Source organism: Phallusia mammillata, chromosome 1 (assembly GCF_965637545.1).
Source record: "Phallusia mammillata chromosome 1, kaPhaMamm4.hap1.1, whole genome shotgun sequence".
Taxonomy (NCBI): Eukaryota; Metazoa; Chordata; class Ascidiacea; order Phlebobranchia; family Ascidiidae; genus Phallusia; species Phallusia mammillata.
In genome coordinates this window covers 26,139,701-26,422,981 of record NC_137252.1, presented here as the reverse complement: position 1 = coordinate 26,422,981, position 283,281 = coordinate 26,139,701, and the positions used below count along the sequence as shown (strand labels likewise).

The 283,281-nt window shown below is 37.2% G+C and overlaps 27 protein-coding genes and 1 long non-coding RNA gene across 35 annotated transcripts; 16 read left to right on the top strand and 12 right to left on the bottom strand.

Moving 5' to 3' along the window:
- Positions 1 to 5,522: 5,522 nt before the first annotated feature.
- On the bottom strand, positions 5,523 to 7,010 carry LOC145209232 (uncharacterized). Its single transcript, XR_013855035.1, has 2 exons — positions 6,834 to 7,010; positions 5,523 to 6,705 (listed from the first exon to the last, which is right to left on the bottom strand). It is a non-coding gene; the product is annotated as an uncharacterized LOC145209232 (long non-coding RNA).
- A 16,227-nt stretch (positions 7,011 to 23,237) lies between these two features.
- On the bottom strand, positions 23,238 to 39,460 carry LOC145233424 (intraflagellar transport protein 140 homolog). Its single transcript, XM_080098147.1, has 33 exons — positions 39,225 to 39,460; positions 38,769 to 38,993; positions 38,272 to 38,411; positions 37,871 to 38,016; positions 37,407 to 37,531; positions 36,897 to 37,036; positions 36,481 to 36,587; positions 36,094 to 36,236; positions 35,437 to 35,611; positions 34,854 to 34,960; positions 34,649 to 34,721; positions 34,476 to 34,588; positions 34,266 to 34,393; positions 33,729 to 33,846; positions 33,330 to 33,466; positions 32,628 to 32,796; positions 32,062 to 32,193; positions 31,544 to 31,606; positions 30,720 to 30,865; positions 30,199 to 30,376; positions 29,722 to 29,805; positions 29,549 to 29,655; positions 29,045 to 29,140; positions 28,736 to 28,868; positions 28,192 to 28,335; positions 27,591 to 27,719; positions 26,613 to 26,795; positions 26,197 to 26,300; positions 25,948 to 26,044; positions 25,662 to 25,874; positions 25,197 to 25,363; positions 24,089 to 24,230; positions 23,238 to 23,645 (listed from the first exon to the last, which is right to left on the bottom strand). The coding sequence occupies exons 1-33, from the start codon at positions 39,369 to 39,371 to the stop codon at positions 23,412 to 23,414; spliced, it is 4,545 nt and encodes a 1,514-aa protein (XP_079954273.1). The 5' UTR covers positions 39,372 to 39,460; the 3' UTR covers positions 23,238 to 23,411.
- Positions 39,461 to 40,210: 750 nt separating this feature from the next.
- LOC145204355 (peroxisomal 2,4-dienoyl-CoA reductase [(3E)-enoyl-CoA-producing]-like) lies at positions 40,211 to 46,293 on the top strand. The gene is made up of 8 exons (XM_080076870.1): positions 40,211 to 40,433; positions 41,516 to 41,584; positions 41,661 to 41,778; positions 41,853 to 41,922; positions 42,105 to 42,229; positions 42,418 to 42,511; positions 42,567 to 42,671; positions 45,945 to 46,293. The coding sequence occupies exons 1-8, from the start codon at positions 40,258 to 40,260 to the stop codon at positions 46,151 to 46,153; spliced, it is 966 nt and encodes a 321-aa protein (XP_079932996.1). The 5' UTR covers positions 40,211 to 40,257; the 3' UTR covers positions 46,154 to 46,293.
- Positions 46,294 to 47,444: 1,151 nt separating this feature from the next.
- On the bottom strand, positions 47,445 to 58,273 carry LOC145237170 (nuclear pore complex protein Nup85-like). The gene is made up of 20 exons (XM_080099940.1): positions 58,132 to 58,273; positions 57,802 to 57,901; positions 57,645 to 57,743; positions 57,485 to 57,548; positions 57,344 to 57,417; positions 56,954 to 56,991; positions 56,717 to 56,786; positions 56,343 to 56,494; positions 55,953 to 56,018; positions 55,683 to 55,730; positions 52,578 to 52,700; positions 52,229 to 52,360; positions 51,725 to 51,811; positions 51,415 to 51,515; positions 51,025 to 51,242; positions 49,685 to 49,770; positions 49,008 to 49,140; positions 48,620 to 48,719; positions 47,905 to 48,025; positions 47,445 to 47,639 (listed from the first exon to the last, which is right to left on the bottom strand). Exons 1-20 carry the CDS (start codon positions 58,168 to 58,170, stop codon positions 47,535 to 47,537), a joined length of 1,956 nt encoding a protein of 651 aa, XP_079956066.1. The 5' UTR covers positions 58,171 to 58,273; the 3' UTR covers positions 47,445 to 47,534.
- LOC145237180 (uncharacterized) lies at positions 52,968 to 55,690 on the top strand. Its single transcript, XM_080099951.1, has 5 exons — positions 52,968 to 53,898; positions 54,049 to 54,172; positions 54,549 to 54,660; positions 54,893 to 54,985; positions 55,312 to 55,690. Exons 1-5 carry the CDS (start codon positions 53,765 to 53,767, stop codon positions 55,512 to 55,514), a joined length of 666 nt encoding a protein of 221 aa, XP_079956077.1. The 5' UTR covers positions 52,968 to 53,764; the 3' UTR covers positions 55,515 to 55,690.
- Positions 58,274 to 59,551: 1,278 nt separating the features above from the next.
- Positions 59,552 to 62,788, top strand: LOC145239531 (uncharacterized). The gene is made up of 4 exons (XM_080102878.1): positions 59,552 to 59,815; positions 60,374 to 60,515; positions 60,978 to 61,069; positions 62,493 to 62,788. The coding sequence occupies exons 2-4, from the start codon at positions 60,381 to 60,383 to the stop codon at positions 62,665 to 62,667; spliced, it is 402 nt and encodes a 133-aa protein (XP_079959004.1). The 5' UTR covers positions 59,552 to 59,815; positions 60,374 to 60,380; the 3' UTR covers positions 62,668 to 62,788.
- Positions 62,789 to 63,586: 798 nt separating this feature from the next.
- Positions 63,587 to 68,500, bottom strand: LOC145209094 (uncharacterized). The gene is made up of 3 exons (XM_080079338.1): positions 68,311 to 68,500; positions 65,880 to 66,036; positions 63,587 to 64,507 (listed from the first exon to the last, which is right to left on the bottom strand). Exons 1-3 carry the CDS (start codon positions 68,408 to 68,410, stop codon positions 64,408 to 64,410), a joined length of 357 nt encoding a protein of 118 aa, XP_079935464.1. The 5' UTR covers positions 68,411 to 68,500; the 3' UTR covers positions 63,587 to 64,407.
- Positions 68,501 to 74,560: 6,060 nt separating this feature from the next.
- LOC145209216 (G-protein coupled receptor GRL101-like) lies at positions 74,561 to 76,510 on the top strand. The gene has a single exon (XM_080079487.1). It carries the CDS (start codon positions 74,846 to 74,848, stop codon positions 76,235 to 76,237), a length of 1,392 nt encoding a protein of 463 aa, XP_079935613.1. The 5' UTR covers positions 74,561 to 74,845; the 3' UTR covers positions 76,238 to 76,510.
- A 6,979-nt stretch (positions 76,511 to 83,489) lies between these two features.
- On the top strand, positions 83,490 to 105,914 carry LOC145224540 (beta-1,4-galactosyltransferase 5-like). The gene is made up of 9 exons (XM_080091073.1): positions 83,490 to 83,673; positions 83,824 to 83,874; positions 84,040 to 84,138; positions 84,518 to 84,636; positions 85,028 to 85,144; positions 93,824 to 94,017; positions 97,671 to 97,793; positions 99,171 to 99,272; positions 103,512 to 105,914. The coding sequence occupies exons 1-9, from the start codon at positions 83,535 to 83,537 to the stop codon at positions 103,645 to 103,647; spliced, it is 1,080 nt and encodes a 359-aa protein (XP_079947199.1). The 5' UTR covers positions 83,490 to 83,534; the 3' UTR covers positions 103,648 to 105,914.
- A 2,172-nt stretch (positions 105,915 to 108,086) lies between these two features.
- Positions 108,087 to 111,042, bottom strand: LOC145222999 (tubulin beta-4B chain). Of its 2 annotated transcripts, none has more exons than XM_080089281.1 (7): positions 110,903 to 111,042; positions 110,052 to 110,160; positions 109,764 to 109,874; positions 109,483 to 109,690; positions 109,157 to 109,401; positions 108,670 to 109,064; positions 108,087 to 108,577 (listed from the first exon to the last, which is right to left on the bottom strand). In XM_080089281.1, exons 1-7 carry the CDS (start codon positions 110,957 to 110,959, stop codon positions 108,362 to 108,364), a joined length of 1,341 nt encoding a protein of 446 aa, XP_079945407.1. In that variant the 5' UTR covers positions 110,960 to 111,042; the 3' UTR covers positions 108,087 to 108,361. The 2 variants fall into 2 exon arrangements, with proteins under 2 accessions (XP_079945407.1, XP_079945416.1); XM_080089290.1 differs by lacking the exon at positions 110,903 to 111,042 and adding an exon at positions 110,520 to 110,819.
- A 4,604-nt stretch (positions 111,043 to 115,646) lies between these two features.
- Positions 115,647 to 117,074, top strand: LOC145223014 (dynein axonemal assembly factor 10-like). Its single transcript, XM_080089301.1, has 2 exons — positions 115,647 to 115,755; positions 115,821 to 117,074. Exon 2 carries the CDS (start codon positions 115,841 to 115,843, stop codon positions 116,897 to 116,899), a length of 1,059 nt encoding a protein of 352 aa, XP_079945427.1. The 5' UTR covers positions 115,647 to 115,755; positions 115,821 to 115,840; the 3' UTR covers positions 116,900 to 117,074.
- Positions 117,075 to 118,623: 1,549 nt separating this feature from the next.
- LOC145209239 (uncharacterized) lies at positions 118,624 to 122,442 on the top strand. Its single transcript, XM_080079508.1, has 6 exons — positions 118,624 to 119,001; positions 119,222 to 119,361; positions 119,989 to 120,241; positions 120,465 to 120,657; positions 121,133 to 121,402; positions 121,681 to 122,442. Exons 1-6 carry the CDS (start codon positions 118,752 to 118,754, stop codon positions 121,910 to 121,912), a joined length of 1,338 nt encoding a protein of 445 aa, XP_079935634.1. The 5' UTR covers positions 118,624 to 118,751; the 3' UTR covers positions 121,913 to 122,442.
- Positions 122,443 to 122,590: 148 nt separating this feature from the next.
- LOC145226723 (protein-glutamine gamma-glutamyltransferase E-like) lies at positions 122,591 to 128,808 on the top strand. The gene is made up of 14 exons (XM_080092309.1): positions 122,591 to 122,667; positions 122,945 to 123,115; positions 123,311 to 123,505; positions 123,802 to 124,062; positions 124,603 to 124,850; positions 125,203 to 125,377; positions 125,605 to 125,799; positions 126,159 to 126,298; positions 126,553 to 126,709; positions 127,096 to 127,259; positions 127,343 to 127,472; positions 127,682 to 127,845; positions 127,908 to 128,044; positions 128,530 to 128,808. Exons 1-14 carry the CDS (start codon positions 122,631 to 122,633, stop codon positions 128,672 to 128,674), a joined length of 2,319 nt encoding a protein of 772 aa, XP_079948435.1. The 5' UTR covers positions 122,591 to 122,630; the 3' UTR covers positions 128,675 to 128,808.
- Positions 128,809 to 131,498: 2,690 nt separating this feature from the next.
- On the top strand, positions 131,499 to 143,337 carry LOC145226649 (protein-glutamine gamma-glutamyltransferase E-like). Of its 2 annotated transcripts, none has more exons than XM_080092304.1 (14): positions 131,499 to 131,591; positions 133,151 to 133,315; positions 134,428 to 134,613; positions 135,657 to 135,917; positions 136,502 to 136,749; positions 137,220 to 137,394; positions 138,245 to 138,433; positions 139,020 to 139,159; positions 139,328 to 139,484; positions 139,952 to 140,112; positions 140,591 to 140,720; positions 141,157 to 141,323; positions 141,874 to 142,010; positions 142,882 to 143,337. In XM_080092304.1, the coding sequence occupies exons 1-14, from the start codon at positions 131,561 to 131,563 to the stop codon at positions 143,024 to 143,026; spliced, it is 2,292 nt and encodes a 763-aa protein (XP_079948430.1). In that variant the 5' UTR covers positions 131,499 to 131,560; the 3' UTR covers positions 143,027 to 143,337. The 2 variants fall into 2 exon arrangements, with proteins under 2 accessions (XP_079948430.1, XP_079948431.1); XM_080092305.1 differs by lacking the exon at positions 131,499 to 131,591 and adding an exon at positions 132,515 to 132,627.
- A 2,053-nt stretch (positions 143,338 to 145,390) lies between these two features.
- On the top strand, positions 145,391 to 152,276 carry LOC145226675 (protein-glutamine gamma-glutamyltransferase E-like). The gene is made up of 14 exons (XM_080092306.1): positions 145,391 to 145,490; positions 146,247 to 146,411; positions 146,891 to 147,076; positions 147,230 to 147,490; positions 147,702 to 147,949; positions 148,599 to 148,773; positions 149,025 to 149,219; positions 149,494 to 149,633; positions 149,756 to 149,912; positions 150,247 to 150,410; positions 150,468 to 150,597; positions 150,960 to 151,123; positions 151,346 to 151,479; positions 151,859 to 152,276. The coding sequence occupies exons 1-14, from the start codon at positions 145,466 to 145,468 to the stop codon at positions 152,001 to 152,003; spliced, it is 2,289 nt and encodes a 762-aa protein (XP_079948432.1). The 5' UTR covers positions 145,391 to 145,465; the 3' UTR covers positions 152,004 to 152,276.
- A 1,003-nt stretch (positions 152,277 to 153,279) lies between these two features.
- Positions 153,280 to 166,280, top strand: LOC145233302 (protein-glutamine gamma-glutamyltransferase E-like). Its single transcript, XM_080098016.1, has 14 exons — positions 153,280 to 153,382; positions 155,384 to 155,539; positions 155,840 to 156,025; positions 156,417 to 156,680; positions 156,950 to 157,197; positions 157,425 to 157,599; positions 157,949 to 158,143; positions 158,759 to 158,898; positions 159,459 to 159,615; positions 160,282 to 160,442; positions 164,268 to 164,397; positions 164,727 to 164,890; positions 165,373 to 165,509; positions 166,034 to 166,280. Exons 1-14 carry the CDS (start codon positions 153,355 to 153,357, stop codon positions 166,182 to 166,184), a joined length of 2,292 nt encoding a protein of 763 aa, XP_079954142.1. The 5' UTR covers positions 153,280 to 153,354; the 3' UTR covers positions 166,185 to 166,280.
- A 2,763-nt stretch (positions 166,281 to 169,043) lies between these two features.
- On the bottom strand, positions 169,044 to 179,225 carry LOC145233065 (uncharacterized). The gene is made up of 9 exons (XM_080097730.1): positions 179,133 to 179,225; positions 178,320 to 178,400; positions 178,131 to 178,241; positions 177,265 to 177,448; positions 173,950 to 174,076; positions 172,987 to 173,132; positions 172,558 to 172,707; positions 171,427 to 171,571; positions 169,044 to 169,872 (listed from the first exon to the last, which is right to left on the bottom strand). The coding sequence occupies exons 1-9, from the start codon at positions 179,206 to 179,208 to the stop codon at positions 169,309 to 169,311; spliced, it is 1,584 nt and encodes a 527-aa protein (XP_079953856.1). The 5' UTR covers positions 179,209 to 179,225; the 3' UTR covers positions 169,044 to 169,308.
- Positions 179,226 to 180,559: 1,334 nt separating this feature from the next.
- LOC145237372 (uncharacterized) lies at positions 180,560 to 183,692 on the bottom strand. Of its 2 annotated transcripts, none has more exons than XM_080100210.1 (7): positions 183,591 to 183,683; positions 183,370 to 183,518; positions 182,886 to 183,009; positions 182,104 to 182,770; positions 181,817 to 181,933; positions 181,491 to 181,641; positions 180,560 to 181,379 (listed from the first exon to the last, which is right to left on the bottom strand). In XM_080100210.1, the coding sequence occupies exons 2-7, from the start codon at positions 183,512 to 183,514 to the stop codon at positions 181,057 to 181,059; spliced, it is 1,527 nt and encodes a 508-aa protein (XP_079956336.1). In that variant the 5' UTR covers positions 183,515 to 183,518; positions 183,591 to 183,683; the 3' UTR covers positions 180,560 to 181,056. The 2 variants fall into 2 exon arrangements, with proteins under 2 accessions (XP_079956336.1, XP_079956345.1); XM_080100219.1 differs by having other exon boundaries at positions 181,264 to 181,396; positions 183,591 to 183,692.
- A 970-nt stretch (positions 183,693 to 184,662) lies between these two features.
- LOC145237384 (uncharacterized) lies at positions 184,663 to 189,019 on the top strand. The gene is made up of 9 exons (XM_080100232.1): positions 184,663 to 185,267; positions 185,330 to 185,413; positions 185,508 to 185,618; positions 186,190 to 186,370; positions 186,517 to 186,643; positions 186,721 to 186,866; positions 187,639 to 187,788; positions 187,860 to 188,004; positions 188,299 to 189,019. The coding sequence occupies exons 1-9, from the start codon at positions 185,264 to 185,266 to the stop codon at positions 188,800 to 188,802; spliced, it is 1,452 nt and encodes a 483-aa protein (XP_079956358.1). The 5' UTR covers positions 184,663 to 185,263; the 3' UTR covers positions 188,803 to 189,019.
- Positions 189,020 to 189,540: 521 nt separating this feature from the next.
- On the top strand, positions 189,541 to 195,763 carry LOC145222086 (uncharacterized). The gene is made up of 9 exons (XM_080088105.1): positions 189,541 to 189,757; positions 189,823 to 189,906; positions 189,972 to 190,082; positions 191,907 to 192,087; positions 193,321 to 193,447; positions 193,610 to 193,752; positions 194,053 to 194,202; positions 194,272 to 194,416; positions 194,778 to 195,763. Exons 1-9 carry the CDS (start codon positions 189,754 to 189,756, stop codon positions 195,258 to 195,260), a joined length of 1,428 nt encoding a protein of 475 aa, XP_079944231.1. The 5' UTR covers positions 189,541 to 189,753; the 3' UTR covers positions 195,261 to 195,763.
- Positions 195,764 to 197,194: 1,431 nt separating this feature from the next.
- On the top strand, positions 197,195 to 201,826 carry LOC145209863 (uncharacterized). The gene is made up of 10 exons (XM_080079950.1): positions 197,195 to 197,198; positions 197,272 to 197,355; positions 197,659 to 197,769; positions 198,844 to 199,024; positions 199,863 to 199,989; positions 200,249 to 200,394; positions 200,505 to 200,654; positions 200,925 to 201,063; positions 201,284 to 201,456; positions 201,736 to 201,826. Exons 1-10 carry the CDS (start codon positions 197,195 to 197,197, stop codon positions 201,824 to 201,826), a joined length of 1,206 nt encoding a protein of 401 aa, XP_079936076.1.
- Positions 201,827 to 202,512: 686 nt separating this feature from the next.
- On the bottom strand, positions 202,513 to 206,951 carry LOC145222074 (N-acylethanolamine-hydrolyzing acid amidase-like). Of its 2 annotated transcripts, XM_080088093.1 has the most exons (9): positions 206,543 to 206,951; positions 206,253 to 206,318; positions 206,005 to 206,193; positions 205,807 to 205,933; positions 205,529 to 205,693; positions 205,033 to 205,208; positions 204,282 to 204,411; positions 202,864 to 202,998; positions 202,513 to 202,758 (listed from the first exon to the last, which is right to left on the bottom strand). In XM_080088093.1, the coding sequence occupies exons 1-8, from the start codon at positions 206,668 to 206,670 to the stop codon at positions 202,885 to 202,887; spliced, it is 1,095 nt and encodes a 364-aa protein (XP_079944219.1). In that variant the 5' UTR covers positions 206,671 to 206,951; the 3' UTR covers positions 202,513 to 202,758; positions 202,864 to 202,884. The 2 variants fall into 2 exon arrangements, with proteins under 2 accessions (XP_079944219.1, XP_079944211.1); XM_080088085.1 differs by having other exon boundaries at positions 202,513 to 202,998.
- Positions 206,952 to 206,994: 43 nt separating this feature from the next.
- LOC145222063 (N-acylethanolamine-hydrolyzing acid amidase-like) lies at positions 206,995 to 210,155 on the bottom strand. Its single transcript, XM_080088076.1, has 8 exons — positions 209,829 to 210,155; positions 209,620 to 209,691; positions 209,371 to 209,559; positions 209,189 to 209,315; positions 208,871 to 209,035; positions 208,497 to 208,672; positions 208,019 to 208,148; positions 206,995 to 207,324 (listed from the first exon to the last, which is right to left on the bottom strand). The coding sequence occupies exons 1-8, from the start codon at positions 209,957 to 209,959 to the stop codon at positions 207,211 to 207,213; spliced, it is 1,104 nt and encodes a 367-aa protein (XP_079944202.1). The 5' UTR covers positions 209,960 to 210,155; the 3' UTR covers positions 206,995 to 207,210.
- A 67-nt stretch (positions 210,156 to 210,222) lies between these two features.
- LOC145222048 (pancreatic secretory granule membrane major glycoprotein GP2-like) lies at positions 210,223 to 217,237 on the bottom strand. The gene is made up of 8 exons (XM_080088070.1): positions 217,039 to 217,237; positions 216,583 to 216,696; positions 212,893 to 213,104; positions 212,563 to 212,720; positions 211,900 to 212,154; positions 211,406 to 211,562; positions 210,885 to 211,089; positions 210,223 to 210,773 (listed from the first exon to the last, which is right to left on the bottom strand). Exons 1-8 carry the CDS (start codon positions 217,106 to 217,108, stop codon positions 210,538 to 210,540), a joined length of 1,407 nt encoding a protein of 468 aa, XP_079944196.1. The 5' UTR covers positions 217,109 to 217,237; the 3' UTR covers positions 210,223 to 210,537.
- A 3,538-nt stretch (positions 217,238 to 220,775) lies between these two features.
- LOC145237089 (uncharacterized) lies at positions 220,776 to 226,964 on the top strand. Of its 4 annotated transcripts, none has more exons than XM_080099854.1 (9): positions 220,776 to 220,915; positions 221,323 to 222,360; positions 222,791 to 223,031; positions 223,194 to 223,380; positions 223,489 to 223,575; positions 223,787 to 223,842; positions 224,146 to 224,422; positions 224,674 to 224,790; positions 225,060 to 226,964. In XM_080099854.1, exons 3-9 carry the CDS (start codon positions 222,795 to 222,797, stop codon positions 225,680 to 225,682), a joined length of 1,584 nt encoding a protein of 527 aa, XP_079955980.1. In that variant the 5' UTR covers positions 220,776 to 220,915; positions 221,323 to 222,360; positions 222,791 to 222,794; the 3' UTR covers positions 225,683 to 226,964. The 4 variants fall into 4 exon arrangements, with proteins under 4 accessions (XP_079955980.1, XP_079955955.1, XP_079955972.1 ...); XM_080099829.1 differs by having other exon boundaries at positions 224,143 to 224,422; XM_080099846.1 differs by lacking the exon at positions 221,323 to 222,360 and having other exon boundaries at positions 224,143 to 224,422.
- Positions 226,965 to 228,025: 1,061 nt separating this feature from the next.
- Positions 228,026 to 231,683, top strand: LOC145230374 (interferon regulatory factor 6-like). Its single transcript, XM_080095799.1, has 7 exons — positions 228,026 to 228,249; positions 228,557 to 228,740; positions 229,150 to 229,233; positions 229,347 to 229,390; positions 229,806 to 229,911; positions 230,006 to 230,125; positions 230,488 to 231,683. The coding sequence occupies exons 1-7, from the start codon at positions 228,061 to 228,063 to the stop codon at positions 231,117 to 231,119; spliced, it is 1,359 nt and encodes a 452-aa protein (XP_079951925.1). The 5' UTR covers positions 228,026 to 228,060; the 3' UTR covers positions 231,120 to 231,683.
- A 5,194-nt stretch (positions 231,684 to 236,877) lies between these two features.
- On the bottom strand, positions 236,878 to 242,165 carry LOC145234735 (uncharacterized). The gene is made up of 5 exons (XM_080099463.1): positions 241,911 to 242,165; positions 241,010 to 241,140; positions 238,523 to 238,604; positions 238,290 to 238,402; positions 236,878 to 238,143 (listed from the first exon to the last, which is right to left on the bottom strand). The coding sequence occupies exons 1-5, from the start codon at positions 241,923 to 241,925 to the stop codon at positions 237,894 to 237,896; spliced, it is 591 nt and encodes a 196-aa protein (XP_079955589.1). The 5' UTR covers positions 241,926 to 242,165; the 3' UTR covers positions 236,878 to 237,893.
- A 9,265-nt stretch (positions 242,166 to 251,430) lies between these two features.
- On the bottom strand, positions 251,431 to 253,473 carry LOC145209041 (uncharacterized). The gene is made up of 5 exons (XM_080079289.1): positions 253,394 to 253,473; positions 253,126 to 253,225; positions 252,630 to 252,703; positions 252,194 to 252,298; positions 251,431 to 251,856 (listed from the first exon to the last, which is right to left on the bottom strand). The coding sequence occupies exons 2-5, from the start codon at positions 253,178 to 253,180 to the stop codon at positions 251,617 to 251,619; spliced, it is 474 nt and encodes a 157-aa protein (XP_079935415.1). The 5' UTR covers positions 253,181 to 253,225; positions 253,394 to 253,473; the 3' UTR covers positions 251,431 to 251,616.
- Between the last annotated feature and the right edge of the window lie 29,808 nt (positions 253,474 to 283,281).

The following is a 283,281-nucleotide window of genomic DNA, read 5'->3' as shown; positions in this document are numbered from 1 at the left end:
AGGACACTGACCAAATTACTTTACATTTGAAAATAAACCTATCAGTTTTTGTACGCTTTTGTAGTTATGTCTCCAGAAACCCAACTACATGTGACCAAATATGTTCAAATAAGCATCTCGCATTAATAGGTTTCACTATGTTGTGAAGGATCGGCATAAAACCACAGAAAAAGATATTTCAGATCCCTCCTCCAATACGCTATGGTTTCCTGCAAGATTTTTCGAAAAGGCAAATGGGTTGATGTATTGTTTTGCATTGATGCGTATTATACCTCTAGTGTCACAACCAGTAAACCCAAGGTTGGGCAATGCTATATGACGTCATAAGTGTCTGTCGTAACAATGCGTTTGTGTGGTATTGCAACAGGTTTTGGGCGTGGTGATTTATTCTATGAATACAGTTGAACAGAAAAGTACTGTTTTTTGGTTATCTCTAAACTCTGACTTGAGGAAAGTTACGCACGTCGCACTTGTGTGAATATTTGCATACTAGTACGCGACAATTCTGGGGGCTCGTCCGGGATTTCTACAAACTAAATAAAAGTTTGGTTTGGATCCTATTTATGCGTGTATCAGCAGACCTCTTGTAAACAGCATGGGGAAACTATTAGAGATTAAAGAAGCTCGAGATGCAGCTTGCCCAAGTAAACAACGACAGGCAGGAAGTAGCTGTTGGAAGCAGAGCAAAAGTGCCCAAGTTACCAGTATTTATTGACGGTAAAGATGAGCTTGATAGCTATTTGTTACGGTTTGAAAGGTTCGCCACAAATAGCAGTTGGAAGCAAGAAGAGTGGGCTACAGCGTTAAGCGCGCTACTCACCGGGAGAGCCCTAGAAGTCTACTCAAGACTGTCGGATACTGACGCGGTTGATTATCGCCGGTTAAAGCATGCCTTACTAAATCGGTACGATCTTACGGAAGAAGGCTACCGCATGAAGTTCAGAATGGCAAAGCCCGAGGAACATGAGAGTCCAGAGCAATTTGCCGTGAGGATTCAGAGTTATCTAAACAAGTGGGTAAAGCTTTCTGGCCATAACACAGATTAAAGCGAATTGAGTAATTTGTTTGTCAAGGAGCAATTCCTAAAATCTTGTCCGGAGGAAAACCATACACAGTACCTTACAAACTGCGGGATGGTCTCCAAAAGGATATTGAAGATATGCTGGAAAAAGGTATTATTCAGAGATCGAAATCAGCATACGCTTTCCCCGTGGTCATCGTAAAAAAGAAAGATGGTTCAAATCGAATCTGCATCGACTACCGAAAGTTAAATAAGGTGACTGTGTTGGATAACGAACCAATGCCAACTGTAGATGAAGTGTTTCATGAGTTATCGACCAGCAGGTACTTTACAAAGATTGACCTGACAAAAGGTTATTGGCAAATCCCCGTTGCTGAACAGGATATCTACAAAACAGCATTCGTAACTCACTGTGGGACATACGAGTTTCTAAAAATGCCATTTGGCATGGTAAATTCTGGTGCAACGTTTGTTCGCGCCATGCGAATCCTCTTGGATGGGTTGGACAATACGGAATGCTATATCGATGATGTGTTGGTTCATACAGAGACGTGGGGAGATCACCTCGCCGCGTTAAAAAGGCTGTTTGCTCGTTTGAAGTCAGGAAACGTTACAGTGAAACATGAAAAGTGTATCGTTGGTGCAGCCGGGATGGACTTTCTGGGTCACTACGTGCACGCAGGGACCATTGGATTGAACGATGAGAACGTTGAAAAAATTCGAAATGCAAACCGTCCTACTACCAAGAAACAGGTCCGCTCATTCTTAGGTTTGGCTGGATATTATCGGGACTTTATCCCAGGTTTCTCGGAAATAGCTGCGCCTCTGACGGACCTTACAAGAAAAGGTTCACCTAACGATGTTATTCTGGGGCCACTGGAAAAGACGGCATTCGAGAAATTAAAGGAGAAGCTGGTCAACAAGCCCATCTTACACCTGGCAGATAAGAAGAAGATGTACATACTTCGCACTGACGCTTCCAATGTCGGCCTCGGATGCGTTTTGTTGCAACGGCATGGAAACGAAGTGTTCCCAGTGAGCTATGCCAGCAGGCGGCTGACTAAAGCCCAAAGTATACATAAAACACAAGTAGTCCAACCCATTGTTACGCGATAGAGCCGCATGGACGCCATTTTGTGTCCAAATTATTACAGCAGGTATAGGGAAAAACACATAAATTGTCTGATTTTTACAAACTGGTGGGATTTAACGCGTGTTTGATAGGCAAAATCGAATAAAACGTTTGGGTTCTAACATTTGAGCGTGATAATGCACGCTGAACGCAAATATTTAAAGTTTACATGAAAAATAAGCGCCCAAATTTACGTGAAAAACAGCAATTTAGCTTTTAATATTACGGTGAAATGTTAGAACTCGAAATTTTCATTCAATTTGGCTAATCAAATTCGCGTCTATGCTCTCCAGTTTGTAAAAATCAGACAATTTATGTGTTATTTTTCTCTACCCACAGTATCATTTTGGACACAAAATGGCTACATAGGCTTTATTGCGTAACAATAGGTTGGACAACTTGTGTTTTATATAGACTTTGCTAAAGCCGAGGAGTCATATTCCACAATAGAGAGAGAATGTCTCGCTATGGTGTGGGCCATTAAGAAATTTAAAGTGTATATTTACGGAGGCGAATTCATTTTGCAAACTGATCACCAGCCTCTTGTGTATTTAACGTCGGCACGATATACGAATGACCGAGTAATGCGGTGGGCGATGTCGCTTCAAAATTATCGTATTACGTATGAAAGTATCAAAGGGTGTGACAATGTTGGCGCTGACTATTTAAGTCGCATTTACTAGTTTGTGTTTTGTCGTTTTACTTCGTTCTCTTGGCGTTGTGATTTCTTTGTTGCAAAAATCATAGATTTTGCTTAAATGGGGGGTAATGTCACAACCAGTAAACCCAAAGTTGGGCTATGCTATATGACGTCATAAGTGTCTGTCGTAACAATGCGTTTGTGTGGTATTGCAACAGGTTTTGGGCGTGGTGATTTATTCTATGAATACAGTTGAACAGAAAAGTACTGTTTTTTGGTTATCTCTAAACGCTGACTTGAGGAAAGTTACGCACGTCGCACTTGTGTGAATATTTGCATACTAGTACGCGACACCTAGGATACACTAGAAAAACAGTACAATTATGTCTGGCAAAGGCTTAAAAATGCCTCTTTTCATCCTTTTACAGTTGGACATTGCCTCTGGTATTCTCACTGTAACATAGAACTTAACTACATAAAAAATTTGAAACCTTGAACAACCACGTGTTTGTTTCTGAACAAGTTTATTTGGTCTTTCCAAATAGTAGACAGGGTGAAGGTAACTGGTACCAAGTTTTAAAGTTAGCAGCTGAGTTTTTCAGTTACCCCGCCTTATAATGATCAGCGTTTTTCCCAAATTCTTTTCTTTGTATTAACCATTGTCCCCTTTTGCTTTACCAAAGGGTAGGCTATTTATCAAACCTGCCTGATGTGCGATTCCTTGTTTACACCTCTAGTCGTGTTCACCATGAAGTGGGTTCTAATTCTGATCGGTCACATGTGTTTCCCTGAGCAAGAAATTTGAGTGGCTTTGTGTGACCGTTAAGATCCCATGACTTGCGATTTCAAATGTTTTGTACCTAATTGTCGAATTATTCAATAGGCGCTTACACTTTGTATCGTCCAGGTCCCCAGTGTGTGATAAAAAGAAACATTTCTTAAAATGTATCGTAAGATTTCTTGTCTCTCCTGGCATAAACCTGTTATGTACGAGTGCCGGAAACATCGTCCTGGCATTGCTATTGACGCAACAATGACAATGTGACGTCAAATCCATTGTGGTGCAATTGCCTTGTATTAGACCGCATGGTTTGCATTTATATCAGTGTGTGCTCTTTGTACTTGCCGCATGAAAGTGATTGATGAGATGACTAACGGATAGCATATTTCCAAAATGTAATCTATTTCGCATATGGGGCTTTTTTAACCAATCACAGGTATCGTTTTCACCGCCGCTTCGTCAGTCCAAACCAATCAGAGAACACTTTGCCTTTGACCAATCACAGGACACGATGCGTGACAACCATGCAATCAACTTGTTTTAAATTTTAAGCTCCGTTTCGCAGGTGTAGCTTGTTTTCATTAGCATTGCTTAGAGTTATGCCAGTTTAAGCAAATGTATGTAGTTTTAATGGTAATAGCATTGTTTAAAGTAATGCCAGTATAAGCGTACTATGCATGTAGTTTCAGTAGTAATAGTAATTAAATTAAAAAAACTGAACTTGAGTTGTTCTGTAGGCAAAACCATAGACCTTCAAAGTTGCAGCTAAAACGCAAAAAAATAGAAGCACAACATTTCGTAGAAGCACTTGCTGGTTTGGTAGTAACAAAAGAAAGAACCGAAATGTTTTTTTGGAGGAAAAAACTTCAGCAGAAGCATATATGCTATAGTCAAATTGGCTTGGATAGAATGGACAGTCTTTCTGCAGGTGTGAAATCTCTGATACAAGCTGGAATTCCAAGTTGTCTTTGTACCAGCAAAAATTTATCCAAATTTGACCTTGAATTTTTGTCAAAATATTGGTTACCAATCTGACGACTGGGGGTTGGTCCAAATTTTGACCGTGTATCAAGCCCAATTGGGGACAGCTATGTCATTGAAATTATCCAAAATTTGAGCCTTAATTTATACCGATTTAATTTTCAATGAATGTGTAACAAACATTTTCTAGTCCTAAAAAATTCCAACATAAAACCAGTGCAATTAAATTCAACACTCTATGCCTTGTATCTATAAATGTTTAAGTCAAACTTAACACCGACCGAGGCAAATTAACAAATGCAACCAAATTGCTTGTAACAGATGAACAAGTGCAGTTGCCAACAACCACTCTTATCCAAAGCACACTATTTCAGGATTGAGTGCTGTATCATTGTAGGACATTTATTGTTGCCGCATGGAAGTATGCTTAAGCCCTTAGCATTTTCGACGATGTTTGTGTCATTATTAATTTGATCATGTACATATCATAACATAATCGAACAATCTTTACAAGAGATGGTATATATTTATGTATCAAATCAGAAAAAAGAACCTCTACATTGCCAAAACTATCAAACTTCGAGAACAATAGACTACAGAAAAAGTCTGGCTGACCTGACACAAGCATTTCAAAATATATGTGTAATGTATAATTGTGGTCTAAAAAAAGTTATTTCAGATTGACATGGTGCATTCTAGTGTGTCAGATTGACACAGTGCATTCAAAAAATGTTTTAATCTGTATGTATTGTCTCAAAAGATTATGAAAAGTATTGTTACATTTTAAAGATCTGTTAACTTGTGAAACTAATATGTGCAACTTATTTCATATTGGTGATAAAATGTGATTAATGTTTGTTTAATAAAAATGAAATGGTTTTGGATATTTGTGGAAAGAAAAGACAACAAATGAAAATTGACTGCTTGCTTATGGTTAAACACTATGCCTGCCTTTTTAAAGTCATCATTATGCTTGCCAGTTTCCAGTTTATTAATTACACATATATGACCACAAGACTCACAAAGGCAGTGCAATTCGGTAGGCTTATACAGGACACTTTAATGGATACACTGCAGAAAATGAAAAGTTTGGTGTACTGGGTAAATTGGTAGTGAACAAACAGGTTTTTTAGGCTTAAAATTTTTTTAATGACAACAAGGTCAAGGCAACCAGTAGTTTTAACACCAATATAAACAACACTAGTTTTTGACAAGGATATTAATGTGAGTTTTCCAACATGTTTATACAATCATACTATACCAAAATCTAAAATAGACTGATGGTATTTCATTTTGTTATTTCCAACTATTGACCAAAAAGCTTTCATTTACACATTTTAAATATCTTTTACAGAACCCTAGGATTTGATACATGTGTTTTGCCCCAACATAACTTAAATGAGTGCTTTTTGGAAGGAGGTGCAGAGGCAATTATTGTTCTGTACTTGCCAAAAACAATTTTAGGACAGATTGGAGAGGTCAACAAATCAACTGACGTGGGCCTATATGCTATTAAAAAAACTAAATGCAAAAAATAGTGCCCACAAACACTTGGTTACAAGAAAATAACACAGCATTTGAACTGTGTATTTGTATAATCCAAAGATGTCAACTCATTGCAGAATTGATAGTACACTGCAAAAAATAATGGCTCACTATTGAGCCATAAGGACCAACCTTTAACTGTACTGACTCATTTTTCCCTTATTTTTTGACTGGAAATGAGCCAAAACCATTTTTAATTTTCAGCTATCAAACTTTCAGTGTGAAAGTAGAAACATGGCTCATTACAAGCCGATACTGGATTGATATAAGCCATATTTGAAAAGATTTTTAAAATGGGCCATTCCAAACCATTTTTGGCTTGAATTCAGCTTTTTTTATTTTTTGGCTTCATGCTGCTGATTACTGTAAACATTTTGGAAGTTTAAGCAGTATGTTGATTTCGGATATTTTTGTCATTTAAAATATAGTAAGTGATGGTGATTATAGGTCTTTTTAGCCATACCGCCTTTTAAAAGTAGCTTTAAATATAAAAGGCCAGCCCTCATTGTTGCCATTACATGCAAGCATTGCATTTTAGTAAACATGAACACTTCTATCTTGCTGCTTGCTATATCCGCGCTGTTGTATTCACGATGCGATGGTATCTAAAACAAAATTGCGTATATTTCTCTGCAAGTAGCCTGTGTGCTGCTGTGCGTAATATTAGTAATTTTACAAAGAGAAAAATATAATCAGACTATTATATTGCAATACATTATGTACTGTTCATTACCTGCACTTTTGTACTGAATGCTTCCATTTTCGCCATATCTTCAAAATAAAATATTATTTTGACTTGAAAAAGCAGTGAAGACCTTGCAACATCGAAAATACGCAAAGTAAACCACTACGCAACGGCCTACGTGACGTAACAAAAGTCCGCAAAAATCCGTCCCTCTCATTGGTTAAAAAAGCCCCATATGCGAAATAGATTACATTTTGGAAATATGCTAACGGATATGTGTTTTTATCTAAAAATAGGAAGTTTACTGATATTGTGCAAACAGTGGACGAATGTATTTGCCCTGTATAAAAACTTTTGCTAGTGGGCAAACTGTGCTATTATGATTTACCTGTTACAGTACCAGTTATTGTGTTGTCTTTTTTTATAGCGAAGTCACGTTTGGCCTGCATACCTTGCGTTGCACATTATATTCTTGCAACCGGTTTTCTTAATTGTAAGTTGGTGCATTTATTGGGGTGGTTATATATCATTTGTTTGCATGCATAACTATGACATAACCATTACAGTGGGCAAGATTTAATTGACATTGACCTAAATCAGGGGTGGGCAACCTGCGGCCCACGGGCCGCATGCGGCCCTTCATTAAAGGTTGTGCGGCCCGCAGAGACGCTTGGATTTCAAAAGTACTGGCAAACGAGTCCAATTAATACATATTTTTGAGCTGATTAATGCGCCTGGTGCTAGTTTACAGCGATCTGGCAAAATGTGGCTAGAATCAATAACGAATTATACTGGTAGTTAAGCATATTTGGTAAGAAACAAAGCAAAATCACTTTGTGTTATGCACATGTGCGGCCCGCGATCCAATTTTGACATTCATAATTGGCCCTACAGCAGGGATGGCGAACCACCACGTGAATTTTAGTGACCCACTTGTAGTTTTTAAAATTTATACTGATTACTATAGGTAAGGTTACCAGACTTCCAAGATTAAAAAGCAACACAACAGATAAATTAAAGCCCTTCGCCAGATTGCCTTGTTTAAAAATGTTTAAAAAGTTGTTTTAAAATACAGATTGTTGAGTCAATTGTGAGGCAATAGATATTTTTATTTAAACGTACAACTTGAAACGATTTGTTGTAACTTTGTTGACGCTGTTCGCTTCAACATATTCATGCGAATCCTTGTTTTCACACATAAATTTGGTAATATCAAATGCCAGGAATCGTTTTAGCTCAGATACGACTGCTGCGTGTATTAAGATGAAAACTACCTAGGATTGCACGACTTGCAGAGAAGATGCAGCAACAAGCTTCTCATTGGCACTGACATGTAATAAAATATGTGAACCACTTTGTTTTCTTTCCGAATTATGATCTCATGTATGACCCGTTCAACCAAAAAGGTTCGCCATCCCTGCCCTACAGTAACAAAGGTTGCCCAACCCTGACCTAAATGGTCTGTGCGACGAACTGGCTTGGCTGCATCTTAATTTTGTACTTTTGAATTGTATGAAAACCAAGCCTAATGTTTTTCAAAAACTCGTTTGTAAGGTTGTATTGACAAGACCAGGATTAACGTTGTTTGCAAAATTGTGGGCATTATTTACGGCGTACTAACTGTAAACGTTCTTTAGTTAATACCAGAAAACGATATTTGCAACATTAACAACAAAACTTAAATGCCAAAAAAACTTTAGATTGACCATGCTAGGATTCAACGTCTTGTTCATGTCCTGAGTCGGCTTTTACGCAAATCAAACTCGAAAACCGGTTTGAGTATAAAAGTGGATTTAGAGCGCTGTTTATGGGTAACAAAATAGCGAACAAATGTTGTGTAACATGGTCGCTTAATGCGTCATCGTAAAATGTTTTGATGATTACAATTAACGAGACAGGAACCCAACAAGCCAAGTCGGTCAAAACAATCCAAAAAATTCGTCGTTGCATCATTTGATTTTCAGTTTCGCGTATATTGCGGGTAGTGGATGACCTACGGCCTAAATAGCACGGGTCGTTTTTGCAATTCTCCAAACAGCCTGAGGTTTGTTGACAGATGCAGATGTAAGCAATGGCAATGTACGCAAAAGCAAATAAGTTAAACATAACCATGCTTAGGCCAAAACCACTGGACGGATTTGAGAGTGAGGTGATGTAGGTTATGCCACAGTAGTCCATTTCGCTAAAGTAATCATGCGTTTTTAATCTTGAATAGTTAAACATTTCTATATTGTGTATAACCGTTTTCAAACTTTCCCATGAACGTCTTTGAGGAAGAATTGTTGAACAGTTTACTGGTTCCAGCACCTGCTTGAGCACGTTGAGCCAATAATCGTAAGATCCGCGAAAATGCGAAACAGGACATTCTTCTTTTACGTACATACTATTGTGAAATATATCCTCATTGCCCATTAGAGGAAGACATATTACCATAAACCACGTCATCCAATTAAAAATGAGAGCACCGACCAAAGACTTGATATGAATCGTTTTGTAGGGCCATATCACGCTGTACATTCTACATGTTGTTACGATAACCAATGTAGTCACTGAAGTTTGGTTTGAGAGTGGGGCCATCATTCCCAGTACAGTACACCCGCCACTGACTTGCCATTCTTCGTATTTTAGTGAAGTAGCCGTATCAAGAACTAGGAGCATTAAAAGCTGAGTTAGGAGATATACACCCATCAGTAGATCAGATAAAGCTACACTAAACAGTGAAATTCTGTGTACTTTTTGCACGTTTGTCATCACGCAAAACTTCTTGCATATGAGGACAGAGGTGTACCGTAGGATCAAAGTGTTGCCAATTACCGCCATTAGTCCCATTGTCGCTACTAGAAGCGATCCCACAATGAACATTGCGTCCACAGGTAGAGCTTTAATTTTCTGATCGCCCCTGAAAGAACAGTTTTCGATTTGGTTCACAGGTAGACATTTCGCCGGGCTGACAAAACGACCGAGCACGCCTTGAAACTTGAGCGACTGGCAATCGTTGGTGGAGACCGAGTTTCGACAAATTTGAAGTTCCTGAGAAAAGTCAGCGTCGGTCACGTTGCACAAACTCATACATTCCTCAGATTTGCTTCCTGTACACATTAAACATATAGATTAAAAAATATGTCGAGATAAGGTGTTATAAAAAACAGAGTGGCAAAGTGCATAATCAGTAAAAGATGTTGGACAAACACTTGCACGGTACATTTTATACCCGCTTGGCTGATTTAGTTTTTTTTCTTTTAATCGTTATCTTATTGAAATATGTATTCAGCGACATATTTTGTACTTTTAACGCCACGTTTTGGGAACTGTACTTGTTGCTTGGTTTTGCAAAAAAAGATCAGGATATTAGCATAACTTATTAGTCTTTTTGTTTGGAGTGAAACTGTGGCGTGACGCTAATGGTAATGGTGAACATGTGAAGTTGTCAGTTGTGGAATCTTTAAGCGGCTGGCTAGTACATCCCTGGTTACCCAACGCTGGTAAGTTTTGTATTATTGTTTTTATGTGTGTAAAACTGTAAATGGATACTCGAACTGTAATTGGTCCTATTATAAGTGTAATGAAATCATTTTGATGTAAAATGTGACCGATCAATATAGATTTAATTCGTGACATTTGTATGTACTGCTCAATCTGTCAAATGTGTTCTTTTAATGTCGCTATGGCATCATAATGCAGGCATGGCTTAATGTCATTTTGTGGTTTGGAGAAAATCTGTTGCCTCCGCCGCATTGACGTTGTCGTCGTGGGTATTTCGTCATGCTGCCTTTCCCCCCGATATGTGTAAGAGTAGTTCACCCTGAGGACAGGCTGTTGAACGGCCACGTTAAAAAAACGTTAATGTGTTACGATCGGCTGGGCCAGACTGAGCACCTAGCGCTGCTAATAACCAGTGAAAACGTCTTTGTACAAATGAACATAACTAAGTCATGTACATATACATAAGATCAATAAGGTAATAAAATAAAATAAACATTTACCTGGGTAATTTCCCCACAGTATGAAGAGTACAAAGTAAATTCCTTTCGTAAGTTTCATGATAGAATGCAGCACGTTTAAACGTTGTGTATGCGCTAACCGAATGACTTCACATATTGACCTGAGTAAGCAAATAGTTTGAGAATCACATTTTGCACGCTAAAAAGGCCTCTTGAAACTTTTTGTTCCTATGAACCTATGAAGAAAGTCCTTTTCAAAAAGTTTAGTCTAAAACCTGTTGAAACCAGTTTGAAATAGTCGGACTCGGACATACCAATGCGATTAAGCTAGTTGACAAAGTTTCGAAACTTGTTTTGGAAACATAAACTGAACAAAAGATTCGTATTTTGTGCGCATGACAGAAGCTTCATCCATACAGCTTTTACAGTCAATAACTGATTTGATGTAGATTGGTTTCAAAAGGTTTCTGCCAAATTTTTTTTGAAAAAATGTTCGGGTAGATACTATGCCATTGACAAAACGGCACCTATGACCTAAAAGTAGAAATTATCTGGGAAACTGCTGCGCCACCTTTCTGTTACATAATCACAGTTTTACCTGTTACCTATATCTACCTAGGTGTCTAGTTCAGTACTGCTTTAAAAACGCATTTTCCTTAATACCGACAACTATAAACATATTTTATAGGTCTGTATCAGCCGTACGTGCAAAGCTAACATAACTGTCAAAACCGGACTGAAACTGTCCTTTTCTCAGGTCATCTGCTTATTATGCTACTGATGCAAATGATGAAAACTGGCAATACACTCATCTCATGATTTACAGGTTAGATCGTTGCCGCAGCCCGTTATCGCATGTGAGTGATAAACATAACCCCGGAAGTTGTTCGTAGATGGAAATTACTGCCTATGGCAGTAAATACACAACGGGTAACCTGGCAGTTGGCTACAGTTTACCAAACGTAGAAAAAACAGTCATTGACATTTTGTCCTATTTAACACCCACCTAAATATCATCATAATTTCGTCACTTTTTATCGATTTATTAAAGGCACGTGCGCTATCTTCAGTTGAAGTACGCGACGTTTAAACACTTGGCGTGAAAAGCGGCAGCGAACAGGCCACAATGTATGATTTGGCAGGATCTTGACTAATGACGTTAACGTTACCCTGTCAACATAATACACGTAAAGGGAAGTTACCGGTTGTAAAACGAAGCATACACAAAATATCGCATATACCGAATAAAACAAGAGGATGTCCTCTTACACTCAACCCTAAACAACGGATACACTATAAGGTCTTCTGTTAGAGTTTAACAAAGGCAAGGAAAATTATGTATGTTTTGACCTCGTTTAGTTTGAACTGATTTAACAATTAAGCTTTATTAGAACAACAGCACTAAAAATAATGTGACTAGTACAATATTTTCCCACAAAGTATCATTGCGCTAAAGTTAAACATTTGGATTTTGTTGTTTACATTATGGCTTCTGCATCGAAACCAAACAGTCTGATTTTTTCCCATCGTATTTTTTTAGGAAATGTCTTTGAGTTGAATTGACTCGTGGCAGTATGAACCGTGATGTCAAGGTAATTTGATGACATTCATGACACATGCATTTAAAAATACCAAATTGTAGTTACAACCAATATAGCATAATGTGATGGTTATTGCATGGTAGCGATATTAATTTATGCAAATTTTGCAATAATTTTCTTCGAAATTAAATTGTTTTTACTTGCTAGCTCAAAGCCCGCAAGGAAGTTAAATGGTGCAACGGTTTTATTCAACCGAAATGGCAAATTATGTTTGAAATTTGTAATATTTCCTGTCGCAGTTAATTAGGTTGTGGAATGTAGATGATACTTTGTTATTTGGTGTTTACGTGCTTTAAACGTATATTTCGTCGCCTTCTGTGGTTGAACGCTGCTCTGTGGCTGCAATTGGGAAAGAGCCATTCGCAAAATCACATGTATACATGCAGTTTAACGCCTTTTCCCGGGATGTACGTAGAAGTTCACTGCTGGTTCTATTTAAACCTTTTTATGCCTCAGAAGTAATTAACAAACAAACCGAAGTGCAAGACACCTATGTGAAGTTTCCAGGACTTTCTTACAAGCTGCTAAGGAGCTTGGGAGGTTAAAGATGGCGATACCTGTCTAATTTGTGGTGAAGCGATTTCTAACCCCTCATTAGCGAACATTTACAGTACCCTCTCTCGCGGCGCACTGCAGATCTATTTACACAGGCATAAGGTAAGCGGATATTTTACGATAAGCTGATTCACGGTTTTCTTTTTTGAAACATGTCTATATTTTCACGAACCGCTGATACCGAAGGGAACTTGTAAAAAGTTCTGGAAGCACTGGGTTGAACCTTCCAATGGCATTAAGGTGTTGAACATATCGGATTCAGTCATACGGTTGAGGTCGCTGTCGGCTGCTTGTTAGCTTTGATGAGTTAAAACCATTAAAGGTGGCAGGACCTTGGCCGAATGGTCTGGCACGCCTGACCCAACGTACAAAACAGTCACTTTTTGATCTAACCAGTTGCAATAAAATATCATTATAATTGTGAATCTTTTCATTTATAACAGCATGTGTGCTATCGCTATCTTTAAGTGAGTGACATTTAAGGGGAATTCAAGGCTCGGGAGCGGAGTGACATCAATGCATTAGACCAATGGACGATCTATTTAAGAAAATGTCTCTTAAATGGATTGGCGCGTGGCAGTGTTATGAACCCTGATCGCAAGGTAACTTGATGACAATGATGGTAAATGCATTTAAAAATAAAACCAGTTTTAGTTACAGCCTGTCGGATTCAAACATCGGTAATGAAAAAACATACAAAGCATATTTCGACGACCGCTGGTATAATAATACGATGTCATTTTTTGCCAAAACTTGTACTAAAAGATGTTGCCGCTGTGGTGCAGGGGGTTACTAAACTAAGTCTCCACAGTTCGTTCAATGCAAAGACTAATGCACTACATTTATCAAAAATTGTACTTGTGTAGTTTTGGGGTTAATAAACTCATGAGCCAAAGTAATTATTGTAATTGTTTCACCACAATTTTCCCATTTAAGACTTAATAGTCCACCACCTATCGAGAAATATTCCTTCTAATGGACAAACGAACATGCATAGTTTTCGGTTTGTAATCATTATACACTGTGGAAACCATAACTTAATGTGCACGAAAAGTAGAAACATATGTTTGTTAACATAGTTTTTAATATGTACTTTGGTTTATACTATGATATGGTTTCAATATCTATCTTTGGCGACATCAAAGTTCTGTTACAAGGCATTTTATGGCATGCTGTTACGCAACCAACCGCAAAAGTGAAAAAAAATATTAAAAAAATATCAATATCATTACTATCACAGATATAAAAAGCGCAGTTTTGTTTCTAAATAAGTTACAAAACAGAAAGTTTACAAGATCCTTTTAACAAAGTACTTATAGCTTTTACAGACGCGTTGTCACATAAAAAACCCGGTAAGGGTGTATCGTGCATCAAAATCAGCACAGGCAATCGTTGTGATGTAAACCTTTGGCCCCCGTGAAAAGAATTTTGAAAACCACTGTAGGTTAAGCTTCTTGGCTAAAATTCGATTGTTTGCAGATTTCGGGCGCTTATGTCTCGTATTAATGAGCGAGAGATCGCCTGCCGAGCGTTTTTCTGCGTATCAAGCAGTTTAAATCTGCGCAAAACGACCTATGTTTTCGCTGTGTGCGGATTTTTATGAGGAAAAAGTTGGTTCAATTGGCAAAAACAAATGATAACATTGTAATGATTACATGTTGTGTTTTTTGTGTTTAAATATTGTAATTAGGTGCATTTAAATTGTACATCCTACATGCAACTCAGCAAAGGGAACTGCGTGGTATAAAAACATGAAAGCAATGAAATCATACAACCATTTTAAACAATAACGTCCTAAACAATCCTGTATGTTTAGCAAAATAGAGAATTATTTTTACTAACAAATATCATTCAATTTAGATTCATACAAAGCTTTTTCTGGTTTGAAATAGATAACAATAGATTTATGAGGTGACTTATGGTCATCGACAGTCGTTGAGAGCTAAAAATAACGTATAGCTTTTCATTTAGTAAACTTAGGTCCGCATCGAAAGTCTCAGTGTAAACGGAAAGGGGTCGCGAGGTAAGGTCAGGTTAGCCTCTACTAGGCATAGAGTAAACGGGCCTCAAGACGCTGCTGGACACTTCCCAGTCCAGATTCGTTTGATTTGCATACCTGAAGCTATTTTCGTATGCACTGTCAATCAATCAAATTCCCTAAGCAAAGCGTGACATGTACCATATTAACACAGCAGCTTCCTAACTAGTGAAATTCCAAAGCGTAGCTATCACTTTGATTCGTGCCTTTAAATGGGTTAAAAGTGCAACAAAGAGTATGTAACCTTACCTGAAAGATCCATTTACAAGTGCAAAAGGTTAAAATATATTGTGTTGTTCTTCTTCAATAAGAAAAAATGTAAGGAATCTGACTTGGAAGATTTGATCTTGGATATAAGTCGACTTGGCGCAAGATAGTGTCGTAAAAAGTAAAACGTGCCAACCTGGCAAAATCTGACTTTGCAATTTTATGAGTTTGAACTTGTTAGACGCAGAGTTTCTCGTACTTGGACAGGGAAAACATAGACACTTCCCATTTCCAAAGGTTAGACAGGGTAAAGTAAGGTGTGGTCGTGGCAACAAAAGCAGAACTATACAGGCGTTTTAGGTTCACTTCATGCGAGCGTTAGTACATTTGTAAACTTTCTAACAGGAATTAATTTTTTGAAGTTGTTTTATATTTTCAACAAAATAATAACCTTTAGTGGATTTGCACCGATTGTAATAATCGCAAAATAATTTAATGTATTAAATTTTGTTTATTTTTTACTGCAGGGAAGTATAGTATTCTAATATTTTGTTTGTATTCAGTTTTCTTCTTGGACGAAGAAGACGAAATTAAAATGTTTCGAGTTCTTTTGGTAAATCTTATTGTCGTCCTGTTAATTTTATCCGGTGATTGTGCAGGTAAAAACGCACGATTGTTTGCGAATAGTGGTGGTCGTAAAATAATTTTCTAGAAATAACGATCGAAGGCTACGCAACATAAAAATGTTACTAAAACCAAAATCAAAGGTTATAAAGGTAACACAGAAATTATTTAATACAGAATTTGATTTCATTATTTGGGATTGCAACGATATAGCCGATACCTTTGACACCTTTGTTTTGAGATCCGTAGCGGAACGCCTTTAGGTTTAGGCAATATTTCTTATACCTTAAACATGTTTGGGTTACTTTCACCACTGGTTGGTACAGAGTTTCAAGTCGGCCTGGGCTCTTCTGGTGGGGGTAGGGCTTGAATTTCAATGCAATGGACTTTACTCTGGCTCGACTTTCCAAGCACTAGCTTCTTTTATTGGTATCGGGTTCGGTTTGGGTTACGGGTTAGAGGCTTCGAGCCCCAATTTTATACCCGGTTTAACTTGTAATTGCTAACCTTTGCATGCGCTGCAAAAGTGTTAAAAACATGAAATTGCGCAGCTAGAAACCTGCCGCTGGAACTGAAATTTCAAGAAATATCTAAACGTTTGTATGGCATCAATTTGAAAATTGTTTTTTGCCCGGAAATGTGTAGCTTTGTCAATCATTTTTGTGTGATTTACGATTTGACACACAAGTCACACAAGCAAAAATAAAACAAATGTAACATGTTTTGATGTTCACAGAAAATCCGGTGAAAGACTGTACAGTTCTATGTAACTCAACCAACACGGAATATTCTCATCTTTTTCATCTTTGTGGAATCGACTTACCTCCAACCAACAATTGCAAGTCGCTTAAATTGCAAGGTTCTATTGCAGGAAACCTTGGAAAAGACACATGTATTCCATCACGCAGCTATTTAAACTGTTTCGGATATCAAAACTACGGCGTTAGTTTCAACCAAGATGCTACGATGAGTACGATCTTTGTGTGTATGGTTGCGGCAGCGGCAGTCTTAGGAAACATGGCGATCATTTGTAGTAGTTCACTGACTTTGTACAAACGATTTAACGTCATGCCCAAAGTTCGTAAGGTGTACATGATTTTGCTTTTGAATCTGAGCGCAGCAGATCTGTTGATGGGGATTTATTTAACGGCCACTATGACACTTTACATGGCGTTAGGGATGCCATCTACTTCGCGAGACTACCAAGCATGGAAGTCTGGCCTAGGTTGTACCGTCTTTGGCATTTTAGCTTTCCTTTCTAGTGAAGTTTCGGTCACCACTCTGGCAATAATTACAACGTGCAGATTGTATAGTGTGATTTGGCCGTACAGGAAAATATACATTAAACCTGTGGTCGTTGCTAGCATTCTAACGTGGTTTCTTTGGACTATAATTGCGTGTATACCTCTTATTGGCCACGAAGATCTTTTCCACAATAGTATGTATGTAGAAGACGAGTGCCCTGTGTTACATTATGAGGCAAGTTACAAAACATGGACAAATATAATAAAGCAAATGCTGGACAATGCGAACTGTTCTGGTATTATCCCAACTGAACGTTCTTGGAAAATAGTAAAATCAACGTTAAGGAACCTGAAACTTTTTGAGATCCACAGACTGAAAACGTTAGGATACTATAATGGAATAGATTATTGTGGAGCAAATTTTGTTTCGTCAAACCAAACCCCGATGTCGATCGCTTTTGTTTTGAACATGGTAGTGTTCAATTTGCTGGCGTTTTTGTATATGGCGGTTGCCTATTGTTACATCTGCCGCCAAACCACGAGCTTTTCTATTCGACGTGCTTCGACCAACGTTTGTGGCTGCTTGAGCTGCTCATCAGCTTTGAAGGAAAACAGACGTGATGCCGAAAATCAATCAATCCAGCGAAGAATTTTTTTCATTGTTCTGACCGATTTCGCTTCCTGGGTTCCGCTTTCGCTTATTGTTATTATCAGAAGAATAAACGAGGAAGCTGTCAGCGAATATGCCACTCAAATGATAGTTGGTTGTCTGCTACCCTTAAACAGTGCGCTCAATCCCTTCCTATTCTCCAGCAAATGGACAAAGCATTGCCGCTGCAGCAACGAAATCGAATCGCGTGCACCGCAAGACAGCAGCAGTATTCCAAGCACCAGATGTAACAACGTGGAATTGCATAACTTTTAGTTTTTGTTTTCCCTCCTTACATGTTATACGTTGATATACATTGACTTAGCCCTTGTGCCTTTAACCAATCCGTGACGGAATTACCTTGCTTTGTGGTTGCTCTATAGTGTCTTCACTGTCACAAAATATTGTGCAAATCTGGCAAAATATATGGCATGTGATATTTCATGGCTCGTATCAATACAAAGATTTGTTTAGAAACGTTTGTTTCAGTTCGCATGAAAATTCAATTTTTTGATTGTACTTATTTCGGGGTCCATGTGGATGGCGACCCTGTATATACCCCTCTTGCAGGTTGGGTTGAACCAAAAGCAGCCATAAACGTTGTATTGGGAAAAACTATTTCCCCTTTTGTTTTCATGAAGAAATACAAAAAATTCAGATAGAACATGGGATACATTCTGGTGCTATAACTTGGGTTTCGTGGTCGTTTGTTAGCGAAAAGAGCAAGTAGCGTGAAGCTTACCAATCGTAATTTTTCATTCATGCTATTTCAATCAATCAACTTTGGTTAGATGTTCATGAAAAATTAGATGTTCACATCGATGATTAACGAGAAATACTGCAGAAACACACACAAACCCGTATTTCCACCCACGATGGATTGGCAAATCTGTAAATGTTTGAATCTTTGCCAATTTTTAAAACGGTGGTGCTTATGATGCTATTAAAGCCGGCCATTAACCACTCTTGTGTATATGCCGAATTTCTCCTGGGATTTAAACCGAGCCAAAACGTTGGCAGCGATTAAAACCTAATCCAAACCCTCTTATTCACACTTTAGTTGGCATGTGATGACTCGTTAGTTAACGTATTGCGCTATATTGCAACCATCGTCTACGGACGCGGCAATCACTCATACACCGAAGGAGCTGCCTACAAATTTACCATCAACAATGCGTACACTGCATATTGCGTCATTACCAAGTCGCAGCTCAGTAGTTTGAGGCAATTGGGGTGACGCACAGCGTGCTAGTGTGCTGTTAGGCAGGCAGGAACTTCGTTGCAACCTGATATGCACGGTGGGTACATGCTAATTGTGAAGGTAAGGTTGATAAACACACCGCCCCGTTCAGGCTAAATTGTATTCGAGAAACAAGCACAGGTCACAAGTTACTGGTGTTGATATGCGGTTCTTTAAATGTTACAAGGCAGAAAATACAATGTTTTTAGAATAGCTTGAAGGTATAGTAGTTGAAACTGTGGACTAATACTAATCCAGATAACAATTCGTTTAAGACAGTATGTTTGTCGTTTAAACATGTTTTACGGCGACAAATTGTGAAATGTAGTTTAGATAAATACACATTCTGTTTTGGATTTCACCTAGGCCGGATCTTGCGTGCGCTGCAAGAACGTCATACGAAGAGAGAATGTGATATTATGTTTCTTCGCTTAACTTTTCGTACAGGCCTTACTCTGCAGTGACCAGCCAACAGTACAAACAGCATCTATTACAGAACCACATAGCGAAAATTCATAAGTGTTAATTACACTTCTATTTCTGAAATCTATTAACATTACCTCATATTTATGCAATGCGTGTAACAAATGAATATATGTTCCCAACCAGGTGTTTAAAAACCAAAGTCAAAAGTCTGAGAAAGTTCAGATGCCGATTTTGGATTCTTGCTACCGTTAAAATTGCAGCGCTAAGACCGGGGTTAACAAGTGAATAACGGCGGAAGTCATCGTCTTTCGTTGGAACTGCCGAAAGAGGTTGCACATAGATAAAACCCGGCCAAGACGTCCGAAATGCGTGCGTGTACATTCGTTCGAAGGATTTTTGCTTCTGTTGTTTTCTTTAACATATGGACAGGTAAGTAATGGCCGTTTCTAACAACTATACTTGTTTCTTAACACCACTGTTTATATTTGTTGGGAAACACTGAATTGAATTTTCGAATAAAACTTTGTAATTAAACACACGTATTAACGTTAAGCACCAGCAAAGTCCTTTATATACATTCGTTTTAAATAAACATACGTATTAACGTTAGGCACTAGCAAAGACTTAAATACATTGGCGTTTTAGTAACTTTTTCCAATTTTGCTTAGCCCGGCATAGCTTAAACGTTCCAACCAGTGTTTGTGTTTTCATCATCAGACAGTCACATTTTGTGTTTTCATTTAGACAAATCCACAGCCGAATGTGTGAGTTTGGATGGAACGCCGTCAGATAGTCAATGGTCATTTCAACTGTGCCGAAATTCTTCGTCCAACACTTGCCAGTCTTACAAGTTTGTCACCTCTCCGATGCATAACGTGTCAAGTAATCTAAGACGATGCAAACCAGCTCACGTGTTTTTACATCGTCTATTGGATAATCTACCTCCTCGCATTAACCAGTTTGCAAGAAACCAAAAACTAAACACTCACTTCGATACGTGGATACCTGTCATATGGATCGTAGCGGTCATGGCAACTGCTGGAAACATTGTGGCAATAAGCCATAGGGGCTCATTACTTTACAAACACTTTCACGTCATGCCCAAAGGACATAAAGTTTATCACCTGTTAATAATAAACTTGGCGATGGCGGATCTCCTAATGGGCGTATACCTCATCTCAATGCTTATTTTAGACGTCGATCAGAGCATCCCCTGCTCTTCGCGTAAATGTCGGCAATGGCAGGTGGGAACTGGTTGCAACATCATGGGAATTTTCAATTTTGTTTCCAGCGAAGTATCAGTAACTACTTTGATCAGTATCACCACTTGTAGGCTGTTTAGCATAATGTGGCCATTTAAGACTATTCGAATACGACCGGTGGTTGCGATTAACTTGCTGGCTTGGCTTCTGTGGACAATTCTTGCCTGTTTGCCCGTTGTAGAAAGCGACGGCTTTCACAATGTGTTTCACAACAGCATGTTCGTATCGGACGAATGTCATGATTTACCTTACGAGGCAAGCTACGAGAATTGGGCAATTGTTTTAAATAGCATCCTGGTCCAGGTCAATTGCTCTTCAAGGATACCGGAGCATCGTTCTTGGAATCGTCTCAAAAACGTTATAGAAGAAATTCAGATGTTTAACTCATCACAACTAAAGACCATTGGATTTTACCAGGAGATGCCTACATGTGGAATGAAAGTGATAGCATTGCACGGTGATCCCTCCCGTGGCCTATCTCTTCTTGTAGTGTCTTTTAACCTACTTGCGTTTATATACATGGCAGTCGCCTACGGGTGCATCTGCTGGAAAACACAAAGTTTCACCAAGTGCGCCCATCGTCTGTCGTGTTTCGGATGCAAGCCGAGGAGGAAGGACCAACACAGCAGAGAGAATAAGAAAATGCAACTTCGCATGTTCTTAATCGTGCTCACGGACTTTGCCTGTTGGGTTCCAATGTCGCTTATTGTTATTATTAGAACAATAGACAAGGAAGCGTTGCCTCTGAGCGATGAAACAATCATATACCTGACTGTGATATTATTTCCAGTAAATAGCGCGCTCAATCCTTTGCTGTATTCGGCAAAATGGACACAGTTTTGCAAAAGACTTTGCGTGAAAACTCAGGCAAAGAAACCACACAAAAATATGGATCCAATCGAAAACATCGCATTGCAGGTAAAAACGAATAATGAGTTGCATTAAAATCCTGTTTCGGTGCAAAGCGTGCCAAGGCTAACGAAAACCTATCATGCAAGGAATACCAACAAACTGCGCTTGGTTTCAACAACATTGTTGTACGAAACAATCTTATGTATTCAAGTCCTGCTGAATTCTAGACTGTTGACAAAACTATTTGTTACACATCATACCAAAGGGTTGCAAAGCCTCAAAGATTTTTCAAAAAAGGGAAATGGCCAAGTTTTTATCTGGCCTGTTATTGCTACGAACCAGAAAATTTTGATGGGTTGGACTAAATTGAAGCTGAAAGGCTAGATTTTCTCTCTAAACAAAATTTTTGTTTTCGTCTTACTTTAGCTTTCGCCGATATACATTGAAGGTATAATGCACCTCCTTTGTGAGTTTTGTGAAATTGGCCGGAGAGTGTTCAAACTTGGGTTGCAAAGATGTATGGTAACCTATGTTGTGTAACGTTTGTTTTTATATCAAGTCAGTTTTCTACACCCAAACTCAAAACTATTTATTGTGTTTATTGCCAACGTTCATATATTTGACTAATATGTGTCCAAGTATCTTTTTGTTATGCTTATGTTAAATTGTCCAACTTTTACAAGACTCCGTGCTTTTTATTTCCTTGTTTCGTACAGTCATGTTTACTATGAAATTGGAATTATATATTGGGCACAAGTGTACCTTGTCACAAAGTGTACCCTACCTATGCCTTGTATCCAATACGTGTACTTTTGTCAATTGTTCATTGATTATACGCTTGACACTGTTTTTTGAAGTGACGTGGTGTAATTCCGTGTTTTTTACCTCTGCTTATAAATTTGACCTCAGATGAATTGGTTACACAGGCCTATGTGTAAATTTATGAAGTACGTTTGGTATCGTATACCAGTAAATCTAGTGCGCAATCCCGTATGTTTGTCAACATCAGGATTTCGAATCAAATAATCTCTAACGTTAAACATCGAGCACTGAATATAAAGACCCTGGGTGAAAACATTAAAAAGGTCATAATCGTTTTGAAGCGTTAAACGAGTAGCCTACGGGTCAATCTTTCTGTGTTACAAATTGAGTTTGTTTTTCGATTTTATGTTCTGCGTTCTATGAATGATTTTGGTGTCTCTTGTTGAAGAATAATCTTTGGAACAAGTTCAGCTAGGCTGCATTCAATAAAGATAGGAGTCGGTATACAGGTGTCCTATTTGCATTCGCTACAACCTCATCAGCTGTCTATTGTTTAGCCCCGTGAGGAAATTGGTTAAGAATTTCCTCTGCAGCCAGCTATAATGTCAAACTGATCATGCACATCCTACAGCATCATTTCTGTGTTTTGTAATAGCGGTTTTGACGAGGGTCATTCTACCATGGCGACCATTTGTGTCCTTCTTTGAACATTATATTTTGTGATGTTCATTTTTGTCGAGTAAAATAAACAAAACGTTGACTTATTTACGCACAACAATGGCACGAAAAATCACCCAAGGTTGTAGTTTAGGGGTTCGAACAGACCTGGCATATTTACTTCGGTTTTCAGTCACTGTGGCTATAGCTGTAAATGTGACTTAAAGGAGTGCTAATGTATTAAGTTTTTTCCACCTAAATTGGTCGAAAAAATAGTTCTTATGAGTGGAGCGAACCGTATGATGCAACAGGATACACTCTCATTCTTCATCTTTTCCGTGTCTTGACCCTTTCAAATGACACCATATTGATGTTAATAGCAATGACGACCATACACAGCTCGATAAATTGTTTATTTACAAAAATAAGCTCTATAAATAAAACGCCAACGGGTAAAAAGTCGTGCCCTGGCTCAGCGCTGCCGAAGATAACGATGGACGCGACGCAAGAAACAACACGACGCATCATAATGAGCAGCAAAATATCACAGTGAGCCAAAACTGCTGAGTCAGCGAAATCCGTACGGACCGCTATCATCGTCATAGAGTTCTTCAGTGACCTCATCATCGTCATCCATGTCGTCATGAGCGCCTCTTTCGGCGTCCCCGTTGGCGTAGTTCACCCCCCTACCCAGGGGTACACCTACAGCGCGATGTACAGCCTCTAAGGTGCGCATACTGACGTAGTAGGAGAGGTTTATCGACGGGACTCGGGCACGAAGATCTTGTACGCACTGGTAAGCCTGCGTGTATTCATTGTTTTTTATACAATTGGTCATAGGACAGAAAAATACTACCGAGTTTGCGGTTCAAGCTAGATTCTGTGTGATAAAGAGTCTGATAGTGCAACAAGCAATATGTGCACTTTTTGAAAATTTTGGTTACTGAACTTCCGTCCTTAAATTTTGCTACATAGTAAACTCCAGAGATGGTCAGGTTATGACCTATTGACTGCGTTAGTATTTGCCCTATTAGTGATTGAGGTAACGAAAGTGAATTATTTATGTTTGATACTTGTAAAGCAGGAATTTCAACGATACAGTATGGCTGTATAATGCCAAAGCGTCAACCCTTTTACACTTTCACAGTATCAAACACATATCATTAAACTTGTTGGATTGTTATCTTTAAACCAAGAATTGCCAGACTGATTGCTAAAAAGACATTTAAACTGAAAAAGACTTACTCTGTCGAAATTATCTTGTGATGCGTGGTACTCGATCAGGAGGCCGTATACATCGCCGTAACGTACTGAAGATTCCAGATCATGTTCACTGAGTAAGGCTTGACATTGTTTCAATGCTTCTTCGGCGTTTGTCTCGAACAATCTGTCGAAAACGTCAATAAAATATTTATAGAAAGCCAATAGATTATGAAAATATCAATCTTAGTGGACCCTTGAAGTATTCAGCAGGGCGTTCGGTTACATCTAAATAAGTGTTTCTTAACCTTTTTTGCGCTCGTACCCTTTGAGATTTCATAAAATTTTCTCGCACCCCCTGTCTACAATGGCCGACGGAAGTAAATAAAATTGTAATAATAGGAATTAAACTCAGTGTATTTATAACTTGGGTGTTGAATGCATGCATGAAAACAGTATTGTAAGTAGGACAAAACTAACCCTAGATATATAACAAAGTAACTTGTTACGCATTCTTCACAAATATGCCTAAATAGCGTATAATTTCACCCTGCATGTCGTACCCCTGGCTTTGATGCTTCGTACCCCCAAGGGGTACATGTACCCCTGGTTAAGTACCCCTGATCTAAATGCTTGTTCAAACAATTAACATTAGCTTGAGCAGATCGAAATAAAAGTTTAAGAAGCGGATTATTCTAAACATGGCCCGAAAGTTAGTGAAATTTACGACACTTATACGCCTGAATGTAAAATCACACCTATATGAATTAAATCGGATTTAGTTAACCCAAACCTCTTCAATCACTGAACAGATTGCTATGTATGGAGTTGGTGGTACTTACGACATAGACAGATAAATATAGTGTTGATATCAGGCATATTTCATAAACTTTCCTGTTTGTTTACCATAGACAGCCTTCCCAATGCTAAACTAACGTTCATCTAAAAAAGACATTCATACTGGGATCAGCCCTATAGCGTCCATGGAGACCAGCGATCATGGTACACTCATCCATAAATATGCCAGGTCCATGAAAGGGCTTACTCTGAATTAAGCCGGGACTGTTTGGGAGACCGACTTGGTTCGGTATAACGCCTTCAACGGGCTTATGCAGAGCTTGGGAAATTTGAAGTTTAGGAATTTTACTGTTACCTTCTGGTTTGTGTGAACTTTTTGATCAGCGCGATTCGACCTTTGACCTCAGACACTTTGCTCTCCTGAAGTTGTCGATCTGCCATCTTTGCTTTTGTAAGACATTTGAGAGCTTCGGTGAGAGCGCCGATCGCTTTGTCGTAATTCTGATACTCGTCGATTTCAACCTGCAATTAAAATGCTTATGTTTGATACCGAACCCGAATGTACAAGCCCGGCCCGAACCCGAATCGGTTTTGAGAAGCACGTTTAGGCCCGAAAGTTGATTGACGGGCCTATAATAAGCCCAAAACCGGCCCGATTGCATGTCTGGTTTGATACATCAGGAAAAACATTTTTTCAATTCATCACAATTAAGAAAAGGACAAAATGCATTATTAAGCATATATTGCCTGTCTCTGTCTTTGAACTTTAAAAACATTAACAATACAGTTCAAATCTATAAGTAGTTTTCCTAATTCTTACCTGCGCACAAGCGTCGTAAAATCCCGCCAGAGAGTCTAGCGCCCGGCCTTTGGTGTAGAAATTGATGATTCCTTTCATAATCTCCGGGTCTTTTCGCCAGTCAAGCGACTGCAAATAATTCGCTGCCATCACATAGATGTTCCTGGACCTCGACACACCAGCAAAGAACATGATCTTCTCTGTGTCGCCCGATTTCAAAAGAGCTCTCATAGCCTAAAAATATGAAGTCCCATGTTTTGTATGTGCTGATACAGGATAGTAAAATATCTCAAATTTATCATCTCACCCTCTCTTTGTCGCCCGCTTGTGTATAGATCCGACAGGCGAGATGATATTCGCCCTGTTTCATGCAACAATCGGCAAGTTGGACATGGAGGCGATCTCTAAAATACGTAAAACAAACAAAAAATATAATGTTATTGCATTCAACTTTGGTTAGGTAAGTTTTTTTTTATATGCAGTACGAAGTCATTTCAACTCCATAATTGTAATCTACTGTTCAACACATAGTTTAAAAAAAGTGATTGAATGCTACCTTTGCGTCGGATCCATCGAACCCTTGGGAACCGTGAGTTTTGTAACGAGATCTTCATTCAAACGAACGTCTCTTGTACTGCAAATGTTGATGGCTTCCGAGTACTGTATAAAGAGATTGTCAACAGAGAGCACGGCATAATATCTCGTCTACACTACGCTTTTTGCACCAAATCTAGATTCAAAACGTTTTAAGCAAGTATTGGGTTTTTGGCAATATGCCTGTGACAAACATTGAAATGATGGTGTGGTAATAAAGTACAACAAGAAATTATATCATTATTAACAAAAATGCAAGCCATCTTGAACGTACACATTTCTTACAATGTTTAAACAAAAACAAAAGAGTGTATTGAAACAAGAAAGTACTGACTTAAAGAATGCCGTTGGGATCGATTTTTTACAGAAACTACGTACCTTCTTGGCCACAACAAGCATGGCAACAGCCCGATCGTGTTGTCCGTGTTCCATAAAGAAATCGGCGCATCTCTCCAACAGCACTGGGTCGGTTTTCTCGTCAAGCTCCTGTGAGATGAGTTCCAAAGCCCCGAACTGTTTGCTTTCGAACGCTAACTCCAGCGCTTTTGAGAAATGCCCAGCCTGGATTCAGAATTGGAATAGACTGAGCCAATACAAAGGTAATAACAAACGAGTCTGGCTAATCGTATACCCACTTTGCCCAGCTTTTGCAATTAACTACATTGTGCGTTTATTCGGACGATTTTCTTATCAAATTGGTACGATTTGCGTTAACTTTAAGTTGCCCCCATATGAATTTAATAATTGTTTCTTCATTTTAACTTGACAGAGCTTTATGCATGACAGATGTTGTACATATGACAAGTGGCACCTTGCATGACCTTGCACTCAGTCTGTTAAGGTGCAGTTGGTATACAGTTAAAGTTTACTTGGTGTTTCCTTGCAATGTGCTTCTATGTCAACTATTGTGTGTGTTCTCTATAATTATGTTTATTATTTATCTGTTTATGGTTCTATTTGAGTAAGGTAATAAAAAGGGTTCACAGAATTTCGATCTCTGTGCAATTAAACGGATAATGCGATTAACCGGATTTGTCCATATTGTCATTTTAAACTTTTGTTGAATTTCGACATTTATGAACCAGTAGTTGCCATAAAGTTTACGGCTCATAATTCAACTAAAAATGTTCACTTGTTTGAGAGTTTTGTAAGACAAATTTATCCTCAGTAAGACGCAACTTTATTTAAAAACTACCAATAATTCAAAATGTTCATAAAATATTAAAAAGCATATTCGTGAGTTTTGTCATACAAATGCACCTTTTTAAGAACACTGGGTCAAACGAGCATTATAATTTGAAAATTTACTGGTGATCAAAATTGTTCATACATTTTTTATGCTAAGATGCAAAATACCTTGTGGTAAAGCATGACTGCCTTGTCCATCGTATCTGGCCGATCTTCGTAGTACGCTGCTGCCTCAACCATATCTGTTGGTGTGCTCAGTAATGCAAGGTTCATTAGCTGGTCCTCAAAACCATGTTCCTGCGAATGAATGAGAAAAAGATAAAAGTATGCAAGATAAAAGGCAGTAGTAAATCATATGTTTTACAACAAACATTGCAACATGTGCATTTGCAGTTAGTTTATAGTTGTAACCAGTGCACTATGTCATGTGTTTCTCACTTAAAGACGATAATACAACCAACGAATGTGCTTCTTTGCGTAGTACAGAGGTTCTTAATCGGTGTCAATTTGACATTTTACAGGGGGTAAATACATGACAAAATTTTGCCCAGTGACGTCATAGCTGGTAATTATAGATTCTTCAAAATATCATGCACGAAATTCATTTAATTGTTCTCAGGGGTAACAATAATAAAAAAGGGTTTTAAATGATCCACTGATGTTGTAAATGCAATGTTAGGGAATAATAGCCATGCAGGCAGGAAGTCACTCTTCAAGGGGGAAAGACACGTTTGTTCTTGCCGAGTCATGAAATTTAAATAAAGGATACCTTGCATATTCTAATAGCATTTCCGTAAGCCATTGCACGAGTGAAGAAGTGAATCGCCTGTTTGATGTCGTCGTTATTTTCGAACTGACGAGCAAGGTGATAACACGCCGCTTTGTCGCCAGTTTCATTTGCAACCTCAGCTGCCTGTACGTTGAAAATGCATCAGAAGGATTAAATACAGTAAAAACCCAAAATTTCCGAAGCATCTCTATTTTTCACCATTGAACTAGTGCTTATGAATTCACGGTACCGATACTGAAATACAGAAAACTGTGTAATTCGCCTTTTGATCTTTGAATGCATTTTATGCCAGTTTTTGGCTTATCTGTTTATATTTTTTGTCGATATAAAAATACAGTCAAATGTTACTACATGCACAATTCGTTTCATCTGCACATTTGTACTATTACATTAGGTTACAAAACTAGCAAAGCACAGTCACAAGGATTATTTTCAAACAAAATCTTGAAACGGGATTAAATGTAACACACATCAGTGTAATTTCGATAACACGTGACTGTAGCAATGGTAAAAAATCACTAACCTTCTCAGAGTTACCACAGTAGCAGTAAACTCGAACCAGTGAAAGAGGATCTGCAGCTTGTTGATAAAACTTTATGGCGGTTTCCATGTCACCAGTCGACTCCATGTATTGTGCCCACCATTTGCGAAGTTTTCTGCAAGTATTACACGAGTTTTAATCAAGTTTAATTCTTCCGTAACAGTTAAATTCCTGAATGCTTTTGTGTTTTTTCTTTGTATTTCATAGTCGAATTTTCTTATAATGCACTAAAGTCAAAAATATAGGAAGACGACTCTAACTAAACTTACGTATTCGGGTTTATTAGTTTACCTGTCTTTAGTTTTCATTATGTAACCTTCCAGCATTTCCGATTCGTCGAACAACATTCGCGGAACTTCGAAATAATGAGTCCCCGATTTCTCGAAACTGCAACAAGTTTTTGAAGGTGACATTTTTCTTTCGTCTCATCAACCAACCGAAATTACAACAATTTTTTGCAAAACATAGAATTTAGTGCATAGATCTCATCATAAAACAGTCCAATTGTGATTTATAAAATGAACTACAATACAACGCGAAAACTTTGCAACATTTTTGAGGCAGTTCGGTGCATCCCAGGAATGATAAAAAGATTTATGTAAAGCGATCCTTTCAAATGGCCGCGTTGGCAAGTCCAAATATATATCTTATATAAGCTGTAATAAATTTTCATTGCTTTTCAACATTTGTTGTTTTTTAGGTTGGTCCACGAAAACATTTTTGTTTTGAAACGGCTTGCAGTACCAAAAAGGTTGCGACCCCCGGTCCTCATATAACAAAATTCCAAACTCCTACTTAGGTATTGCACCAGTAATGTCTCCACTCGTCTCCAAATGTTTGGCGTATTTGTAGTAAGTGGATCGGAGGTTAATTCGGTCGTGTTGCTCGGCTGTGTCCAGCGCCTGTCAATCAAAGAGAGAGAGAGTAAAACGACCCTCCCTATTACGCCACATGAACGCACGTTATACCTTTTTCCATTCTCCAATCGCTTGGTAGAACACATTAAGCAAGTCGTACCTGCCACAATTGATGTACAACTTTTCTGCCTCGTCCTGTGAAATTTAAAATACATACGTCATCATGAGTCGTCAAAAATTCGTGTTAATCTCATGTTCTGTTGGTAGACTGGAATCGTGGGATATTTGTTAGCCTAATGTTTTTGGGGATAGACTGCGTTAGTTTATTTGAGATGCCGGATAAAATGAACATAACATTTTACATTATTTTATTACTGTTGGGAAATATTACAGTACTTTAATTAAACAAAAGCCTACATTTTTTAATATGTTACAAATTATTACAAATTAAATAAGTGTCTATACAATTGTATGAAGAAAAACAGTTTTGTACGAAAAATATAAATCTACGCAACAGATTTCTTTCAAGACCATTCCTACAACGGCATTTTAGGAATTACATCAGAGCTAAAAATAACAATCGTTTACGTTCATCCCCAGTTCCAAGGCCAATCTGGCAATCCTCGCGTCTCTTTGCGGTTCCTTAGCGACTTCCTTTAACGCCCGCGCACCTCTGGCATTTCCCATGTTCGCCAGACAAACCTTGGCCACGTCCAGTCGTCGGGTTTTTACGCACATTTGTGCCATGCTCTCCCAAACCGCTGTGCTAAAATTGGAATTAAAGAAACAAGTCGGAAATTACGGGTTCGCCTCAACATACGGGAAATCGCAAAAAATACACCAATTGGTGCAAGCCGCCCACAAATGCAACCACTAGAATTTAAATATTGTGCACGATTTCAAGTTATGATCAGCAACATATTTTTTTTACAAAATTTGGATTGTTTTATTAAACACTCTCTTTCGAAATACGGTTAGTTTTGCGTCACTGCCCTTTACACAGAATAAGCATAAAATAGAGAAATAAAACACATGAAGAAAGTGAAGGATGTTTTATAAACCTTAAAATGTGTAGTATGTAACCAAATGCCTTTCTAATAATGTCTTACCCTTTTATAAGTTTAATGGCTTTGAATGCCTCGTCCATATCCCCTATAGTGAGGTAGTATGAGAAGTCGAGCATTGCCGATATAGAGGCATTATCGCAATCATCCAGACCAACGAAATCCCGCATTGTTTTCCTATAAACTGACGTCTGCAAGCAAAGTCAAATTTTGTTTTATTTTAATACACTCCAATACATTGTTGTGTTTCTAAACTGTAGAACGCACAATTTAGCATTACACCGTAAATGCAAGCAGTTAATGCTTAAATATTGCAATGGGTAAACTTTACAATCAAAAATTATACACATAATATTTTTGGTAACCAACACGCTTTTAACACAAATTTAGTAGTAAAACGCTTTAGGGACTGAGCTTATGACAAGGATTGAAAAAAATGATTTAATTCCAACGTCATTTAAACAATCAATAGGCCGTAGATTTTTTTAAAAACACAATATCTGGTTTAGCAATTGGATAGGCTTGGTGCCCAATGTTCTGTAAGAAGATCACATTAAAACTGTATCAACACTACGTCCAAGGCAGTGGTTCTCAACCCGGTGATTATGAACACAAGATGTTACTTACGATTGCCGACTCCCGGTATAAAATTTACAGCCTATAGGGATAAGCAATAGTTAATCAAAGAGACCAACGATTTACTTCCCTAGCTTTTGAATGATTTTATAAAAAGCTGTACACTACTACGTTCAGATAAGAAGTCTCTGGACTATAGTATTAGTAAACAATATGAGTAAATGCAGAAGTTGCATTCATTTTAATACATATCCATATTTTCGTTAAATATGGGAATAGCATATAATGTGTACCTCTTCGGGTTTTCTTTCTTCATTTTCATCTGTGTCACGAATCGGTGTTAGTGGTGATACGATCTACATACATCAGTTATTCGCATCAATAAATCTACTAACTACAGCGAATATACTGATGATTGGATGCATTAATGTGACTAAGAATGAAAACTATATGCTCGCACTAAAATGTTGAAGGCTTTTTTATGACTTGTGAAACGCTTAAAGAAAAGTTGCAAATCATATGACAAAAGAATAAATGAATTTCTGGTTAAAATGTAACGCAGCTTTAACTGCAAGTGTATGTTGCGACTAAGAACCGATCCTGAACATGGTCAGCCATTTTTGTAACCTCTTGGTGATTGTTAAATGAAGTTGTTTTTGACTGGTTCTGTCTATTTCATTGTGCGTTTGTACTACATAGCCAACTATTGTTATTAGTAAGCTAACGTGAGTCCTATCCACGGTTTTGGGCACTGATAAAATGTCACGATTTTACCATGTGAGAAAGCAGTGTAAACTACTACATCACTTACGGATTTAGTGAAGTAGAAATACGGAACTTTATGCCCGACAAGTTGATCGTATTCCATATTTCTTTCGAAAGAGCCTTGCAGCATAAGTCCGTGGTCTTGTGTGGTGAACAGAGTCACTATCATCACTTCAGCCTGTGAACAGTCAAAACGAATAATATTCTAAACGTTTAAATCACAGCACTTTTAGACTTCATTGGGATTATAGACCTGAAAATAAAAATCAATCATATTAAATCGTGCATATCTAACAAGTGCTATCAAAACTTTAAATTTCTGTGGGGATTTTTGATCACTTTGTGTATCGTATTTAAAACTTTTCATTTGCAACACACAGAACAAGAGTTGTATGTCGGTCTGGGCTTTTAGTGTCGGGTTCGGGCTTAACGCTAAATCAAACGTACTTGACTTGTGTCATTTATACTTGGGATCATTTTGCCGGAATCTTAACTTTCGGACCAAAAAAGTTTTTCTTAAAATTAGGTTCGGGTCTCAATTTAGGACCTGCTAAGCTAACACTTCTGTATGAAACTATGGGCCACTTTGAAAGCACAAACTATTCCTCAAACCTGGGGTGGTGGAGTGGAAACGGCACCTCCAAAGTCGTACTTGGTCTTCACAGAAAGTGGAGGGTCCGTAATTTGCGCTTCGCACGTCAGCATTCTGCTCTCTGTCGCATCCCAGTGGACACTCGTGGGATATCTACCAGCCACCTCTGACGCTGCGTCAGCCCGACTCCTAAAGAATGACGGCTGTTAGAAACCACATGGGAAAAATGAACATGTCTCATATCAAAGTAAGGCGATTTGGGCTAGGTCAAAAACGTTGTTAGTATTATGTAACAACGACATTTTTGCTTACCAAGAGACCTTATGTGGCAACAAGTCTTATTCCCAAGAGCACCAACATAACAAACTTAAATAAACGGGTCGTTAAATGACGTACCGGATGTAAAAATAGGCAAAAACTACGTTGGGTCGTGAATTTTGGTGTTTGATTCATATTTGAAGCGATCATAAGTTTCCACCTTGCTAAACTTATGAGGAATATTCAACAAGTGACTTAGTCAAAAACATATTTGCTTGAACTTAACGTTAAAAAGCCAAAGTACTTTTTATCAAACTTATTTCTTATATCCAATATCTATAAAATCGGTTTATAGCATTTAGCAAACTGTACTTTTCAAAGCCGTTTAGAAGTTAAAGCACAAATCAATACATACTTTAGTGTTATTGAAATAGTAATTGAAGTGGTACTTAGTTTTACTCAACTGTTCAATGTCGGATTTTGGATTCAGATCATTCGTGTATTCGTCCTGGTCGTTTTTACCAGTTGTAAAATCAAAACTTTCCACTTTGTCCAACTCGGTATCATAAATATAAACCCTGGAATCGGGAACACCATTATCCTGTGAAAAAAATGAACTTTTTTTAGAAAAAAATTCATGGTGGGTAAATCGACAGCATTGTTATTTTTTTGGAAGAGCAAACGGCTCGAAAATTAACAAAGTACAATTTCTAAATTCATATTATCTAGCGACTAAGCTATAGTGTTTTTCCGAAAAAAATAAATTTATAAGAAATTTGATTAGTTTTTCCTTAAAAAATGTATATTTGTAGATCATAAGCCTTAAGGGCTATAACTATGAGTCCAAATATAACCATTTATACCTTCATACAAATAACGGCAACCTTCGAACCATTCCGATTGCAAACAACCATTTGCAAAGATCCAAAATCCTCAATCATGTCAGCCATTGACTTGGTGCTACAGTGAGGCTTGGCATCTCTACATTGTATAGCAATAAATTAGTTGTTTTGGCTCATTTAGTAGTTATTAGCAACAAGGTTTTTTCAGTTGATTCAGTTTTCAGCAAATACTCATGCTAGCAGTTTTACAAAAACGGACTGCAAAATTAACAATGTAATTCGGTCACTAAGTTTTGAACCCTGACCAAAGTAACTTAAGTCCAAGTTTCAACAGTGCTTAATCCTACATTATCTGGTATTAAACTTTTTTTTATGTTTCATTCCATACAAAAATGTAATCCTACTTTATCTGTTTTAAAGGCAGACATACTAAGGTTTCAAGGTGGCTTGATTATTAAAAACATGCTTAATATGAAGTGACACTGTTCAATCATTTCTATTTAAAAATGTTTTAAAGATTGAGTTTGTTGTGTTTTGACTGATTTGCATTAAGTTTACCTCCTTGTCAAATCATAAACTCTTATGCATCCAGTGCTTGTTCCAACAGCAAGATAATCACCAGACACAGACATTATTGTGGGATCACCTTCACTTTCTTGGAAATGAATCAACTGCTTTACGGTTCCCTAAAAAAAAAACAATTGTGTTTTATGGGGTTCAAACTGTTTGTCTTAATGTTAGACAGTGCAGATTTTGTGTTAAACTGACTTGAAAGTTCCGTGCTTGAATTTTAGTTCTGTCTTTTGAGTCTTTAGGAGATTCAATGCAAAACACACTTTGGTCATGAAGAGCGTTTGTATGAGAATCACATTCAAACATTCCTACAAAACAAGGATATTTTTTTTTCAAATGTAAAATATAGATTTTGCTTCTGTACCTACCAATATGAGATTGGGACCGTTTTGTGACTTCATAAACTGCTAACTGCTTTCCATTCCAAACTGCTACATTTTCCTAAAAAATGGCAAATCAATGTCAAACAATATTCACTGGACCAATATGAGCAAAAGTTTACAGTACTTTAAAAGAGTTCCATTATTTGCAACAGTTTCAATTCAGGTAGAACGGTGTTTTTTAAAAACTTACGCTTGCTGCAGACATTCCGTTAAACGCCATATCCACATCAAGGTTCATATGTCCCTCCACTTTAATAGTTGTGTCTGTTGCTGTGTGAGTGGGTGAAATGCCTAAACCTGAAAAATACATATTAAGCCCCATTAAGCAAACAAAATATGAAAATTAAGAACGTGATTTGGTGGTGGATCACATTCATAGTTGGACAAAGGCTAATTTTAATCAGATTGGTTACATTTAAAATAGTTTTGTTTAATTCAAAGCTGTTGTATAAACAAAATATGTTTAGCCCATAAAAAATATTTTAAATCAACGAGATCCAAAAAATTATTTTAGTGCAAGTGGTCCAATAGTGATTCAAACTGGTAGCATTTTACAGAGTTATATGCGAGAAACCAAATTCAGTTAATATTATATAAAGGTGCACCAGGCCACTTTAGGTTCTGTATATTTGGCCCTCAGAGATATAAGTTGCACTCATGGTTTAATTAAATTTGACAACAATGTGAATCTTTGTCCTTTTGTAAATTAAGTCACCACAAAAATTGAATATCCCTTATTCATGAAAAACAAACATGTTTGTTAAAAAGTGCACCTGTTAATGTTGATTGCTGTGTTGGTTTGTGGCCTATAAAATCAACTGCTATATGTCTTGGGCCAGTTTGAACTGCAACCATGGTTGCAGACAATGCCATTTTTGACTTTTCTTCTGCCAGCACCAATGCTCCTTCTCGTGAACCAATAGCAAGAACAGGATGGCTTAGACACCACTGCCAAATTACAAATAATTTATATGTATACCCCATACAGACAAAATAATCACCATGCTGTATGGTTGAAATATTTTGGGTCGAAACTTTTGGCAAATATTTATGTCCGTGGCATGAGGCTACATAGTCATGCCTGTTGATAAACACTCAAGTATTGAGAAACTTAACTTATTAACTCTAATTGCATTTATTTTAAGTTACTTGTGAATCAGGTAATGTGAATACAGTTCTGATATAAAAGTTCTACAGTTAAGAATAGACAGCATAATAAAAATGCCAAATTAGTTGTTATTTGGGATAATTTAGTGCACGTCAAACCACATGGAGTAAAAAAAAAGAAATTTATGGATTATGGCATATCTTGCCACCTAGCTAAAATACACATGCGATAACTTCTTTACATTTGTTTGTAAAGACACTCATTACATGATTATTACAGGCAAAACAAGTCAATTAACTAACAACCTACAAAAACACTTCACCTTAATCCCACCACAGGGCACATTGATTTTCACAGCAGTCTGTAGTTTCCATTTGTCTTCTGGCTCAAACTTTCCCTTGCCAACATGTGGAACTGACTTCCAAATTGCAATTCTATTCTGGTCAGTACCTGCTGCAATAACTCCTGCAACCATAAATGCACTTCAGATTTTAAACAATAGTTTCGACTGGACAAAGTAATATGCTTCATATGCATCAAAGTTTGTATCATACAGTAAATGTTAACAGCAAAAAAAATATGACACAAGCATGTCAAATCTGGTACTTAATGTTAAACACTTGTTGCATGCCTAAGTCCTTTAGCTGAGCAAATACCAGCTGAAACATTGTTTTGGCTGCTGGATTTTGTCCAAAACTGCAAAACCAACCTTTAAGTTTCAGGCAAGAGACATCAATAATGCATTCTCCCCTTGCAAAACCGCTTGGTTCATCAAGTAGCAGTGTGTAGTTGTCACCAGAAATAAGGTCCCATAGCCTGAAAAAAGTGTCACATGTAATTTCTTTTTGCCAATTATCAACAGAAAAACAGAGTAAACTGCCAGGGAATGACACTTGAGGTAAGTCTGCACTTTCTTTTCTTTTTCTGGTCTTTTTTTAACAAATATTTGATACTTTTAAAACATAAAATTGCTTTTGCTCAAATTTAAAGTTTTGTAAAATTGAACAACATACAAATTTGTTACACATCAAGAGGGTTGGTTAAAGGTTTTTCAATATAATAACAATTTATTTTGACCTTTCTCTCTTTGAACTGCCTTTAATTGAAACACAATTCAACATTTACCTCAGCGATTGGTCAGCTGTAGCTGCGACCAACAAACCCGGTGAAGCCCATGCCAGACGAGCGCTTCGCTCTTTTCCACTAAACTTTACACGCTCTTTTTCTTCCACCTGACCATCACTGCTAGCCAGGCACTTTACCACCTAATAACACAAAGTAGCATTGTAGAAAATATTCAAATCACATAAAAATATTAATGTGATGACAAGGTAAAAATAATGGAAACAGCACAGTATAATTTGACTAGTTAACTTTGGTAACACATTCTACCATTATGAACATAAAGTTTCAAAGTCTAAATCGGAAACATAAATTTGAGCAAGGATATGCTACAACAAAAACAATAGAAATTGTTATATTAATAATAAAGATTATAGTAAAAAACATCCAGATATGACCTTAAGCAGACAATAAAAATAAAAAATCAAGACAATTTGCAACCTAGATTGAGCATAAGCATATGAATTGTACTACAGCCATGATTAAAAATTATATAGCAATTGTACTAATTACCTGCAAGTCACATGATGCAGCCACAAGAAAGTCTTTATCATTGCAGTAAAGTAACTGCTGAACTGATGAATCAAGTGTAACTGCTGATGTTCGTACACCCTTCTCATCAATATGATAAACAACACCTATAAAGTACATGTACAAACTGTATTTAATTATATATTAATATATATTTAGTATTCTTGATTTATTTACTTGCCTACAAGAAAAATGAGAACAAATAAAGTTGATATTAAACATTTTTTCAAAAAACAGAATTTATGTTGGACTTTTTTTAACTACACTTTTGGGGTGAAAATGACATTTTTAAGGTAAAAAAGGCAAAGTTTGTTCAACATAAACATATTATCAAAACAAAATTATTAACTAAAAAACACAGAGCAATAACAGGCAATTTTAAATTCTAAAATACAAATTAAACTCTTTTACATTTAGGACTATGTGATATATAAAATGTGACTGACCATCAGATGTTCCAACATAAAATGAAAGTCCCTCCTTTCTACCAGATTTTACTCTCATTCGAGAATCCATTTTCTGATTTACTTCCAACATGTCAAAAGCACTCTCATCACCACTTATAGCAGCTTTTGCCAAACTTGTCAGTTGCCTACAGGAGTTCAAACATGTGTTCAATTGTTAAACCATAAGTTGCAGAGTTTGTAAGATTCAATTCTGACTAATTCGTGTTCCTATGAGTCCAATTTAAACTTTCAAGATGTTTATTTGACTTGTGTCTGAGTTGGAAAAATTATTTTACAATTTTGGCTACCAGTATTTTTGGAAGTCCAAGTTCAACTCCCCATAAACCTTTGACTTGCTGTGACTCAAACTATGCAACCATAGTTAAATAAACAGTACTTACTTCATGTCAATGTCACCTGCTCCATGTGGACCTGGCCGAACAATGCAGTCCGTCACTGCAGGTCCTAGATCATGACGACTCAAAGGGTCATGTTGAACTCGTCCACGGGCATCACATTTCCACACAGCAAAAACTCCCTCCTGAGAATTTTTTTGTCAAATGTGCATTATGTTTAAAGTGTTACATGTACAATGCAATGACCAGAAGGAGGCAAAGGTGTGAAGCTTCAGAAACACTTTTGTCATATAAATTAACTGCCCATATTGTTTAACCTGTGTCCACATGAGCTATTGTTAAACATAGGTGGTATGCAACTTAGCAAACTTGCTTATTAATATTTTGTATTTACTGTCTTTGGCAACAGAACTGATAATAGTACTAAATTTTGTTTGGTTGCAGTTGAAAATGCAGTCACCTTATTTCCAGTTACAATTAATTTTGTGTTTTTCTGTGATAGAATTATGTGCTTTTCTGTGATAATAATCTAAATTACATACTTTATCTCCTGATGCAAGTCTAGTTCCTTGGTTGGTCCATTCTAATGCAGATATGCCTTTAGTGTGAAGTCTGGGCACTTCATAAAGTTCCTTTTGTTGATCATTCCAAATGAGTATTTCCCCATTTTCCCAGCCAACAGCAACAATCTTTTTCGTAGGATGCCATGTAACTGAAGTGGGTGATACTGCTCGTTGCATCAAAACGCCTTGGTGTGCGTTTCCACCCTGAAACACAATTAAAGTTCAAAAGAAATCATATACAATTACATTTATAATTGTTTTTTGTTGGAACACATTTGCATATGCTGTGCATGTAATGGTAAAACATGAATTTTAAACTTATTCAACCAACAAATTATGGCACTCAAAGTTGTACAAAAGAAAATGTTGGAAAAAGTGAATTTACACTTTAGTTTTTTTTTCTATTTATCAAATTAGTGGTCAAAAAATACTTACATCTCTATTATACAATTTTACAATTCCATCTGTTCCACCAGAGAGACTAAAGCAAACGGCCAAAAGGCCCTGTTGATCATGCCAGGACAAACATGCTGCTGAAGCACTTGGTGGACAGTCCAATTGAAAATCAAAATACAAGGCCATTGCGAATTTAGGCAACAATTTCTAATATCTCATGTCACAATTTTAGCAAAACCAACTGCTTCGACTGTTGTGCAGGAAAGACAAAAAGTAAAACTAAAAAATGAAAAAATCCAAAACGACAAAAAACTGATTTCCCTCAATTTAAAGAAATTACTACAGCTACCGTTGTAAACATTAAGTTTTAAATGTATTTATAGTAGGAAACTGATTTGAAAAAATAAAGTACTTATCTGCCTCAAGTACAGTTTATTTTAATATTTCATGTTGTCAAAATACTCGCAAAACATTCTTGTCAATCAACCACTGAAGCGCGTCTTTTCTATTTCAAGCTGTTACGTTAGTCGCTGTAGCGTGATACTTATCCGATATTTTGTTCCATGTAAATATGACCAGAATTCCAACAAAACATTAGTTAATGGTTCTGATCATTGGAATAGGAATAAAACATTGTTCAATCATTGTGGCAAAACATTATTCATTTCAGTGTTGTGTGTTATTTAGATTCGTCTCGTCACGTTTAGCGTATTCTGAATCGTTACATTTTCACAGTCGTTTCTGATTCTGTATCAGAAGTAAAATATTGTTTGAATGGACAAAAATTATGAGCAGAACCGAAGTTTTAAAGCGCAACAAATAACGATTGTCGTATGTAAAAAAAATAGGCATATTATCACATTTTTGCACTAGACACGTAACCGATTCTTGAATACCGTAGTAACACAAGTATCCGATAGCTTATGCAGATTGAATGTTTCGAAATTTGTGATTACTCAACAAAAAAGTTGAGAACGAAAGGAAAAAAAGATGTCACGCTTCATGATTTGTAAACAAGAAAGTCATGCGTCGTTAACAGGGATTTGGTCTGATCTGTCTGCCTCTGCGAATCATGTTCGCTGTTCGTTTCGCGTCAAAGGTGCTTACTCCGATTCGCGGTGTCGTTGCAGTGAAAATTCGAATACAACCCGAAAGAACAATGGCTTTTAGCAGAAATTCTGGAAACGAAGTCGACGGCGATGAATGCATGTCCAGCTACAATTACGTTTTTAAACCAGATTTGCTCAAGTAAGTGCATTTGATTTCTTGCTTGCAGTTGAACTGTTCATATACAACAGGGGCGTGCAACATACGGCCCGCGGGCCAGTGTCCGGCCCGCGACACCTATTTTCGTGGCCCGCGCAGACTTCAAAGTACTCTATAATTATGAATACTTTTTACTGCTAGAGCATGGAATGTTGCTATTTGTACACCATCACTGGTATTTTTGACTTTATAAAACGTCACACCGTGATGAGGTTTTATCCACTGTGACGACATATTCCCATTGATGCATCATAGTGTGCATTATGACAGAACTGCCTTTCTAGCAATGATTTATTAACATGATTTATAGGTGCAGTAAATATATTGACATTTATTCTACGAAAAGGTTAGCAGATATCTCCCATTGATCAAACAGTAACTTGATTGTGTGCGCTCTGCTATTAAATAAGCTGTTTAAAAAGATATGTGTTGCTTTATTGTCTGGCCCCCAGCATCATTAAAACTGTAAGTTGTGGCCCACTGCGATAAACAGTTGCACGCCCCTGATATACAACATGGCAAAATTGTGTTTTAGTTAAATGTTTTTGCTACATAGTTTCTCGTTTGTAGCAATATATTTGCTATTTCAATGGGCCATTGTGTTGAGAATTTTTTCCCACAGCAGGACAAACAAAATTATGCACAATGACTCAGCTGCATGTCAATTTACAAGTCTCTTGTACATTTGTAATTTTTTAATTTGTGTACCTGACTAATTTGTAACCATAGCTTCTTAAATTGGTTGCTGATTAGGGTTGAAAAAGGATTACAAACTTATGTAGAGAAAGAAATGCAGCCAAAAGGGTTATTGTCTTTCTAACAATTGAAATAATATATGCCCAAATTGTGAAGCTTTGCCAACATATAAATTGCAAGTCATTGTTCACTGGCCCATTGCATAGGCACCAATGTTGACCCACCAAATGTTTACACAGCTAAACACCTTTTCACTATGTTTTCTTCTATGCTACTATTGTACTGGCAGTTTGACAGACTTAAAATTGTTAAATCTCTTCCACAAGTAAAATTATTTCCATAAGCTGTCATTGCTTTTTCCTTTGCAGAGATAAGGTTGCTTTTATCACTGGAGGTGGATCTGGCATTGGGTTTCGAATTACTGAAGTTTTAATGAGGTATACTGCTGAAACAGAATGTAATCTTAATGCTTAAAACAAGAAAATAACTTACACACTTTTTTGTGCTTGATAGACATGGTTGCAAAACAGCAATTGCCAGTAGAAAAATTGAAAGAGTACAAGAGGCTGCAAAGAAATTGGAATCTGGAACGGGTGGTGAATGTGCAGCATTTCAAGTTGATGTCAGACAGGTGTGTGATGTTTAATGTTGTCATTAAAAAAAGAGTTTCTTGATTGATTTACACATTGGATTGTTTTTGTGCAGCCAGAGACGGTGGAAAAGACAGTAAATGATATTTTATCACATTATGGAAAAATTGACATCCTTGTAAATAGTAAGTTCAATCCGCTTCAAAGCTCTTTTTATTCGTACAAGTACAAAGTTTTTATGGATTGTACAAAAAAACAATTTCCTACTAAATCAAGGTTTTTTTTCTAAATCAAGGTGCACTTTTTAATTACTGAGTTGAAGTGGTTTGGGTCCTTGATTTAAATCCCAAACTATTATTACTTACAGATGCTGCTGGAAACTTTTTGTCCCCGATTGAAGGATTGTCCTATAACGCTTTCAAAACTGTGATTGATATCGACACTGTTGGCACCTTCAATGTAACCAAAGCAGTTTTTGACAAATATTTCAAGGTAAATTTAGAATGATAGAAACAGTGTGATATACTACAGCTTATCATTTATTAGATCCATGCTTTCTTAATGGGATATAAACTTCACAAAAAAAATAACTTTGTAGTTTTTGAAAATGGCAGCTGAAATTTATTACTCATTGGGTTAAAATTGTCAAAGCAAATAACATGTAAATAAATCAACAACAGGAACATGGAGGAAATGTCATCAACATCACTGCAACTTTGGCATACCGAGGTTCTGCCATGCAGCTTCATGCAGGGAGTGCCAAAGCAGCCATAGGTAGGAAATAAGTTGTATTTTGTCATTTGTCCATACCTAACGAATTGTATTAAAGATGCAATGATCAAGCATATGGCAGTGGAATGGGGTGAAAAGAACATTCGAGTCAATGGAATTGCCCCAGGGCCCATTGGAGGTACAGAAGGCATGCGTAGACTGGGTAAGTGCAATGTGTAAAAGATTAAATTATACTGTTCACACATTTCTTTTTCTTTCTTTAATTAATCCTTCATTATTGGCCTCATTCATACATGTTGTTTTCACTCCTTTTTGTCAAGAAAGAGCCTTACAAGTTTGTAAATATATTGAAAAATGGTATATTATTATGGGTCCCCTTCCCTGAAGGGGACACATATTGTTTTTGTCTATATTTTGTTTTGTTTTTTTCTTTTTTTCTTTTTTCTTTTTTTCTTTCTAACGCAAATTTGTTCCCACGTTTTGGTCAAGAAAGAATGGTTCAAACTTTTTCAAATTTACACATAGTACAGATATTGGTCTAAAGATGGTCCATGTAAATTTTGACCCCGTTTGAACCCTCGGTTCACCCACAGCCCCCCAAAACGTGAAATTTTTAGCGTGGATTTGTTCCCACGTTTTGGTCAAGAAAGAATGGTTCAAACTTTTTCAAATTGACACACATAATAGGTATTGGTCTAAAGATGGTCCATGTGAATTTTGACCCCGTTTGATCCCTCGGTTCACCCACAGCACCCCAAAACGTGAAATTTTTAGCGCGGCTATTGTTCCCACGTTTTGGTCAAGAAAGAATGGTTCAAACTTTTTCAATTTTATACACATTACAGATATTGGTCTAAAGATGGTCCATGTGAATTTTGACCCCGTATGACCCAGAGATTCACCCACAGGCCCCCGAAACGTAAATGTGTCTAACGCTCGTTTGGTCAAGAAAGACACTGTAGGCAGAAGTACCAAGAGAATAACTCACTGGTTTACGATAGCGGGAGGGCTCAGCTTGACGTCGGACAGACGTTTTACGAGACATCGTTTCAGTGATTAGAAATCAGCTGTTTTGCACAGCAATGCTATGTCGTTTTATTAAGTTATCACTCACATTTTTAGTTTTGGCGAAGGTTTTACACCTATGACGTGATTTAAGCCTAATAACCGTGCTTCGGTTTTGTATATGTCAAGAAAAACTTTGTTAATAAAAGTTAAGATGAAAAAATTAACTTGACTTTTTTGCCAAATAAATGTTTTTTTAAATGCTCGCTGTCAGGTTGGCCGCCGCATGATCACGGGTTACTTAAGGTCAACTAGTCGGTATTACAAACACAGCTCAGAACTTTCTTCATAACGTAGCGTTTTTTTAACAATCAATTTAGGAGTCAATACTCAAGGCATGTATAAATTAGGCTTAACAGTATTGTTGAACACGAATGACGGCGTGCTATTGAAAACGGTGTCAAAAGGTCAAACAGTCGTTTGGCGTGTGCACCCTGAGAGGTTACTACAGGTCAATGGTACTCATTTTGCGAAACAAAGTTAAATGAAAAACAATTTGTTATGTATACACTTGTAGCAAATTGCTTTTTAATTTAAAGTGTCTGTAACACAACTGTTACAGCTTTCTAAAAAAAATTGCCCGACCTTGGAGGACTATATCTGGGTTAAAGCAAGAGATTAGATTTAAGTCTTTGTTACGTTTTTTTAATGTTTTTGTAATTACATGAATAGTGCAAAAAGAATACGAACAATTTTTTTTATTGTTGGGTTAATGCTTTCTAAAAATTTGTCCTTAAGAATGTAAAAATCACCGCAACATTTGTTTACCGTAAATCCGCACAAACATGCGTGTGGGGACCCATTAGTTTTTGTTTACAAAAACAATCATATGTGTAGATCAAATGATGTGTATAGTAAATTGGTAAATATCGTATAGAATATATAAAATGGAAGTATATCAGAAAGCCACTCTTCTAGTTGATTGGTGCAATGCAAGGTATCCATAAGCGTTTTGTGATTATTGTTCGAAGTCACCCGCTTAGCCGTTTTCCTTTTTTACTCACAATACATAATATATTTTTTATGTTCCAAACTTTAGCAGAGAAATACAAACCCAAATGTTCTTAAATACGCACCAGTGGAAGTTAGGAAACTGCTGTTGGGTCGTCAAAAACTAAAATAGTTGACATGGTCCACAACCGTCTAGCCTCAATTCCGAATTTAAACGCTGACCTTTCCGTCCAAAATGCTACTAACACCTCAGGGTGTGATAATTGAAAGGTCCTAGTACAATGCACAGCGATATTTTCTGCTTCATACATAAGGGATTGTCTGCGAGACAACCCTTTCACCTTATAAAAGTTGTATTTTTGTAGTGGCGACCTACATAAATATGTTATATCACGATTCAAAGGGTCACTCCAACCCCTTTTAATTAATATTAATGTTGGTTCTCTGCGGTCAACTAAAGTTTGACACTAAATACTTGTACGTGTGTTTTCCGAGACAGAAATAAACTACATGTCTCTCTATATTTTATTAGTCTTTTTAGCGAAAAAAGTTATTTTATAACCATTCGTTGAATATCGGGTCACCAAAACGGCACGAAAAATGCCATTAAGAGGTTGCTGACAGTTCGACTGCCGCACGACCCGAAGGTTAATACAGGTCAACCCCGGGTCGTGCATAACATACATAGGCACACACACTTCAAGAATAGGCTCACTTATCACGAAAATAACAGGTAACCTAATAGTTAAGAAGACTGGTAAATCGTTTAGGTGCAGATGACAAGAAATTAAAAGAAACGTTTGTTTTGAAACAAGATATAATTTTTTTAGTTTTCAAAGCCTTGTTTCTGGGCAGTAAATCTGCATTCCTTTAATTTTTTTGGTTTCTGGCACAATTTTAGAAAACAGAACACAGTTTCCTTATGTGACGAGTGAGAGTGACACTGCTTTTTGGTAACGAACAGCATGAAAATGCCCCGAAACGTCGAATGAGTCAAATATAATTGCCAGTTGATAATAGTTTATGAATTATGCCTGGCAACAACACTATATAAAATGAGTTTGTCATCCACATTTTGTTTGATATAATCACTGTACTATGAAGAATGCCGTTACAACATCAATTTTTCAGTGTTGGTGACAACAAAATTACATTTTTGTCGCATAAGTTCACAATTTCATCATGACAAATATGAAGCAGCAATTCTTTGCTTCGTTTATTGGTTATTAAATTTGTCGTAACCTTTGGCCGCCAAAGAAATTGGGTGCTTTTGCATGCATTTCTTACTCCAAGAAGCGTTACTTACAAGTTTGCAAACCAAATTTCGTGCTGATCAAGGGCACAGTTGAGAAAGCAAAAACTTTTGTTTTATTAACCAATTGAACCACAAAACCTAAATCAGCTAATTGTCCACAGGCTGTAGGGATGAAAATGAATTTTCTTTCATTTTTGTCAATAGGTGGTAAAAGTCCACTGGCCGATCAAATGCAGAAAGGCATCCCTCTTGGAAGATGGGGATATAAAGCAGAAATTGCCGACTCGGCTCTGTACTTGGCGAGTGACGCAGCATCATACGTAACTGGGACAGTGCTGTTAGTGGACGGAGGCAGTTGGATGACACAATATAATGGGACGCAAATGAGTGATGTAATGAAAAGTGGACTCTAGTAGCAAAAAAATAATCGTTAATTACACTACAGTATTCCAATTTTCGCAAACTTTGCAGTTGCTAATTTTTCTCATACGATGATGCAATAAACCAATATCACCATGTTCCAAAACTACCCGCTGGGAACTGTGAAATTTCATGTGCGCGTGTCAGTATTGTAAGACTAAGTAAAAGATCAGAATATATATATGGTTACATGCAATTTTCTTTTCGAAAATCTATGGGTCACGAAACAAAAAACACGTCTTCAGAAGACGTTAGGAATGTACGAAGTCTCTCTTCAACACCCGGTTTTATAATTAAACGGCATATACAGGGTTGCCATACCGTCTTTATTTCTAAGATTTGTCCTTATTTTGAAGGGCTATGTCTTAGAAAAGTTCATTGTTCTTATTTCTAAGAAATGTCCTTATTTTTAACTGTAGTCCTTATTTTGTCTTATTTTTAACAATTACTATAGTCAAATTCCTGCTACAAGTAGAAGTGAACCTAGACCTGGCCTGTTGTGAGATGCACAAAGTATTTTCTACGAACAACGAGTTGCTGGAACAGATTGTTTCTGGCCAAAATATTGCAAACGATATGTCATGACTCGTATAAATGCAATGATTTGTTCAAAAACGTTTGTTTCGTTTCGCACGGAAATTTAATTTTTCGGTTGTCCGTATTTTTGGTTTTAAGTCGATGGCAACCCTGGGCATATAATTGGTCCGTGTACTGACGATTTGCTACTTTTACAGTATTATTTTGTAAGAGGTTAACAGACGTCCGGAAGTTCCCGGACATGTGCGGAATTTTGGCGTAAAATCTGTGTCCGGAAATAATTTTTAAACACTCCCAATGTCCGGAATTTTAGCGTCTTGCAGCCTAATCTAGCCTACATTAGTTTTCACATTTCTTTACCTAATTTACTCAAAAGTTTACAACTTATCAGCATGAATTAAAGGCTATTCGGCGATTTTTTGCGCCATGAAAGCTAAAAATACTCGGACCAGATCCCATGAAACTTTCTGTTTTGTAACTTATTAAGAAACAAAACAGCGCTGTTGTTTCTGTGTTAGTAATGCTATTTTTCAATATACATGTTTAGGTTGGTAACATGTAACAACATGCGATATAACGCACTATAACGCATGTTTGGAGGGTCACGTACTGCCAAGCTTTGAGAATATGTTTGAATGTACGGTAACAAGCAATTAACACGTCTAATACAAAGAAATGATTGTTACCATATTTTAGATTGATATCACAAAGTGAAGTCCAAATGCATGTGAACAATTTAGACACGACTCTGGCAGCACAAAAGTTTATTACATAAATGCGAATTTGCAGGAACACAAAAAAGTTAAACATCCAAAGTGGAAATGGTGAAAAAGGGTTTTAAGATACAATAGCCCGAGCAAGATTGTTGGTTAAGGAAAGTCGCAAATGTTTAATCCTCTGAAGGTGATTTCGTTTTTCTGATTCACTCAATTTTGAAAACAGCTGCGAACAAAAACATCAATAGGTTGACGATTGCAAAATTGAACAACCATAAATAGTAACTGCTCAGTTCTCGGCCGAATTTGCTTTAAAATTTTTTTAACATCTTTAGTTTTTAACCGCTTAAAAATCGAAAGTTCAAACAATGGGCATTAACTTAAGACCAGCGCTCTTAATTGCTTAATCTACATATCACCTCATTCAACTACAGTTTATTTACTATCGGACTTAAAAAAAATTAAAAAATATTATGTTAACATTTTAGAACCTTGTCTTGTTGATCCAGAGTGTTGAGGCAGGCAAGTAAAGAAGATGTTTCTTCGACGCCGTAAATGATTTTGTCTTTATCGAGCAAGGGCAAAGCGTCCATCAGCAACGATAGCCACAACCTAAAGATATTACAACAAATATAATTAGAAATCGTCATATATAACACCCCAGATGCCAAAGAAAAAAACTAAAAGCATTATGTTTGGAAATTCCAATGCCCGTGTGGCGTTTTTCAAAAGAGTCAAATCCTAGACATTTTTAGAGTGAAAATTGCAATTTGTGAGAAAAAGTTCGATTAAACATGCAAAGTATAAAAAAAATTGCATGCTACTGTCTACTTTAATGATGCAAGTCTGGACTCCATTTAAACCCACCAAAAATTATAACAAGCAATATTTTCTTCCTAGTTTTTGATATATTTCGTATTTTTACGCCATTGATCACAATTTAAGCAAGTAACATGTAAACATTAGCCAAACAGTGGCACAATACTCCGTAGTTTGCACTCATTGATGATCGGGCGAGGTCGTTAAAAGGAATTCAAATAAAGCGAATGATTGATTGCTGCGCCATGTGTATGTGGGTGGTCCTACCACACAGTCGAAGGATTAACACGAGATTCTATGTGATCGACAGAAACTAAACCTTCCAGTTTAGGCCCCACTCTGGTGGCATACACTTGAATTTACAGCTTAGTACAAGAAACCACTTACTCCATTGGTGCGATTCGCGACACAAGGAGATTAAGAAGCAAGCGTCCAGCCTCTTCGAATTTTTCCTCTCCATGCAGTCTGTGGAAATCTCGATATTTTCCTGTTTACACCACACATAAACATAGGCAAACAGTTGAAGACCTAAGGTACGTAAGCCATGGAATCGAGGAGCAGCTCAAATAAGAACAAAACTGCTATTGTAGTTTAATACACTCAGTCACATGTTCGTTTGTACTTTTAAATAGGGAATATTTCGCAAAACACTTGGAACTCTTACACGGCACACAGTTTAAGAATCACTGTTACACGATGGCTTCTTTGTACGCTACCTCTTTGGAAATTTCGCTTTTTATTTCTTTTTGGTGCAAAAGTTTTAATGTCAACTTACCTAAGAAAGTCAGTCTTTCGGACATTAGGATAGTTGGGCCGAGATAGTCGATGACGTCAATGTTCGAGAATGTTCCGGTTTGTGCGTATTCAGTAAGCATCTGATCAGCGATGTACATTGCAAATGAAGAGTCCTAAAAACAATTTCCAAAAAACACAAAATTTGTTTAGGGTAACAGTAAGCGTCTCATGATAAATACCAACGATATTATGAAACCGAAGGCTTGAAGAGCAAAACACGTGTTACGCTTAGTTAGAGGGGAAAGTAGGCTTCCTGACAACTTAGTTTTTGACAGTTGCTTGAGTTGAAAACTAGTAAAAAAATTTACAGCACTTAATTAGGGCCGCAATAAGTTTGCTGAGAAATCGCGTTTGAAAAGCGATTGTATATGATATATCCGTGTTTTGCAGTCGGAAAATTCGGAAAAGGAACTACAAAAAAGCACAGTAATTGTTCTTTTTCCCCCAAGCTTAAAGATTCTAACCCACCACTGCTTCATGTGTTTAAGAGACAGATCATAAACGGCTTTTCCACAAAAAAAGATAACTGCAATAATGTCGCCACTCTGACTTTTGTAATCGCAACGGTGAAGATTTCAAACTCGAGCAAAAAACAAACAAACACATAAATAAAAACATGATAAGCAAAGATAGTCATATTTATATATATTTACTTACGTTTGATTTAATACACCACAAAAGTGCGTTTCCCAGTCTTTTGTTAGTGAGTGCTTTCATTGCCATTTGCTTGCAGATACTCTGTGCTAAAATACAAAGTTAACTTATTGCACAGAAATAAACTCATTCATTACCATTCAAATAACAATTAGAAGTGTGGCTTAGCACATTTTGTTGTTGCATTTACACTATAACCTATTTTAAAACATAAATATATTTTCTATGCTTATTTTGTATTGGGTTCCATATTAGCCATCGTCTTTTATAACCTTAGTCGTTTCTGCAGGCAAAAACTCATGGGTCCCCACACATGCAAAGTTGAAAATAATGCAATTCAAGAGATAACCATGAGAAAGTCGGCTGTTGTAAGGTAAAACACAGTGATCGGCTTAAATAATAATACTATGTAGAATACAAACTATAAAATTAGATTCACCCCAGATATTGTTTGAAGTATGTCCTATTTAATGTTTTAAAAAACTGACCTATTTTAGGGGGCTAGTGGGGTAACTAATTGGGTTTGACACACAAACTCAAAAATGTATAAAAACCAAAATGACTCAATCAATAGTACTGCAAAATTTCAGCCCAATCCGCCAATGTTTAAAATTTCGACCACTAGAGGTGTTTTAAGCAACAACCATTAATGTTTCTGACGTCATATGGGCTGTTAACAAGCCCCTAACTGCCATGGCACAAAAACGTCCACCAAGCAACCCACCAACGAGCAACATACAACTGGTTGCCCTTGTAACACTATTGCGCCAAAGAAATCTTTCGTTTGTGGTGCCCAGTAACATACAAATACGTTTTACACTTTAGGGGCTTGTGGGGTAAATGTTAGGAGTACAGGGTTGAACACAACAACCGACACCTATAAATGGCATACTATACAAGAAATCCAAATTTCAGCCAATTCTGACACTGTTCAAAAACTCACCCATTTTAGGGGACTAGCGGGGTAAATACTGGGGTTATCAACAAAAACAAAGTGGGATGCACATCTACATGAATATATCTACCATCTGTGTAAATTTCAGCCAAATCCATCAAACATTTAACAAAAAACGAGTCGGACAAATTTGGGTAAAAACACCCATTTTAGGGGGCTAGCGGGGTAAATACTGGGGTTATCAACAAAAACAAAGTGGGATGCACATCTACATAACTATATCTACCATCTGTGTAAATTTCAGCCAAATCCATCAAACATTTGATGGAAAAACGAGTCGGACAAACTTTGGGAAGAAAACAAAAGAAAAAAAACAAAAACAATTTGAGTAAAATCAATATTTTTTTCATAATTTTCAAATGCATGAACATTGAGATATTTTTCTTACCTTCAGTGGTCAGTTGATGTTTTTCACACAAACGCAAAAGTTTGGCAACCTTCTTTTCTGATGAAAGCGGGATTCGTTGAACGTACAACGCCAGGTAATGGTTGGATTCAGTAGAACAAGAAGCCAAGTAACTTGCCACAACATCCCATAAACTTTCCACGCCGCTCATAGCATTTGCATATTGCACAAGTAGAAAGTCCCGCAAATCTGAACTGTTTCTAAAAAAAGTTGAACAAAAATTTGGTAAAAGTAAATGTTAAGGAAATGAAAATTAAAAACAGTTAAAAGTACAGTTTTCATTCTTCGTGGTCTGTGCAAAATTATTATTTTCTAATTGGTAAGAAATGTGTAAAGACACTTAGGCTAATCATTCTATAATAATGAACTTACTCCGATGAATAGTTTGGAATTAACTCAGAATAGTAAATCAAGTCTGTAAGATGAGTTGGAAGCCACCAGTTACTTAAATGAATACAGCACTCCCGAATAACCTGAAAAATACTATTGTTAATAACTATATTGGCATACATAACACTTAAAATTGTTTTAAATTTGAGTTTGTTACCCATTTCAATTCAGCCAGTTATTTGAATATTAATTGTGTTCTGTTAACTTCGACAATTTGTATGTAGACACAAAAATACAAGCACTATCACACTATTTTGCACAAATAACTTCAACCTGAATGTGTTTTGCCAACCTGTGAAACATCAAACTTGAAAGCAGCAAGTAAAATATTATCCAAAGCACTGAGTTCTGTGTGGCCTCCATACATGTCAATGCACAACTGAAATAAAACCCATTTATGTCACTTATTGTAAATTCCACAAAACTAAAACACAAATAAAAAATAAAACAAAAAATATTTGTCTAGTTTTCATTGGTCACACGCGATTTGTTTTATAACCCTACACATGGACCTGTTTTGTAAAGAAACACAGAGTTGGGTGTTTCTATATTCAATGTCTGTTAATTGCCTAGGGTTTATACACTGGGTTTTGAATTGTATATTTGTTAATAATGACGTAAGCATTTGCCAATTATTTTATAACAAGTATATTACTTTACATATCTTTTAGGCCATATCATTTAATTATTTTTAGACATTTTTTCCATAGTTTGTTGATTTTGTAGGATTTGGCTGTTGTTTATTTAATTTAAAGAAATGCGCAACTTAACTTAGTTGCCAAATGATGGATATTACCTTGCTGTGATAATGCAGGTCATACAAGTTTATTGTTGGGTTTGTGTACAAGAGGTAAGTGATGAGGATTCGATACCAACTTCCACTTAGTTCTGAGAGTTGATGAAAAACTTCTTCATCGCCACACAAAATCTAAAAACAACATCGAAGTATTAAATTGTTAAATGAATTTTTCTATTCAAACTGTTGTGTTGCTAAACAAATGACAAACCCAACAAAAATGGGAATAAATAATACAGATTTTACACATAAGTGAAAGTTTTTATTGTTTTGCTTATAACAAGGAGGTGCTAAAGCAGTTTTCCAAATTAAGTACAAATGGCACAGGCGCTTCTTGTTGCATACTTACCTTACAAATTGTCTTTAATTCAATTACAGTGTCAAAGTCACCATCATGTAATCGCTTTAAACATTCATCCTGCCAATGTCTCCATTTCATTTCAAACTCAGCCGTAGACTGGCCTTGGTAAAACTAAAAAAAACTATAAATAAGTTTTCTGCAAACTCTACGGAAAAAAACAACGCAAAGAGTGAAAGAAATTTTGAAAATGAATCAGCTTTTCAGCCTGTGAATTCCAGCAAACTGTCATGTAGTTGTATGGCTACACTAGCCAATACAGCCTATCTCTTGTCACCAACTATACTGATGAGACCTTATAGGAATAGTGTGCACTTTCAGCAGTTAATTAACTATCATCATTGTAAAATATGTTTTTCAATTTATTTTCATAAAAAAATAAAATGCCTACTAAGAATTGATTTTGGCAAATGGAGTAGCCGAAAGTTAAAAAATCTGCTGAATATAAAACTATGGAGAATGTGGCATCAACACCCAGATATGAAAACACAGGGATTTAGTGTTTAAACATTAAAGATCAGTATCTGCTTACAGTGTTTGTCTGCAAAAAGGCTGACACAATGGGATGTGTTGTTATTGTGTGGGACAAAAACACAGAATAGAAACTTGACCCCTTTTGTTGGAAGTACGCTATGGAATACCTGACACACACTGAATGGAAAGCTTACTTGTGTCGAGAGCTCTGCAACCACAGAAGTTTGTGTAAACAATTTTGTGTGGACTTGTGAATCAACATTGGCAAAGCTTTCAGAATTGACTGGTAAATATACTGTGTATCAGAAAGTGGAATTGATTGAAGCTTTGTATGTATTGAGGTAGCTTTGAGTAAAAGAAGCGAAGTGTCTTGAAGTTGGAGACAATTTGCTCATTTTATGTGATATTAGAATAAGTTAGAATACAAAAGTCAGAGGAAAGTAATGTAGTAAGTATTACCAGTAGATTTTGTATAATTATTGTCTGTAAACAAAAATTTCAGAGTTACAGAGACCATGCAAAGTGAACTAAAGCATATAAAACACTTTTCAGTTCAAATGCCTCAAAGTGTAAAATAGGCAAACAGAATCTTGAGTGTTTGTACACAATTACAGAAAAAGGTTTTTATAAAATTAGTCTTTTTTGTACCGAATCAGGTAATACTATTATTACACTACAGTTAGTTTTGAATATTACTTAAAGTCATGGGAATGAAAAAGAAGAACAAAGCTGCTTCCTTGTTGGATTCTCTGCATTATCAGAATGCACTGAGAGTAAATTTTGTTGAATCAAATCGGTTACACAAGGTTGTCAAAGCAATTTCCACTGAACAACAAAGGTAAAGTGGTGATGTGATAAATTAATAGTTTAAAATGATTTTGTAAATTTTGACAAAAATTTATGACAAAAACTACAATCATTCCAAAACTTGCCTTTGTCCTAATATCCCCTTCGAAATTTTATTCTTTAAATTTTGGTGCATTTTCAGAGCAGTGAGAGGAAGAGATAGAAAGTGGGAAAGCACACAAACATGGAAACAAAACATACAAACAACATCAGGGAAAGCTGATTTGACAAAGTATGATAAATTGCTTGCAACAAAAACTGAAGAGGTGAAAACAAGTTTGGTGACATTTTAGAATAAAAATTCCTAATAAACTGCTTACATTCTAATTGTTACTTAAGGATTTTGTTTACACAGTAAAAGGGTGTTTTTCCAAACACTATTTACAATAGATAATCCCATGATAGTTTTTACATATTTTTACAACTATGGGGAGTCTCATGGGTAACAAAAAGGTGGATAATGCACAATTTTTTGTTTATCTATCATCTGTGTAACTTTAGAGAAAGAAAAGATTAACAAAATAATAATGACAATAACAAAACCTATATTTACATTTTAACATTTGGGGTAAATAAAAATGCAAATAATCAATACAATGTCCACCACAAGCATTAAAGTAAGTTCAGAATTGATATTTTTAGGATGAGGATATTGCACCAGACTTTTACTTCTTGTATGGAGTGAGCATTGGAGAAAGACCAAAGTTGATGAAAGACTTTTTGGGCAAGCAGCGAAAACATGAAACCAAAGAAGGTTTGTAGAAAGTTGTAACATAAAAAAGAGACTAAATATTTTTGATCTGTTACAATAAATTTTTAAATGTTTTAAAAACAATTTGTAATGATAAACATGTTTATATTTCATTTTTGACCTAGTATTAGTATTTTTTTAAAGTTGACACATTTAAAACAATTGAATTCAAACGTCAACACAATTTAACTGAAAATTTCCTTTATTTTTTAATGTTATGTGTGTGTTTTTCAAGAGAAAGCCTCAATAAGGGATAGTGAAACAACAAAGTTTGAACAGGATTCCACAGATGATAATTCATCAGTGATGGATAGCTCAAGAAGTACAGGTATAAAAAAATTCCAAATGAAGAAACGGAAAATAATTAGTAAATCAGTACTAAGCACCAACAAAATACAATTTATCAAGCTGGGAAAGTACTGTTATTTCTATTTCAATAAACCCTGCAAATTAATGTGTTTAAATGGCACGATATAACCCAAAACCCAAAGTTTAATAATTCATTTTAATAATTTCAATTGATTTTGTAACAAAATATCCCATGTGATATACCCTAAGAATTGCACTTCAAAGTAAAGTTTTTGCTGCCCAAAGTGAATGGAAAAAACCTGTTTAACTACAAAAAAGCATACAAATTATAATTGTGTTTTACAGAACAACCGGCATACAACCAAATAATGATTGACAACCAAGTTGTAACCCAAGTTCCCATCGGATATAACAAATCTTGTAAAAAGAAAAGTCACTGGCACACAAAGTGCACAAGCGAAGGAATGAAGCAGACCAACACACGAATACCAGAATACTACAAAATGAAACACAAATATATTCTACCACCTGTAAATATGTTTAGATGATAGTGTTTTGTTGTATTTTTTTGCCTGACTTTGTTTCAGGACTTTGCAAGTAATTTCAAGTACATTTGTAAGTTGTGACAAAACCATGGTGTTTTAATGTGACTGAAGTATTTTTGGATCTGTTGGTGGCAACTGTTTTCAAAATAAAGTATTTAAAGTTCAACTTACAGAAAAAAGTGGCATCTTTCTCAACAGTTCATCGATGCTTGAGAATGACTGAAAAAAACAAAAACTAGTTTAATGGGCATTAGAAAATGTGAATAATTTCATCTTTAACACACACTCTTTAGAACTTAGGTTACAACTGCTACGCCCTGGTGATTGTCAGCTTATTGGCTGATTTAGAGACATAAAAAAAATATTAAGCTATAAAAACACAAATATAAATATTTCAAGAAATACAAGTAAAGAGCACTAAACAAGATAATAAATGCTTACATCATAAACTTGTGTTTGGTAATGTGGATGGAGCTTCAACATATCCCTAGCTTCTGATACTCTGCCCTGTAAAACCAGAATCATTAAATGCATATGATACAGTAAGCTAGGGTATAAAAATGTTATATTGACAGTTGATACCACCGTACCACAAATACAAAACATATTGGGAACTAATAGGATAGGAGTAATAAAAGACATACCACGAAGACATACATTATTATGGTCGTTACTTACTAATAAATAACCAATATTATATTCAACTGTAGAGCACAAATGGTATCCAAATATTTTTCGTATGCTTAAGTTGATTTTATTTCGCTGGGTGAAAGGAAACATAGCAAAACAATAGCACCGCTTACAAGAAACCAACACAAGTAATTGTCAAACCTGCAAAACTAGGGCATACACTGCATCCCAATAACTTGGATGACTTGCAGGAGGAGTTTCATCAACTGATCGCGTGCATTCTTGTACGAGTTCATCTGCAAGTGGAAAATGCCACTTGCACCATTCCACCAGCTGCAGTAGAACAGCACCATCTACAAAAACAATGAGACCTGAACATCTGCTTCTGACTATCTTAAAAACTGTTTTCAGCAAGTCGTATTTACCCATGTTGAACAATTAAGAAATTTTTTCTATTTTTGTTTCAGTTAGAAATAAAAAAGTTCTATTTTTCAAAAATGAAAAAAATTTCAGAGATGAGATGGCGTTTTTACATTTTTTATGCACTTCTTTAAAAATAACAAAAAAACAATTACCTGGAAGGTTTTCAACAAAAAGAATTTCACATAAGCTCCAAATGAGTTCCATCATACTGTACAGCTTCATCTAAAAGCAGAGTCAGTATTTTACTTGGCATATAGATTTTAAAAACACCCTTGGTACCCCTTTTCAGCAAATCTGAAGTAAGTTTACTATGCAGGCAACAAATATCAAAACAAATCAAAGTTGATTACATTTAAAAAAAAAAACATAATTTTATGGGGCAGATATACCTGTTGTTCTAATCCAGCTTCATGGTTCTCATGTTCACCTGCAAATCAGATGAAATTTTACTTTCTGGTATGAATTCAGACAGCTGCTTATTATAGTGTTTCTGTCATTTTGTGCCTCTTGAATATTTTGATAAATTGTATTGGTCAGACTTTTTTTAAATGTACAGAACCCCTAGAAATGTGAATTAGGTGATTTTTTAAAAAGGAAATATATGACTATCAAAAACTCTAAGCTCAAACAAACCCACAACCTTTTGACAGGAGTTTTAAATCAAGACATTCAATGAAACAATAGTAGTGGTTCGCCATCATTTCAGTTTTTTGGCTGAATAATTGGTGCGGGCCAAAATAAGTTTTCACTGTCACCATAGTTACTACCACCAAGCGTACCTTCCAATTTTAGGCGAATCTCAAGAAAGTTGGAATGAAGTATTGACCGATACTTGCGGCTAAACTTTAATAATCTGAAAAAAAAGACAATTTTTCAAAAGTAAACTAAAACTGTTTGCTATGATAATGTGTGAAAGTTACAATGATTTGTCCAAAGATTTGTCTTTAACTTCTTTTCTCATCTGTTGCAAGCTGGCAAAAACCACTGAAAACGAAATAATACAAAACTTTATACAAGAAGAATCAGTCGGTAAACAACTCATGTTTGAAACTGCAAAGTTTAAATCAATTTTTGACATACTGTGTGATTCATTAATAAGTTTTCGTGATGTTGGATGCTCCATATCTGTGTTAAGCTGTACATTATGAAGATATACAGGACCAGTCTGTCTGAAATTGTCTGCAAAAAAGGTTATTCATTTGTATGAATTTCAAGTATGTGCATATTTTACTCTTACCCTGATTATCAGGTAAAGCAGGAGCAAATGTCATGATTTTGTTGCCGCCCTGCCAACAGGCTATCATATTACAATCCCGAGTCGAAGAATCTCTTATGACCTGAAATAGAGTATGTAAACAACATAGGATTTAAGTTCTCACCGGCTATTCCCACTCCTAATTTAATTTCATTTGAAAAAAGATGAACAAGTTGCCATTAACTCAGGTGTTTGTCCTAAACAAATTTACCAGATTAAAATATACTTTGGCCTTTTCCTTTCGTTTCCCTTCGCAAAGCAAAACTGCTAGCAACTGACAATCACAACAAACTATACAACAATGATACTTACCATTTCATTAACTTTATGGTACTCGACTAATTCGTCCATGATTTTGGTCAAATAAAAATGTGTGTAATACAAACACCAAACTTGGTGTTTTAAAACAAATCCTATATTTCTGTTAAGTTGACTTGAAAAACACAACCCCGCGTTGATTTTTTTGTGAAAATAACGAAGCCAAAGAAGGCACAAGTTTCAAAAAGCTACCCCTGTTTTCGTGGGTCATTTTATGTTTAGCAGACAAATTATGTTTAAAATCTTGTATCGATTAGGTTTATTCTCTTTAAATGAAAATAAAAAATGCTAAATTACACCTATATTGCACTATTGTTTCAATATAAATTTTTAATCAGTGAATTACGATTTCAATGTCGAGACAATGTAGGTTATTTCCCGTTTCTGTTTGTATGTGATTGTGCTGTGCATTTGAAAAGGGGCTGTTCTTATCACCCGAACTACACAGTTTGCTCAATTTAAGTAATTGACGCAATTTACCAAAATTTAATAAAAAAAGAATGCAAATGCTGACGGTTAGGGCCATTAGGGTCTGGGAAGGGGTTTTTACAATTATATTATTACTCAATCTTGTTTTAGGACAAGCAAATTCGGTGTGAAAACCACTCTGTCGCTGTGTTTTATTTGTTTTGTGAAAACAAATGCATTTCGGTTTTATAAGCATCATCAGTGTCTGAAACAATAAATAAAACAAATAAATATTTGTTTTAGATGGATCCCTTTAACAGTTTTGAAAAGTTTTGCTAAGAGTTAATAAACGACACTGCAGCATTATGCCGGGTTGGGGTCAGGCTCCAAAGAAATGCGTTTTAATTTGTATTCAATTGTCAGTTTTAGATTGGACTAGATCTATTGCACAAATATTAAGTGCGCGAAGTGAGTAATTTGTCTGTAGTTTATAGAAAAGATGCAAAGGGGGGACACTCAAAGTTTCTCAACAAAATATTTAACCAATTACATTCTAGTGCTGATTTTTTTGACCACAATAAGCATACGCTCCGCAAGTTAACGATCGAACGTTCATATGGGACAAGGATTTATTGGATCTTGATTCTCTGCCATCCGTCCGCTTTGTCAGGTTAAAAAGACAGCTATGGTTTAACCTTGGAAACAAAACAAACAACATGCCATGGACAATCGGGCTAAATTTAGCCAGACATGCGTGGGAAACAGTTCCATGCAACACATGGCGCCCCGGAAACGCCGCTTTGTAATGGCAAGGTCAAAACGGATAAACGTCCCTGCGACGTCATACCAGAAAAATATACCTTTGATCGTCATGGCAACGCTTGTGGATTGATTGTGCTGCGTGCTTGCCCCGCCCAACTGTGTGCTGCAGGTTGATGACTCCTTTGCGTTCGAATATACGCGGCATCGATTAGTGAACGCGCTACGTTGCAGCGGACATTGAGCAAGTCACGTAAATCAACAACGTGCCAGGTTTTGCGATCCGCAACATGAAACAAAGACGGCGCGCGGATTTGCCGGGCAATCGATGGCGATTCCCGTAAACAGTTTCACTTCATGGCAACCGCTAAGGTCACGCAATACGCACAGGTCCAATACATCCGGCCCGTGAGAGTATAAAAGGCCAGATCGGAATTGGACGGTCTTATCTTGGAAAAAGTATTCATCCCTGTCAGACAAGCGTCGTTCTAAATTTGATTTTATACTCGTGGTAAGTACGAGGTACGATTTGTGATAGCGAAGTTATAAATTATAAATGAAATAAACGAGTTTGAAGAAATAAACAAAAAGAAATTGAAGGCAAAAACTTGGGCAAATGTGGATCTACAGTTCAGTAAAAAAATTAGGTCTCATAAAAAATATTATAATTTTTTTGAAATAAGTTTAAAACTCCGAATAGATGCAAACGGTCGACAGAAGTCACCTTTGCCTACAGTTTATTTGTGATTGCACCAATTTTGCATTAAACATATCGCTTTTAATAAAAAAGGGCATTGTGACACACCTGTCGCCTGATTAGCCAAAAGTTGGATGTTCAATGCCCACTCATGTATTTTTGATGTAAAATCTTTTTATTACCTGTATTTTTTTCGCTAGCGCTTCCTCTGCTTCTGAGAAAAGGGTTGGAGAAGTAGCGATGGTCTCATGTTTTTAGTCTTTACTATACTCAGAGGGGTGTTAAATTGTTTCTTTGTGGGCCTCGTTCGTTGCAACTGTAGCTATAACCCGTTCAAGATTGAGTTTTCAAGTCTTGTTTTGTGGCATAAAGGAAAAGAATGTACGCTACGCAGTGTGTCATCGTCGCTGAACTTCTACTCGCCATTTTATTTGCCGCTGATGCGAGGGTTTTGCCGAATCAACTCTCTCCAGGACCTCAAAGCGATAATGAATACCAACAATTACAAGCACTAGTAAGATAAATTTATTTGTTATTGACAGATTTGTAGCTTCACATCTCGTTGTACTAATACATACAGTGCTTGTACTTTATTAAGTTAGTGCGTTTCAACTCTTACAGAACAGTTGCAGTTTAAAATAAATCTTGTGTTTATTAACTGATATGTGCCTTAGGGCGCATACCAACAGCTTTGAATATTAACATATTCCATTACGTTTGTGATGATGCCATAACATACTACAATCAGCCCATGTCACAGATTGGGTACCGACAGATATGTCTTCACTTATAGACGATCAGCGTCTGTGTAATATTTTGTAATTCTGTTGAGTAAAACGGAAAGTAACGATGCCTTTTAACAAGGCACAATTAAAGTATCTAATCCGTAGATAAAAGTTTACACTGATGCTGATCGTCTGCCGCACCTCTTAATTATTTTTGGACATTTTTTATGTTTATCAATTGTCTTGTAAAGCTTGATGTTTGGGAAAACTCCACAAGCCCATCAATGCCGGCGGAAAACCTTCATGACAAACTTCTTTCGAAAATATTGGAACTGCCAATGAGGTGAGAAGCGATTGAGACACCCACATAGCATAGCATTTGAGATAGTTTTTGAAGTCATAGGATACCTTTAAAGCTGATTTAATCCGGGACCGTATTGGGTGTTCTAAGGACCTAACTTCCACGAACACCTGCGCGTATCATCTATATATCAATAGACGATAAATAATTTAATGTTTGTATGTAATCAATATGCTTTAGTTACAAGTCTTTCCGTTTGTGGCGGCAAACAAAAGCAAAATCCTAATTCAAGTCGCCGGTGTACGCAAAATGTTTATGGGATTTTTTATTTATAAACCAAGATAAGTGGATCTTCAATAAGTTTATTTGACATACTTTAGCGATGAATTTTAAAAACATACGGTTTTAAACTGTATTATTATTTACTTGATTCGGTCCATATCGTTTTTACAATGTCATTCCTGAAGTCTTCCGTCATTTTGTTTTAGGTCATTAAGAAGATATTTATCTATTGCACTTCCATTTGGCAGAAATTTTACGAGATTTTCTGTTAAGAATAAAATGAACGATAATTTTGATCTTGAAGGGTGTTCATTGTGCCCTTTTTACATTTCTGTGCCAAACAATTGATGTTTTGAAATGTTGGTAAGGGATTAAGCTTTACCGATTTGGACTTCCACATCTCATTAAATCCTAAACCAACCGTAAATCTCTCAATAAAAAAACAGTTAAGCGTTTATATAGCAAAGCAACCCCATAATTTCGACAAACAAACCATGTCCCCTTCAATCAACACAACACCTTCGATAAATAATTGCCAACAAACATATGGCGTGTAAGGATAGCGACATATTGGTTTTACATCTTGCATTGATTATTATCAGAATCGGTTTGTTTGCGATTTTGGGAAACTAAACAAAATTTACGACCTGCGTGGTCCATCGTTGCCCTTTGGTCATCATTTTACGTGGATTTATGTATTTAATAATACGGTTTGACACTTATGGGTCGTGAAATAAATCCAACAAATCGAGTGCGGAAGCAAAACGCTCACAGGAGTGTAGCTCTGAGTAAAAAATACGGCAATACACACATATTGCAACAAATACAGTGCAGTATGGGTTTGGTAGTTCGAGGCAAGAGTAGGCACAAGTTTGACTAAATCCGGCTTCATTACGACCAAATTTTACACTGGGCACAGTTTTGTCTTTTTATCCAGGTTAATCTAACTTTTTGAAAAAATCAGACTTATTTAAAAACAAATAATCGAGTCGGTTTTGGGTTTTTTTTTAATTTCGGATTTTCCGGGTTTTGGTTATCCTTGTTGTAAGCTTAAACATTTCACCAGGTTTAAGTAATACTGTTCGCAATTTTAAAATGTAATAACCACTTAAAAAACAACTAAGTTTCCGTAATTTTTGAATAAAATACGAAACAAAATAATGCATTATCACGTTGTATGCAGAGAACTTTTTGAAAACGTCCCAATTCAAGAGCCAAGCCAAGGTGAAGTCGTCAGGAAAAAGAGCGCTGACTCCGATTTCATTGCGAAGTGGCGAGAACAGAGACAACGCTTGAAATTGAATCACTACAGATCCCGGATCTCCCAGAGTCTTGTCAATCAAATAGCAAGAATGTAAAGGACGGATTGGTTGGACCTGTGTATAATTTTCTCAGCTTATTGGTTGTGAATTGTAATATTTTTGTTTTTAAATCATTCTGTACTTCAATAAACACCTGATTCCTTTTTGGTAAATTAAAGTTTTGGTAAATTAGTCTCTTGGCTTGATTGAGTTTACACCATGTGTATGGCGGACATCTTTAAAAATTCGCCAAAGGCTGAGGTAAATGTACGTAAACGTTTTCACCTTAGTCTCGCCAGCAGGTTTAATAACAAATTAACTAAATGTAAATTAATGACAAACACGAAAAGCGTTTTGGTATCATTTTTGCGCGATATGTGTGCATCAACATCGGCACAAGCATAGCAACTTTTTAAGTTTTTTTTAAAAAAAATTATTAGTTATTGCGACGGGTTTTTCAACGTTTGCTATTGTAACTGTGATTGTTGCAGCATTAGAAACAGATTTTCGCAGCATTTGAACAGATTGGGACCTTTTTAGCATTACACAACTCCATAGCGACATCATGCAATTATAGACAAAGATTAAATGTGCATTTAAACATGATCAGTCAACCCACCATGCCAAAAACTTTTTGAAGCTAGCATAACTAAAAGGACATCACATTTTTACAAATCCTCGGAGAAAATGTATTTACCCGAAAACAATGTCATCGTCAGTAGATGGCAGTAAGGAGCAAACACAGACCTCGTTTTACCAAAATATTTTCCGAACGTTGAAGTGATGGCAAGTGCACATGATAAACGTACAATATTGATTAACATTAAGTTCTGTATTGCGTACATCGGAATATTAGTTCTGGAATGACTAACAATTATTTCAGTGTCTCACGTAGGTGTTAATAATTGCAAATTAAAAACAAGTTGTTACAATTATATACTGACTTTGCTTTGAGCCTTATGTTCACGCAATCAACAAACTTTCATATTTTTTATTATTTTTATGGTTGAAAATAACAAACAATTTTATCGTTTTTAGTATCTTCACAAAAATTTTATCGTTTCGTGATAACAAACGGTTCATCATTAACTTAAGTACAAAAGATGTGGTCAGACCACTCAAGACAAAAATTGCTTTCACAACATAATAAAATAACAGGTCAGTACAGAAAAAGATAATGGAAGCACTACTAAACAAATCACCATTTGGCTATGTTGCGATGTACGTTTGCTTTTAACATAGGTTCAATCAGTCACTTCTATAAATATCTGTGAGCCAAACAGCCAGGCACATTTAATAAAACATAAATGACAGACTATGTCCAGTTTTGTTACCATGCACGTCAATTTTTTTTCGAGTCAACATTGCGTTATTGAAGGCGAAGGTGTTTCGCTTTTCCACTTGAACAAATTCACAGCACGTAAAGCAGATCAATAGAAACACACTCAATACTTTTTCCAATAAGATAACGTTGCTAAAAAGCGAAGCAATAAAGAAAATTATTGCTGTGTTGAATGTGTAACCATGTGTAGTTATTTGAGATATTTATGTCCGTTGGAAGAGCTGTTCAAACGATTTAAATACCCTTACATACCACTTTTTCTGTTGGTGTAATGCACACATGTGTAATTTGTTTAACGGAACGACAACCCAAACCCGCACACTAAAATGTAGATGAATAAAGTATAAGTTGTATATGGTTTTGCAGAAATATGACTGTTTGTTTTCTTATGGGATTAAGGCTTAGTGGAATGGGGCAGATGGTTATGCAGATACCATGTTCGATAAACACAAGCCCTAGCCACAAGACGCTCCTTCAAACATTGTGACTGTTTCGAAATCCAGTTGCAATTTTTGAGCCATCTGTCTTCTGCACTCCAGCTGCACACGCCACATTCTGTTAAAACAACAATGGATAAAATTAGTATAATCGCCAGTGTGTCCCAAAAATAAACCTGCCTTCATAGATAATTTACAACACAGATTTAAAGCGTCAAGTATCGTTTCGTCGGAGTTTCCGGGTTTAGCTAGGGGTTGGAGCGTTAAAATAAAAGGAAGTGCTTATTTTTAAGACAGGCAATAAATCGGTTTTATTTCTTCCTTATGTGGCATTCACGTGGACTAAAACCCTCTGGGATTTATGTAAGACAAAAACAAACAAACTTTGAAACACTAAAACGGGTCTGCTCACAGGTACTAATGACGCTAGTAATGATATAAATATTTATAACAAAGTATTGCTCATCCAGCAGTTTTTATTATAATTAATCGACGTTTCGACGTCCTATACAAGACGAAGGCGTCTTGTATAGGACGTCGAAACGTCGATTATTTATAATAAAAACTGCTGGATGAGCAATACTTTGTTATACAGTATGCCTGGCAGCAATAGCCTATTTCATGATATAAATATTTGTTGAAATCTTTCATCCATAAACCACATCACTTCTAACAAAATTGTGTGCCAGTATACTTACTATGTTAAACCTCGCAATATATTTAATTTAGTAAAGTACAAATAATTTTTTCCTTACTCGCCAAAATTTTAGAACAGCATAAAAAAGCAAGATTTTACGCGTCCAGTCGTAAAGGGAAGTCGGGGTATAGCTCATTTGTGCTAAAAGTTCATGTATTCTAAAAAATGAATCATTCATGTTCCGGTGCAAAAAAATTAAAATTTTGGTTTTCGAACCAGTTAGTATCCAATATGTATAACATGCCTGGCGATTAATATGTACTTCGAAACCTTACTATTGCAATAACAACGTCTTAACGAGTCATGTTATTGCGATTTGGTTTTTGCCCTTAATGTTATGGTCTGTTGGGTTTGTAATAACCACAACAATTCTCAATCAAATTGCCAGTATAGGAAAATTTGGCATGTAGCGCCACGTTATATATCCCAGGGTCCGATGATAACGTAACCAGGTTACAAGCGGATTTGTCAGTTGTTTTCCTAAGTGCGCTGGGCTAAAATACAAATACGCATTTCTAGATGTGGCATCGTAAAATGGCTCCCTGTTTATACAGCACATTTTCCAAACATCGTGGAATATGTAAACATGGACAAAATCTTTACCTAATGGTGTACAAGAAAACATCAAACGTTTACTTGCAAAGCAAGATGAACAACCAGCTAAACGTGGTATGCTATTGTGTGTTTAATCCTGAATACTAAACTTCTTATACTTTGTGTCAGGGAAGGTTATGCGTTAGTCAATGATCTACACGCTTTGGTCATTGAACAAATGTATTTCTTTGATACTTACTTGCAAATATCAGTGGTAAAGTTGCCTTGGTTGGACCGATATGAGTTCTGATGCAAACGCAGCACGCTGGAGGTAAAATTATCCGCGCAAGCCAGAGAGTCTGTGAGATATTGTTGATAGCTGTATTTTTCATAGCCCGAGAGAATAAAGTCCATTCCTGTAAAACACGAAGCTTGTGATAAAATGAAGAAACCTGCAGATCGCTAAAATGGATTGGTGCCACGAGCAAGGAAATATAGAGATAACATCAGCTTTGCGAGCAATTACTGCGTTGAGGTGTCGAGACGAACGCATTTCCTTGTCCGTGGCAAGCCAAAGCCCATTACGCGTGACAACACATTAGTCTCTGGTCCGAAAATCGCAGGCGCAGTAACAATGCATTGGCAATTTCAGCATTACGTGAAAGTAAAGTCAGTTTTTTGATCCGTTTTTGTCGACACAGCTATCAATTCTGATGTTCAACTATTATTTTTACGACGATAATTTGTCGTAACTATTGATTTTATAAAATCTGCTGTCCTGGGGGAACAACAACACAACGAAGGTTTAAATGCAGTGAATAATATAAAATACGGGATATCGACCGGCGGCTTGTAATTGTAAGAAATTGGAAGACAAAACATGTCAATCCCAGCGCGGAAGAAAAGGAAGAAGCGACTCCTAAACGACAATGAATAATTAATTCCAATGCGTTCTGGCGTCGGTGGCCCTCAGATGCAATTTGGCGACGAGAGAAACGCTTGAAAATAATCGATAAAGATATTTATGCCAGTAATCGTATGGCACGCTATTACAAGGGTAGGGCGGTGAACACCTGCCTTATGTAAGACCTTTTGTTTAATCTTTTTCTTGCTAGGATCAGCCGCCATACTAACCTCACGTATACAAAAAATTAAATCCATACAATCAAATACCAGAGCTGGATTAACCATTAGGCAAAGTAGGCACGTGCCTACAGGCCAGTCAAAAATCCAGGCCATTTTAAATGATTTGGCAACACTGATAATTTAATCCTATTTTTTTAGTTGGACCCTGATTTTCAGGCCACTTATAAAATGTGCCTGCAGGCCAGCAGACCCTTAATCCGGCACTGTCAAATACAGTAAAAATCACAATTGGACAAATATCCAAATTGGTTTTAAACGTTTGGGCAATTAGTTAAAACAGTTTCCAATAGATAAAACGCAAGATGACCAAATGTGTACGTTACAAAGGAATGTTCTAAAACGGCTATATTCCACATGTAATAAATATTTAGCGATTTATGTTTTGGGTAAATGCCAAACCATTCAGATGGCTATTTCTATGCAGTGGCATTTTTATGTTTTACGCATTGTTTTCGAAACAATTTGTTTAGGCAGTGTACCCGCATTCATCAAGCTGCCATCCTATGTGATCAATTTAGATTGGTCAATCAAGGTAGACATATTTCCCCGGTGTTGTCAATCACAGTTTAAAACAAACCCTAATGCCATTTGTTTTTGATCGAATCCTATCTTACACGCTAGGACAGGGACTGCTGCGACAAGGTTATGACCTTGCTGCAGCTGATACCAACTAAATGCAAAATTGCAACTTCTCTTGGGGTTTGACCTTTCAAGACGTTTATAGCCCACAGGCTACGTATAAGCTGCCTTAATGGCCAGGTTGTACAGTCGTCAGTTAACAAGCCAAGAAGGGAAATTCACTTTTGCGTACCAAGCCACCATATACAAATTACCGTTACGGCATTTTAAAGACGCGACAAAACGATAGCTCCCATGAAACAAAATCAATAATCGACAGGGCCAACGTTGCGGTTTGTTTTAACGACAGAGCGAGGCCGAAGGGTATTGCTGAAGATCATTCATATCGGTTTCTTTCTGTTATTCGTCTACTTTGTAGTCGTGCCTTTTAGACGATGCTAATTGACCTTGATATGCGTTAGCGACATGTTGCTAACGACACTTCACGCTTTGCAAGCTTGTGCAAATGCACTGTATGCTATCGTTGTAGTGCCATGGACATCGGTCTGTTTCAAAAAGATCACAACAAATAACAGTCATTGCACTTTTTAATGCTTATTTATCTTATCAGATCGTTGTGTCTTAGTTGGCATGAATAAACCATTGATTAAGAATAAGTGAAACCTTTAAAGTAGGCGAACGATTTCTATTTTCATGCCGTTAACCCGCCAATTATGACGTCAAAACCAGTCCAATTGCCCGCCGAAAGCAACGCAAATTGCAGCAGTAACGCGTTCTTGAAATTTGCTATCTGTCTAAAAACCTGGAAATTAGCAAATTCACAATATTCATATTAGATACATTGAAATGTAATTACCCAGCAAACAGTGCTGATTGTTGTTATAAAAGCATGTAAGCAACACTTTGTGCCCAACCAGCACCTAAGTTTCTTTTACTGAGAGCTTCTTACTGTTGCTGTTTCTTACCGTAGAGCAAAGCGAATGTTAGAAGGACAAGGACCACGATCAGTGCAGCCGGCCAAAGACTCTTCAGAGTAGAGGAAAGTTGGTTCTGTCTGCTCGCCATTCTGCCAGTTTCTATTTCAGCATGAAACTAAAAACCTATAGACTGAAAAGAACGCACCCTATAACGGCATCTAACATAAAACAGCTATAGGTTATTTACCCTGTGCATTTACTGGGGTGCTGTGCATAAGTGATTAAAACATGCCGAAGATATATCAACGGGTCAATTGTAGTTTCAAGTTGTCCTTAGACAACGGAACTTGTCAAGAAACAAAGATGGTTGATTTTGTCATCGCACCTATAGCTTTAAATCGAATAGCTTACATCTACGGGTGGGATTCAAATTATTTGTCAGCCGGTTCTATCACAAAAGTCATATTTTTCAGCAGGTTCTATGACAAAAAGTCCATTGAAAATAACCAGTAATGTTAACTGGTTTGCTGATCTCATAAAATTTCGTGAGACGGTTCTATAGAACCGGTGCGAACCGGCTGAATCCCACCACTGCTTACATCCCAAACCTAATCACCAAAACTTAAGGCGGGTATGTGTCTGTAATGTCACTGTTTGCATCTTATTTCGCTTCTCAAAAACAGCTGCCTCAGCCTGCATCTATCTATCTAGCTGACTGCTGCAGTAGCCTCGATTGCCCTGCACGGAAGCACCAAGGAACTGCCACACACTAAAAGCAAACAACGGCCACTAGAAACGCACTGACGTCGATAAAGGGTGACGTTTAATGTGACGACGGCCACGTCCTTCTTCGTTGTCTGCGGCTTTCCTTGGAATGGAAGTCAGTTTTGAGTTTTGTTGTCACAGGCGCCGCAAGTTCGCATACTAGACACTACTTAAATCAGATAAGCCAATTTTTATATATTTGTACACATATAATTTTGTATTGATCTCAAAATAAATAAAATCAATCGAAAAACGTTTGCAGACCTTTATTCAATCGTTTAATCAATGGCTTGGTCGTGGTACAACGCTGTGTTTAAAATAGCAAGCAAATCTCTTTTGACGTCTATCCGCAAATGTCATGAACGTAACAGTGAATTTGGTGTTACCAGGCCTTGGAATTACATAACGCACAAAACAACTTAGCGCGTTTTTTGGGACGCTTCCACAAAACTTAAACCGGCCTGATGCTCTGAATAACTTCAAAATTAACCGAGAAGCGTTTAGGTTTCAAATGCCTATGTAATTGAAGAAGTTTTTTCGTGATTTTTAACCTGTTTTGTTACGTTTGATGGGGCGTAAATTTCTGCGTATTTCGCTTCACTGCACACCATTCGAGCTTCCTTAAACGAGATGCAAAGGAACCAACGACTAAAATTTGAAAAAAATGCCCAATTACTTTCTAAAAAAGTAAGTTTACGATAAACTTCAAAAGAATTCAAAACAAACAAAGAAAAACAGATTTTTATATCCTGAACAAAGTATGCAATTAGTTGACGCCAAGTAAAATTGTACACTTTTAAATGTTCGAAAACGTTTTGTTTGCATTCAAATCAACTGTAAATGTATGTGTGTTTTTTTCTTTTCGAGCTACGGCACAATAAGGAACACCAAATGGCATAATCGATCGAAAATCAATTCCAACTGCAACTGCAAACGATTGCAAATGCTTCCGCCTAAAAGCGAGCAGCAAACACTTTGTGTCCAAAGGATGTGAAATTTTATTTGTGTCACCTTTGTCTCACATTGCAGGCATTTATTATTTTGTACGTTCTTGAAGTGCATTTTAGGAAATTGGTTTATGATTTTTTTCTCCACACACATTATGCTGACATTCACTGTCGCGGATGCGATTGGAATAGTTTAAAATTGCTCTCTAGTGCCATCGGTGTTAAAAATACCATTGTGATATTTGAAAGTAAAGAAAACAAGCTAAAAAATACTTTTTTGATTAATTACAATACAAAAAAGCAACAAGACACGTTTTACTCATTTACTCATTTCAACGACCTTTAAACCTTAAAAACTTTTTTACATTTTTAAAACAACATGTAAAGAAGGTAAACGACAGTATGCAGTAAACATAACTAAAATATTCTATAGTTGCAACGAACGTTACACGTACTACTAATACAGAACTAGTTTCCAGATACTTAGCAATGAGCATTTGCTGTATATAGTTATAAAGAACAATACAAACTACTACTTTACCCTACAGACTTTGTTGAGGTATATCGTGGAGAATTTTGTTTTTTGCCGGCAACACTTTTTTGTCACCACGGTGGAGTAGAGGATTGGATTGATAGCGCTGTTGAGTGGCAAAACCACTGTAATAAAAGTGGAAAGATCGGTTTTCATCATACGGCTGCCTTCGTCAGGTGGAAAAGCAAGAAAGGAAAACGTGGCTATAGAAAGTGGCACCCAGCACAAAAAGTCGGTGCAAACGATGAAGAAGATGCGACACTGCATCCGACGATCTTCGGCTTCCCGTTGAGACTCTTGCTTCCACCCGAAGAAACATTTCCAAAAATTTCCAGAAACGTCCGCAGTACAACTGCAGTATGTGTTGTGTCTTACGCTGCGGTAAATAAAGCAATACGCCACTAACATATACAAGAATGCAAGACAGTTAAAAATAGTGATAAACAGAGTGAGCGGAACTAAAGGATCGCCAACATCTGAGAAGAAAAACATCATGCTGCAAGCAGGAACACTGTTGTAGAAAGTAAAACTTTCGTACGAACAATCAATATTTCCAAAAATGTTTGCAGCACTACAATCGTTTGTAAAGTTATAGATACCTGGTGAGGTACCATTACCGCAACGGCCTAAAGCTGTATTTACAAATCGTTCAGTCAACGATTGCAAATCCTTGCTTTTGATTGGTATCTTGCAATCCATATACGTTAGCACTGTAAGTTGATTGTCATGCTGGTTAAGTAGAATAGGCAGAACGGCAACATGAGTCCAAAACACCCAAGCAATGGATATCAAAACAACGACCACGCGTACAGAAATAGTCTGAAAGGGTCTAATAGCGCTATACAACCTAAAAGTTGTAATGATTTTTAAAGTGGAGACTGACATTTGACTGGAAATGAAATTCAAGATAGCGATTGTTGTGCATAGAGATGTTACGTGAAAGTACACGTTATTGCGATTTTGTTGAATAAAACCCAGAGCAAGCAAATATAAACCCATTAAAAAGTCAGCAACACTGAGGTTCAGAATCAGAATGTTGTAAATCTTTTCCACTTTGGTTCTCGACGCAAATCCGACTTTGAATGACCGAACTCGACAGAAAATTACTATTGCATTTCCGGTGATTGTCACAAACGCCATTATCCAAATGATAGCAACTAAAGTGCATGGAGTTCTGCTGTCATTTATCTCGTCAATCCTCTTCCATTCCTCTGGACTTGTACATTTAATAAATCCCCTTGCAAGATCTTGGCAGTCTTTGCTGCTCTGGAACTTTCTGTATGTCTTGTTTTTCCCAACGTACCAAAGATCGGGGTTTAGACTGTGGTTAATGTTTGATGGACAGAATTCGCTGGCGGTTTTTCGGCACACCTCATACTGGCCATCACCGTCACCACACAGCGTGACGCATTTGCGCATGTGCACCTCTGCAAAATATCAGCAGGTAAATTCTTGAACCATGTTACACACCATTATTACATGGTAATTAAGAGTTGTACATGGACCAAAAATTGGAGCCCGAACCCTGGGCTTGGTGAAAGTGAAGTTTGCGGCACAAATGATTTCGAGTGTAAAGTCTGGCCCGCAGCAAATCCATTTTATTTACACTTGAGAACGAATCCAAACGCAACCCGAAAAGCCCGGCCCAACTTAAAACTTTCAGGTAACCAATTTCGGAAACTTGATAAACAAAATATAAGATCTTAAAGTTTTAACAACGAGAGATAAGATTTTTCGCGATATGTGTATTAACCTTGGAACATAGTTACATAGTTACGCTTACTCTCCAAGGTTATTTTTGCATGCAAAATTGAAATTTTGGCCTACCTTGTGATAATAAAAGCAGCAGTAAATGCTTGAAAAGGAACTTCATTTTCTTACATCAAAACGCCGTAACAACTTGTTCCCCTGATAAAACAGTAGAATTGAATGCTTGTATTGGTAAAAGCATTCACAAAATCTGTCCATGCACAAGCAAACAAAATTAAAAGTCCAAAAGTCGATTTAGATAAATGCAAATATATCTTCGTTTTAAGAATAAATACCAAAATGTACAAAAATGCAGTTTCGAACCGTCTTCTCATCAACAACTAGCTGCAGTTTGTACTGCAAAACGCAAATAGCTTATCCTAGAGCCGAAACGCACAAGAAGAAACGCTACATGGCAAAATGTCGGCAAAACCGCAGCACAAGCTTAACCACACAGTGGGAAATCGGACCTTTTCCTTTTTATGCATTTTTTTTCGTGCAAAACCCACAAACCTACATTTCTGGTATGTGTCAATGCGGGTCAACGACCTCAAGGAAACAAGCTCACAGCAACTGTGTGAAAGGTGCGAGGTATGGAGCCCAGTAAATTCATAATTAAACGCATTTGCGAACACGGTTAAAAAGTAAAGCAACCACAAATAAGATTGGTTAACAGGTGACTCATCATGCACAAAATATCCACGTACAGACTTAAATCAAATGTTTCAATAGATAATAATAGCACCATTGCAATATACTTCGCCGACAAACCAGCAGTCCTGCTGTGTGACCATTCAACGAATTTCTTTTGTAGCATGTTTTATGTTACATTTCAGCGCAACAAGGTATGAATAAAGTTGTTTTAAGAACATTCTATAGCTATTAGAATATCTGTACTGTGGAATATTCCGTACACGATTATTCTGATTTTAAGTCCCCATTTTTATGTTATCCAATGCTGACTGCCTTGTGCGTGGCAAGTGCGGTAATTCTGCAGAAGCATAAATATTCGCAAACGAAAACCAGGAAATCACGCCATAAACGGACTGTGAATAGCCTGTCATTGCGAGAGGTTTTGTGCACCCGATACAATTTGCGCTATGGAAATCGCGGTATTTGCTTTAGGTCTGTCAGGGTAAAGAGAGACACAAATGCATGTGACCAATACACTGCCACCATTTCTGTCAATTACAAAACAACAATCGCCATTGTACTATCTCATATAGTTAGGAAGTATTCGAAATTTATTAAAATCCATTATTGCAATTGCTTGCCTTGTTTTTTTTTGTACTGGATAGTGACATTATTTGTTTGTAGTAAATTTTACATTGTCAGAAGTGTGTAAAAAAATCGGTTGTACAATATGTAAAATGAATGGTTTTGTAATGCACATACGGAGTTGTTGACATTTAAGTGAAAATAAATTTTACTGGGAACGTACCAGTTGGCACATTATATTCTCCTTTCAATTTTCCATTTCCTCATTGTCAATAATGCAGTTTAGAATGACAGAATGATGATATTCCCATTTGCTCTGAACGAAAGCTGTTTAGAAGACCCATACTGTTTGGGCAATTTACAGACTGACAATGCCAAAGCATAAGGCAGATTCAATTAAATATTCGTTGCGAATACAGTTTTAGGTTAATAACAGGAATAACTCGAAGTGAAAACAATGCTGGTGTTTGCAAAACTTGTGCAATGGCCTGTGTTGAGATTTGTTGTTTAAAGTTTATTACCTACCGGTGTAAGCAATTATAATGTTTTTAGTGGATGTTAACACAAACTATACAATGTTTTTTTTTTGCTTTCTAACTAACTACTTGACACATAATATCGCGTTGTTTTCAGGAGTTTTCAAGAGAAATCTTTACTTACAAGTTTGCTTTTCGATAAACATGTCTCCAGTCAAAATTGTTGTCATCGTTTTGCTGTTGCTTGCGATGTCAGAAGGTATTTATTGCAATTGTGAAAATACAGTAAGCAGTTAAAATTTTTCTTTTTGTCAAATAAAGCTTTCGTAACAACACAAAGCAGAAAAAGCAAATTGCCAGCGACGTAGAGTAAAACGTATTCATTTTTATTAAAACAAACGTTTCGACAAAAACGCTACATCGGATCGGATTCGTTTGTTTATTCTGGAGTCGCTTCTTATCCAGCAACATGCACCGGGGCTGAACGTGGACACAACTTCGATGCCCCTGCGGCTTTTTAACACCTAATTATCAATGGTTTTATCGTTATCTCCATTTTGTCGGCAACCTTTTATCAGCGTGACGCAGTTGATTAAACTTTTCTCCTTACTTTTCCTGTATATAAACGCGCTTGTTTCCACTTGTGCATTACATTTTACACTGATGATGACAATAGTTTTGTCGAAACGTTTGTTTTAATAAAATGAATACGTTTTACTCTACGTCGCTGGCAATTTGCTTTTTATTAAAGCTATTATTCAAGTCCGTGTCTTGTGTACCTAACAAAGTAGAAAAATCATTATTTTGTGATCTGTTTTCGTCAATTTTAGGTTGCGTTTTTGTTTTGCGTTTTAGATATTTTGTCATTGAAATGCATCACCATTTGTGAGGACTGTATGAAACAGTACCAAATATGTAGGAACGTCTCGAGCGATTTCTGCCCGGAAAACTTGAAATCTACTTCTTCTGCAGCGTTGCGCTATGTAAACAAGTCGCAGCCAACATATTTCACCAGCAAAAATTGTTCGTTTGTTTCGGGTTTAAAAAAATGTATTACAAGACAATGGACAAACCACAATGATTATGAAATGAATAAAGTTTCTCCGCTCGTTTGGGCAATGGCCATTATAACAATTTCTGGCAACTCAATAATTATTTTTCATGGAATTAAAGCTTTTAGAAAAGGCTTTGCTGTCCGATCTAAAGTGGAAAAGATTTACAACATACTTATCTTAAACCTTAGTTTCGCAGACCTTCTGATGGGTTTCTATTTGCTTGTGAGGTGTATTATGCTCAATGAAGATAAACCGCAATGGAGATCTTACAAGGACTCTAGGTGTACTGCGATAGGGGTTGTAAACTTTGTTTCCAGTCAAGTGTCAGTTACCATATTGATCATCATTACGACGTGTCGCCTGTTTAGCGTGCTTTGGCCATATCGTACGATTTCTGTTCGTGTAGTCGTAAGTGCTATTTGCATAAACTGGTTGCTGTGGTCATTCATTTCCATCATACCTCTACTGAATATTAAAACCTTCTCTGGTGAGTGTAACACATATATGAGACGTCAGTGGATAAAACATGTAGCTGAGCGCTTTGCAAATGCATCTTCGGAGATGTGCGGTAATAACACTCTACCGAGTCGCTATAACTTCACAGATGATTGTTTAATCGCAGCTAACATTTTCGTAAAGCGTGAATGTTCCCGTGAAATGACGACTTTCTACAACCGTTTTCAAGCATGCAGTATGCAGTTTTTCTTTGATTCGTTTGGAGACCCTTGGGTTCCATTCACTCTGACCATCTTAACTTTTAACTGTCTTGCATTTATATATATGCTAGTGGCGTATTGCTTAATATACCGCAATGTAAAGCACAGCACCCACTGCAGCTGTTCTTCGGACATTTGTGGAAATTTTCGGAAATGTTTATGTGGAAGCGAAGAAGAGACTCAACGGGAGGTGGAGGATCGTCGGATGCAGCGTCGCATCTTCTTCATAGTGTGCACCGACTTCCTATGCTGGGTTCCTCTTTCTTTAATCGCCTTCTTCCATCCCGCTTTTACCTCCACCGACAACTACTGGACCAGCAAACCCTATCTTTCCATTTTTATAATTCTGATTTTGCCGCTCAACAGCGCCATCAATCCCATCCTCTACTCCACCTTCGTGATGAGTAAGTGCTGCGGGCAAAAAGAAAAATCCAGTCAGGATTTGTCAGTGGAAATGGCGCAACGTGATGTGAACAGCAGTCAGAGACGAAGTCAGTATGCTGAAACTTCATTGTGACTTTCTTTTCTCCGTTTATTTTGCAAAATAAAACACGAGTTTTTCTTTAACCCGGCAGAAAGCTTTGACGGATGTTTTGTAGAGTTGACGCCTTTTCATTCATGGCGTCTTTTAAGTAAATTATAATGTGATTTTGCAATGTAAGCTAATGATTCGTTTTGTCGCTACGTTTCGATGCCCGTATGCTACCTGTATCAATTTTTTTTATGTACCTATCAGATATTTCTTTAAAAATTTGGTTTAAAATGTAAATAAAACAAACTTAGCATCTTATTTTGTGATTGCCCGGAAGACAAGTTACCAGAAAACGGTAAAAAGAAGTAAAACTGGTCTTTAAAACAATGGTTCACATCCTTTATGTAATAACGAGCCCGTCAAACACACTCGACGTTAAATTTAAGTGAAGCAGATTGACAAGGTGTTGTGATTTTATTTAGCAGGAATACCAGCCGATTTACTTCGCTACAAAGAAGCACAAGCTGATATCCGTTATCACATAATTGTTTGTTATGTTTTAAGAGTTGACGGCGAAATGTGGATCTGCAACTATGAATTTGATTTGCTACCAAAATTGGTCTTTTGCATTCCTTTTTACTTGTTACCTTACGTTACGTCCTGTGACCAGTGGTGGGGTTCAAACTTTTTTGTCAGCGGGGTCTATTACAAAAGTCATATTTTTCAGACGGTACTGTTACAAAAAGTCCATTGACAGTAACCAGTAATGCTAACTGTCCCGCTGATCTCATAAAATGTTGTGAAATGGTTCCATAGAACCGGTGCGGACCGGCTGAATCCCACTACTGACTGTGACCCAGACAGCGTTTGTGTGTCGCTTGAAATCCTTAGAAACGACTACAGAACTTCCGACGTAACTATATGATGGTATAGCTGATACGTCATGATTCAGCATAACGTATAATTTCAATTTCACAGTCAAATCTACGTACTTCCATCCTCGCCAGGAACAATTGATGTCCAGTTGTAACGTTGAGTCTCTTTAGAATCTTTGAGTCGTGTGACGTGTGCCAGATGCAGACACGGGAAATGCGCAAAACGAGCCAACGACCTCGTAGTATCTATACTCACCTTGTTATAGGAAGGGCGAACCATGACCTTTAAATTTATCTCAATTGTGCTGGTTGGGGTCAGCGGTCCCATCAGTTCCTTAAAGCAATTTCGGCACCAACGCTGAGAGCTTAGGAGTATTATTTATTGAAACAGAAAATAAAGTTTAAACAAAAAGTGAATTTAAAATAGAGATGAGTCTCCATTACTGATTGATTTACTTTATTTCATCACATTAATTACCAAAAACCACAATATGTCGCATACAATTTGCTGTTTTAGTCTTGTTTGCGGTGCTTATTGGCATGCGTTAATTCTGCGAAACTAGCTAAAGCAAATGGTTAAAATTGGTGTGGGAAATTTAAAAATAAACTTTTATTTGTTTGCTTTTGTTTGATATACATTCAGCTTAACTTGCCAGCCCTAAGAAATTCGCGAAGGAAGCGAAAAAGGTTAAACATTGAAACAACGGTTTTTTTACATCATGCAAACAACAAAAATAGCGCTTTTTACTATTTCTACGGTTTCTCTTATTGAACTCAATTCAATAGGAATCTGAAGATCAAGGACTCAATTCCCACATATTTTCATCGGGGAAATAGTTCAAGGTGTTTTGATTCGATTGCTCGAAAATCCTCTTTCTTCAGCTAGGCTAGTTTCAGAACCGTTTAATGCAGGGGTCGCCAACCCGCGGCTCCGGAACCGCATGCGGCTCTTTGATCCCTCTGATGCGGCTCAGTTTTTGAATTTGCCAAATGTTGTACATTTGAACAAAAATTATGTGACGATTATGCCGAAAAGTCGAACACGAAAATTGAAGTGCAGTAGCATGACTGTACTCGCTTGTTGTAGTTACCTGCAACCCATCTCTATACCATCTAACGTGAAGTCTGAAAGAGGCAAACTGGCGGCGCGCAGGTTAACAAGCAATGTGAGACAATACTGTTTTTGTTTGCAGTGTGTGTGCGCGCGTTTGTTAATTGTTATGCAACAAACGCGTTAACAAAGGAATAAAAATCTGCAAAAACAGAATATGCAACGCTATGTAAAGTTGTTTTCTCTGCTGACGAGACTAGTATACCAATGTGTCTAATATGCAATGAAACACTAGCTAACAACAAAAAGTCGAATGTCATAAGACTAAAAACGTTTCGCATTTTATTTTAAATTTTAAAATGGCTTTGTGGCTCCCAGTGTTTTTTTTTTCTACGTGAAACTGGTCCGAGTGGCTCTTTGAGTAGTAAAGGTTGGCGACGCCTGGTTTAATGCAAAACATAATGATCATGTCAATTAATTAAACGTGCGCTTCCCTTTCATAAACCTCATAGGGCCATTTTGAAACGAATGCCCATGAGCGAAAAAGGCAGCTTATAGACGCTGGAATTAAATTCACATCTTTTTAGTCTATGGAGTTTTAGTCATTTGTGAATTAAACACAATTGCATCTTTAATTAGGGTGGAATCGTTATGGACCTGTCGTTAATTTGTTGTTTGCTTTTGGGAAACTTTTTCCTTGTAGGTAAGAGGACTTGATAAATTTGATTTTAATAGACGTATATCTGCAAAATAGATTTTATTTCAAAAATTCCTATTTTTTTACTAAATTGAGATGCTTCAAAAATTGCTTTTTTTACTAAATTGAGACGTTATGATTTACGGCTGTATTTTTGGAAGCATGTGTCAAAACTGAATTCTTTCATTAACATATCATTGCTGCTGTCAAATAGATTCGCATAAAGGTTATTTCATGTCAAAATAAAATATAAAAATGCTTTTGACGGTTCTATTTGTGTTTTTAGAAACATCTTCAAACATCTGTGCAAACATATGCAACGCATCCATAAGCAACGCAAGTCAGTCAGCAAAGATCTGCAAAACCACAGTCTCCTCAAACCCAGTGGAGGATTGCAAGAATTTCATAATATCTAGGAAAATCAGTATAGGCCAGGGTCGCGATAAATGCGCGAAACCAACGTTACCAACAGATTTTTCTTGCCTGTACGAAAAAAGTCAAATAATGTGGAAACAAACAGACAAAGCAATTACAGTTGTGTTTGTAGTGTTCTGGATTATTGCTGTCTTGGCAGTTGTGGGAAATATGGCGACTATCGGAAACTGCTCCTTTGTGTTGCTGAAACAGTTTAACGTTATGTCAAAAGTCAACAAGCTTCATAATATTTTGCTTTTGAATCTGAGTGCGTCCGATTTTGTAATTGGCGTTCACCATTTTTTTCTCATTGTCCGTTCGTATTTGAAATCCTGTAAATCGGTACACCAACACTTGCAGTCGCACAAGAGCGTCGCATGCACAGTTCTAGGAGTGATAAACGTGGTTACCAGTCAAGTCTCGGTAACTACATTGACTATTTTGGCAACCTGTAGACTGTATAATGTGATTTTTCCATACAGAACCATTCAGATTGGACCGGTTGTCGTAGTCACTGGCCTTTCATGGTTTTTGTGGACATTTGTTGCCTGCATTCCTATCTTCCCAGGTGATTTCATTCAAAGCACATTTTCTAATGTGATGTTTATTGATGATGGGGGACCTGGCCTTCCTTTCGATGCTAGTTACAATCAGTGGATGCAAATTCTAAAAGCACTGACCAGTAGAGTAAATTGCACAAACTTTCTACCTATAGTGCGGTCATGGGCGAGTTTGGAGAGAGCGTTAGGTGAAATACAAATTTTTAACGCCTCACAAATGTTTAAGTTGGATTACTACCAGGAATTAAACACTTGTAGCATGAAGGTATCCACGCCGCGACATTATCCATCGGTCTGGTTTTCGATAATGATAGTCTCCTTTAACTTTTTATCATTTGTTTACATAGCTGTGGCTTACTTGTGTATATGCCGAAAAACTTCCGACTTCGCAAACGGCTGCACAACAACAGAATGCGTTGGATACAGTCACTGTGGTACACGTCCTGGTAATAATCGTCGAGATGCAGAAAATCGGACAATGCAACGACGAATATTTCTTATCGTTTTTACCAACTTGTTGTGTTGGTTTTTCTTGTCTGCCGTTGTATTCATTGGTTTATTCCGGGACAGCTCAGCGGAAAATATTCGCATACATTACTCAACGACGCTTTTGCTTACGATGAACAGTGCTCTAAATCCGTTGCTATACACAACAAAATGGACAAAACTCTGCAGAAAAAGGAATCGTCAAGCTTTGGGAGGTGTAACGCCGGTTCAAGAAACTAGCACCACATCGAGAAACAACGTTTGTCGCACAGCGTATGAAGATACAACAGTTTAAGAAAAAAAAAACATGACTGGCACGAAAATATGAACCGTTTTAACACTTAAACCTTTCTAATCATAATAAAACCTTTCTAATGATTATGGATGCCCTGAATCGATTAAGTGCCTAACAAAAGCTGAATATTTTGTGAAAAGGGCTAAGGCCCAATTTCTCACTCCCGTCGTCTGTTAACTTGTAAATCTTTCAAAACTTTTCTACCCACGTTTGTGTGCCACTTATGTACTGCTTTTAATCTTACGGCGCAGGGCCAAATTTGTAGGAAAATAGCCATTTATGTATAGAATACATAAGTCGTTTTCTAATTCTACCGTTTACTTCAATACATAATGATGTAGGTCGGATTTTGTCATAAACGTAATAACGACTGAACTGTTTTTCACGGAATTGCAAAATACAATTAAAGCGATTTCAATCGTAGTTTGTTTAACAAATCGTAGTCTTCTTAACACGCTAGTAATTTAACTAAGTAAATCCTGCGACAGCCGACACTTGCAGAGCTAGGCTGCCACTTTTGTTTAAATCAAATAATCTAGTTTCTAGAAACATCTAGATTAAAAAATAAAACATTCAAAAATATATTTCAACATAAAGTAATCCAGTTTAATACAATATATTAGCCAAACAATAACACATACGAAAGTTTTAAATATAAATTGCCTCATATTAAATGTTGAAGAAACCTACTTCTTCCTTGACATCACTCCTTTTTTCTGTAGCAGTTAATGTTGAGTCGACTTTTGTTTGTACTGTTCTTAGGGTCTTTTCAAACATCGAAGAAACTTTTTTAGCCCATATAGATTTTATAGCATATATAGACAACAAATTTCCCATCTAGGCTTAACCAAAACTATCTAGATCTAGCTAGCTATAACATGTCTGGAGTGACAGCCCTGTTGCATCGAAAAGGACCAGAAAACATGTGGGATAAAAATTTGATTTGTTGCGTCATAATGTGTCCACCGCATAATGACAAAACACAAAAGTAGTGGAAAAAAGTTTGTGACAGAGTGACATTATTGTGGCGAGCATCTTTGTCCGTTTTTGAATAAACCACATTCAGCAGGGTTGCCAGGTTGGCCTAATATGTCCGACGCCTAAAAATCATTAGGACATTTAGTTTTTTGTCCTAATATGTCCGAATTTTGCTGATTGAATAACTTTTTGTCTCTTTCCGATATTTTGAAGGTTGCAAACCTTTTTTTACGACTAAACGAGGTTTCAAACGGCAACTTGTTTTGGTTAGTACCTTGTTTATGACATTAAACACGTAATTGTCTGCCAGTAAATGTTTGGCCATTGTTGTGTACAATGCAATTGTATTGTAATAAATGGTTATCTAAGGTAACATGAAGCAACAACTTGACGAAACTTTTTTAAACGTTGCGATAAACGCTACAGCAACGTGTTGCAATTGCCAAGTAAATATAATTTCAAACATGTTTTTGAACATGGAAAGTTTGTTGGGCTTTGAATTTGAATTTCAGTTCTTGTGGTTGCACGCATAAATGACGTCATATTTTACGTCCGCCACTTTGCATTTTTTGTAAAACTCGGCGCTTATGAGTGCAGAGTGCAGGGAACGTAAACGCACAAAAATGGCAGTTGGCACCTCGTTATTGATACCTTGTTAGCAGTGATACGCTCTCGTTTTTTTTTTTTTTGTCCTAAAATGTCCGATTTTCAGACGAATACTGTCCGAATCCAGCCGACAGTACCTGGCAACCCTGACATTCAGTTTGGAATATGTTAGCTCACCAGAAATAGCTCAATTTGACATATCAGCTGACCTAACTTTCTTATGTTATCTTTGCCAATCCTTTAAAACCCAAATGTAATTGTATTGCTGGAGGAATTAAAAATATGAACACGCTGTACACGGACTTGAATAGTGATTAAGTTAATAAGATATTATCAACAAAACAAGCAGAAGAAAACACAAAAGGCCTTAAAGTTGTCTAGTTCGAGGCAAATAGTCAGGCTCGGTACATCCCTGGCTGAAGCCATTTTTGGAACGAACGTGTTCGGTATGTGAAATTGCGTCATTATTAGCAGTGTCCCTAATCAAAACCTTTTAAAACCGTTTCCAATGCTGATTGTTACCAAACTGCTGATTTTGCTTCCATGCGATTTTGCTTCTAAAATACACTGTTAAATGGGATCAAGTTTTATAAAGCTGGAAAGTAAGCAAAAGGGTGTTCGAAGATAAACCTAAGTACATGTATTTATTACTCAGATTGCCATATCATGTCCACTGCCGCAAAAACACGGCTTGTTTGAACCATACCTACCTAATACCTATACGTTATCTATGTTTACCATTCGATTACGCCAGGCCGCGCAGACATGAATCTTTCGGCGCCGAGAAAAAGGCAAATACGCGCCCCCTTTTTTAATTAATCTAGAATTATTCGCAAGTAGACAACTGATTCAGAAATGTAGTAGTTACCCTGGTAACAATAGAACAATACCAACAACTTAATGTTAATAGGCATTGCACAGGGATTTCAAGTGAGCTACAGCTGGACTTTGACATGTTATAGAATATAGATGCTGAAGCAGTTAGATACGTTGTCCAATGAAAACTTAGACTGTTTAAATTAGCATGTAATAGGTTAGTTTTGAATATGTAATTGTGAAAAAGTTTTGGAAGGAACCGTAACTCGTCCAACGACAACGGCCATTTGGGTGTTTGTTGTTTGTTATATTTACATATGAATACCTCGTGGTTTTTACAGTTGATTTTGATCTTTAAGTCTTTATGTACTTATTTCTGTGATGTGGTTTGGGTGTAATATGTAAGACCAACTTTCTTGATAGGACCAGCACCAGAACAGACACTTTTTTAGAGGAACATTAATTTTGTAACTTTTAGTAGAACAGATTAGCCTAAGTCCCTGAGCCTTTTGGTTCATATATATTCTGTTTTTTAGGTGGCAATTTTTTTCTCTGTAGGGCACAATGTTTAGTTCAAAAAGATTACTTGGTAGAAGGTCTTACAGGTACTCAGTGAGATTTATCTGCTGTAGCTTTTTTCTTACTGCCGCTTGCCTTACATTGTTTTCTGTGATTCATTTTATCTACACAGCACCTGGAGCAGGTATTTTTTGCCTTAAAACTGCACAAACATTTTATACAGATATAAAAAACGGTACCCCATAGAAAATCAAATTTAGTGAATTGTACATGCCAACTTTATCTTTGTAAATATAAGTAGACTGTTTAAATAATCTTTCAAAATATTTTTCAGCCAATGCCTACCTCTACAGACTCCAAATACATATGGCCATGGCCAACCAGGGTAAGTAATTTATTTTTACAATCACTAAAAATGACATTTGCATTGTTTCATTCTAAACCAATGTTAGATTTATTTGCGGAAAAAATATGTTTGTACAAAACTTTTGATTCAACTTGATAAAATATTGTTAAATTGTACTTCATCTTGTTTTATTTTCTTGTTTAGAAGCTGTGATTATACATCCTGTGGATGTTAAAAATTATATTCCTTCGGACTTTCATGTTTATAAAAATGAAACTTGCCCTGAAAGATTTCCTGAAATGGGTAAGTTGACAAAAGCTGGAATACATCATATAACTTTTTAATGCCCAGCTTCACTGGGTAAATATTCAGCTACATAATTTTGTCCAAAAAACTTATGACTGAACAATATTGCGATAAAATTTGCTACATGTGTTTTTGTAAAATCACCAAACAAAACTAACTTCAAGGAAATTGTGGATTTTTGTGTCTTTAGTTGCTGTACTAACTGTTGACTGAAAAAAAGTACATCATGCTTATATATAATAAGTAAAAAGGTTGTGTATTTGTTTTATAAGACAGTTGCTATTATGTCTGAAATGTCGCATAAATTTGGCCCACAAAATAACCTTCGGTTGAATTACATGAAGCAATTTACACTTCCTGTATTTTAATTATGCAGTGGGCCCAGTGGATGTAAACATGACAGAAATATCACTGAAACAAGTGGAAAGTGAGCTGAAGCACCCTATAACGTTTGGTGGCAGTTGGAAGCCTGATGACTGCATTCCAAAATGGAGGGTAGGTGATGTCAGAAACATACAAACATTTGATGATATATTTTTTTGCATTTTTATGAGTAAATATATTAAATTTTTATTTTAATTTCAAATTATTAATCATAGCAAGCCATGCATATTGAAGGCGCTATACCGAATCACACTGTCACCAAGCATTTCCCCGAAATTTATGTTTATCTTGAGCATGTTAAATATAAAAAAAGGTTTTATTGTATATACCTATCAGGAAATATTGGAGCCAACATCCATGCAACTGCAGGCCCTTCGTTCTACCTTGCAGTTTGGGTTGTATGAATGCAACCAAATTGAATATTGTACCTTGTTTATGTGTGCATGTTTTGTACACTACAAATTTCATGAAGATATTTCATTAATAAGTATATTACTTTTAGGTTGCTTTTTTGATTCCCTTTCGAAATCGTCATCAACATGTTCCAATTTTACTACGACACATCTTTCCTCACTTGTTTAAGCAGCATGTGGAGTTTGGAATATTCGTAGTAAATCAGGTAAGGGCTGTCAAACCATTATAGAACTGATTGTAAGGTTTCGAAACATTGTGTCAAATGCCAAACTAATACTTAGTGAATAAAACTATGCTTTCTTTACATTTTTTATTCAGTTAGGAATGACTTCTATTTTGTTTAGCTGTATGGTTGGTGTCAAATTTGTTTTTAACTACTATTCATTGACAAGCTGTTGGTAGGAGTGTATGTGTATGTAAATTGATACGTTTTCTCTGTGTGATGAGGTTACTTGCACCGTAGTGAGTGTGGATAATGGAGAATGGTATACTTGTGATAATAATCTTTGGTGCTTGAAGCTGTATAAATGCGAACACTGTGTGTACACTGATAGGCAGAACTGGTTGATAAGTTATCCAAGTGTTGTCCTGATACATTCTTGCCCTGATGTTTGTATATTGCGGTATTAAAATATTGTTTTTGCTTTTAAAGTTGATCAATCAGTAGAACTGAGTTTCGCTGATCTGCCAAAAATTGAAAAATGCCAAGGTTTTGAATGTTTTTACAATGGTATAACAGCAACCTTTGTGTATGAAATGTTTGCGAAATATGCAGCATTGAGTTGAATGTACTGCTGACATTGTGAAAGAAAGATAAAATGTCATCAAGGATGATTGTTAGATATTGTTTATGTTTAATTTTGGCATTTTTTTTACATGTATACATATTTGTATTTGCGCAGAATTTAACAATGGTTTAAAAAGCTGTAACCTCGGTAACTACATTGTTTTCTTTAAACTCAAATTGTGTACTATAAAGGATCATTTCAACATAATCCTATAATCGAGTTCAGTTTCAGGGACAAAATCAAATCAACTCTTACACTAAGTAAAACAAATGTCATTTGGTTCAAGCTATCACTCAGATCTTATCAAATAATTTTCCTCAAACTTTTATACAGTTTCATGTTTTGTATTTGTGTTTATGGTTTTTCCATAGCACATCATTTGTGTGAAAGTGATTGACACTTATCCTGGTTGCTCAATTAAACATTTTCGTCCAACAGTGTGTCTTCGCGCCGTCAATGAAAGGTATTGAGCAAAATGCGGACGTGGAATGTGATGTTGCATACGTTTATGCGTATAATGCGGATGCTGGATTAAATTTTGCATACGTTTTTGTAAAGTTACGGAAAGACGCCCAAACGATTGTTTCCTGATTGGGCAGACAGACTTTTTGCATCGTGTTAACGGGTAAAAGCGTCGATTCATAACCGTTGCTTTTTTCGTAGTAACGCTAAATTGAAAAAAAAACGTATAACAAAATATATTAATTGCCTTTGATGTAGATAATGTATTGAAATCTATTTGTTGTCTATTCAACTCAAGTGCTTGGCTTCTAATGGAAAGACGGCGTTTCTCTGTTTATTCGTGGTCGCGCGTATCGTGAATAGACTTATTGGGTACTTCACATCAATGTGCACGCATAGTTGTTGTGAAAACACTTGTGCCGTACCTTGTCAACCATATTTTAAGTAACAAACAGCCCAAAACTGTAAAGACAAAATTTGAAAAGAGACTTAGGTCGATTACAGAAGAGAGGCCTTCCGATTCGCTTTTTGCGTCCGTAACTTTTTGCCAATGGATTTGGGTACAAAATCGACCTGTGTTTGGCCAATTGATCAAACTAACTGCTGGACCGAGTACGTGTACGTTTGAAATTCGCCTGTTACCCCCGCACAATGTTTACTCCGCGATACGGTGGATTATTGTGTTTGCGATTCGGTGGATAAGACTAAACAGACATTTTGCCAGTACACAAAGCGAAACACGGGGCGGCCAATCGACTTTCGGACATTGTTTACCCTTAGCCAAGTTTGTCAACGGAAAGCACCGTTATCTTGGTTCCTCATATTGGTTGACGCATATTTTTTGAAGATATGGCGACACTTAATATGACACTCGGCAACCAACCCATGACAGTGGCTCCACTGTGTCGTTTGTTTTAGGGTACTTACCGATTCTTGGGAACAGATCGTACGATTTAAGTGTTTGTTTGATTTTCTGTTGGCCGAACGTTGTTGCCGCGTGTTTGTAACGGAAAGTAGTTTCCGCACTCCTGTATGTTGATGGAGTTGTGTATTTTTGCTCGGCAACAAGCCAATATTTAAGAAGACACATGGCTTTCCATTGTCCGAACAAACCGCTATTTTGTGCAATTGTGTGACTGTATTGAACATCACAAATGCTGAAAGCAAAAATACAGCAAGTAGATTTCCCAAACATCAAACGGCGAAGCTGTAGAAAAGGTTCTTCGTTCACATATTCGGTCCACGATCCATGAAATATTGGTTCTGCACGACATTTACTCGGTTGAAAGCCTTGTTGTGTGTTTGTTGTGTATTCAGCTGCTGTTGTAACTACAATAAACCCGATCTTCGAGTGGTTTCGGCCGTTGTGGTTAACTCTCTATGTCTCGTGACATTAGAAATACGACAACCAATTGTGGTTTTGCTCCAGTTCCGAAAATTTTAACGTTTATCCTTCTATCGTTTGCCAAACAATGTGTAATATAAATTCAGGTTTATTTTTTATATTATTGACCAAACATAAAAAGCTCTGTTGCTTTTGGGAGGCCGCGCATCATAACACCAGATAAATTATGGGCGTTACGCACTATACGTCTCCGGATATTCGAACCGTTTCTCGATTGTTTTTATGGCATTTGTCTGCCGTTGTTTTTGTGCCATTTCTTTGCCATTCAGTGGCGACCTGTCCCTAGGACTGCTAACATCGACACAAAAGCTTACGTTGGACGTACAGCAGAACTTCAAATTTTTGTCTGGTTTGTTCTCATGATGTTTTCGGGGTGGAACTTTCCTAATATTGTATCTTTCAAACAATCAATACACACATGAAGTGGCTAACATTTCATACATATGCATATAATAAGCCAGGGGTGCAAAATTTTTTTCGGAATCTGGTAGCGCGCAAAAAAATTTAGTAGCGCATACGTTTTTTTGTATGTGTCTTTTTCCACCTAATGTACGACCATTTCGCCACTAATAGCCGTATCGCAGGTTCCTATTTTACAAACGGCCACCAAATGACTCAATTTTTTATAATCTAGTGATTTAAAGAATTTTGATTTATTTCACAATATCCCATTTGATTGGACCTGAAAGTTTATGCCTAATCCATAGATTGAACTGTAAAGCTTAATGATTTGTTTCAATTGTTAATGACGCCACTATCTAAATTGTAGGGTACCAAAAAATCTGTCACGTATTGCTACCGAGATCACCCTAGTAGCCCCGAATAATCTATTTATACCAGTTTTATAGCCTAAAATTAAGTTTAAATCAACGCGTTACAGCCAACACATATACTTCCACATACAGTTTCGTGGCCGCACTAATTCGTCTCCGTACGTATGAGTACGCATACGGCGGCAGGTTGTGGAGCATTGTGCTTCGATAACATCACTGCATAGCCTATTGGCATAGGTTTTGGAATTGGGGCTTGCCCGATATCCAGTTTTTAACCCGACGCTTGACGAATCGTCGTTAAAATTGCTGATTCGGCAAATCGGTCTTTCGGCTCGTGTTACATGTTCTCAGATACAAACAGCAAACGTCCAAACTTGACGCAGAGATTGCGTTACAATGGCAACTGAGTCAAAAGTCCGCGTGAAGTGACCGTTTGCAAACTTAGTTGCACAAATAGCAGACTAAAGCACGTTTTACTCGTGTATAAATGTATCGGTATTTGTTCCGATGCCACATAAGTATCGAATGAGTAGCGATGCTACACATAGCATCAGGTAATACTGTATTATCGGGCTAACCCTAAATACAACAACATGTATTGATTTGTGTTATACGACGCATCATACGAAGATTTGAAATTATGACCTCAGCTTTTTTTGTGGCAAACTTTTTTTGCCAAAATATTGCGTCGCTTCAAATCTAATAGCTACAATCCGTTGAAAATGTTTGTGCGGCGTGAGTGACGTGTTGTTGAGTGCATGTGCGTTGCAAATTCTTTTTGGGACACGTGTGCGATTGCACCATACCCACGACGATTAGCATCACATTCGCGCCCAATGTGTAAGAATGCTTATTATTAGAGTGAAAAGTAAATGTTCTTTTTAGGTTGTAAAAACGTGTGCGGAAATCACTACTTCAACTGATGACAGTCACGTCATGTCAATTGGTGATTGCACCTTTTACACAGTTACCGTAGCATCGCGATAGTGCCTCATAAAATAAGCTACTCACGTAATTCGGTCGCGGCTTGACTCAAGCGTGTTTTTCGCGAAAACAATATTGTTAGATCGTTGCCTACTCTATATTTTTCTGCTAATTGTGCCACTTCGTCAGTACTTTACTATTATTCTAAAAATATTTCTGAGAATTAATTAAAAAAATATAGACCACCTTTAATTGTGACTACAAACTGCGGTCGCGCACGCAAGTTTATTGGTCGCGCGGCGCGGCACCCCTGTAATAAGCAACTCTGTGAGTTAGAGATTGAACAGGGGCGAAACGAAAAACATCGGAAATTGCGTTTAGGCTTATGATGAAGCAAAAGGGCGTTTTCAATTTGGGCTTTTCAACATTTTAATTTAGTCAAGCACGTTTTGCTGCATGACTTGCGTTCCAACTACTTGCACACTGCCAAAGGCCTAGATGACCTTTCTTTGCGTCATTATTATGGGTTTCTTCCAAAAGTTTGTCCGACTCGTTTTTCCATCAAATGTTTGATGGATTTGGCTGAAATTTACACAGATGGTAGATATAGTTATGTAGATGTGCATCTCACTTTGTTTTTGTTGATAACCCCAGTATTTACCCCGCTAGCCCCCTGAAATGGGTGTTTTTACCCAAATTTGTCCGACTCGTTTTTCCATCAAATGTTTGATGGATTTTTTTGAAATTTGCACAGATGGTAGATGTAGTTATGTAGATGTGCATCTAACTTTGTTTTTGTTGATAACCCCAGTATTTACCCCGCTAGCCCCCTAAAATGGGTGAGTTTTTAAACAGTGTCAGAATTGGCTGAAAACAAGATCTGGGGTGAATCTAATTTTATAGTTTGTATTCTACATAGTATTATTATTTAAGCCCAGTGCCGATCACTGTGTTTTACCTTACAACACCCGACTTTCTCATGGTTATCTCTTGAATTGCATTATTTTGAACTTTGCATGTGTGGGGACCCATGAGTTTTTGCCTGCAGAAACGACTAAAGTTATAAAAGACGATGGCTAATATGGGACCCAATACAAAATAAGCATATGAAATATATTTATGTTTTAAAATAGGTTATAGTGTATATGCAAGGGCAATATGGGCTAAGCCACCCTTCTAGTTCTTAAGAATTTTCTATGAACATAAAAATCTTAGTCTCATGATATTATATGACATCCTAATTTTGGAAAACGTTTACTGACAGTTTGTGACAGACAATAGACTGTATGATATGTGTTTCCACGTCTGTGAGCACTGGGACTACCTTTGTCTGATTGTTATGTAAAAGCTTGAAAAATTGTCTTAAATAGCTGCTGGAACGATGTCCCAGCTCCATCCCAATATATACAGCACACCCGTCAGTAATGGACGGTTGAACGGTTGGTTAGGATCTATTTATCCTGGCTCTACGCTTGACTTCTTGGCAAAAAGTTATTGCATGCGAATATCTTCGATTTATCAGACTTTATGCCTATGATTTTTGCTGAAAATGTGCACTTGGCCCATCCACCAGTCCTTTAGGTCAAGCCCGTTTTATCCCATTGTGTCTAGCTTTTGGTTAATTTTTAACCTACTGAAATTTTGGAGCAACATAGTACTGCTTTTAAAATTGTTGACCAGGCGAGTTAACCACTATATCCTGAGAAACATTAATTTTATAACTGTAGCGGATACTGCTGAACATCATGTCTTATGTATTTACAGTTGGTCTTTTGATTATAGGAATGGTTGTTCCAACATGGTAAGATAAATCTGATAACATGTATCTAACTTGATGACACGTTTTAAGTTTACAAAGACATTTTATTTAAGCAGGTCAAAACTAAACTGCTGTAAAAATTGAATTTGCTAAGAGACATCGTGCCTGAATACACGCGCATATACCCTCAAAAACAAATAAGTAGCAAAAAAGGTATAAAGGCTTAGGTGTTACAATTTTTCGCACTTTTATGGTTATTTGAGACCGCCGATAAAAATCAGTCAACTGCTGGATAGCGCGTTGTGTGTACTGATGTGGATCGCCGTTACGCTACGCTGAAGAACTAGGTAGTTTTACTCAGTGGGCTTTGTTTACAGTTCGAATCGTTGGCGAAAAACACGGTGACCCATTTACATGAACAAAGCGATTTACGTTTCGATATTTGTTTTGCCGAGGGTGGGATGGTAACGGTTTAACAAGGTAAACATATTTTTCCGGCTTGAAACCGAGACGCTTTCCAATAGGCGAACAAATAAAGTAGAATTTTTCCAGATATTCAGATGTAGCAATAACCCAGTTTTTCAAGTGAAAAAGAATTACTAACAAACTAACACACGATACTATTTAACCATGTTAGGATTTCGTAGCGGAATGACCAAATAACTAGGGACATGGCTACATTGGCTGGACGCCGGGAAGGGCATTGATATTGGAACAATACTAGATAAAATGGGACGTATTGAAGGTTTAATTGACTTTCAAATACAATTGTCACTACTGCGAAGCTGTTACACAATATAAATACATAATGATGAAAATGCCCACTTTATGGAGCCAAAAAAGAAAAAGTTTTATGCCTCGGTACGTACGGAATTTACCGTAAAAAAATCGAAAATAATTATACTATGGGGTTTCAGATAGCACCGTTACATGGTCCAGTGACATTGGGCACGTTCACGGCTGTACGGCAGTTAGCTTTTGAGCACTCTGTTCCTCTGTTTGGAGTATGGGCGTTTGTTTAGTCTACGAAACCCAATACTAGCTTATTATATCCTTTCTCTGAATAATTAAACGAAATCGGTTGCCATGAAAACAGTGGAAAACAGCCGAAAAGGCTAGATTCCAATTTTTCAAATGATTTTTTTTGTTCCTTTCCTGGATTGCGATTCGCTTAACTGAGCTTTCTTATATTACACCTGATAATAGTGTTTTACTGCGGCCACACCGCGTGACCCTTAATGACCCAGTTGGGCTTGCGAATTTTTACGGAAACCTGACATACGGAAAAAAACTGATTGATATCTCGTTGCTGGCAGCTAAATGTCTTACGTGGCCCAAATATGACATTTTGCGTAGCTGTAAACACGGCGAACGGCTTGAAGACGAATGAAGCCTGCGTGACTGATGGTGGGTGTTTCGCTTTTTTGAGAATACCCAGGTAACATATGGAATTGCGAACAAACCAACTATACAAATTGCAGCCTTTCTACAAGTATTTAGAGTTACGTTCTTACACATCAAAATCTTCAAATTCCCAATCGAAATTGTTTTTGTTTTACTTTTAGGGGGAAAATTCGAAGCGTTGATAGATTATTTAAGTTTGTACAGCATCATGTCAATTTCGCTTGTTAAGGCTGCAAACTTCACCTCTACAAATAATATAGTTTGTGTCATGCCTTAACAAATATGAATATACCACAGAACCAAGTGAAGCCAGTCACTGCATTCATCATTTTTAGCGCAGACTTATTCGTAGTTGGTTCACAGCACACGCATTTTAGGTAAATATTGCATCATCGTACTAAACGAGTCTTTACAGATCAAACTTGACTAACTTTTGGTAAATAAAATACCTTTCTTCATCATGTGAAAAATTGTTGACTCATGAGTCATTTGTTTTCTCACTTTGGTTGCTGTTGGTTACTCAAACTGTCACTGGATGTGGGTGACATATTTTATCATTTATTCACATGTTATTATTATTTTATCATATCCTGCTGCTCTTGTGTGCTCGCTAAATTTCATTCATTGCTCTAAAGAAGCCATACCGTTTTGGTGGGCGAAACGTCAGCAAAGAAAAATTCTTGAAAAAAACAGTATTTTGTTTGGCTTCACACCAGTTGAATGATAAATTTGTGACATATGCAACCTGTTGGACGAAACACTTGTTCGGTATTTTTTATTAGTTTTATCCATCGTTTGTTGTGTAGTAAATACGACGGAGGTCTCCATTTAAAACGTAGGAGACTTCTGTCAAACCAACGTTTTCTCGTTTAAACTCTGGACAAGGAAAAATGGCCGTCCCACATAATCGTTAAGGGTTCCTTAAAGTATATCTAAGTGTGGGAACGCCTACCAATATTATGTATGGGCATACAAATATCGCTGTGTATGGCTTTGTGTGCTTTGTGTTGAGAAAAGTTGCCTAAGCGAGGATATGTTTGCACAAAAGTATGTTGGTCTGTTTGAACTTGTGGGGTTGGATAGCGACATTATTGTATGACTATGAGTCACAACTTTTTATTATTTTTGACATTGTTTAAACCAGAGTTCTAACTTGGCCTGAACACGAAAGTACGGGACCGAACCTGATTTGTTTTAAATTTAAAAAGTCCGAATTTGGCCTGAAAGTTAAAGAAATTAGGGCACAAATAAAAGCATGTGCATACCCAGGCTTAACTCGAGCCTGTTCTATTCAAACGAAAACCCGAACCCGGCAGGACCAGAAACCCGGGTTCAAACACCCATTCATAAACTACAACTTCTCACGCAGGAAGGGGATTTCCCGTTTAATCGGGCGATGCTGCTCAACATCGGCTTTGTCGAAATTCAGAAGCTCAAAAAGGATTACTACGACTGCTTCATATTCCACGACGTGGACCACATCCCAGAGAACGACCGCATCTACTATGGCTGCAAGGATATGCCGAAACACTTTGCCGAGCAGTTGGACATTCACCTTTACCGGTTAGTTTGACCATAATGTACTGATTCTGCTATAAAAAAGCATGAATCAAAACGGAAAGGCTGGACGTGTATGCTACTTTACGCCATAGTGAGCTCTGGCTGCTTTTACGTTTTGGCTTTGATGGCTAAGCAAAGGTTGGGGTGGTATGTAAACATGCATGTAGTTGCGATGTGTGCACACTAGTCGTAGTTTTTATCGACATAACGTGATACCAACTCGTATCACATTCGATGAGGGTTTATTTTATGGCATAGGTATCTGGTGGAGGTGGGACACCCAAACCATAAACCTGTTGGTTAAACATTTCAATCACATATACCTGTCGTAAAACCATCAACCCTTTGATTTATTTTCAGCTGGAAAGGTTTTTTTGTGACCAAGCCCATAACTATAACGTTTCGGACACTGAATTTATAGCTTTTATCACCATCCCAAACCGAAAGTGTCCATACGTTTTTCGTTCAAATATAAAAGCGAAGGTAAAAATAATTCACCTTATTAATGTTGTATGCGGTTCTAGTGTTTGTAAACATGTACGACTGATGTAGCCTCGTATCACTAATGATGACATAAGCATTTGTGTTTGAATGATAGCACATCTCGCATTTTATGTCTATTTAGGCCTTTATAATCGTCATTAGGATTATGAACAGAACCTTGTATAGTGTTCTATTTCACCTGAGTGGTATTACTTATCTCCATCTTTATGAAGGCGGGTAAAATACGTCTTCGAAATTTAATATAAAAGAGCTTTATTGGTTTTATATGTTTTGCTTAGCAGCAACAGCATATTTACATTGGTTTGCGGTTTCAGTTTAGAGTTCTGTGCGTCTGAGTCGTATCCATTGGTTCCCAACTCGAAAAAAACCTGTCGTGTACACTAGTGCAGAAATTCGAATGATGCTTTGCATAAAACGTTTAAAGGATGTCATTTGAGATAAAGTCAGGTTTGCTATCGTAACATAGCTACACACAATCCTTGTAACCTCTTGGAAACTCACTTTTATGAACATCTCTGGTTACAGCTGGTTTGCTCACAATCATGTGATTGATAGTATGAGCAAATGAAATCATGTGACACCCTTGAAATCACAAAACAGCGCAATGATAAAGTGTCTCGACGGCCTGTTGTAAACCGCTTATGTAAACTGACATAGCTGACTTTTGATGCTTGTTGATAAAAAGCATCAGTTTTTACAAATCTTCAAAACTGCCTTTGTCAACTATTCGCTTTTCTTTTAGCACAAAGTAAATACTAGCAGCTTCCGGTTTGTGTAGGGCGGTTTAAAATGTAACCTGTTAAAACAGCACAGTAAGCATGTTTATTACATTTACGACGGTTTATGTGCATAGGCGTAGCCAGGGAGGGACCATGGCCCCACCCATTTTTTCGAATTTCGTTGTGTTTTGGTATCTGTTCATGACAAAATTATTTTGCTCATTGAAACACTAAGAAGTGGAATATTTTCGGCTACAATAAACATAATACTGTTGTGTATTACTGTATATTAACACTCAGGCTCAACCATTTTCGTCAAAAACCATTTCCTACCGACATAGTATTGCTTTAGGAAGTCACTTTCTAAATGCTTTCGGACTAAATACAATTTTAGTTTCCGGCAGATGCAGAGGCATATGTATTCATAACTGGTAATGTGCAATGTAATAAGAACTGAACGAAAAGCGTATTTAAAACTACATTTACATGTAATAGTTACCAGTTTCGTATTGCAATATAACGTCGAACACAATTTAATATCAGTAGAACAAAATTCGTTGTTTTGAAAGTTTTTGTCATTGGCTAAGGTTTAATGCAGTTAAAGTTAAGATTAATTGCCCCCAGTCTGACAATTGCTATTTTTGTACTAAGGCAATACATACTAGATTGACGATCTTTTAACTGCCAAAACTGTCAGTATAATCGGCATCTCAGTTGTGTCTTCATATTTTGAAAAGTTTGCGTTTTCATATAGTGGTAGATACACCCATAATGCATGCAATGGTGTTTGTGTCATTTCACGTTGTACACTAGTTTCAAAACGTTTTACTCACACAATATTAGGTTTAAATGCTTTCAAAACCTGTGTCATAAGCAACCGTGATTGAACCTTTATGGCAGTGGTTCCCAATCTTAGAGGAACTTGAGGGGGGGGGGGATTTACTTCTTCAACTTTTTACTTCTTCGACTTTTACATGTGGTTTGTAAATATTCACACAAATTTCGTAAATATAACCTGTGAATTTGATAAAAGACCCAATTTTAAATGATGTTTATGTGGTTTAGTATCCACTATGTAGCAAATTAGGGAAAAATAAAAATGTTTCAAACTGTAAAAGGAGGAATTCATAGAAAAAGGTTGGAAACCACTGGTTTATGATCCTTCTTTTAGGGCATGTTTGTTATTGAAACGACCCCCACTACATTTTTACAGCCTCATAAAACTAGCAAACTTTCGCCCTATATCCCGTTTCCATGGCCGTTGGTCCGATCGGACTTTTCCGCTATTTCAGTCCGATCGGACGCAATAAGGAATGACTCAGCATTTTTTTCAGCGTTTTCGCGGACCTCCTCGCGAGGACCAACGGCCATGGAAACGGGATATTAGTTTCCACCCCGCAGCTGTTTTTTCCTATTTTAATCACGATCGCCAATCACGTTTGACATTTTCGTTCCATGCCATCTCTTCGTGATTTGATTGTTGCTTAGCTCTTTGCATAGCTCAAGTCATGACAAGAAAATTCCTATGCAATGATGTGCTGTTTAGGTTTCGGCCATTTTCTTTGAAGTTTCGTTACAGTCGATGGTATAAGGCTTATACTATCAGCTGTTACACAAAGAAAAGTTTTCGATATTATTTTTCATTATGTTTAAGGTATAGAGATAAACATACTGGCCTAAATACTGTTACCTAGTCAAAGTTAATATCATTTGAAATTTGAATGTACACAACAGCGTATCTCCTCTTAATGCCATGGAAAGCTTGCTTTTCAGCATCTTATACCGACTTTTGTATGTTTAAAAGGTGATGGTGTGACAACAATAAATTACACCTCACATATACAAGACACCCAGGCAACACTATTGTCTTGTTTGTGGTTTTGGAAATGGGCAAACTGCTCAAATAAACGGTTGGCTACACAATTTATGCTTAAGGCAGTGTTTTTCAACGTGTTTGAGCCACGGAACACTTCATGCATTAAATTAATCTTGCGAAACACCGAATAAAACTTTGTAATGATTCAATAAAATAAACAGGCCCACACTCAACACAGCATTGTACTTTAGCATCAACAGGCCAACGTAATTACATTCTTAATATTACACATCAATAAATGAAGCAAATCACAATGGAACCTTAAAACTGGTGATATTAAAACTGGGGTAATCTTATTCATTAAGAAAAGTTATTTACGTCCATTGTGTTAAACCAGTGGCTTTTGACCGGTGTTGCATAGACCACTAGTCAAAACTAATCAATTTTTTGCGGAGCACCTGGCGATCTTTTACGGAACACCGGTTGAACGACACTGGAGTTGGCCATCTTACTCTAAAGTGTTATTGTATGGTGCTAAAAATTATACTTCAATGTATACATATATGGCATGTTTCGTCAATCTTTATCATACAAATTAGTGTTATTGTTTTTCACAGACTGGAATACGATGATTTCTTTGGTGGAGTGAGTGGCGTAATGACTGACCAGTTTGAAAAAGTGAATGGATTTTGCAACCAGTTCTGGGGATGGGGTGGGGAGGATGACGATTTCTATGCAAGGTAAACGAGTTTTTTATGTCCCGATCCTAAATGGCTCAACGGCTGGTTAAACTTTAACCCCTTCTCTTATCTTTTTCCTTTCCAGAAATTCGGTTCGTGTTGCATATAGAACAGCTCATACTACACGGCTGTTAGTATTTAAAAAAGCACAAAACCTATTCATGTATTTCTATCATTTTATTTTCAACTTATCCATGATTAGGTTGGTAAAAAATGGCAAACAGTTGCCTTAAGGGCTATATATTTTTGATACTTTTTGGCCGATCTGTCTACCTATAAAATTTCAATAAATTTAAGCTGTTAATATATGTACCGCTCGCTCGAACGCCTTATGCCTTCATTCGCTGCCAAAACCACATCAAACGCAGTGACCATAAATAACCCTGGCCCCAATATGCTTTTTAGGTTCTATGAACATTTGGTTTTTAACGGGTGTCGCATATTGACTTTCTGGGTAGTCCACGGGGCATTTGACAACAACAGCTAAAATTCCATTGACTAAAATGTTTCATGGTACTTGTCGGCTTACTGTAAATTCATTCAAAGTCGGTTTGCCAGACTAAGATGTCTGGTAAATATCAACGTGTCTTTCAGTCCAGACAGTTTGTTTGCATTGCTTGTTTCATTTCACGTGGTAGTAAAGAGAAAGTTCGGTACCCCATATCCTCCGACGGCACCTTAGAGCAAACAAGTAGTAAAGGGATTTTTTGTGTCCACCAAATACCGTATAGTCATCCTATACCGGTTTCGGTTGTAATGTATTCAAACGACTTGATTAGCTTTGAAAGTTCCCATTAACATTGTTTTAATCCGATATTAGTGTATTGCGCTGCCGAACACAGTAGGTCGGATCTATACATTTGTCTGTAGACTAGCGTAAAAACGTCTGTCTTGTGGTCACATGGGCACCGAAAGAAACTTTGCAATAGGGGACAAGATTAAACACATACCTATCTACATACATGGATTACGATATATTATGTAATTTTGTACATATAGGCTTAAAATTTGCGTTGCCTAAAACCTCAATTACTATACGATGTAAAAAATATTCTTTACGTTATCACATGTACTATATTGTCTGTTCGGGACATAGTAATACTACAGGGGATATGGAAACAACAGATACTTTAATAACGCTGACATCGTTAAACTCCGTTGTTTAGACATCTAAAAGTTCAGCGCTAGACTGTTAAAAATTAAGGACATGATCGTGGTTTCAACACCTATATGCCTGAAAATCGCATAAACAAGACTCACTGTGAAAAACCCATCTTAACGAATCAATGGGTTGACAAACATAGCGCAGCCTGGTGGTATTTTTCTAATGACATGGATGGCGAAGTTTCAAAGGCATTTTTGTTGCTTTGTTAACAGGATAAAGCATCACGGCTACAACATTTCTCGACCACCAAACAACTACGGCAGATACCAAGCCATTGTGAAACATCATACGCAGGAAGCCCAGTTCCTTGGAAGGTTTGTTGCATTTTATTGCGTTTCCTCACTCTCCCACTCATTTTTTTAATAATTTTGATTCCACCGATTTCAACTTTAGTCCAAAACGACTGAAACCGAAACGAAATACCTATAAAGACTTAAACCGAAAATAACACTTTGGAACGGCTGAAACTCATGAGAAAGTTACATTTTGCTTTTGACCCTGCCTGTTGATTTCCCAACTATTCCTATTCTGGAAATAACAGTTTTTTTCTGTTTTGTGTTACACTATTTCAAAATAGTTTACTCCTAACCAATAGTTCTAAACCAATATTAGTTCATCCCCGCTTTTAAGTCACCCTCCTAACTGTCGTTAGTAAAAATGTTGATTTCAGTGCGTGTTAGGATTAGCTACAAAGGACAGTGGCCACTCTAACAATATATAATATCCAAGGTAGTTTGTTGACGAAGGCTGTCACAAGTTTGGTCCTGCACTTGTGCCCCTGAAAACACTGGTTGCGACAACGCCTGTCAATATAAAACAACGTAATTTGCAAACAAAGTTATTCAAATCCCTAATCAGGCGGTTGGCGCTAGCACCATATATCGCACCTTTTTAATGTTTGCGCCATTTACAATTAGCATACACACCTTTATGATCATGCTTTGCTTGACATGTAGTAAACTTGCCCACAAAAAGCCACATAAAAAAGCCACGTTTTAACAACGTTTACATATCTTAAATTTCTGTTTCGACACCTGGTACGTTACAAAATAACTGTTGTTGAAAAATCGACAGCTGACTTTTCAAATGGATTTGTAATTTATTAGAATTTGTGTAAACAGTTTAATCATAAACATTACTGCCAAGGTAGTGGTGTATATAGAATACATCGTGTAGACGTGTATTTTTCTTTTCTTTTTTTTCCTTAGTGCTTTATATACCGTGTTCCACAGCTTGATTGAAAACATGTACTGATGATGACAACAGAGATTGTCGAAACGTCTACACGATGTATTCTATATACACCACTACCTTGGCAGTAATGTTTATGATTAAACTACTTTTCAAGTCCGTGCATAGTGTTCCTTGTGTAAACAGCTTTGAAATAAATCACTCAAAAGTTATCAAAAACTACCCACTAGCCATTAATGACCATGCAATGCACTATGCAAACAGGGCTATATATTGACATTCTGCACACGCCTAATCACGAGACTGGGTTTTTCAAACGCGCATGTGAGCAAATCTGTCAACAGTCTTTGTACTTCTGCTCAGTGAAGATTTTGTGCCCTTTCAGTGAAAGATTAAACATGCCTCTAAGGCAGGGGCGGGCAACTTCTCCAGTCGGCGGGCCTGATTTGGGAAAATGAAGTACTTGGCGGGCCGGATTCCTGAATCGATACACTAATCGCGTATTTATCCAATGATTTAAAACGGATTTTTGACCATCTAAACCAGGGGCGGGCAACTTCTCCAGTCGGCGGGCCTGATTTGGGAAAATGAAGTACTTGGCGGGCCGGATTCCTGAATCGATACACTAATCGCGTATTTATCCAATGATTTAAAACGGATTTTTGACCATCTAAACCAGGGGCGGGCAACTTCTCCAGTCGGCGGGCCTGATATGGGAAAATGAAGTACTTGGCGGGCCGGATTCCTGAATCGATACATTAATCGCGTATTTATCCAGTGATTTAAAACGGATTTTTGACCACCTAAACTAAATACAATCAAGAACGTCGCAATTACAATACAGTCCAAACAATCTAACTGATATAACATAAAATTATTCACCACAGCAAATTTAATGCATACACCACAGACTTAGATACTGCTGAAACACTAACTAGGCTACACGTGTGGAAAGAAAGAAAACGGAGAAATCAGGCTACCCACAAGGTTGGCAGTTATGTCGTAACAATGGACGTATGGTGCAATGGTAACAACGGCGGGAAAGTTTTTTACTATTGGGGAACGTTACTGTCCGTTACAACCGCGGGCCGTATGTTGCCCGCCCCTGCTCTAAGGCAAAGATTTTTAGCGTAGTATATCCAGTCTCACTGGTTCCGTAAATCAAAGCATTGCTTAGCGCCGGAAGCAGGAGTTGAAACAAACCTACTACAGCAGTCAAGCGTACAACAAAAATGCTGCAGAGCGCTTACACATTTCTTGGTGACGTCACTGTATCGATTCTTTGTTGCCATGGCGATTTTGTCGTCTGCAAGTTTAAATCAAGCGAACTAAAAATGGTTGTAGGACCATAGGAGTTTTTGCAACCTAGTTATTTGTCAATATAAATGTAGGGGTACTGTTAGTTCCATAGGTCGCATAAGATTTAACGTTTACATTGATATTACTTCGTATAAAACTGTACCGTTCAATTACTAAATATCAAATTCCTCCTGTTTGCATAAGACCTGGCCTTTTCAATGTGGTTTTCAGCGCTCACCTTGTGGCGTTGCATAAAATTCTGTGGGCAGAACGAACTTATTGAAACAGTACTTCAGATAAAGTTTGTGGGCGAACTGATATTTCAGTTTATATGTAGACCGTTAAGTACGTTGAAATTTCCACTTTAGGCCGCCACTTTCAAGTTCCAAAGACGTGGTCATGTCATGAATTGACTGTCATGTTTTAGTTTATTCATTGTACATGTCATTAGCAACGCAGGCTGTTCATTAATAAGGGAAATCCGTAACGATCGCAGCTTGTGCCATCTGCGCTGCCAAACCGTTTACATTTTGAACAGCCAAGGTTTTGAGTTATGCATGATCAGCAGTGAGGTTACTCTGGCTCGTTGACCCCGCGGCCGGTCGTTTTGACTCGCAATTGAAATAGTTTTTCTTCCCTTAGCCCACTCCCCGAAACGTCATGTTTCAGGAATGTGTTCGTCATTCACTGAGGAATTTAGGTTTTAAACTGATTTTGTAAATTTCCGAAAAACTATTAGGTTTTTGGAGAAGTGATTGCTAGTTTTGAACAAACAGGAAGTTCAAACAAACTTGTTTGTTTTTTAAGCTTATATTTGTACCATCATTTTAGTTTTAAATCTAAATTATTCAGACTTTTACTAATTTCATTCTAACTAGCTTCATAATTCGAAGTGCAAAGTCGTTAAACGGACATTTTATTTTGCATCAGAAATAGGCTTACGAAAACGTCTCATTCATTAACTAATCAAAACGACAAATTCAGTATTGGATCAAAACCATCAACAGCAAGGCTTAAACCAGGGGCGTGCAACTGTTTATCGCGGTGGGCCACAACTTACAGTTAAAATAAAGCTGGGGGCCAAACAATAAAGCAACACATACATTTTTAAACAGCTTATATAATAGCAAAGCGCACACAATCAAGTTACTCTTTGAGTACTTTTCAATAAATGGAATATCTAACCCAGTGGTTCCCAACCTTTTGTACGCTGTGGCCCACTTAACAAATGTAAATGGCAAACTCGTGTAGGAATTCGATACTAATTTCGGCTTTAAACAGGTTGAATAGAGTAAACAAGAATCCATAATCATGAAAAACCTCAATATAGACAAATAGTATGTAAAATAGTCGATTAAATTAGAAATAAAGTTAAAGTTATCAAAAAACAAAACGGCTTTTAGTAGGTGTTTCTGGTGAATCCACACCCGTGGCCCCCCTGGGGGGCCAATGGGCCCTGGTTGGGAACCACTGTGCTAACCTTTTCGTAGAATAAATGTCAATATGTTTACGGCACCTACGTATAAATCATGTTACTGAATTATTGCTACAAAGGCAGTTCTGTCATAATGCACACTATGATGTAACAACGGGAATATGTCGTCACAGTAGATAAAACCTTATCAAGGCGTGACGTTGTACAAAGTCGAAAATACCAGTGTTGATGTACATATAGCAACATTCCATGCCCTAACAGTAAAAAGTATTCATAATTGATGGAGTACTTTGAAGTCTGCGCGGGCCACGAAAGTAGGTGCCGCGGGCCGGACACTGGCCCGCGGGCCGTATGTTGCACGCCTCTGGCTTAAACTGACGATCACTGTTTGCCTTTTCATATTATAAAACAATAAAACCAATAGGCGATAAAAGCCTTGGTTGAAACAGAATCAGCCGGTTCATGTAAAGGAATATTCATTCATTGAATGTTGCAAATATGCCGTCCAACAAAGTACAATTCAATACTGCGGATTGGCAACCTTTGCACTATGGTTTGATTTTAAAACGTTTTCAGTGCATTGTCTCCCATCTCATGTTGCAGCAACTTAACCAAACTATTGGTTTAGGTTCAGTCTGCTGCACGACTCAGTGGAACGGAGCAAAACGGATGGCCTTAATTCGCTGGTGTACAGCAAGCCAACTATCACATACGAACCATTCTTTACAAACATTTCAGTGATGATTAAACCACCCATGGAGTAACACTGGTCACTCAACAAACAGTTTCAAATCGATGGTACCATCATTTTAGCAAAGCCTTTGGTAAAGTGCTTCGTTTTCCATGTTTTTCTAGTCTTCAGCGTACATAGCAAGTTTTTTTTGTCGTGTTTTGTATTTTTGCTTGCAGTGCCGTCCGTTCAGTGTGTGCCCTGCATTATCATTCCCATAAGTCTTTTCTTAAATCATAAAACCAGTGTTTCATACCGGAACGGAACGGAACGTTATACCGGAACGAAATAAATATTTTTTGGCTCAAATACCGGAACGAAATACCGAAATAAAAAATATTCAAAAAAACCGGAACGGAACGAAATACCGTTAAATTTTATTCCGGTATTTCGTTCTGGACATTTGACATGATGCAATTGCTCAAAAATTTCGCGCCGTTAGGCTATAATAAAAATTGAAGCTCCTACAATTTACATCCGTTTGACCATCATTGACAAATGTTATGTGACGTAACAACTACCGACAATAATTATTGTGTGTTGCAACTTTCTTCCTTTTTCGCTTAATAGTTGACAAGACCACAAAGAAATGTTTGTTTGTTAAGACCGAAATACGGAAAAATACCGTTATAAATTTAATTCGGTCAGACCGGAACGAAATGAAAATATCGGTCCAGAACGAAATAACGAAATAAATAATTTGCTCAGAACGAATAACGTTATTTCGTTTGGTTCCGTTCCGGTATAAAACACTGCATAAAACTGTCAACAGTTACCCAAAAAAAATTAGTCAACACTTTTCAGACTTCAAAGGTTTTAACTGTACCTGTGTTAAATAATTTTAATCGAACTCTTCAAATCCTTCCAGCACTTGTTTTTGGCGTTTGCGCACAAGAACGATTTAGAAACACTCTCTGCGATAAGATATTACCCCGTTATGTGACTTATCCTGTTGCAAATGCAGTTCTTATACATGTTTTTTTTCTCCTTTTATATCCGTGTTATCGCATTCGCGCGGATCGTTGCATATTTTATCCCACTTGTAGCTTTCTATTTTTGTTTCTGGCCTTATGACCAAACCAGTTTGTGTTTCGAACGGGCCCTCACATCTGGTTGACTTCAACGAACATTTTTAAAGCAGCTCCCTGTTACACTTATTGGTCATTATTGAATTACGGTTTCTGGCATTAGCAGATAAGAAGGTTTTATAGCTATCCCCTACCTAAGTATCAACGTATCAGAACTAAATGGCAATATGGGCTTTTTGCGCTCCTGTTAGTATGAAGTGTACATGATGTCGCTCTAATTAATCGAAAAAGTACCTAACTTCATGGGTTCAGTTTAAGCCTCACATTAGTAATACGCCAAGAGTAGACAAATATTTCATGGCACCAGTAATGCAAGTGTAGCTCCTATGCTTACGTTTTTTACGTTACCAAAAGTTTACAACTATGCAGCATTCGCAAAGAAAAATCCTGATCCCTCCATTAGATTTAGAGTAGCCATCCGCGAAACTTTTGCAGTCTTTGATCTCTGAAGCGCTTTTTGTTGCAAAAGAAGCGCCGCAGATATTGTATGTTACCACGAATCGCTCGGCTTGTTTTCAAATTGAATTTTATCCATATGTTCCATTGAAAACTATCGCCCATTTTTGCAAAACTATGTTTGGCGGTAATAAATACCAATTCCTCTCCCCAAAAATAAAAATAAAACTCAGTTACTGGTTGTTCTTTTCTATTGAATTTTTCCTTTCCATAACTTGTTCAGCGTACAAATTTTTGGGTCATTTTACAGCTATTGTTTTGTGATGTAGGTTGTATTTTCGATTCAATGACCTGATCTACCGCTATACTTGTATGCCTAAATGTTCCGCCAATGATGCTAGAAGCAAAATTTTCTACGTTTGAACTGTTTTCTGTTGTTGTCCACAATTGCGATACCAACGCAATTTTCGTTGCTACATTCATTGTAACTTTTAATAATAGTACACTAATTGTAAAAAAAAGTCTGATGACCTATGTATTAACATGCAATCGACCACTAAATAGTCCGATACAATGCAAATCTTCGTCTGTCTTTTTTATACTTCAATGCACTAGTAAACGCCGGTTCCCTCTTTCAATTCATCGTTATTAACTCGCGAACATTAGTAGTTTACTGTGTGGTGTGTACATATTTTACAACTATATGCGTACAAATTTGGCGTTGCAAATTTTACAGCCGTTCCTGAGAAATGTTTTGTCCATGACGACTGCGGCTCTGCTCATTTTTAACTGTCTAAAACACATTCTTTCAACCAAACTTGTCCGCTGTGTGTTTTTCGTCACAGAAAAGTCAAGTTTGGGCAGTAATTTTAGTGCTTTGGGCAACTGGTAAGTAAACTTAAGGTGTATGTTTATTTCTTGTAGATTCAGACCTCATATATACATGTTATATTAGAGGACAAGCAAATAAGTTACAATCTTGATGTAGACTAAAAGCTTTTGACCCTATATTATATTGCATGAGTAAAAAGTCGTTTTAATGCAAGATGCGAGAAATAATGCAGCGGAGATGTAGTTTATTGAAACGTTGGAACAATTCAGATCAGTAATGGGACTTACTTATGTATGTTTCAGTTGCACGCAGCAAAGTTTAATTTAACTCGAGTGACTACCTGATAAAATATGGAACTTGCAGACACTGAGTTGTTAACTTTGTTTCAGAACGAACTTTTGGAAGTAATGATATTTGTGTTTATGACATGATTTGCTCAAAACAAGCTTTTTATCCGTATTTGCCATCACCACCAAAAAGTTGACTTTCGTAGGAAAAGCCGAAACTCTTGCTTGACTTGTGGCTGCTGCAAAACACGAATTGAAATGATGCACCCTAATTGTAAGTTAGTAGCTTACTAGCGCCCCCGCGTGACTAAATAAATAAAACTTAGTTTCCAATAAAGCAAGCTGGTTTTATTTTTATGAATAACTACATGCATTGTTTTATGCGACTTAAGTTATTCCGTTTATGGGTTGCACAAATCTTCAGCACAAAACCCGGTCACTTTTGTCAGTATTGCAAATACTTGGGGCAATTAATTTCTCTGCATCTTGACGTATAGCAGTGGTTCCCAAAGATTTTTTTCATAACAATCGTCGCAACTTTTTTCCATCTCTCGCAGTTCAAGTTAAAGCTGAATAAATGTTAAGAGTCGTTTGTTACATCACATGCAAGACTAAAACAAAAATAAAATTTTGGTTTTTGAACCACTATTTTTTTAACGACTATTAAAGCAATTATGTTTTTTATTATTGCTTGACGCTGAAAATGGGCCTATTTCTGGGTATTTTATTTTCAGATCTTGATTTTTCGTCCATCACTCTATCAGTGATTCTCAAACTATGTGCCCGGCACACCCGTGCGACCTGAGAGATTTCCAAGTGTGAAGAAAATACCTCCCTTTCGAAAACGAGTGTTATTAGTGGGTATCCTTATTTGTGTCAAAAATCTAGACCTGAAATACAATAGGCTATTTGTCTGGTGTTTTTGGACGTGATGGCGAAATACGATCGTGCATAAAAACTTTGAAATTGTTTTTGTTTTGTTTTTTGGTTGTCATAAAAACACTTACCAAAATAAAGGTTAGCAAATCAACTTTATTTTTACAACTTTTGTGTGGTCAGCCCGCAAAGTATGCCAAAAAAATTAAACTTAGTTTCCCAGTTTGACACACACTTAAAAATTAAACTTAGTTTCCCAGTTTGACACACACTTAAAAATTAAACTTAGTTTCCCAGTTTGACACACAGTTTGAGAACCACTGCTCTATATTTCTGTTCCTTAAAACTAGCATATTTGCAAATTGACGCTTGGATGACGAAACTGGACCGGTTCAAGCGTAGAGAAATGTTAGTTCGTAACATTGTTTGTGTTTTTCATTACACGATGTTTCTTGTGTATGAAACTGATGTAAAACGAATGTGCGTTAATATTGGTTTCACAAGTACGACAGATTTCATTTTGCATTAAAGATATATTATTTTTTCTTTACATAAATCAAGCATATTTTGTGAAATCGTTTTGCCGATGTTCTACAACAGTGGTTCCCAACCGGGGAGGAATTACCCCCTAGGGAGGAATTTTATGGTTTCGTGGGAGGAATTTATAAAAACTGTAAAAAAATTACATTGAAAATGTTACAGAATATTTGTAAAGGATTATAAAATGGACATCCCTAATTATAAAGTCTATTTCAAATTGCTATAATTTTTTATGTTATATTTGTTTTTCGTCCTTATGCGGAGGAATGAATAGTTCGAAAATGGGCAAAGGGAGGAATGTGGCAAAAAAGGTTGAGAACCACTGTTCTACAATGTTTTGGTTGTGTACTAACCCCGGCCAGACACTGTTAGACTAACGCTATTATGTTTTAAGCTGCCAAGCGCGCAAATTTCTGAAGTTACATCAACCTCGCCAAAAGACTATAGCCAAATATGCCGTTGCTGTTGGAATTTATTCTTTCCCGCGTGTAAGAAACATACGGAGAAGGCGTAGGAACTGGTAAACGAAGAGATACGGAAGAATGTGGTGTTGGTGGTGTGGGTGAGAAACAAAAGGGGAGAACAATCCAGGTTCATTGTACCAATGCCGCAGTGACATTACCGAAACAAAGAGAACGGTGTGAAAAACAAAAAAAATGTGCAGAAAAGGTGAAGTCGAAATTTAATGAAAAACTGGGGGTTGTTAAGTTGTCGAAATCTTGTTCGGGTTTAGTTGGCTTCTTCTTCCTCTTCTTCTTCGTCGAATTCGCCCTCCTCCTCGGCGGTGGCGTCCTGGTACTGCTGGTATTCGCTCACCAAGTCGTTCATGTTGCTCTCGGCCTCAGTGAATTCCATCTCGTCCATACCTTCGCCAGTGTACCAATGGAGGAAAGCCTTGCGCCTGAACATGGCGGTGAACTGTTCCGAGATACGCTTGAAGAGTTCCTGAGAGGCAAAATAATTTGTCAAAAAAGGTCCAAAATATATTTACCCTTTGAATGTTTTGTTGACTAGGCCAGCTTGGGCCTTGTGTTTACCTGAATAGCGGTGCTGTTTCCGATGAAGGTTGCGGACATCTTGAGACCACGTGGTGGGATGTCGCAGACGGCGGTCTTCACGTTGTTGGGGATCCATTCGACGAAGTACGAGCTGTTCTTGTTCTGCACGTTCAACATCTGCTCGTCGACCTCTTTCATGGACATGCGTCCACGGAACATGGCGGCAACGGTAAGGTAGCGGCCGTGACGTGGGTCGCAGGCAGCCATCATGTTCTTGGCGTCGAACATTTGCTGGGTAAGCTCGGGAACGGTCAGGGCGCGGTATTGCTGGCTGCCTCGACTGGTAAGTGGGGCGAATCCGGGCATGAAGAAATGAAGACGGGGGAATGGCACCATGTTGACGGCCAATTTACGCAAATCAGCGTTCAGCTGACCTATTGAGCACAAACAATGAATTTAGCCAACATTCCTAAGTGTCTGAAGTTATATATTGCTGAACAGTGGTGAGGTGAAACACAGAACTTACCAGGGAATCTGAGGCAGGTAGTGACACCGCTCATGGTTGCGGAGACGAGATGGTTCAAGTCACCGTAGGTGGGGGTGGTGAGTTTCAAGGTACGGAAGCAAATGTCGTACAAGGCCTCGTTGTCAATACAGTAGGTCTCGTCGGTGTTCTCGACCAACTGATGGACCGAGAGGGTAGCGTTGTAGGGCTCGACAACGGTGTCTGACACCTTTGGTGATGGTACTACGCTGAAGGTGTTCATGATTCTGAGGAAAAATATTCAAGCATAAAGCCTCTACAAATGTTTTTAACAGCACCAAAGCGAGTTTCTGGGCGACTTTCTTTACCTGTCTGGGTACTCTTCACGGATTTTGCTGATGAGCAGTGTTCCCATACCGGATCCGGTTCCGCCACCGAGGGAGTGTGTGAGTTGGAATCCCTGCAGACAATCGCAGCTCTCAGCCTCCTTACGGACGACGTCGAGGACGGAGTCTACGAGCTCAGCACCCTCTGTGTAGTGGCCTTTAGCCCAGTTGTTACCAGCTCCGCTTTGACCTTTATTGTACGAAAACAACGTAAGTAAGGCCGTATCTCTGGGGACACAACATGGATGAATTTAAATACCCACCGAAAACGAAGTTGTCTGGTCGGAAGATTTGACCGAATGGGCCGGATCGGACTGAGTCCATTGTACCGGGCTCAAGATCGACCAGGACAGCACGTGGGACGTATTTGCCTCCTGCAAAATCACGATACAGTTTTATTACAAAGCGAATGAGTGTTAATGTTTACTAGTGTATGTAAATATTTTGTCGTCATTGTAGCCAAATTAAACAGCGTTAACATAAAAGAACTTGTATTAGTTATGCTTTTCAGAAACACGAAAATACGTTTATTTTAGAAACAATGTACACACCTGTGGCTTCATTGTAGTAGACATTGATTCTTTCAAGTTGAAGATCGCTGTCTCCGTGGTAGGTTCCAGTTGGGTCAATGCCGTGTTCATCGGAAATGACTTCCCAGAACTATAAAATCGCATAAACATTAACAAAACGTGGTCAAGCAGCCTTAAATCAGGATTTAGGCGCCATTACGTTCACGCCATGAGCGTTTTAGTGCGCGCGAAATTAAACCAGCGCTTCTCGTCGCTGATTGGTCAACGGGTATCACGAGTTGTGACGTCCGCATCCGGCTTGTGGTTCAAACGCTAGCAATTGCCTTGGGACAAGGCGTGTTATAACGCGTGGCGTATGGCATGCTACCATTTGATTATAAACTGTCTAAATCTATTTTTTCTTGTATTCTTTGCTTTTAAATTGCTTTTGACGATTTTAAACATAACAGTAACCAAACCACTTGATATGCAGGTTTCAAACACACAAACCTTTGCTCCTATTTGGTTTCCGCATTGTCCCGCTTGCAAATGAACTATTTCGCGCATTTTATACTTTTAACAAAGTAGAACTCTTGAAAACAAAACTGTACGTGCTCGAACAAATAGCTAGCTGAACAACGAAGTTACACCGCACAAAATGACCGCCAAAAAAGCCACAGTCTAGCCAGCAACCTTCGTCTACGTCATATATTCATCCGCTTCAATTCATTCCCCATTTTAAGCGCCAGTTAGTACAGCAATTGTACAGCCGTTTGGTTTGATTTTTCAACGATTCACTAGATACAAAGCTTCAAAATAGCGCTTTACTAAAAAATTAGCAGAGCATACAACTTTTGCAGAAAACTAGAAAACTCAGTTTACGAAACGTTTACCTTGGCTCCAATCTGGTTACCGCACTGGCCGGCTTGAAGATGGACGATTTCGCGCATTTTGTTAGAATAATATAAATACAAACACTGCAAAAAGTATAAAGTTGTTTCTATAACTCAGTCACAGAATGAGTTGGTGCCTTCACCCCTCCGGCTTATAAGCATGTTCATGCGCCAGGCCGCCATGACGTAATTTTTCTCTGTTCTTTGCCACGGTTGGACGCTTTTTTCCCTCGCGCCGCACCGCAGACAATCGATTGCTCTCGTTTCGGACTACTTTTCATCAGCGGAGTAACACTAAAATCGGAGCGGTTTGAGATCGCTAAGCAACCGCCCAAATAACGGTATTTGATCTAGCAGGGCGAAGTAAAACTTGCCTGCAGTTGGACGCCATGCCCCAAGCACTGGTTGCCAATACATTTGTGTTGCCTTGGCGACATTTTGAGCAACCAATTGTCTGTCGAACGTTTATCTACCTGGTGCTGGTAATTAGCTGTACACTTTCAGCCTGCGCGAAGCTGCACGTTTACACCTGTTTGGTATAAATATAACTAATAGATTCGAGAGTAATCATATACAAAATGGTCGTTACAAAAAAGTTTAAAAACTACAATGAAAATGAGTGGCTAATGTAAATCAGTGTCACATGTTACAGTTGTCATGTAATAACAACTCAACGTGTTAGGTCATTTGTCTAATTCAGGGGTGGGGAACCTGCGGCCTTCGATGTCAGAATACAATTTAGGATGTTGATGATACTCACTGCACCAGGCACTAAAAACTAGACAGAAACGCATTTTTTTACCTTTATTCCACATTACTATTTGATTGGTTCTAGAGCAGCGGTTTTCAAAATACAGCCAAATGGTTGCGTACTGGTACACTAGGCGATTTCCGTAGGACTGCCAAGAGACCAAGGTTTAACAATCTTACTTGTGTTGCAAAAGAACAATTGTTTGCGCATAATCAAATGTCTAAAACACGTCTGTGATGTCACAAGCTGCTCCTAGATTGATATTGGCAAACAAGCGAGTATCTACTTTTATGAAATCCTGAATGTTGTAGTGAGGGTGGAAATGTAGTGACGAATTTTATTTAGCTTGGACCGTAAGTTCGACCATTCTGCAAGTCAAAAAGTTTAAACACCTCTGTCCTTGGCCTGGGAAATAGTCTGTGCGGCCTAAACGAGTGTAGATAAACCGTTTGGCGGCCTTTACAACAAAAAGGTTCCCCACCCCTGGTCTAATTCAAAGAGAACATTTCATAAAGCCCTACAGCAACCACCAATTGTATTCAATGTTTTGATATTTATCAGGTTTAAATGCATCTTTTGTTCGCGGATATAGTCACCAAAATTCTGCACTTGATCTTTGACAATTACTAGAGACAAATTGGTCCTTGATTTGAAAAGCAAGTGTGTCTGCGATCGATTTGCACACGTACGCTTCGACCTTAGGGACTATCCAGCTGTTGCTGTGTCTGTTACAATCCTGCTTTGTTTCCTGCAACAAAGCTTGACATAATTGTTAAACTCGCTCATCCCAAAATTAATTCGGTCAAGCAGCAGGATGATTGCGAATTGGTGTTAAAGAGCTGGACATCATTGTCGTAAACCCTTTCTCTCCCAGCACTTTAACCTCCAACGGTTGTTTATTGTAATGACGCAAGTGTTTTGGGTCTCGTTTCAGGTTCTAAGGGCGCACGTGATTCTAAATATGCTCTGAGGAGGCCAATTTTTAATAAACTGGTTTCACTTTATTACGCCATCTGGCATGATTTGCTGTGCATGTGATTATGGTGTGTTGTTCCTGTGTTTACCGGTGTGTTTCCGATAATTGCATGCACCAAAATGAACCTATTGCTGTATCTCTTTTTAAAATGTTGTTACTTATGACTGCACCAGTTCAACCAAAATAATTTGTTTAACATCGGTATGAATCGTAATTTTGAATAAAGAGTTGAAAGTGTACAGTAGTTTTGCGCAGCATGTGCCATACGCCAAACGGGTGGGCATGTTAACTGTTTTCGTGCGTTAATCATTTACAGCTAAACCTCCTAGTTTTAGATACAATACAAAGATGAAACGTCAAGGGCTAAGAGCACCGTTTTCTGCTCCGACCTTCTACTTACTGGGCCAGTTCCATTAAACGTGGCTTTGCCCAAATTAGTTTCGATTTTTCACTTCGGTAATGTGTCGCACTGGAGAGTTTTCCGATACATGTCGGTCCCTAGCGATTAAAGCGCGCTTTCAGACCCGGCAAAATTGTTTTTCACATGACGTATAAATTAATTTACGGTGCCACCGAGAGCGTGCTCGAAGGCGCCCGACGGCTGGCGAATAAACATCAATAATTCAGCGACTTGTACAGTGATCGGAACACCTTTAAGTTGTCCCTTTGTGTATCGTTATCCATATGTTTCAGAGTTCTTTTTTAGGAGCTCGTGCAATGCATTGTCCAACCGAACTTTATCAGCAACAAGGTGCTGTCATAAAGGCATTTTCTAAAAGCCAGTCCTCGAATAACAATATTATGTCATCGTGCCCTTCAGACCTTAAATATTATGTTTGTGTGATGTCCACAAACACCCCACTGAGCTGTGTTAACCCCGTTCGTCAAAGGGCAATTTCGACGATTACGCCACACTCTCTGCTTTGTACCTACGGCACGGTCCTTGTTCGCGCACAATCGTATTACACTCGTTCGACAATAAAATCATACCCAAGGAAAACGCGCACACAATAGACCGGTATTTCACCGGTGTTTGTAATGTGACACTGGAACAAGCGTACTCTACTGTGCGTGTCCAATCACGTCCAGCTCTGCCGTTGATGTCGCCGTGGTGATGAATTGAATCACGTGTTTGTACAGTCCGGGCAGGTCGAAAGCTGATTGGTTCATATTGTTGTGCTGGAGGTATCAGGTGAAACTTACTCCGCGTCTCAGCTTGATGGCATGGCTACGGGATGTAGTATCTCGCTGGCGTGAAACTTAATAGGCCCAACCTTAAATTGCCAAAGCTTTTATTGGCAAAGCTGCGTCCTTAGGACAGTTATTCTACGCTATGTGCATTTGTGCTGCTGATAACAACATAAGCAATGGTTGCAATGAATTGTAATAATTGCAATGTGTTCTATTCTCAATATACTTTATTGAAGTAAATTGCCTTTGTTTAATGTTAGTGGCAAGAAAAAAACCCAAGGCGAAGGGGGTAACGACTCAATTTTCTTTTTGTTTCTTTAATAGCACCCGTGGGCCGCATCTTGAATCATTAATGCATGTAGCTTTGGGCGTCTTATTCGTGCATGACTCATTATTTCTTCCTCTGCGCCTGCACAGTATTGAGCGGATTCAAAATTCTCCGTTAGAATACGTCATGTAGGCCTGATAGTTCAGACAAACTGTGCAAGAACATGAATATTTTAGAACTCAAGACCGCCACCAAGTCCAGCTCACGGTGATGTCATTGTATGGTAGGGAATAGATCAATACAATACTCGGCAGTCGCCACATTTGTTCTTCTTAAACGCGATATTAACGATGAGTTTGCCCCCATTTAGCATTGGGTCAAACTGATTCCAACTTTTAACAACTACAAGTAAGCTAAGCTTGTGAAAACATATCAGGCAAATAACGAACTCATACCAGCTCTACATTACGTCTTTTTGTCCCATTAGATTAGAACGGCATAATCAATCGTTTTAAAACGTCATTAGAAGCTTTGTATTATACGGGCACGCGGCATTGGATAATGGCCCCCGCCATTGGTGTGCAACCTATATTCTGGCAATTAGAAGAAATGCGTCCTTGACATGTGCCGCTTTGTATGTAGTGAGGCTGCAAAACGACGTCAGGGCTGTTGAACAAATCCAGTCTGTTTTAATTTTTAACAGATGATGCATTGCTGACCGCAGTTCAATTCGTTTCCGTCACATTAATAAGGATGAAGCATGAAACCACCAAGCTTCCAAGGCGCACCCAATAAAGGCAATTATTTGCATATGATACGCACAATATTAAAATTGAACACATATGACATACACCTGCTATTTTCGGAAACACTGTTTTGAAACATTTGAAGTGCAAAAGCATTTTGTCCATTTATTATTTTTGTTGCTCCAGGGCGCCGCCTTTTGTTTTGAGTCTTTCAAATTTATTTATTGGTTTCCTCACGGGTTTTGAGACACATGTTCCATTCATTGCTTCCCATTTATTTTACTGAGACTTTAATAAAACTTTCGAGTATATATTTTTTTCTGTTAACGGTTTTAGATGATTTATTTTGTTGTAACCAAGGTTTAGTATGAAAAAATAAAACTCTTTGTATTGAGTTCGGTAAAGTACCATGGTACATGAATATCCTCACCTAAGTTGGTTTTTAAATCCTTGGAGTTTAGTAAAAATACACGCGGCATAATTAACAGGTTTCGATTAACACCGATTTGTATCTTCTGGTACAATATTTTCTACTTTAAGCCCTGAACTGATTATTGGTTCTTTTAGCTGCCAATCTATTTTTCTTCTTTCAAAAAGTTGTGCAGTTGGAACACAACCAACTGCCACGGATTAAACTATTCATGTTGAAAATCAACGTTTGTAAATTTGTTTTGGAATGGTTTGTTAACAACTAGTTTGTTACTAATTTACCAGAACTATTGTTTGGCAATTCAAACTTTAATCAAATGTAACTGGTTGTAAGTTTTGTAACAAAAGTTTTTTTTTTTTTTTAAAAGCGACATCATTTATTTTTTAAATGTTTTGTTTCACATGATTTTTGCAAATTTGAAACTAAATTGACAAGTTTAATGTTTGTCAACCAGCAATGTTTTATAGATGCTTGAAGTTTTAATGTTTCAGGTAACCAAATGATGTCCTGGCAATAATTTAAGAAATATTACATATATATTTACACTTTTTGTTAGACACTTGTATCTGGTTTAAAATGGAGAAACCTCAAATCATTACCCACATTGAAAAGTCCATGAACTTTACGTTATATGATTGCAAGTGGATTCCTCGCAGTGCAAAGTTCGTCAGCATTGGAAGTCACCCAAGAGGAACAGGTGCCTTGCAAGTTTATGAAATATCTCACAGGGAATTAACATTGGTAAAAGAAGCAGAAACTCCTACATCCCTAAAATGTGGCACCTTTGCAGCATCATCACTGCAAAGTAGACATTTAGCCACTGGAGATTTTAAGGGCAAACTCAACGTATGGGATTTGGAAACAATGAAGACTGTCTATGATTGTGGTGCACACAAGGAAATCATCAATTCAATTGATGGTGTTGGTGGTTTAGGAGTAGGTGAAGGTGCACCTGAGTTGGTTACAGGTTCACGGGATGGTTGTGTCAAAGTATGGGATGTCAGGCAAAAGGATTCACCAGTTGCTTGCATTGAACCAGAGGATGGGGAAGACCACAGAGATTGCTGGGCAGTGGCATTTGGTGATTCCTACAACTCTGATGAGCGCTGTGTTTGTGCAGGATATGACAATGGTGATGTGAAGATGTTTGATCTGAGAAATATGTCAGTGAAGTGGGAGACAAATGTCAAAAATGGTGTGTGTTGTGTGGAATTTGATCGCAAAGACATTGCCATGAACAAACTTGTTGTGACCACACTTGAAGGAAAGTTTCGTGTTTTTGACCTACGCACACAGAATCCGAAATCGGGCTTTGCTTCTCTCACTGAAAAAGCTCACAAATCAACAGTATGGCTAGCAAAGCACCTGCCACAAAATCGTGATGTTTTTATGACAACTGGGGGTTCTGGCTCCCTCTCACTGTGGAAGTATGAATACCCACCAAAGCGAGTAAAAGTAGTGGATGATGTGGAAACAGGGGTAGCAGGAACTTTACAATATTTGCAGAATTCCACTCTCTCTACTCAGCCAATTTGTGGACTGGACTGGAGCCCAGACAAACTTGGACTGTGTGTTTGTGTTGCTTTTGACCAGGCCCTGAGAGTTTTAATTGTCACAAAACTAAATCGAATTTAGATTTGTGTAATTTAAGCTTACATTTCTGATTCTGTACATGTTGTCAGTTTTATTTTTTGCAGAATGTGTTTGTAGTGTTGCATTTTATGAAGGTAAAGTTCTTTTTATGTTCATGCAAAAATTTGCAAAATGGAAGCAATTCACTATGTTTCGAATATAATTATTTTTACATCTACTCACCAATGATAACAGCTCACAAAGCCAGTATGTTAGTCTGGAGGTTCCATTTTATATCATGATGAACAAGCATGGACAGTCAAGTTTAGGTAGTTGGTCAAGAAAAGTTGTATTTGTTAACAGAAACAAAGGTGGTAAAAAATTGGCATGTTCAGGCCGTTTAGGGAAACTAGTGTAGAATGTTCGTTTGTGGTAAACGCACGTTTCATGGTCCTGATTAAATCTTCCACGGGCTTATGAACCGGCAGAAACATTCGCACTCAACCCAAACAATTTGTTAATTTACGGTTAAAGCCAGGATTTACCAAGTTTGTGTGGTGAGCCACCATATTTTTGATAAGATTGTTACAAAACGCTTTGCACCTCCGATATTTTTTACTCAGGTAGGTTTTCAGATTCAAATCTGTACTAAGCACTTAAGCAGAATGCAAAAAATTTCCAACAGCATGTCCAGTATACCAACAAATGGCGGAAATATAACTTGTTTCAGTTTCACATAACACTTTCTTGGCGTTTTTTAAGGGTTTAGAAAGATTTAGACTACAAGCATTTTTGTTACTTTGCACAAATTTACAGCTTTTGGGCTTGAACGTCGTGACAAACCATTCAGGCGATTTCCCGAACTTTCTTTTGCTAAAATGAGTGAAGTTTATTTTACTCGCGAAGGAAAGCATAATGGCACAATTGTAGTAGATTTACCAGAACAATCACAATGGAAATAGCTGCACAAGGTTTCACTGTTGTGGACAGATACACATGAAAATGATTTGTGTTTTCCAGTGACCTTTAAATTAAAAAAAATATTCAAAAATTAATACGTCTGCAAAACCAGGGAGTCGAACCGGAACTGAACCCGAACCCGCGAACCGGTTTGAGCGGTTAATTTCATTAAACCCGAACCCGAACCGCTAATTACGATTTTCTAAAAACCCGAACCGGAGTTGAACCCCATATTTTGTTTGGCGTTGGACCCGAACCGGACTTGAACCAGTAAAAAATACAGTCTGTTTGATATTTTGTGATTTTTTTCTCAAAACAGCGCACTGAAGAATACGCGAGATAACACTTATAGGGCGTGTCAAAATTAACAGTGCAGGGGCAAAATTCTTTTGGAGTTTGATAAGGCCAGGTATATGATGGGTAGAATTAAAATGAAACGAATAAAAATTTGAACCGGTTTAAAAACCGCAAACCGGTTCGGACCGGATAATTTGCCCAAACCGGAACAAAACCCGAACCCGAAAATATACATTTTTAAAAACCTGAACCGAACCCGAACCCTTAAAAACAAAACCAAGTGAACCCGAACCGAACCTGAACCCATATGACAAGCGGTTCGACTACCTGTGCAAAACCCTAAACCTAGTCGTACAATTTTTTTATTTTATTCTCGCAGATTTTTTTTCACCAGCATACCTATAGTTCACAGATAGGCTACACTGCATGAGCTGAAACTTTGTTTCGTAATATTCTGTTGACCAAATTCAAGATTTTAGTGAAAAAATACTAAGCAATCAGTGTGAGAATAAGCATGTCCACACGCTTATCAGCAAACTTGCGAAAAGGCGCTTTTTGTTGATGCTGGTGCAAGCAGTTATAACGAGAGTTTTAGAGCTACTGTAATTTTACCTAAACTGCATGTTCTGTACATTTTACAGTTTCATAAGATACAAATATGGGCTCAAAAATGAGTTCTTCTATGTCTTGTGTGAAATGTTCATCGCACGACAGTAAACGATTCAAGCACAGGAGCCGCAGAAGATCAAGAAGTAACAGATACAATTATGAGGAATCTGTATACGAAACTATTGCCCCACCTATGGTGTACATGAACCGTGTTGATCAGCATCAAGTCAGAATCGAACCTATTCGCACTTTCTCACAACGATGCAGTCGGCCAAGTCTCCCATTGCCCAATATACGAGGTATATTACACAGCACTTTTTCGCAGGAATTCAACTTCCATCAATGAGTTTGTAAGCGATTTTAAAATGTCTTTGTAATCAATGTAATTTTAACAGTAAACTTTACTGCCTTAAGACTGGTAAATGTGTTTAAATGATAAGTCAAGCCCCTTACAAAATAAAACTAAAGAAACTAAAAAGTTATCTTTCTTGGAGCGTAATGTGTTAAAATCATGTGCAGACGAACGGCAATACGGGAACACACATTCACTTCGACTCCCAGAACCCCAAGATCATCGAATTTTCATCGGTACATCAACTGTGTCCAAGGAAAGACTCGGTGTATCAGATAGGACTACGCCACGGGAGGATCCGTCAAAAGTGAGTAAGAGTTGTATTCAAAACCAATTCCATTGAGTGTTAAAAGAAGATTTGCACAACATTATCTCCATTATGTGTTGATTAAATAAATCATTTTTTCACTTGACGTACTATAAGTCAATTTTATTTCTTTTAGCCGTTACTTTAGCTGTTGTAGTGATAGTTTATATACTTTTGCATATACGCACACAAAACATAGTCTATAAAACTGTTGAACTATAGGTAGTAGAAACTGCTAACCTTTTATGATTGGGCAATTAACAAATAAGTTACGATTATTTTCTAACGTACAAATACTTACAAATACGATAAGTTCGGACAGCTAGGGGGTAGCTATCCACAAATTGTGCCCTTCAATATTTCGCGCTCCATAACGTTTCAACGTTACGTATAGCTATTTCCGGCTTGGTGATTGTATTAGTCATTTAGTGCTAGTGGGTGACTTTTTTTCTTTCACCAAGCGAAATAAACTAAACTCAACACAACTGCAAACAATGGCCGTTATAACTACGGCCCAAGCACACCATGCAAAGATGTCATTGCCTTTTTTAAAAATTTATTATTTTTGTTCAAGGTGCTGCATACATATTATTCTATAACCACAATACAAAACTTTTTGCCTGATAGTGTGCGAGCAGCAGTATAGAGATACTCGACTGTCCAGAGATGTCGACAATTTCCATGCGAAGCGCTCCGAGCATTGTAATCTCGAGTCGTCGAGGGTCGGCACAAGGAAACAGTGGAAATGATGCCCACCACACATCGGGTGGTATGCAGATGACAGATGATGATTTGTACCCGGTCCGTACAACCCATGAAGATGCTACGATGTCGACTTTGCATGTGCCGCCCAATTCCGTCAACAGTCAGTTCATTTCAGGTCGGTTATTACAGTAGTAAATGTTAACTCATAAGTTACTTAGGCTATAGTATCAACACAGCTTTTTTGTGTAGAAAATACACATTGGTTTGTTCAGTGGTAATAAAAAAATGGGGATAACGCATTACAGATTTACTGCAATTTTACGTCCGTTTCGAGTTCTCTGGTGAAGACGAATATTGCAATAAAAATATTTTGTTGACCATGTTACGTTTTACTGAAGGTATAACGCCCCTCGAAAGCTTACAGGAGGTTGACTGCTCGGATAACGCCAGCAACGATTCTGTGTTTGTGCGCGAGCAAAGAGTTGGATACTACGAGTGTGACACGGAGTATTTAGCACATTACCAGGGACAATTTCTCAACAACAACAGTCTTCTGCCGTGTGTTGTCAACGAAGATGGAACCCGACAGACGTACAAAGCTGTTGTATCGAAAATATGAGTGCATGATAACCATTTTTTTAAGTAGCAAGATTTATTTTTATATCTTTTTAGATTCTAAAAATACCCAAGCATGGAATTTGACACAACTAATGCACAACCCCAAACATGCTAACTCTCAAACTCTCTGGAGATATCACATGACTTTTTCTAATCTGTCAGTAAACGTTTTACAGAAAACCCATTAGGAAATTCTCTTTAGATTTCGTCGTGTGTTATTCTCGTCAACCGCTAATAGTTCATCGTTAATTGTCGCAGCTAATTTCATCGCAGAAAATTCATCGTGGTAATTTCACCGCATGGTAATTATCTCCCATACATTTTCAAAGCCTTGCAATTAAATCCTAGTGTATCTCAAACTCAATATCCTTAACCATGTAAAATACTTGCAATGTAATCACTTTACGATAAAATTTCCATTGCTAATGTACTTCAAATTTAACAATAGCTTGTCCCCGTCCCTGCGTCCTGATGTAAGTGACGGACCCGGATTCGATAGCGATTTCGGAGCAAGCGCAGGAGTCGAGATGAGGATCGTATCCTCCGATTATTCCGGGATAAACAGCAGCCATTTTATGAAAACTAAAGGCGACAATACAAGTTCTGTAAAGCTGAAGAAACGCAATGCCTTCAGAAGTAATCGGCCAAGTCCTAGAGCTCAACTTGCAGAAGCGACATTTCAAAATAACACGACTGGGCGTGGCAAATCTCCTAAAAGGTAAAGAGGCACAATAGATTGCTTTTTAAAACAAGCTATATGGTTAGGGTACTTTTGTCACGTAAAAGAAAGTTTAATAATAGCGTTGTAATAATAACTTTTAGGGTTTTTTCACTTGGTTTTTGAAATAATGCCTTTAAAGTAGAAAATGTTCTTAAAATAACAATTTTCAAAACAAAATTGAGAAATGGCGAACAGTGTTTAAATGCATTTACAGCACATAACCAAATTTTGCGTAATTTAATAAACGGATCAATTTTTGTTATTCTTTGTTGCAGAAAACCAGCGTTTGTCCTAAACGCATTCTCGAGGCATACACCACTAGCTCGTCTAACCCCTAGACGGCGCCCCGCCACCATATCCGGCCCAGAGAGATCAGCACTGCACATTACAATGGAATGGGACCCCTACGAGCTTGGATACGGATCGTCTCATTGGATGGAGTACTTCATCCCTGGCGTGGCTTACCCTCCACAACCGTTGTTATGCAAAGAACAATATTGGGTTTAGTTCCACTTGAAATATAGCTTTTCTATTGTTGTCTTTTAATTTGTAAACGCAGATTTAAGTTAACAACCGGTCAGCATTTCATCATGTAACAATACTATGGTGATCTTCATATTTCAAAGACAAAAGACAACTGGTTGTCTTTTAATTTGTAAACGCAGGTTTAACTTAACAACCGCTCAGCATTGCAACATGTAACAATACTATGATTGTCTTCTTATTTCAAAGACGAATATTAACAACTGGCTGTCTTATAATTTGTAAACGCAGATTTAACTTAACAATTCGTCATCATTTTAACATGTAACAATATTATAATTGTCTTCATATTTCAAAGACGAACAACAACATTTGTTTTTCCAATGCTCAAATATATGCATAGAAACAAATTGGCAAACAATGATTGGTTTAGAAAATAACGATTTCGTTTCTTTTCACTCGTCAGAAATCGTGTTGTGTTGTGAATAAGAATGTTGAAAATCGATATTTCGATAAATGTATTGGTAAAGCTAATAAAATTGCCTAGACTGAAACGGAAATTGTGGTATTTTATAACAGGAAAAATGTCATAACATCTACTGCAGTACCAGTATATTTGAAATTTAATACGTCGCAAATAGCTGTTTTTTGTGAGCCCTCGACATAAAAAAATACACACAGTTGTTTCTGATGTATAAAGCATTGTGAGTCTTATGCTCGGAGATATTACAACAGATGCAAAATGGGAAACTCAAATGAGACTGAACTGGAAAATGAAGGTACAGATTTTTTCAACAAAGCTGCCTTTATTATTTTCTTTTTTTGTATTTAATGTATATATTCTTCTTTTTGTCAGTCATTTGAGCTAATTTTAAATTTACTACAATACTTTTATTCAAAACAAAGGTCATTTGCATATTTTTTTTTTACATAACCCTTTTTCAGTTTGCAGGTCGCGAAGCATAGAAACTATCACATAAAAACGTTCATAAATGACCAATAAATTCAAACAGGTAATAAAGCAGTTTGGTTTCAAATTTAGTGCATTGTTTCAAGGATCAATCAACGACGAACTGGTTGTGGAATACCTGGATTCTCATCCACGATTACTGGTCGAATACCTCGACCGAAATCCAGAACAACTTAATGATTACGTCATCGGTCATGTGAACGAAACAACGATTACTGATTGGTTGCAAGCAGTTCGAAATGGAAGTTCTGCTTCTGGTAATGGTTTGACACTATAACGGAAAGAAAGTGTAGGCGGTGTTGCTTGTCTCGACCCCAAACTTCTGTTCGACAAATACAAAACTGGGTTTTTTTGTATGTTTAATCCAAAAAGATGAAAATTTGCGCACTTTTGTTTGTACTCGTAACGAACATACTTTTCTATAATTTTATATTTACACAACTGTGCCACAGGTTCTGTAGACAAGATGCTGAAAATACACAAGATTGACTACTTGAAGGAAAAGAACACAACCGACCAGCAAACGCAGAAGTACATCAACAGCAATTTGATTGTAAGGCGATCAGCTACGTGGAGATTAGACATCTTCTTCAGTAATCGCCAATACACTTCGTCTGTTGATAAAATTGTCTTGGAATTTTCCATTGGTAACTTAAATCAAACAGATCATTGTTAAATAACATATTGCTGAGTGACAAATATAGTTTAGACCAATTTAGATGCAGAATTACATTTGATTGTTAATAAATCCTTGTAAAACATCCAATAAAGTGTTTTTGAACTTAAACTGATTAATCAACTTAAATTTATTTTGGTTTGTTACTACATTCTTTTGTAAGCATACACCTATTGAGAGTAAAGTTTATTTGGTTTATCAACATATTCCCAGTAAACACTTCTCTAATTGTGGTGACTTTTAAAGTAAAAAAAGATAATTTTGCAGGAACAAAACCTGAGCTTTCCAATGGCACAAAAATACGATGCTCGTTTGTGGAAAACCTCCAGAAACATGATTGGAGTTGTGTGCTTTCCGGTAAAAACGACGCAGCAAAGAAGATCAGTGTAGATGTGAACATCCCAGCTGATGCGATCATCGGTCGTTACAAGGTCACTGTTGAAATCACCAGCGAACTTGAAACTGGAACAAAGACTGAACGCATCATTGTACCTGATATCATCGTCATATTCAACCCTTTCAGCAAAGGTTTGTTTCAAATGCAAAAAAAAACATCTTGTTTACTATGCCAAGATACATATAAAAATTAATGCGTCCAAAAATTTCTTGGGACCAGTATAGACTATACAACAGATCAAGGTACCTGACAGTACTATCCACTGCAATGTCCACTGCATATATTTTTGAATGCATGACTAAAATGATTCTGGTCTCATTCGATTTCAAAACTTATACGTACTTACATGAGTTTGCGACCGGTACGTTCTCTGTAATTGTTTTTTTAATTGTGGAAAATGAGCTATAGGTGAAGTATATACCCGTAGACAGTGGTGGGATTCAATTTTTTTTCAGCCAGTTCTATCACAAAAGTCATATTTTTCAGCCGGTTCTGCCACAAAAAGTTTATTGACAGTAACCGGTGATTGCTAACCGGTTCGCTGATCTCATAAAATTTCGTAAAACGGTTCTATAGAACTGGTGCGGCTGAATCCCACCACTGCCCGTAGGTACCTTATGTTTATATGCACCCAAACAAAAAAGCACGTTCACTGAAAACTGTTTGCACAGCCGACGAATGCTACATGGAGAATGCATCGTGGAGGGAAGAGTATGTCTTGCAAGGACAGGGAACAATCTACAAAGGCAGGGCAGACGCTATTCGTTATACTAACTGGCTGTTTGGTCAATTCGAGGAGGGAATTCTTGATGCTGCTCTGAAACTTTTACGAGAAGATTTTCGGGCAAAGAAAGATCCGCTGAAAAGTCTTAAGAAGCGATCATCGGCTGTGTATTGTAGTCGAGTCCTTTCGGCAATGGTAATTTTAACTATAGGGATTTCAAATTTTCTGTATATATGCCGAAACAATACCGAAACCTATATCTTTATTACATATCAATGCCATACAGATTTTCTTATAAGGAACATTTTTTGCTCCGTATTGCTTACTTGACAAATAGCCTAATGGAGATCTAAGTAGTTTTTATTCGAGTTTAGAGCGCTTGCAAAAACGTTTAGTTTTTTGCCTGAATTGACGCTGTTAACTTATTCAGCCTTACCGTATTTTAATTTTAATATCTTTGCCTTAGTTGATCTTTTAAATCTAGCCACTTTTGTGTGGACAAGTCGGCAAAAGTGGCAGGTAATTTATAAACACAAATCGGGTTTAGGTCAACTCAAACGATGACAACGGAGTTCTTTCGGGCAATTGGAGTGGAAACTACAGCGGTGGTAAAAGTCCCTCGTCTTGGAACGGAAGTGTGGTGATTTTGAAACAGTGGATGGACACAAACAAGCCAGTCAAATACGGCCAGTGTTGGGTATTTTCAGGAGTGTTAACCACAGGTAAGTGATATTCTGTAATAAAATCCTTAAATAAAAAAATGTTTTGTATCCTTGCATAAGATTGTATAACATCGGTTTGTAAGCAAAAAATGTCATATACTTTTGTTTTCGTTTTTTGTGTGCAACAAAATTCGAATGTAACTAAATATTTTTGGCTCAACCGTGAAGACTTTAGTCAAACCCCAAAATAAATGCTGACTCCAATCCTTAAATCATTTTTTGCACAGCTCTTAGAGCTTTGGGGATTCCAGCTCGTTCCGTAACAAACTTTAAATCTGCCCACGATACTGAGTACAACATGACGATCGATAAATTTATCGACAAAGACGGTGAACGATCCACCACGAGACGAACTTATGATTCGATTTGGAATTTCCACGTCTGGAACGAAGCTTGGTTCAAAAGAAACGATCTTCCAAAAGGCAAGTTTAACGTTTCTTTGCATCAGCAAGTGAGGAAATGGCTGTCTTGCATAAACATAGATGGCAGTTTAAACTCGTTAAATACGAAATATAAAGTGTACTTTAGGCACAAACGTATTCGTGTATTTAACTTGTAAGTCGTGTTGGAGCTAATTTGGTTCAGACTTCAGCATAAATAAACCGTGGACTTGAATCGTACCTGACTTTACACTCGGCAACGAATTCCTGTCGCAATGTTTCCTAGGTAAATTTTTCAGGCCTTATTAAAGCTTTGTTTAAAAAAATGCTGCTTTGGTTTGTGTTAGGGCACGTTTACATTAACTGTGGCTCGCATTGTTACCAAGTATTTGTGATTGTAGGATACGATGGTTGGCAAGTAGTGGATGCCACACCCCAAGAGGAGAGCAGTGGTATAATGCAGTGTGGACCTGCACCGGTGAAAGCCATAAAAAGCGGAGAAGTCTATATTGGCAGTGACACGATTTTCGTGTTTGGCGAGGTACACCAACCCAAACAAACCTAACCAGCCTGAAAAATGCAAATTAACTAATTGCAAAAAATCATTAATGAGCATAATAAACATTTTACCACATTCAAAAGAAAACTGTAAAATGTTAAGGGCCTTTAGGGACTGTTTTTAACAATACAAACTGTTTCCTGGGGTTTGGTTATTGTTTGGAGCTTTTTTTCACCCAGTAAAATATTTGTCGCTAATAAATAGCACCATTTTTGAAATTTGTATTAAACCTGCAGGTCAATGCAGATATGGCTTATTGGTCGGTTAACAGTGAAGGAGAAGTGACGGGGCTTGTAAAACGATACAAACGATACGTAGGACAAAACATAAGCACCAAAGCTGTTGGATTGTCAGACAGAGAAGATATTACAATCACCTATAAGCATCAAGAAGGTATTTGTTAGTTATATCATACTTACTTTTTAGTTAGCAGTAGTCGCATTTAGCAAACAGACAGCCATATTATAAATATGCCCATACAGAAAGGCAGCTTTGTTGATTTAACCCCTATTGATTCCAGATGTAAAAACAATCATATTTTTTAGTGAAAACAGATGAGAATCCGTAATTAAGATGGGTGAAGTTTATGGCTTAATACATATACGGTGCATGTGTAGCGGGCGGGCCTGATTGTTTTCAAATTTTACCTACACCAAAATGTAAACTATTGACAAAACGTTGATTAGAATCCGACAAACCTGCTCTCCATACGAAATGTCCCAATCTTATTTTAGTATTTTTAATAGTCCATCAATGGAAAATACTATTCTCTTTCACAGGAAGCAAAGAGGAACGTGCAGCATTCGAACGAGCATATGCCCATGGACGCAGAGTGAATTTTCACGACAAATTTGATGTGATAGAAGATGAAGGTGCAATCCAGATTGACATCGGAGCAATAGGATACATAATTAACGGAGAGAATATTGTTATCAGTGTCAAGGTACTTGTCGGTCATTGGATTTTCCTATTTTTTTATTAAACTAACTTATCAGACACATATATCAGTTTACTTTACTTGCATAGGTTACAAACACAACTCAATACAACCGTGATGTGATCGTTACAACAGTTTTTAACACAATGCTGAACAACGATGAAAGAAGAGCTTTGGTGAAACGTGTTAAGTTGGAAGACAAGATCGAAGCAGGAGAAAGTATGAACAATGGCTCTACTTAACTGGTTTTATGACGTACATATTTATTGGTATAGCAATTCGCTCCTGTAGTTTTATAAGCTGGGTATTAATTTATCTGTAGAAACTACATTAAAAACGCCACACTCAAAATCATAGCACTTTCTGTAGTATTTAACGTCATAAAATATTTTACTATATCGTTTTAAAATAGTACAAGCGTTTTTCAGCTAACCAACAAACAATTGAGTTACTCTTTGGAGAATACGGACGACAACTGGTCGACGAAAATGTGATTCGCGTGACAACCACTGTTCGCGTGAAGCAAACCGACAACCTGTATGTTGACACTTACGACTTTAGCGTTGAAAGTCCCCAGTCTCTTCAAATTGAGGTAATTTCAAACTAACAAATCACCATTTAGTAATACTCCAATACTTGACCTTTGTCGAGCAGTGTGACGAAGTGTTGAAGTTAAACGAAGCTAACTACATACGATTTGTGATCACAAACTCCCTGCCTGTGGCCTTGACACAAGGAGAAATTCTGGTCGAAGGTGAAGGAGTTACCCGAGGAATAATGCAGAAATTAAGGTGTGATATCTTGTACACAGTACTGCTTCAATAACTAGATTAATAGTTCTTATTTTGAGGTGAATTAGTTCACAAATGGTATATTTAACAGAATTTTATGTCAGTTGGGTCAGAAAATAATGTTCAGTTAACAAATTGGGCAAATTTATTCGTTGAAGGGGGGAATTTATTCTAAAGGGTAAACGGGATATAAAAAGCTGAGTACACTTGCCTTGGACAAAATGTTCTTAAATTTTAAAGAACTTTTGATCCTTTTGCCCAGTATCCATTTAAAATAGTTGCTGAGTAAGCCTGTGTGTGCAAATTTAGGTTACAACATTGTTAAGTTTACTCGGACCGTGTCGAGTCTTTCTTAAAGCATATTTTGTAGTGTTTTGGCTACACCTAAACTAATGATTGTCATATCACATATTTTGTGCCACCATTTTGCCACAAAATAATGATATTGCTATTTATGTAGTTTTCAATTTTTCATACTTCTCTAGTGACCCAATTTCGCCCGGATCAACTTATAAAACTGGTGCAGTCAAAGTGACACCAAACAGAAGAGGAAACACGGTCCTTCTGGCTGACTTTGACTCAAACGAGATAAAAAACATAAAGGCATCGAAATCCGTTTACGTGAAATAACCCGTTGTAAAGGTTGCTTTAGTTATCGTAATACCTCAGATTCTTTACAATATGTATCATCTTCTTATCTGAATTTAATTAAAGTTTTTGTGTGTGTTTAAACTGGGCTGAATTAATAAACGGAAGTTAATTTGTACGGCGTTTTACCAATTTTTTTACGGGGTTCGAACCCAGAACGCTCCCGGGGAAAAATCTAGAATAAGGTTTTTATTAGTGACTGTATGATGGGCCAGCCGCGCCGCACATTTGGGCTGAATTCTTGCCCTCATTTACCAACTTACAAGTGTATTGTATATTGGTGTTGTGTGTAGCATCACCTTGCGGACGTTTGCAGTCCAAAAGGAAAGCAAAAAGCACTTCATGTTAAAAAAGACCCACAAAAATATCCGTAGAAGAGCAAAGAAGTAAATTACTCTACAAAAAAACTTGTGAAGTAATATGATCGAAAGTGAAAAAAAGGAATTGTAAAAGTTATGGCAATAATTGCTACCGAAACAGACAGTTACAAAACTTTATCGACATCCAACAATTTTTACAAAAGTTTGTTGGATTGAAATTAAATCTGTTTCATTGGGACCATTTCAAAGCAAAATTGTGGCTACAAGCAATGCGAAGAATATACTACACTTCAAACAACATGGCTACATAAAAAATGTGACTGTCATTCGGCAATAAGCCTGCTATTGTACTTTTATTTGTGCAGCAATAGCGCAAAACATCACAAAATATGACCCATTCGAATGTTACAGCAGTTCCTTTCGCTAATAACAGCCAAACTGCTGTGAGCAAAAAGTTGCAACAGAACAGACCGATTAAAAACAACAACAAACATAGCAAAAGTATATCTTTTAAAGTTCAGAAGATACATTTTAAAGTCAATGAACATTACAAAACTCTCTTAACTGTCCAACATATTCTTTTCATCCATTGATTTCAAGTGTGGAATTTTGTGGAATGTTTGTCAATCAGGTTGGGTCACATTTAGACTATACTATCGAATGCAGCTAGCCCAACGCGAAGCTAACAGATTTGTTGACAAAGCGCATGTTTGATACAAACATTTCTGGCTCGCGAACAAACAAATCCACTGAAATTTTACGGCCGTAGACTTATGGAAAACACACCAGCTGAAATCGAGTAGCAAACCGGTCAGCCACTGTATACACACGTGCCTCTCAAGTCAGCAAAACTTTGCCCAGCGCTGTATTGCCACTGAGCCTGAGTTTTAATCACGGGAAGTTATTGCGAGTTGATTAGGCAGGCACCAGAACGCTTGCTCACTGCTAACAAGGAAATCACGTTTATAATGCTTTGATTGACAAACCAGTCATTTCATAGGATAATGCCCATTGTTACGTTAAACTCTGACTACGTGAACATACTGGCGAAGCTGCTGTGTTGTTTGTGCAATAGCCAGTGGCGCCACAGCCGACTCAGACAGTTCAAAGAGCAAAGTTGGTTGTTTCTTTATTGGGCATTTTGCTTAGTTTGCTGTGATAAGAACTGTATACCCAAGTCAGTAAGATGGATATTAACTGCTAGCCTAGTTACAAGAATTTCATTTGAACAGTGAAGAGAGGTTTTACAAGCATGATGACTTAAAGTAAGACTTGATCTGTGCAGCTTTGTAGCATGTTACATTCTGTGGTGAGGATTAAAGTCTTATAAACGATACACACTCCTGCAAACTGTATTTACCAGGCACGCGGCATACTTTGCATGCTCGTCCGGAGGTGAACCGTAAGCTTACGGGCGCGAAGGCTTACTGCGTTCATCAGCACATGCTGACTGTTTTTAACAGTTTGTGAGTCTTTTTAAACTGCAGTTCAACTGTTAGCGCCATTGTCTGTTTTTTTAGACTGAATTGTTTTCCATAAGTTTACTTAAATTTACATAAACAGGCATGGGAAGTATGCATATTTGATCCTCTTGTTGCGTACGTGACGAAGTAGGGAGAAAACTTTGGCGTGAAATGATTGGTTTCACAACCAGTCATTGCGCTGTTTTTTTTTTCTGGTGGGGTTTCCCTTATTGTGACGTTACGTTTGTCTGGCAGCACGAAAATTGATTGCAACTCCAACTTGGCAAAACTTGTGGTCATGCGGGTAGTGTTAAAATTCCGTTGTGATAAACTGTACCGGATGTCGGCTATAGTTTTTGAATTAAATTTTGGTCTGCGTCATTCTCGTGTGATTTAATAGCTGTTCCCTTTTTCACACGAAAGCGGAAGCATGTCATCACAGCTGTAGGGAAGCTATATAACTGGTTTCACCATAGTGTTGCACTAGTTCGAGGTAAACGAGTTGTGTGGATTTATGAGAGTATAACTGGACATTGTTGGTTGAGGACGATATTTGTTTTTTGTTCATGATACCGTATCGATGAAATATATAACACTAACACTTATTTTTGTCAAGTCGAGAGAAAATGTCCACCGGTATTGATACCACAGTTATTATTGCCACCGTTTCAAGTTCTACCTACCTACCACAAAAATAAGCTTTCAGCAAGGGCTAAGAATAGCCTTGAGCATTTCTTGCTGAGTGGGTTGAGTTGAACAGGCAATTAAGTTGACAAAAATGCGTCGGTAACTTCAGCTTAAATTGAGTTATTACGGGGTAAATTTTAAGAGAAAGGGTTTGCAGCGAGGATATATATCCAACAAGCTATGGCAACCGTTTCACATTAACATGCTTGTGTGGTTTGAAGATAGTAGGGTTTTTTTGACGAAGCTGCAGCACTGTAGTGTAGTATTGTCGACTTTACTTTAAAGGCAAATGGATAATGTTGGAAAACATGTATTTCACATCAGGCTAATATTACACATTGCATTGCTTTTAGGACATAGAAATTCTTAATTAATCGTGTTGCAACTGACAGTTGACGATGGGAAATGACAGCAGTAAGGAAGTTGAAGGTAAGTGCGACACACGCGCTGTGCTTGTGTATGTTCCTTATTTGCAATTATGCCTTTAGCGGTTTAAACGTCGCTGGTTACAATAACATAAAACCCGCCAGCTCAGAATATGATGCATCTGTTGAATGACTTACGTGTAGCACTAACGATACGCGTGGCTTGCAAATGCACGGTGTTTGCGGTCTAAGTCCGTTACGTCTTTGGCAACCACACGCTTCGTGGAAAAATGTCTGACTTTCCTATTTTCTCTACTTTTACTAACACAAGATACATTAACTTAAAATTGTTCCTATTGGTTTATTTTGTCAGACATTACAACCAATTAAAGGGTTCCTAAAGAGCTGCTAGCAATATAGTTTGTCTCTACGTGTTATTGACATACAAATCATTGTGTAACTGACATAGCTGATGACAACATATATATCCCCTTGAGAAGATATTGACCTCATTGAATCGAAGCGTCATCTGTTGTGGCATATCAAATATATTTAGTTTGTCGCGCCAGGCTGCAACTACTTGCATTATTGTTGTGTGAGGGACACTGCTACTGTGAGGTGGTGTATAGCAAAACCTGGGTTAAAGTGTATTGTTGCAGTAAAATAGTTAGCTTGTGATTAAAAAATGGGAAAAAGGTGGTACTTTATCGGTAAGTAGAAATGTTACTAGAGAATACATTTTTAATAGAATTGGTAAACAAGATTTTACTGCATAGAAATTTAGGGCTCAGTGTCTAAAAACACAAGGTTAAATGGAAACTTAGACAGATGCATCATGACCTAAAGTCCATTTCCTATTTTTCGTCTTGCTAATTTCCTGCCTCAAACGTCATGTGTCGTTTACGTTGCTAGATGCAGTACTTTACTTCAAACAGTGCTTTGTTATTTTGTGATCATACATATGTGGCTGTTTTAACCAATCCACTTGGTCTTGTGAGGTGGTATATAGCAACCGTTTTCAAAACCTTGGTTAAAGTATATTGTTGCAGTAAAATAGTTAGCTTGTGATTAAAAAATGGGAAAAAGGTGGTACTTTATCGGTAAGTAGAAATGTTACTAGAGAATACATTTTTAATAGAATTGGTAAACAAGATTTTACTGCATAGAAATTTAGGGCTCAGTGTCTAAAAACACAAGGTTAAATGGAAACTTAGACAGATGCATCATGACCTAAAGTCCATTTCCTATTTTTCGTCTTGCTAATTTCCTGCCTCAAACGTCATGTGTCGTTTACGTTGCTAGATGCAGTACTTTACTTCAAACAGTGCTTTGTTATTTTGTGATCATACATATGTGGCCGTTTTAACCAATCCACTTGGTCTTGTGAGGTGGTATATAGCAACCGTTTTCAAAACCTTGGTTAAAGTATATTGTTGCAGTAAAATAGTTAGCTTGTGATAAAAAATGGGAAAAAGGAAGTAGAAATGATACAAGAGAATACATTCTTAATAGAATTGGTGAATAAGATTTTACTGCATAGAAATTGGGTGTTGAGTGTCAGCGGTTTGTTATTTTTTGATCATACAAATGTGGGTGTTTTAACCAATCCACTTGGTCTTACAGACTCGACCAATTCAGAGGAGGTTGCCGAATTTCTCGACGAAAATCCGCGATTTCTCGCCGAATACATTGAACGAAACCCTCATCTTCTCGACAACTACGTCTTTGCTAACGTGGATGAGGCAACGGTGAAGGGATGGCTCGATAAAGTAAAAGCGCCTTCTCCAGGTAACGTAAAATCAAATATATTCCGTAAACCGCTGGCTTTTGTGTTTCATCTGACAGGGTAGTTTTCCTTGTACAGTGGTTATGTTTGCGGCCAAAGCCCTTGGAGAATAGAATTGAGTTACAGTATATATATACTCAACATTAATATTTCTACGTGGTAACGTGCAAAACCCGAATCAAAAACGCGCTAGCATTTGTTCAGAGGGTTAATGAATAAACGACCACCACTGGCAAAGTTGGCACGTTTTATGTAAATTTTGATGCAAAACACGAATATTTTTATGATGTGACTCATAAAATTTTATCATGGCATCAGCAAAACAAGATTTCGCCCTCCTCATGAAGGTTTGCCTATTAGCACTGATAAATTCCCCCTTTTCACGGTCCGGTGTGCTGCTGACATTTTCTTCGTGAAGGATTTTAATTATTTTCCCTCTAACGCCGCTTCCGACGTATTACGCACCGCGAGTTTTTGGTGCTCTAGAAACCGACTTCTAGAAATTAATAAATTACCAAAGGAAAATGTTAAACTTATCAAGTACCGCTTTTTTCACCGCGAAAACATCTCCCGGTTGTGAAATTTAGCCAACTGGTCTGTTTGTGTCCAAAACGAACCTAGGAATAAATTAAAATCAGGTTAATGTTTATTACGGGCGTTTACAACACGTATGTAACCTGCAAAACGTATAATATAATCAACATCTGCCATATTTTATTTTCTACTTTTATAAAGTCTTCAATCCTTTTAAGGCCTGAGTTAAAAACAAGTTGTCGCCACTCGCCAGGCTTTGATTATAATAGGAAGTATTGTTGAAAACTGCTTATGCGTCAAGTGTTGTTGTTTTTGGTTGAGGCCAAAATATTTTTTATTATACTTGATCCCGCCTGTGGTAAAATCCCGCACTTCTATTGTCATCCATTATCAACTCGTGCCTTCCGAAAACAACCCCAAAAAAACGTTTCTTATACAACGAATGACGCGATGCATGCGTTACTTAGATACAGAATGCACAAGAAACCGACTTCCCGTTATAGTCAGCAGGTTTCGAAGTAACAGCCCATTGACTAATCCTTCCGCCGCACTGTTTATACATCCCTATTATTGTTTACAGCGGCCATCTTGCAGCCTCTGAAGATTGATTACCAAAAACCAAAGAATACTGCAGCTCATAGGACGGACAAATACATCCACAACAGCTTGGTGGTGCGAAGGGCTGAGCGATTCAGCATTGATATTTACTTCAAAAACCGGGCGTACCTCCCAGCCAAGGACACTGTTGCATTGGAGTTTTCTATCGGTAAGTGGCGCTGTTACAGGTCTTCGTTAGTGTTGTTTGTGATGACTCAAAGTTATGTCTACGTTATGGTGGTAATTGTTAAACAAACAACAACATTGTAATATATGTTAAAGAGATATGTAGTTGACCGGTTCGTTCTTTAAATTTTGCATGGGTCGCTTTGCTACGTGTATGCTAATGTCATACAATGCATTAAATTCAACGTCCAATGTACAAACGCGTATTAACGGTTATGTATTTTGTTAATGGTTGGTTGCCTAAATCATACAAACCTTTCTAACATAAACACAACTGAGGCAATTTACGATGACTGGTTGAGTTGTCCATCGGCTTTTGTTTATTTTGCACAAACATCGTTAATCATACACGTCAAACATTATATTAAAACTCTGCGTGGGTTGGGCGTGGTCAGTTTGTTAAAACAAAGGATTCGCTACTCAACAAAATTTATTTTTTCAAGTTTTAATGACCTATAGCACACATACGGAAGGTATGTTGGTATGAGGAAGTCGAATATTGTTTACCAAACCAACGCAGCACTTCGTTTGAGTGGTTTTGTTGCACGATAATAAAAACGCGCCGTTTTTAATGAAAACTTTAACAAATGTTTGGTATGTATTCTCAAACATAGGTTCTAATGACACGGATTTAAAAAGTTCCTTTGGTCGAAACCCAATTGCCATAGAATTCGCATGAAACGTGTTTATTCACTGCTAATGGCAATAGTTGGTCAAAAACTAATTTTTACAAGTAAATTAGTGTTCTGTTGCAAGAAGCATTCTTTTATTCTATTCACAAGTTACAAAATGCAATAAAAAAAAGTTTTTAGTTTCTAACTTCACAGTTTTGTTTCGCTAATGCACACATAAATATATTTAGATTGGACCGCGAGTGCTCAAAAAAATTGCAAAGGCACCGTTAAGACAAAAACTAAAAAGTTTGAAAACCTCTGGTTTAAATAAACGCCTATTTTCTATCAACCAAACTGGCATCTCAATACCGACTGTCTTTCGCAAAACTGTAAATTCTGTGTCAATTTGCAGGTACCAGCCCGAAGTACGCCAATGGAACTAAAATCCGATGTCCAGTCAAGGAAACACTGCAAGGCAGCAAATGGGGCTGTATGTTGGCGGGCCAGGACGACGCAACGCAGAAGATCAGTGTAGATGTGAACATTCCAGCTGATGCGATCATCGGCCGTTACAAGTTGACTGTTGAAGTCACCAGCGAACTTGAAACTGGAATGAAGACCGAACGCACAACTAAACCTGATATCATCGTCATCTTTAACCCGTTCAGTCCAAGTATGGTTTTGAGATACAGGCCAATTTGGTTAATGGCATATCGGCTTATCGCATATTCTGTTTAATTGCATGGTCAAATACTTCGTTTGCTTTTAGGGTAACTCTAATATACAACGGGAAATTGCATACACAATAAACCAGATTCGTCTATATTTAGTAATCTATACCCATATACAAAACAATATTAGCTGTAAGGTTATACAACCAGTTGGTAGATAAAGTTTTTTAGACTACTCTGAAGACATGTAAGCCAAGTTAACATGATTATGCAAACAAGTAGAACACGTCTTGGCACCCTATACATACTTCGAACAAATACCATTAACTTTGACATTTGGACTCGCGCCTCCTGGGAATGTCTGACGCACCCCTTGTCAAAAACCACTGCATAGATGCTTTCTGCTTTAAAATATGCATTTAGATTTTTTTTATTTACTACATTTAGAAATTTAAAATAATGTTGGTTAAGTGCATAGTTTTATCTTGTTTTGTATCGCCTCGTGAAGTTAACAAAATTTTGCAATGGTGCTTACACAGCATATTGTTCTTAACGTTGTTATTTATTCGAATTTGTTTCTTTGCAGCTGACAACTGCTACATGGAGAATTCTGCTGACAGAGACGAGTACGTTCTCAACGACACTGGCAAAATCTACTTTGGTCAATGGTACAGGATTGGTGGAAAGGATTGGCTCTTTGGTCAATTTGAAGAGGGAATTCTTGACATCGCTCTCAAATTGCTGCGCAAGGACTCGCGAGCAATCAAGAACCCAGAGAAGAGTTTAAAGAAGCGTGCTTCCCCCGCTTACTGCAGCAGAGTTCTGTCAGCTATGGTAATTTGATCTCAAACTTGTGTTTTCACCAATAGTGTAAAACGATGTTGTTTAGTTTGGTTGACACGATTTACCCTGTGGAAATCATTGCTTAAATCTAAAATAAGTTGTTGCCAAGCTTTGATTATAGTAGGAAGTTAGATTGACAAGTGTTTATATGTAAGTGTTGTTGTTTTTGCTTGAGGCCTATTTTTTTTGCTATTTTGCATAAAATTGATCCTGCCTGTGATAAAATCCTCCACTTCTATTGTCATCCATTACCGACTCAAGTCTGCCAAAAACAGCAAAGAAAAACAGTGACACAAGGCACGAGTTCGTTTGATACAGAAAGCACTATAGAAACCGACTTCCCGTTGTAGTCAGCAGGTTTCAAAGTAACTACCCAATGACTAATTATTTTTCCTCAGTCATTTGCATTAATCTGCATCGCCCTTCTTTTTCTCACTTTGAAAAATGGGCAATTTATTAAGGTGAACTGCAATGACGACGACGGTATCATATGGGGCAATTGGAGTGGAGACTATGCTGATGGAAAGAGCCCGACAAGCTGGAGTGGAAGTGTGCAAATCATGAAGCAGTGGAATGAAACCAACGAAGCTGTAAAATATGGCCAATGCTGGGTGTTCTCTGGTGTTCTAACCACAGGTTGGTTTTGCTGGATTGTGGTTTCCTTTAGCCCTGACTGGATCAAATAGCCGGATTCGCGGTTACACAATACAGCTTAACAGGCCAGATATAAAAACCAACAGCCTTTTACAGCTGCATTGTTATCATATCCGGCCAAATAAATTCGGTAAACTGAATCTTCGGTACGTGGCGACATGCTATTAAAATACACAAAGCACGATATAAAGTCGAAACTCAACTCTCACCATCGAGCTTTGTTCCGAAAATTCTTGTGGTGCCAGTGGTTTTCCCTTTTTGCGTCATACCGAAGTTTCCCTCCAGGAAACCCCTGGTATTGACAGTACAACCAACCATTTCCCATTCCTTTACAAAATTGAACATAAGTCTGCAATAGCATTTACCTGATTTTAAAGTAGTTGAATAATTATGGTCCATAAAACGACATAGTTTTGTAGCATCTAAAACGATATAAGATTTTGTATGACTGTTTGTAAGTCAGGATGCTAAAACCATTTGGCCAACTGATTGTGCGTTTTTTTACGGGGTTTCAACCCAAGACGCTTTCGGGAACGAATCTCGATCAAGGTGTTACACAGACGTGTATGCATGGGTCAGGCGCGCCAGACCGTTTGGCCAAGTTCCTGCCCAAACCTTACTAAAATTTTTATTTATTTTTTCACGGGGTTCGAACCCAGGAACCTCCCGGGGACTAATCTCGATCAGGTTTTTTATGTCTGTATATGGGTCAGGCGCGCCAGGCCATTCGGCCAAGTTCCTGTCCTACTAAAATTTGCTCGATATTTTTGCTATGTGATATTTGGCGCTCTCTAGCGGTTACAAATATGTAATAAGATTTTTATTTCTTTAGCTTTGAGAGCTCTTGGCATCCCGGCTCGTTCGATTACAAACTATCGTTCGGCTCATGACACCGAATACAACATGACTATTGACAAGTTCATTGGTGAAGACGGCGAGGAAACCAATTTTACTAGTGATTCGATTTGGAACTTCCACGTCTGGAACGAGGGTTGGTTCCGCCGTCCCGACTTGCCTAAAGGTGAGCCATTGCCTACCAGACAACAAAGACCAGTGGAGCTACAGTAAACCTATGTTAATCCCGACCCGTTAGGACCAAAAAACTTTGGATTAACCGATGTTTATTAGTTAAAGCCTTACCATGTTACAACTGAACTGTACCTTACGTTTTGTCCGATTTAGACGAAGATCCGGTTTAACGGAGGTTTACTGAACTAACATACGAACTAACACCAGACGATGTTGGCTAAATATCGATAGATGACATAAAGAGCTCGGTTATTCAAATTGCACAGGGATATGCATAGAAATTAAATTTAAAATTTACCTCAATCCAAATAGCCCTAATCGTCAGCGTTTGTACAGAATTTTTCTGTTGATTATTTGCTAATGCTCTTTACATCATCTATTGGTAGTTTGCAAACTTTGTCTGACCTGAGTTCTTATGTTAGTAAATTTTAAATGAAGGTCAGGCTATTAGACACCTCTTAGGACACTCGTTTTTCGGACATGATATATAAAAAAGATTACACTTGGAAAGATGTAATTATCAGCATTAATGTTTGTTATAAAACTGCAGTTATAAAAACGTTGGACTTGGTGTAAAGGTTATGATGGTTGGCAAGCAGTCGATGCCACACCTCAAGAGGAAAGCAGTGGCATTATGCAGTGCGGACCTGCACCCGTGAAAGCTGTCCAAAAAGGCGAAATCTATATTGGCACAGATACCAACTTCCTATTCGGCGAGGTAAGAACACTGTACTCAGTCCTGCACTTAAAGTCCGTGTATAGTGTTCCTAAGAAGTTAAAGCAAGTTTTATTACATTTATTTTGTTTATCCTTTGCCCAGTTTGAAAAATGTTGCTACATGTTAAGTTGTAACCTGCTTGAAAAATTCAATGTAAATCTGTATTAGGTAAACGCTGACGTGGTATGGTGGTCGGTTGACGCCGGTGGTGAGGTCACAGGTATGCTGAAGCGCGACAAACGTGACGTGGGAAAACGAATCAGCACCAAGGCTGTCGGATCGGATGAGCGCGAGGATGTCACCAAGTATTACAAGTTTGAGGAAGGTGAGAAAATGCATGGATATGTCTGTTTCGTTTTTCCACCTTTTCCACCTGTCATATTACCCGTGTTGAGTTCGATTTACCCTTCCCTGTATAGGACCAGAAAGGCAATATTAGGTTGATATTTTTATGTCAATTTTCAAGCACTGATGAAGCCACGTAGGTGAAATTAATATTTCTCTGCATAAACCGATGTTTTGTGTTATTTGTTTTCCCAAGGATTTTTATCGTCTATTGGTTTATTGTTTTATAATATACAAAGGAAAACAGTGATCGTCAGTTTAACCCTTGCTGTTAATGGTTTTGATGCATTACTGAAATTGTCGTTTAGGTTAATATTATGTCTGGCAGAATTATTATAAAAACATGTACTGATGAAGTGACACTGAAGATAGGGCAATATACGTTTTTTTAAACAAACAACAAAGTCAAAAAGCGTGGTTTTAATTGTTTTGCACTGATATATGTAGATACTCCTGAGGAGCGCACAGCTTTTGAACGCGCATATGCACATGGACGCAAAGCTGATTATCACGACAAGTTCGTGATCAAGGAAGAAGGGGCGATGCAGATTGACATCACTACAGGAGGTGACACCATGAACGGAAAACCAATCAGCGTCAAAATTGTGGTATGCTACAAGTTTTAACCAGTTATTATAATGCACTGAATATTTTGTTTTGTCTAAAAAAGTCGCACCCCTTGCATAATCTTTGAAGCTAGTGCTACGGGTTTTAGGGGTTTTAAGGATCCCTACACACTTGAGTTCACAAAGCTGCGTGGTTTCGTAAGGTGGTTTCATGGGATTCGTGAAGGCAAAAAACAAGTTTTTTTAAAAAAAAAATTGTGAAGTACGACTCTGTGAATGCAAACTCTCTATCGTTCCTTTTTCCGTTTTTTTTATGCCATGCTTTTTATTTAAAAATCGGTTGGTTAAAAGCTTCAGGTAAATTTTGCCCGGGGCTTTCATTTTTTTAAATGCCGTTACCACAAAACCACTGTTTTAATGAAAAGAATTTTATATCAGGCAACAAAGCGAGATTGAGAGATTTACATATCAAGAACAGTGTAATAGTAGTACTATAGTAAAAAAAATGATTATTTTACAGGTTAACAACACAACCAAGGAAAACCGCGACGTGATTGTGACGACAGTTATGCACACTCTCCTGAACAACGAAAATCGATGCGCCTTCATCAAACGTGACAAGAGGGAAGTTGCAATTGCTGCTGGACAAGGTAACGACACCAAGTGGTTAAAATTCTTGCCATACCACTACCTATGCCAAATTTCACCACAGCAAAACTTCACTGTTACAAAAATCTTTTAGCAGTGGTATCAACTTTGAATTTTCTTGTCTAACAATTAAAAACATTTCATTGATTCCTAATATACTACCTCGTAAATACTAAACCACACGAAGAACATTTAAAATTGAGTCTTTACAGGTCATCTTATTCCAGACCTTAAGTGTCTATTTACAAACCACATGTAAACATTCAAGTACATTTCTTCTCTCAAGTTTAAAATTCTTTATTTTTGAGGAATTCCTCCCCGATTAGGATCCACTACCTTAAGTAAAACATCATACGTTTCTGCCTTCAATCTTATTCTTGGACATTGGTCAGTCAGTTTTTTGTTGAATTTCGTTCATACCATTTGTATTCTGAACAGCTAATGAACAAGACATCGTGTTGGCATTCGGAGAATACGGACATCGTCTCGTTGATGAAAACGTCATCCGCGTCACCACAACAGCGCGTGTGAAACAAACCAACAACTTATACGTGGACACTTTCGACTTGCAAGTAGATAGCCCACCAGGAGTTCTTACGATTGAGGTAAGTTATTGTACAATGATGTAGTAAGCTAGTTTGTTGGCACTAACCATTACTGTTTTGTGTTGGTTAAATGCTAAGCTATCCTAACGTTACGCATCAAATGCATATAGCTAACCATAAATTGTTTATGGTTTAATTTTTCTACAAATTCTTGATTTTGGTGCATAGCTTAAATGGACTTAAGCTTGGGATGATACATGCTCGTCACCAATAAATTTTCATGGTGACCTAAAACATACAGTAAGTCTTGGTTAAACCGGATTCGGTTAATGCGACTCTTCGCCAAATTTGGACAAAATTGTAGGTAAAAATGAGTTGTAATGTGGCAAGACTTTACCTAACCAACATCGGTTAATCCGGATCTTCGGCTATAGTCCGGACAAATGTTTTGGTCCAAAAGGTTCCAGATTAACCGAGGTTTACTATACCTTGAAATAAACGTATAAAGTGAGACATATAAATGGCCACAGTGACCTTCTGCACATTTAAAACATGTGGATAATAATGTAGTAAATGGACTTTAATGATAAATGTACTTGTTGTTGTTCAGTGCGCCGATACTTTCCTACGAAGAGAATACAGCGAAATATCTTTCACCATCACCAACCCCCTTCCGATTACGCTTACGGACGGAGTGTTCACCATTGTTGGATCGGGAGTTACAAATGGAAAAACTGTCAAGGCAAAGTAGGTTTAACAGAATGCGATAAAAATGCTCCATGTTTCATTTGCAGCCTTGTTTAAATATCAATAGTACACTTTCCTATTCAAAGCGTTATGCCGAAAACAAAAATGATTTTTATAAGACTTAGGCTTGGAAAAATCGCTGGTCTGCATGAACGTTTTGGGGTGATCCCAGTTACGCATATATGAATCTTAATTAGTGAGGTGTTTGACAGTATGGTAAGAGGCTCTTATTACAGATGCCGTGTTCACATTCTGCAGTTTTATTGTAGTCTTTCGTTTATCGCAACATGGCGACATTCTATTGGCATGCAGAAAGCACGATATAAAGTCGAAACTCAACTCTTACCATTGAGCTTTGTTCCGAAAATTGCGCCAGTGGTTTTTCCTTCTTGCGTCATTTGTTTAGGGTTTCAAAAATGCCCACCGATACCACAGTTTCGCTACTGGAAGAGAATGGGTGTTTTGTTTTCCCCCTTTTCCACCTTATCTGTAATGTCACTCGCGAAAGAGCGCAGTTATTTAAAATAACAGTGAGACTGGGATAAGGTTAGGGACTAAATTTATAATAAAGAACTGGGGATTTAAGTTGATTTTATTATTATTGTTATCACGAAACCTCAGACCAACCGTAATAGCCCCAACCCTCAGCATGGTTTACACAAACTACATTCAAAATATTTCCGTTGCGCATAATACAGGGAATTAGCAGACCTGTGATATGTGTTCCTGTGTTAGTAGCTATACCCAACTTTGTAAGGGTAGGGATACCACCGTCTTGGCGGTAGATTCGAATTTCGCTCCCAATTCTGCACTATTGTTGTAATGTACATAACAATTGTAAAAAAATAAGATACATTTTTGTGGTTTTTAGCGGTCCCATTGGGCCAGGTGAAACCTTCAAGAGTCAGCCAGTGGAGGTTTACCCTTACCGAAGTGGTCGCACTTATTTGTATGCTGACTTCGATGCAACTGAGTTTAAGAACGTGAAGGCTGCAAAGGCGATCAGAGTAGAATAAGTCGACGGTTCATCAACGAAGCACCGCCGATATGGCCTAAATGTACTAGAAACATGAACTTATTATTCTTTCTTGAAACTTACAACACAATGCGCTTGATTCGCGTTTAACAAAATCTTTAATTCATCAAAAACATGTCAATTTTTCGAATCAAATTGAATTTTGAGGTAAGAAAAAGAAAAAAGGTCGACCACCAAGCTTAAAGCTTACATTTTTGAAATAATACCATTTAATTGGATCAGTCTTGCATGTTTGTTGATGTGTAATTGAAAATGTATTCGGAAAAAACAAATAAATCAGTTTTGCCTTTAGTCGTGTAATTTAATCATGAACACATTTTCAGCGCACTTATGAACTCTGTTCTGCTTCAGTATGGTGTATTTTCGTTTTCAGACAAACATATGTAACCTTACGACAGATCAAATACTGTTGCTTGCTGTAGATATTATATGTTGCTTTATTATATCCGCATAACATTATAATGAGGCTTCTGGGGAAGTGGCATAAAAGCGTGTAAAGTAGCAGCTATATATTTGATACATCTAACATAGAACATTTTGATCAATTGGCTACTACGCAACGTTAAACAAATCTAATTCTGCATTTTGTAATTCTGAAAAGTATAGGCCTACCTTCCTGCAGTATTGGAAAATAATAAACATGTAGATCAGCAAATCGTGTGTCTTTGATCCCGAATTAAACATTTTTTGAGATATTCAAATGGAAAAGTTTATGATTTTGGGGGATTTAGTTCCATAGTTAATTTAGTGCAGCTCATCGTTTTCTCAAAGTCGTTACGCGTCATTTATGTGAGTTATAGTCATAAACTATGCTCTTGCTAATTCAATGTAAACCAAACAGTACCTGTTAGTTAGTTCAACACAGGTCTTTTTATCAAAAACGCGCAGTTACAGTTTCTTTACTACCAATATTTTAGCCAAACGCAATGAGACAAAGTTTTTGTGATTTTCTGTAAAAACATATTTTTTTCTAGATGGGTTAAGTTTATCAAATCCAGGTTTCAAATGGTGAATTTTTCTAACTAAAAGCGGATAAAAAAATCCTGTGATTAAACATTTCTCCCAACGAAGAACCTCAACGGAAATCAACAAACGTCGAAACTAAAGTTTTTCTCAGATTAAGTTGCGAAAACTCCCGTGCGGCTAAAAGTAGTTAAAAACGTTCTCACAGCTATAAAGTATCTGGCGAACAAAAAACACAAAAGTCGAAACTAAAGTTTTCTGTTTGCTTTGTCAGTTAGGTTTTTGTGTGTTTTTGTGTTTCATTGTAATATTGATTTGACACTCTTGATTATAATTTTCTCAATTCCGTAGTTTCAGTAATTACATTAATGTCACTGACAAAACCCCGCTTTTCGTAAAAAACATGCTTTGTTCTAACTAGCAGTATAAATTCGTTGGGTATTTGGAAAGCAGGAGCAGTTTTTAAAAAACAGGTTAGCCCTGTAGAGTAGGTTATATCCAACATCAAATCAAAATAGTTGAATGGTGGGTTATTATGATCACATGGTTATAGTTGTGTTTTAGTAAAGTAGAAATATTCTTAGTTTAAATACTTGCTCATAGGGCGATTACGGTTATGGTTTTTGAAGGTCTGGATATTACTTTGTTAAGTAAGAACGTAGATGAGGTTTACCAATAATTAGGCACATCCATTTTGATCTAATCCGCAAAGGCATATTTTTATCATATTTTATAAATGTGCATTCGTAAATTCTCAAAAGAAAGTTAGCATGTTTGGCCGTTTGAAATATAGGTGCAAATTATTGCAGAGTAAAAATCCTTAGTAATAGGTCGTCTGGCACAGCTAGTTTGAACAGGACGCGCAGTCTGCGATTGTGAACCAGATAACTGCAGCACAGTTTTCCACCGCTACCATAACTTTGAAACGGTTTTGTTTAAATGTATTTTCTTGCATTTTTACGTCTTTATTTAATAAATTCATTCACACAAAAGTATGTGAGATGTTTGTTTCTAACACATTGAAAACCAAACTGCCTAGCTCCCACAGTTTTGTTTTCGTCATGGTCGGTTGATTGAAATGTAACGGTTGAACGAGTCCGCTTGTTACGGCTACCCATGAACTATATGAGCTGCTACATTTTGCAGCAGAGCTAGTTAAAATGGTAGTTTAAAGTTTGACTGATAAAATGGTTTGTTGTTGGTGTTAGAAATATATTTGTAAATGAATGTAAACCATTAAAACGTAAAACAGTGTACAGTTACGCACGGCTAGTTTTGTGACTGTATGTCAGTGGTGTAATATGATCAATTCGTGTCGTGAACTGTGTTGTTTAACAAAAGTGTTTGAAATGACACTCATTTATTTCTTGTGCGCAGATAAAGGGACAGAAAACTAGGTGGACTAAAGTTGTTTTTAAGAAGAAACTGTCTGTTCAGTTAAACGCAGACAAACCGAATGGGAAATAACGCAGCAAAAGCAGGTAATGAAACATAAGCTTTAATAAAATCTTCTGTGCAAAGTAAACCTACATGGATAAACGTTTTATATCCCGTTTTGCTTTTTAATTTGCTTGGATTCTTATGGTTTTGGTCATCGAATCAGCCGTTGACGTTGGTGCCAGTTCTGCTTGACTGCGTTCTAGCAATATGAGGCAGTTTAAACCAGTGTTTCATACCGGAACGGAATGGAACGGAACGGAACGTTATACCGGAACGAAATAAATAATTTTTGGCTCAAATACCGGACGAAATACCGAAATAAAAAATATTCAAAATACCGGAACGGAACGAAATACCGGTATTTTTTATTCCGGTATTTCGTTCTGGACATTTGACATGAAACAATTGCTAAAAATTTCGCGCCGTTAGGCTATGATAAAATTTAGCTCCTGCAATTTACATCCGTTTGACCATCATTGACAAATGTTATGTGACGTAACAACTACCGACAATAATTCTTGTGTGTTGCAAGTTTCTTTCTTTTTTCACTTAATAGTTGTAAAGACAACAAAGAAATGTTCTTTTGTTAAGACTGAAATACCGAAAATACCGTTATAAATTTATTTCGGTCAGACCGGAACGAAATGAAAATATCGGTCCAGAGCGTAATAACGAAATAAATAATTTGCTCAGAACGAATAACGTTATTTGGTTTCGTTCCGTTCCGGTATGAAGCACTGGTTTAAACCAACAGCTTATATTGTTAGAACTTGTATTAAGCGATTTCGTTGTTACAGAAGCGGAAAAGGAAGAAGAAATCTCAGAATATCTCGACGAACATCCCAGGTTTTTAGTTGAATACATCGATAGGAATCCACATTTGCTGGACGGGTATGTTTATGAAAAGGTCGATGAAGCGACGGCAAAGGAATGGCTTGAAAGGGTCAAGACTCTCCCACCAAGTAAGTCACAGTTACACATTGCAGCAAATTTTGACAGTTGAGATATGCTTTTATTGACTCTGAGCTTTTCGTATATTTACACAAATGGCGAAGAATCAGTTAAGGTTACCACAAATACCAACTGTAAAATTCGAGTAAAAAGGTTAAAACCGATAAATATTTGACTAAGAACGAAAAACATTTTCCGAGCAAGGGAATCAGTCAATTAATATCGTGAGATATGTACACATGACTGACATCTTTAGTTTCGTATTTAAATAGAATCCAATGTATAATTGTTATATAAGCAATTGCTGCCAGGTATAATATCAAGTTTATAGAGCTTGGTATAATTGTTTGTAAACTTGGTATAATTGTTATCTTTGTACTTCTTTTCAATGCAAGCTCAGTATTTAAAGCACAGACGTTGAAAAGCAGGTTGTGCACGTATGCACAACTAAGGCATATTAGTCGTAACTAATTACTTTTTTCCGTTTTAGGCGAAATATTACAGGTGGCTAAAATCGACTACCGAAAGGAAAGCAATACAATTGGTCATCATACTGACAAATATGCTCACAAGAATCTGGTTGTAAGGCGAGCAGATCGCTTTACTATTGACATTTACTTCAAAAATCGGGAATTCCTTCCAGCCAAAGACGCCATTTCACTGGAGTTTTCAATAGGTACTTCATTAAATTTTTCTTGTAAAATATATTTAACCGTTTTGGTAAAAACAGCTTTGGACGTAATCAAAACAGTTAGATTTTAAGTCCTCAAAACCCTTGTCTAAATTGTATTGGTTTAAACGGGCAAACCATCTACTTGATATATTTTAGGGAATGATGCTAATTTTGCAAACGGAACTAAGGTAAAGTTACCTATGGATGACCAACTTCAAGCAAGCAAATGGGGCTGTATGTTGGCGGGCCAGGACGACGCAACGCAGAAGATCAGTGTAGATGTGAACATTCCAGCTGATGCGATCATCGGCCGTTACAAGTTGACTGTTGAAGTCACCAGCGAACTTGAAAGCGGAATGAAGACCGAACGCACAACTAAACCTGATATCATCGTCATCTTTAACCCATTCAGTCCAGGTTTGTATTTTTTGCCAAGACGACGTGTCCTTAGGTTCCGCTCCACTACAGAACCTCCAAACCGGTTTAAACCGGAATCTGAAAGTCGTTTTTGGGGGGTAAAAAAATTGAAGAAAAATCTGGTTTTGAGTGGGTTTTCGCCAGGATATTCTAGTTTAAACTGATTTTAAAAGCTGTATTTAAATTGCAAACTACACGAAACTTGTTGTAGCGGATGATTGCTTCATGGAAAACCCGTCGCATCGCAACGAATACGTGCTAAACGATGTGGGTCTGTTGTATCGTGGTGGTTGGTATGACTTCTCAGGAAAGGAATGGGCCTTCGGTCAATTCGACGAAGGGATTTTGGACATAACGCTGAAACTGCTTCGGGTTGACTCGAGAGCAACAAGCAACCCTGAACGAAGCTTATTAAAAAGAACTTCTCCAGTTTTCTGCAGTCGCGTCTTGTCAGCAATGGTAAATCTATCGTTTTCTTGTCATAAAAAAAGCTAGAAATAGGGCCCTTTATCAGATTTGTGCTAAATAAATTTATAACGCGCCTTTTCAGTTCGGTATAGACCTGCAGTTAACAGTTGTTGCAATCTTTATTGGCAATATAAAAACCGGCATATAAAATCCAGACAGGAAAATCACGTCTGTCTTGCACAACGACCAAATCACGACTACCACGTGCATTCCCTGCCACTTCGAGGATCGCCACGTACAGAACAAACACTGGGACACCAAAGAGCACATGTGACGTCATAATTATGTAACAAATTTAATGGCAACAGACGCAGGCCTTCCGTATACATCTGGATTCCAAAAATAGTAGAAATACTATTTACAAAAACTAATTTAGGCAAAGGATATTAATTTAATTTTTACTATTTACTATTGAATGAATTACTGAGAATTTAGGAATCCAATAATTCACTGCGTGATTTTTGTTTTTTTGTTTTATGTCCTATTTGGTACAAAATATATCGGCTGATAATAATGAAAACCTTTAGATTTGGCAAACATTGGCGTTCTACCCTATTTCAGAGAAAATAATTTAAAAATACGGCCGTTGAGTTGTATGCGTCTCGCTTTTAGTATTACAAATATTGCCAATGTATTTCAGGTCAACAACTTTGATGCGAAAGGTGTCATTTTTGGGGACTGGTCTGGAAACTACGAAGGAGGAAAGCGTCCCACGTTTTGGAGCGGTAGTGCGAAAATTCTGCAGGAGTGGAATAAAACGAACATGCCAGTGAAATATGGTCAATGTTGGGTGTTCGCTGGCGTTCTTACTACAGGTGACAAATAAAACAAAAACATATAGTCAGTTACAAAAACATTTTACAAGCTATCGGTGGTAGTTTGCGAAAAAAAGTTAATTTGTAAGGCATGGCTTTTTAGCCTGTTACTCCCAACAAACTGGAGTGCCGTTGGATGACTACACTATAGCCAATACGGCTTATCTCTTGCCACCAGGTGCGCTGATGAGACCTTATGAGTCAATACAGTGTGCACTGTCTGTTTAATTTGTGTTGCACATTTGTTTTAGTGATGCGAGCTATTGGTATCGCTTGTCGTCCGATCACCAACTTTCGATCCGCCCACGACATGGAGTACAACATGACAATTGACGAGTTTTATGAAGAAGACGGGAGTAAGTCTGAAGTGATGAATAGCGGGGATTCCATTTGGAACTTCCATGTTTGGAATGAAGGATATTTCCGCAGACCCGATCTCCCGAAAGGTAAACCACAAGGGCATATTTTTTGTTTGTAAACTGCCCAGTGGTACATATTGTCTTTGTAAGCACCATGGCCGTTTGTGACCACACTTAGTATTTTTTGTTTTCTAATAAATTTAGCATAGCTTGGTGTCACTTACTTAGAATTTATTAGCCATTTTTTAGTAAACCTGATTAGTTCCGTTTATAGGGATAAAAAAATATTCTCTTTTTAGGAAAGATCAAAAATAACGCATATTTTTAACCTAAAGGTGGGTAAAACGTAGTGTGGTCGCAGGTTACAACGGATGGCAAGCAGTTGACGGAACACCACAGGAAGCTAGCAACCATCTAATGCAGTGTGGACCAGCGCCCGTATCAGCGATTAAGAACGGAGAAATTTACATTGGTCACGACACCAACTTTATTTTCGCCGAGGTAAACAAAGAAATTGTCCATTGTCATGAAAAAAAGATTTGATAATGTTGTATGGCTTATACAAAATGTTAATAGTTCAAATATAATATAATACCATCTTAGTCCGTTTTGTGATTTTGAAGGTCAATGCTGATGTTCTTGAATGGCAAGTTGACAAGCAAGGTCAGGTGACCGCTCTACTGAGACGTAACACACGTGACGTAGGACGAAAGCTGAGCACCAAAGCAGTCGGATCCAATGAGAGGGAGGACCTGACTGATCGCTACAAATACGAGGAAGGTGGGACCAGAAAAACAATATGCCATATTATTTGTACAGGGAATTGGTCTTACTGAGATATTACATCATAGTTGTATTGGGTCACACTACACTGATATTAAATAGAGATGCCGCCGAAAATGTGATATTAATTAAACATTAAACTCTCTTGTTCTAAAAGGGATAACCAATTTTGGATTTCGTCTGTTTTTTATGTTTAATATACAATGGGGGTGGAAAAAAATCGATACTATTGTTAAAGGGTAGTTGTATTGCATTCAGTAAAACAAAAGCCCTTATTTGAAGTAAACGCGTAAATTTAAACGTAAAAATCATAGCGATTTCATACAATTAGGTTCCAGTGACGAACGCAAAGCCTTTGAGCGAGCATATGCCCATGGACGCAAAGCTGACTATCACGAAAAGTTGAACGTCATCAAGGATGAGGGGGCTATCACCATTTCTCACGAAACAATTGGAGAAGTTATCAACGGGAAGACTATCAAAGTGGCTGCAAAGGTATAATATATTTGAAAGGAGGGCGGTATAACATACTACCTGTTTGACATAATCCAGGTCACAAACACAACGTCACAAAGCCGTGACGTCATCATCACCACGGTGATGCACACAGTTCTGAACACAGGGGCTCGACGAGGATTGGTGGCGCGAGAAAGAATCGAAGTAAAGTTGGACGCAGGAGAAGGTGGTGTTGTTAAAATATTTCGATTTGCTAATTTATTTTACAAAACAATAAGTTTACTTGTTTAGACATGAGCAAATGATTTGTTTAACAACTTATAACTTCACAATTACAGTTCACGAGATTGCTACTTTTACGTACATACGTCAGAGTTAATGACAGTGACGCATATGTGTCACTAAACCAAATTGCATATTTGTGAAAAGCAATTCAATGAAATCTGTTAGCAATGCAGATTCATACTATGTAAGTTTGCCACCAATGCCCCTCAGTGTCAAACAGGTAAACTTAACACAAGTTTAACACTGTTAGTCGTTTATCTCGCATATATATGGTTGTTGAATTCTCTCATACCACACTTTCAGTGTCCCAAAAAACGTTCAGTCTTGACTTCAGTCAATATTCGAGTCAACTAGTCGACGAAAATGCAGTTCGCGTGACAACCACTGTTCGGGTTCAACAAACAAGTAACTTGTATGTCGGCACGTACGATTTTCAAGTGAAAAGTCCAGACTGTCTGAAAATAAAGGTAATCAGCAAAAAATGGGTGGCAATAATTTAACGTGTAAATAAATGCCATAAACTTTATTGTGTCCGTGGTATTTGTTGGGGCCAAGAACATGAATTTTACTTATCCCGAAATTCATTCAGTGCACAGCCTATATTACTTACCAGTTTACTTGTTGGGTAGTTTATTGCATGGTGGAAATAAGTTTTGTTTGTTGTGCCATCGCCCTTTTTTTCATTTAAGTGTGCTGACAAACTTGCAAACTACGAATACAGCAGTGTGCAATTGGTCATAACCAACCCACTGCCGGTTGCCTTGACAACGGGAGAGTTCTCCATCGAAGGATCCGGATTTTACGGGGCATCTGTCAAGGCTGTGTAAGTGATTCGGTTGTTGTTGTATGTTTCATATTCTATTTTTTAGAGTAATGGAGTCGGTGACTTTAATTTGCTCAACCCATTAGGTTCCACTGGGTTGGAACAATGCCACTTGTGTTTATTGGTCAAGAAAACACAAGTGGATGAGATAGGATTACAACCCACAATCTTGTGAACACAGGGCGGTTGTGTTAACCAATCGGTCATATTTTTAATAAACCTTGTTGTTCGGTAGATGGTTGACAAAAAAAGACAGATAAAAGCCATATACCTATATGTTCATATATTCGTTCAAATTTTAGTATTTACGCCCCTAATTTTCCTGAAAATATTGGAAAGATTTGAATCGACTTGCTATGAGTCAAACTTTGTGATTTAGGGGCCCAATCGCTCCTGGTGAAACATACACAAGTGAGGTGATGGAAATTCGACCCTACAGACGACCGAATATTCAACTACTGGCCGATTTCGATGCTCGAGAAATCATGAATATTAAAGCTTCCAAAACTGTCGAAGTGGAATAATATTTTGGCTTTGGGGTTAAAGGCTTTTGAACCTTAATGCATACTGATGAGAATGTAGTTTTATTTCGTCGTAGCTTCTCTTTTTTCTTCTTATGTGACGTTGGTCCATGTTTTTGTCAAATTAAGTTAAAACATTGGGTTTAACAGTCCTTTTTGGTAGCTGGATTTTGCCTGACAGTTGTTAGTTTTGCCTAATCGTGGCGTACTCGGCAAAAATGTATGGCACAAACGCTTTTGTAGTTTTGTGTGCCAAATAAACTAGCCTATAGCCTAGTAATTGAGTGTTAAGGACGTTTGTACAAACAGGTCAGTGCAAGCGTTGATTAAGTTTTTTTTAACTGTTGACACACAAATTAAGACCAACAATTTAACAGACGTTTTATGACCTTAATTATAGTGTGAGCTCTGTTGGTTTAACCTGTCGATACCGCATTTAGCTTTAAAGACTGCTCAGGCTATGCTTACGGCAAACGGTACAGACCCTAACTTGTCATTATTGAAGCCCATGTCCTTGCCGCCGGCTACTGTGTCACGGCAAGTGGCTAAAACATCGGTTCAATTCAGTTTGCATCACCAGCGGTTTGAGAGAGTTGCGTTTGTTTCACTCAGTGAAGAATATTAGAGGAACACAAAGACACCCAAATCAGTTGCAAAGCCGGAAATAGCTGTACATAGGTTATAAAACGCAGAGTGCATTGACTGGTAGAACGAGGTTGAACGTGCTGTTGGTACACTGCACACTTGTATGGTGTTACACAACTGCGGTTTACAAACAATAAGAAGTTTAAGGCAAGGCAAGCAGCTGGGTCATGGCAATAACCTTTTTATCGCAGCAATGTACGTTTTAGCACGCCCATGTTTACATTCGAGAACCACAACTTTAGGATGGAGCAAGTGCATTTATCAAGGGCTTGCCTCAAAGGTAAGCAACGACGTTTTGCGAATAGCTTTTTGGCGATACATTGTCACAGTCACGGGCGTTGGCTATGTGTTATAACGGTTGGGCGGTCATGTGCAGCTGAGTCGCTTAGAAATATCCCGCCCCTTTCCGTTAAAACCCGTACGATCCCGGAGATATTCGCTTTGTTTAGCGTTGTGAGGTACCTGAAGGAATTTGAACCCACTACTCATATTCTAAAATATATTAGAAAAAGGTTTCTGGTCCTGTTCAAATTTTTGATACGTACTCACAACAGTTCATGGCCTGCTCGCTCGATATAATAGTTTTGTTGTTGTTGTGATATGAAAGAATTTTATTACCGGATTTAATATGTGCAGATACCCTAAGTGTAGGTGTGTCTAAACGGTGTTTTTGCCTAATTGCTGTCCACCTTTGTTGAAATAGTCTACAATGTCGAAGACAAGAAGTTACACAGAAGGTGACATATTTTGCTCAATGTTGTTTTGTTTGTAAAGCTTAAAATAACCGTTTTTCTTGTTTTAAAAAGCTTTGTTAATGATTGCACTGGTTGCATGAGAATCGCTGCTAACCGCTATCAGACAAGACGTGTGAATATGAAACACATGTCCAGTGTGTCCGGAAACAGGATACGGTAGCAAGCAATATAATATAGTTGTTTGCGTTACACTGACACAACCTGTGGGAACGCATAATGTATGCTTTTGTTTTGGTTAAGTTAACCATACACAGCGTTAGTTACATTTCAAATTTATATGTGTACTGTTACTCCGAGAACAGCTAGATGAATTTCATGTACTCCCGTTTGGAAACTAAAGCTAAATGACCAACTATGACGTCAGATAAGAAATTACCCCTTTGAGGGTAGTTACCCACAGGTTAAAATTCATTGTTTAAACCAGGGGTCTTTAACCTTTTTGGCTCAATCGCCCCCTTTCCAAGCCGCTGGCTCCGAATCGCCCCCCTATGAGATTGTTATTTGTACAAAAGTTCTGCCTTTTGAGCAGGTGGGATCGGTAAGATTTACCTAGCAACACGAAAGCTTCGGTCAACACCTAATTTAATTGCTACTACAACACGCAAGGTCCATTTCACGCAATTCAAACGCATCTGAGAACAGTTTGTTACATCATAGACAAAACAATATTACGATTATGCGCAAACAAATGCTTTCTTTTGTTGACAACAATAGGGCATTACTCGGTGGAGGTGAATCCTAAATGATGCAAATACTTCGCGGTTTGGGGAGCGCTTGTAGGCCTATAGCAGGGGCGGGCAACTTCTCCAGTCGGCGGGCCTGATATGGGAAAATGAAGTACTTGGCGGGCCGGATTCCTGAATCGATACATTAATCGCGTATTTATCCAGTGATTTAAAGCGGATTTTTGACCACCTAAACCAGGGGCGGGGAACCTTTTTGTTTATAAAGGCTACCAAACGATTTATCGACACTCGTGTAGGCCGCATAGACTATTTCCCAGGCCAAGGGCATTGATGTTCAAATTTTTTGACTTACAGAATGGTCGTTTTGCTATTTCCTCGTAGTTTGTAGGACTTACGGTCCCAGCTAAATAAAATTCCTCACTACATTTTTATCTTCACTACAACATTCAGGATTTATTTAACCTAGAAATTGCTGACCTGGAGTTTTTGGTAGTCCTGACTATGGAAATCGCTTTATGTACCACTATGGGACCACATGGGTCTTGTTTGAAAACCGCTGCCCTGGAAGTAATCAAAAAATAATCTGCAATAAAGTCAAAAATACGTTTCTGTCTATTTTTTTCAGCGCCTGGTGCAGTCGGTTATATCAACATCTTAAAAATGTATTTTGCCTTTGAAGGCCGCACGTAGTGCCCTAAAAGGCCGCATGTGGCCTTTAGGCCGCAGGTTCCCCACCCCTGAACTAGGCTATACGTGTGGAAACAAAGAAAACTGTTAAAGTAGGACACACACAAGGTTGGTAGTTATGTCGTAACAATGGACGTATGGTGCAATGTAACAACGGGGTTAATTTTTTTTGCTATTGGGGAGCGTTACTGTGCGTTACAACTGTAATTTGACGTAGCAAGCAAGTAATGGGGGATTGCGGCAGACTGTGGCCGCGGGCCACATTATCATGTAAGACCGGAAACTGTCCGCGGGCCGGATCCGGGCCGCGGGCCGTATGTTGCCCACCCCTGGCCTATAGGCAGTGTTAAAGCGAAAAAAATTTGAGGTAAAGTTTGTTACGATTGTATTTAAAAGTATGGCCTGTCTCAAATTCTCCCGCTCAAATTCCAGTCCCGCTCAAATTCCAGTCACGTATTTTATTACGTCTAGACAAGTGCATGGGTTTCACCCTTGGCTTCCGTGTGTTTGATGCTAGTATTTGTATTGAACCCCAGCTTCTTTACTGTGTATAGAGAACCCTGACTCTATATGCATCTTCCAACATTAAGGTAACCCCTTTGTGATTTAGATGCCGAAAATGTCCAGGAGTTTTTGGATAAAAACCCGAATTTCGTGCAAGAGTATTTGAACCGAAATCCTGCTGTGGTTGACAAGTACGTTGTGACCAGTGCTGAATTGGAAGACTTGCAGGAATGGCAAGCTGCAATCAAGAAACGAGAAATGGGTAAAGGCTAAGCTAGGGCGGTGACTATTTTCCAACCGCTTATTCAGAACCCACTAAAAATACAAACTAACAACAACAATTTTTATCCGATTTGATAACTAAATAAGTCATTTTTTTCAATCTTGTATACTTAGTTACCAGTTGTCAATGTCAATAATTGTGTCGGAAACAGAAAGTAATACACCGGTCTTTTTCCGTTTGCTAGCCTATACTTGGGAAAGAAAAAATCTTTCAAGAAAAACATTTGGTTTCGACCGTAGTAAAGTGTGCAAAAAATTAAATAAAGTTACATATTTGAAGGGACACAACTAAAGTTGGCAAAGATTGACTATTTGCCGAAGAAAAACACCTTTTTGCACAAAACGGACAAATACACCCACAACAACTTGATTGTGAGGAGGGCTGCTACTTTCAGTCTGGACCTTTTCTTTCAGAAGCAGAAATTTGACGCAAAAAAGAACAAGATTTGGCTCGAATTTTCAATTGGTTAGTACACTAGTTTGCTTGTTTCATTTAAAATAGGGTACTTTTTCTTTAAAATAAAATAGGGTACTAAAAATTCTTTCATTAAATTCTATGTAAAATGTTTTACAACTTTAATGATGAAATTAAATAGCGACGTGCTTTATTGTTTAAACGTTACGGCAAGTGACAATGTAATCATCAGTGATATGAAGGGCCACATCATGCGCATTTGTCGAAACGTTTGAACAATAAAGCATGTTGCTTTTTACGTCTATTTGGGCCGTTATTTTCATTATTAAACTTATGAACCGTATATAGTGTTCCAAAGTTTCACAACTTATTTTATGTTTGTTTCAATGCGAATAGTACTTAATTATAGCTAACAATTGAGTGAACAGAAATCACTTTTTAGGTCCGGATCCTAAGAGCACAAATGGCACCAAATTGAGAATGCAATTGTCTGATGCCGCGCTTAATAAGGCAAAGTGGAGTGGCCAGATCGTTAAGCAAGAGGACGCTTCAAATAAGATCAGTGTAGATGTGACCATCCCCGCTGATGCCATGATTGGTCGTTACAAGGTCACTGTTGAAGTCGCGAGCGAGGTCGGTGGACAGACGAAGACTGAACGCACAACAAAACCTGACATCATCGTCATCTTTAACCCGTTTAGTCAAGGTTAGTGCTTACATTATTGTGTATTTGTGGCTACTGCATACTTTTGTCCGGGAAAAGCAATTCCTTATTCACGAAGTTAAATATCTCCAATAAATAAACCTCATTCTGTCCTACTAATAAAAAACAAAGCTTCTTAGCCTTTTTACCCCAACGCTATTTTATACTATTTTTTATTGAGTTATACATTTTAAAGATTCAATGTAGTTTTTAAATAATATCAATGTGCGGAACCCATTAAGACGGAATTGACGTTTACCTTTATTATTCAGACGATGACTGCTACATGCCTAGTGCTGCTGAACAGGAGGAATACGTTTTAAATGATACCGGTTTGATATACATTGGTTCGTCCTATTTCATACGCCCTCGTCATTGGCTTTTCGGACAGTTTGAGGAGGGAGTTCTCGACGTTTGCCTGAAACTTCTTCGAGGAAACGCGCGAGAAAAGACAAACCAAGTAAAAAGCTTAAAAAAGAGAGCTTCGCCTGCTAAATGCAGCAGACTTCTTTCGTCTATGGTAAGTGCAACGCATACTTTTTGTTCTTAAAAGTAATTCGTCATTTTTTCTCCAAGTGATGTTACATGTTGAGCATCTATTCATTTATTTGTAACTTTCTATTTTATACCAAACGTTTCTAATGATTTTGAGCACATTATTTACTACATGTACTACATTTCATGCATGACAGCCGAATTTCATCACAAACCTGCGTCTGTACATAAGCTTTCCCAATTTATTTTTAGATAAACAGCTGTGATAACAGGGGTGTGTTGGAAGGCAATTGGACAGGTGAATATGGTGATGGCAAAAAACCGACTGCGTGGCAGGGCAGTGTCAAAATATTGAGGCAATGGGGTGAAACTGAACAGCCGGTAAAGTACGGCCAATGTTGGGTCTTTTCTGGAGTTCTCACTACTGGTAAGGATCTATATAAAACTGAAAACATGCAAGGTTCTAATAATTTTATGCAATGCGATGTTTACACGTTTAAACAAAACAAAAATAACATGTCAAAATGTGCATTTTAGCAGTCAAAGATGTCTCAACAGTTAATTAGAACTGAGTTAGTAGGGTTAATTAATTGGTATTAAAAAGCTTGATGTAATTTATATTGATAAAAACTAGGCCTCAACGAACAGGAAGTTCTCACGCAGTTTAAAATCGAGGACTTTTCTTGAAAGCCCAAAGCGTGTTAAAGTTGTCAAAATCAGATTTATTGAATTACTAAGTTCATAAATAACTTCAAACAAAATTGGGATTTTTTCAGTGCTTCGAGCTTTAGGAATTCCCGCAAGATCTATAACAAACTTCGGTTCCGCCCATGACACCGAGTTTAACGAAACAATCGATCGTTTCTACGACGAGGACGGGGAGAAATACGACCATCGAAGTGGTAGCGATTCAATCTGGAACTTTCACGTCTGGAATGAAGCATTTTTCAAGCGACCCGATCTTATTGAAGGTTAGAATTGCTTATTTTTTTACATATAAGCGGTAGCAGTTTTGTCCACACTTACTGTCCGTAAGTTCTGTGCTCCAGGCGTGTGACTTTATTGTACTGGGAATATCTATTACTTTTCGGTGTAACCTGCAAAGTACAGTGTAGCAATTTTACCTGTCAATCTTTACCCACTTTTACTCATTTGGTTATATTAAGATAATTTAATAATATACAACCAGACAAAAACACTTAATTTCCAAACAATCGCAATGGGAATATATAGAAACTATAAACTGTTCAAATACATTAACAAGGAGAGTACATCTGGAACCTCCATACTTTTACCAGTCGTCTTCAAATGCGTGTTTCGTACCAAGTTTCCGAACGAAAATAGCCTAAAAGATAAGAATAATACCTTTCATTGCTAACTTCGTTTTACGATGAGCAAAAAAGCTTCAACAGCCTTTACAAAAACCTAGCAAATTTTGAGTTGAAGTCACACAACGCAATGCCTACATCATAGAATCGCTGCTAAAGCAGAAAAATAGAACCCAACCACAATGACAATGTCGCCAAAGCAATAAATAATTTTTATCTTCAAAATGCAGCCGTCCAATAATATATTTTTGTTTTTAGGTTACGACGGCTGGCAAGCAGTTGATGCAACTCCACAGGAAGAGAGTGGGGGAATTATGCAGTGCGGACCGGCCCCGGTAAAAGCAATCAAAAACGGTGAAACCTACATTGGATCAGACACGAACTTCTTGTTTAGTGAGGTTGGTTGTTCCACAATTTCGTCCACATTAGTATAAACATGTGTTGTATATGTTCTAAGTGAGTTTTGCCGATCGATTTTTCTACAAAAATGCCCAGGTTAAAAAGCGTCGACTTAGCTCTACCCCAATAGCAGGCAAGATCAGGGTCGGGAACATTAATAAAGTCGATGGTTTGAAAAAAAATGAGACTATACTATAGTGCGACACTTACGGGGGTCAAAAATCGTATCTCGAAAAACGTAAAATGTTTCTTAAAAATGGCCTTAGATGGGCGTTGTCTGTTAGCTTCCTTAATTGTTATGTACAAAATAGGCGTATGACAGTCGGGCGTAGGTCAAAACATTGCCTTTCTCATCTAACTTCAATGCGGTTTCAAGACAAACGTTATCGCAAAGATTATCGAAAGTTCCAGTTTTCAAGTGTGTATAAACAGCTGTGCGTTTTAATAATGGCTTTACTTTTAATTTGCACACGTACATTAAAAAAGTTGATTAGACTGTACAGGTCTTTCATTTTTAATAACAATTTTATAAACCAAGTTTTTATGAATGTAAATGCAGGTAAATGCAGACGTCTTGACGTGGTCCGTTGACAGCAGTGGCGAGGTCACTGGTTTGGTTAAGAGAGATACGAGGAAGGTTGGAATGAGTATCAGCACGAAAGCGGTCGGAAAGGATGAACGTGAAGACGTGACAAATCAATACAAGTTTATGGAAGGTACATTAACAATCTACCAAGATCAAGAGAAATGTATTGTAAAATTTTGAGTTTCTTGCGGTAACATAAGAAAACGGCTATGTAATAATGGTTAATGCAAAAACAACCATACATTATTAAATTATTAGTTTACAGGCTTTTTAAAAAAATATATTTATTTACCACTTAAACACCAATGTAAATATTTTCATTCCTACCCGAAATACCACAAAGTCGAAAAGCGACGCTAAAGTAAACAAAGATTTAAGAACCAATTTACATCCACTTTAAGGAAACCGCATCCGGGACCCAAATGCTTTTTACATGCAAAACTAAAAGCGAAAGTCCTGAAAAACACTTAAAATTTCTCACTGTTGAAAAAGAACCTGATTTAGACACTTCAAACACTGATCCTTGGCAATTTGTGCTGAGAAAAGCATCAAGTCATTAAATGAATATTAATCTGCAGAGAGTGCACACTGGTTCGACTTATAAGGTTTCGTCAGTGCAGCTGGATACAAGGCATCGGTCGTTTTGGGTAGTGTAGCCATACAACGGCACCCAAGTTTGTTGGGAGTAACATGCAGAAAAGCCATGTCTAGACCAATTCTGTAGTGATGTCGACTTTTGTGTTTAGTTTCTCATTTACAACCTCTCTTTTGTGTATCGCATTTTGTTTGTTTGCAGGAACTGGCAAAGAGCGTTTGGCCTTTGAGCGAGCTTATGCTCATGGACGGAAGGCTGACTACCACGATAAGTTTGTATTGCAAGAAGAAGGGCCCATCACAATCGATATATCGTCCGTGGGCGATTCAATTATCGGCAAGACAATTACAACCAAAGTGCAGGTGATTATCATTCTTAAAAAACTTTACTGGTGATTTAAGTTTTATCTATCATTACACCAAGGCCTCTTGTAGGGTCGTAGCGATCCATTGCATGCTTGTTAGTTGTACTTGCAGTTCTGTTACAGTCTAAAACTATTGATTGGTGGGTATTCGAATCTTATGGTCTGTTGTACGTAGCGTTTTATCACAATACGTTTGACGCAATAAAATGAAGTTTACTGCATTTAATTGGATTTCTTTTAAATTGGCGAGAAACCTGCTTTGGCTTTAAAACAGCGTATTTTGCACGAAAGGCCAAAGACGCAACAGGGCTTACGGCAAGAATTTGCACAATGTGCGCCAAAATGTGCAGGTCGAAATGTGCGCACATTTTTCGAAAATGTGCAGGTGCCAAAATGTGCAGGTCAAAATGTGCAGGTGCCAAAATGTGCAGGTTAAAATGTGCGCACATTTTTCGAAAATGTGCAGGTCAAAATGTGCAGGTGCCAAAATGTGCAGGTGCTAAAATGTGCAGGTCAAAATGTGCAGGTCAAAATGTGTAGGTTAAAATGTGCAGGTTAAAATGTGCAGGTCAAAATGTGTAGGTTAAAATGTGCAGGTTAAAATGTGCAGGTCAAAATGTGCAGGTCAAAATGTGCAGGTCAAAATGTGCAGGTCAAAATGTGCAGGTGCCAAAATTTCTCCCTTTCATAATAAAAAAGTCTTTCTGTCCCTTTCACACAAACAATTTTTTGTCCCAATTACATAATTATTATATATCTTTCCCTGCATTTTTATTTTAAATAGTGTTCTGTGCAAATCAATTAACTTATATAGGTATGTTATTTTTCTTGTTAAATGCAGTGGATTAAGTTTTTTAACTGAACAGAATATGACCCTTCAGGGCAAAAATAACTGAAAATACAATGTGGTTTCAAACAAATGCAGTGGTAAATAACTGATGCCTATGTAAATGGTGAGAACTTATACTTTTGCATTGCACCTCCATCATTTTTTTCATGACATCTCAGTATTATCCTTTTCTAAACCCGTTTTGTTACCATTGTACATATTTTTTACCAAAAATATAATACAGAATGCCCACAGCGGTCTCAAAAAAATATTTTCCCTATCCTAATATTCTTTCTGGCTGTTTCAGTCTCTTTATCTCTCTAATTGTTCACGCCAGATTTAGTTTGTTTATTTATTTGCAATCCCACATGAAACATACACCTTTTTCGTTCATAATGGCAATCATCTAGTTTCTGTATATTAGTCAGGAAACATTTACAAATTTTGCAAAAGCATCTAATGATATTTTGGTGTATTATGATATTCCTACAGTAGGTCTTTTTAGCCTATCTGGTCCACACAATAGCAAGTCAGAAGCAATAACATGAATGTTTTAGCAAACTTAAAATTAGGGCATCACATCAACTATTTGTGTGGGTTTCAAAACTAACCTAATTAATTACCCATATACCAAGTTATGTCATGTAAATGAGCCTCAAACAAATAAAAAATGTCAAACATTAAGTTGGGTAACTGTGTGGTTGTCCTTTTCTTTTTGAATGTTGTCATTTGAGTTTCTTCCAAAGACACATATATAGTCCTTTTGTCAATTGTGCAGTATAACCCAAAGGATGGAAAACTTTCTAATAATTCATTTGTTTCATTGAATAAAAATCACTGGACAGCTGGCTCTTTGACTTGGTTTTGAGTTTAATAACAGTATACTCATATGGTAGTCCAGCAACTTCTAGAATTTCACATATGTCTTTTTTGGAAACTCTGTGAGGATCAGTGTAACTTTTGCAATCAGTAAAAATTTAGCTTGTTGGCTGGCCGTAAACATCCTGTCAGGCATTTACACACTTTGTAAAAGTTGCAGTAACTCATAAAAGGATAAGTGAGACCTCCAGACTTTGGCTCCACTAAAGAAATCAGCTGGCCCTGCGGTCGCATGGTTGACAACATGCTGACAATTTTGCTTATTTCCGTAAACTTATTTTTTGCCTTGAAAAAACATATCCTCATAAATACTCTGTTGTGTCTAACTCTTTGTTACTTATCATAGCAATTTGACTTGTGTTTTCTGCACCAGTTTCCTTGGTGGTTATGATGTCTAGCAATTGTTTTGGTGCCTTGAATTTTTCTTCAAATAAACTTAATTTTTGCTTCACAAAATTTACCCTTTGTTGACAGTTTAAAATGAGTAACTTTAGAAACAAATATGGTCTTTGTTCAAGCTTGACCTTTCGTCTGTCCAGAGTTCCTGGTCGAGGCCGAAGTCGTTGAACATCAGTTCAAAGATACAGCCAGTTAGGAAAGTTCTATTTTTACCAGACTTTAAATCAATTAGTAATAAACTTTATGCACCCTTTAATCTGTTAGGTAAACCACTTCAAAGCGTTTAAAGAAGTACTAAAAAGATAAAACATACATTAAGTACTCTCCAACAGCACAATCACAACCACGTAGTAATATTATACAGGGTAGATGCATAAATCCGACCATACAAGCCCAGCTTTGTCGTTTGCTTGCTCTTAAAGCACCAAACTCAATGCAAGCATCCGACAAGCGTGTAGCGTTAATCAAGCGTGACGGAAACAATAGCTGGACTGTCATATGAGTATACTATTGTCTAATTGTAAAATCTATAGAAGCTGGGCAGGCTACAAGCTAACAGGCCTTAAATTGAAAACAATAAAGTCAAACCGATTGAGGTGACGATCGTGTACATATCTAGTCTGAAAAACAGTGATTCCTATTTCCTGAATGCTAGATAATTTCATGCTTTGCCATATCTAACAAACACAACATGCATTTTTACAAGTTTCTCTTAAATCCGATTTTAATTTACAGGTTATAACTTATAACTAATATTTTTTGGCACAACTTATGACCACAACAATGGTTTGACGTTAAATATCAATACTTCATTTGAGCGACTGTACATTTTTGGCACCTGCACATTATGACTTGCACATTTCGGCACCTGCACATTTTCAAAAAATGTGCGCACATTTTGACCTGCACATTTTGGCACCTGCACATTTTCAAAGAATGTGCGCACATTTTGACCTGCACATTTTGGCACCTGCACATTTTCGAAAAATGTGCGCACATTTTGACCTGCACATTTTGGCACCTGCACATTTTGACCTGCACATTTTGTCACCTGCACATTTTCGAAAAATGTGCGCACATTTCGACCTGCACATTTTCGAGCACATTGTGCAAAAAACGCTCGCATGCCCGTCTCCAAAGACGAGCGTACGAGATACGCTGTCAAAAAAGCTGTTTGGGCCCAAACATTTCTGTCTTGACTCATGTATTAGTCGACCAACCTTTACAAATTTAATATCACAATAATTAAAATTTAACAGTAAACTCTGGGTAAAAAAAATTCCGAAGGCTGAAGGGATACGAGCTAACCGCTGGCTTATAGGGCGGGCCAAATACACACCAGCATGGTTCGCACGCAATCTACAATTGGTTGACTGCCTTTAAAAACAGTGCCTATCGTTGTAATTCAGTCAAACGAAGTTACAAGGCCGGACGAGTCCACTACAATTATCGTTTTTGTGTGCTTCGTCAAGGAGACGCAACCAAGCATTCACACTTCAACAATACCTTGTTCCCGTTATAGGAACGAAATTACCACGCAACACATTTTTTTTGTATTAGCTCGTTACCTCATTTTTAATTAGAACGTTACCACCCCAAAATTAGTTTTTTATTAGCACGTTACCACCCAAACATTCTTATTGTTTTAACACGTTACCACTTTTTAGCAGAGCGTTTAGAAACTAGGCTTATTTTGCACACAATTGCGGGTTTCAGGTTCAAAACACGACCAACTTCAACCGTGACGTGATAGTGACGACAGTGATGAACACGATGCTGAACAACGAGGAAAAGAAAGCTTGTGTGAAACGTATACGAAAAGAAGTGAAGATTGCCGCAGGAATGGGTAAACATTTTCATTTCCCCATGTATAACTACCTGATGCAAGTTACATGATCTTAAACAATTGTGTATCTTAAATTGAGGTTTTTCATGGAAATTTAAAACAGTTTGTTTGGCTGCCCAGTTCAAAAATATACAATTTTAAATTTTTGCCGAGAAATGTCAAAAGCGCTTTTTCATTATTGTATATTTAAGACACGGCCTACATTTTGTATGATTATTTTTACCCTAATGTAATGGCACTTTGTTTGGACCCAAATCGCTCTATAAAACAGTTTTGTTATTTGAACTTTGAACTTGTATTTTATTGAAATCATGATTATATTTTTTTAGCATACGAGGAAGACATTCCACTGACTACGAGCGAGTATTGGAGTCAACTGGTCGATGACAATGTGATTCGTGTCACCACAACAGTGCGGGTGAAGCAAAACGGCAACTTGTATGTCGATGTATTCGATATACTCCCTGAAATACCACAGTGCTTGTCGATTGAGGTAAATACAACAAAGACTTTTAGGTTTATCGTTGACCGTTGCAGCTTGTTTTATGTAATTTTTTTATTTATCTTTTTTTTAAATGCTATACAAGGCAATTTTGTTCAAATCGGTCTGTGGAGTCGCGATATGCAGTGTTGGTAGTTTTTGCATACATGGTACCACACAGTACCATACTATAGTGGCATACAGTTTGATAAAACTAATTTTGCCCCTTGGATCGATAAACTCAAAAGTCATTCTTGGACTTGCACACCATGTGGTCAGAAACATTCGGATTATTTTTGCTAAATTATTAAATACTAACTGAGGCCCATAAATAATTATTGTAAGATTCTGGAATTTTTGCGCATCTTCCAAATAACCTAAAATGATCCTCAAATTTCGTGCCCAGTTTTTCAACATATTCATTAATAGTGAGCTCGGTAGTTTTGGTTGCAGCAGGGTCGGCCTAAACACTGCTCTAATTTTTTTATGTTTAGTGTCCTGACGAACTACGGTACTATGAAGACAACGAGGTAACGCTGGTATTCCAAAATATGTTTCCAATTCTACTGACCGAAGGAGCGTTTGATATTGAAATTTATGGAATTAAAACCAACGGACCAATCAAAGCGAGGTATAAGTCTGTATGGTTTAGGCGCCGTGGTTAATTAAAGTCCGATTTTAAACAATTTTTACGCACTGCGAAAATTTACAAATAAAATGATCTGTTTGATTAGTGCAAACAGCAAAAACGATGGCTTATATACTGTTCAAATCCCATTATAGAACATTTTACCTTTGCCGCGTCGCAAAATATTTTTTTTGTATTTGATGACATTAATTTGTTCATCAAGTTTATAGAGCTCTTCTGGCAATAGTATGTTTATTCCAACGTTTCGACGTCCAAACAGGTCGCCTTCATCAGGGTAAACAACAGTGTTATTTTACCCTGGGATGAAGGCGACCTGTATAGGACGTCGAAACGTCGGAATAAAAATACAATTGCTAGAAGATCCTTATAAACTTGATATTATGCCTGGCACCAACAGATTATATATTAATTTGTTCATGTTTAATAAAAGTTGGTGGTAGTGTTTTTGTCTGTCCCCATCTTTAGCATCATACTAAGAGCCTAAAATTATTTTACGTTTTTTGTAGCGGGCCAATTGCACCAGGTGCTACAGAGAAAGTGAAGATAAATGCCCACCCTACTAAACTCGGGCCGCGTAACTTAATGGCCGATTTCGACTGCAAAGAGTTTCAAGACATGAAGGCACGCAAATATGTCGTGGTTGGAGGAAGCGCTTGAAACACCTTCCATGCAAAATGTACATCAGAATAGACAGTAGAAATTATTTCATCCACATTTGTAGTGGTGTAGCAATCAATAAACAGAATAATTAGCTGACTTTGTGATTTTTTGGGTACAGAAAAAGCAATAAACGTTATAGCATTTTTAACACACTATAATACTGTAGTATAGACACAAATTGTTAACATAAAACCGTAAAAACGGAGATAACAGGTGTTTGTCAAACCATCAGTATTTCCCAAATTTTAAGTAGATTTACCTAGATATCCCAAAGCTACCGATAAACATAAAAAGAGGTCTATATATGCTGAAAAAAATTGGAATCCACTTGCATTAAACGAAGTTATCTTACGATAACAAAAAACAAAACAAAGAAGTTGTTAAATATTGCAACACCTATTTTACTTAAATATTTATATTGATCTTAACACCTATTTTACTTAAATATTTATATTGATCTTACGATAACAAAAAACAAAACAAAGAAGTTATTAAATATTGCAACACCTATTTAGTCCCACTAAAAGCAGATAGTGTTGTTTATTTCATACACGAAAAAGCACATCCAACGTACCGAATTTTCATTTGCAATGTTTCACCACTAAATGGGGCAAGTAAGTAATAGAGGTGGACTCCACTGCGTATTTGAGGTTTGAAATTTAACTTCTAGTTTGTTTTTTCGCGTTTCTTTGCTGTTTGGCTAAATCAACAAGCGAACAAAAATCGACAAACTTTTCAGCAGTTCCCTATTGTTATCGACGACAGCAATAAATACCTGCTGTTTGCCCCTATCACGTTAACGCCTTTGGCGGCAATAAACTCACCGACTTTTAGAACTTTGATTAACAATTTGGGGAACCATTGAGCCGAGAAGCACTTTTTGCTACCAAAAAAACCTTTGTCACTAATCTTTTAAGACGGTGGTTCTCAAACTTTTTTTGTTGCGACACCCCTGAACAAGTTTTTCTGGACTTGCGACGTACCAGCAATTAAAAGTTAATGAGGAAACTTATTATTCAAGTTGTATTTATTGATACAACAACAAAAAGCCATGAAACGGAACTATTCTGCGACGCCCTTGGAAACTGAAGCGACGCACAAGGGCGTCGCGATGCACAGTTAAGAACTACTGTTCTAAGAGAATAAAACAGCATATGTCTAGAGGGGTATGTTTGGTTTGGGGCCCTTCATAGTGTTTGGGCAATTTTGTGGCCAAATCGGTTGAGAAAAGTAATAAAAATGTTCCCTTGGTTATGTGGACTGGGTAGCATTTAAATCAATGGTTATCAACCCGTGGTATGCGAACCAATAGTGGTACGCCAGAGCTTTTTAGGTGGTACGCAAACACGTTTTTATCATACTGAATTCAGATCAAAACTTCTGTTTTGGACATTCAGTTGGAATTGCTAACCTTGCTGGTTTCATAAATATGCCAACCTAGTCAAGAAGAGCACGTAGCCCTACGTCATGGTCTACTCATCTAAACAGGGTCTAGGACCTATACTATAGGTGGTACGCCGGGTTCGGGCCGGGTCCGGGCTTGGGTTTATTTTTAAAAAACGGCTTAATTCGGGCCTGACTTTACACTCTGTGTCAGTATGTTTTTCAAATATATTTTACTAACCAGTGGGCCTGGCCTAATGTCAAACAGCCCTAAAACGCCTTGTTTAAGACCAATAGTCTATTGTGTTGGTTGTCTTGTTCTTTTCTAAAGCTTTGATGTATGCGCCTGTGAATCAAACTTACGGGCTTCTCCAAAACGATTCGGGTTCGGGTCAGGTTTCGGGTTTGTACTTTCAGGTTCGGGTTCCAGTTTCAGGCTCATTTACAACTCTGTGATACGCAACGATATAAAAAGTCGTAAGTTGGTATACGATCAGTAAATGTTGAAATGGAGTCGAACAAAACATGCTTTTGTTTCAGAGGCCCCAGATACAATATTTGTAACTAAACAAAAATCATTCGGTCGCACGAGATCAGCAATGTCATTGCCGTTTACTCACTTTATTGACAAGTTATATCACAAAGACGTGATTGAATCGTTTCGTAACGCCACCCTACAATAGTTAACGATTAACGCGCCGCGATTATATAACGAATTAATGACGTCATAAGGTTAGACGTTTTCTGTTGAACAAAAGGAATCTGTTACATTAACGTTATATAAACGTCAGGGTGTTGATTAACTTTAAACTGATACCTCGAATATTTTTTTTGATTTTGATGAAGCTGAATGTTCGGACGATTAATGTAAACTCGTCTGAAATGAAATCGAATGTTCAGCAAAACTTTTTCAGCATCGAAATACTTTATTATACCATACGCAAATAACAACTTTTGTTTGTTACAGATGCACTGTTTGTAAAACACTCACACGATAAAGGTATAAAATGCCTTTTCCAAATAAGCTACAATCCCCATTTTAATCCAACCCTCAACAAATCACGATTTTTTTAGGTATGAATACGATCACAAGATACAAAAATATCGTTGTGAGATTTTTAAGCACGATTTGGGAATTGAAAAGTTTTTTTGGGACTTAATTGTCTTGTAATTTCACAGACAGCATTTACTTCGCCCTTACTTTATACATATTAACTGTAATACAACCTGTACCGCTATCTTATCACTTGCAATTAAAGTTGTAAAGACTTCTGATATAACTTTACTCACACGAGATCTTCACGAATTCTACACAAATAACACCGATACCGTAGAATGATTTTTTTACGATCTTGAAATTTCTCACAACGATGTCAATTAGTATTTTACAACCAGATAGTGTTAATTAAAGAAAAATAAATAAAAAAAAGACATTTTCCGGTGGAAAATCAATAAAAAATACAAAGAATTATAGCACCTCAAATGAACTTCATGATATGGTTGAATAAAATTACTGAGCAAGTAGAATTTTATGCGTGAAAAAAATACAAGTAGAATTTTATGCGTGATAAAAACACACAATCAAAAACGATCGTCAAAGATGCAATGAATCAGTCTAAACGACTCGTGAAGATTTAAAAAATACAAAAATTGCTGGTGATTTTATCTGGCAAACCAGTAACACATGGCGTGAAAATTGCAAAACTTGTTAATTGTATTAGTTATTGGCGCAGGAAAACTACATGGCTTCGCCGATATAAGATACGTTTACCGCTCCAGCAGTGTTGGCGTTTTCATCGGTTTTAGGTCCCAGAGTAGCACCTGAACACCCGTGAGCCATCTTGCGAAAGGGGCCCATGAGTTGCTTGAAAAACAGCACCGTGATGCACACCCCGAATGAAAAGATAAACACAAATATAATCATCATGCCAATGAGACTGTAGGTTAGGTTACGGGCAAGGTACGAACCGAAAATGAAAAGGGCATAAATTAAGACCACAAATCCAATGTAAAAGGCTTGCTTAGTGGCCGAGGCTTCGTTGTGCACGGGAACAGGTTTACCACCGTAAATGGCAGATTCGATTTGGATAAAGACGTAGATAAAGAACCATGAGGCAAACAGCATCATGTACTCTTCGCCAGGAATAAAGAACATCTCGTAAAGTCGCCCAAAACCGGTTTGACCCGGTTCCTTTCCCTGTACGACAGTCCCACATAGAATCAGCACTATAGTTAGATAAGTCAGAACCGGAATGATTCGAAAATATGGGGAGATCTTCTTCCAGAATGGTAAGCTGTAAACCTGTGGATGAAAGTTTTACCATTAACCCAGGTTATTTCTAAATGAGGCTTTAACAATTTTCGTTAAAGGACAATTTTTACTCTTACGTTTCGAACTTGGTCGGTTTTAACCCTATTTGAAGTTTATAGCAGCCGACTGACAGTTGTACATTTTACTTTGTCTTGGATATTTGGCCCCACGATATAACAGTTTAATACTTTCCCATCCGTATCGCAAATAAAAAGTTGATTTAATCTGAACATTAGTGTTATCAAATAAAATATGTGTCTAATCAATGTAATTATAATGGTAAACGGCCACCAAATTGAAACAAATAAGCTTACATCGATTTAAATGAAACAAATCATAAATATTTTAGTATAAAAACGAAATGGGTCGCAAAAGACCATTTCATATAGTGATAAAGGTGCTTTCAGGAACCGTTGTTAATATTTAACGGAGAAAGATCAAGTAAATTAACATGCTGTAAAACAGGAACGTCGGGTGGTGCACGGTCAAAAATGTTTATTGCTTGGCTACATAAATACATATTGGCAAGCAATACACTAGCAAAGAACGCAAGTCTATGTTTGCCTGCGACATTGGACTTAAACCAAACACACAATAGCTTGAAAATAAGATTATTTGTTTACATTTGTAACTCATATTTGTAACGTTATATGTTTAAAAAATAGTAGCACATTTTCTGCCAACTTATGCCGAGAAACTTGATAATTTATTAATATCAAGTAACCAAAAAGCAGACTTTGTGACGTTAAAGTCAAGGACGTTAACGAGAAAGTAAACTCGGTCTGATAAGAATGTATTTGTTTAGGTTGTGTTTGCATATCTACCTAGTGCTTGCGGAATTTTATAGTGCACTGCCAAAACCATATTAAGAAACTTAGGCGTGTAACTCAGCAATTGGTTAAATAGCCACTAGATCATTTGTTATCTTCAGTTACACAACAACAAAATTTTTGACGTAACTCCAGTGGTATGGTTTACCAAAACGTTTTGATAAAAATTGTCAAACAACATATTTCATGTTATCGCATATTTTATGTTTATGTGTTTGAAACTGATTTAAATAACCATTCAGTCACAAAACAATGAATTACAAAGGACAGATAAACCCCTAACAGTGCTGGATTAACCATTAGGCAAAGTAGGCACGTGCCTACAGGCCAGTCAAAAATCCAGTCCACTTTAAAATCAGTAGAACACTGATAATTCTAATTTTTTAGTTGGCAACCCCGATTTTCGGGCCACTTATAAAATGTACCTACAGGCCAGCAGACCCTTAATCCAGCACTGACCCCTAATGTTCTTTGCATTGCATGATGTTGGGAAAGTCACTGTGCATTTACAATTTTTTTAATAGACTGTTTCAGTATAAAGCCCAGGAGGTAAATGTGAATGACAATTTAAATTATCTTGAAAGTGACCCCCGTTAGCATCTATACAGGCTTGGACCCTTCTTATTTTGGTTAAAAAAAATCATGTAAAAAATATAAGAACAGTGAACGGTGACTTTCCGAACACCATGAACAAGGGCATGTAAAAGGGTTTTACCTGCGTAAATGCAAGGACAAATCCGAAGCCAAAGGTAAATATAGGCCAGGCGCTACTTCCACCAGCAGCCACGGGGTCGCTGGTTTGAAACGCTACCACTGTTCCATGAGCAAACACCCATACCTCATTCAGCAACCGCCAGTATCTAGAACAACACAGCTTTTTTATCGCGACAAAATTCTACAACATACACAGGTTGCTAAGGAAAAACGTGCCTGTTTTAAACAAGCTTCAAAATTAAGGGCAAATTTAAATTGAAAGAAATTCTTAAAAAACGTCTATTTACAGAACTTACAGAATGCTGTGAGGCCTTTCGTGCTACGAGCCGGATCAGCATTAAATTTTAATTTTACACACTGTTTTTAAATATTGTTGACCAACAAAAACAAAAGTTACACTTTGTAGAGCTTAACCGAAAAAAATTAAGAGTTAGTTAGTTTATGTCTGTACCACTTTGAATTATTGATAGTAAACGTTATAAGGTTCACTACAGGAAAAGAATTCTTGAGCAAACCACTATTATTTAAAAAAAGTTGTTGTGCTTTTGAAACTAACTCTTTTACATTAGAGCTCTACACTCTACAGGACCCATTTTTTGAACAATTGAAATGCCTGACTGCACAAATTGGTCAGTAGAAAAGACCCTTCTTGTGATATAAGTCGTGCGTTAAATTTTTTTATAGTCTATGCTTATGCATAGTCGCACGTTTGCGACCAAAATAGTTGACCTTGGAAATTCTAGACGTGTGTTCAAAAAGCCGAGTTCACCGTCTGGTTAAAGTGAACAGAAGCATTTCTTTCAAATGCCACAAAAACTGTTGGACTTTTTTTTAGAAACTAAACGGACTGTTGAAAACTAAAGTGGTTTCAATAGTTGGTTTAGTTCCTAGTTGCGTTTCAGTCCATTTTTATATAATGGTGTTTTATATCAGCGATGAATGACTCTTTGCAGACTAAAAAGAAACTTTTTGGACCAATTATGTGCCAGTGATTTTATTTAGTATATAAAATGAAAGCAGGATTTTAACGTTGTCGTGCACAGCCGCGTTTCATTATCAAACCCTAAAACTTGAGATTATTGTGCAAATCATTGTATCCTGCTACAAGCAGTATGGTCGAAAATTTTCAAACCTGTTTAAATGCATGTCCGTGTAGATGAGACTTCCCTGGAGTAAAACGATAGCTGTGTGAAAAAATCCAGTTGTGTGGCCCCAAGTGTTTTCCATTGGATGGTACCAGAACGTGTAGGTAACCGCCCACGAAAAAGCTATGCCGTGGTATCTAGAGAATACGAGTTTGACAAAAATGCAAATATTGAACGCTTTTGTTCACGGTCATTTGCAAAAGCCGATAATTGAACGCCATAACACTGATGTGGCAACCTGTTTTGAAGTAAATTAAACAGGTACTTCAATTGTGTGCCAAATAAACAGGCCAATTTGAAGAGTATGTCATTTAATACATTCAGTAATGTCATTTATACATTAAATAATGTCATTCATACATTTATTGTTCAGTCAATTGCTGTAAACTGTTCTACTGTTTCAATTTAGGACTTACTTTCGAATCAGTTCAATAGGAGCCAAGTTAAGTCGCAGATATTTAGCAAACTTGTCGTCGGACTTGGGATTGGGCCACATCATTATGACACCCCTGTCCTTGTATTCCATGAGAAGAATAAAACAGATCATCATAATCACGGACGCCTGAAAGCAATAAAATACGATGTTGTCAGAAATTTTGGGGCCCGATGATGCAAGCCAGAACCCAGCCCCTAACCGAAGCCCGAATCAGGCCCTAAAGTTGGTGAAAACGCGACAAAAACGATGCCAAGTGTCAGTATAGAACAGGGGTCACCAAACTACGGCCATTTCATCCGGCCCTCGACCACATTTTTTGGTTAGTCAAATCGCATTGATAACTTTAACATTTAAAAATGAATCTACTTCTTACGAAAGTTTTCCTGTCGCGATATGTAGAATTAATATTACCTTGTTTTAAGGGATTACAACGCCCAGGATTGACCCAAAGCCAGTTTGTTACGTCACAAACAATATTACAAGTGTTAAATGTGCGCAAACAATTGCTTTGTTTGGTCACTTGTGACGTAATCTACAAGCATTGCTTGTAAGATGAGACTAAATATACAATTTAATACTCGCATCACCCGATTTTTAACGGGATTATAGAAAGACCATATCTTGGCGCCCCTATCAAAATCGCCTTGCGGGCTAAGTTCCGAAAGACGGCGCTAGGGCATGTAAACTATCCGGCCCGCGCGAATTATTATTAAACTTATCCGGCCCGCAGTGAAAAAAGTTTGGTGACCCCTGGTATAGAATAAAGCCCGTTTATTAAAAAAAGTCGGAACCCGGCCAGGAAAAGCCCGACACGACTTACCAGCACGCTGGTATGGTCAACCTGGAAATCTAATAAATGTAAGTTTGTTTCATCATGACAGTAACATACACAATAATTAAAACATCATAAAAACGCGCTGGCAAAGTTCTATGAGTTTTGTACCTGTGAAGAAGAGATGGCAACGTCTTGGGCTGTTGCGTCATACGTCCAGTGCGTTTGTATCAAGTGAAGAACATGGAATATTGCGTTGACGATAAGAAGGGACCAGTTGAACCAGCGAAGTTTCGTTCTGCAAACATAAAAACAAATCGACTTTAAAATATTTAAATAAAAACGTGTAATTGATTTGAATATTCATTTAAATCAATGGAATTTGCACTCTCGCGTATTAATGACAACGGAAGTTTAAAAAACAAATTTTCACAACAAAATGGTTTAAGATAATAAAATGCAGAATACGTGGTGTTTCAATTACACTTCAAATGCAAATAGATTTAAATCCAAAATCAAATGTATTTTTTTCATCAAGAAAGGAAACCTTTTTTGAATATCGTTGGGAATGTCTAAATAAGTTGTCCGTGTTTTAGTGACATGCTTTCTTGAGAAAAGTAATTTTCTGAGCATTGTTTACATGCTGAATAATTATTTCTATAGTGCTATTAGCATGTCCTGATTAGGTTTCTTGCGTTTGTCTGACCAGATGACAACACGAGAAATTGGTAGGTTGCAAAAAAAGGTGAAAGTGGTAAAATGCGAAACAAATTAGTAAGCCCGAATCAAGCCTGTTTTGTTTCAACTTAGGCCCTACCTGACACCTGACAGAAAAACAAAACAATCCCGAGCAACTCTGAAATTATAGCATATGCAGGAAATTTCTTTCTGCAACCAAAAGCGAATAATTTTTAAACGCCCACCAAAAAAATCTTTTTTACACTAGAGTAAAACAATTTCCCACACAGCCATCAACTTGTGTTTTCTTCGATGACGGATTGGTTTTAAACAGGTAAGCCGGAATTTCGGAAAACTTGACCAGTTTGGCATTACTCTAAAAACATCATCGACCCTTGCAAGGCGGGTTCCCTCATTTTATAATATATTCGTATTGACCATGGTGTGGATGGCGGATTGGACAGAGTCACGCCTGTGCTTACAATCCGCACAATGACCGCCGAATCACGTGCGTTTGATTGATTTCTATGAGTAACCGCTCACACATCTGTCGTCGCTGGTCGCGAAATCAATTTTTATGTGAGAATCGGAAAAGCTCAAATATTTAGACCCTGGTGACCGGATCGCAAAGTTACAGGACAAAGTATGTGAAGTTAATATATATTTCCAATATTTCCAACTGATTTGCTAATGTTAGTTTTTTTTCAAATGGTTGATTTCTGCGTAACTGCACGCTTAACCCGTTTTTGCTCCTTTTTTGTTTTTCAGGGTACAATTTGTGCTCTACTACATTTGCGTTTTAGAATGGCATCATGAATTTTGAAGGTGACCCTTGGTCGTTTATTACAATATAAGTACGGCATTTTTCATACGACGTGGTAAAGCTGTCGGTAATTTCAAAACAAATCTCATTTGTGTAAATTTACGAATTGCTTTCTGTAACTTTGGGTACGGCAGGGCGTACATGCAAATTTCTAAGTATGTACCTCCTTCACAAACTAATAAGCAAACTGCAAACAAGTATGTTAGAAAAAACTCAATACGATCGGTATTTTAAAATGTCAACGGTGCGCATAAAGTCCCAAACGTTGATAATGCTTACGTCATTGCAGGTTACCATGGTGATGTACACAGAGCGAATCGAACTAATTTCGCGCCGTCGGTGGCCAGGTGTTCAACATTGGCAAAATCGTCAATGTAACGTTGCATTAAATGTCTTTACGTGCGTAATCCCCCAGTTTGCGATGATAAATGGGATTAAATTTGGCGTAAAATTGTACCGTAGCAGCGTAATCCACTTATGCGCACTGACTGCTAATTCGTAAATTTCAAGGCCAAATTGATGCATTTTAGCGGCATTCCAGACGTTCTGGACGGAAAATGGCGGAAAAGATTACATATACGCGTATATTGTGAGTTAATACAAGATCATTTTGCGAAATATCTAGTGCAGTATACGTCATTACGTTTGTATAACATGGCGGTCGATTGCGTCATAAATCATAAATTTACCATGAAATAAAAAGAACTGACGCAAAAACAGACTTCAAAATCCTGAACGGAGTATATCAAAAATGTTGATTTGGAGCAAATATGAAAAATATTGGCAATTTGACACATTGGTATCGCCCTAACCAGCATCTAAACGACCCCAAAAATGAACAGTAACGTTTCGCAACAATGTAACGTGTTTGCGTGCAACATGTTTGCGATGCGACCTGCCCAAAGCATTTTTGACTTTCAAATTTCGTGACTGTAAACCAGTGAGGAGGGACACGGGCGTAATTGTGAACGACAGAATTCGATGAGTACATCACGTTTCCATTAATCTTGATTCAGTGGTTAAAGATTGAAAAGTGTATAATTTCACAATAAAGGTGCCACTTTTTATTCTACGTTTGGTTTAAGGCAGGGCTTTCAGTTTATTTAGTCTTGACGGTCCTTTACAAACAAATTTTTGGAGTTTTTGTGCCCCTTCGTGTTTGACCGTGATAATTAGCCACTTACATTTCCTATGAATTGAATTGTAGCTATTCAGAATTTGACATGTAACCTTTGACGATTTGACATAATCAGAAAAAATGTGTGGATACTGTACGTTGAATTTATTGTGCGTATTTGCGATCCTTACACCTATCAGGGGTGGGCAACCTGCGGCCCATTGATAAAGTTGTGCGTCCCGCAGAGACACTTGGATTTCAAATGTACTGACAAACGAGTCCAATTATTATTTTTTAGAAGATTAGTGCGCCCGGTGCTATTTTTCTACTACCTGACAATATGCTGCTAGAATTAAAAGGGAATTTTACTTGTGCCAATAAAGCATTTTTGGTATGTAACGAAGTAAAATGACCTTCTGTTATATTAAGGTTCGGCCCGCGATCTAATCATCGCAATTGTATTTGGCCCCACAGTGATAAAGGTCGCCCACCCCTGGTCCTACATGAAAGACTCCTAGTTTGGTAAGAAAAAGGTAAAGCAGATTGTAACGAAGTGGTGAAACGCATTACTACAATCCACACCCGCTAAGGTGTATAGAGTCATGCCGTGAAACTCAAATGTTTTGTGTCCATCTACTTGAACCGTTACGCGCAGTTCAAACAACAAAATTAGGTACAGTTCGTTTTGGAAACATGAATATTTTTTGGATGTAGTCTTATTCCAGACTTTTAAAATAAATTGGTTGTAAATCAAACTGACATAACTAAATCAGATAGTCACATTTTTTCAGTTAACTGGCAGTTTTTAAGATCATTTCTACTACCCTATGCTTTTGTAAATTACGCAGCCTTTGACAATTAAACTTACTGATATTTTGGTATTCCTTTTTTGCGAAACGTCATCACCAGTTGAGCCCGGTAAATAAGCGCCCACACAAATATCTGATGGGCGCAGTAGAAAAGCCACACGATCGCTTGTGTAAGAGATGAAACTTCGTCTGGAGGAAGCTGCCAGAAGTACCACGTTGCTGTACATTCTCCTTCTGCCCTTCCTGTTTTGATTTAAATAGTAGCAGGATAATGTATTGGGATTGCACAAATTTCACTAAAGTTTTATATTACAATAGAAATGACATTTTAACACATTTGTTGTGCGAGAAAACATTATTACGCCATAATAATTTCCAAAAAATTTTGTAGAAAAATAAGCAAATTTGGACATGTTCAAACAAAAACATCTTATACCATTTACAGATTATGTGTTCGCTGGCATCTACCATATTTATTTAATTGTAAGTCGCGAAATAAAAAAGTTCTTTTTACCATACAGATTGGACGGCTAACAATCGTAGGTGGCTTGTAGTTAAGGACGGTTAGCATTGTTACGTCATTATACGTCAACATACGTTCTGCTAGGTACACATATTTGTCTTACTAATAATTGTACTATGTAACAAAAAAAAGAAGAATTGTGAAACATTAGTATCAAACATCACAACATGTCCATTTTACTATTATTTAACACCTCAACGTGGTGATTACAATCTGATAAATAGGGTAGGTCATAAAGCAAACACAGCAGCATATAGGTTAGATTACAACAATGTTACAGCGGTTTTTCATTCCCACGATTTCGTATCGGTCTCCACAGCACTTCAGATGCACCGCACCGCGGACAAGGGAGGTCAATGCGGTTTTGTAAGTCAATAGCAATACATTTGTCATTCAACATACCTGGAGTCGTAGTGTCGTTGCAACCAAACGGTTCCGGCAAGAATCTTTGTTGTGTGTTGTTAACGTTTTCGTAGTAATATCCAGATTGAGCGTTCCACCCTTTGGCCTCCCCTGAAAAGTTAAAATCAGAATTGATAAAAGCCGAATTGTGTGTTACTGCTGGTACAATAAACAGAAAACATTTCATACCCCAAGCCCACATCCCTCCAAGCCAGGCAATGATGAAAAGCATTGATATTCCCCAGGCAAGCAAATCCTGTTTCGATTTGCCTGTAAAATAATGTAAGCATCTATGTTACAATTACAACGATAAGTTTTAAATTTTGAGTTTTATTTATCCGTTGAACTGCGAATGGGTGAGATTTCAAAAATACTTGGGATAAATTTTATCCTCCTAATCTTCCAAGGGGTAAGTGTAAAAAGGACTGGCGAACCTTCAGTTAAGAAGTTGCAGTAAGAACGTGTGAAAACAAACTAAAATGCCAAAAGCTAAAGCAACGTTGTTTGCCCAATTTTGGGTTATGCAGCAGTAAATGCACGTAACAGGCACATGGACTCGGCTTTGAATAAAATAAATCAAATTCGCATTTGAAACAAGTAAGCATACAGTTAACATGTTTTGTAACAGAGACTTGTTTAATTTTGTGAACAGTCTCTCCAAGACTAACCACCAAAGCGTGAAGAACACTGTAACCACCAAAGTCATTTGTTGCGTAACGGTTCCATTGTTGCCCCACAGTGGTTTTGTGTCACGTAATTGTGTATTTCATTGTTGAAAAGTTACATGATGCTCTCCACAGTGAACTACATGGCTAAAACTAGAGAGTGTGGAGACTATAACGTTGTAATCAACCACCACATATACTGTATTTCGATATTGGTTTAATGGTTATTCAGCTGACTTTTCCAGTTAGGTAGGCGCTCCTTGGTTTTCATTGTAGATTTTTAATTTTTACCACATACATTTCATAGATAAATAATGAAATAAAGTAAAATACTTACCTTTTTTGGCTATAGTATCTTCTCCTGCATTTATTTTCACGTCTTCTGGTAAACTCTCGTGATCAAGGCCGTCCATCTTTTAAGGTTTTAGATTAACTTAAAATGAAACTGGTGTTACTTTTGCAGAATGGTCTATCAATAAAATACAGCTCTTGTTGACAAAGGATCCTGGCCTTTATTACGTAACTATACGCTAAAAATAATAAGCAACGGTGGGCCGTTGTAAAGTACAGTGAGGTATTTTGATACGGCGCTTTAACCTATTGTAACAAAAGAGTAAGAAACCCTATCGCCTTGTGATAAGCTGTAATTTCAAGTTCCAGCAGACGCTTGTTTAGTTCTAATTGTATTGATGCAGTCAGTGCTATTAACCGGGCGTACATTTTAACACTACTTCTGTAATTTAAACTGCCTGCATTTCCATGCAATCCTAACCATGTGTTTAAATCCGCCTTTTCAGCTATCCAATTAGCAAACACTAATGAGTGAACGTACACGCTCCTTGTTAAAAGTGTCTTGTTCCAAGAGTGGGCGACCGAAGAGTAGTCGACCAGCCAACCCTCACGATTTAGCGAGAATGATGCTTTTCGACATTCTGACTTTTACTTTGCTCTATTGATTTAATTTTTTTACATGACATTTTCTGTCTCCTCACTTGCGCTAAATCTACATGTCAGCGACGATGCAAGTCCATGTCAACTACATGATGCGTTACGCAAATCTTCGTTTTTGTCTGTTTTTATTCAGGTATTTTATTTGCATCATAACGATAGCTGTAATTATCACCACAAGGGAATTAATTTAACGAGCGATACCTTCGAGCAGATACAAAAATACCCAATAGCAAAAAAACTTGTGCAAAATCGCGACAGTTAAAAACGTGCCTAGATTTGAGGCATGTATTTCAATAAATAAGCTATGTGTATTTTATCTTAACTTTTACTGCTGAGGTTTCCAAAACGCATTTAAAAGTAGCAAAGCACTGATAGCCTATAAAAAAGCTAATATACATCAGTGGCTTCATTAAATATTTAGGAGCTGGGTTTTTACCAGATTGCTAATGTTGGTTGCTGTCAACCGAATCCCATCAACCAAAGCTCACTAAACAGCCAAGTCGAAAAAAGCACCTTGTGCAGCACAGACAAAATCAAGCCGACATCTCAGCCATGTTCTTAACTGGGGAGTCTTCCGACAATTTGAACGTCTTTTTCAATGACCCGGTTACCCCTCGTCTAAGATTTTGCAACTGTTAAACTTCAGGTTATTGAGGACCGCGCAAACTGAAGAACTAAGATGACTGTATTTTTTTCACATGAATGGAAACCCAATTGTGGAACAAGCCTTAATGATGCGAAAAACCGCTGCGTGGTTTATGTAATTGAACAAGGCAAACGTACTTTGGTAAGCTCTGTTGCGCCACCAAGTGAAACATTTTAAAAGCATTTATTTGCACCGAACAAAAATATACAATTGCACCACAATAAAAAGCAGTTTTGATTCCGGCTCATGCAGCAAAATATAGGTCAAGCACCAATGTTACGTCAAACATTAAGTTGCTAGCAGTGCACATACATCAACATGAAAGATACATCAAAAATGATTCGCAGTACAGTGACTCACACTAAGCCAACACAACAATTTGCACACCAATACGTTATCAAGCAACAAAAAAGGAAATATTTGCGCAAAAGGTATAGATGTATCGAACAAAACGCGGACTATACTAAAGAAGGACCTCAAATTTCGCGTTCAAATGACCTCGCTCTGCACTTCAGCGTTAACGGTCAAGCACCGTAACAAACTGCCAGTGATTGTCCTGGCCTTCGTCTTCCCATTTACAATGCAGAAAACCAGTTTCAGCATTTACCACGATGATAAATCAATTTAACTGCTGATTTGAAAACTTTAATACAGTGTGATTCTGTCATGAAATTCCTAGAACTTTATTTAACTTATAAGCGATACGACTGGCGCCTGCACGGGCACCTGCAATGTTTAAAGCATCAGGACCAAGTTGCAATGCGGCATAAACACCCATCACAAACAAACCACTGTCTTCCTGCCACTCGAGGTCCTCAGTCAGCAAAGGAAGGCCATCAACGATTTCCACTTCACTAATCTTATGTAAATGATGTAAAAGTGGGTCTTTCAGAGAGTCTATGGTACTTCCAGTAGCAAGAAAAACCTGATCAACTTTTAAAGAACCACAATCACTAAGTTCCACCACCCATTTTTTGCTGTTGCTTTCTGTATGTGGAATTGTACTGTTAGTGGAAAAAGCAAATCAGTTGTATGAGAAAGTAATGAAGAAAGTTACCATTACATCGACAATACCAAGAAGAATTATTTTAGGTTTACCCTCAAGTTGTTTTTGTTGTTCACATGACCATACATCAGTATCTTCATGTATTGTTAGTAAGCCATCTTCTATAAGCTTTGTAAGACCCTCATGTACATTAGGTGTGATGCTGCCCCCATTTCTTGCAGTTTGCAGGACTTGGAAACGTTTCTTAAGACAACAATTACATGATAGAATATACAAAATATGACATTCAAGTGCATTTTCGTATATTGACAGTAGTTATTGGGTTACAATTTACTTCAGAACTTGATATCTTACAATAGAAAGTTTGTATTACATGCTTAGCTATTTTTAGATGAAAATTTACCAAAAGTATGCCTACCTCAAAGCAGTGAATAGAAAAAAATTCTGCAAGTTTTTTAAAGCGACCTCGTCCGATCCAGTCCAGTGATAAATCAAACTGACGAACTTTAATTTGAGATCTGCATACCAAGTGTATCTAAAATTGCAACACATTGTTAGCAAACACTCTCAATCTAAAATGAAAGATACACAGTTAACTTATCATTAAATTAAAGGGAACATTGCTTTGTTATTTGGATACCTAGCTTTATATGTACTCAAGAAATGCTACCATAAGAAAACTTTAGAACATTGTTTTGTGCTCACCTGCTTCGCTCCCATCATGGCAGCTTTAATTGCCAAATGACCTGAGCTCAGACCTCCGCCAACAATTAACAAATTTTTTCCCTTCAAATTCCAACCTAATGATGGCGCTTGAGAGTCCAACTTTAGTAAAGCATTAAACATGTTCTCTAAGGGCATTTTACCAATTCCTTTGCATCGACTCTGCTGAATTAAATCACTTGAATGCAAAACAGTCCTATCTGTGTTTGCAACATAAATTTCCTCCGCCCAAATAGGAATATTTTTTAAAGTTGTATTTCCAGTGCTAATTACAACATTTTTGGCTTGAATTTTGCTGCCATCGCTCATGGTAAGAGTGTAAACTCGACATCCATTACATTCAATTGTTTTCACTATATCTAACACTCTTCCCTTCTTAACATACTTTTCTAGGCCATAGTTGCTTACAATGTGACAACAAAAGTCCCAAAATAAGGCTGTGGATGGAATGATAAAGGGTCCGCTGAATTTTGATCCTCGGATACTTCGGGAAATGTCCAACATTTCAGATTCTCTTTTCTGCATTGCTGCAAAGACAGCCAAGCTCTGCAAGTCAAATGCATCTGGATGGACAAATGATGTGGATCTCAGGTGTGATATTCCGAGCACATCAAACTGTTTTTCCCATTGGCTCATCCAACAACCATATCTGTAAAATTCAAAAACTTGTCAAACTTAGCAATGATAAACAGTATAAAAATGGTTTAGACAAAAAACCTTGATTAGCAGAAATAAAACAACTACAACATGTTAAAAATGCTTACTCATCAACAACACATATATTGTGCAAACAACTTTTTTGCTTCTGTTTTGAATTTAAAAATGCCGCAATTTGTCTTGGAGTTCGCTGTATCTGAGGATTGTCCTTAACTTTCGTTTGAAATTTTCCTGCAAACAAGATGGAGTTTTAGTTCTATGCATAATTACAATCAAGGTCTACCATAAATATGAATATGCTGATGGTAAGGCTATACGGGTTGGGGTAAAAGTGATTACAATACTTTATGCTTAAATATCAGAGATAAGAGCCTTTTTTAAGATTAATATTCTTACTATTTCGGTGGGCATGACCTGAACTTGAATACATGTTATGCGTTCACATATGGTGAGTATTACTGTATTACCACCTACATGAGAAAGAGAGAAAAAAAACAGAAACAGTGGTTTGTTAAATTTTTTGCCCAAGCATTTGCATTGATTGTGCAAATTGATACAATAAATTTCGTGATTTGTATGCCTAGACCGGACCTTTTTTTGTTGCGGAAAATAGTCTTTCGTTGTTCGGTCTTTCTTCGTACTTATCGTCAACGTCCACAAGCAGCCGGGTTAACAATGCCAGAGCATGTGGCCCAGCTCCAACAACCACAACGTCATAGGGACCGGTTAAGACCATGAATCTAACAAAACAATTACTTAAAAAGGGGAATCATTAATTATTGTACAAAATGTGAAATAACGAATAAACTTACAATTACGATTCCATCTGTTTTCAGTTGAGATCGAGGGTCAACGTTGTGTTAATAAAAATGTGTACGGTACTTCCCCCAAAATACCGGTTAATTTACAAGACCAATAGAGATTTGCCCCAAAACCTAAATAACTTAAATTTCCACCGGCATCATGTTAAGTGTTGGATACATATGTGATTCTTGCATCGCCTTAGGAAAAATACAGTGTTAACATTTTGCAGTGATCTTAAGTACAAGCTTAAGTACAATATCACAAAAATATGAATTGTTGATAACTTACGTCAAAATAGATCGCATGCTGGGATTTTTCTACTCAATTATTCATCTTGGTGCTACAGAAACGCCGGGTTTTATTCCGACAGGTAATTTCCAATGGTCGGCATTAAAATACAGCCTCAGGCGCCTCTGCTCAGTTGGGTTTTCCCTTCCTTGGTAGAGCCAAACTTGAAATCCAAACAAAGGAACGACATTTTTAAATGGAATTAAGGCAATCAGCTCATGTCATCGATTGCTTTGTTGACCCATTTTTATGCTGGCCAGCGTGACCAAGGGCACTCCCAATGTTTATCATTGACTATTATAATTGCAAAAGTTTTGTTTTTTTGTTAAAATGTATATTTTTTCTTCATCTAAAAGCAAGGGTTTTTGCAGATTTGAAAATGGTTACAATTGCAATAGAGAAATAGTTATAAAGAAAGAGTATTGGCAAACAAATGCCCACATTCGCAGGTTATTAGTTATTACAAACACACTGCTACGCGCGAAATGTTTGCGGCGCCGCCCCTGCGTAAACATATGGCACATATCATTAAGCAAAAAGAAAGAAGTTTTGCTGTATGACATAAGAAAAATATTGTAATTCGGCCAAAAATAGCTACCAGATTAGTAATAAACTGCTGCGACATATCATGAATTGTGAATCACTCGATTTTAGTGGAAATTCGATGCAAATCAAACAAAGCACTTAATTATGTAACAACGATGTGTGGCTGTGACGTAGCCTACACACGCTTGGAAGTTATGTAACACAAATCACAATGGGGTTCAGTGAGTTGTTGTTCCGCTTGCGTGCGTAAATGACTCAACGCTATGGTGACGTAACAACTACAGCAGTCTGGCATTTTTCACCGGGTTGTACTACTACTCTTTGCCGTAGGCACGATTAGGCAATTCCATGACAAGGCGTTTTGTGATTTTCTTGTGATCTTGTAAGCTTTTATGTGGTGTGCACTGGAAACTTAATGAGTACGGAAATGAGGAATTTCTGAATAACCTTGCAGACTTTTAAAAGCATGGCAAAGGAGGATATAGTTCAGGGAGTTTTGGCACAACCTTACTGGTTTAAGATTAAACAACTTTAACGTGCATTATGCAGTGGGTTATTTAGATTGAATGCCACATCCGAAGTTTAACATTTTTATTCGTGTTTTAATTGCAAAAAAAGATAAAATTGGTTGCAACGGAAAAATTGTTGCAAATTTGAAGAAAAATGTTTTTTACAAATGTTCACAACTTTTAATTCCGAAAGTCTTAATCTTGGCCTAGACTTTTATGTTCAATGATAGCGGCCTTGTGGTTCCATTGTAGTACAATAAGGTAACTGCTATCATTCAGTTTGGTTCTGTTGGGCATGACCAGAACTTGAATACAGCTGCATACCACCTCAAAGCAATATGGGTAACATACCTGAATTATTTTCCTGTAATATACAGCCGTTTGGACTTGTCTATTTGCTACAGGCTTCAAGTTCCGCCAAGATGTTGTGGTTTGGATATTATCGCTGATTTTTATCGCTGTGTTTTTGCTTGGAATTTGGTTATGGGGTAGGTGAAGTGAATGCATTTTAAACCACCTTTCAAAGCAAACATTCATGACAGCCGACAGCAAACAAACCTTTGTACTGTATACATTATTTAGGTGATGCGGTGGGTTGGGATGCGCCATCAGGCTACTTTTACGACGACGTTAACTCAACCCAAGTCCGTTTTCTACCCGAACCTTTTGGCTGCAACGACACCACAGTGCCAGGTCAGTAAACAAATTGTCCGCAAAACACACGGCAAGGTCATTGAACCGAGCAGCTACACAAGAGCGACTTGAATACGGCAACGCCTGTAGCGAAAAGAGTATGGCTTTACCAAGTGCCAATTTGCTTGTAATAAATAAGTTTTTTAGTTGTATGTTGAATACTATTGAATACTGTACAGTTTTCAACATTTGAAAACTTGCTAAAAATTATCGCCGCTTTGTTTTGCATATCTTGATTTGCTTGCAAGGCTATACAGCACGTTTTTATTTGCCAACTCACGCTTGTCACGAACGGGTTTAAAACGGAAAGCGCGCTTGAAATTCAATACCACACAAATGTTACGTTTTTCGCCTTTTTTTCGCCAAATGTCAACTTGCTTAGTATAAGGTTTCCTTCTCACACGAAAAAATGAGATAATGCAATGTTGTACCCAGCCAATTTTCCGATACATACAGTTTGCAGAATTGTTTATGTTTAATAATCACGATATTTTTACTTAATAAGTCGTTTTCACGAAACTCTTAAATCCTGCTTTTTAGTCACAATAACAGACACATTTTATTCGTGCAGGGCGATCTGGTGTAGATTGTACCGGACATTGGTATTTCTGGAAGCTGAATCCAGAAGATGTAACTGCCCTAACTCGTGCAATGGTTTGGGTTTTTTATTTAACTCATCAACTCCTTATCTGGGGTTTGCTCTACTGGGCTCAAGTCATTAATTCGATTACCAAGCAAGGAAAGAAATACGGGTATGCCATATTACATGCATGTTTTCCATCGCTAGATATAGGTTGTTTAAAAAATCTGTAGTTTAATGTTCATAGAGATGCCGTATTTACCGGGTAAAAGCACAAGAAATTTTTAAATAATGTTTGAAAAGCGTATTTTTTAACAGGACTGACTTACAATGGTTTAACTGGGCGATGTTGGTGGTAAATGCGTTTTTCCACGTGATTCATCTCGTTCACACACATTGGACTTACGACGGTTTGGCACAGGATGTTGATATGATTTCATCGCAGGTAACCCGCAGATTTTAGCAAGTGTAACAAAAAGTGTGCACTCTACCTATCACCCAGTTCTTTTTTTTATCTTTTAGGGTTCGGTCATAATGATGGTATCTTTTATTGCACTCCTCGAGTATAAGGATAGAGGCATGATTTTGATGTGGCCAAATCCTAAATCCGACGACAAAGTGGCAAATCGACTGCGGTTTAGCGCGGAACCAGTTAGATTAGTTCGCAAGTTAGTATTGGCGCTAAATTTGATAAATTAGAGCTCTTTCTTGCATGTACTAACAGCAGAGTTGTAAGTCGGGTCGGGCTTTTTGGGCCGGGTTTGGGCTTAGGTTTCTTAAAAATAACGGGCTTGATTCGGGTCTGACTTCTCAGTCTGTGTCGTTTAAAAAAAAAAAATTTAACTAGCTAAGTAGCCAGTTGCTGGACATGAACTAACGTCGAACAGCCCTAAAACGACTTGTTTAAGACCAATTGTCCATTGCGTTTGTTGTCTTCGTCGTTTCTGAGGCTTCAATGTATAGACCTGTCAATCAAATCGGGCCTAAACGGGCTTCTCAAAAACGATTCTGGGTCGGGTTTCGGGCTTATACGTTTGGGTTCGGGGCGGGTTCAGGCTCCAAATTCCGTTTACAACTCGGGCTAAAAGCTTCTTAATGTTTCCGTCAAGAACAAAGGCCACTTTATAGTTTGTATTAAAAGACAGTAAACGAAGTATAAAATGTCTGAAAACCAAACGTGGTTTGAGCAAAACAGCTTTTAATCTCATAAACTGGGATCAGGCTGATGAAGACGCCTCGTACAGGACGTCGAAGCATCGGATGATTTCTATGTATCTTTGCCGGATAACCATAGAAAAGTCTATGAAATATGCCTGGTAACGATACTATATTTATTGGGATCAGGCTTATCCAAAAAGCCCCGAAGCATAAGCCGCTCAGTGGATAAAACTACAAACTTTTATTTAGAACATAAATTCCAAACCCAATATCATCCTTTAGATACCACGGCTATGTATTTTCATGGGCGGTCATTTACACGTTCTGGTATCATCCGATGGAAAACACGGTTGGACATATTCTGGGATTCTGCCACACAGCAATTGTGATGCTGCAAGGGAGTCTTATCTACACAAAGATTCATCTCAATAGGTGTGTAATCAAAGTCTACATTAACTAAATGCTTGTTGCAGAAAATAAATACAATGCTTCTCCATTCCTAGATATTGGCGATTGCTCAATGAGTCATGGGTTTTAATTCATGCAACCGTTGTCGCACTGCAAGTAACTGAACCAAATGATGTCCACATGAGTGCTTTTTGGCCGACTTTTGCTTTTGGTTTTGGATTTCTGTTTGCGTTCACTCAAGTAAGATTTGTATCCCAAACAAAACTACGTTATTTTGAGTGATATTTACCAGCGTTAGATGTGCAATCTTGAAAGTCTTGTTAAATGTTTAACCCTGGCTAAACATAACTTATAATAAGAATTTCAATGTTCAAACCGATATATAAATTTTCCAGCTTTATAGCTGCGGGGCTTGTTTCAGATTTGATTACTAGTTTTTAAGTTGCAAATGTTGTATGAATATGTAAATAATGCAAAATAGACTTGTATTCTAATTATACCCTCAGGGACTTTACTACTTCTATGTATTTGCAGGTATTCGGACTTCCATTCTGGAAACGAATTTCTCCCTGGTTTCGACTTGCATCACCTATAATTTACTTTGCCATCATTCTTAGCCTTTGCGGTACAATAGTACGGGATATTGACGACCCTACAAAACCCGGCTTTAGTCGACTCTACGAAATGGTATTTGTGCCTTCCAACATCTACCTCTGTGTTCTTATAGGCTTCGGTTGCATCTGGTTATGGATTTTTATCGACGATAGGGTAAAACAAAAATGTTCAAATCAAACTGAAAGACCTGCACCTAGTAGGCTGTGGAAAGTTGCATACATTTGCATGATATTGTCAGTGTATGCATTTTTCATTACCCTTGGCTATTTGACGAATGACGTAACTGGCTCTTTCGTTGCTTTTATGATTGCTTACAGTGTGTTCATTACGTTCGGGATTACAATTACCATTTTCCTCTTTAAGAAACTGTTCTTCACTGGTTTTCGAAAGCAGGACGTGCAAGAATTAAAAGATCAAAATTGAAGCCTTTGTTGCAATGGTGAATCTTAGCTTCAAAAACTATTTGTTCTGTATTGTTTAATTTCAACAAATGCGTATATATAACCTACCTCTACACCTGAAGCAGAATAAAAAAGTGTGCGTTTTGCTCTTTGCAGTTTTATAAATTTTCGTGATAAATATGCAGCTGTTCTTTCTTAATTATTAATTAAGAACTTTTAATAAACAATTTCCATTTGAATCAGTGTCACTGTGTAGTTGGTATTTTGCTGACAACTATGTAAGTTGGCATTTAACATTTCAAACGATGAAGAACAAGCCAAAACTTGAGACAAGGAAATGGGCCTATTCGGACGAAATGTTCTGGCCAACTAAATTCTAAGTTCATTTACTGCATCACAAAGTATAGAACAAACTTGTTGCAATATGTATTCGATGTATCACTATGCATTTCGTTGATAAAATGAACACAAAGGAAAATGGATCTTAAATGCAAATATTGCGTGACAGCAAGGTAATTTAGTCATAAACTAGAAGTCAAATCCATTATGTGCGCTTCTAGTACTTGTGTTCTCAGTTGGTGTTTGAAGTAGGGTACGTGATTCTTTAACAAAGGGCAATCCCAAAGTATGTTGACCGGTTTGAGTTTGCAGAGAAAGAGCTTGTGTACAAGAGTCGTGCACGTTGTCAATCAGGCTCATATGTTACATAACGTCTGAAGGCATAGACATGAATTAGCTGTGGATAGAACCAAACGTTTCCCGTTTCAGTTAGCCCCGAGCGTGCAACAACCTTTTGTGCTTCCACCATAGTGTTTGTAGTGTTTATTGAGTTGCATGTTACACTCAGGTTCTGAATAGTATGATACAGTGACCGAGCTTTAAGACTGTAAACCTGTGAAGCCAGTAACAGCTATTTTTACTACTTTGGCATGACTCAGCTATATCAGAGACAAATCCATACCAACCGAAGAATATGGGTAAACGTTGTTTACATTTGGACCACAGTCAGGGTTTTTGTGTTTCAGTTTTTATTGCACTGCAGGGGCCAAGACTCGACAGGATTTGGCAGTTTTGATATCGTCGTTGCTTTTTATCGTTGCATTCCTAGAAGGAACTTGGCTGTGGGGTAAGCACTATATGTTCATGTTTTACACATAGTTTAGATTTAAAACATGAAATGACAACTTTTAGGCAAAGCCAAAGATTGGTACGCACCATCAGGTTTTCAATACAATGAAGTCAATACCACAAAACATCGTTTTTTGCCCGAACCATTTGGCTGCAACGACTCTTCCATTCCAGGTAAGTTTACTGTACAGCCAGATTGGAAAGTTTTATTTTTGCGCGGAGGATATTTTTTTCGTCAAAATAATTGCGCGGAATTACAATTTTGAGCGCGGATTCATAGACTTTTGATTGACAGGTGGATATAACGATTAACGCAATTTGTATGTAACGCTTGCAAGACTATCCAGCCGACAAAAAGAACAACTAAATAAAGTAATAAACACGACAAATCTTCAGTTGTGCTCTATTGCGCACGCAGCTGTTCTGCTAGATTCTACAATTTTTCATTTTCATAACGATTCAAACATTTTGCTGATTTGTTTCGTGAGGATAGTTTATGATTGCCAAATTGCTCTTAACTGTTTTTAATTATTTGTCGCACAGAAAACATTATTTTATGCAATTTGCCAGGCCGACAGTCAATTTAATAGTCAAACTACGTCCTAAAAAAACAGATAAATGTACTTTTAACGACTACGTTAGCGAAATAGAAATGTTATTTCAAGCGTGACGATCGGTAAGTTACGATGTGCTTGACTGATTTACGTGGATTGTTGGCGAAATAAAGCTTGTGGCGACATGGAACTTCATTATGCAACGAAAATATAAAATTTTAAAGAAAGCTTATCATAGTTATCTACGAAAGCTGTGCTAAGTTGCGCAGACAACATTTTTTTGCGCGGATTACACGTAGAAAGCCTAAATTTGCGCGGATTACAAGGGGAAATCCATTCTTTCCAATCTGGCTGTACAGCACCCTGAAAATGGCTGGAAAATGACTGGCCCAGTTAACAAAATGCTCGGTTTGTTCGGGTAATCATTAATGTTACCGTTAAGTTAATTGTTCATTTGTCTGATTATGCACACAAGCTCTTAGAGTCACACAGGGCCACTGTCAACCTTTCAGACATGCACGCTGTAACTAAACACCAGTTAATCACCAGAAGCAGTGTGCAATTGCACAAATACGCAGCATTGAGGGAACATCGTGTTTCAACAAGTTAGATATTGGACTTAGCCAGATAATTTTTACGCACACAAAACACTTAAAGCCCTATGTCCTTATTTAACTTACGTTACTTTACACTTTTACAGCTAGCTAAATGTCGGTTTCAGCGTAGTATACTCATACGGTAGACCAGCTATTGTTTCCGTCACGCTTGATTAACACTGCACGCTTGTCGGGGCTTGCATTGATCTGGGTGCTTTTACGAGCAAGCAAACGACTAAACTGAGCTTGTGTGGTCGGTTTAATGCATCTTCCCTGTGTAATATTTCTACGTTTGGTTGTTATTGTGCTGTGCAGTAACCAAAATGCGCAGGATAATAAGAGAAACAAGAGGAAAAGAGTTGGACTACCATATGAGTATACCATGGTTTCAGCGGTGTTTGACGCAAACAAACTTGTAGTGAACTGCAAGGTCAAGTTATGCAATTGCGCAATAGCAAATCTAAGTGATATGTCGAACTAACAAACTGGTGGAAATTGCTACGAAAACAGCCAGATGCGATTAGTGTGCGCATTTGCGAAGCACAACTATAGAAGGTACATTGACAAAAAGTCCCTTGCATGTTGGTTTGGTTTATCCGTCCTTTAAAGCTTTGTAATATTAAAGTGTTTTCTAGTTCGTTGGGCCGTAAACTGACTTACACACAATTTTACAGCTTAGCGGATGGTCAATACCATTGGTACCCATCCCGGGGTTCGCGTATTTTTTTCCAAAAAAACAGTTAGCTTTCGTTAAAGTTGACACAAGGATGCATGTGTGATACTTTAGTTTCAAAACAGCTGTTAAATCTGTAAAAACGAGTCATATGTTCAAAATCCACTTGTTGTAGGAAGATCTGGAGTTCAGTGCGATGTCCACTGGTATTTTTGGAAGTTGTCCCCAAAAGATGTCACCATCCTCACTCGTGCAGTAGTTTGGATTTTTTACTCAAGCCACCAACTCCTTATTTGGGGTTTGTTGTACCGAGCTCAGGTCATCCACTCGAAAACTAAATCCGAAAAGAAATACGGGTAAGACGAACTGTACGTCGCTGGAAGCAGTTCATAATAGTGCACCTTAAACACAATACGTCAGGTTTTATTAAACACCAAGGCTCAAAACAAATCTGATACACGCCAAAGTCGTCAAAAACATGGGTTTACAACCTGCGGTTGCAAACACAAGTTTGATATTAAAATAAATGTACTGATGGCAGTGACGTAAATAAAACGCTTTTGCTAAATATTCGGAGTTCAAAACTGCTATAAATAGATTTTATACACCGGAAAGAGCATTACCGGACTGGTACGTATCAGACGTTTTGTACGTTGATTGTTAGCAAACAATGCGGATAGACTCCACAAGCGCTACAATAAAGATATTAACTTCATTAAACAGTTAAGATTGTTTGCCATACTGTTAAGCGCAATCTGTGCAGCCAGATGGAAATTATTTTGGGTTTTTCGGGCGCCACTACATGGTATATATATACGTATGAGATAAACCTATTTCTTTAAATCAATAGCCTAGCCCTAACCGTAATTTAAGCAAAAACAAGAAGACACTTGACGGCCGTTGGTAAAAAAAGGATCTGCGATGCGGCCGTCTTAGCAAAAGGTTGTGCATTCCTGGTTTAAAATGTAAACTAGGTTCTTGTTTGTGACAAAAAATGGTGGATCGTGGGTTTAAATCTTTGTATTTCTATTAAATTTCCGACACAACTGTATACAGTATGTTGTAAAGCAGGGGTCACTAAACTACGTCCGGCCCGCGACCACATTTTTAGGTCTGCTAAATGGTATTGATAATGTTGTAACATTTAAAATTACCTCCTTACGAAAGTTTCCCTGGCGCAATATGTAGAATTGATATAACCTAGTTTCATGGGATTACAACGCCCAAAAGTGATCCAACACCAGTTTGTTACGTCACAGACAAGACTACAAGTGTTAATTGTCCGCAAACAATTGCCTTTCTTTTGTTACTTGTGACGTGATATACAAGTATTTCCAGTAAGATGACACTAACTATGCAGTTTAACAGTCGCATCACCAGATTTTAAATGGAATTGTTGAAAAGCCAATCTTGGTGCCCCTATAAAAATCGCCTCGCGGGCTAAGTTTGGAAAGACGGCGCTAGGGCATGTAAACCATGCGACCCGCGCAAATCATTATTAAAACTTGTCCGGCCCGCAGTGAAAAAAGTTTGGTGACCCCTGTTGTAAAGTAAGCTTTTTTTTAAAAAATCGGATCGTGTTCTATTAGGACTGACTTACAGTGGTTCAACTGGGCAATGCTTTTGGTGAATGCGAGTTTTCACATAATACATCTCGTTCAGACACACTGGACTTACGATGGTTTGGCACAAGACGTGAATATGACTTCATCACAGGTAATGTGTTTGGCATTTACAACAAATATACTTTAATGTTTAAAGTTAAGGATTGATGCTATATTGTTGGTTGTATTTTTTGATGATATTTTGTTGGGCGGACTATTCAATAATAAGTGGGTACCAAAATGCTCAAACCTGAAAAGGATTTGATTTCGACAGGGGTCAGTTATTATGATGACAAGCTTTATATTGCTGGTTGAATACAAAGATAGAGGTATTCTTCTGGGCTGGCCAAATCCCAAATCCAACGACAGAGTTGCTAGGCTGAGATTCAGTCCGGAACCTATTGCATTGATTCGCAAGTATGTTTGTTGTATTGGTGTATAAGATCGCGCAAGGCTATTTATAACCCATTTGCCAGGCAACTGGATTGCGTCACCGGAATTAGCATTTAATGGTATTCCAAATTGCCATGTGGAGACGAAAAAATTCTAGCAAAGATATTTTTAGTAATAAGTACACGACTCATGTTTTGGGTTTACATAAATTCCTTGGGGACAATCTAAAGGTCCGAATCTAAACTCTAATTAAAACGGTTTAACTCCAACCCTTTAAGTGAAAAGGCTTAAAGTGAGCAATAATATGGCCTTTGAACATTCTAGATATCACGGTTATGCATTTTCATGGGCGGTCATTTACACGTTCTGGTATCATCCCATGGAAAATACACTCGGACATTTGCTGGGATTTTTCCACACAGCGATTGTGATGCTGCAAGGAAGTCTCGTATATACTAAGATTCACCTAAACAGGTAAGTTTATTGAACAGATTTTAAACCAAACCAAGAAATTTTCAGTAATACATTTCATGTCGTTTGCAGATATTGGCGCCTACTTAATGAGTCTTGGGTTTTAATACATGCGACCATTATTGCTTTTCAAGTCACCGAACCAAATGAAACCAACATGAGTGACTTTTGGCCGATATTTGCATTTGGTTTTGGATTTATGTTTGCATTTACTCAGGTAAAAACTAAAAAAATGTTGCATTGTAAGGAAATATTAAACAATGTCAAAGAGCCCCGTTTTACGTGCAAAGTGAAATAGTTTATGCTGACATTTTAGCATATGCTTCTACAATCAAACGAGACTGCCAACTCAAACCCGAAAGGACAAGCCTGAAAACCCAGACCAAACCTAATTTTGGGCCAAAGTTAGATTTACTAAAGCAAAATTTTAACACAAATTCCAGTCCAGACCTGGTACAAGGTTAAACCTTAGGGCCGAATACAGCCCCTATTTTAACTTACCGGAACCCGAGCTGCGAATCGGCCGAAATTACCAATTTACATAAGGTTTACATAATGTTGTTGTGATTGAAATCCAGGTATTCGGACTACCCATCTGGAAGCGAATTTCCCATCGATTTCGAATAATACCACCGATCGTTTATTTTGCAATTCTGCTTGGCCTTTGTGCCACTATAGTGAGGGATGTGAAGGACCGCACGAAACCGGGATTTCATCGACTTTACGTACTTTGCTTCGTTCCTAGCAACACCTACTTGTGTGCTTTAATCGGCTGGGGTTGTACATGGCTTTGGCTCAAAATCGATAAAAGTTTAATTTCAAAATATATTGGCCATAACGAAAGACAAGCTTATGGTAGAGTAAAGCAAGTTGTTTACATGGGCTTGATCATGTCAGTTTTTGTGTCGTTTGTTATCCTTGCAATCGTAACAAACCATCCGAGCGGTGTATTTGTGCTCTTTATGATCGCAAACAGTGTTCTTATTTCGTTTGGTACCACATTTACCTTTTACTTTTTCAAGAAATTGTTTATGGTTAAAACCCACGTTAAACAAACGTGAAGGTAGAAACCTTTACCAATACCTTTAGTCCTATTGGTTCAAATATTTATGTATTTTAATTTTTGTTCCTTGCTTCTGCACATAAAATTCTACTATTATGTTGCAATATTGTTGTGTCTCGTGGTTGCCACCATTATTAAAGTTTACAATTTGTATTTTTTTACTGATTTTTCTTTCAAACAATCCGAAAACTATTCAAACTATTTTTTCTGTTTGTCGAATGGTTAAAAGATTTGTCGCAAAATACTTTTCTTTTAAAAGGCACGTTCTTGTAAAACGTTAAGCTTATATAACTATGTTCTTTTGTTTGGTAAGTAAATATTGATTTCATATTGTTCCCTAGTTTTTCTGTTTTCTTGACTGATTTCAATGCATATAATCGTAATCGCAAAGAGTCTTTTTCATGTGTGTGCTTTATTAATCTATGCAGTACAGCCGAAGATAACCAAACCTGATAACAAAAAAATGTTTTTCTAAAGAGGAATGCTGTTGCAAAGGCACTTTTTATGGCCAAATGAAAAATGGGGCTCCAAATATATTCAGTGCAATATTATTAGCATTGCAGTAAACAAATTATATGTAAGTTAATACTAATGATATTTAGGTTGCAATGTGTATATTAGCGCATAATCAAAGTTAACTAAAATCTTAGCCTGCTGAAACTACAAAACCCAATTCAACCTCAATCGAAATCGTTTTTTCAAACCTCTCTTACGCAACCAACCGGAAGTGCAGGCTTCACATATTTTGTAAACACAGGAAAATCAAGAAATTTCTCGATTCTCATTATCAGTAAAAATATAGTATTAAAAGCGTGCGGTTGTACACAAAAAGAACTGCAAATAAACATACTTTTTTACTTTGATAACGTCTTTGTTTAATTAAAAATAAATATTGCGATATAGGATCGGGGTGTGTCGACAGCTGTCACATTCTGTATGTGTTGGAACCGTTTGATTGCATTTTTCGGCAGCGGCGAGACATAAACAGTTATTAAATCATCCCGATAATGGGCAGTTTTACCTTGTAGCCTGTCCAACTATTAGTTTTGGCAGTATAGGTTGTTGTTCTGACTGATCCTGAGATAACATCTCCACTATTTCCGATGGGTGTCAGAATTTGTTTTAACTGTAGATTTTGCGTTCTGAACCTTGTTTTTATTGCACACAATTAGGCAGCCGTGAACGGAACAAGCAAGTTACAACAAAATTATTTTTTTCGAAGGGCCACTGAACGCTACATGTACAAGCGAAAGGATTTTTGAGAGCCGTAGCCTATAAGGTATGTTTTTTGAGAAAGTTGAACCAAACAAACATTGCTTGTAAATTGTCTTACTTGTACACCAACTGCCTCATCTTTTCGTGCATGTAAAGTCAGATTTAAGTTGCTCCTGAGACTACAAGTTATTTAGATGCTACTGTGCGGGTATTCTTGTACTGTATTTACGTGATCACATTTAAAGCTTCTGCACACTCCTCGCACGACCGGCCAGAGCAAGAAACGGTGTTACAAAGGCGAGAATTAGCCAATGTGATAAATTTGTCTGTCAGTATCAAAAACAAATAACTGAAAACTGCGCGGTATGAGCACAAAATATTACACACACCGTCGAACGATTCACATATAATATCGTAAAAACACCGCCGCGTTTTCTGTGGAGAGAAACAGTTAACGGCGATTTAAGCTCAGATGCTACAACAGAATACGCCTAAAATGCGATGCCAGGTTAGCCTAGCAGTCCTGCGAAAATGGCAGTACATCGGTCGAAAACTGTTGCTAATTTTACTTCTTAAAAATGTTTACGTTAGTTTATTACAGCAAGTTAAGAAATCTAGTTAACAGTGTTGCATTAAACATTAGTTCGTTTCCAACTTTCTGAGGAGCAAAGGCAAATAATTTTTGTGGTTTTGACCAAAGCAAAAATATCGTTTTGAATGGGTAAGCAAGTTTACTTTTTGTAAAATTGCACATAGATAGCTTTGCGTTATTTCATATTTTTTGCGATTTTTAGCTTTTCAATGCCGACAGGACGTTGTGGTGTGGATGCTTTCAGTCTTCTTTGTTGTTTCGTTCCTGGCTGGAGTGTGGGGATGGGGTAAGAATTATTGTGTAAACACTTTTGCTGTAAATTTGCAAATTTTATTGCGAAACTATTGTCCTCATACCATGAAGGAGAGAAATAAAGTGTGATGTGCTAAACAAACTGACCTAGGACGACTATGCTTTATAGTACATTTTTTTACCTGGTAAAAACAAAAAAATTAGATCTCACTGTTCGAGTGAACTTGCATACGGTAAAAACGTCGAAGTACTATATTCCAAACATATGACAATTTTGCTTTGTTTAGAAAATCTATTCTGAACTTATAATTTAAAATAAACATTATTTTTGAAACAGGAAATGCAAAAGGATGGAATGTATCAGTCGGATACAAATACGGCGAAAATAATTCTGAACGAATCCGTTTTCTTCCCGAGCCTGTTGACTGCAACGACAGCACAGTTCCAGGTTAGTCTGTGTATGTTACAGTTAAACTCTAATTAAAAAGACACATAATCCTAACAGATTTGCCAGATCAAACTTGCTGTAGGCTACAATTAAGTGCAGACAGTCAATTTTTTTTGTTATAACCTGGATCAATAGCTTGACTAGTTTTGCCACATGATTGTTACACTAAACTTTATGATTTATTTTATTTGTTTTTGACAACGAAAAACTTTTGCCAATCGATTTTTACGGGGTTCTTTCCAAAAATGTTTCATTTGTGTGAGATAAAGCAATATTTTGTTTAAGTGATTTTTGCAGATCATGGCATTTGCATTACGTTGTTCACACTGTTGTTATTTGTAATCGCCCAAAATATATCTCGGCAAACGTCAACAAAGTCAAGCGAAAAATCACTTTGCACATAAAAAAGACCGACAAAGTACATTAGTGCATTGAGAATCGATAATTTACGGTTGTTTCGGCCGTCAAACAACTACTAAAATGAAACTGTTATTCCCTATAATATCGGTTCACGTTAAAAGGTTATGCTGTGTAAAGGGATTAATAAGAAGGTGCTATAATCGTGTTGGCTGAGGCCTTATCACAAAAATGCTGGAATTAGTTCCACATGCGCCACAGGTACTGTTATCCTTGTACAAATTTCGGTAATGGATTGAAAATAGATAGCCAATATAGCCAACATAAACAAAACCTACACAACTTCAAGGCGCTTTAGACGTCCACCTTAAAACCAAACCTGGTTATCTCTTGATTCCGATGGATAATAGTAAGATTTTATGCATTTAATATGGAAGATCTGAGTAACACAAAAACGCTGAAGAACGGATAGTGAATATTTTTTAGTAGAAGTAAATTCTTGATGTAACTTTAGTACTTTCAAAAAAAATTGTATTATTTCTTTGTATGTTTGTGCAGATTTGAGTATAACTTCAGTTGTCTATAAAAAACCTTTAACAGCCAGGAAACATGTAGTTTTGTTTGTCTTACGTTCCTTACTCTGATGAATCGCCGTGATACTGCAAAACGAATTAGGAAGTCTAATCATTCGACACTGACATGAAGACTGTTTTTCAGGGAGGTCTGGTGTGGATTGCACTGCACATTGGTATTTTTGGAAGCTGCCTCCCCAAGATGCCACAACGCTTACACGTGCCATAGTTTGGATTTTTTACGCATGTCACCAGCTTCTTATTTGGGGTTTGTTGTACAGGGCCCAGGTGATTGTCTCCAGCAATTTGAAAGAAAAGAAATATAGGTACGTTACAAATTAAAAATGAATATAAGTTTATAGACTGGATAAAAACGTCCCTTTATGTTGTCTTGATCTACGAATAAAGGTCGTGACAAAAAAGAGCTAATCATTCAGTAAAAGAACAAGTTGTTGTTATAACATACGCTATCCTCTCTTTGCGGCTATACTAACAGTGGTAAATTTATGTGAAAACAATTTAGATATATTAAAAACAAATCTGTAATCAAACAATTTAAAAAAATCCTTTTGGTAGGTTCACAACGGCAGTAAAATAACTTGTAACACAAATTCAACGTTAGACAGCTGATTTACTGCGCAAAAATGTCTTGGCGATTTCATTCCAGCACGAACGTTTCTGAGAATAATCGTTGCGTCACTACTGCATCGATTTACTTTCAAAATCGGCGTTTTTACGACCGCACTAGTGATTTTGCCGGCGAAATAAACCCCAACTACCTCTAAGCTGCCAAGATACAGGCATAGATAGGCTATAAGCCTGCACCGAAGAATTTACATCCCATAATCGAAGCAATAAACCATAATCAAATGCAATTTGTGAGGTGACCGTGCGCATGGACAGATGTTAAGGATATTTCGTTGTTCACATAGAAAAGTTCAATCGTGTTTTTGAAAAATGGCATTTTTAAAATGAATGTAACAATTCTTGTTTAAATAAAGAATAGCCACATTACATGTGTTATATTTGCGCTAAGTTAAGTTGAGTTTTCGCTTGGTGAAAGAAAACATACACAATTTATGCTCATCTTAAATGTCGTTAAATATATGTTGAAAAAACATTTTGTTGTGGTTCAATGATGTCAACGAATTTTTTATCTTTTAGAACCGATTTGCGATGGTTCAACTGGGCAATGCTTTCAGTAAACGTTCTCTTTCATGCGATTCATCTGGTTCACACGCACTGGACTTATGACGGACTGGCACAGGATGTCGATATTTTCTCGTCACTGGTAAATTAACAACAGGAGTATTCTATGGCAAACCTGTCTTGCAAATTTAATTTTGGTGCTTAATGAAAATGACTTAACCGTAGGCTTATAAAATTTCGGCTTCACGGATCTTAGACCTAATTATATCTTGGCTAAAACGAAAGAATTTAAAATGCCTAAAAAAACTTTAAAAAATATAGTTTTATCATTTTTGACCAAGTTTATACAGTTTTCAGCTGGCAACCATTTAGTAAATTTTGCGAATAAATTTGTCATGCAGGGTGCGGTTGTAATGATGTCAACATTTATAATTGTAATCGAATACAAGGACAGAGGAATGATATTGATGTGGCCCAATCCGAACTCCTCGGACAAAGTGGCCAATCGACTCCGATTAAGCCAAGAACCAATCAGATTACTTCGAAAGTAAGCACATAGATTAAAATCTTCATCTTGGTAAAACATCAGACAAGTGCAACCATCGGTATAGTTTCGTAAAAGTGGTAATGTCATGAAGTTGTGTTGGCTTTATTTAGATATCATGGCTATGCATTTTCATGGGCTGTCATTTACACTTTCTGGTATCATCCCATGGAAAACACGCTTGGACATTTGCTGGGATTTTTCCACACAGCAATTGTGATGCTGCAAGGAAGTCTTATCTACACACAGATTCATCTAAACAAGTATTAAAGATTTATTTTAATACTTAATCATAAAGTGAAACAAATAAGCTTAGGTTTAATATGTTAAAATGTTTAAAATATTAAAGACGTAACTTATAGTGGACTAAAATACACCGTAAAATGTGATCATGATTTTTAAGTTGCAAACATTAGTAACGACCTGTAAACTTTTAACTCATAAAAAACTAGTTTTCTCCTATGAATTTTGCGTGCAAGTGTCCAGCTATTAAAATCTTAAGGCATATATAACACAATAACTTGATGACACAGGTACTGGCGACTTCTTAACGAATCTTGGGTTCTAATTCATGGAACGGCTGTAGCTGTGCAAATGTCACAATCAGTAAAAGAAAGCAACGAGTGGCCACGAATTGCGTTTGGATTTGGATTTCTCTTCGCTTTTACGCAGGTTAGGCTACCTAACTTTAAGGGTTGTTAGGTAAAGTAAAACAGGACGGTATGCAGGAGCACTTTCATTTCTTGAAATGCCCCGAAGTGTAGACAAGGGTAATTTCAAATCTCTGGACTGTGCGGTTTTATTGACTTGGCAAGAGTCGATTTCTCACACTTTACCCGAACTTATTGCTTTATCGGAGTAACGGCATTAATTTACTTTTTCTTTTCTTTAGATTTTTGGACTACCCTTCTGGAAACAAATTTCTCTTCGGTTTCGTGGTATTCCCCCAACACTATACATCGTATCGGTGCTTAGCCTCTGTTATACACATATGAGAGATCATAGCGATCCCACAATACCTGGGTTTAACCGCCTCTACCACCTGTTCTTCGTTCCAACCATGCTGTATATTGGTGCGCTCATAGGCTGGAGTGACATCCTGCTGTGCCAAAAACTGGATGAGCGGTGCACACGGAAAAGTACACATAATTTGCCTCATAAGTTGAGACAACCTGTTTTTCTTTGTATAATTTTTACGGTGTATACCATGTTTATTATTTTGGGGTATTTTACAAAACATGTTAGTGTGAGTTCACTGTTTCTTCTGATTGCTTACAGTTTGTTTTTTACAATATGCGTTGGCTTTACGCTTGTGTTGTTCAAAAAACTGTTTGCTTCTATCAGTAACGTTGGCCCAACTGACACAAACGGTAACGAAATCAAGCAAAATGATCTTGTTGGAACTGTCAATCACAGGTTTGTCTATGAACGCTAGATGTACAAAAACTCTTTGTTTGGTTGGAGTGATTGCTTCATCAGAAACTGCGCTCTTGGGTAAAACAAAATTTTTAAGCCCGTTTTGGTCGACTTGGTTTGCTTTTCATTGATGAAAAATTATAAAAACATGTTTACATATGTGGTTGACAATTGTACTGTACGTATTTTATTCTATGGTTTGATTGCACCCTCCGCCTATTTAACTAAAGCAGCGGTTCTCAAACTGGGGTCCGCGGTCCTTTTGGGGTCCGTGAGGCAATTTTAGTGGGACCGCGGAAAGGTTGAAGTACTTCTATAATCGTATTTGGCGTCAGTTTGTGCTATTGAATCAGTTTAAATCCAAGTAGAATTGAGAATCGACTGTCTCCATTGCTAAACAATAGCCTTTATGACATGACAATTAACTAAAATGCAATTGTTCGCGCACAATCGTAATGTGTTTTTTTGCCTTGCTGTGATGTCACAAGCTGTCTTTGGATCATTATTATGCGCAATTTTGCATAACTAGCAAAAATCGTGCAATCAACTTTCGTTTTTCTGAAATACACATTCGGGCTTAAGAACCGCGAACCCTCAAAATAACGGCTAATGGACCGTTTTGAACTAATGAAAAAGTTTGAGAACCACTGAACTAAAGTGTACAGGTTTTCCTGAACAAACAGATGTATGCCCAGAAGCCATGTGTCACAAGAACTATATGCTTTTAATTTGTTACGTTTTTAATGCTTTTAAATGTGTTATTGCACGGAAATAAAAAAGGGTGAGAAAAAAGGAAAAATTAGTGAAGTAAAACAATAAGTAGAAAATTAAAAAATACATATCGAGGTAAAAATCTGACAACAAAGCAACAAAACACAGCAAGGCAATTAAAACATTACATCTTTATCAGTTTGGCCGGTGAAAATACTAATTGTCCTTGCGTGAAGTCACCTGTTGATGAAGATTCGCACCATTATTAACAAAAAGAAGCAAAAAATGGAAAAAATACAGCAGAAACATAGATTAGAATCAGCAAAATTGCATGGCTACACAAACCGCTGGTTGGCGATCGCAAAACTAGTCTTCTGGTCCATCCCATCTGATCATGGTTCTATACACCGAAGAATCAGCCGCACTCATAACTGTGGTGTAGGTGGTGTCTTTGTTGAACACAAGAGGAACTGACAGCACCTGCACAATTTATTTTATTATATGGGATCATATTGGTCTCTGCATGCAAAACTGTGAGTGTCCCAAAGCTAAAAATTTTCAGTGAAAGATAGCACGTTTAGAAAACCGGAATTTATGGTTGGGTGTGCTGTAATGGTATCGGTATCATAACGGTGTCCATGGCGTCTTTATTCAACAGACACAAGCTTTACTGCGTTCATGTTTGAAATAATTAAACAACACGCAGATTCATGACGTCATCGAAAACCGTTTTACCTTTTTTAAGAAATGGTTTGGTGCACGACTTAAAATTAAAACTTATAAAACACAATGTTCTATAGTTCGCAACCTTTGCTCACGTTTTGCAGTACTCCTTGCTACCTCGTGTCATAATTAAATCATTGCGGTGCAATAAACAAAAACCGAATTAGTTGCGACCAAAGTCTACATACAACACAAGTTGTCCGACCAATTGTTACGCGATAAAGCCTATGGAGCCGTTTCGTGTCCAAAACGATACAGCGGAAAAAGAGAAAAAAACAGAAATTGTCTGATTTTTGCAAACTGGATCTTTAACGCGATTTTGTTTCACGATATTAAATAAAAATTTCGGGTTCTAACATTTAGCGTAATACTGCAAACTAAATTGCTATTTTCATGTAAATTTGCTTGCTTATTTTCCACGTAAACGTTCAATGCATGATCACTCTCAAATGTACCGGAAAAACTGGGTTCCCATGTAAGTGCAGATTTTACTTTCTTTTAAATTGGGGTCGCTTTATAAAAAGGTCGGAGACCACTGAGTTAGGGGGATAAAGGTCGCCGAAACGAGATGCATCACATGTCTATGACAAGAAACACAGTGTTTGTTGTAACCGCATATATCATTCGTTGACAGGCCTTGTGTTAATTGTTTTAGGGCTTTTAAAAAAGCCCTGTTTTTCCTGGTTGCACTGTTGTGACACGAACATTCGTTACAAGGCCAGTAGGTCTGACCAACACATTCTCCGAAGGGTTTCTAGTCTGACGCACAATGTTATGCAAATATTTATGTTGTCGATAGCTCAGCGATAAATACGTTAATGTTTTGTCAAGCATATCTTGGTCCTATGGTGCATGTGCCCATGCATCTCAATGAGGCCATGAACGAGCCTTATTTCTAAATACAGGTAGTTAGTTGTTACAACCACCCTCAGCTAAACCAAACAAGGTTGCATCTACATAATGTTTTAAACTGCAAAAACATATTGGGAATGACTTTTTGACCAGAAAGTTTTGTGTCCTGCATATTTATCCAAAACTACCTTGTATAACATTTCTGCATCCATTTCATCCTGACCCACTCTGTTCATGGTATGGATAGCAGCATCTCTTCTGTCATCAGATGCTGGTGGTGCCTTCCATGGATCATAGTTAGTTTCCACCAAATACCATCTGTGTGTTAGAATTAGGGTTTATGGTTTGGTGGTAATCTATTTGCTATATGCTTTGAGGCCCATTGCGTTTGTATTTTTGATTTTGTTATTTTATAAATTCCAATACAGGATTTTCGAAATTAAAATTAACATTTACATTTCTGTTTGGATGAAGTGAATCATATCATTTGGTCAATTGCAATGGTACATGCAAATAAAATGGCTTTGCATTCCCTAATGCGCAGGGTTGCCATCGACATGGAACCAAAAAAACTAATTTTTCATGAAATAAAACAAACATTTTTTTAAACAAATCTTGCATTTATACGACCCATGCAGACCACTTGCCATATTTTTTGTCAGAAACACAGCCATTGCCCTTCAAAATAAAAACAAATCTTATAAATAAGGATGGTAAGGCAACCCTGCTGGTGTGCAATAAGTAATCATTTATTGCAGTATTATATGCAATTTAACATCAGTAGCAACAGTGCAAACAGCACATGATTATAAACTAGAAACTCGCACATGATTGCTTGCTGTTGAACACCTAACTAGTATTTACAAGAATTGGGTTAATTTTTAACCAGTGCTTGAAACTGAGGTATGTATAACACAGTAATAAAAGAATAGGATTTACGGGTGGGTTTCATCCATTCCCAGCATTGTAAAGTTGGCCAGTGTATGAGCATTGCGAACAACAATTGCGCCTTCTGTGGGTGTAATTCCTCCCAAAATGTAATACACAGGGGCAATGGTGGGTTTCAACACAGCTTCTATTAAAGCTTCTTTGTATGTTTCCTTATTTTCCAAAATCTGAAAAGAAATTAAGATGTTGTGTATTAAAGATGTCATACAATTTATTTTTCACTTGTATATTTTTTTAATGGTAAAAAGAAGGAGGCTTAAGGTTTTATTAACTGACATAAGAAAATGTCCTAAAACATACACTGGCCTCATAAATACATTTAAGAGAAGCACTAAATTTGTGATCTTGTTAAGTTTACCCAATTTCATTACCATCAAAGTTAACAACAAGTTTAGGAAGCTTGCAAGATCTTCTGCGATAAATGGTACATCCTGAAATTTTCTTATCATGATGTAATTTAATTTATAACTGTATGTAGGCAACCTACCCAACGCTCATTAAAAAATGTAAATCCTGATCCCTTTTCAACTGCAAGAAGATTGTTCCACCATTTACCAGTATTTCTTTCATCACCACTGATTGAAAATGCCCCATGTCTACTTCCAGTAATCACACCCACATAACCCATGTAGGTGGTTGCCATAAACAGTGACTAAAAACACAATGTATAAATATAATCTAAACTGACTTGAGAATTTAGGTGTTGTAATAAATATATCAAGTAAATTTGGGAGTAGAACATACAGAAACTAATGCATTTCTAACCTTTCCATTGCGGTGAAAGTCAACTTGTATCGTAATGTTTTTTAAAAAACTTGGTTCTGCATAGTCAAGATTACGTCCATGATATATCTTTCCATTATGATCAGTTGTAACAATGCTTGTGCAGGCCCTGAAGAATATATTTTATTTTAACAAACAATACAATTTTTTATGTATATTTACATTTGCATGTAAACTTACTTGCTTCGACCTGTTCCAGATGCAGAAACATCATAAACAATGTTAGAAATCACAAGGTCTCCAAGAGGAATTCCAGTAGCTTGACTGATACCTCGAATTTCATCCGCATATGGTTGAGGAATAAAACGCTCAATATCTTTTGCAATAGCCTCAACAAGCTTAACAAGTGCTTCATTTGGAAGGGCAACTCTATAGAATTCCAAATAACATATATGCTTGGCATTGATTTTGTAACTAAATATACATACCTCAAAAGCTTGTCAATTCCTTTTTGAATAAAATTTGCATCGGCACTCTGCACAACCTTTTGCCACCTTGTATCAAAACAAAAATTATACGACAAATACTACCAGTTACCTGTGGTAAAACTCATATAGCTTGTTAGTTAAACAGCAGATAATGTCAACCAATCAATTAAACATAGTGTTTTACTTTACATCACAATGTGCCTGTCTTTCAACTACCAGTAAGTCTACACACTGTTTTTGAGACAGCAATTGAAGACCCACACCTTCACAAACAATAGTTTAAAGCATACCTTTGTAAAGGGGGTGCATCCAAATCCACAACAAAAGTTTTAGCAGTTTCTGCCTTGTGCCCACCAAATGCACAAACGGTCAAAACAAAACTGGCTACCAATACACACGCTAAAAGTTTGGACGACATGTTTTTCTGTGTTCAAAACAAACACTTGTTGTTTAGTTCAGAATACTTTAAACACAAAGAAATCCCGCTGGCACTTTTCCTTAACCGAAGAAACTCCTTGGCATGAAAGGGTGTTCAAATCTTGGTCTACATTTGCATCTTTTGTTATATTTAGCAGTGATTGGTCGAAAATGTAGGCGGGGGGCGTGGCCTGCTTTCAGCTGTTTAAAACAATAATTCTCGTCCGCCATCTGCCGGAAATCAATTTTGGTGGAGAAATGTGTAAATTTTGATTGGAATCTGTGATGACATCTGTTTAATTGCGGTTAATGTTGCGAAAATATATACCTTTACGCAAGATTTTTATTCACAAATGTATAAAACGTTCGATGAAATAAAATCAAAAATTGAAGAAAAAGAATAGAAATAGGGAGAATCATAAAGAAAATTCATACTGAAAATCATTAGTAAATTCCACAGTGTAAGCAGTTACACAGTAACACATAATGGGTAATCATCAATTACAGACAGAAAAAAAAATATACTTTTAGGCTCTTCAAGTTAATAGTCCGGTCCGTCCCATCTAATCATGGTTCTATACACCGAAGCGTCAGCGGCACTCATAATCGTGGTGTAGGTGGTTTGCTCATTAAATACAGGAGGAACAGACAGCACCTATAACAGGAAATGACAGTGCGTTTTGATGGTAAATTTCAAGGAACGCTGGGTGTCTGTCTTGTTCCATTATAATGCACGCGACAGAAGTTGCTGCTATTCGAAGACCCCAAAAATTCGACGTAATCTTACACTTCGATTTGTAATTTGACAATGTTAACAAAACTAGGCTATACAATACGTATATGATTCAAATTACCGTGAATTTAAAAAAATTACCGTGAACGTTTTTAAATATTTGAAATCGAACTGATGTTTTAACCCTACTGCTTAAAACTGATGACACGATAACCCCTATGAGTGGTTGAATCACAAGACGTGACGTAGCTGCGGTGTAACTAAAAGCAGCGACCTAATATCGCGGGCTATCTTTGGATGACCGGAAACGGTGCTTGGAGTTACGCATAACTTTTTGGGTCAGTGTTTTTAAATTTTAAAGTCCAGTTGACAATCTCCATGTCTGTGCAACAATGTAATTAAAACCGTTGCCCAACAACAACAAACTGGATCAAAAATATACATTATGTTTTGATCTATTCAATGCTTAGCAACAAAGTGGAATAGCACGTTATCCTGTTGTGGTTGATTTTATCGTTAAAAATTGGTTTACATAATGTTTTAAAATGTAAAACACATTGGGAATGGATTTTTTTGACCAAATAGTTTTGTGTGCTGCATATTTATCGAAAGTTACCTTGTATAACATTTCTGCATCCATTTTGTCCTGACCCACTCTGTTCATAGCATGAATAGCTGCATCTCTTCTGTCATCAGATGCTGGTGGTGCCTTCCATGGATCGTAGTTAGTTTCCACCAAATACCATCTGCATAAAAGTAAAAAAAAAACTGTTGGGGAATTTGTGGACAAACTTTACAAAAGTTATTTTCCAAAAGTATCATAAATCAAGGTCCAATTGTATCACAATATTTACCTGTCAAATCTATAAGTGCAAATGCTAGTTCACAATAAAACCTATATGTACTAAGCGTTATTTCAATACAGAAAACTGTTTTTATATGTTTGGTGTATAACCTACGCACTGCACAGCACTCACATGACACAGTTTTGTAATTTGCAGATATTTTGGTGTTGTTGTTTGATGTTTAGGTAATAATTAAATGGGCTAGACAAGGAAGGTGTATTTGCACAGCAATATCAGCTTGTAACTTACGGATGAGTTTGATCCATGCCCAACATTGTAACGTTTGCTAAGGTATGAGCATTGCGAACAACAATTGCCCCTTCTTTGGGTTTTATTCCTCCTATTATGTAATAAACAGGGGCAATGGTGGGTGTAGACATTGCTTCCGTCAAAGCTTCTTTGAAATTTGTACACTTTTCCAAAATCTATGAAAAGTAGAAGAAATGTGAAACTATTTAATTTAGCTGTGTACATATTGTAAACCATAAACAGACAAGCAATTTTGTAATATTTATTGACAATTAGCAAAACTATTAGTTTTGGGATCAAATAAAATTTTAAACATATGTTTGTGATCATAGATTTAAAAACTTTGGTTGTCTAAAATAAAAACATTTGTTTACCATTCGCTCATGAAAAAAGGTGATGTCTGATTTTTCAGCAACTGCAATCAAGTTTTGCCACCATTCACCAGAATCACGCTCATCACCACTGATTGAAAATGCCCCATGTCTGCTCCCAGTAATCACACCCACATAACCCAAGTAGGTGGTTGCCATAAACAGTGACTAAACACAACAAAATATATTCAAAATTTGTTAGCTTAGCAATGTATTAAACTTGTAATCATCGAATATTATTAATAACTTTATTACAAATGAATTTAATTGATTAAGTTGTGACTTAATTGTCAGTCCTACAGACAAATGATTTCATGTAACCTTTCCATTCTGATGAAAGTCAACTTGTATTGTAAGGTTTTTTAAAAACTCTGGATCTTCATAATCTAGATTCCTTCCATGATATATCTTTCCACTTTTATCCGCTGTAACAATGCTTGTGCATGCCCTAAAAAAATATTTGTTACAAGGACCAAACTTTACAAATAAACATTTTAGCATACTTATTGCCACTTGATCCAAATGCTGACACATCATAAATAATGTTGGCAATTACAACATCCCCAAGAGGAATTCCAGTTGCTTGACTGATGCCACGAATTTCATCAGCAAATGGTTGTGGAATAAATTTCTCAATATCTTTTGCTATAACCTCTACAAGTTCGACCAGAGCCTCGCTTGACAGTGCAGCTCTGTATGGAAGTTTGGGGTTAAGTATAAGCAAAACTGGCATATGAGAGATACAAACACACTTTAGTAACTTGTTGATTCCCTGCTTGTAATAACTAGCATCTACAGCTGCTGATAGGACAACTTTTTGCCACCTAAACAGAAATATGAAATTAACTGTGTGAAACAAACTAATACAAGTAAACTACAAAACAAAATCGATTTCAAATCAAAATAAACAGTTAAACCTATGTTTAGTCAGTTACACAAAGTTATCAGAACATATCAATACCTTTGCATTGGAGGGTCATCTAAATCCACAATAAACGTCTTGGCTGGTTCAGCATTCCGACCATTAAATGCAGAAACAGATACAAAGATCAAACTGGCCAAAACAGTCCAAACAAAAAATGTTGGCCCCATTTTTTTCTGTTATTTATTTGTTAAAGACGAAAAATACAAAAACCTTTTAAATTCTCGAACTTAAGAAGTCGAAATAACAGTCATATAACTTAACATCACTCTTCTACGGAACTACGTCATAACGCTAGCTAACTCAAATCAACTTTTCTGCTTAGTAATTATGGTACGTTGCTGTCAATCATATTTGCGCCCTAGCGCCGTCTAACGGTACGACTTCCACCAAAAAGATAACATTTTCAAGTTGACTGGCGGTAAAAACTGAATAAATTGTGTTGATCGTGTTACGTGTGCAAACAACACAGTAAAAATGAAATAATAAAAGCGTGCAAAATAAACGAAGCAAAAACAAAACAAAAACGTGGATCACAGATAAAAGGAAACTTTCTAGGTCGTATGGAAAAATATTAAAACAAACGTGTTTAACTAATTTTTGCTCGTGAATCATCATAGGCCTACATTTTGTTTCAGAGTTAAAAGCATTGTTGTTTCAAAATTTGAGTCATTTTTGATAAACATGAGATGTCTTATTTTTCCAAATGTTGTTTTGAAAGCAAATTGTTGTAACCAAAATGTCACACTTAAAATGAAAAACTGGCGTTGTCCACTTCTTCTATTCGACCATGTGAAATTGTTCTCACTGAAGGTGACGGCGAACACATTACGTCACCGTCTAGTGACGTCATGTCATTTCGCCCCTTCATGTTGTAGCCGTCGTTTCTCCAGTAACGACGGTAAGCAAGGACGCTTATAAGTATGATGCACAAAACTCCAAATACTCCGATAGTTGCCAAGACGTAATATTCTGGTTTCGAGACTATAAGTAAATATTTATGATTCAATACCACAGTTTATTTAAAGGTTAAAAATTAATGCGAAATTATACTCTTAGTTTACTGCGTTGGTTGCACTTTGGTTGTGATTTTACCTGCTGTGTTCGCTGCTTTGCTCACTTCAGGTGGGAGGGTAGTGTTTGATTCGGTGTAATTCATTTCGTTTATTATTTCATCGTCTTCTATGAGAAATGGGCCGAGTGCCAACAATAGGTCGGGTTCTCGATTTGCATCGTCAACCGCTGAGCGGCGCAGTCGAGCACCAGACAAAAGACTTGAGCCGCATGGGGGTTGACAAGCCTAAAAAATATAAATATTCTTCAAAGACCGGTATCATGGAAAAAGTTATTTCTGTCATTCAAACTGTTTTTTTTTATTTTCGTTTAAAGCACAATTTCTTACCGAAGGTCGTTTTACCCCCAAAGTGGTCAATTTGAGGGAAATTCAAGTAAGGTTATGTGTTAGAGTAAATTTAATCTTCGAACTCGAGATTTAAAATGTTAAGGGGGTAAACAAGATACAAAATGTTAAGAACCTTGACTTAGGGATACTTACTTCAAAGACAGCAGATTAGCAGATTATCAAAGGTTATCTCGAAAATACAAACCAAACGTACACTTTCAAACCGAGTAACGTTGCAAATAGTGACAACACAGTGGAGGTAAACAGGCATCTTCTCGCCAGACCACATAAACATACGAAAGGAGAACCTGGCCTTCGTACTCGATCCTGACGATATAAGGGACACGGTAGGGTCGCGATCGCTGGGACAGCTAAAAAAATAAAAGGAAAAAATGTGTTTATTATAGGTAGCGAGCGGATGTTGTGCCAAATACACAAAAACGTGCCAATTTCTAGAAACTTGTGGATTGCTTAGTTTATTGATAAGAATCCGTGCAGCGAAACGTTTGTTTTGTTTGTTTATTGTTTGAGTGATAATTAATCGGTGAATCAAAGGTCATCAATCCTTGCACTACCATATTTATAGGCCCCAGGCGTGACCATAACTTGCCAACGTTGATTTTGCATTTTTTTGACTTACCAATTATCCAGCAAAATGAAAATGCTTTTCCTAACGATTGAATAACACAATCAAAAGAATATTTTTACCCGCGATTTATCAATTCATGTGAAAAGTTAGTTTCGTTCAAGCTCTCCAGCGGAGAGTTGGTTGCCCGGCACGACTTGTACGTCACGACGAGGTCACTTTGCTGCGACGTCATCAGCTCGACTTGGGTGTAAAGTCGTTGACCGGAACTGATGGTGGCAGGGGTGCGCAGCCTTGAGGCGGGGAGATAGTCCGAGCGGGTAAACACGCTCAAATCTACCGTAAACTGGCCGTAAGCGACCCGACGTTCCGGTTTGCTGTGAAGAAATAACAAATATGTTTAGAGAGTATGGTAAGAACACTTCCCAAAGTTGATGTTTGCTTGGGATTTCGTTGCTTTGTCTTTTTTGTGAAAGCTGTTTCACAGTCTATTTTAACCAGTCTATTTTTAAACTTATTTTATCAACCAAAAGATAAAATTTAATAACACTACTAAACAGTGTTTTTGTCTAAAGTTATACATCTGTTTAAATCATGCAGGTTCCGCATCATCAGTTGAAAAAAAGATATTTTAAACTTACCTATACCCTGTCAATTTCATAAAAGAAAATACAATCAATACTACCACTTTTATACAGTGCATTTCTTGTGGAATTAAACCCAAATTACAACCTGCAACGACTTTTTTCTCAAATAAAATTCAAATTCGACTATTTATAACTTACTTGACAGCTGGCTGAATTCCGAATGGTATCGACACAAAATATTTCCTGGAATAAACGCATGACCAGTCAAGAAGAATCATACGGTGCTGACTTTGTGCTTCTGGATATCTGGTTGTGTCAAGGTACAACCGATTCTTGTATACAAGGTTTGATCCTTCCTAATATTCAAGAATGAATATCTCAGTATTTGAATTTTTTGAATTGTGATTAGCAGTTAAGACGCTTTAAAACTTAGTTTTGTTTAATCTAAGTGACAAATGCTGTTTGCTAGTTGCATAAATCGAGATAGGACAAACTAAATTGCAAAGTAGGTTTATATTTAATTTTTACCGTTTTTGATATCGTTCCGCATTTACTAAACGGGATTCGAAGCTCCACCACCAATTGGTTGGATTCATCACGTGACAAGCAATCTGATTGGTCGAAGCGGTCTAGACCGAGGTAAACAATCCGCGAGTCAACAAAATCCACTTCCTCAGCAATTAGACCTTTGTCGACGCTCAAGATTATTCTGTCACTCAAGCAATCCACCTCCGGCAGTTCTAAACGCGGAAAGGTAATGGTAAATTGTCCTTTTGAGTCCGAAAAAAGACCTTTTAAGTCGGATCAGTCGACACATTAAAAAAATTATGCCTATGCTTGAGTTCCACAGCAGCTCATTGAATATGTATTGGGTAGAGTTCCCTCTCGAGAAATTCTCGTCGAGAAATTCTCGAGAAATCTCGAAAAAATCGAGTCTCGATTCTCGAGAAATAAATAAAAATTTCTCGAGAAAAATTACGTCACGTATCTTGAACAAAAAGTAAATGCGACACCTCTTATTACGTGTATTTTTCGTTTAAACTCGCCTCTAGAGCGGACTGGGCACATAACTTTCTTATTTTGCTTCCGAAACAGCGATTTTTAACGTGCGTTGCCGCTAAACTTTCACCTTTCCCAGGCAGAAGTCACGCCTGGTTGCGTAAGATCTATAACAGTCGCTTCGTTTTTGGCTGATTTGCTAGCGAATTAGCCTACTACTTGCGATCGCTACTAGAAGCGAAAAAACGTACAATCGGAATTTTTTTTGTTTCTTTTTGTTACAAAATCGTCTTAAATAAAAATTTCGAGACTCTCGAGATTCTCGAGAAATGGATTTTTAATTTCTCGTTTCTCGAGAAACGAAAAAGTCGAGAAATAGAGGAACCCTAGTATTGGGTCTAACGAAACCCTCAAATGAAATCCTAAACTCAGGCTTTCATTACAGGTCCAACGTTTGACAGAACGTTTAGTACCGGATTTATCTATGTTGAAAGATGTAACAGACATTAGCAACGTAAATAAACAATTATAAAGTATTGTATTGGACCAGCAATATAAAAATTTTCTTCTTACACAAGTATTTTGTTAAAAAAGTCATGTTGATTTTTTTGCAAGGGTATTTTGATGAAAGGCAGTCTGTTTCTAATAATAAAAGTTTTGAGTTTGACAAACAAAATGCCTAAACCTGACAATATCATGCCAATAAGATCGCCATTAAAATTGTCACGATGGAGAACGATTCAACGAAGTAATTAAACCTAATAAATACAGAGTGCCATCAACTGAAGTTCATTTCAATTGTCTTATTAGCAATTATTGAAAAACATAACTTGCCTATTAGAAGCACTGCAGCTCTTCGGCAGTTTAAGTCATCAATTTAGCTCATGACAATACAAAACTCATTAGAGGCAGTTTGTTACGTGCATTCTAACTTATCACGGTCGATTTATGCGTCACAATGACAACCAGGACTCAAGTTTCATTTAAGTTCTCTCACTTATCATATGTTATCCTCACTCGCTGTATCTGCCGGCGGTGGTTACTGAATATCATGCCTGTCATCCCACGATGTAATAAGAAACGCATTATCACTATATCCGGTGTCATTGTCGCAACATTGATTTTAAAGTGGCTTTTCAGGCTGTCAAATCCGGTTGCTTGTGGCAAATTGGTCTCCAATTTAAAAACGCACAATTTATTTTACTGTTGTTTTACACTTTATTGTCATATTTTAACCTCCCTAATTTAGAAGCTATATCAGTTTCCCCGTGTTTACAAGCATAAATAAAGATATTGTGAAAAACGAAAATGAAAAACCAAACGTTAACATGTTTGACATATATATTCACATACATATGTATTGTACAACTCTTTCAAGAACGTTAATTAACACACCAATCGCTACATACAATAGAACAACATACTATAGCACTAGAAAAGTTGAAAAAGGAGTTTAATTAAAAATAAAAACCGCCAAATCGCTTGTACCATTAGGTGAATGCATTTGTAATGTACACTGGTGATACAATACAATTGTTGTAACATCTGTATTAGAATCTATTTACCGTACATACATGTTCTCTAAATGTTATTTTTTTAATACATACGGCAATAATTTTTTTGTTCCATGATGATAGTACTCAAAACCAGACTTCCGATTTTGTTTTTTAAATATAAGTAACAAGCTTCATGGCGTATGTTTAAAGCGGTTTCACTTATTTATAGCTGTTGTCAGTTCGCAGGCAAAACGTCATATGTCAAGGGTTCTCGGTGGACAAACAAACAAAGATTGCGGCAATGTTGCCGTTGTTTTAGAAACATCACCTTGACGTTGTGGTTATATGATGATGGAACGTCAGGTTAACGACGGTTATAACGGTTGATGTGACGTGACGGGGTTAGTCCTGGTTTGCTTATGCTATCCCTTATCTTTCACACACAGATTTTGCGATAGGTTATCGCGGTTCGATATTTTGACCGCACATGGTTTACAGTTTTTTGCAGTTACAACCAACGAGTCTTTTTACTTGATGACAAATGATCTGATCATTAATTAATTCTTCATACAATAGTATACTTCAGGCCTGTCAAACTCGCGGCCCGCGGGCCGCATGCGGCCCACGAACAGTCAACAACAATTGTAGTATTTTGTCAGATTTTTATCTAATTATACTAAATTTTTCTTACTTTTCAAGTTTAAAGCTATTATTTAAACAGACGTTTACCGAAATTTAATTTATACATACAAATTAATATGTTATGAATAGAAACGATAGTAATTAAACCGTTCCTTAAAGTTTCAGTCAAGGGTGCACAACGCGCGGCCGTACGGCCACATTAAAACATATGTACTGACAGGCGTGATGTAATTAAAACTCCTTTGCCAAAACTTTTGGTTTTCAAACTGCCCTAAACAGATTTTGTGTTACTGAAAAAGAGTATTACCAGCCTAATTGTGTGCAAACAATGCGAAAAAACAGGTACGAAAAGCGTCACAATATAGATTATGACGTAATAATAGAGTTAAAACTGCTGGTCTTCACATTGTGGAGCTTAATTTGTACATTAAGTTGGAAATTAATCTGCGCTTTTGGGGCGTCAGTAGATGGTATTTATATGATATACCTTTTTCTTGTAATTTTTAAACAAAAACCAGCAGATAATTGGCGGCCGTTGGAGAAATAAGGATCTGCAATGCGGTCGTCGAAGCGAAAAGGTTGTTTAAGTGTATAAAACTAGACTAAAAATTACATGCGGCCCTCGGCATAATTCCCAAACTGCAATGTGGCCCGCGAACCCCACGAGTTTGACACCCCTGGTATACTTTGTTGATTAATAGGTTAATGAAATTTCTGTATAAACCTCATGCGTGACATTAAAGTTATGGACATGCAGCGTTTTAGAGCTTATAATAAAAACTGAGCCCCCAAAACTATAATAATTTTAGCACTATCGTCCTACCCATATTTGTACATTTGTGGCTTACATTTCAAACGTTAATGGAGTGCACACTTCTGAATAAATTTATTCAAGTTCAGAAGAATAAGAATATTTGACTAATGTTCTTACGATTCTGTGAAAACAATGTTTGATTCTCTCGAAAAACAAATAAAAACACCTTCAGGTTTTTTCTGACTGCTAGAAAGTTCATTTGTCTTTTTCACCAGGTAACGACCTGGGTGATTTTATCTTTAAGCTTCAAATAAAAGCATCACTTACTGTTATTGCAGGTCCTGCCGTGATAACCATCCGCGCACAAACAAGCGAATCCCCCAGGTTGCATCGGTCGCTCAACACACGTTGAATTGTGATTGCACAGACCAGGGGTGCACACTGCAGAAAAAATTAAAGTTGGCATGACAAAAAGTATAGACGCAAGAACCAAAAGTAAAAATGTTTCAAAATTTCTTTGAAAAACACCTGCTTTATTTTGGATGCAACACCATTATTTGTACTTTGTATTGTTGTTTTATCTCCCAGTTTTCTTGAAACATTTTTTCATGGCGAAACATTGGGCGTCCGCCAAATGGTTCAAACTTTAAACTTTAAAGCACATAACAGACTAAACTTTTCTTGTGGAGTATCATATTAAGGTATATATTGGACTATTCTATTCTGAGTCGGTGACTTTCGCATTGAATGGCTTAGACCAAATGCTTGAAAGAATACAGTTACCTGGGGTGAATTGTGCCTTCACAAAGTCGATGCTGGTTAAAACAGCGGCAACGATCAGTAAACATCTCATTACAACTCGCTCCAAAACTTCACCAAGCAAAGCAAAATTAACAAAGTTTTTGACGCGTTTTACATGCGTTTAACATGTGTTTTCTTTTCTGTCTATTAGCAAAATCTTCAATAAAAAATTTCAATATGATTCCAAAATCGTGAGCAGTCAATTTACAAATTTATCTTCTGTTATTGACAGACATACATAAAACAAGGTCAAACTGACTGCACAAATGTTCAATACATGATCTGCGCTTAGTGTAACGGCCAAACATAACGACTTGCATATTACCGTCATCGTAAATTACCACTACAGCTGTACAAGCAAACTTGAATCTCGCTGAAACGTTATTTGAGCGGCTGACTGACCGACAACGTACAACGTCGACCTTGGACTGCTAAGAGCCGGACGTAAGTGATGTTCACGTTTTTGCCCGCGGGGTAACTTCTCAAGCACCGGCGGGTCTCTATTGTGGATGCGATGCACAAACAACCATAAAACAAACGATTCAATTTCCATTTCTCACCGCGGTGTTTAATGACTTAGTTTTATGGCTTTGCTGTCATTTGCATGAGTTGCAGGTATACGTCTCTCTGTATTTGTAGTTTCTTTTATGAAGTAAGATGAATGGACATTTTACTTTTAACTGATGTTGTGGGATATGATGAACGCATTTGGTTTGGTAACGATTGTAATTAACCTCTATTAAAACTCAATAACATTTCAACCAGGGAAGCTTGTCTTAGGCATGGACGTTGATGTGGTAGATACGGCTATTTGGTAGATCCCGGCAAACGATAGTTTTCTTCTGAGGCTGTTGGTTGCTGGACAAACATGGTGTAAAAAAAAATTTTCAAATTACAGGCCAACTTGTAGTGCTTATTGTGTTGGCTGAACTTGGATAGCTAAAGATTTACTCGAGTATATTTCTTCAGCTTTGAAAGACCTCATTGTGCGTTTGCAACCTATCCCAAGCTCTTGGGATTTTTCTTTATTTACATGTTTTTGCGATCCAGTCGATATAAGATCACTATTTCGGCGTACCTCAAAATACGTGCAGTAAGAATTATACCTCGAGCCATGGTTGGGAAAAACACATAATACACATAAGGGCAATCCCAATGGTACACACCCATCTTGTATTTGTGCTACTACCCGAACGGTGCTTAGACTGTAAGACTGTGCAAAAGGTCGATCAGTTAACAAACTTTTGAAATAGCAATGTAACAATATATTTCCAAAGTAGTGTTCTTTTTATGGCAACGTTTTTTACGATAACGTCATTAAGACAATGAAGGCGATTTTTTAACCCAAAGAGTTTTTGGTGTGAATCGTCCGATAGGTTCTGCGCGACCCATGTGTTTGTGTCGTAAAAGTGTCTACACAAATAAACAACTTTGACGTAGCGCTGCTTCCGTGGGAAGCTCACCGGGGTGACATTTAGAAGGTCGTACTCATGTGCTGATAATATCTCAACAGTTCGACAGATTTTATTTTAAAATTTTGCAGAGTTCTTCAGATTGTTGAAATCCGGAAAAATTATTTTGCACAAATACAAGTTTAAGCTGTATATTACTCTTTGGTCCGGCAATAATCAAGACCATTGATGCTAGCAGGGCAGTGGCGATACATTTGCAGGGAAGCCTAAAACCTCTTACCAAGCATTTGTAAACATCAAATAATGTCCCCAAACTCAAGTTTGTTCATTAAAACCCTAATAAGTTATTTGGACAAGGCTTATGAGTTGCTGATTAACGTGTCATGAAAATTTTTTGACGGATTGGAAAAGTTGAAATGCACCAACTTGTGCTTTATCAACTTTTGTTCAAAACCCTACAACACCCATAGTTTCCACGCCATAAAGTGCGCTGCAGATCAACTATACGGCTACATAAACGATCACATCTACAAGTTCAATACAGACAGCAAAGGTTGCAAGGTGGAACATGACAAAAAAACTTAACTCAAAAACTTAATAACACTGACCAATGCTATTAAAAAGACACGAGCAAAAAAGCATGAAATGTTTGTACTGACCGCATGCAAGACGTTTCTCGTGTCAACTACGTGGTAATCTCTTTCTATTCCTTCAAGGTCAAGGTTACACCCTAAAACAAATCAAAAACGTACGATAAAAAAATAGTATATAATCCTGCTTAATGATACGTTTGGTTAAAATTGCTTTTCTTTCTGTGTTTTGCCTTGTTTTGTAATAACATTTGGTATCACGCTAACAATATACAACATACTATATTAATACAATAACATATTATATAAATACAATAACATATTATATAAATACAATTGCTATTGTGGAGTATCGTGTATTGAAGTAATACATAAGCGCGTATAATATCGTACGAGTGACTGTGATTGCATGAACGTTTTATTTCGTCATCGTCACCTTTTCAGTACTCGACCTCAATTGTCAGTTGTCGCTGTTTAACACCTTAAGCACGATTGTACAGTTGCGTCATCGTCACCTTTGCCAATATATATTCACGTGTGTTGTAACGACATTAGAATCAGAGGCTAGCCCTCTCTCACTCTAACAATGTCGGCGATGCTACTAGCTAACTCAATAAACTAACTTTAACGTTCAACGCCGTCCAATATATTGGACTAAGCCCAGACAAGCAGTAGCTCAGACAGCCAAGGACCTAAGGGTGTAAAACATCTACAGCGAAAGATACTTCTGTAGTAATAAGTACGACGTCATCAGGACTATAACCCCTACACTATCATTTACAGGACATTGTACATACATTTGTTACTAAATAATCAAGTAAAAGTTGCAAAATTATTAAAAAAAACATACAAATTAAAAAGTTAAACCAACAATACTTTCAAATTCAATCCCAGATCCTAATTAAAAAAAAACAACTAGTCTAAATGGTATATTATAACCAAAACCGAAACTGTATCTAAATAGATAAGTTAATTTTTAGAATAAATTTTCAATTTTTATACACGTTTTTGAACAACTCTTGACATACAATCCTACCATTTTGTGCATTTTGCGTTTAAAATCTTATTGCAGTGGGAACAGTGGTGCTGCACAATGCTACTAGCGGTAACTATTTAGATTTAAGAACCCCACTTGGTAATGCTGTAACACAACAAGCCTTGCGCATTAGTTGCGCCTCATGTGTCATCGTGAAATATCTCCCCTCTCGCCACACTTAAGATGTGACAGAAACAGAATCGAGTTACATATCAACAAGTCAGTCAGCACTAAAAGCAGCGTTAGAAAATGTTCTAAACCAGTTGCGCTCTGTAAAAATAAAGGCAAAAATTTAGAGCAGTCTTATTTCAACAGGTTAACATTTAACAAAATGGCGGCAGACTTTCGTCAGCACGTGGACAGCTTAATTTTTTAAGCACAAATACCTTAAACACAACTTGTTAATAAGTAGGAACGACTTCTGTTAAAAAATAAGATTTTGGCAAAAGCTGAAGATTAGAAATACAACAGCACTGTGTTAATACCCAACAAATGTCTTTATCTATCCACCAAAAAGTTTGTCTATTGTCAAGACGTGGCTAAATAAAGCATATAGTTTGCTCCAAAAAAATCTGAACTACGTCCAAGCTTTTTTCGATAAATCAAAGTCCCAATGCAGGTTATGTCAAGGCAGATGTTACAAAACTTAACAAAAACTTTTTTTGTAGCAATACTTGTCTTGGTTAAGTAATTGCAGAGATTTTGTTTTTGTTTGTTTTAGTTGCCATATAGATTCCGAAGCTACACATTGATGCAAAACTATTACCAGCACCAAATTATATTGTTGAAGGAACTGTGAAAACAAACATGTTTTGTGTGAGGTAAGTAGCCTATAACTGATGTTTGATAATGATCATAACATAAAACAGGTCAGCGAAACGGACGACGTTGTCTTGTAAAAAGATTTTTTAAATCGTGCTGTTAGTACCACAAGGCAACCAAATGACGAGAATTTGGCGATACATTTGATATTGAACATGTATTAATATCAGATTGCATACGAACGCAACCAAAACAGAATATATTTGCTATCATCAAAAGGGGCAAATAGAAACATTGAAGAGAACAATTCTCAAGCAGGTAGATGACTTCGAATATCTGGGTAGCCGCATTGCCACGACAGAAAAAGATGTGCTCATTAGAATAGCAAAGGCTTGGCGTGCACTTAATCGGCTAAGAACTATTTGGGAATCATCGCTGTCTGAACAACTTAAAAAAAACTTTTTAGAGCCGTGGTTGAAACTGTACTGCTCTATGGATCATCAGCCTGGACCCTAACAAAAAAACTGGAAAAGAAACTAGATGGGACATACACTAGAATGCTCCGTGCCGTCTTAAACATTAACTGGAAGACCCATCCACCCAATAAGCTTCTGTACGGCAACTTGTCTAAACTAACATCAGTGATAAAAGAAAGGAGGATGAGATTCGCTGGACATCGCCACAGAAGTAAAGTAGAAGTGATAAGTGATCTGATTTTATGGACACCAACGCAAGGAAGAGCTAGACCCGGCCGACCGTACAAGACATACATACAACAGTTGGCCGAGGATGCCGGTATTCGGCCCGAAGATCTAAGCGGTGCAATGGCGGACAGGGAGGTGTGGAGGAGCATAGTCAGCTTGGCCCGGACAACTAGCCCGATATGATATGATGATTAATATCAGGGGCGGATTAAGGTTGTATGGAATTGCTGGCTAAGGCTTGATAAGGGGCCCTATATCCTCATTTACTAACCTAAACAAAATTTGGATGCAGCCCTATTCGAAACCATTGAATCCGCCCTGAATGCTGTTTTTTAAGAACTCCCGAAACTAACCTCCACCATGTTATGATGACATGCAATGGCGCAAACCACAAGAAACATTTTAGAATGCCAAGGCACAAATTAATTAATATAGTTGCAAACTTAAACCAAACAAATGTTCCGATTTAAAGCAAAGGGAAAAAATAGTGTCTTTAAATTTTGTGTAAATTTAAAACATCCGTTAAAAAATAGCGCTCTCCACAAGGAAACGCTTGACTGAAGAAAAGGAAAAAACTTCTCCCGCACAAGGGGGTTCCCCTCGGTCGAATCCTCAGTCTCGACTGGATGACGTCATGTTTGTTGTCTAGTTGACTTTTCAAACAGCAGCTGAATGCCCACGAAACATGGCCATTTCACGTGCGCTCGCGCTTTATAAGTTGTTGAATTTTTTGGCTGGTGATCTAGTTGTATTGAGGCTTTCTACCTACAAGATTTAATCGTATTTTTGTTTACACTAGTGTAAGTATATCACTGCATATTTTGTTCGTTTTTCAAAGTTTTCAATATAAGATAAAGCAAGAGTGTTTTTGCAGTAACTTTGATGCACAATACCTCAATACGGTGTAAATGACTTTAGTTTTATTATCAGCTTATGATTGTTTCAATTACAATTATTGTTTTTAATTTTGTGTTTTGCAGTTGTCGATTTGTGCACAGTGCCAACATTTAGTGTACATGACTGTTTTGTTGCCGACTTAGCTTACAATTGCTGCAATATCATATGCTGTACTTTTTATTATTGTATTCAAAGTGTTTTACAACATTGCTTTATTAGGCAATATCACAGAAAGTTGGCAAAATTATACTAGATCATTTATGTCCATTGCATAAAACTAAAGACAGTAACAAAATGTTTTTTTTCTCATCAAAATAATTTGTACTTTTGCAGGTAAATGCCTCAATCAGCTGTTTTAAAGTCTTGGTTTTCCAAAAACCAAATTATGAATCCTCAAAGCAAGTCACAGATTGAACAGGAATACAAACTTCCACTTCGCCAATGGCTTATTAACAAAATTGAGCAAAAAGCTTTTGTCGGAGTCGAATGGATTGATGAAGAGAAAGCAATTTTTAAAATTCCGTGGACACAGAAACATCATCCTAAATGGAATGAGCACTTTGAAATATTTCGAGTGAGATATTGTGTCATTTTAACTGTATTGCTTTCTGATACTTTTAGTTGAAAAAATGTATGTTTCATAAGATTTGAAGTTTGAAAAAAAAATTGTAAAATGTACATTAAGCATAATTTACTGTGTTTTTAAATGGGCCTTTAATTTAGTATTTTTTTCTAGGCATGGGCTAAACATAAAGACAAATATGATGAATCAAATCCACCAGATGAGAAAAAACTCAAAGGAAACTTTCGCTGTGCTTTGCACAAATCTGTTGATTTTGAGGAAATGCCAGACTCAAGTGCAATGGCTCAGCAGACTGGAAACTATAAAATTTACCGGGTTCTAAAACGGGAAGAGGTTCGAGGTAAAAGAAAAACATTGGAAAAAGTCCATTTTTATCACTGTATTTGCAAATATGGCATACTAAAGAAATTTAATATCAATGCTGTGTCATAAGTTGATGTTTTTGTAGAAAAGAACAGGTTGAAGAAAAAGAGCAGCAGTCAACATCATCATGATACCAAACCACCTAAAATAAAGGATGTCAAGCAACAAGCAGGTAAACTTAGATGAAATGCAGTGTATAAACTGCCATTTGATATAATCTGTTGCCTACAAAAGCCATAAAGTCCAATTTCATTGATTGTTAAGAGTAAATAATATCTTGACTATTGGAACAAAGATCACATACCAAGTGTTTTTTTACGACAATGTATACAATGGCCCAGTGAACTATGTGAATATTGCAATGTAAATGTTTGCCTTTGTAGGTCCAGCACCTCATGAAGTGACTACAAGTTACCCAATTCAGGGAGCTATGCAGCAGGTATACACAACATTTTGATGAAAAATCTCCATGTAGGCTATCAATTGTGTGTAACATTGTTGTTTTGTCAACTACTATTTATTTATCAAATACTTTTTGGCAAAATATTACATGCTGTATCTGTTTGCCTTTTAGAGGTTTGTTGGCATTTATAAACCCAATGTTGTTTACTGGTATGATGGATTTGCCCCTAGCATGACTCAACAAAGACAATCAGCATTTATGCCCATAACAATTAGCCAGTGAATAGGCGGAAATTGCTTCGTAAACTGCTGTTGCAAATCTATTTCTGTTATTTAGCAGTCGTTCCCCCAAGGCCAATTTCATATGGATCAATCAAATCCAGGACCTCAAACACCTATCTACCAGAATCTGAGCACTGTTCAGCCAATCACTATGAATTTGAACTCATCGATACTGGACGACGTTCAATTTCAACGTACACTCAACGATTTGCGTGCATCTGCAAATACATCTAATGGTTGTGACAACGATTTTGACTTGGCCATCGGTGTAGAAGACGAAGACCTTTCTATTGGAAATCTATCGAAGAGCAATTTAATGTTTAGCTCCACAACCGGTAAATAACTTACGTTATGTTTGTTTAAAAAATCATTTGAAAGCCGTCCTGTAACGTACTCGTTTCAAGTAAATGCAATAAAAACGACATGACAGTTATGTGACTTAAAAAAAACGACTTTGAAAATCTCTCTGATAAGCTGATGAATCTTTTCAAAAATAAAACTGCATAGTCCGTTTTTTCTTAAACGTTGCATGACAGCAAAAAAACTAAATTATAAACTCAACTTCAATTAACCCATGTGTATTTAGCACCAGCAGCAAGCAAATACGACGACTCACCGATGTCTATTGGCTCTGAACCGGCGTTTGACCATCCGCAAGCAAGAATGTCCATCAAAGATTTGGTTGCAACCTTCGACATCGATTGTAAGTAATATTGATATCGAGCTGGTAATTTAATGGATTCTTAATCAAGGGCTTGATTTACCTTTCTATGAATATATTGGTTTACATGATTTTTTTTAAAACAAATGTCTTGTTATTTATTATTTAATAATAATATGACAGTTTTACATAATTGCTTAAACGCTGATGTGCCGCTGGTTTACAATCCGATCACGTTTTTAGTTTAAAGTTAAAAACCTTGAACAAAACGATTTATTTAGCGCTGTATTGACCATATGTTTTGTCCACAGGGAACAACATGTTTTTCTTTGACGTCTCATTCAAATACGACGGACATGTGATGGCCTACGAACAACTCAACTGTTTCGCCGGGAGGCGCGTTTTCTACGGCGACGAACCAATGCAGCGGGCCATCATGGAGGCTTTTCAGCATTCCGTGCCTCCGGAGGTATTTAAATACGAACCATACGTCATGCCCAAGTACCATGGAAACGCTCCCACTGTATCTGAGATCCTGACCCGAACCGACCAAGGATTTACTCTTAAATGCGATGATCAAGCCAACTTGTGGGTGACAAGGTTGTCCCAGAGCGTGCTGTTTTATTACGACCTGCAGAAATCTAACGAGCCGATTAAGCTTGATCGCTACAAGCCTGTGCAGTTAATATCTTGCTTAGAATTAGCAAAAGATGTGCTACGGCGGCGCAATGATGGCCACAACCGTCCAAGTTGCGAATTTCGACTCTATGTTGGTTGCAAGCCACGTTCTCCAGGTCAACAGTGCCCAGTAATGGTAAACATAACAGCCGCAGCTGCCTTAAAAATTGTTGAATCAGTGTTCGGCTCGGAGCAGAATTCCATGCTGGCTTTCAGTCAACAGAACTCGCTGGATAACCTTCTAAGGATGCTGTAGGCAGGTCAGTGCACAACACGCGATTTACAAAAAACGTTAGATCGTTTAACGATGCGTTGATGTAATAACCGGTTGTTGGCTGTTTGATGCGTTTAAGCTTTATTTCCTGAGATTAAACACTTTTTTTCCTGAAAACAATTTGACCTATTCTTTTCCTAAAAAGCCTTGACTGCATTAAAGCCTTTAGTTGCAAAACACATTTCTAAAACCACGCAACGCGCAACAGAGTTTGTTGATCCGCATCACAATGTAGTATATCCGTGAACCTGACCGATTTTGTGTCGATAAATATGACACATGTTGTCAAGCGTTATTTTGTATCAAAATCTTTTACATGTAGTGTTTGTGTATCACCGCTTGTTACTAACCCAGCATGATTCAAAATCGTTTGCGCATACCTGTATTGTTTGTTGGCTGTTACCATGTGTTGCCAAACGGATAAACTAACATTCTATATCGACACCAAGCGTTTTGTTTGACTCATTTAGTTTGTATGTATTGCGCTAAACAATGAATGTGGTGCACTAAAGGAAGAGTTACGGTGGCCTGGGTCACGTCACGTAAAAAAGATGCCTCGCCCGTCTGCCTAAAAATAAAAGCAATTCAATGTGTTGGTTCACATTGTGGGCCGTTTTAGATCTAAATTACGCTGCATATCAAATGGCTACTACCGATAATAAGCATTTTAATAAACCGTACCTTATTAACTTTTAGTTTCATATGGTACATGTAGGTATCATGTTTAGTTGTGTAGTCGTTGCAAGAATCACATAAAAGTACAAAGTTTTTTTGGTGTAATACATTATGTTTGTTTGCATTTGTCAATACATTTGTGATTTCAATACATACGCGATCTTCTGTCAGTTATTTCAAATTGTCAGCATACAAATTTAATATCTGAACAGAAAATTCCCAATTGTTTGTGTTTTTTATTTCACCCTTTTTTTAAAATCACCTAAGACAGATATATATCCTAAACACACCAGCAGTTCTTATTCTATGCTGATCAATGGCTGTATACAAAGTACACTACATTTTGATTCAGTTAAGTGTAAAAAGAAGCTTAAATTACTGTCATTGTATAAATACACGTCTATGAGAAGATTTCTGTAATACTTTGTATTCTTGTCGTTGATTTTCATCGTTTTTGGATTTTGTGTTTACTTTTTGCATTGAAGTTGTTGGGCGTTGTAAGATACAGTTCACATTTTATTTTTGTGTGTGCTTCTTGTGGTTGTACGTCGTCACGTAGAGGGTGTGTGAATTACATATTTAATATGTACTGCTGCTATGGTGATTTGTAATAGTTACAGGAAAATCTTAAAATATTGTAGTTAGTTTTGTCAAGTTATACTCAGGGCCCAAATCATCGAAATGATTGTATGCTTTTGTTGCTCATTTAATAAATTTTATTGCGCGAAGCAACCTAGTCGAGACTACGTCTGAAAAACTAGGTAGAATAACACGTTTTTGCTTTTTTAAAACATTTACAATGTGGGGTAAATAGAAAGTAATTAAGTCTGGAAAATATTAAATTTAATGTGACGTTTACATCGCATTGAGAAGAAACATCAAAATTATCTACAATGTTTCGTAGCAGCAAATTGTGCAAACATTTGTGTGATTGCAATGGATTCTCACATTTTCATTACAGCACAAAATCAAACGGTGGTCGAGTAGGTTAAGATTTGTTTTTCCATGCATGTAAATTAAAAACTGCAGTCCGTTGCGCATGAATAGATTTTACGCGTGACAGAATTGTTTGGCAAATCAAAATCGCTCTTCCCTGTGGGAATTCCCCACGACCGAAAAGACAGTTTCGACAACTCAGCAAACAACGTCAAATTTTTATACCATAAGGTTCGTTGGATGTTTTCTTTGTGTGAAGTAGGTATTGCAAGCCAGGCCAATTGAATGGTTACCATAACGAGAAACAGCTAACGTTGCCAAAATACATTAAAGTAACATAAGTCATAGTACTAAATGAGGCTAATTAAACAAGGTATGGTTAGCTCTTAGCTTACTGATTGTTGTTTAAGGTTTGTTTTTCCTTATTTAAATGAGTGAGTTGGTAACTTTGCACTAACTGACCCAATATTACTTGACAGTGACATTACCCACATTGTATATTTTTAATGAACTGCCATGCCAAAATAACAGGAACTTGTAACAAAAATGCAGATACTAACTCTAAGAATCATTTTTGCTGTTAAGAGGTGTTAAATGTTACAACAAAATTTAAAAGTTTGCACTAAGTCTAGTTGTTAATTAAACTGCAGCCTTCTATTAGATTCTAATAGAATGTTACCAACCTAATTCTATTACATTCTAAATGTCAGCATACTGTAATTCCTAATGAAACTAGGATTGGTTAAATTATGAGTAATCACACTGAAGCCAGTTTTGATAGAGACTACAAACTACCTCTTCGACCATGGTTAATTGATAAAGTTGAACACAACACATTTGTGGATGTGAAATGGATTGACAGGGAAAAACAGCATTTCAAGATTCCATGGACAAAAATGGGTCAACCATCATGGAAGGAACACTGGGAAATATTTCAAGTAAGTAACCTTCTTTTTATTTAGTTTTCTATTGTGTAAGTTCAAGTAAGTTACCTTTCTTTAGTTTTTTTATAAAAATTTTAAAGAATTTGTTTTGGGTGACAAAGCGTTCTGCACCATTACCAAAAGTACAGTTATTATAATAATAATTTTAGTCTGGGTTGATGTTTACTTTATGTGTAAAATCAACTATTTAAATATCATAAGAGAGCACTAAGATTGTCATCCCTATAAATTTAGTACAGTTCAAAGAAATTATGTACAAAACATCTTGTCAGTTTTGTGTTTTAAGAATCTTTGTTTGTAGGCTTGGGCCAAACATGGAGATAAGTTTGATGAAGCAAATCCTTATGACAGCAAATACAAAACAAATTTTCGATCTCTTATGAACAAATCAGAAGATTTTATGGAAGTTGTAAATAAATTTTTAACAAGCCAACAAACTGGAAATTACAGGTTTTATCGAGTACTGAAACCAGAGGAAGTTAAAGGTAAAACGTGCAGCTTATTTTTTTATGCTATATCAGCTAAAACGTTGATCTGTTTTGGATAGAAGTTTGCAACTGCTTTATTTTCTGAGTTTGCAATGCAGCATGACTTCCAATTTTAAACAGGAACATTTATACATATTTTCCAATCCTGTTAAGTATACAATGTCAATATCAACATAATATGTCAAGTTCAATTATTTACTTCAGTATTGGTGGTTGATGAATAGATTCAGATTAAACAGTCATGACTTCAAGTACAATTTGTTGCAATGTCATGACATTAATTACAAGTCCTTACAAAACTTTTGCTCACATCACTCCAACATTTCTTACCTTTAAACTTCTTTGGTCCAGGATTGTTTTTATCTGCAGCTGTAAACTGTTACCTGCCTAAATGGTTTGTTTGCAGAAAACAGAAAAAAGAGACACATTGCTCACAAGCAACAAAAAAAGAAAAAGTTAAAAAAATCGTCTGTGACTGAACAAGTACAAGGTAAAGTAAAGATGAAACAATAATATTATGGCTTGCTGATTTTACAAATTGATTTTTTATTTTTTTATTATTTTTTATTATTTTTTATTATTTTTTTTTAATTGTGATTGCAGATCAGCCATCTACCAGTTCGCAAGGATGCCAAGAAATACAGCAGGTATATACAAATAACAAAAATATCCATAGCATTATTGTTCTAAATGTATATATTGTGTATAGCTGTCAAAAAACAAGAAAAATATGCCTTTGATTTTATGAATATGGTTTGGTTTTGCCAGTAATTTTGTATTAATTGCTAAAACTTCTCAATATTCTTCCCAGGTAAACACAAACTGTCTGTAGCTGAAAATATATTTTCTTTTTTAGCATAAAACATCTTTGGTTGGCAATATTTGTGAATATGTTAATCCCCAAAAAATTCTTTTTCGATTTTTCTTCCGATTAATATTTTGTTAGAAAAAAACACACAGTCGGTTTCAACGTTTAACAAAATAACTCAGTAAAAAAATTTCATTGTAAAACAACCGGCGGTTTAACTTCCTATAACTCATGTTTACTGTACTTCATCTAAGTCATTCAATGACAACAGCGACTCTGATCTTTCCAGCACCCTTGATGGAGACATTCTTTCGAATGCCAGTTTGGCCAAGAGCGCTTTGATGATCAATTCAGCAAAGGGTGGGCAGCATGCTTTAGGGCGTTACTTTACATTTGTATGCCCAGCTTCTGACAGGCAAAAGCGAGTTGTATAACCATACATTTTTTTGAAAAGCTTTTTCAACCAACAAGGTGCCAATGTCAACGGAGGGCGAACGTTCAAGCGAACTACATGACAACCCTTCCCAATCCAAAAAGTTCCTAAATTTCTTGGTTCAGGAATATAGCATCACTAGTAAGTACAATTACACTTGTTGTTTCTGTACTTGATTTAGCCTACTTATAGTTGGTATGTTACCTTAAAATACCACAAAGAAAGCATCTAAATCCTAAATAGATGCCTTTGTAGCAAGACGTTTAAATTGTGTGCACATTCACCTAACACTGGCTGTTTACTTGTCTATCAGGAGTGCAAAACATTTTTTTGATGCGAGGACTTATAGGTTTTTTAAAACCAGTTCCGTTTAGGATTGCTATAATCGCACAAAATTTCGGTGCCACTTTGAAGTTTTTGGGTCATTTATCCACGAGGATTTGCTGTACCTAAGCTATTTGTTGCATTACAGGAGTTATCCGATAACATTTTTTCACATTCAGGGACAGAAATGTTTCTGTTTGATATTACAATCAAATACGACGGAGTGGAACAACTGTGGCCCGATAAAAATTACTGTGCAAGACTTGACTGCTCCGAGGGCTTACGCATCTTTCAAGGCGACGAACACTGGCAGAAAGTTGTTATTGCGCTCAACGATCTGAACGAATACTTCAGCTATCCAACTTACAGAATGCCAAGCTACAAAAGCAATGAAGAACTCACTTCTACGATTCTAAAACGCACAGACCAAGGATTCATCATTAAGTGTGATGAACAAGCAAACTTGTGGGTGACCAGGCTATCCCAGAGCGTATTGTTTTATTACGACCTGGAAAAATCGAACGAGCCTATAAGACTTGATCGCCAAAACCCAGTGCAGTTAATATGTTGGGTAAAATTAGCTAAAGATGTGTTACAGCGACACCATGAAGGCAAACGCCGTCCAAGTTGTGAGTTTAGACTCTATATTGGCTCGAAACCGCGTTCTCCAGAACAACAATGCCCTGTAATGGTGAACATCACTCCAGTTGCTGCCCAAAAATTAAGTGAAGCCGTTTTCAAATCGGATGACAATTCAATGCTTGTACTTAGTCTTCCGAATGAGTTCGACAAGCTTCTTCGCATTGATTAGCAACTGTATTAGCTGTGGTAAATCTGTTGCCGTGTAATGTTTTCCATCATGGTGTAGTTCATTTTATACAAAGCACGCCTTAGGTCGTTATTTTTTGCATTTTATGCAATTACTACTAACTGCAGCAAAATTTTATTGGACCCACTTTCGTTGGGTTAATTATAACACTTTTTACTATTTTACAAACTTGTTAGCCATAAGAGTTGAAAATTTCCAAGCTGTACGACCGTGTTTTTTCTAGAAACTATGTTTTAGATATAAAGTACATGACACGTGTGGCACAAACTAGTACCGATGTGATGTGAACGTGTACATAGTACAGTGTATTTGTTATTGTATTTTCTTGTCCTATTAATGTTCATGGTAAATTTGTTGTTCATGATAATGTTTGTTCTGTTACCCTACTATTTCAACAAAAACTGATACTTGATTTTCTTAATTTGCGTTTGCACGATAAGCAAAACGTTGTTTGTTAGTCCGAAAACACAGCATAGTGTATTTTATTGCTGGTGTCATAAGTACTAACGTGTATTTGAGTTTTTCATTAAAATTGCAAGAAAAATATATTTTGTTCGCATTGCCTCAGGCAGAAAGTAGGATTTTGTTTAGTAAAAAAATCTGCAACTTAAGTGAAAATGGAAAGAAGCATACACACAAACTAGGGATGTTTTAAATACAAACCTATCAACATTCCAACACTGATGATAGCATGAGCATTTGCCGAAACGTTTGAAAAATAAACCATGTCGCTTTTTACGTATATTTGGGCCGTTATTTTCACCATTAATATGTGTTTTTTTGTTTAGAATAGAAGTTACAGAAAAGTTTCATTTCACTAACCACGCGGTTCTGCTTAGTTTCTTTCGAACTAGCTTCGACAACCGAACTAATAGCGTTCGGAACGTACGTTGCTCCAAACGCTTCTGAACATGTTCGGCAAAACGCTTGTTTCGCCCTGGCAGTCAATACAAAAGTAATTGATCCTTTATAGACTCAGTTGCGAAATTTTATCGGAATGGTGCAACAAGTGCGCTCGAAAAATGGCGGGTGGAAGCGATATTAAGCTTTTGAGTATGGGGAATTCCCAGGTATGTGAGCAAGGTTGCGAAGCATGGTAAGTGAAATAGTTTGGCTCCTGCGCGACCTCAAACGGTTGTTCAATTATTTGTTTTATTTTTTAGTCTTCAGAAAAGGAAATCGGCGTTGCTATCCGAAACAAAAAAGTTTGAAAATGTCCCAGAAGCTCTGTAAAATTTTTTAAAATTAGCTATGTTAGCATTTAGCAAAATCTTTTTTTGAAAGGCGGTGCTGGTTTTGAAAATCTGGTATTAGCAAAAAATGAAAATTTTTAGTATTTTTTTAGTAACAATAATAACATTTTGTTAGCTGTCATAAATAAAAATTGTGACCACAGATTTACATCCCAACGTTTTTCTACATAAGCACAGAAAAAATGTACAAGCACTTTAACGTGTTATATAAAAACAATATGGCTTCCTGCACTTTGGACAGATTTACTGCTTTTTTTATAAAATAGTTTTAACGAGGTGTAGTAAGATAAAAAAAAAATCATCTTGCAAAGATTTTGGTGCATTTGAGTTTAAACGTTAAACTTATTTTCTTGCAAAGAATGTAGCCTACTGTCACAAGCTAGAGTCATTCGTAGCAAAGTCATTCGTGACTGACTGACCTTAAGATAATGTTTCCATAAGATAACGCAATTCAGTTTACAGCACAAATCCTTTTGGGTAAGTGGTCTGAGAGAACTTTCAGGGCTACTCTAAACTACACAATCTACGAATATGGCCTGTATCTACGAAAAGCAATCGCCTAACTAGGCCAAATATACGAATAGCAATGGCCTGACTTGACCTGTAAACAAGTCCAATGATCTACTGATTTATAGTTTTGAAAAATAACATTAAGTGACTTGAATAGTTTGCTTTTGCATGAAGCCTAGCGAAAGCATCACTGCGCATTTTTGAATAGATTTTGTGAATTACCAGGTTTGAACAATAGATGTAAAATATGCATGGGGTGCACCAGTGCGAAAAGGTATACAAGGGTGCTCACAAACTTTTAATGAACCATTAATATTTGGCTTTCAAGATATTAGAAAAAAGATGTAGGTTTCAACTTATGCATAACCCAGGTAAGCTTTTTGAATGGTTTATCCCCTTGTCTAGTTTGATAGCGGCTGTGTTACATTCGGGTGATGGTAGGATATCGAGTGTTGTTTTTTTCGCCGATGTTTCATAGAAAATTCGCGAATATATGCTTGGAGTTAATTGACAAGATGACATGAATAACGATTTTTCATACCGCTTTTTATCTCAGTTTACCTAAACAGGGTGCATGAATTCGTCACAGCAACTTTACCAAAAAAAGATCGAAAAGCACTGCAATAGATTACTGATTATAGTGTGCTAAGATCAAATATTTTGAAAAAGCTCGACTTATACACAGACATTTAAAACGTGTCACAAGCTTGGAATGGTTAAGTTTCCACCAACAATAAAGTTTGATTTTTTACATTGAATGATTTGTTACATGACAAAGCAAAGTGCAACTGCACGCTAATTAAAAAGAAACCTCCAAAGACTTGCGTCAAAAATCTGTCTAGGAAAGCAAACATGTCCAAGTTAACAGTAATTGCATCATTTTAAAATGGTTCTCAAATTACAATGGAAAAAGAAATTAAGAACACAAATGTACGTGAAAACTTACCATTAAAAGTTTCACCTTTTTATGCTTCATTTCACGTCTTTATGAGAAACACCTCGTCTGCTTGATGCTCTTGTTTCTCCTATGATGTTCACTCACTGTGACATAACAATGCATTTTATTGTCTTCATTCTTTTAGATAACAGGCAAGTAACAACTTTTTATTTCATCGAAGCATGCATGCTGCACGCTCTTGCTAGTTTATTATTACGATTTTAACTGTGAAAATTAGAAGAAACAAGTGTTGTGTGGTGTACTTGGATTGGAGGTAAGTTCGTGAATACTAGATATTGTGATTTTTTTCTGTCTGGCAATTGTGATTAACGTTGGTATAGTAGTTAGTGTAAGGCTAATTCTTGTTAGCAGGAACCTGTTTTAAAAACTTATTTTCTTCCTCAAGTTTGTACAGCTCTTCTGGCAAGTATTTTTATTCCTATAAACTTGATATTATGTCTGGCAGCAATAGCCTATTCCCTATATATTTGTTTTCTTTCTGGTATACAACAACTGTAATATACAGGTTCCTAGAATAGTTTATGTTCTAAGTATTTTGGCCCTAAAGCTGTAATATTTATTAACTTGTATGTATTTAGTTTACGATTTGAAATTTGATTTTCTGTAGGCCTAATGTCATCCGTTTTATGCGTCCACTAATTGGGAGAAAATATTTTGGCAGGTCGGGTCATAATAGCATGGCAATTATGATCGGCCGTGACAATGTCCTTGGACGGTAGTCTGTAACCAGGCTATTCATGAAAGACGAACGGTGATACGCGGTTGTCGTTTGGGTGCTAGTTCCCTAAGTTTCAACGTTAACTGGGCGTGAGGTTGTTATTTGTCCGGATAATAATTGGGTAAAAATAGTTTATTAGCATTGGTTGGGTGTCAAAAAGCGGTCACAGCTAACCGCGGGTTATAACGTGTTAAGCTTTAAGCTGTGCTGCCGGGCGACTGGCACCTGGGGGAAAGGGTTGGTCGACAACAGAACATGGGTTACGTAACTTGATTGGCTTTGTTTCGGAAATTAAAGGTGTTTCGGAAAGTTTAAAAGCTTAGTTCACAACTCGTGCCTAATTGCCGTAAATTGTGATAGCTGGTTGTATTCAAAGTTTCCTTTTGAAAGGACTTTCTTCAATGCATGCAGTGCTTTTTCGGAATGTTTATTGTTTTGACGGTTGTAATTAAATTCTTATTACCTGGTTCATGAGTAAATTAACACTATTATTTCATATAATTTCGTTGCATACATTTAGGCAAGGTTAATCTTTGAGAGTTTAGGAGCGCAAAATTTGCCTTGATGATTTTAGAAACATATTACATTATTAGTAATAAGCCATTTCAAACCGACTCTACACGTAGCTACGAAATGCACATTGAGTTATCACTTATTTCAAGAAACTTGACATACATTAATGCCAATGAGACCATACCGCAAATTGGCGCTTTTGCTGAAGTGACACGTTCCAAATATGGCTAATAGCGATCAAATAAAAGTCGCAGTTAAGAAGAACTAAAGATATACCAAGTCAGCCTAATATTGGTTAGGCCTAAACCGAATATTCACACGCAACAGAATACATTTTTTTTAAAATTATTTTACCCTGGTAGGCCTTAAGGTTGCAAAAGCCATGATTGTCAATCAATTGTGGGTAAAACGATGGGTAAAATAGCAGAAAAGACACGTTTTACGCTTCAAGTTTGTGTTTGTGAAAAATTCAGTTTCGAATGAATCGCAACAAATTATTATTCGGCCGAAACCGAATCTTTGTAAAAATCGCCGATTCGGCCGAATGAATTCGGCAAACCGAATATTCAAAACATCACCATTAAGAATCACTTTCAACATTGTGAAGACAAATTGAAACAGCTTTCAAACCTCATACAGTTTGGACAACGATAGATTACCGTTCATCTAAAAGATGACAGAGACAAATAACCTTTCAAATCTTTGTGCCTAATTTTCCTTTTCGTCGTGCAAATATTTGCAGACATTAACATGTTGAAATTTAGTGGCAAAAATCAATGGTTTCGCTTTCCGTAAATGACGATCCCAGTTTCTCTCTTTAATTTGCCCTGGCGAGTTGTTTTAGTGTTTCACAGCCACAATATTTGCTACTGATGACGGTCCTGGTTCGGCAAACAATGTACAGCCGATTCTCTCACACGCCTATATTTAAATCAGTTTTTTGTCTCCTGTTTACCAGTCTGGTGCGGTTATATTAGGGAAATTTATAAAAACATAAAAAAAACTTGGTGTCTTCTTGTGTTGAGACAAATCGCAGCAAAAAGTGTATTTTTTCATACTAAACAGGATCACTGGAGAAAAGCGCAACCTTCTTTCGATAAACCGCATTTGATTTGGCAAGTGTATGTCTGACAAGTTTAATACTGTGCGCAAAGGCCGACAAGACATTAAACTACATGTTAAGGCGTGGCTTGGGAGTTGTGGTGGTCGAAAAGTGTCAGTGGTAAACCTCAAACATCTAAACTTCCAAACGTTTTATTACTTCGATTTCTGTGCATGATAGACAATTTAAAGTACAAAACTGCACGAATATGTCAGGGTTGTAAGTGTTGTTGGGTCGAGTTGAAATATAAAAAAATGGCCAAAGTTTGTCCTGGTTTAAATCTCTACCACATTTGCTTAGCATTTTCCTTTTATTTGCGCGTACTTGCATGCACACACGGTGTGTATTGTTTTTTTTTAAATGCCTGCCAAACCTTACCCTATGGGCCAAACAGAAGTACAGTCCAGTTTGGGCTGTGATTTGTTTTGTGAAGAATCATGCTAAAATATAGGTCCCGCTTAAAACCCGGGTTTAACTGTTTTAAGTAGTCACTAACGGGTTGTAAAATGGGTCTCAATGCACTTCAATTTCAAAACCAACAAACAGTGGCGTCTTGGCACTTTTGAACAATTCCACGTTTGTTTTTGTTTGTTGTTTAATTTTATAATTTTATATGTATTTAAATTTTAACTGCTGCAACATTAAGTTAGGCTGAAATCTTGAATCGTTTATTATTTTAATTGCACAAACGAATGTACGACTTCATATTAGAACAACAAAAGCGTAACGCATTGAGTGCAAAGAAAGAAAATAATGAATTTTGCGAAATAAAGATCTCAAAAATCGGGCACACGTGTGAAAAGCGTGAGACACCACAATACAGACGCGATTTCGATTTGAAGATTATGAAAATGTGCGAATTTACATACAAACACGAACGGGGGATTTAGTGTGAATCGACCGAAGATCGGTGCTCACAAATAAGAAATCACGACTGGATAAAGCCCGACCGATTCTCAATTATTTGTACAGATACAAATACGGTCGCACGCGCCACACTGTGTGCATAAACGACACGACGCATAATGCGCCTTACATAGGATACCATCGGCAGTTACCGCCAACTTTGACATGTGCAACTTGACTCATTAAAACACTGTAATCAAAACTCGCAAAGGGGCATTTTGGCCAATTTTTGTTTGTTATTTTCTCGTCACTTTATTGAGAAAAGTTACTCGCGTATCACGTTAAACCATTTGATGGAAAGTATTACTGTTACACAAGTTGTTTAGTTGAACTGCAAACGCGCTGAAGTTTATATTTTAACACATTATTTTAGGCTTGTCGTGAACAAGGCAAAATATAACAAAGAACGGCAAAATATTGCACATGGGCCACACGGGTCTACTTACAACACGTAGAATAAACAAAGTAAACGGAAATCATAAAAGGAAAATAAACTAAAGTAGTGAAAGTGTCAAACGCACTCAGCAGATATGGTGTATGTGACAGATCTGGTTTATACATAGCAAAGATAGTTTAAGTTGCGAACAGTGTCTTAGCAAAACGCACGTTACCTACAGGACGTAAGGCACACAAAAGATTAATCACACGTATCAAACAAACAAAAAACCAAACGATTTTGGACAAAGCAAGATATATACGTGCGATCACATGCAAATAAATAGATAAAAAACAAATCCTTGCAATTTTGGACGATCGAACTTGATGTAATTTTTGTTAACAGCACAACACTGCCTTGTTAGACTGTTTGCCCACCGTAAAGGTCCACATGAACCTGGGAGCATGTACAGCCGCGTGCAATTTCCTTCCTAACCAGAACATAATCGGTTCCGTTTCTTATGGCGACCTGTATGTGGGCTTTGATAGCCACGCTTACGTAATTATCACCGCTTTCCTGTGGAATTCCCGCGTTGTAGCTGACACAGTACATGCAAACGCAACATGCTTCGTTAATGCGTCGCGGGTAACGATTGGGGTCGACGTTTTGCCTGCATGTTCAAAAAGAATATTGTTGTTTTGATAATATAAAGGTTTTGTAGTGTTGCTTCCACGAAATTTGTATTTCCTGATAATTTAAATTACACAATTGTGTATTGTTCTTTAAATGTTTAATTATATTGGCGCAGAAACTTACACATATTTCCATGGAGAAGTGCTGAGCATGTTAGTGCTTGGGCGAGGTAGGTTTAATTGATTGATTTCGCTGATATATGGACATTCCATGGTGTCTTTTATGCACTCAGATGACTGTTGAGCAAGAAGCTCTGTTATATTTATGCTTCTAATTATATGGTATTTTTTACTCAAAAATATGGAACGTTTAGCAGCTAAATGATGGCAAAATTATACGTTTTTACATCGTCGTACCGGTGCAGCCGTTTGTGGCGTTGTTGTTGGCCATTCGATGGCGTCGTCAAGAGTCCAGCTGTCGCGTACTTGCTGCTTAATACTGTAAAATAAGGTTGCAAGTTTGAAACTGTTAACAGGGGAAGCAATTCTTGAAGTGTTTAAATTTAAACTATAAATGGACATCCAAAAATTATCTTTGGATGTTTTTTTTTCGAATTATCGATGTTTCATTGCCCAGAACTTGGCTACTGACACAGACAGAACAGGTGTTTAACAGTGGTGCTGTAAAACGTGACAAATTACGACCTGCATTCGACGCTGGAAATTCTGAAACAGCAAATTAACCTTTAATAATTGCACGCCTGCGTTGGACTCTCAAACAAACGAATATTTAGTTCTCAGAAAAAAAGTTGCCTTTTTGACCTACTTTCCAAGCTTCAACGCTACAGTTCTTATGATTTTTCAAATTTGTTGGAAGTGCCCGAAGAAAAAAATGGCCGACCCGAAACGCTTGATGAACTGGAGCCGTTTTTACCAGCAACGATTTAGCAGTGTTATTTTTCTTGGGACTTTTTTCAAATGTTTACGAAACTTATTTTAGGTCACTGCAATACCATAGCATTGTTTTTCTAATCCTTTTTTGCGTCAAATAGTTAGGCCATTTTAGAAGCGCAAATCGGCAAAATTGGTTTACTCTCCAATGTAACTGCAATGAAAACCCTTACTTTCGCCCTTTAAACTACAAATTTCGCATTTAACGATTTTCTGACGCACATGTACATAAGGTGGTTTGTAAGCCCACAAATTTACACGCAAGTCAAGCGGTTTTCTAAAAAATGACACCAGATGGAAGTTTTTGAGAGGCCCACAGTTCTAACCGACACTTGGCACGAAATAAAACTGTTCGCGTGTCGATTTATGAGTCACTGTTGCATTTCCATGCGGTAAAATCCCACTGAATGGTGAATAATAATATCAGACTGAACTTATTCAGTTTAATCGATTTTAGTGTATAGTATTTTTGAGCCTTTTAGCTTCAACATGCGGCTTCACTTTGGGAAATCTAAACAAAAATGGCGGTTTTTGTTACACTTAAATATTTTTACTACTGTTTCAGTTGTGTACTGCAGGTGAATTTGCATGACTACAAAAACACATGTCGAAAAGTCCCAACGTTAAATCGTGAAACCAGCGACGTAAAATTTCCGCGAAATTTATAGATCATCTTTGCATAACTTATACACAAGTGACGAACTAAAACTAAACTTGAACTGAAACGATTGCGTTTTAGCATAAGCACTGGTTTCCCTTGTCTAAAATTTTCAGCGCTGACGTATTTGGAAAGTCCCAATTCCAGATGACGAACTATTTTTGTATAGTTTAGGTCCTTTAAAAGGTGGGAAGTCACACCGAATATAGACACACTACTGGAATTAATTTGTTGCTTCAGCACTATGGAATAAGGACTATGAAAAGGACTATGGAATATTAAGACGAATAGCTGGTCCTATGAAAAAGGACAAAGCTGTAAGTAAATTCAACAAGTTGATTGTGTTTAATTAAGGAAGGCAGATGGAATTAAATATTAATTGTCACACAATTTATTAGCAATGATATCTTTTGTTGGTGTATGCTTTGCGTTGTTTTAACTGTTTTTTATTCTGTTATATTTAGTTAAACTTCTACACATCTGGTTTATAACCTATTAAGCTCCTAAAATGTAACATTTTCAATCAGCCTAATTCGCTTGTTAAGTATTCCTAATGTTTTATATCGTAATTTTAACTGTAGGATATTTTTCGCACAAAGTAATTTGTAACGAGAAACTTTAACGATTAGGATCAAAAAACAAAATGGCCGCCGACCTCACCAGTTTGTGCCAGAAAATTTAGTGGTTTATGTCAATCTGTTCAACCAAAACTAGTCTTATGTGCAGTGCATAAACTAATGAAACAATTTTTATTGCAGTATAATTAAACCTGACACTCGCCCCATTTTTATAATCGAGTCAATTACTGCAAACAGCATGCCGAAATAGTAAATAGTCATTCGTTTATTTTTCTAAATTTTCCGCCTCTCTGAGTTTAGTATGGTATCGCCCTGACTAAATTAATTTTAATAAAGAATTCATTTTAAGTTGAATAGACAATATACAGACAAAAGATAAACATAATTTTTCATAGTGTTTCAGACTCTTGCTATTGACATGTTTCATACATTAGGCAGGCCGTGTTTCTGCTGGAAATAATTTTTTCCATGTTTTGTAGTTACTAAAATTGCCATTGGTTTGTTTCCCACATGTGTAATTCAAAAACACATGACCTGGATTTTTACACTATTCTTCGGCTTCATTTTGTCCAAAATGGATTTTACATTGACCCTTTTTTTACATCATAAACAACCATCTTCATTGTTCTTAACTATACAGTCCCTTTAAATAAATTGTTAGCAGTAAGGGCTGAAAAAACATGACCAGAATTTACGACAATTGAACACGTTGCTAACCTTTCTGGAAAATCGTTCGGTACAGATGGTGCAGTGTGGTGGCTTCTGTGAGGGTTCCGGTAGATGGATGTAGATCCGACCAACTGGGTCAATGCGACCAGACACAAAGGCACAAAACGAAATATGGTTGTCTGAAAACAAAGTTGTTCTTCATTAGTTCGTTAATAATACATTTCCTAACCACAACAAGAAGATTTCGGAAAACTTTACCTAAACCACTGATTTTAAGTTAGCGAAACCGTCTGTAAACATTTAACTGGCATATATTGCCATTCTAAAGTACACTTTCAAGGCGTCTTTTGCTCATGCTTGACTGTTCATCAGCGACGAACAAACAAGCTTCCAAAGGTCTAATGACCGAGGTTCTTAGGACGAAATTCTTATATACTGTCCTTACGTGCGATGACGTAAATTTAACTTTTAGCTTTAAGGAGGCAGAGCGAATTGCCTGTCCAACCATTCTCATTACACGCTTGTTAAAATATGCAAATTCCACTATCAACCGTGTTGTTGTCAGTGGGGGAATTTGCAATTATTGTTTTCCGTATCATTTCATTTGCAGCAATGATGTTTGATTAGAGAGACTGTAAAATGCTTTATATGACTTGTTTTACGCGACAAAATTCTAAAGCATTTTTACAAAAAAAAACGTATGTAACATTATACTTCAATCTTTGCGAAACGTTTTAGAAAACGTATTACGCAAATATTTAAATTTATTGTTTTCTATTGAAGTTGTAACTATGCCAAATAGCCAGTTCATTTCTTAAAGCATCCAATAGTTTTGTAGAACATGCGAATTGCTTGGCCACTTTGCACAGACCGCTAAACTGTACATGCCCACTTTGTAGTGCGAGTGGGAAATCGCCTTAACTTCACGCAATTCTTGACAAAATATTACCTTGCAAGTTGACATGTTGTTGCTTCTCTTCGGCAAAGATACTGATTGATCAAAGTAAAATTGTCTTTGTTAACCCTTGTACACTGTTTCTATGTTGGGGCTCGTTGCGACTTATGCCCTCCACTTTCGCACGCGCCTCTTTATATACCCTCGATCGGTTGCTCGGCTACCTGCCTTCATCGAAACTAACATGTTGCCGCCGTTAATCGGTCGAACCACGTGACCACCTAATTGTCCGTTTCCTCCCTTGGTTCAGAGCCCCACAATGGCTCTGCTACGCTCGTGGAATCCATGCCATTCTTTGGCCTGTCACTCTCCAAATACCCCGCGGCAATTTTCAGTGCTTTTTTTCCACGGCGCCTTCGGACTTAGCCGAATTTTAAATACAAGGGAGCAGTTTTTTATCTCTTCTCTCTTCCAACGCGGTAATTTGTCGAAGTAAAACAAACCATTATGTATTTTGTCACTGCCACAGTCCCCCGAAGCGTGCAATGTTGTCACAAGGTTAAGATGACGCCATAGAGTTTTTTGTCGGTCTATTTGACCATTAGTTGCGATTTTGAATGCCGATATTTTTGCTATACTATTTTAATCTGTCTATTTGAACATAGTACAACATCAGTTCATTTTGAATGGTGGTTACGTTTAATAGGTTGAAAAAAAATGCATAATACTATACGTCGGAGCAGAAGTCCATTAAATTGTTTCACTTAAAAGATGATATTTACATAGTCAATTTTACGAACGATTTAAGGTGCTTTTATGCAAAAACGCGCCTCTATCCGCATAAGAACCTCTCGTCTAAATCGATAAACCCAACAGTTTCGATTGTCTACAAAGGGTGTGCTTCCTCCGTCTTAACTACTCAATAATTTGACAATCGCCATCCGGCAGATTGATTTTAATGATTAAATTTTTTATCAATGGCTGCTGCGTCGATTGCACTGTGGGTGTAACAATTGCCAATTTCGCGTGAATATTCCATGTTAATGCAAACGACCAGCCAGGAACAAACTACTGTGTCAAACCTCGTGTCATTACATCAATGTTGACATGCAAATTACATGGGATCCCTGGATTGCTTGGTTTCCGCGCGTTTGAAATTTAAATTTTTCGACTTAATATCTTATTCACGAGATCGCAACGTGAAGAGCAAGTTTTTGTATTTTACGCAAATATGACAATTTCGTCCCTAAAGTGCCCATAAACGGAATTTCGTTCCTGCATTTCAAGCAAGTAAAGATTTACATAATTCCTAAATTTGCTACAAGTTGGCGTGCAAGGTATTTCCAACCTCTCATAAGCAACCGTATTTTGTTGCCCCGAAAAACCCTACAATCACTTTTTCTGTGAATTTGTTCATCGGGGGCTGAACGACCCCTATCTACGGCACATTTATGCAGCATTTATGTTTCTTGAACGTCATTTACTCAAGAGCGGTTGCAGGCAGAAATTGCATGAGTAATGGTCCCTTAATTTTGCTACTAATCACACGCGTATATTACATCAGGTATAAATTTACCCCATTCAGTGCACGCCCTATGCATGACGACTCAGAGGCATTGTTCACGTGGGTGTTTAGTCACAACACAATTTTTTGTTGATTTTTGTTATTCTTGTTTGGCAAGCAACGTAGAGTGTACTGAAAATAAAGTTCAAAGCGTCATAAAAGCTTTTTTCAGTGCTTCATGTCAGTACGGAACGATATATCTTAACGAATTAAATAAATTTTGGTCTAATTACCGGAACGAAATATCAAAATAAATAATATTCAAATACAGGAACAGGGCAATAAAACGCTATTTTCTCGGTATTTTATTCTGTGCATGAAGAGCTGATTAAAGTTTGGCTTTGTTCGACATAAACACAATAAATACTAACTTACTATAAAGATGTTTTAGGCTGAAGTTCTCTGATATTTTTAAATGTTGTTTGACGTAATAAACTCCCCACAATAATTGTTGGGTGTTGCAACTTACGTACTTTACTTTGTTCGCGTAAAGAGTATTTTGTGGCAAACACCACAAAGAGAGACACTATAGCACCGAAATACCGAAAAACTATTTCGATCAGACCGGAACAAATTAAAAATATCGGCACCAGAACCAGGCTCGATAAAAATTGCAGTCGGCGCGCCGCACAAGGCGCCTTAGGAAAGGGGCCTTGAATATAATAAAGTTTTGGGATCGTCTTGACTAATTTTATTAGTATACGCGAACAGTGGCAAAGAAATTAGAAACTCTTTTGCACTAGCACATGTTTTCTTTTAGGAGCGTGACCAGAACAAAATATCGAAATGAACAAATTGTCATACGAACAACTTTATTCTGTTTCGTTTTGTTGTCGTATGAAACACTTTTTTTTGTCTAAAGTTGTCATTGTTAAAGTTAACTCAAGTCCGTAAGTCTAGAAGTATATTTAAAACAAATTACTGTTATTAATGTGGTAAAAATTTGGTGAAAATGTTGTGCATATTTGCTTCAGGTTTCATTTTAAATTTAAGCAAGTAACTTTTACCTTCTTGTAACATGTTTCGTTTCAAGTCGTAGGGTCAATTCCGAATAAATTTACCCTTTTTTCAGGAAGTACTATTTAAATATTCAAGGTTATGCAAACGACCCTTACACATTCAATCTAATCCAATACAGTATCGTTTACGGGTGGTAATAGATTCTGAAGCGTGTGAACGGAAATGTAAATGAACAAGGATGGCAGAGTTTCTATGCCATGTTCCATCCCAGCACTTGCCATTAAGTTTGTCACTAATAGTAATTATCTGATCACCACGACCTTATTTACTTGTAACAACCTGGCGGTTTCGGACATCCTTTAAAGTATTAGTGCCTTTAAAAATTCTCTTTAATAATCCGAAACACTTTGTTAAAACTATAAAATAAATTTTTGAAAAGTTACTTTTGAAAAGATTATTTCCTAAACAATGAATCGACAATATTGGATTCTTCACTATGACAATTTTTTTCGCAGAATATTCGAGACAGTTGGAAGTTAGAATGATACTGTTGCCAACTTTGTGCGAAATATTTTACCTTTGTCAGATTCATTCTGTTTATAGGCAAGGCATTTGGTATCTAGAAATTTATGAAAAAAAATTCCCCTATTCCTTTTTTTTTAATATTCTGAAATGTGCTTGATTTGTAACTGTTTAGTGAAACCCCAATTTTATTGTAACAAACAGTTCGTGGAACCTTTACCAGTTAAAGGTCGCCAAAGTGTTTTGTCATCAGGCGCGAGTAGCTGATTGGAGACTTTTCATTTTTCTTTTGCTTCGTCTAACTTTATCTAAGTTCACAGAACATGAAAAATGACATAAATTCAAAAATGCAAATTTAATTATCAGCAATTGGTTTTGTGTAAACTTGTAACAATTTTTAGGATATCTTGAAATTGGAAAAAAAATCGAATGATGAAATGTTGTTTTGCATTTTTGGAGACTGTGATTGTTATCATTGGACGTGTAAGAAGAAAGTACAGAACTTGGTAAACAAAAAAGTGTTACCACAGTTTCGATCTTCGCATACATGCAAAAAGTGACATGTTTACTTTGTTAAGGTGTATAGGATATAGAGTCTCAAATTTAGTAAAATTCAAACCGACACGCGACAAAAAACGTCACGAATGACGAATCGTACGCAGGCTACAACTTGATAGAAGTTAGTTTGCTTTTTTGTGCCCACGCATTGTCCCGACAGTTAATATGAATACAAAGACTTTCCTCATGTCGCGTAAACTTGTAGGTGGAGATACCCATTATTATATAATATTGTTTTTTAACAAAACTACCTTAGTAGCAAAAAAACTTCCCGTTGTGGATGTCTGTGATGTGTGTTTTTTAGGAAAGTTGTCGTCTATCGTCTGCAAAACTGATTGAGATTGACTGGATTTTGTGTGATGAAGTAAGTGAGGTAACACTTTTTTGTTTGCATAATTTTCTTAGAAACATAAATGCGAAATCAGACGATTTTAGTAAGTTGTGTGTTTTACAGTGGTTATTTGGATGATGTGTCACATAAACATCGCATGTTTGCAAAAACAAATAATATTTACCCACCTTGCATTGTGCACGTATTGTTAGTTTTTACCAGAATAATCATTTTTTACTTTAGAAGCTATGACAGCTGGTATTATATTGTAGAAAGTAGAATTATTCATTGTTTTAATACAAACACTTAATTAGGCACGAAAAGAATTATTTCTAATAAATAATGGTAATCTGAAATATTTTTTGCTATGCATTCTAACAACATCGCTGTCTATTAGCCCACAAAACAGGTTTTTAAATTTTACTTTATTAAACAAAATCGAGGTTAATCTTTAGTCAAAACGCGTTAGGTTATTTAAGAAGGTTTTGTCATTCTAGTTTCTATTGTTTACACAACGAAACGAAATGTTGCAAAAAACACTCCGGAATCACTAATAAATTGTTTTGCTTTAAAATTGAAAGTCAGTAGGCTACTACAGCGGTGTAATGAGAAACAACGGTTTGGAATGCGTTTCGAATTCTAAGCACTCCGGTTCATCATCGGTGTTGTGACGACAGCGTAGTTGCGGCTTACCTTCCGGCGATGCGTTTCGTCACGTCTCGGCTTAACGTGATGATGTTTGGCCAGGATGGCGAACTGCGATTTGTATGCAACGTAGGTCTACGGAAAACGCAAAATCGTGTAGCATTATTGGCTAAACCGGCTCGCATAAACAAACGTTTTTGTTTTAGCGGTGCTGTCGTTTGACCACATGAATAAAAAATATCATTTTTAATCTGACTATTTTAGGCCCCATTGACGTCGAACTGACGTATTTTTCATTGCGAAATTAAAGGTATAGATATTTACGGTTTCGGTAGTAGGATGGTGTTGCCCCCGATTTTATAAGTTAGATTAACGGTTCATTACGGTGTTACCAGTTTCCTAACTAAAAAATGTTTTAATGGACTGAATTATTGCGTCCGTTCCCTTCGTGGCCGTTGGGATAATATACGAAAGTAAATAATTTGAATTTAAATTATGTGTACTTTATGGAAGTAAGTGTAGTGCAAATTGGAGTTTCGATGTCCTTTGCTTTGCCGGTTGAGCATTCCATGACCACCCACATCTTCCGGTTCTAAATTTGTTTACTGTCGTTTTCGCAAGCATTTCTTGGCCAATAATTGCACTTCGCTTGGAACACTTCGAAATCTAAAGTGTTTCATGACCGGTTGTGTCATGACACTCGTTTCCGGCAAGCCAAAATGCAAACTCCTAACGCTCTCAGGTATAATTACGCAACCTCTACGTTGCAGAGGCCCCGATGTATTGAGAAAGGTTTGTTTTTAGTTCCGACTACGTCTGACGGTTTTGGCTGCAGGAGCTGCTCCTGTGCTTATGCCATATGCGGCATGTTGGATGGCAAAACCGCATACCGGCCATTGCTTTCTATAAACGTGCAATTTTTCCTGAATAAATAAAAAGTATGTATGGGCGCTTGAAAGCAATGGACAGATATAACACGTATTTCAAAGAACTAAAATTTAAAAAAGCGCAATTTTGAACCATTATATTTGCAAACATCACAAAAACCTAACTTCTACATGCAAAATCGTGTACATTGGGTTTTATATATGACCCGTTTTCCAAATTTGTCCTGATAAGGAATTGATACGTAATGAGCGATGATGCAAACTTGTGATGTCAGAGGTTCGAAATTATCGTATAATATATGTGTTTAGCATGATATAGCTCACAATTTTTCCCCACGATAACGTCAGTAAAAAATAAAACCCGAGCCTCAAGAACGGCTTTCTTCATTGCGTCACAAAATAACTTGTAAATTTGTTGTCAAAACTGGACGTGAGACATTGTCAGTTAACTTAAGTCACAAAAATAGTTTTGCACTTTTCTCTAAGAACAACTTCCTGTTTAACCCGTATATAGTTTAACAGTAAAACATATGGCATTTCGGTGAGGTTCGAACCCAAACCGTCTGATTCACCTTTCATCTAAATGTTTCGTAATCCGCCTAAAAATGCAATTATTGGACACCACTATGGTCAAGTGTCTTATCTTTGAAGTCCTTAGCTTTTATGTTAACACACATGTGTTGAGTGCAGATACCAAATGGCCACAACGCAGTATCATATTTTGGTGCAATTACCCGCAAAAATTTCCACCACTATTCAACAAATCACAAAAAGTTTGCTGATAAACAGCAATAAAAATCGACCACATCATTGCTGTGTATAACCGAGCACTGGAATTTTATCGGCCACTGCCAAAGTTAGCACTGAAACCTAGCTCTTTAAAGATTTACTTTATATGGCATTTTTCATAAAATTTGGTGCGCTAAGGTTCGTTTAGAAAAGGTCGAAAGTTTGTTTCACGTTGTAGTACAATCGAATGCAATGTTTAAGAAAAAAATCTTACTGCAATGGTGAACAATTACCTCATAGACAAATATTAGCAGCACATTCCACTTTAGTGATGTTTTTGCAACTTTTAGTTTGCAAAAAATACCGTGGACACTCCCGAAAAGCGATAGCCATAAAAGTCTCAAAATTTGGCAATATGTTTGTCAGCAACACCCAAATTCAACCCGTAACCTTTATCGAATTGGATATAGTAATAACTGTTGAAATATGGGCGACAAGTGATTCTTTGTTGACTGTCTGCAGGTAATCTTGGATTTGATCAATTTTGCTACCGCTGCGCCGTAAACATAAATAAACAACTAACTGGGCGAGGTCCCGCACTGAATTTATATTTTACCAGATATTTGTTAAAAATATGGGTTTGGCAATTTTCGGTTCAGTGTCGTATAAATGTTCAAAGCACATTTTTGAAGCATAGATTGTACTTTTAATCGAAAGATTGATTGCATTGGCCACAACTGATAGCAACTTCTGTACTGGGGATGACATTTTCCCGTTGAAAGCGTTTGTTTTTACATTAAAACTGTTGAACAAATTTTGGTTTGAATATATAGTTTTTATGTTGACTGGCTCGAAAACAAGCTTAACGTAATTATGTTCTACTTTCGACAAGTTGAGTCAATCTTAGCCATTTTGTTTCATGATTGCTTATGCAAGAAAGTCTGCATTTTTATCCAGTTTCGTTCAGAAAAAAATGGTGCAATAATTTGTTTGAAAGGAAACTTTACAACCTTTTTTGAAAGTACAAAGCGAAGAAAATCTTTTGTTGTAGTTTGTTTCAAAGTATTATTAAACAATGTTTACAAATTCTGCCACTGAACTACTACTTTTACAATCTTATAGTGTCGTTAAAAATGATGCGAAAATTAGGTGAACAAATTGCCCTTCCTACTTTACGTAAACCGTTACTGATCCCATTTGTAGGGAGAATAATCCCAAATAGGTAATTAAGGTCTACCCTACGTTAATTCCTTGAATAATGACCCTATTTAAATAGTAGCCACCTTCTCACGCTTCGCTTTACCCAGAGAAAAGTTTCGACCAAATCTTCAACAATTAACCCCCTGTTTCACAATACGTTAAAAATCCCGATCATTTTTCCAAATCAAATTACAGTAAACATTAACCAGAATAGTGTGAGGTTAAGTAAGGGGCGTTATTTCCAATAACTACGAAACAGACGCTTCTGCGGTTTCAAAGGCGACTTTCGATGTGTTCCTACTTAACATACTGAAAAAAAGATATTGTCTACCATTAAGTCCAATTTGTTTACTAAACTGTCGGTAACATCCGGGACATTTTTGCGACTTGTGTTTAAAACATGATGTAATTTCCTTTCGCCACGAAAACGAAAACTCGCGCTTATGTGTCTAAAGCGGCCTGTGTTTTGTTTATTAAGTCGGTAAAGCAAACAAACAAACGTTGTTGTTTTTGTATTTACAACATATTTTTGTTGTTTTATGGCAACAAAGACTTGTTGCGTAACTCCAATTATATTACAACAATTCTATTTTGATTTTTGACTGCTGAACCAACAGACCATTCTTACTACGTCAAAAGAAAGTTACATATTCTAAACATTGTGAACAAATGTGAATTATTTCTGACATTTAAGCTTCGCGCATTTGTGCGGGCAAACCGGAAATTATCACTTAGGGTAGGCCTTGTCTCGCATTATGCGGCGTCTTATAAGTTAAGGCGGTAGCCGGTCATTTCAATACACAAGCCTATACCAGTTTTTATATGCCTTATTGCTGGCGCCAATAACTGTAGGCTGGGATAAGAACAGGCAGGGTGAAGAGTTAGGGCAACAAGCTGTGGTCGGATAATGTCTATTGTCGCTGGTTGTTGCGGGAAGTGTCTAGGATGGTCTATCGTCATTGAGTAAATGGCGTTTGCGTCAGAAGCGCTAAAAATAGCACTCCAAACGATTTGCGCTGGGTGCGGTCCATCCCTTTCCGTTTCATATTTGCCATTTTATAATACAAGGAATAAGATTGTTTGAAAACGCAGGTCTGTAATTGAAAAGTGGGGGATATTGTCGTAACTTTAGGGCGAGAATGCAGAATGAGTTTTTGTTGGTCTGTAAAAGGGTTGGGTGCCCATGCAGGCAGTTATTTTACGTTTTCCACTACATTAAGGGCCTTGCATTAGTTTCGTTTTGTAACCTCAGCACACAAGACTAAACGAATAAAGTATTTTTGATGATTTGATAAACAATCGAATTCATGTTGATGAACTTCCACAAACAATGAAAATAAGGTTGATCAAATTACGCAAAGCGTATCACAGTTGGATATGCATTGCAGTTTTAGTCGAGTTATGCTCACCGTCTTCCTTAACTTTGCGTCATTAATTAGGGCAGGTGCTTTCGTTTTTCAGCGTTTATCTGCCACAATCATTTAGTGTTTTCTGTTGTAAATTTCTATAAAATCAGGTATTTTCGGTTCTATGTTTATTATCCAATACATATCGACCTCTTTCCCTGGGAGTGAGAATCGGCTGTTTGTTTAAAGATTTTGTTATTTGCTCTAGATGTGACTTGAAATTCGTGATTATTGTGGTTTGGCCTAAACTGTGGTGCTTCGATATTTGCTTTTGAACACGTAACGACTGTTATTTAATTTATATTTTTAAATAGTTTTTTTAGCTTCTCTTGTCATAAATCTGCATTATTAAATGCACTTATTATGTTAACTAAAATGAAAACGAAATTCAGTGTACTAAATCAGTCGCAGTTTCCAAAACAAATCAATTTAAATTACCAACTCTGCCAGTATGAGTTTTCGTGGCTATGACTCGACTATATCTTTAACGAAGCCAAGTAGATCAGTCATTACAAATCGCCAATCATCGTTTTGTTTCTTATGTTGCTCTTTCTACACTTTGAAACCCTTCCTAACATTTTTGTAGGTAAAACAAACACCTTTAACTTTGCTATTACATTGTAGGCAGGACTTGAAAGTTTTTTGACAAGCCAAGAATACTTTTTACCTATACACAGGCAACCTGGCATAAAACTCACAATTATTTTGCATGCAGGTATACCGTTTGTTGGACTATTTTCGGCTGGGGCTTAAACCAAAAAACGTTAAGGCTACACGCATAACGTTTATTTGTCAATCAATGCAATCATAGGAAAACAGATTTTCCGATCACACACATCGCTTACCACAAGCCCAAGTTAGAAACAAATGCGTTTGAAAATTCACTACGATTTCTAAACAGTTTTTTTTACAAATTTTGGCTTCTAATCTGATAGCATGCTCACTCAGGTCGTTGTAGTTACATAGATGTGGCGAATATCAGAGCTGCTGTGGAAAACAAAAGCAAACCACTGGATTTTATCATCCGCGGGACAGCGCCGTTGAGCGGACCGCTGTTGCAAAGACTGTCTGTGCAGCACTTCGAGCAGTCTGTGCGATTGTTGGAGGACTGACAATTCACTTCCATGGTTTCATCCGTGCAAGCGTCACTGCAGCCGCGGGAATATGTTTCCACGCCATCGTCCTCGGTTTTCCATGTCTGTCACAAACAAGAACTTAAAAACAAAACTTCCTTATTGGCAATGTACAGGACTACTACATACTAACATGAAACAACCCATTTTTTTGTAGAGTGAATAGAAGATAGTTTTGATGACTAACGCTGAAGAACACTGGGAGTGGGGCAGGTTTTTCGGGTCAAGTTCGGGCTTGGGGCCTCACTTCATACTTGGCCTTATTCTGCCAACTTTTGAGGTGTGTTAAAAACTTTAAGTTCGGGCCTGGTTTCATGCTTGTACTTCCAAGTTTAGGTGTAGTAACAACGAATACATATATATGGTGGTAGGTATCGAGAGAAAGAAAGAGCAACAACAAACCCAGCATTGCTGTCCATCAGCGCAAGTCTCATCACCATGGTTTCCTTCTTCTTGTTCTTCTGCACACTCTTCAGTTTCGTTACAAGCGAAACACTTCACCGCATCCTATTAACAAAGCCAAACAGAATTTAAATGACACAAAACGTTTCGGAGATTTTCTACTCATATCTGAACTCAACAGGTCGGTATAAGTGCACCGCACGTGGAAGTGCACCGCACAATTTTATTTCAAAAAAACCTTTTGCGTTTACTATTCTGTCGATTTTAAAATGTTCCAAAGAAGATCATTATAATTTGTTTTCTGTCCGCTCGATTTGTTTCTCTCCGTTTAACAAGCCGGCCCGGTAATATTCGATAAATTTCTTTTATGTAAATCTTTGGCACCAGTTTAATTTTTAAATTTCGGCGGACATAAAAGTATGTGCTATTTTCATACAGTTGCGTTGCCTTCGTCACCAGTATCAGCGTCATCGCCTTCCTGCGCATGCACATGCTGAAAGATCACGTGACCTAAATGGACAAGAATCGTCTGGTTTAGTTGGCAATTGTTTGAATAATCATACCTTGTAGAAAACCAATTTTTTAAACTACCATTATAATTCTATTTTTAGGTTTTTTATATTTTTACTTTGAGTGACCAAAACGTGTATTTTTCTTTTTTTCACATTTATGTTTAAACAGGCGACTGCAAAATTTGGCTTATTACAATGTAATTGCGAGGTTTAGGGATTGATACAACTTGATACGATGTCTATTAGGAATGGGTGCGGCCTACCAACTTTTGTCGTGACCCAAAACGCGCTAAATAGCGGTTTTGGCCGTGGACCAGAGCTATTAAGTTATAAACGTTTGCTAATCTGTTTCAATGCTTTCACGGCGTGACAAAAAGGCCGCCAATTACCGAGCAGAAAATTGTTCAGACTTTCGATTACCGTAAAGGACAATGGCAGCACTCAAGAAGAAAAGGATTTTCCGTTGGTACGTCATTTTGCCTGATGGTTTAACAGAGTACTTTTGAGAACTGCCCTAATCCTGTTGGTGAAAAAGGTAAGTCGTGACTAATATTGGGGTAATTGAACATTTTTACGGTTTGTTAAGTTGTAAATATAAATCGTATTGTTAAAAGCTATATTGAAATATTCGACCTTGCTTGATTTTTTTGACATTAATAGGGTTAAAAATACCAGCTGTTACATTTACTTTTTGTTGCTTCAACGATTCTCCGCTGGTAACTATAGCCCACTGAAGAGAAATAATCTGTTTCTGTACAAACAAAACGCAATTAGGCAAATTCAAACGCCACCGCAATTGAATGAGTTCGTGAGTTTATCCACAAACATGACCTCAAGATGGTAACTTCTGCAGTGGATACTATTTTGCATCCACCCATAAGGTAGCACGATTTTTTATGTTTACGGAATTCTAGAAAAAAAAACGAGTTTGCATGTACATGCTATTACGAGTAAGGTCACGGCTATATTTGTACCGGCATATTTTAATCCGAACCTTTTATTTTTGTGGACTAACAGTTTACCTAGAAAATAACTTTATTTTGCTTTTCAGGGTAGTGTTTTTCAACCCAAGTCTGCTGAAACATAAGTTCACATGACAGGTTTTCAAAAGTCGATCTTCGACCACCTTATGACATACAAGAAAACTTTGTACTGTTTTCAATATTTAAATTTTTTAATCTACCCCAAGCCAAACTATAGTCCAATTCGTAAAATTGTTGAGAAACACTGTTTTGTTTTTAAGATATTTTTGACATGGTTTATGCACTAATGAACCATTCAATTTGTACAAAAACTTGTTTAATTGGTCACAAAAATGTGACCAATATCTACCGCCACCTGATGTTAACTATCGGCGCAACGTTCAACAAGATGGCGAAAATCTAAAAAAAAACTAATTCCAACCTTACTAAAGCTTTTATTACAGAAATCACAGACAGGAATTGACAAGCCTTAATCAAAAATTTGGGGGCAACAAATTATAAACGACGAACGAAATTTCGTTTTCAAAATCAATGCGGTTCAGCATTTATTTGACGTTGCCGCTTAAAAATCCAACTGGTTTCGCTGTCTACTTCCCACGGCATGCTTTAATCTCGTTAGAGCAATTAAAGTAACAAAACAATTCTTTGAAAACCTGTGACACTGCAACAATAAACATTAAAGCTCTTAACTTAAACTGACGTTCAGTCAACAATGTTTTGATCGATAAGAAAACTGGTTGTCAACGCAACAACTCGTAACATTCACTGTGACAAAAAGGTTCTGTTCACTCGACACAAAAAACTGAAGTGATTAACTAATTTTGCGATCGATTCACTTTCCAACGGTTCCGTCTTGTTTGGATGACCCTCGACTGGCGTACTTCACAACAACCACTCAGGAGCTTTTGAAACACGCCCAGAACGCGATTGTTTCTTCTTACAGCCCAACGATGCGACTTCTTGTGCTTTCGAGAACAACCCCGTGTGAATTGCTGTTTGCCGTTCCAATAATTTTCGCGTGCCGAAACCGGAATTCGACCCACGCGTAACCCTTAGACGTGTTTTGCTCCTTGACTGGTTGTGTTGATTTGAATTATAGCAAACAACGGAAAATGTATCACAATATTATCAAAAACGAAGTCTTCCGCACAAAAGTATTAAAAAAATACACGATAAGTGAAACAAAACTGTGGATATCAAAGAGCCATAAAATGTGTGCTTGAATGTTTTCGCGTAGGCTATTAAGTGACAAAAATGTGTAATTTAAGATTTTTGCTATGTTTTATGTGGACATGCACTTAAACCGTGCTTTTCAACCAACTTGCAAATAGCATTTCATGTTTTGGACTCGACAAAATTAGTGTGTGCATGAAAATGCTACAACTTATTTTTGGTACGATTGTCACCAAAAGCGTTCTCGCGGATCACATTATTCTTCGTGCCTTTGTAGCCTGCAAAGTCTGCGGCAAAACGTTGTCTGTTACTGTGTCCAGTCTTAGAAAAGTTTGAAAACAATGCTCAGTCTAAATCAACTAAATTAGATTAATTCATACATTTAGGCAATTAAATCATTCGAAGTGTAGTTCATATACATTCAGGGAATTAAATCATTAGCAGTTTTAAACTAAACCACCAGATTCCTAATATAGATTCCCATAAAAGTCCTTTATTATGCATTTTGTATATCACGAAAAATTTAATCCGCAACATCACGATAAAACATCCCAAATTTCCCCCATGACCAACAGCCGTGCAGCAATGGCGATGCAAAGAGCTTTGCTGATTGGAAATCAGCGTTTTTGCTTCACGAACTAACCACATCAGAAGTTAATCCTAAACTGAAAATTTGACGCTAATTAAGTCGTGACATTGGGTGACGGGGCTTCTGTTAAACATTTATCTGTTTTTGCATACAACCGAGACAGAAACTTGGAGTGAAGAGCCGTTTTCATATGATTCATACTCCAGAAATCCGTCCCAACTAGTTTTTTAATCCGACTAAAGTGCTAAATTGCTCAATGTCTGACTTGGTGCCACTGAATTGATTGCCACGAGTTCAAATTGAAGGGTATGGGCTCAAACGAAAGTTATTAAAGCGTTAATGAAAATGAAACACGTAAACTCCTACCGTGATATTTTATTCAGGCAAATTCCAGGCAACTATTTTCTATACCACTTGATGTCGCTGTTAGTTCGTCGTTAAGAAATGTATTAATGCACCGGCAGCAATCGCAAACAATAGACTTCTTCAGTCGGTAAATTGGACATTTTAGGGTGGTAAATATAACTGAGGCAAATTTTATTTTGAGGTATGCGAGTTTAGTGCGTTAAAAAAACTTAGTACATTGGACATTTAAAATCAGCGTGCTGGTAAATGGAAAAAAAGAGTTGAGGACCTATGCTCCAGACATAAAGGGTTTGGGACAATGAAAACAAAAACATTTGGCCAGTAGATGTCGCCAACCAATTGTCGACGGCTATTTTATGCACTGGACACACCAAAACTTATTCTTTCCCTGATTTTCAAAAAACTAAACATAAGTGGGGACATAAAAAAACTTAGCGTAAAATTACGGTTTTGACAATAAGCCGCTTATGACAAAAATGAAAAATTAAAATGTCGACAAATCAGTTTGCGAAAGTAAAGAAACACTAACGTGTTGAGATGGCGGCAAATTGTTTAATTTAGTAAATAATACTTGTCTAAAAAGCTGGGTCATAAGTGAGTCAATTGTGCTCAAATAATTTAACATTTTTTCTGCACGTAGTATTTAAGTGCTGAGTAAGTGAGTTAATTTTAAAATAGTATCACTGTTAGCCAGGGGCGTATCCAGAAATTTTTAAAGGGGGGGGGGGGTCCAACATTTTATTTTGGGAATTTCCCTAATGACGTCATTAGATCTGTGGAAAATTTCCCACACAAATACGCTAGACCGCACGAGACTAAATACGTAATTCACACGTCAAACTACCACTCAATTGTCACGTTGCCTATATTTCGTTTTCTTGTTAAAAACGAGCACTTTAACCCGAAGGTACAAGACCGAAACCTAATCTAACTTTCGACTTTGGCGGTTTCTCTATCCGTCCAATTGACAGAAATAACAAATAATTTTCGCGACAGCTTTTTAGTTTCCTGATTTCGCCGCTGCCATCTAGCTTAGCCTACTCAGCAAAACTGCAGCTGTAAGATAAGCGTCAGGTAATCGAAATCGGTGCTTAAAACACGGGGAACAGATTCTCAAAGACTGAACGCCTTTCTAAAGCGATAATGCTACTGTTAAGTTGCACAATGTCAAGAATGCACTAAAGTTGGTAACTGTAGAAGGCATAAATTCAATGAACATCGATCTAATGTTCGTGACAAACTATTACGTGTTTGGCGGGTCGAAACAATACAACATTAAACGTTTTTATCCATTTTTTACTCATTTTACATTTTTAAAATGCAAAACAGGTTGATACGTTGCATTTAGTGCAGTTAACAACCAGCGTCCCAGCCGGAATGTAACTTTCCGATTGTTAGCGCATAAAACTCCTTATTCAACCCTTGTTACGTCACAATTGGCGTTAGATAACAAGCGAATACAAGAGATTAAAACCTCGCGGCTTTGAGATAACGACACCCTGTTATCATGTAGCGGTAAACTAAACGATTTGGGCCTATTTAATTTACGCACAACTTTTTGAAAAGGGGGGAGTCCGGACCCCCAACCCAATGAATTTAATTTACAAATTTATGTTCAATATTAATTTTGTTGTTAGTAAAAATATTGTTTTGTTGTTGTTTTTTCGGAAAAATACTGAACAATTAAACACATATTGGCTATTGATAAGCTATAATATAATAAGTAAAAGCAATAAACTGTTTTCTTTATAGTTTAGTTGTTTATTTTCACGGGGTTTAAACGCCAAGTTCAGATAGCTATTTTAACTCCAAATAACTGCGGACACGATGGTAAAAACGTTGGTTTTAGAAACCAAATGGCATGTGCTGTCGGTTAACTTCGGCGGTTCATTACAAATGTTTACTGTCGTAATGAGGCATGTTATTCTCTCACCTGAAATCTGAAATTAATTACCTAACAAGAAGCATAAATTCCCTGGTTACGATCCAAAGTACGAATCATTACCACCACAATCCACTTGTAATAGCTCAAAACAACAAAGACCAGTAGCTGTTTCAATAAAGTTTTGTTTGAACAATAATATATCCACGTGCCGTATCGCACGCCAGTCGCGAAACTACATAAAACTCTTTGATTGCGTTTCAATAGTTTGTTTGCTTTCGCGCCTCCGCAATGAACAGTTGAACAGAAAAGGTCGCATAGGGTTAATTGTTATCTATTGTAAACTACAAGCGGTTGTGTAAAACAAACAGCCTGTTGTTACGAGAGGAACCGATAACTTTGCATCGAAAAGTAACAAGTAGGAATCCATTTTGTTTGTCAAATTCATGATATCCAACCTTTGCAAACTGTTATACACTATCCAATTTTTTTCTTTACAGGTGCAAAATAGAAGCATTAGCTCATTGGGTAAAGTGTTGGATTTTTTTCTTTTCCATAACATCCTTTACATAATTCGTTACATTTGAACTTAAATTGATGATCATTCGTGCTCATCCAGCAATCTGTGAAGAGTTTACACGCATTTAATTCTGCAGCTTTGTACAAGTTTTGAAACTAGTTTTCACATGTGTTAACAGCTAAAATAATTAACACAAGCACCAAATACTTGTGAAGGAAGCCGAAAAAATAACACTAGACACTAACTTTGATCTATTGAAAAATATTAGAAGAAAAATATTGTGTATGTCAGCAGGGTCAACGTTTATAGGGTTGAAAAAACGAGCACTTCTTAAAGTTTTTTTTAATTGTCGTTTTAAGTACATTTATTCCAAATTTTGCCATAAAACCAATAGTGCCTTTTTTCATTAGCTTAAAGTGTTTAAAGTCGGTTGTTGAGTTTAAAAAACATATTTTTCGCTGTGAGACTAACATCACACCTGGTTTGACAATTAGGATGGCATGTTGATGAGATAACGGCGGTCAGCAATCATTAACTGTGTGTTGCAACACCCCAGTTTTGGTTTTACCAGAGAGACCACTGGTCAGTGAACCGCGGACAGTAGGTAACCAAAATTTGTTGTAATTTTGCATGACAGAATTACAAGCTGTTACTGTTTTTGGTGGGAAGAATCATTTGTTTTAAGTGTTTTGCAAAAATATGTTTTTTATGTTGTGTAGGCTACTTTTTATGTCTGAATGTTTAAACCGTACAACCGACATGTTAAGAATTTCAAAGGACTAATAAATCTGGGCTGTGGTACTTTTTGCAAGATTAGTCAGTTGAGTGACTTATTTAAATGTTAAAAGTCGTAAGCTAATGTTAAAGAAACTACCTATAAAGCAATTTGGCACCTACTTTGGTTGTGTAATGCAATTAGAATTCGTAAAATACCAAAACCGAGTCAGGATTGTGTTGTTGTTGCCAGTATCTTAAAAAAATATTAGGGTGCTACTTTTAGCTCATTAAATTGTATCAACCCTGTCAGAAAATATTTGTCGTGTGGTGGCTGAACAAACGTGAGGACAAAAACACGATGTGAGACAGTTACGAACAGGTACAGAAATTTTACCGCCTTGTTTATTGAACTTCATGTCCATTGCTGGTGCTGCTGACGAAAAATACCTACTTCAATAAAGATATAAAATGTGTTTAGCTTGTTACATTTTGCTCTACGATTATTAAGTTGGTACTTGGCACAAAAAATATGAACTTGTTGGAAAATATTTGTCGTGCGTCCACTGTGTAAATGGAAGACCAGAAAAATGTCGCAAGCTGTTCACGAGACTGTCACGCGAGCTGAAGTAAGCAGATTCCAAATGTGGGTTGAACAGGAAGTATCAACAGCTTTCACTTCATGGGAACTCGCTGTAGCGAAAGTGGGCGCCGCGGATGAGTGACGACCATCACATCTGGTTCACTGACAAAACAAGTACGTGAGCTTCTATTTTTAGGTGACTGCATAAAATAAGTTTTGTGACGTTGTAGGAAACCGAAAGTTATCCCAGCGAATAAATTTTATTTGATCATAGTTTGTGTGTAATCATATTGTTTTGTTATAATCTTAATAAATGTTTGGATATCTTTTTGCAAAAATAACTATTCAGTAGTGTCTTTTGGTAAAGTCTCAACCAACCAAAATACTTTATGCATGCGTCCCCCTTGTTGTAACAAACTTTATAGGAAGTTTTTTTATAAATATTACCAAATACTGCCAGCTATCGGTACAAAAATGATAGGAATTCAGTTCAGAAAAGCGCTTAAAACCGCGGATCGCGATTAAAAGTCGTTTCACCAACTCGGCTGCTTTCAACGCAGAGCAGCCGTGGAAACCCCACCCTCGTCTTTTATCGTGTTTTGAGGTCAGGGTTTTGCATGACAATATCCCAAGCACGTGTTACATGGGATTGTAGGTGTGGCTCTGTTGGCTTACTGGTGACTCAACCACTCAACTAAAACTTATACTTGATTTGTCTCCGCAGATCCACAGGTTTCAAATTTAAACTACTGTACAGGCGTCCTGTAAAAAGGTGCTTTAAGATGTTGCATTTTCGGTGCGTTGTTTACAAAAATAAATTATGGTGTGATTGCATGTTCAGCAAAAAAATGTCAATGCTAGTGGCTCCGTTTGGTCCCGAGTTCCCTAAAAGCGTATACAAACCTTAAGAAGTGTTTTAGAAACATTAACGTCCTTTGTATATTCTCCAGCAGGTGTCACCAGGGAAACAATAACACCAAATCAAATGTTTAATTTCGCCGAAATACGTAACAAACATATGAGTTTATTACCTACAGCAGGAGTCACCAAACTTTTTTCACTGCGGACCGGATAAGTTTAATAATAAATCGCGCGGGCCGCATATGGTTTACATCAGTGATTCTCAAATCCGGCTTTCAGGGCCGCATGCGGCTCCCAACAACTTATTTTGCGGCTCGCACCAAACCTCAGAAAGCCACAAAATATTGCTATTTTAGCTTTCAAAGTAATAATCTTTAGTGATTTTCTCAAGGTTTCATTTTTTGCGTGTGAAAATGACCTCGCGGGCCGTAGTTTGGTGACCCCTGACTTACAGTGTCAAAATATTTGAAAATGAAATAGTTTATAGATTGGGTAACACTTTTGAAAGTATACATTTGAATTATTATACTTACTTAAAGTTATCTCACACAGTTATGATATAACCGTTGAAGGTCGAAGGTAACATGAACTTCGAAAGTGTTTCGCGATATATTTACAATTCCAAAGTTCGAACCTTCCAAAATTATAAGCGAGTCATTAGCGCCAAAATAACGGTTCGGCAGTTGTTTAAATATCGAATAGTTTGTCCAACAGCCCTACCACGTGCCTTATCGGCTGCACCTCGGCTAAACCTGTTGTAGTCTTTGCACGGGTCTTGATAGAGTGTGTGAATTTCTCTCCGGAATAACTTACAAAAGATAAGGCCGCCATGACCGTGCGAAAAACATACTCTCTTGATTTGTGATTTGTTTAATTTACTTTTCAAACTTAACACGACAGGAACCTTTGTTCTTAAAGTAAGTTCAAACATTTTTTAACATCTAATAAAAAGGTCAAAGATGAGAGGAAATCTTTGTTATTGGATCCCAAGACCGTAGACAGGCTTTATGTACAACAGTTGACAATTCAAGTTGTAAAGAGGGAAATAATTCCCAAATGATGAAATAAACATGTCGTTTATAATGTTTTGTTAAGTTGTCAGAACAAAAACGTCTTTGACTAAAGTACTGATTGAAAGCTATAGCAAAACGTAACCCCTGAAACTTACTGAAATAAATCCCACAACGAAATCCAGTCACTAGATGTCGCTACATTGTAAACGTGAACATTTCGTAAAAGAACTGTTTACCGCCAAAACAAGATGACATTTTAAAAAATCTACTAAAGTTTCTGTGCTAAAACAACGTGAAATACCCAAAAAACCACAACATTCCGAACCCAACAAACAGTTTCGATCTCAAAGTCAGAAACAATAGATCTGAATTATGGGTGGTTTCTGCCACAAGCCATTCACGGGACTTTTTGGACCCATGATCAACACAACAAAGTACCGGGTAACAACCGAAGAAAGACTGTATCGATACAGAAAAGTGTTTAAAATTGGGTGTTTCCACTTCTCTACTTATTCTACGGAACATTAATCACCATTACGAGTCGACAAAGGTAATATAATACGCGGTTGCGACTGTATACAGAAAAGATTCGGAAAACAATAGAATTTCCCTAAAAATGACAAAACAGGTACCGAGCGTTAATTCAGGTGGAACGCAGAGCGATAGCTTACAAATGGGTTGTTTACTTGGAACGCAGGCAACTCACAAAGGCTTTGTTGACGAATGATTGCGGTTTGCCTGATGCAAAAGTTTCCAAGGATAGAAAAGTAAATAATCGGGTGCACTTGAAAAGGCATTTTTGCAGAAATTGTAAACTACGAAAAAAAAATTGAAACAATTTCTACAATGCATTTCTTGCATTTTGTTGTTTCATGTAAGACATTCAATTTTCCCCGCAACAACACTAAACGCGACATGGTTGATGTCAAAAATGACCTGTATCAATTATGTGCAAAGTACCACACATTTTTGCAGCCATGTACGACAAGATGTCATTATACAGTTATCAAGTCGTAAATGTTAAACAGTAAAGCCTGGTTCTTATTTCGTTCGTTTACTCTTTGGAAGAATTCAAATGTAAATGTCACGCGCCGTTTAAAACCCCCACAATAAAGCAACCAGTAGCACAAATACAAAAGATAAGGCCGCCATGACCGTGCGAAAAACATACTCTCTTGATTTGTGATTTGTTTAATTTACTTTTCAAACTTAACACGACAGGAACCTTTGTTCTTAAAGTAAGTTCAAACATTTTTTAACATCTAATAAAAAGGTCAAAGATGAGAGGAATTCTTTTTATTGGATCCCAAGACCGTAGACAGGCTTTATGAACAACAGTTGACAATTCAAGTTGTAAAGAGGGAAATAATTCCCAAATGATGAAATAAACATGTCGTTTACAATGTTTTGTTAAGTTGACAGAACAAAAACGTCTTTGACTAAAGTACTGATTGAAAGCAGTAGAAAAAAGTAACCCCTGAAACTTACTGAAATAAATCCCACAACGAAATCCAGTCACTAGATGTCGCTACATTGTAAACGTGAAAGTTTCGTAAAAGAACTGTTTACCGCCAAAACAAGATGACATTTTAAAAAATCTACTAAAGTTTCTGTGCTAAAACAACGTGAAATACCCAATAAACCAGTGTTTCATACCGGAACGGAACGGAACGTTATACCGGAACGAAATAAATAATTTTTGGCTCAAATACCGGAACGAAATACCGAAATAAAAAATATTCAAAATACCGGAACGGAACGAAATACCGTTATTTTTTATTACGGTATTTCGTTCTGGACATTTGACATGTAACAACTGCCAAAAATTTTGTGCCGTTAGGCTAAGCAAGTCTATATGATAAAAATTGAAGATGCTACAATTTACATCCGTTTGACCATCATTGACAAATTTTATGTGACGTAACAACTACCGACAATAATTCTTGTGTGTTGCAACTTTCTTTCTTTTTTCGCTTAATAGTTGCAAAGACCATAAAGAAATGTTCTTTTGTTAAGACCGAAATACCGAAAAATACCGTTATAAATTTATTTCGGTCAGACCGGAACGAAATGAAAATATCGGTCTGGAACGAAATAACGAAATAAATGATTTGCTCAGAACGAATAACGTTATTTGGTTTCGTTCCGTTCCGGTATGAAACACTGCAAAAAACCACAACATTCCGAACCCAACAAACAATTTCGATCTCAAAGTCAGAAACAAAAGATCTGAATTATGGGTGGTTTCTGCCACAAGCCATTCACGGGACTTTTTGGACCCATGATCAACACAACAAAGTACCGGGTAACACCGAAGAAAGACTGTATCGATACAAAAATGTGTTTAAAATTGGGTGTTTCCACTTCTCTACTTATTCTACGGAACATTAATCACCATTACGAGTCGACAAAGGTAATATAATACGCGGTTGCGACTGTATACAGAAAAGATTCGGAAAACAATAGAATTTCCCTGAAAATGACAAAACAGGTACCGAGCGTTAATTCAGGTGGAACGCAGAGCGATAGCTTACAAATGGGTTGTTTACTTGGAACGCAGGCAACTCACAAAGGCTTTGTTGACGAATGATTGCGGTTTGCCTGCTGCAAAAGTTTCCAAGGATAGAAAAGTAAATAATCGGGTGCACTTGAAAAGGCATTTTTGCAGAAATTGTAAACTACGAAAAAAAAATTGAAACAATTTCTACAATGCATTTCTTGCATTTTGTTGTTTCATGTAAGACATTCAATTTTCCCCGCAACAACACTAAACGCGACATGGTTGATGTCAAAAATGACCTGTATCAATTATGTGCAAAGTACCACACATTTTTGCAGCCATGTACGACAAGATGTCATTATACAGTTATCAAGTCGTAAATGTTAAACAGTAAAGCCTGGTTCTTATTTCGTTCGTTTACTCTTTGGAAGAATTCAAATGTAAATGTCACGCGCCGTTTAAAACCCCCACAATAAAGCAACCAGTAGCACAAATACAAAAGATAAGGCCGCCATGACCGTGCGAAAAACATACTCTCTTGATTTGTGATTTGTTTAATTTACTTTTCAAACTTAACACGACAGGAACCTTTGTTCTTAAAGTAAGTTCAAACATTTTTTAACATCTAATAAAAAGGTCAAAGATGAGAGGAAATCTTTGTTATTGGATCCCAAGACCGTAGACAGGCTTTATGAACAACAGTTGACAATTCAAGTTGTAAAGAGGGAAATAATTCCCAAATGATGAAATAAACATGTCGTTTACAATGTTTTGTTAAGTTGACAGAACAAAAACGTCTTTGACTAAAGTACTGATTGAAAGCAGTAGAAAAAAGTAACCCCTGAAACTTACTGAAATAAATCCCACAACGAAATCCAGTCACTAGATGTCGCTACATTGTAAACGTGAAAATTTCGTAAAAGAACTGTTTACCGCCAAAACAAGATGACATTTTAAAAAATCTACTAAAGTTTCTGTGCTAAAACAACGTGAAATACCCAATAAACCAGTGTTTCATACCGGAACGGAACGGAACGTTATACCGGAACGAAATAAATAATTTTTGGCTCAAATACCGGAACGAAATACCGAAATAAGAAATATTCAAAATACCGGAACGGAACGAAATACCGTTATTTTTTATTACGGTATTTCGTTCTGGACATTTGACATGTAACAACTGCCAAAAATTTTGTGCCGTTAGGCTAAGCAAGTCTATATGATAAAAATTGAAGATGCTACAATTTACATCCGTTTGACCATCATTGACAAATTTTATGTGACGTAACAACTACCGACAATAATTCTTGTGTGTTGCAACTTTCTTTCTTTTTTCGCTTAATAGTTGCAAAGACCATAAAGAAATGTTCTTTTGTTAAGACCGAAATACCGAAAAATACCGTTATAAATTTATTTCGGTCAGACCGGAACGAAATGAAAATATCGGTCTGGAACGAAATAACGAAATAAATGATTTGCTCAGAACGAATAACGTTATTTGGTTTCGTTCCGTTCCGGTATGAAACACTGCAAAAAACCACAACATTCCGAACCCAACAAACAATTTCGATCTCAAAGTCAGAAACAAAAGATCTGAATTATGGGTGGTTTCTGCCACAAGCCATTCACGGGACTTTTTGGACCCATGATCAACACAACAAAGTACCGGGTAACACCGAAGAAAGACTGTATCGATACAAAAATGTGTTTAAAATTGGGTGTTTCCACTTCTCTACTTATTCTACGGAACATTAATCACCATTACGAGTCGACAAAGGTAATATAATACGCGGTTGCGACTGTATACAGAAAAGATTCGGAAAACAATAGAATTTCCCTGAAAATGACAAAACAGGTACCGAGCGTTAATTCAGGTGGAACGCAGAGCGATAGCTTACAAATGGGTTGTTTACTTGGAACGCAGGCAACTCACAAAGGCTTTGTTGACGAATGATTGCGGTTTGCCTGATGCAAAAGTTTCCAAGGATAGAAAAGTAAATAATCGGGTGCACTTGAAAAGGCATTTTTGCAGAAATTGTAAACTACGAAAAAAAAAATTGAAACAATTTCTACAATGCATTTCTTGCATTTTGTTGTTTCATGTAAGACATTCAATTTTCCCCACAACAACACTAAACGCGACATGGTTGATGTCAAAAATGACCTGTATCAATTATGTGCAAAGTACCACACATTTTTGCAGCCATGTACGACAAGATGTCATTATACAGTTATCAAGTCGTAAATGTTAAACAGTAAAATGTTAAACCTGGTTCTTATTTCGTTCGTTTACTCTTTGGAAGAATTCAAATGTAAATGTCACGCGCCGCTGAAAACCCCCATAATAAAGCAAACAGTAGCACAAATTTGATTTTAAACTACCACTTGTTTTGTTAAGTTAGGCCGCAGCTGCCATTCAGACCCTATTAGGCTGGACATTGTTTATGTGACGGCCCATTGCAGTTCTCGTTGGCTGTCACTTTAAGGCATGTTATGTTTCAGAACCCCAGGGCAAATCGGCCGAAACCAATTGACCTTTCCACTGGCGAAACTTTAGTTCGGCCAATTAAATGTTGACTTCGGCATATTGCAAACTTTATGAGGTGAAACACAGGCAACTAAATCCTTCACGGGTTGTTTATGCTAAGAGCTGTTGGCTTTCGAGGCCAAATGGAGTAAAACACTTCACACAATTATGCATGGATATTGTGGGGTTCGAGAGATTTTGGACAATTGGCTGTAAGATGTAGTCACACTTAGGGTATGATTGACGCATGTACGACCCGACTGAATTTTAGAAATTTTGTTCATTTGCGATTAGGTTTTAATACACATCAGTAGTTTTTTGGAACCTTGCTTTTAGTGCCATTGTCAGAAAGAATATTTTACCTAACGTAACATTACATAATGTAAAATTGAGCAATGTGTACAAGTAAACATATTTTTAATCTATCTACTCATTTGTAGGACTTTTAATGTCTTTGCATTTGGTTGGCTTTTAAGCGTAACCCAATAGATAAAAAAAGCTTTCAGAACCCAGAATCGAGTGTGTCTGCTCGACTTTCCGCAATCCTGTGGTCTTAAGCGACCTATCAGTTAATATCCAGGTGTTTATGCACAAGTTAAACGGTGTGTTATCCGAACGGCCTCATTCTATGGGCAAGTAGTAGGACATCCTAAAAATGTATTCAAGGCCTTGTTCTTTACTTTGATCACAACGCATACATTTTCTAAGGTCAAGTAACTGCACAGCGTTGATAACTACCATCAAGACGATTTTGGCGATACCGAATTGTTTTATGGTAATCATAAACATGTCAGTCTTGCGGTGCTTAAGTGTGGTTTAGCGAAAAAATACTGAAACTGCGCACTTAATATAAGTTATTACCTCCAGGGGGATTACGCTGTGCTTAACCCGAAGCGCACATCTTAAGTTCATCGCCGTAGGACGACAACACCTTGGTAAAGCACACATTGGGGCGTTACGCGACACGAAAATTGGACAAGATAAGGATTGCGTTGAGTCGAAGGGGGCAGAACGTTTACTGAGAAAACACAAAATACCGGCACTGCAGCAATCAGATTTTGCACGCCCTCGCGCAATGACGGCCGCCAGCAAAGTGTGGTGAAATAATCTTGCGGTTATTATGATTTTACATTAGCTGTTAGATTTCAAGGACCTTTGCGGTTTGAAACTTAATTTAAAAAAAATCAAACATGCCTGATAGTCAATCGTTTAATTTAATTCATACTTGCCATTAATTGCACCAATATCTTTAAATAATAATATGTTCTCACTATCTTATAATGTATCCATTGGTCAATAAAATTAAAATACAACAAATAAATAATAGTCTACAAGTGTTGTAACTCATTGTTTTTCCAACTTCGAAATTAACTGGCTGCATGCAAATATTTTAGCTCTGGCGCAATTTTGTAACTGCAGATTCGTCTCCCTTCACCGTGCATGGTATCAACAATGCCACGCTGGGGTTGTGCAAAATTAAACTGCGGTTTCACGTTTTTTGAGTATGAATGTTCAAGGCGACAGAGCTGTGGCAATTTAATATAAAAGCTTGCGCGCATTCGGAGAACAGAACAAAGCGCAGAAACTCGGGAATTTGCCGAAACGAAGGCTGGAAAAGCACCTTTCTGGCCATATACCCGCTGTGATAAACACAACAACCGTTAAATTGTAAAATAGTTGTTTTATTTCGTTACCAGTGGCAACAATGTTTTAACATGCTCCAGGTACAGTTTTTGTTAAGTGGTGGATTTTTATTATAAAAGAGTTTAATTTATGATTGCAGTTCTTTTATGATCATTATGCAAAATTCCCTACCAACGGCCTTGTGTATAAATGGATCTGTATTTATAGCAGTACTTCAGTTATTTACATTGCAATTTGGCTTTATCAGGGCGCCAAGCAGTTCATTTGAATCCCGCCATAACGGCAACCAGCTGCCAAGCGCCGTTGAGCGTAACTCCTCGTAAAACCCGGCCCATAAGCCGTAGTAGAACAATATTTGACCATGCCCTCCTCCCAATATAAATGAGGTAACGTCGAAGCGAGTGCGGAGTGTTGACATGGCGCCCTTGCTTAAAACGATGCTGATTGGTGGGAAATCTTTGAAGGCTTAAGTGGCGTGTGCAGGGTGGCGTCAGTAAGATAAGTTTGTTGAATTTGGTGATAAAGTTGACCCGGCAGGAGTAATTACTCCAGCATTATCAAGTGCCCCCTTTATGCCTTATCACACTTGAGACTTGGTTAATGGCGAAGCATGGTACTGCCACCATAGCAATGCACAACTGCAGCGTGAACAACTCACAAAACGGAAATACAAACTAAAAGTACAAACAAATTAACGTTTCACATTAAAACGAAAGTGATAACAGGGGTCAATTATTATTACTTTTTTCTGACATTTACTAACAATCTGTTTGCCTTTTTCTTTCTGTGTTGCTTGCAGAAGTTATTTAAATCAGTATGGGTTGATTGTTTTGTTTGTAACCTTGTGCAATGATGTTAGTTTTACCGGAAGTTAAATGTATGCTTAGGTTCAAATTTTCGTTTAAAGAGTTGTTTCAAACTATTTTTTGTACATTAAACCAGTTTTCGAATTCACTTTTTAAAATGATAGGCCCTTCGAGTTGTATGCTTTTCAAAAGAAAATATTATGCAACGAACACAAATGTACTACCTATCGTTACTGTGGCCAGTAGACTTTTCATTGGTGTCAGATTTTGATTAAACTAACAAAATGGTGGCAGGTTCATCTTGTAACGCGCACGAAGCCGCCATGCAGCGAATCTGGGGACATTTTTACCTAATCCGGGTTGGATTCAAATTGCTGGGTGTGGGAGAACGTCGGAGTCAAGTAGCGTGGTGACTTGATCGGGGGGCTCGAACTGATTATATGTTGCCATACAAAACACTCAGAGAAAGATTTACCTGACAAAGACCTACACAGTTTTTGTTCACTTGCGTCATGTAGGGATAAACCGAGTACAAACCGGTGGATGGTAATTTCTTTTGTCACGATTGGGACCCGATCTGGGAGGGGTATTTTTGTATAAGATAGTACAGAAGAAAAGAGAAATGTGCTTTTGGTAAAACGGTACAAAACAACACCCTATTCCAACACCTAAATTTGTCCTTGACGCGTAGCGATTTTAAAACCTGTCAATAAATGCTCTGCATGAACTGCAAACAAACGTTACACAATAAAAAGATTAAGACTTGTTTCTGTCAATTTCGGAATACTGAAATTCGTATTGCTTGTGGAGAGTAAAAACATTTAAACACATGTCGTATTTGATGCATTTGCAGAGTTCTGTCAAACATGGTGTCATTTTGCTCCGGGTAACATAATTTTCTGACTTGGTCTAGTTGTGTTTTAACTCAGTTTTACCAGAAGAAGTAAAACAAAGAATTTGCACAAGTTTTCACAAAATAATTGAGATTAGTATTGGATTATGTTCTGGATTTACCGATTCTCTTTGGTTAAAAAATCGAAAAAGGAAATGTTACCTATTGCGTTTTTTTGCGTTTCATTCCGATTTAGCATTTTGTGTTTGCAACAGGATACCCACATATGCTCATCCGTTCATTGTACATGTTGTCATGCCAACAATCAACATTATGTTTTGGCAGTTAAATAAAACGCTGTTTTATAGTAAAAGATCGATACATTAATCAACAAACGCCACCGCCAATAAAGATAAAGTCAATCGAGTTCAAGAGCATATTTGCTAATGGAGAAAAAAAGCAAAACTTTATCACGAGGAGCATGTGAACAATAGCGTTGTTAATTAAAACACGTTTGATGTAAGACACCGTCAATGTTAGTGCACTTAAGCGTGTATTAGTTTCCGGAATTTACAAAACCCTTTGTTCAAATCGCGTGTCAAGAAAATTATTATTTCACAATTAATCTTGAGACAGATCATCACAGGGGTTTCGATGACAACGCAAACATTGTCATGTCACATGTCATGATGCTGGTCAATAAATCTCTGACCAGGGATTGAAAACGGTCTTGACGTAAACATCACCATGTTTGTTTAGTGATTTGAGGTTGTGTGATTTGTTACCATTTGGGTTTTCATTCCATATGCCGCTGAAACGGAAAGCAGAGTACGTTGTGAGATCAAGGGTTTTAAATTTTGTAAATAATGAACTTATCAAACACTATTGTACTAGGGCTGGAATATACGTTTTTGGTAGGATTTTAAGCTTTATATCAACTTTTAAAAGTTTTGTATTTCCGACCAAAAAAGTTGTATTTCTTTGTATTTATGACCAAAAAAGTTGGCAGCAATTTTGATTCTTTAAATCTTTACGATTATGGCAACAACAAACAAAGAAACAATTTGCAACAGCAAATCTAGGAAATTAATTCTCAGGCAGTATGCAGTTGAAGGCAGTTTAGAAATAACAGTACCAAAGAATGCAAAAGCTAAACGAAATCACGTGACAAGTTGCGCCAGGAAGTAAACAAGTTCGCAGCGCACGAACCTTCTGGAACTTCTCATGGCGACGCCATGCAGCGCAAATCCAACGACGGCATTCGTCAATCGCCTTGCCCGCGCCTCGAACCAATATCGTTTGGGATTCGACCGCAAATTTCACGCTAAGTACCAAGATCTCAGCACCAGTAATCGGCTCGCTATGCAGGGCGCGCCTTTAGCCTTATCAGCTTTCTTTGCCACAGTCGAGCCGACACCCCGCTGTGAGGTTAAACAGTCCCGCTCCGGGGTTAAAGGAAACTGAAAATGATTGTTTTTTTGGCGCCACCAATTGTAGAAAGTTTTTTTTTAAATGCGCACAAAGTTTGAGCTAAATGAAATTTTTTTTCTGCTTGGGAATGGTTTGCAAACAAAGGATTCCACTATGTAAACAAATAAATGACTGGTAACCCAACCTTTAATAAGTGTTCGATACGTTTGTATAAAAACCGAAAAACTAGTTTGTTGAAAGAAGATTATTTTAAAAGCCAGACCTCCCAAGAAGTCTCTACAAATGGTAAATTCTACGTGTGAAGTAATACTTGGTTTCGCGTGCAGAGGCAGATCGTTATTACAAGTGCACCATACCGGTATTTGGCAAGAAAAGTATCACGCTTAAATACAATGATTAATATCATTCTCGATTAAAATCACAAACTTAAAATTAACATTTCAATGCTGTTCCATGCGGAATGTCTTGGTTTGGTGTGATAAGCAAGTTTTTCCCGGTTAAACAATGACCCTAGGTCGCCTAGCAAACTAAGCAGGCCAAAAGCATTCTAACATTAATTTTGATCGATTGGGTAATTATGGAAAATTTCCGCCAAAACGGTTTCATGAACAAAACGGTTCCAACAAACAAGAGCCTTTAAACAGAAGGGGATCTCCCTGGATTGGGCACTAGAGCGGCACTGAATACACACTGAAAGCGGCGGTGATATTTTCAAATTTGGTTTGAATGTTGTTGGGACAATAAAAAAGCTGAAAATGAAATATTTGTAAGATACTGACTTTACTGTTAAAATATTTTCAAAACTAGCTGAAAGATTTAGCAAACATGAAAATCAAGTCACCATGTCACCAACCTATATGAAATTGCACTTTTACCGAAGCGCTTTGGTTGGCGAATTGTAATAAATCGTTTTTTTGCACGCAAGACACCAAAAATTTAAACTAACGTCGTAAGAAATACGAAACACACCTTTTTGCACGCATTCAAACCTCTGACATGGGTCATTACTGTTGCATAAGACGTCAATCACTGAAATCAGTCAGAATTCGTTTAGCAGGACCATACCACAATAACCATGTGCATTAATTTGAGGTTACATGACTCATGATGTGCGCGTCAGCATTAATTTAGTGGATAACCAAAGTTTCAGGTCCATGTCCCCACCCTGGAGTGTAGGGGATAGCTTTACCGAGCTCAAGACCACAGTTTCCGACACGTCACCAATTAGTCACGCTTGAACGCGCAAGCGGCGCAATATTCATCGAGCAGTTTGGAAACAAACAACCCCGGTTGTCGTTATGCAATTCGGCTTACTCAGCTGGAAATACAACTCATTGCTTTAGATCAGGGGTCACCAAACTACGGCCCGCGGGCCGGATCCGGCCCGCGAGGTCATTTCGTCCGGCCTTTTTTAGGTTGCCAAATTGTATTAATAACTTTGTAACATTAAAATTTAATCTACTCCTTTAATCTAATTTTTTTTAATCTAATTTTTTTTCTGTGGGGATATTCAGAATTGATGTTACCGAGTTTCATAGGATTATAACGCCCAGAATTGATCCAAAGCCTGTTTGTTACGTCACAGACAAGACTACAAGTATTAATTGTGCGCAAATAAGTGCCTTCTTTTGTCACTTGTGGCGTAATATACAAGCATTGCTCGTAAGATGAGACTAATTATACAGTTTAACAGTCGCATGACTACTTTTTGAATGGGATTGTAGAAAGACCATATCTTGGCGCACCTAAAAACGCCTCGCGGGCTAAGTTTGGAAAGACGGCGCTAGGGCATGTAAACTATGCGGCCCGCGCGAATCATTATTAGCACTCATCCGGCCCGCAGTGAAAAAAGTTTGGTGACCCCTGCTTTAGATACATAACTTTCGAGCCGTCAAGTGATATGGAGTATTTTATTGTATAATGCAAAGTGTTGGTATGTTTAACTTTGGGTGTGAAACGTCTTGTGTTGATATTTTCCAATTTCTGATAGGACGAAACCGCGCTGTAGTAACTGACACTTTCGCATGGATAAGACTTAGCTTTTATGCGTTATGTTTCGCGTGCTGCAATTGCTGAATAAAGCTTATCCAATATATTGACATTCATTTCGTTACCCTCTAAATTTCTCCGACCAGGACATGCCAGGAAATTGTCGCTAGCGAATTACAGTGATAAATTGTAATTATCCAGTCTTGTGATTGAACATAATAGTTTGCACGACAAACTTGAGGCGATTATGTTGTGACGTCACATCATTAAGTTCAGCCGATTGTGAAAGCGCATTCCATAATATCATGACGTAACAAACAAGAATTCGGTAAACCTCGTCAGAGCGATATAAGGCAGCTTATGTGGTGGCTGGTCTAGCATAAATGAACTTACTCGTAACCAGCCTCAAGGCATTTGCTCGTAACTCGTGTAGCCCATTTGTGACGGAATAAGAGACATAACACGCCACAGGCCAAGTGGATAATGGCTTGGTATGCTATTACTCAGGCAGAGGATTATTGTGAACAATGTTATAGCATCGTATACAAGTAAAAAACGTGTACTTGTAAACGATACAGTAATGTCTAGTTTTTGTATGTTAAGTTTAAGAGGCTGATTGTTTAACGAAAGTTTATGTATGGATGCTTCTGACCAGTTTAGCAAAGAAATTGTAGATTTGTTTACCTGGTAACTGCACGATGTAAGTGTGTAGATGTGATATGTAAGCTTTATTAGTTGTAGACTTCAAATGTTTTTGAAAACGAAACGGTAAATGTTAAATGATGTTTTTTTGAATGATTAATGCGGAGTCATGGTGATGGTATAAAAAATTAAATAGCAAAAACAGCAAACACGAAGGAAAACCGATCGTGCCTTGTTGATGACCAAGTAAACGAATCTGTATTGTTATTGGCATATGACAACACGCTAAACGATTATATTAAGCATTATCTGGATTTACAACCCCAATTAATGTGATTGTACAATATATAAAAAAGCTTGTTTGATTATGGGGTAATATTTGTTGATTGGTTTTACCGGCCTGTCTTAAAATCTATAATTTTCTTAATTACGCTGTATTGATTATTTACGGATAAACAACCTCGCCCTAATAGGATCGAACCCGCAGAGTAATCAAAACAAACTTGTTGACGTTGCTGTCTGCTGACGCCATACTTTAAAATCGCCAACGCAACAACTTATTTGGGTAATTTCATTTGCCACTTGAAAAGATGAGTAAAGGTATTCGAATAGGAATCCATCTCGTGAAGCTTGTGTTGTGGTGTCAGCTAAAAATTAAAAACAATATCGAACACAAACATATATGACTTCTAAGTAACCCCGTAGTAAGCCCAACGTTAATCACAGTCGTTTAATCGACGTATACAATCTGCTCGATCAGAAATAAATCACGCTTTTTTGTGTGCTGTTTTGTATAGTCTGTGTTTACTTGGGGCCAGTTCTCCGTTGGAGTAGTTTTTCGCGTGCGATTTGTCACCCAACACCCCATCTATTCACAAACTGCGGATTTTCCATTCGGCACAGGTTGATTGACGAGCAATTATTCACCGTAATTTGACAAAAATAGAGTCTCGATTTCAATGAACAAGACAAAAACTAGTAATGCGTAAATAAAGGTTTCAATTTGTTTGACAATTTGGCTTTTTTGAACCGACATAGTACATTTAAATTTTTAATGATATACTGTCGACCGACTAAACTCAGTAAGGACAATGTTGTGCGCATCTAAAATAACATAAACAATTGGAAAAACTTTTTTGTATTACCCTCCACCATTAGCCTTTATTCGCAAACATCTTGTTTTGAGAATAAACCAAACGCCCAGATACGATACAAACTCTTTGACTTTCAAGTTACGCAAAGTTCAGGTCAAGTTTAAAGGCTTCCGGTTGAACCGAAACTCTTATTTTTTGTCCGGTTGCTATGGGTACTCATCTTTTCTGGTACCGCCCTTCAAATGTCAGCAAGCCGACAACCCATTCGAATTCAATGTTGCGCGACCGAGCGTGACCTTCGCGCGTTGTCATGGCAAACACTAGTAAATATTGTCCAAGTTTCGCGTGTTTTTTTTTTCAGCACATAATTCCTCTAAGTTGACGTATTGTAGAATTGACAGGCTGGTTATTTCTTAGTGATTAATAATAACGTACTTTTTTATTACCAAACTGAGTTTAGAAGGGGCATAGGTTTAGTTTGATACAATAATTTAATCCTAGGCTAAGAATCTTTTTTTAGAGATCATTGGCAATCCATGACTTTAAATTTTTATGAAAAAAGCACACGCCTGCATTTGAGACACAGCCTCACTTGCCAGTGTGATGGAGGATGATAGGCCACATCCTGGGTAAATTGTGATAACGCGAATGCAGCTAATAATTTACAAGCACTTAAATATTTGTGGCCCGGAGAAGATAGAGGAACAGGGTTTGATATTTTTGATTTCTGTTTGTCCACTTCACCCCGTGGTCATCGCATATTTGCACGGATTGTCGCCTTTTGGACACAAGCCAGTCAGAATGTCAAAGGTGCTGATCATTTTATATGGTAAAAATCTTTCAGTTGTTCCAAAGTTGTAACGCGAAGACTTTTCGCAAACTTTTGTGAACGTGAGCATTTTTGTTCATAGTGTTATTTTGCGAACAGACGAAAAGGAAAACAATAATCTTAATCTTGCGATTTAGTGTGAAATCACATGAAGTAACATTAAACCTTGCTTAACGTTGGTAGTTGATGTACATGTGTTACCTATTGTAGTCTAGATTACTGCTATAGTCACTTTATTGCAACTAAGGACAACTAAAGAAGAATACATACAAAGGGTTAGAAGTGCGACGACAATTTGCAGTGTGAGTACATGCTTATATGGTTGACTGCAGCTAACTGTTTCAGTGTCACGAAAGCGTTATGAGAAAAGAAAAATCTTCGGTTGTACGTTCCCAAATGCCGGCCGACAAACAAGGGTGGCTGGGCGTAGTAATTCAATTAGGGGCTTGTAGCGTGGCAACACCAAACACGGTAAATTGGCGAGCAACCAAACAAAACCAGAATCTAATGCTTTTATCTTATTGGCACCTGTTGATCGGATCTAAATACAGAACCCAGCAACAAAGTCGCAATGTAAATCTGTGTACGCCAGCTTAAAGCGCATGGATGATTGCTCCTTTTTCTGTTGACGTTGTGGAAGCAGAAGTTGCTTGGGTGGCAATGATCATGTGATTTAGCAATCAGCATATCATTGCAAATTTATATGTGTAATATAAATACATATAAGATACATTTTTACATTTTGAAGATGATGTGAGCCACAGAAAACATTTTTTACGTCCGTACGTTGGACCTTTAGTGTATACTAAAGCTATAGCTTTAACACACAATCGTCTACAACAAATGCGTTTTGTAAAATTCGTGTTTTTTGGTAAATCTTTTTTGAAGATTTTAGATCCATTATAATCCATAAATTTGTGAATTCAGCAAAAAACATAGATTTCGCGTTATTTCGCAAGTTTTTGGGGTCATGCAACGCACTTTGCACGACATTTCACATGAACAGTTGCATGAGAGGTTGCAAGCCGTGTTTGCAAATTTCAAGTGTTCGGAGATGTTGAAATAACAGAATCAGATCAGCAACCTGTAAAAGAACTTCAGACAGGTCATAGCATTGACCCCTTCTTTGTCTTTTGGGTATTTGATATCTCTGGATCTTAGAGCGCACGTTTTGGCGTTGATTCGTGGTGTGTGTTACAACAACACGTCGACGGAAAAGGTTGCCCCTTTGTGTTGAGGTTTTATGCACAAATTGTAGGGAAATCAATAGTTGTACCATGGAAAAACACGTTTGTTGTAATTCAAAAGTAGAGGACTCTATATATTCGTACAAACTTATTTTTGATCATTTGCTATCGATTTACAAAAACTATTATTGCATCATAATAATTTTTAATTTTAAGAGAAAATGTTTTCATTTTATTTTACTACTTACTAATTAGTGGTGTCTTTTACTTCACTTAAAAGTGCTGTCTTTTACTTCATTTAAAAGCGCTGTGTTAATGGCTCTGTGCTCTTTCAAACTTTATCGCGCTTATTGTCCGTCCAGTCTCTGGATGACTTCACGTGAAAGATTATATGCGTGGGGACGTAGGTGCGGATAAGCACCAAGCTCATTCAACGAGTGTACAAACACCCCCAGCCGTAGGCGCCCTTCATTGGAACACGCGAAACCCAATACATGGGGGCCGCGGCTGTGGGGCACTATAAGGTTCTGAGACAAAAAGAGCGGGGATCCGAAGCTAGATTAAGTCTAGGTCGATGAGGCTTTTGTGCAAGACTTGTTTTGAGTTCGAGAATTTGATCCTCGGCACTTTGGGACTAGTGCACTGGTAAATGGGGTGGAATGTGAGTGCGCAAACATACAAGGACCCAATCGTGATTACAAAACAAGGGATCGACCCTCCTGAAACCACGAGGTTCCCGAAACTCTTTTACGCTTGTCGCTTCAATTTTGGCTGATACTTCTGAACTGGAATGTGCTGACTAAAATTCAGAGTGTGCCTCAATTTTATGTACAATTTGTTATAGCATAGTATACAACAACAGGAATACTACATTTTTAATTTAGGGAAGTCTTTAACCGTTATGACAGCGGACCTGGCGTAATTGACGCGAAAATGGATTCCTAGCATTTCCTTACTTTAATATCAGGAAATTTGTGTCGCCATATAAAACGCTTCACGCGGCACAGGTACTCTAAAGTGCTGCCAGCAAATGTCCCGCAAACAACGCACTCCACTCTCAGGGCTTTACGGTCTGATATTTAACACCAACGCAGAGTCAATAACCGGGGTCTGTTTTCAATTGCAGCCACTCTAACGTCTGATCTGCCCATTTGCCGTGCCTACAAGAATCCAGGGGTTGATACAGGAAGGGCCACGGTGGATTTGTTGAATTTTGCGCCCTATATATCAAAGTAGCTGGTGACTTGGGTTAATGGACTATTGTGTTTGCAGCAGAAAAACCAGTGACCGTAACACACGCATTCAGGAGTTATGTGAAGGATTGTACTGCTTATAGTTTAAAGTGATTGACGGTGAAGGAGGTTTCTGTTTGCATTGGTTCACGAAGGTATTTGTGCAATGAGCTTTGAATGTTTTCTATTAGATACCTTTTCGATCTTATTAGCAGTTTAAGGTTATGTACGTATCAACGAGACGTTTGTGGAAATATTCTAAAATAGATAAACAAGCCAACTCACATAGAATCATACAAAGAACTTGTTAAGTCACTGCATTGTGATGTCCAGAGGAAAAACTTGATTTTTTTACTTGGATGAACCATAAAAATTTCCATGTCTTGAATCCAATTATAAACTCGTAAAGCTACAACTTTCTGGTTTAGTTTTTGAGAGTTCGTGCATAAAAAATGCTAAAAAATGTTATTTATTCACGTCATCACAAAACAATTAGTTACCACGTGTCTCTTTATTCAGAAGAAACCCAATTTAGTTTTAAACGTGCTGTTGTTTTTAGCCCGACCTTTCTTCGATTTACAGATGAGCGATTTGAGTTTTTTGGTGCGCCAGGACCGGAATAAGCGGTGTCAGACAAGTCAAATTTTACAGTCACGTAACAAACAAAACTAACAAAGAGTTTTCCGCATTTAACGCTCGTCTCCACTCAAGTGTAAATGACAGATTCCCCATTTGGGGGAATGGAAACTATAAACAGCCCTTGGTTTTAAAACAGACAAAGAAACATTCGAAATTTCACTATCACGAGGTTTGCTGACGTCATCGACTTTTTCAGCGGTGGGGAATGTGTGTCATGGGAAATTTGGTTTCAGGTGATTTCTTTGCGAAAATCAAGGTGTTTTTATGTCTGAAACGTTTATGGTAGTGGCGTAACACTTTGAAATGACCGTTACTGAGGGCTTTTGGCTAATATCTGAGGGCTTTTAGTCAAAGTCTTTATTTTGCCACTAAATGTCTTCTAAGGCTATACATAACGCAACATCTGCTAAGGCTATACATACATTAACGTCGGAAGCAAAAATCGAAGTTTATCTAATTTTGCTTGCTAAGGAAATCCCGAAGGCTTTTTCGCGATCGAAGCAAATGGAAGTCAGTCGCCAGGGAAATTAAATCTCTATTCTGGTGTAACGTGGATATACGCAGTTGTTTCCTATAACGAGGAACAGAAGCCATAGGCGCCAAAATACCGTACGCTATATTTCATTCCGCCTAAAAAAAACTTCTTATACAGTAGGTTAAAATTCTTTCAATTTGAGGTTATTGTTTGAGCTATGCTACTGAAAGCATTATTTGTCGAAAATAGATGTTGAGGTTATATATGACGCATTGCAAATTATGTCGTGCGATTAAATTTAATTTTCCAGATGACTTTGAACAGACTTGATTTGTGGTTATTGCGACACGTTTAAGCTTTTCGATGAGGTAATAGATAGAGGTATACGTGGTATTAACGCTGCGTACAATACAGTTTATTACGGCAAGAGCAAATAGAGATATTTATAGCTTGTCAAGTGAGGTCGTTACACTCTTTGTCGATTTTCGATTCAGGCTGAACAAAAGATTTTAACGATGTTTCACCTGGCATTTGCTGGTACCGGAATTTTTCGCAACTTGTAAATAGATCAGCTGCATGCTGGCCAGTTCTTTGTAGTAAATTGTCCGTCTGCTAAAAATTCATTTGCTTTAATTGTTGACAACAACATTTACATAATAAAACTGTTTTCTTTTAAATGAATTGATATTGTACGCAATATAAACGTTTAAAGATATGAAATTGTTTAATGAATTTTCTGTAAACTTGGAACACTCAACTTGGAACGCTATTAACAGAATTTTTAGCTCTTCCGGCAGTTTTTTTTATTGTAATATGCCAACGTTTCGATGTCCCATACGAAACACCTTCATCAGGGTAATGACATACATTGGAACGCTATCTCCATCGTTTATAATATATAAAGTAATGAGTTTGCGAGATCACTTAGAATGTACCGCATCAAGATTACTTTCTTACACAACCACCAGCGTTATAAAAATACAAACAGACAATTTTGGCTTTTGACAATAGCCTATGTTGGCTTCTAAATACCTCAGACGTAGCTTCCCTAATCTCTTTCACCTTTTTTGTTGTCAGTTTTTAAAAGTGGAAAGTATGTGGAAAGCAATTTTGCTGTAATCCGAAGCTTATGTTTGACGCCGGGCTTTGAGAAATAGCGAAACTGTGTTTATTTTGAAACAATTCAAGTATACCGACGAAGCCCAATTGTTTCAAAGCCTGTGGATTTGCGGCTTGAAGGTAAATACCTCAAACTTTCTTTGTTTTACCGAGTCAGGCTTATGGCGTTTTAGTTCGCCCACGCAGTTAGGGATTTTGACGACTTTAAAGGAAATCTCCCGAAAATAAATGCTGGTGATTTTGGAAATCTACAAAGCAATCCACGAAAATTTGGTTAAGAAGTGGAGTTTTGTGCGTCCTTGCATACAAATGGGGAGAGATTCCTATTTAAACAAGGTTGATTGAAAGTTTCTATAGAAACTGAATACTAAGGTCAATATTCGTCTGCACACGGCAAAGCAAATCAATACGTCAAACGCATTGAATTGCATGCCCAGGTTTAAGAATCGCGAAGAACATCTAACTTATAATTTTTATTCAACGCCAGTGAATACCTATCTGTTTTGCCAAGTCATTCCAGTTTCTCATTAATCTAAAATGCTTTTCATAATACGCTGGCGTATATTAAAATTATTGACCCTCTGTGTATAATAAAATATAGAAAGTATTTGTGATCGGGCCCAAGTGACAGATTTCTCGTGGTTAACGTGAGCGTGCTAGCTGGAGGGAAAAACGCAAGGTTGTGTCGGTTCAAGCATGACAGCATCGTTCGAAAAACGCGTTGTTTTTCCCTCAGAACAGTCGAACCTTGCGAAGGTGTTCGAGCAGGTATTCTGAGGCTTCAGTATGAGGAATCTAATTGATAGCACAGATCGGTTTGTAAACAATGATGCCAGGATATGTAGGAATAAGAGTGTTAATAAAATAGACAAAGCATTTGAAACGTAAAATGTGGTATTTTACTGGAAAAAAATACTTTAAAAAGGTTTCGTGGATCCGCAGACACGCTTGAAATAAAACGAAAGTCAAAGGCGTTTGAAGTGGTCAATATTTATTTGCTTTATGTCAAAAGCGGAGCAAGAGGTAAAATGATGTTGCAAAGAGTAATAATAATTTTAGTCATGCCCTTAGCAGTACAACTGATACGTCCAGCTTAACAAGGGAAACTCACTATTGAGTAAGCTCACCAGGCTCCGACTGCACAACTGGTGCGTAGATAGGGTTATCACTTACGTACTTCACAGACATTGCTCACGCCAGAATGAGAAAACCCAGACCGTCTTTGCGTTACGGTTGCATGGTACTACCTTATATTGTGTAACGTTTGTATATAGGCAATGGTACTGAAACTTTTACGTTTATTCGAAGCATCTGAAACATATATACAGGCCATGAAGAAATTTGTAGTATGCTTTCATAATTGGCGTCAGTGTTCTGCAAAACAAGGCGTTAAAAAACGGTGTCGTTTCACCTACATTTATGTGGGTCAAACGTTTCCCTTTAGTTGCACCGACTTGACAAAGTGACAAACCATTTAATGGCTCATGATAGTTTTTATTAAAGGGTAGGGACATACTTAACGTTTTTAACGATTGTGTTAGATGATTTGATAATTAGGGTGTTAACATTGCCCATAAATAGAAGGAGACAAATATCCTGTCACCATTAGCTACTGTTCTAAATCGTTCTTTCAACTATGTTATCAATCCTGCTCTTCAAAAAAGACCAGGTTGTCTACGTAATTTCGGTTTCAAAGCTTTCATTAGAAAGAGGAATTCATTATGATTTGAGATTGTAAAAGGTCAGCGTGTGAGTATGTTTTACCAGACTTTTGCTGTATTGATAAGCTCCCTGCATTTTACCAACAGGTATAAAAGCTTATGTTTCTCTGTCTGCCATAATGTCAGTGTTTTTCCCTAGCTTTTGATGACCCGTTTTGTCGCAATTCTTCCTCCCCCGAGTCATTATAGCTCGTTGTCGATTTCGTGCTTCGTTCGTTTTTGCCCTCAGGCGACACGACATCTTTGCATTTTCCTGTTTACTTTTCGGCAAAAAATCTGCTTAAGTGTGCAAGCTTCTAAAACCCAGTCTACTAACCCTTTATGCACGACAGAATCGCATTGCCATGACTCACCAATAATTTGAAGGCAGCCAAAATTTTATAGCCGGGTTTCGTTAAAGTTTTACACCCGAATTTTATAGGCTTACATAACTTAGCATATCCAACATGACTGAATCCAATTATGGCCCGTTCCCAAGTTCGCAGGGCAATCAGACCGCGCCCCTGCAGTTTTAATGTGGGAAATAAGCATTTATCCGGTGGCACGCGCCCGTGGTAAGGGTTTGATGTGGTGCGTAGAAGACATCGCGCACCCAGTCAAACATCTCATGTGCCGCTTTGCTGAATCTTACGCCTCGCTGGCCAGGACTGCATATATACAGGGTGACTGTATTTCTTTGCGGGCCGAAACCTGTATACTGGCCACTTAAGTGAAGTTAAATGGTTTTGGTTTGGCTTGGAAAGCAGGAAAGTTGAATATTTAACTGACAATACGCAGAAAATTTGTTGTCCAGTTGTTTCTGACGTGAAATCAGATTACTGGTTTAGACAAAAAGTAGAAAAGGACTTGTCGATGCTGATTTACTGAAACTTAGCGACAGGGATACAAATGAGTTTCTTTCTTTGATAAACTTGTGTACAAAATTAGACATAAATGTTTTGTTCGCAAAGTCACTGCCTTGCGCAGGACTGCATAGTTTTCCCATTACAACATTTACAAGCTCTGGCAATACGTTAAAACAGTTAGAATTTTTGTTTGTGTACAATGATATTGACCTAGAAATTCCTTTGCTGAAATCTACCGTAGTAAAGCAGGAGTTAACAAAAACAACGGAACCTGACCACGCCACGATGAAATTACCAACTTACAGGGGCAAAGAGACTTGTGAGAAAACCTAGTGAGTCACGTGACATGTAAACGAGTGGAGCGTGATGGGCGTTGCGTG

Bases quoted from the DNA above. Each gene is read 5' to 3' on its own strand.
- LOC145233424 (XM_080098147.1), bottom strand. From the start codon at position 39,371: ATGGCCTTGTATTTTGATTTTCAATTGGACTGTCCACCAAGTGCTTCA. The intron at 30,377-30,719 runs GTAAGACATTAT...TTCCAATTTTAG, and splicing joins GCCATTAAACTTATAAAAGG to CACAGCGGTTTGGGAGAGCA. The intron at 23,646-24,088 runs GTAAGTCTTTTT...GAATACACGCAG, and splicing joins CACAAGATAATTTCGACAGA to GCTTACCAGTGCGTACAAGA.
- LOC145204355 (XM_080076870.1), top strand. From the start codon at position 40,258: ATGTTCGCTGTTCGTTTCGCGTCAAAGGTGCTTACTCCGATTCGCGGT. The intron at 40,434-41,515 runs GTAAGTGCATTT...TTTCCTTTGCAG, and splicing joins TTTAAACCAGATTTGCTCAA to AGATAAGGTTGCTTTTATCA. The intron at 42,672-45,944 runs GTAAGTGCAATG...TTTTGTCAATAG, and splicing joins AGAAGGCATGCGTAGACTGG to GTGGTAAAAGTCCACTGGCC.
- LOC145237180 (XM_080099951.1), top strand. From the start codon at position 53,765: ATGGGAATGAAAAAGAAGAACAAAGCTGCTTCCTTGTTGGATTCTCTG. The intron at 53,899-54,048 runs GTAAAGTGGTGA...GTGCATTTTCAG, and splicing joins ATTTCCACTGAACAACAAAG to AGCAGTGAGAGGAAGAGATA. The intron at 54,986-55,311 runs GTATAAAAAAAT...TGTGTTTTACAG, and splicing joins GGATAGCTCAAGAAGTACAG to AACAACCGGCATACAACCAA.
- LOC145237170 (XM_080099940.1), bottom strand. From the start codon at position 58,170: ATGGACGAATTAGTCGAGTACCATAAAGTTAATGAAATG. The intron at 56,787-56,953 runs GTATATCTGCCC...CTCTGCTTTTAG, and splicing joins AAGCTGGATTAGAACAACAG to ATGAAGCTGTACAGTATGAT. The intron at 48,026-48,619 runs GTAAGTGGTTTC...TAATATCTTTAG, and splicing joins TCGCGAATCGCACCAATGGA to GTTGTGGCTATCGTTGCTGA.
- LOC145239531 (XM_080102878.1), top strand. From the start codon at position 60,381: ATGTACGCTACGCAGTGTGTCATCGTCGCTGAACTTCTACTCGCCATT. The intron at 60,516-60,977 runs GTAAGATAAATT...TGTCTTGTAAAG, and splicing joins ACCAACAATTACAAGCACTA to CTTGATGTTTGGGAAAACTC. The intron at 61,070-62,492 runs GTGAGAAGCGAT...CGTTGTATGCAG, and splicing joins ATATTGGAACTGCCAATGAG to AGAACTTTTTGAAAACGTCC.
- LOC145209094 (XM_080079338.1), bottom strand. From the start codon at position 68,410: ATGGCGAGCAGACAGAACCAACTTTCCTCTACTCTGAAGAGTCTTTGG. The intron at 66,037-68,310 runs GTAAGAAACAGC...CGTGTTTTACAG, and splicing joins AACATTCGCTTTGCTCTACG to GAATGGACTTTATTCTCTCG. The intron at 64,508-65,879 runs GTAAGTATCAAA...TTGTTTTAACAG, and splicing joins TTTACCACTGATATTTGCAA to AATGTGGCGTGTGCAGCTGG.
- LOC145209216 (XM_080079487.1), top strand. From the start codon at position 74,846: ATGAAACAGTACCAAATATGTAGGAACGTCTCGAGCGATTTCTGCCCG.
- LOC145224540 (XM_080091073.1), top strand. From the start codon at position 83,535: ATGTTTAGTTCAAAAAGATTACTTGGTAGAAGGTCTTACAGGTACTCA. The intron at 85,145-93,823 runs GTAAGGGCTGTC...CTTCTCACGCAG, and splicing joins GAATATTCGTAGTAAATCAG to GAAGGGGATTTCCCGTTTAA. The intron at 99,273-103,511 runs GTTTGTTGCATT...CTATTGGTTTAG, and splicing joins GAAGCCCAGTTCCTTGGAAG to GTTCAGTCTGCTGCACGACT.
- LOC145222999 (XM_080089281.1), bottom strand. From the start codon at position 110,959: ATGCGCGAAATCGTCCATCTTCAAGCCGGCCAGTGCGGTAACCAGATT. The intron at 109,875-110,051 runs GTGTGTACATTG...GTGATTTTGCAG, and splicing joins CTACTACAATGAAGCCACAG to GAGGCAAATACGTCCCACGT. The intron at 109,402-109,482 runs GTAAAGAAAGTC...ATTTTTCCTCAG, and splicing joins CGTGAAGAGTACCCAGACAG to AATCATGAACACCTTCAGCG.
- LOC145223014 (XM_080089301.1), top strand. From the start codon at position 115,841: ATGGAGAAACCTCAAATCATTACCCACATTGAAAAGTCCATGAACTTT.
- LOC145209239 (XM_080079508.1), top strand. From the start codon at position 118,752: ATGGGCTCAAAAATGAGTTCTTCTATGTCTTGTGTGAAATGTTCATCG. The intron at 120,242-120,464 runs GTCGGTTATTAC...GTTTTACTGAAG, and splicing joins CAACAGTCAGTTCATTTCAG to GTATAACGCCCCTCGAAAGC. The intron at 120,658-121,132 runs GTACAAAGCTGT...ATTTAACAATAG, and splicing joins GAAGATGGAACCCGACAGAC to CTTGTCCCCGTCCCTGCGTC.
- LOC145226723 (XM_080092309.1), top strand. From the start codon at position 122,631: ATGGGAAACTCAAATGAGACTGAACTGGAAAATGAAG. The intron at 123,116-123,310 runs GTAATGGTTTGA...ACTGTGCCACAG, and splicing joins AAATGGAAGTTCTGCTTCTG to GTTCTGTAGACAAGATGCTG. The intron at 125,800-126,158 runs GCAAGTTTAACG...TTGTGATTGTAG, and splicing joins AAGAAACGATCTTCCAAAAG to GATACGATGGTTGGCAAGTA.
- LOC145226649 (XM_080092304.1), top strand. From the start codon at position 131,561: ATGGGAAATGACAGCAGTAAGGAAGTTGAAG. The intron at 140,721-141,156 runs GTAACGACACCA...TATTCTGAACAG, and splicing joins TGCAATTGCTGCTGGACAAG to CTAATGAACAAGACATCGTG. The intron at 142,011-142,881 runs GTAGGTTTAACA...TGTGGTTTTTAG, and splicing joins GGAAAAACTGTCAAGGCAAA to CGGTCCCATTGGGCCAGGTG.
- LOC145226675 (XM_080092306.1), top strand. From the start codon at position 145,466: ATGGGAAATAACGCAGCAAAAGCAG. The intron at 147,077-147,229 runs GTACTTCATTAA...GATATATTTTAG, and splicing joins TTCACTGGAGTTTTCAATAG to GGAATGATGCTAATTTTGCA. The intron at 149,634-149,755 runs GTAAACAAAGAA...GTGATTTTGAAG, and splicing joins CCAACTTTATTTTCGCCGAG to GTCAATGCTGATGTTCTTGA.
- LOC145233302 (XM_080098016.1), top strand. From the start codon at position 153,355: ATGTCGAAGACAAGAAGTTACACAGAAG. The intron at 156,026-156,416 runs GTTAGTACACTA...ATCACTTTTTAG, and splicing joins TTGGCTCGAATTTTCAATTG to GTCCGGATCCTAAGAGCACA. The intron at 157,198-157,424 runs GTAAGTGCAACG...ATTTATTTTTAG, and splicing joins GCAGACTTCTTTCGTCTATG to ATAAACAGCTGTGATAACAG.
- LOC145233065 (XM_080097730.1), bottom strand. From the start codon at position 179,208: ATGGACGGCCTTGATCACGAGAGTTTACCAGAAGACGTGAAAATAAAT. The intron at 178,242-178,319 runs GTATGAAATGTT...TTAACTTTTCAG, and splicing joins TGGAGGGATGTGGGCTTGGG to GGGAGGCCAAAGGGTGGAAC. The intron at 172,708-172,986 runs GTAAGTCCTAAA...CGTATTCTCTAG, and splicing joins CCTATTGAACTGATTCGAAA to ATACCACGGCATAGCTTTTT.
- LOC145237372 (XM_080100210.1), bottom strand. From the start codon at position 183,514: ATGGTCTTAACCGGTCCCTATGACGTTGTGGTTGTTGGAGCTGGGCCA. The intron at 182,771-182,885 runs GTAAGCATTTTT...TGAATTTTACAG, and splicing joins AATATATGTGTTGTTGATGA to ATATGGTTGTTGGATGAGCC. The intron at 181,934-182,103 runs GTGAGCACAAAA...TTGCAATTTTAG, and splicing joins CCATGATGGGAGCGAAGCAG to ATACACTTGGTATGCAGATC.
- LOC145237384 (XM_080100232.1), top strand. The intron at 186,371-186,516 runs GTATGCCATATT...ATTTTTTAACAG, and splicing joins AAGCAAGGAAAGAAATACGG to GACTGACTTACAATGGTTTA. The intron at 186,644-186,720 runs GTAACCCGCAGA...TTTATCTTTTAG, and splicing joins TTGATATGATTTCATCGCAG to GGTTCGGTCATAATGATGGT.
- LOC145222086 (XM_080088105.1), top strand. The intron at 193,753-194,052 runs GTATGTTTGTTG...TGAACATTCTAG, and splicing joins CCTATTGCATTGATTCGCAA to ATATCACGGTTATGCATTTT. The intron at 194,203-194,271 runs GTAAGTTTATTG...TGTCGTTTGCAG, and splicing joins ACTAAGATTCACCTAAACAG to ATATTGGCGCCTACTTAATG.
- LOC145209863 (XM_080079950.1), top strand. The intron at 199,990-200,248 runs GTAAATTAACAA...TTTGTCATGCAG, and splicing joins TCGATATTTTCTCGTCACTG to GGTGCGGTTGTAATGATGTC. The intron at 200,655-200,924 runs GTATTAAAGATT...TTGATGACACAG, and splicing joins ACACAGATTCATCTAAACAA to GTACTGGCGACTTCTTAACG.
- LOC145222074 (XM_080088085.1), bottom strand. From the start codon at position 206,670: ATGTCGTCCAAACTTTTAGCGTGTGTATTGGTAGCCAGTTTTGTTTTG. The intron at 206,194-206,252 runs GTATGTATATTT...GGAATTCTATAG, and splicing joins GGAATTGACAAGCTTTTGAG to AGTTGCCCTTCCAAATGAAG. The intron at 204,412-205,032 runs GTAAATCCTATT...TCTAACACACAG, and splicing joins GGAATGGATGAAACCCACCC to ATGGTATTTGGTGGAAACTA.
- LOC145222063 (XM_080088076.1), bottom strand. From the start codon at position 209,959: ATGGGGCCAACATTTTTTGTTTGGACTGTTTTGGCCAGTTTGATCTTT. The intron at 208,673-208,870 runs GTAAACAAATGT...TACTTTTCATAG, and splicing joins CCTTTTTTCATGAGCGAATG to ATTTTGGAAAAGTGTACAAA. The intron at 208,149-208,496 runs GTAAGTTACAAG...ACTTTTATGCAG, and splicing joins GGCATGGATCAAACTCATCC to ATGGTATTTGGTGGAAACTA.
- LOC145222048 (XM_080088070.1), bottom strand. From the start codon at position 217,108: ATGAGATGTTTACTGATCGTTGCCGCTGTTTTAACCAGCATCGACTTT. The intron at 213,105-216,582 runs GTAAGTGATGCT...TTCCGCGTTTAG, and splicing joins CGGCAGGACCTGCAATAACA to AACTGCCGGAGGTGGATTGC. The intron at 212,155-212,562 runs GTAAGTTATAAA...ATTTCTTCACAG, and splicing joins GGAATTCAGCCAGCTGTCAA to CAAACCGGAACGTCGGGTCG.
- LOC145237089 (XM_080099846.1), top strand. From the start codon at position 222,795: ATGCCTCAATCAGCTGTTTTAAAGTCTTGGTTTTCCAAAAACCAAATT. The intron at 223,843-224,142 runs GTATACACAACA...TCTGTTATTTAG, and splicing joins TTCAGGGAGCTATGCAGCAG to CAGTCGTTCCCCCAAGGCCA. The intron at 224,423-224,673 runs GTAAATAACTTA...ATGTGTATTTAG, and splicing joins AATGTTTAGCTCCACAACCG to CACCAGCAGCAAGCAAATAC.
- LOC145230374 (XM_080095799.1), top strand. From the start codon at position 228,061: ATGAGTAATCACACTGAAGCCAGTTTTGATAGAGACTACAAACTACCT. The intron at 228,250-228,556 runs GTAAGTAACCTT...CTTTGTTTGTAG, and splicing joins AACACTGGGAAATATTTCAA to GCTTGGGCCAAACATGGAGA. The intron at 229,234-229,346 runs GTAAAGTAAAGA...TTGTGATTGCAG, and splicing joins TGTGACTGAACAAGTACAAG to ATCAGCCATCTACCAGTTCG.
- LOC145234735 (XM_080099463.1), bottom strand. The intron at 238,605-241,009 runs GTTAGCAACGTG...CTTATTTTACAG, and splicing joins CCGAACGATTTTCCAGAAAG to TATTAAGCAGCAAGTACGCG. The intron at 238,144-238,289 runs GTAAGTTTCTGC...TTGAACATGCAG, and splicing joins ACTTCTCCATGGAAATATGT to GCAAAACGTCGACCCCAATC.
- LOC145209041 (XM_080079289.1), bottom strand. From the start codon at position 253,180: ATGACGTACCAACGGAAAATCCTTTTCTTCTTGAGTGCTGCCATTGTC. The intron at 252,299-252,629 runs GTATGAAAATAG...CTTTGTTAATAG, and splicing joins GTGACGAAGGCAACGCAACT to GATGCGGTGAAGTGTTTCGC. The intron at 251,857-252,193 runs GTTTGTTGTTGC...TGTTTGTGACAG, and splicing joins CTGATGGACAGCAATGCTGG to ACATGGAAAACCGAGGACGA.